The 263,778-nt window shown below is 42.7% G+C and overlaps 1 protein-coding gene across 8 annotated transcripts; it reads right to left on the bottom strand.

Annotated features, from left to right (window-relative positions):
• Nucleotides 1–80,202: 80,202 nt before the first annotated feature.
• Nucleotides 80,203–239,539, bottom strand: MYOM2 (myomesin 2). 8 transcript variants are annotated; one of them, XM_054021634.1, is made up of 40 exons: nt 227,413–227,487; nt 217,532–217,664; nt 216,176–216,298; nt 211,199–211,337; nt 210,846–211,003; nt 208,455–208,547; nt 196,829–196,917; nt 196,277–196,327; nt 195,811–195,975; nt 189,169–189,330; nt 186,011–186,152; nt 184,802–185,001; nt 183,457–183,510; nt 178,494–178,621; nt 171,780–171,963; nt 169,393–169,567; nt 168,842–168,963; nt 167,505–167,525; nt 163,491–163,678; nt 159,893–160,019; nt 155,685–155,863; nt 155,341–155,455; nt 154,224–154,380; nt 154,007–154,113; nt 150,371–150,415; nt 149,824–149,960; nt 143,853–143,997; nt 143,680–143,739; nt 141,767–141,834; nt 135,298–135,411; nt 133,685–133,772; nt 133,085–133,123; nt 132,275–132,380; nt 126,477–126,640; nt 126,105–126,141; nt 125,984–126,006; nt 125,157–125,212; nt 109,663–109,878; nt 82,915–82,999; nt 80,203–80,519 (listed from the first exon to the last, which is right to left on the bottom strand). In XM_054021634.1, the coding sequence occupies exons 1-39, from the start codon at nt 227,474–227,476 to the stop codon at nt 82,916–82,918; spliced, it is 4,458 nt and encodes a 1,485-aa protein (XP_053877609.1). In that variant the 5' UTR covers nt 227,477–227,487; the 3' UTR covers nt 80,203–80,519; nt 82,915. The 8 variants fall into 8 exon arrangements, with proteins under 8 accessions (XP_053877609.1, XP_053877608.1, XP_053877612.1 ...); XM_054021633.1 differs by having other exon boundaries at nt 80,203–81,062; XM_054021637.1 differs by lacking the exon at nt 80,203–80,519 and adding an exon at nt 107,706–107,767 and having other exon boundaries at nt 82,917–82,999.
• Between the last annotated feature and the right edge of the window lie 24,239 nt (nt 239,540–263,778).

Raw genomic sequence — 263,778 nt, forward strand, 5'->3', positions numbered from 1 at the left:
CCCTAATTATTACAGTATTTACACAAATACAAGAAATACTTACATGCCATAGAAAGGCGTAGTAAGAGGGTGCTGGCATTCCATATTCCTGGCTGCAGGAGCTCAAGCAAATTTCTTGAAGGCGCACCATCAATGCTTATTTCAAAGCTGGCTTTAAAAATTCAGTCACTGGCCTTCTAACCAGTGGTGCAAGATTATCAGCAAATGAGCTGTGTGAGATGGGAGCCTGCTACATTAGATACTTTTAGAAAGCAGAGGTGAAATCATAGCCCCATGGGAGCTAATGGAAATTTTGCCAGTGGGCCCAGGATTTCACCCCAGAGGTTTGCATGTCAGCTCTGATTACACTGGTCTACAATTTTTGAGACGTCGTCTGCTTCAGAGATAAAATGTGCTATTTATTATGTATTTTGATGTGCTGAATTCAAATATGACAAGTAAAACAACTGATTGGCTACTTGTTTCTAAGATATTTAAGTTTTTACATTTTATGTCTGTGTATATTGTGTAGACAGTAGAGTTTTAATCATAAATTGTAAACCTAGGTCTTTTCATATGTTTATGGTTGCTTTACATGATAATATTTCACCTGTCCTGTTTAGGTAACACTTTAAAAATCAGCAAAACGGTTATATAAATAAAATTTATTATGAAACAAAAGGCAAAAAACTATTATGTACATAGTTTAGTCCTATTCAGTGTCTACTCAGCGCTTCTTGACTTGTCTCTTGTATTCATTAAATGGAGCATCTCTTGTCACTGTCCAGCAATAGTCTGCAAGCATTGATGGGCTCCATTTGCCCTGATAGCGTTTCTCCATTGTTGCAATGTCCTGGTGAAATTGCTCGCCGGGCTCGTCGCTCACTGCTCCGCAGTTCGGTGGAAAAAAATCTAGATGAGAGTGCAAAGAATGTATCTTTAGTGACATGTTGCAACCAAAGCTTTTGTATGCCTTGAGGAGGTTTTCCATCAACAACCTGTAGTTGTCTGCCTTGTTGTTTCCGAGAAAATTTATTGCCATTAACTGGAAGGCTTTTCATGCCGTCTTTTCCTTGCCACGCAGTGCATGGTCAAATGCATCATCTCGAAGAAGTTCACGAATCTGAGGACCAACAAAGACACCTTCCTTTTTCTTAGCTTCACTTAACCTTGGAAATTTTCCAAGGAGATACTTGAAAGCTGCTTGTGTTTTGTCAATGGCCTTGACAAAGTTCTTCATCAGACCCAGCTTGATGTGTAAGGGTAGTAACAAAATCTTCCTTGATTCAACAAGTGGTGGATGCTGAACACTTTTCCTCCTAGGTTCCAATGACTGTCGGAGTGGCCAATTTTTCTTGATGTAGTGGGAATCTCTTGCACGACTATCCCATTCGCAGAGAAAACAGCAGTACTTTGTGTATCCAGTCTGCAGACCAAGAAGAGAGCAACAACCTTCAAATTGCCACAGAGCTGCCACTGATGTTGGTCATAGTTTATGCACCTCAAAAGTTGTTTCATGTTGTCATAGGTTTCCTTCATATGGACTACATGACCAACTGGAATTGATGGCAAAACATTGCCATTATGCAGTAAAACAGCTTTAAGTCTCCTCTTCGATGAATCAATGAGCAGTCTCCACTCATCTGGATCGTGAACGATGTTGGGGGCTGCCATCACACCATCGATGTTGTTGCAGGCTACAAGATCACCTTCCATGAACAAGAATGGGACAAGGTCCCTTTGACGGTCACGGAACATGGAAACCCTAACATCACCTGCCAGGAGATTCCACTGCTGTAGTCTGGAGCCCAACAGCTCTGCCTTACTCTTGGGTAGTTCCAAATCCCTGACAAGGTCATTCAGCTCACCTTGTGTTATGAGGTGTGGTTCAGAGGAGGAGGATGGGAGAAAATGCGGGTCCTGCGACATTGATGGTTCAGGACCAGAAGTTTCATCCTCTTCCTCATCTGACTCAAGAGAGAATGATTCTGGTCTATCAGGAAATGGCAGTCCTTCTCCGTGGGGTACTGGGCGTATAGCTGATGGAATGTTTGGATAATGCACAGTCCACTTTTTCTTCTTTGACATACCTTTCCCAACTGGAGGCTCCATGCAGAAGTAACAATTGCTGGTATGATCTGTTGGCTCTCTCCAAATCATTGGCACTGCAAAAGGCATAGATTTCCTTTTCCTGTTCAACCACTGGCGAAGATTTGTTGCACAAGTGTTGCAGCATATGTGTGGGGCCCACCTCTTGTCCTGATCTCCAATTTTGCAGCCGAAATAAAGGTGATAGGCTTTCTTAACCATAGTAGTTATACTGCGCTTTTGTGATGCAAAAGTCACTTCACCACAAACATAGCAGAAGTTATCTGCACTGTTCACACAAGTACGAGGCATCTCTGCTCACTTTGGCTAAACAGAAATGTGTCCCTTTGCAAAATCAAACACTGACAAATAAGAGAGCACAACACTGTATGATTTCTAGAGCTGATATAGGGCAATTTGTTCAGCAGAGTGATGTAAACTTCGTTATGATTGCATCATCCATGACTTCTGGGAATAACATGATGCAATTCATATCATGGATGATGCAATACCAGCTTCAGATTGCATCATTCATTGTTTTGCCTAAAAAGCAAGTACTGTCCAAACCCAGTCATAGATTTATTCATAGATCCAGTCAAAGATGTATTTTAGTAATTTCTGGTTTAAATTGAGATCCCTTCCCTTTATAACTCACTTATCCTCCGCCATTCCCAAGTCAAGGGTCGTATATACTGACCCAATAGCATATCTTGAAAACTAGAGCCAATCAACAATTTTAAGCATCATTTTCGTTCTCAGTGACCCAGAATTAGTAAAGTTGGACCACATTTATTTCAGAAGCATTTTGGCTGTAGAGCAGTGTTATGAAATTTGGTTTCCGCTGTTGAAATATTTTTGGAAGGTTAATCTTAAAATAAATTCAATATCTCCATTCTAGTTAATTTAGGACTGACAGCAACATTAGCCTCTTCAAGAAACATGCTACAGCAAACCAAGAAATTCTGCCTCGTCCCCCAAAGTCAATGACAAAACTTCCATTGACCTACTCTTTTCTCAAGGTATACCCTAAGTTAAATATGAAACCTGGAATTGGTAATTGAAACCTAAAGGCAATTTTGGAGTCACTTGCTCATACCACGAAAAATAATATCTTTTATTTTTAAGGCTAGATTATTAAAAAGTTTATATTGAATATAATAAGATTGATTCCACCTTCTCTCTGTGATCTCACTAGGAAGACTAAAAACTTCCAGAACTCTTAAAATTAAACTGTGAGTTTTTCTATCGTGTGCATCTAATCTTGTGATAGGACTGGATAGCTACACATACTATAAAAAAACAAACCTACTGAGTCAAGGGAGGTTCATCCTAAGGTGACTCTTGTGTGGTGTGAAGTTCTCAGTGAGACTGTTGAGGTAGTGATCTTCAGCCTTTGTAAAAGAAAACCATTTCTTATATCTATCTTTGTTTGGCATTTCATTTTTGTTCCTGCATTTTATACCATCCTTATTTTAAAAGTCTTCCAGAAAGGATTCAGAACTCTACCTCCACCCCATATCTTCACGTGGTGTCAAAGTGTTATTTTCTTTGCCTGTTCAGATCCAGTTTTTTGTTTTACTTCTAGAGGCTTGTACCAAACCGAAGAACACACAGGGATTTCAACAAGATGATATTAGACTGCAAAGTTAGACTCATTCTGTTCAGCACATTATTCCAGAATGTTTTAATATTCTTGTAGGACCAAATCAGAAGATGTAATCCTTCATATCCAGAGAAACAGTACCATGAGTTTTTAGCTCTGATTCCTAGTTTATTCATTCTTTCAGATATTAAATATAGTCTGTTCATAGGTTCTAAGTGTGTAAGTTTTATACTGGAAGTTCTGACTGCTCTCTAATTAGTAATCTATTCCATTTGGCCTTCATTTAGTTAGAGCCTACTTTTCAATCCCTGGCTGATTTTAGCCTGTGTGATACTTTAATTGGAAAAAGAACGGGAATTAAAAATCTAGCTGTAAACCTTAATAATATGGAAACATTTTAGACAGAAGACTATTTCAGTAAATTAAGATTTGGAAAACAGTTGGTAAAAACTTGCAGGACTTGATACTCATTAGACTAACTGCAAAACAGGGAGAAGTTTCAATCAGGAAATGTCCAGTAATTTGCATGAGATGAGATATTAGCAGGTCTGGCATGTTGAAATCATGCTTGTGCCACAGTTTGATCTCACTAGTGCATGCCGGCATATGTAACTTCAAAATCCCTTCCACTGATAACTAGTAGTACTCATAAAGGGTGTCTTTCACTAGGCATAAAGAAAGATAGACCTAATGACAGATTTTAGCCACAACTCACTACTGAGATAAATACAGATTTAGGATTTAGATCCAACATCCCCAGTTAGAAAAGCTTTAATATAATGTCCCCTTGTGGTTTAGCCAATGTTTGGCAGAGCTCTTCTCTGGACACTGGATGTGAGAGGAGGAAAGGGCTTTGGAGGGGACATTTGTACCTTTCTGGACAGGCTTCTGAGATTCTTTCTTCACTATGCACCTTTCTGAAGGCAGAAATGTGCCTGCCCCTTATGCAGATCTATGATGGGGTGTGGGTCAAGGAGCCCAAACACAGTGGGCAGGCTATAGTCTCAAACCTGGAAATATTCCTGCTAGACACCACTCAAAGAGGGTGGCTAAAAGACTTGACCATGGCCCCACATTTTACTCACCCATAGTGCTACTACCAGCCATAGAGGTGAGCCTATGCTGCATCCCTCCAAGGAGCACATGCAACGGAGCTCCAAGGGCACAGTGCCTCCCTGAGGCAGGGTACCTCTGCACCATCCACAATGAAGGCCTGTTCCATGATGATACAATCTGGGTTGTCTTGTTGATGAACAGGAAGGATATTACTTATGTCATAATGATCATACACACTGTACATTGTTGCCTATTCATTCCACTGTCTCCTTTGTATCCCTGCTCATGATGTGCTTTCCAACTGGGCAAGTCACTTACTAATCTGAATATATTTTACAGTACAATCCATACTACTCCCATGTAACATATTCACTCACTTTATGCTCATCAGGGTACTGAATTTTCATGTTGAACATTGTAATATCTTTCCTCTGTGGCTTTTTGAATAATAAATGCTCAGAGGGAAAAAAACAAACAAACAAATACAAAAAGCAAGCCATGATTTAGTAGCTTCTAGGCATAAACAACCCCTTCTGCAGGTTTTTTTGCACCTATAAATCAGGTGAATAGCAGTAGAGATCATTAGCGCTATTATGTTCTGGGTGGGATGCAATTGGCTTTTTTGTCTTCTTTATCAACGTTTATCATCCTCTCCAGTTGGAGATGTTTATTCAAGCAACGCAAGTGGAGGGAAACTAGAAAGGAGAGATATTAAAATAAGAAAGATGGTCTCTATTCTCTGGAGACACATAATGAACATATCTCTTGAAATGAAGCAAAAGAGCAAGATAAGCTGGGCGGAGGAGGATTTAATTAAAACTAAAAAGTAAGATGGAAAATTGAATGACTTTTTTATTAACCAGCAGTGAAGGTGAAAGGACAAATGCGGGATTCACACCAGGATGAGAAAAAGGCTAGTATCTGTATTTGTTCAGGGCTGGAAACAATTCTGGTGCTGCAGCTCTTTGGTGGGGGAATTCCTCTCACGGCTGCCAGTGATACAGCACTCAGTGTATGCAATGGAGATGGCTAGTCAGCTCTCTTCTGTGGCATGACACACTTTAAACTGAAGTCTTACTTTGGCTTATCAAAAATGTTTTCCAAAGTGAAGGTGGTTTCTGAGAAATCTCTGTGCAGTATAAGGTATAGTAAGTTGGGAAAACCCTATAATAAATTTTGCTGGGGCAAGGCATTATCAGCCTACTGTTGAGAAGAAGGTTCTGAGTTCAGGACTATTTTTTATGTTTTCCTTAGACAGCTTTTGAGATAATGCAAAATGGTGGTGATGAATGGAACAAATACCTATCAGTATAATTACAGCCCAGTCCTGTAACGTTTACTCACATGAGTGGTCCCATTTAAGTCAAGGCCACTACTGGCAGGGTCAGGTGCAATAAAATTCATGTATGCACCTGGTGATATGGAGTGTATGGAGTGGTGATATGCAGTGTTCCTTTAAATGCACAGCACTGTGTAAACTAACTGTGCCCAGTACTTTCTTCCCTTGATTAGGAGGGACATACATGATCCAAAACTCAAATTCAAAATATGCTTATAAAAATGCATCCTGAACATTAATGGAACTTTCTTCACAGAATTTATCTTGCATTCTAACCAACCTCCAGAAAACTTTTTGAGGTTAAGTACTTTGCTTGACATTATACTAGGCTTTGTTACCCTGTGCTCCCCCTTCATCTGTTTGTTGTAGCCACTGGTTGTGTCTCTGTAATGGGGTTTACAAACCCCATACTGAGTATAGGAGCAGAAGAAAGAGGAGTGTCTTCCTTGATTACATGCAATCAGGCTGATCACTCTCCATAGAGCTGTCAGAAGTGCCAATCATGGAGGCAGGCACCCACAGCTGTGACCAATAAATTAAACAAACCTAGCTCTAAGGAAGAAGAAGGGAGAAGCATGAGATAGCTGAGAGGCAACATACCTGTGTTAGACTGATGCTAAGAAACTGACAAGGAGATAAAATAAGACTGTAAGCTCTTGCGTTTAAGGGCTGATAGACTCAATTTAGGTTAAAAACTGTGGTCTAACTGTAGGTGAATTGAAGGGGACCAGTTAGGAGAAAGTTAGGGCCCCTATAGAGATTGCACCAAGAACAGTCATCAGTCTTAGATTATACATTCTTTGGAGCAGGTATCATCTTTTTGTTGAATGTTAATACAGTGCCTAGCACAATGGGGTCTTGATCCCTGATTTGCAGCCCGAGGTATGACTGAAAAATAATACACCTGATAAGTGTTTGGAATGATTCTCTGAATTGCATCAGAAACTTGGATTTCTCTGTATCACCAAATCAGATAGCAATCCTTGTGGGGGTGAATTGAGAAGAAAGGTAGAGCTTTCAAAATATATTTATGGATAAAATAAATCATTCTGATTATTTGAAACTGAAAAGGGGGCTAAAATGCTAAAATGATACATACTGTACCTTCATCACCACTAGAAATTCTGGTGAAGAAAAAACTGCAGCAGATTCTGCACGGGTCTGAATCTTCTGCAAAATGAACTTTTACAGAACTTAACTGGAGCAAGACCCACTTGAGATCTGCAGTGGCTTGACTTCAGAAAGACTCTCAGGAGTAGAACATGAACACACACAAGCCTCAATTCAGGAAGCCAGTGGGACTGAAACATGCAGTTAAAGTTAAGCACATGCTTAAGTGCTTTCTTGAATAGGTCCCAAAAGCATTATACACGTCAGTCTGATTAATAAATTTGCACACATAGTAAGGAAGTTATGTCTAATAAATTTCCCAGTATATGTTTATGTAAATATTTAGTATTTTAGTAGTTACTGGTTTGAGACAGTGAAAAGAAAATGTCTGAAAACATCCATTGCTGTAGAAGACAAAATGATTAATATTAAATAACTTCAGACAGAGGGTCATTCCATCCATTTATTAAGGTACCAAGTAATATATGCAGTACTCATTGCTTGTCACCACCACAAATGAAAATGTAAGTGTACTTTACTGTTGAATTTCTTTGCAAATAGCTATGCTAAAATTAGGCAAAAAAACTAATTAGAAAGTTACCTATTTAAACCACACTGCAAATTTGTAACCACATTAGTTGAGGCAGAAAATGAATATTTGAATTGATTGCCCGAACACCATTCATTGGGGGAACTAACCTGAAACAGTATTGAGCCCACTTCGTTAAAAAATTATACATTTGTTAAATGGGGTTTTTGCACTCTTTATTCAAAGGAAGTGGGGCATGCCCAATTTTCAGTTAAGCTATATGTGACTTAAAGTCATTGCAATTACATGTGTCTTGCAAATGGTTATTTCTCCATCATGAATTCAATGCATCACAGACCCCAACAAGAATGACACCAAATAGGAGTGAAAAGACACATTCCAAAAAATAAAATTGCATTTTATTATTTGAGGTGAAGAAAAATGGTTAGGTGTAGCTGCGCAGAGCATATATGAATGAGAAGTTTTTGTACTAATTACATGGCTATTTAAGAATGACATTCACTGTATTCTCACTTCTGGAAAATTGCTTGGTAATTACCATAGCAATCTGCCATGTGATGCAGTACATACAAAGTATTTCTAATGCTTATTAAAATAGCAATTACTCCTCCAATTATATCCTAACCTAACCCTTTTACATTTGAACAGAATGTTTCTCTACAAGTCAGTTATTTTAATGGATTTGCTCTTATTATATTTTAATTTGTTCTTAATTTTGCATTTTCATCCTTTTTTTTTTTAGGATGGAAGACATTATTAAGGAGTTTGAGAGTTAAAAAATGTGATCTAATGTATTTAGAATTTACAGATGCTCATGATGCTAACCAGGATGCAGCTTTGATGGGGCTGGGAGCAGTGGAGACACCTCCTGGGGCAAGAGGGGGAGGGGAGAGTTCTCCATTGGGAGCAGGTGACGCTGTGTTTTAAGTGACTTCTCTCCTTTCCTTCCCTCCCTCTTTTGCCTTTAGCAAGTGGAACCACCTTCTTCTCTTCCTTCCTCGTGCTGAGTGGGAGGGGTGTGGGTAGGAGAAGGTCAGGGTCACTTGCTGCATCTGGGCCTGGACTCTGGGGCCTGCGTCACCTAACTTTGTTGCCTTTGGGTGCTGGGGGTGATGATGGGGTTGGATGATTGGCTCCCATTTGTTGGTAGTGGAGCATGAGGAGTGCTGATGCAGTTTGTTGGCGAGACCGGGTAGCCAATGGGGTTCCCTATTTCAGTCCCACCCTCCACACTATTTTTCTAGTTGCCGGATCTCTGGTAATACTGGGGACTTGCCTGATGACTAATTTTGAGATCTGAAAGGGATTTTTTCCATAAGGTAAAATTTGCAAACTGCTTTATGGGTTTTTTCACCTTCCACCCAGAACACAGGAGGTCCAGCCTAATGGTTTAAATTGTCACAACTTTGGTGGGTTCCAGTGTAGTTGGTGCATTCATTAGAAAGAGTCCAACTGAGATCCTAGTAATGCAGTGGGCTGTTTGGGCATCAGTTTTGGGCACTCATATGGCATGGTGAGGGGTTTGCCTCTGTGTCTCATGTAGCTTGTGGTTCTTCTCATCCTTTCTCTCCTATCTCTAGTGTGGAGGAGGGGAGCAGTTCAATACTCTGACTTCCAGGCAGGGTCCTTTGGCAGGCCTGAGGGTGTAGAAGGGGCATGGCCTACATACTCACTCTGAGGTTTCAGTACTCTAGTGCCACCAGCGCTTATTGAGATCTGCATTGGAACAACTCTGCTGGGCATTTCGGCATGCATATGTCAAAGCTGATTCCCCACTCTGGCATTTCGAGTGCAGAAGGAGGGGGCCTGCAAGGATTCTAAAAATTAATACTTGCAACTCCAGGCTTGTATTAAACTCCGCAGGTTACAGCTTTTCTCTGATCTTGGCTTGGTAAACGCTGCCACCACCCAAGTGAAAAACTGCCTCTTGCAAATCCTGGAAAGACTCACTTGGGAAGTTTTCCCTGAGGTCCCTTGGCTTTTCCACCCCTCCCTCGGGGAAGCCGAGAAAGAAAACAAAGGAAATTAGCTCCTGCCACCAGCTAATTTAACAACATATGTACAAACCTCTTAGGACACCAAAAATCCAATCCTGTTCTTAAAAAAGGTAAATTTTATTAAAACTAAAAAGAAAGAAAATACATCTAGAATTTAGGCTTTTGCTAGATTTTAAAAGAGCAATTCCAAAAATTAAGTACCCAAAATAGCTTTCTTGGGGGTTCAGCTTAAAGGTTACAAGAAAACAAAAGCATCTGGAGTTAGCACAGAGGAGTCCACAAGCCTTACAGAAAATAAAAAAAATAAACCTAATTGCATCTTTCTAGACATTTCCTGAGCTACTTATGTATTTGGGTTGTTCTAGGTATAATCTGATGATTTCCATACCTGGCAAAAAGCTTTTTACAGCATAGTCATAGCCCTGACTTTGCTCTGTTCTCCTCTCTCCAGAGAGCAACACAGAACACAAAGGGAAATTTTAAGAAGTTCTAACCTTCCCAATGTCTCTTTTGGTCAGGTGCCCACTCCCTTTTCTTTACCTGGGGGACTTTTTAACCCTTTACAGGTAAAGCAAGCAGCCACCAAGATGGACTTTATAGCTAACTGGCTGGTTGGATGTCCATAAAAGGGAGCTGCCCCCCACCCACTTCATTTATCACAGCATACTCCTCACTTAAGTATATTACAGTGTCTCTGTCTCCTTCTTTCTATGTCCACATCAAAGACAACATGTGGCAGAATGTTAGTTCTTCGCCATCACAAATCAACCTACTGCATATGTAAAAACAAGCATCTTTGCAAAAAATAGCAATATCAGCCCATCTCCTCCACTGTTACCTTCTTTTCTTGCCGCATCACATGCAGTTTCCATACTGTGTGTTCATAAAACAGACTCTGCTATCAATTGCCTTGCAGTGAAAGTCATATAATCTTCATAGCTCTGGCTATGCCAGGCAAACGTGAAAAGCCATTAAGCCTGAGACTGTATACACTTCTTGTGATCTGCCTCTTTTAACCTCTGCAACTATCCTTATCTTCTCTTTTACCAGTTTCTTTATTACCCAACATATTTTGAAGGAAGATCTGTTTAGGCAAAAAAAATTAGATTATTTTTTTAATCTGTAAATCTTCTGATATCTCTATCAGGAAACTTTAAAAAAAAAAGCCATTGTTGTTACAATTTGTATTTACGTAATATCTGATATAGCTAATTTTATGGCCTCCATTATTGTAGAATCTGAGCCCGTCACAATCTTTAATATATTTATCCTCACAATGCTCCTGTGAGGTAGAGAGGTAGTAGTGTTATTCTACAGATGGGGAACAGAGGAACTAAAGCCCAGATTTTAAAGGTATTCAGACACCTAAAGATGCAGATAGGCACCTAGTGGGATTTTCAGAGTTGAAATCAATGGAAATTAGGAACCTAAACACTTTTGTAAATCCTAATAGGTATCTATTTGCATCTTTAGGGCCAGGTATTTAGGCAACTAAGTGACTTGTCCAAGGTTAAAGTAAGTCTGTGGCCAAGAAGAGTGTTGAACCTGGAGGTAACCACTGGACATTTCTTCTTTGGGGCCCCATTTAGGGATTGGGGCTCCATTTTACTAGTCACTGTATATCACAGTGGGTCAGGAATTTTTAATTAATCAAAATCCCAACTTTTCATGAAAGATTCCATTTCAATGCATTTCTCATTTCAAAATTTTTGGCCAAAATTTTAGAAATTGTCAAAATGTTCAATTTTTTAAATGAAAAGTTCCTTTTTTTTTTTTTTTTTTTGTTCAGAAAGGTTTTTCTTTTTGAAATTTACGTTAATTTATAGTACAAAAGTGTAAAAAATAAAAGTTGAAATCAAGGCAAAACATTTCAACCTTTTTAAAATGTGGACACCGGGACAAGATGCAATATTCCAGGTTAAGTCTCACCAATGCCTTATACGGAGGTAAAACTGCCTCCCTACTCTTATCTACAAGTTCCCTGTTTATGCATCCAAGGATCACCTTAATCCTTTTTGCCACAGCACAGCATGTGGAACTCATGTTGAGATGTTTTTCCCTTATGATTCCTAAATCCTTTTCAGAGTCACTGCTTTATAGGCTATAGTCCCCCATTTCAAAGCTGCAGCCTGCAGTGGGGGGGATAGCTCAGTGGTTTGAGCATTAGCCTGTTAAACCCAGGGTTGTGAGTTCAATCTTTGAGGGGACCATTTAAAGATTTGGGGCAAAAATCTAACTGGGATTGGTCCTGCTTTGAGCAGGGGATTGGACTATATGACCTCCTGGGGTCCCTTTCAACCCTGATATTCTTTGTTCCTACATATTGCAGCTTCCCTTTGTTTCCCTATGATATGTTCCTTGTTTTTCATACATGTGAAAAATGGGTAAAAAAGTACAGTGAGTATATTCATATATCCAAGATGGTTGTTGCTAATATGTTAATAAATGGGTAGCACTGTGCAACATAAAGAAAAATGTATTATTGTCATATTCACTACATTAAAGAGCAGAGAGACTGCCAGATTTTCCATTCTAGTCTTGTGTTCCCTAATGAGAACAATGAAATTATATTATAATAATGTTGGCTTTCTATACAACCTTTCATCGGAGAATTTCAAAACTCTTTATAGACATTAATTAATGAAACCTTACAACACCCCTAAAAAGTAGGTAAGTTAAGTTACAGGAAAACAATAGGGACAGACTCTGCATGAAAATACAGTCCATATAGTTTTCCTGGAGCATTTTAAAATAATGTTTTATATATGAAACTCTACATGTTTATCCATCAGCAGATATTAAAGATGGGAATTTAGATCTGATCTGATGACTAATACATTAACTTAATGATCTGATTAATTTAAAAATGAATTTAGAAGTGATGTGGACTGTAATACAGATTTTCTTCAAATACTCAACATTAGACTGAACCATGATTGTACATAGCTGACTAAAGCAGATGCTACATTGGTAGATGTAGGTAGATACATGGTTCTAGTGTGGTGAATTATACCACTCAGGATCTGTGCTTTGAACATGGATTTGAAGGCCAGATAAGAAAGCATCCCAAACATCCCAAGTTTGTAGCTGCCTTACATTTGCCAAACCAGTTCTACCCATTTCTCTAATTAAAACATGTAAGATTTCCAGGACTTGATTGAGCGTGATTGCTCATGTATAGAAAATAGACAAGAGAGCTTTTCTTTAAATGCAATAAACAACTTTTTTTAGCTTTTGAAACAACAAAACAAAGGGCTAGATTCTAAGAAGCCCTTGTCCAGAGGCATAGTGGGTGGGGAGGTCAGGTGAAGCCTTCACACCCCTTTCCTGGCACACTCAAGATACAGGCAGAATGGACTGATCTTTCACTGCTATGTTAGGGCACAGGATGTACAAGGAAAGGAGCTGGGGAGGACAAGGTAGGGAAACACCAGCCTGCAGAGTGGAACTTGAAGCAACACCAGAAAGAAACGTGTACCCCCTAAAGGGGTATAGTAGTGTGTTTACTCCCTCTGTGTGCTGGGAAGTTCCAGCCTACTGTGATATACAAGCTAGACTGGATAATGATTTGGGAGTAAAGTTCTGTAAGACTTGTTGGTTTGAAGTAGATGCAAAAATGTTTTTTTTTTAATTCCTTCTCTGGGGGTTCACATCTCCTGAGCTTTGATTTTAAGGTTCTAGTGAACTCCGTTCATTATAATATTTAGCACTTGCTCCCATAGCTCTAACATGCCTCTTTAAGGTATTATTATTTATATTTTACAGATGGGTAACTATTGAACAAGTGACTTGTCTGAAATCATACCACAAGGTCATTGACAAAGTTGGAATTAGAAAACAGTCTTCTGCCTCCCATCCACTCAACTCCTGCTGTCTCCAATCACATCTGCCCCTCATTCATGACTATTCAGTTCACCTAGTATCATGTGGACCTTGCAAAGATGTGAATTTTGCATCATTTTAGTTCTAAAAAGAGATTTACTTAAAGCTGGAATCAGGTTGTAAGCCTGCAATAGTTGCAATGGTTCTGAGAGCCTAAGAACTATAAACTTCAGTGAATCTTATTTCAGTTTTGTCTTTTAAGTTCAGGTGAATGTAACATGATTTTATATATCCAGTTTTTATCCATTCCTTTAAAACTAAAAAAATTTCATCTCACTCAATCTTTCCATGTTCAGTGGACTCTGAGTTTTTCCCTAAACATTTCATTCTAGAATTCCTATTTTCCAATATAAATTTTCAATCAGCTAAGTAGGATAAATACTAAAGTATGGAACAAATTCTGTCATTGCACTGTTCAGTCCCATTTAGATGGGCAAGCCAGCACTGAATTTGGATCATGATGTATAAAATAAATGTTATAAGAAAACTAAATATGCCATGTCAGATTTTTAAGCTGCAAAATCCATTGGTTAGAAGAACTAAGGATGTGTTTCTGGTAATCGTTTTTATAAATAGTAAATCACCAATATAACCTGATAAAAATCACTGTGATTGTCATGGTATCTAATATAAAACACAGGGTAGGATACATAACTGGTTTCAAATCAGAGCTCTCTCTCTCTCATCAGCCACAAAAATTGAGGTCTTGATTAGAGTTGACCAGAGGATGACAATTCCATTTTGCAGCAACTTCTGAGATTTCAAAATTTGTTCTCATTCCACACTGGAACAAAACCAGATTCTTTCTAATGGTTTTGTAGGAACATAATTATGTCAAGAGAGGAGTGGGGTTACAGCACTGGCCTGGGAGACTCAGGATCAAGGTCATGCCCCTCTTCTGTCTCATTCAGAGCAGAGATTTGCATCCAGCATCACTTCAAATGAGGCAGAGCAAGGACCTGCCCCTGGGTCACCCCCAGCCCAGCTTCCTAACCACCAAGATATAGAGTCAGAGCTTCAGTCTCTGTCTCCACTGATGCAAAAAACCCACTGTGAAACATTTTGTCTTGGATGAAACAGCATATTTCACTAAAGTGAAATCAGTGAAAATGTTCCAACAAGCTCTACTCTAGATCCAGATTACACACACACTAAACTATAGGTATCCAGGGCTTTGCTGCTGGTTCATATTTAGTTTGCATGCCATCCCATCCTACTCAACAGCAGGAACAGGATCTGCCACAGCAGCAGGGTAGCCATAAAATTCCACCACAAGAATGACCTCTTCTTGTATCCCAAATCCCCAACTAAAACCAACAACAGAATAACCCTGAAACAAGTCAACCTTAGCAAAAAATAAGTTAATAACCTTTAAAACCCCCAAAACCCTATCCCTATCCCTATCCCAAGGAGAGTTTTTACCCTGAAAAGGGAGAAGTGCCGGAGACTCCATGAAATACACTAGGGACTTGGCGGTTGGTGTTGATTTTTTTGTGAAAGGCCCTCAAATACTTTGTTGATGGGAGACAGTATAAAGCCTATAAGTATATAGGAAACCATCCTACTCAACAGCTGTCAATTCCTTCTCCCCTATCAGTTGCTACATCCAGACACCTTGCACAATACTCTTTTGCTGCAAGGTGAGCAAAAATGTCACTGGACGTAAAACCGTTCTCCAGTCTATCCCCCTCCTATTGTAAATCTCTGCTAACTAATATTTTTACTCCCAGACCTACAAGGATAACACTAATTTGGCCATGTGAGCATTTTCATGGTGAATACCCATGTTCTTGCTGCAGGACATGCTTACCCTGAATCTCACTGAGTGCTCATGGATAACTTTTCATTCTAGTTGTACAGATCTACTTAAAACATGGTCTATTAGTTGCTCCCGATAACAAATGAAATTTCAGAAGCAACAAAATCTGTGGACAAGACACTCGGCCGGGATTCAGCAGAGCTGCATTCTATTCCTGGCTCCACTAAACTGCATTGTCCATGAACAGGTCATGTCACCTCTCTGTGGCTGTATTTCCCCTGCTATCCTTTGTTTGTCTTGTCTGTTTAGATTGTAAGAATTTTAGAACAGTGACTGTCTCTTACAATGTCTCTAGCACAATGGGGCCCCAATCTCAGCTGGTGTAATACAAATAATAGTAGTAGGAATAATTTTCACAGTTTTTGGGATTATTAGATGGTAAAGTACGTAAACAGGAGCACTGCATCATCAAGTGAGTGGGGATAAAAGGGAAATAAAAATGCTATTTTTATAATAAAAAAAATTCTATGACAATTGGGTAAGATAACTACTTTCATGAGATTTCTTACAATAAAGGGAGCCACTTATTTGATTAACTGTATTGAAATTTAAGCATTAGTTTAGGCAAAACAAGAAGATAAAGCTAAAAACCAGATGCACCTGTGTTTGTTGTTATTAAAGCACTGTGATCAGCGGAAATATTCCAGAATGCTACAATTCTGCCCATCGAAACCTGACAAACAACCTCCCACTCTTTTGTCTGCCTCAGCAGAAATGTGATCATGCGGTTGAACAATTTTTCAGCCAGCTTCCCCAGGTGGCTTTCATAAAGGAAAAAGGGAAATTTTATGACAGAACCTACTTTCATCCTTATGTGACACTAATCCTAATTCATTAATGACAGCAATACGCAATCTGGCCTCTGTTTACAGTGGGTTTTTGTACATACAAAATATGTGCAAGCACAGACAAATAATTCATTTGCATGGACAAATGGTGAACTGTATACATACTAGTGTTACAACAGTAGGACACTTAGGTCAGTGATTTCAGTGGAGTTACTCAGAATTTATACCAATATAGCTAAACTTAGAATTTGGCTCCTAATATGTTTTTAACTCTATCAAACAGAAAACAGAGGTTCACGGAAAATATATATTGGATTTTAAGGCATTTCTAGACTTCAGATTGGGCCTTACATTATCCTTGAAAATGAATAATTATTTCATACTTACAGGTAAAGTTGACAGTAGATAAGATGACTCTCTAACTTTGAATTCATACTTCCAAAAGAAGTGCCGGAGTCTGTAGTTTAGTACAGTTACGGGACTACAACAAACACAGCTCTCAGACTGTATGATAATAGTGCAGTAGAAGAAGAACCTATAGATGAATGGGTGAATGGATGAATGCATTTAGTAATAGCGTGACACCAATTTCTGAGATATTTGTTTCCCTTTCTCTCCCTGATTTAAGAATTCCCACCATTAGAAAATGCTTGTCAGTTTGTCAAGGTTTAATTAAATATTGTCCTTAATTCCCAATGGCGTAAGTAAGACCTGAGGACATGCAGTATCTTGTACAATCAGCTTCTTAATGAGTAATGTATCTTCAGAATAAGCAAGGGCCACTGAAGAAGGGAGGGCTAGCTCAGTGGTTTGAGCATTGGCCTTCTAAACCCGGGGTTGTGAGCTCAATCCTTGAGGGTGCCACTTAGGAATCTAGGGAAAAATCAGTACTTGGTCCTGCTAGTGAAGGCAGGGGGCTGGACTCAATGACCTTTTGGGGTCCCTTCCAGTTCTAGGAGATAGGCATATCTCCATATATTATTATTATTAAGAGTGCAAAGGAAAGGAATGGAGAAGGCAATAGTCTGCACTAACAAGAAAACCATGTTAGTTGAACTGCTGTTAACACAGTGTACATGTCATTATGGGGTATATAGCACCCATCGTACCACGGCTACTAAGGGGTTAATGAGTAGACTCACTATCTCCTCAACTGCAACTAATGGTTGGGGGATAAGAAGACTGCAGAACAGAGGAGAGGGTGGCTGTCAGAGAGAATACAAAGAGGAGACTCCTTCAGCAGCCAACTGGCAGGAAAGTATCCAGGAAGTTGGATTTCCATAGAGGGAGAATCAGAGAATGTGAGTATGGAAAAGGCCTACAAGGGAGGTGAAATGGGAAGCTGCCCAGGGAAGCAGAAAGGATTGTAAGGAACTGGTCCCAGCTGCTTAATGCAGGGTCCCTTGGCTGGAACCCAGAGAGTACAAAGGGGATGGTCAAACCCCTTAAAACAAAAGGGATCAAGACTCTGCAGGGCCTGGGATTATTGATCTTTTGCTGAGATCATTGGACTCAGAGTCTATCAGACTCCTCTCACCTTCTGGGGAAATACTATAAATTACCTGGCTGGAGTCATAAGGGGAAGCTGTCAGGCACACGACCCAACAACTGTTAGTATTGTGTAGGGAAAGTAAAGCAGAATTGCGGTGATACTGTGTACAGCCATAAGAGGGCACTGGCTAGCAAAGTCTCCCCAAGAACATGTCCAGTGTTGACTGGGCATAACCCATTGTACAGAACACATTATGGGGTACTATAATTCCCCTTCTGAAACTTTTCAGAGGTTAGATGATGTTCTAGACTAGATTTGACCCTTACTTCTTTTGACCATATCTGCATTGGCAAGGAGTTAGTAGACAATAGGTTTAAGTACAGTTCATGTTCAGATTGTTTATAAATGTGTTGCAGACTAGGCATAATTGGTTTAATGCCTGATCCTGGAGTTGCTGAGTACCTTCCCCTGCATTGACTACCATGGGATCGCAACGTGCTCAGTGCCTAGAGGAACTAATCAAAATGATTTGGAACAAAACAATCTGTTCATCCATAAATTACCTTGTTTAAAACATGGGAATTTTTGGTGAAAATATTTTTTTCAAACTTTTCTGGTTTTCTAAAGGTTTCCACTGAAACTTTAAAGACAATCAATGTCACCAATTGGTTGTTCTATTTGCGCCTTTATTTGTGCATGAACAAGACTATTAGTTGTTCAGCATTCTTTTATAAATCTCAGTTATCCAGTCAGGAAAGCAGAACTGTGCCAGGCTGAGGTAACCAGTCCCATGCCATAAATAACTAATAACATAGACATATTGCATGGTTAGCAAGCAATATATAAGTCAAAATTGCTTAAGCAATCTATGCTGTGAATAGATACAAATAACGAATAAATTTTTCAGAAATCAGGGACAGTTCATGAACACAAAAAAAGGTGCTCCATTTAATATTACTCACCACAAATGTGTTAGACAGCTCTACTCTTAAGCAATAGCTGTTTTAAAAAGAGAAAGAAAAGAGAAAGTACAATAAAACTTTATAAGGCATGACTTATGCATTTTAGTCACAGCCTCTCTTAGCAAGTTGCATTTAACTGAATATGCACATACTAAATACTTGCTAATCTCTCAGTTTTTCTTTTCCTGGCATTATCTGACTGAAAATGCCATTAGTGAATATTGTGATTTAAGGGGAAAGACACTGCACAATAAAAGATTAATTTAGTGTACCAGCTTTTAAAATTAAATCTTGTTTCCAGATCTCAAATGCAAATTTAGTACAACTCTAAACTCTGCTTGGCAAAGACTTGCTATGAAGAAAATTGTGTTTTTCTGATAATAGCTTATCTTTATAATCTTTATTTTTAACACCAGAAAGGAAGAGAGGAAAAATCATGATGAACTACTAAGGCGATGTCTACACTACAAGCTAGGGGTATGATTCCCTTCTTATGCACGCATACTCGCGCTAGCTCTTATTGAACTGGCATGAGTGTAAATAGCAGTGTAGCCATGATATCACTGGCAATAGGAGTGGAAGCACAGCTGAGCTGTGCTGAGTACAAACCTGCCTGAAACCAGTGGGTATTTACTCAATGCAGCTCAGCAATTCCTCTTCTAACCATGCTACCACAGCTATACTGCTATTTATACTCGCACTAGCTCCAAGAGAGCTAGCCCGAGTATGTGTATGCAAGTAGGGGAATCACATCCCACCTTATAGTGCAGATGCAGCCCAAGATATGCACCTGTGTAAGCTGACCATCCATGTCATTGCACTGCTGTAACTCACACTTCCACATCCTGTTCCCTCTCTATCGTTTGTCATCCTTGCTAATTGTGACACATCTAATATGTATACAGTAAGCTGTTTTGGATGGGAACCATGTCTTCCAATCCCTTATCTTCAAAAAGAAAGCAAAACTTTCTAACCCACAAAAATGATCACTAACAAAATCTAGAAAATATAATACTATCCACTCTCATGAAGTAATATATTGTAATATTAACTTATAGAATCACAGAGATTTATTGGGACACTGCAAGTATCAACTCCATTACACACAGGCAGGAATGAACTTCTGCTAACTCCCTAGGTCAAAACAATAACAACTGAATACTAAAATAAAGATATAATACTATCTACTGCTGCAAGTGCCATCTACACTAAACATTCCAACTTTCCCTGCTAGTTAAATAAGCAGTAACTCCTAGGAATCCAGGCAGTCTGCCATCCATGCAGGTTTCTGTGTTGGTCCACCCTCTTGAGTCCAACAGTCAGTCATGAACACATCACTCTCAATTGGATCAGGATTATCAGTGAGTGCAGGGTTCATGTCCTCTAGGGCAGGCCTATCTATTGTGGGCAGATTTCTGTTGAAGACAGTGGTGTGTTGAGGTCCTAAGAACATCCCAGCAATTCCTTCTTCACATCCAGTCTCTCATTATGAGCCACGGGAACCTGCTGGGGTATCTGCAAATCCTCTTTGCATCCCTCTGAGATAGTTGTTGAGCATCCTCGGTGTTTGCCTTCCCCTTTATTTCAATGAATCTGTGCACAAGAAATCAATTCACTACAAAGAAAAGAGCTTTTGCTTTTTGTATCACCAAGGATACATTGTTTAGTTTTCAGAGTAGCAGCCGTGTTAATCTGTATCCGCAAAAAGACCAGGAGTACTTCTGGCACCTTAGAGACCGACAAATTTATTTGAGCATAAGCTTTCATGGGCTACAGCCCACTTCATCAGATGCATAGAATGGAACATATAGTGAGGAGATATATTTGTAATCACTATTTAAGATCCCCTTCAAAAAGGAGTACATTTGGGATTTTTTTCCAGGCTGCTTTTTCCAGTTACATAGCCACACCTTCTTTCCTTCCTGAATGGACACATACTTTTCCTTTTCCCTGTCATCTTGTGCCTGGCATGCTTGCTTCCAGTGCATCTGTTCCTCCTCAGGTCACTGATATAAGACTCTGCCACTTCACCCACCTGTATAGGTGTAGGGGGCCTGGCCAGTTCTTGCTGCATGAACATGAAGTCACAGAAACTCATGAGTATGCAGAGTCCAAAATAAATCACACAAGGCGAGTAATGGATAGTTGAACACTGGATGCTCTTAAATGCAAAGACGACAAAAGGTGACTGTGTCCCAGTCTTGCTGGTCTTCACTAAGACTCTAAGCATAGAACCAATGGTGCAGATTTACTCCTTCCACTCCTCCATTACTCACAGCGTGGCAACTTCAGTCCTCATCTTGGTTATCTGGAGTTGTCAGCAAATCTTGTGTAATAACCATGATTCATTCCTTCTCCTGATCACTGCAGCTGCAATACTATATGTTTAATCAATGCATCTGTTATTATCTCAGTCCTTTTATCCTTCAGTGGTTGCACCATCACATACTTAGAGAACGTGTCATATGCTACAGCAAATGTCAATTTCCATATGGTGTTTCTGAACTGCCAGGGCTTAGTAGGTTGGGGCATTTCCCCTAAAGCAGTTCTGCCTTTTCTTGCTGGCACTTTCCTTTCTTAACAGGGAAAAACCAATTCCTCAGCATCTGCAGTCATGCCCAGCCAAAAAGCTCTGTCGGATAGTCAGCTCAGAGTCATTTCATATGACATGTGTACTGCCACTTTGTTGTCATGACGACACTCCAGCACTGTTCTCTGTATGCTTGCTAGCTATACGATCCTGTTACCTTCCTACACCAGCCGGATCAATGCGGAATTGCTCCTGAGTGCATTGAACCTACCCAGTCTGGGGCTCCTTCAGTAGATCAGCTGGCACACTGAACGTAACTCAGAGTCTTTAGACTGTTCTTGACAGATGTCCCCATGAGACCAAGCTGAGTCTATTCTCATTGCCCTCAACTAGCTGAGAGCATCTGCAACCAAACTTTGCTTTCCAGGTTTATCATGAACTGTGAATTTATTGTCAGAAAGCTTTTGAATCCATCTCCACAGGCATGCTTCTGGGTTGTGCTTCATAAGGACCCACTTCATGGTACGTGCTTCATATAGACAGTGATTTCATGCTTAGTAAATAGGGACAATAAGCCTTGAGGGACTCCACAATAGTCAGATACTCCAGTTCTGTACCTGAATACCTGGTTTCCCTTTCATTTCACTTTCAAGCTCCAATAGCCACCAGTATGTGCCTGTATGTGCACTCATCAGTTTCTTCAACTGCATAGTACCTAACAGTGCTTTTGGATGGTGATGCCAGAGCATTTTACCAGCAGCTTCTCAGTGAGGGTTTCAGAGTGGTAGCCGTGTTAGTCTGTATCAGCAAAAAGAATGAGGAGTACTTGTGGCACCTTAGAGACTAACGAATTTATTTGAGCATAAGCTTTCATGGGCTAAAGTCCACTTCAACAGATGCATGCAGTGGAAAATACAGTAGGAAGATATATATATTCACAGAGAACATAAAAAAATGGGTGTTGCCATACCAACTCTAATGAGACTAATTCTGTTCCTGTTGAAATCAGCTTCAGTGGGAGCAGAATTAAGGCAATGCTGAATGCATATGAAAATCCTATCCTAAATAGAGAAGACACAGACAGAAGTAGGGGGAGGATGGGTTGATGATGGAAAAACAATGAGACTGAATGGTGAAGTTAAGGTCACATGTTGTAGTTTTTTAGTTTTGGTTGTTTTTTTTCACTGAAGTCTTTTTATTCTGACCAACTACAAGCGGCTAAACGTTAGCCTCTTTTATTGACTAAATCAAGCTACTTAGTGCCTAAGCAGTGGTGAGTGCAGCTGAATTTGTGCTGCTAATATCACATCAGTGGTAATATTGGGAGAAAAGAATATCTGAGTATAGATCCACCATGCTGATCTGGGAGCAAATTTTCACTGACTTTGTCTTTCCACTGTTCTTTCTGTTCAGAGTTTTTCTTCTTTCCCCTTCCTTGCTTCTTCTTCTTCTGCATGACTTCCTTTCTCCAGACTTTCTCCAGGTCTCTCTTCATCACTTTCCTTACCCTTTTCTATTTTCTATTCATTTTGTTCCAGTCTGCTTTCTATTTTTAGTTGTGCATTTTGTTCACTTTGAAAATTCCTTCCTTCCTCTTGCCACTTAAATTTCCTTGGTTTCTATTTTGGTGTCCTGTTTCTTGTGACTACAATGGATTTCTCTCTCTCTATGCCTTTCCTGGATTCATTTTTCTCTTCATTTCTCCTAGGTCTCACTTTCTTTCTTGTTTATGTCTCCCTCATTTTCTCTACATTTGTACATTTCTTATTGATCTTATATGTGCTGTTGACCATCATTCAAAGTAGTTTTAATTGAAAATCCCATCAGAACAGCTATTCTAATAATGTCACATATTAAGAGTTACCTAGAGGTGATAAAATTGGCTGTATCCTTCTAATTTTGTAGGAAAACTACCAACCTCAAAGTATTTAGAGGCAAATTTGCAGGAGATTTGTGAAGTTTGAATTATCATTAACATTCTGACTAGAGGCCCCCAATTCAGGAAAGTACTTAAGCATGTGCTTAACTCTATCCCTGTTAAGTTAAAGTTTAAGCATGTGTGTAAGTACTGTTGAATAGGGATTCTTTTCTGTACTGGAGCCGAGAGAGCTAGCCTTCCTCAAATTTTTATTCCAAGATGAAGATTATTTTTATAAATAATTCTTCAGAAGGATCAAATAACACAAAATGTTAACAGTTCTGAATAACTATCTAGCAAGCAATAAGCTTCCCCCCCCCTTTTTTTTTTTTTTTAATTCCTTCAACAGTTTACAATATATTACCTTGGATTGGTCTTATTTCTTAACAGTATCTCAGTATTGAATGCTCTACATAAAACAAGCAATTAAAACCTCCATTTACTTGTGTCCACATGCAATACACATGTGGAAAGTACTTCATTTACTCTTTGGGATTTTGTACAAAATTAATATATTTGTTACACAATTAGTGAATTGTCTGTCACTCAGCTTTATTTAATCAACTGAGATTGTCTCAGAAAAGTTGATAGGAAGTCTTAAATAAACATTATACATCTTTCCAATGGTTTATCATGGAAACTTCCTTGTTATCCCTCAGTCAGCATAATTCCTAATTGCTGTCATCTGCACTGATGTTTAACTGATTCCTGTTCTTTTCCAAAAGTAGTCACAATATGGACTTTTAGGCCCAGAACTTTAAGATATTTATCTTCTAAATACCTTTAAATCAGTGGGAGTTAGGCACCTAAATACCTTTAAGCATCCGGGCATTAGTTCTTTTACTCCCCCTTGCTTTGCTTTGCACACTCTATTCCAAAAACTGGGGTTTAAAGTTATCTTCCAAACATTGCAGGCACATTGATTTACTAAAGTCTACAAAGTCCTCTGATGGACTTGATCAGATTGCAATTAAAGCTCTGCTGGCAAGTTTGTGTGTATTGGGGACCTAACCAATGCTCACTGAAGTCAGTGAAAAGCTTTCCACTGAGTTCAGTGGGCATATGGTCAGGTCCCTTGTGCACAGAATGAAAAATCATTACTACTCTTTCGGCTGACTCTCCTGACCTCTCAACTCAAACCTCTGACTCTCATCTATTTCCAGCTGCTCGCAGTCCCTCTCAGAGTATCTCTGGGGTGACCTTTGAATGTTTCCTTCTCTATCCAAATCTCATCCCTTGTCCTCACAACTGATCCCTCTTTGTCATGCCTGGGATAAAGCTCCCAGGTACTTTGCCTCTTCTTTAAGACCCAGATTCAGCCATTCACTTAAACACGTTATCCAGTCCTGTTTAGCACTTGCTTAAACTTAAGTATATGTGTAAATATTTTGCTGAATCAGAGCCCAGTTTCTCTTCATCAGTTACACCTACTATATTCCTACAAACCTGTTTCTGAATTGTCACTATCTGTATGTATTATGTGTATTACCATAGCATCTAGGAACCCCAGTTGTGAACCAGGAGTTAGGCAAAGAGAACAGATGAGAACTTTCTATGTCTGTGACAAGAGAGAAGAAAGGAAGAGTTGTAGTAGTGGAAGGGAAGGTGAGCCCAGGGAAGGAGGAAAGTCATGTCATAATGGGTAAATTGTCTCTTGGAAGAAATTGGCGACACCTGGTCTGTAGAGAGAAATGAAAGCAGGAGGGAAGGGTTTGATGTGTGAGTCAAAGGTGGTGAAAAAGTTGCTTGCATTTGTAGTGTGTTATTCAGTTAAGTTGGAGAAGTAGAATTCTTGGGTCAGGAAGATGTAACTGGAGGAAAGAAAAAAATGTAGTGGAGGAAGTCAGCTTGTTCATGGGATTTCTGCCGGAGACGTTCCACAGCACGAGAAAGCAGGAGCAGAGGAGATGCGTATTGGGGATGAGCCAGGGCTGGGGACTGGTAGGATGGACACTGAAGTGCGGGATAGGGACAAAAGAGTCAAGGATGGAGGAGAGCAAAGCATGGCAAGAATCAGCAATTATATCAATGGGAGAAAGGGAAGAGAGGGCACTGAGGAGAGAGCTGAAAGCAGATGAGACGACATCAGTGTTGGTAAGCTGGAAGTCACCAAAAGGCCAAATAAGAGGGCAAGAGGGTGATGGCTGATGGGTAGTGTTGAAAAAGGTCAGGTTATGATTGGAGAGGAGGAACTCAGCAGCAGGGAGATTAGTGGACAGCAATGCTTGGTGAAGAATTCTGAATATGGTATTGAGTATGCATGTGCTGTAGTTCAAACCTGCAAGAAAGATGATTACCTACATGCTGGTTTCCAGCTACTCACTTCTGTATCCGGTTCTCCCTATGCAGACACATCTAGCCTGAACACCACCTAGTTGTCTTTCAAAGTTCAGGTTCCCTCTCAGCCAGTCAACTCCCTTTGTCAATTTGTGAAATACTCACCAGAAGGGTATGTCACTGGTCTTTATTTTTCCCTATGTCATCTTGAAAATGCAACAACGTAGCTGTGTTCTCACTTTCTGAATAGACAATGACACATCTTTATTCTTTCAGTTCAACCCAGATCTTCAGAATGTCTGCTGGGAAAAACTATCACCACCTCACACCCACAGTGCACACTTTCCATGGTGAAGCAAAAAGCTGCAAGGGAGATAAATAATGCCATGGGACCTTGACTTTAATAGGAGTTTTTCCTGACTAAGAGAGCAGAACTGAGTCCTGAGACTATTGGTTGGAGGCACAGAGACAGAATGTTTTCAGAAAATGGTAAGGGATACAAAAGTGATTCTGTTTGATCAAAAGTGGTCCATTTTTGATGAGCTAGGAGGGTTCTGAAGAGGATTGAAATACTCCATGATTTAAAAGCCAGTTCAGAAAAATCACTTTGGAAAAAAATATGAAGGTTTCACCATTTTTGTAACCGATCAGAATTTGAAGAGATTTCAATTTTCCAACCAAGCAGCTAGATTATACTTTTACTGGTATTATAACCTTGTATGTTAACTATGACCTTGGTCCTTAATCAAGAGTTTTTAAAAAAATGGAAGTGTTTTAAAGAGCTTGCCTCATCAAGTTATCATAATTAAATCATCATTTTCATCAAGCAACAAAATGTGACCAAATTACCATGCAAAACTATTAATCACACCACAGATACATTTCAATTGCAAACAGTTTAGGATGAATTTATAAAAAATTTCTTGAGATAATCACAGGAGTAAAATTGCATTAATGGTTTGCCATTCAAGGAGGACCTACGGATTATTGTAGCAAGATTACTATTAAAATATTAAGACCTAAATCCTGCAAATGATTATTTATGTCAACACTCCCATTGATTTCAGTAAGAATTTGAAGGATTGGGTGCTTAAGTATGTGACTAACTTTAAGCACATGAGTAGACTCATTGAAGTCAATCGGTCATCTCATGTACTTAGACACCTTGCTTAAAGATGCTCAATTAATATTATGCCTAACAGTTCCTATCTGAAGTCATTCAATTTAACTGGAATAGCTCTGCTCCTCCCCTACACCCACAATAGTAGAACATTTTGCCATATGATGTAGATAACTGAAAAGGCATTAGAATTTGGCTACATTGTAACAAAGACACAGTATGGTTAAAATACTAATCTTCTGCAAAATAAATATTTTGACCAATTAAAAAAATAACAAATTAATCAATTTATTTATGTTTCATCTTCATCACTATAATCTTGTTATCCTCTTCTGAGCATGCATCCCATGTGATCTCCAGGAAAGCTGTAGTCAGTGAAAACTTCGCAAGCTTCCTAGTAGCAGGTTCCATCTTAATGAAGCCACTGTTATAGCAACCACTGGGAACTTCTTCTTTTATACCATACTTTAGTTAATTCAAAAATCTAAACATTCCACAGCTAAATCCACCATGCTGAGAGATGGCAATGGCATGCCCAACTCACCCATTCATGTTGGGGTGAAGGCAGGTGGAAAATAATTTGAATTTTAATTACCAAGCTGCTATCTTAGAATCCTTCTGTTGGCCTCTATTGGTAGAGCTAATCTGCTCAGTAAATGGGGGGGCAGAAGCCAAAGTTCTGCCCATTCCTTTCCCTTTCCTTTACTTCCCCATTCCCTCCCTACCCACTGGCTCACAGTGGGGTGTTCACAAAGAACTGGAGCTGCCCTCTACATCAGACCAATATTCAGGTAGTCTGAGCACTGGGGTTGGGGCTTGTAACCCTAAGAGCCCCTCAAATTCTAGTACCAATTGTTCACTGTCATATAACAGCAATTCCTATCAGGCCTGGCAAACTCACTACACCTAGCACATGGTATTTAGCTATAAAGAATGTCGTGTAAGGTACCAAAGGAAAACTTATATCATACTGGTCATCCTAATCATTCTGTGATGTATAAATGGGTAACTATTAAAAAGTTATACGTGCATGCTGAACATATATTTAAACCCATCAAAACAGTCAGTGCTGATAACCAAGGAGTTTCTAGACAGGAATGTTGATGTATGTGTCTGCCTAGGTCTTTGATGTAAATTGAGCATGGTAAAAGCCAACACAAAACAAGCTATGTTTGCATATTAAGACAGCGGCAAATGCAAATGAACAGAAGGATGAGAAAAACAACATGGACAGCATGGTGTCTGCTCACTAGCGAGAGAGAAGAACCTTGTTTGGGGGTACACTGCAGGGAAGGAAAGCTTTGGGGTCACTGAGGAATACTCCTGGCAGAGGGGAATGATTCATGAAAAATCTGGATCCTGGAGTGACTGAAAATCATCAAACTCTGCAAAAGGACAGTAAGGTGAGAAACTGTTTTGGCCAAAGAACTTTAGCAAACTTCAATCATGTTTAGTCTCTTAGGGCTGGTCCACACTAACCCCCCAGTTCGAACTAAGATACGCAACTTCAGCTATGTGAATAACGTAGCTGAAGTCGAACTATCTTAGTTCGAACTACAAGGTACTTACCGCGGGTCCACACGCAGCAGGCAGGCTCCCCCGTCGACTCCGCGTACTCCTCTCACAGAGCAGGAGTACCGGTGTCGAAGGCGAGCACTTCCGGGATCGATTTATTGCGTCTAGACAAGACGCGATAAATCGATCCCAGAAGATCGATTGCTTACCGCCGAACCCGGAGGTAAGTATAGACGTACCCTTAGAAGTGTGCTATACTTTTTTTTTTATTTGTAACCATTTCTGTTTCTATTATCTTTGCTTGGTATCACTTACATCTCTGGTTTCAGAGTAGCAGCCGTGTTAGTCTGTATCCGCAAACAGAAGAACAGGAGTACTTGTGGCACCTTAGAGACTAACAAATTTATTAGAGCATAAGCTTTTGTGGACTACAGCCCACTTCTTCGGATGCATATAGAATGGAACATATATTGAGGAGATATATATACACACATACAGAGAGCATAAACAGGTGGGAGTTGTCTTACCAACTCTGAGAGGCCAATTAATTAAGAGAAAAAAAAAAAAAAAACTTTTGAAGTGATAATCAAGATAGCCCAGTACAGACAGTTTGATAAGAAGTATGAGCATACTTACAAGGGGAGATAGAATCAATGTTTGTAATGGCTCAGCCATTCCCAGTCCTTATTCAAACCGGAGTTGATTGTGTCTAGTTTGCATATCAATTCTAGCTCAGCAGTCTCTCGTTGGAGTCTGTTTTTGAAGTTTTTCTGTTGTAATATAGCCACCCGCAGGTCTGTCACTGAATGACCAGACAGGTTAAAGTGTTCTCTCACTGGTTTTTGAGTATTTTGATTCCCGATGTCAGATTTGTGTCCATTAATTCTTTTGCGTAGAGACTGTCCGGTTTGGCCAATGTACATGGCAGAGGGGCATTGCTGGCACATGATGGCATAGATCACATTGGTAGATGTGCAGGTGAACGAGCCCCTGATGGTATGGCTGATGTGATTAGGTCCTATGATGATGTCACTTGAATAGATATGTGGACAGAGTTGGCATCGGGGTTTGTTACAAGGATAGGTTCCTGGGTTAGTGGTTTTGTTCAGTGATGTGTGGTTGCTGGTGAGTATTTGCTTTAGGTTGGGGGGTTGTCTGTAAGCGAGGACAGGTCTGTCTCCCAAGATCTGTGAGAGTAAAGGATCATCTTTCAGGATAGGTTGTAGATCTCTGATGATGCGCTGGAGAGGTTTTAGTTGGGGGCTGAAGGTGACAGCTAGTGGTGTTCTGTTATTTTCTTTGTTGGGCCGGTCTTGTAGGAGGTGACTTCTGGGTACTCGTCTGGCTCTATCAATCTGTTTTTTCACTTCAGCAGGTGGGTATTGTAGTTTTAAGAATGCTTGATAGAGATCTTGTAGGTGCTTGTCTCTATCCGAGGGATTGGAGCAAATGTGGTTATATCTTAGAGCTTGGCTGTAGACAATGGATGGTGTGGTGTGTCTTGGATGGAAGCTGGAGGCATGTAGGTAAGTGTAGTGGTCAGTAGGTGTCCGGTATAGGGTGGTATTTATGTGACCATCGCTTATTAGCACAGTAGTGTCCAGGAAATGGACCGCTTGTGTGGATTGATCTAGGCTGACGTTGATGGTGGGATGGAAATTATTGAAATCATGGTGAAATTCCTCACGGGCTTCTTTTCTATGGGTCCAGATGATGAAGATGTCATCAATGTAGCACAAGTAGAGTAGGGGCGTTAGGGGACGAGAGCTAAGGAAGCGTTGTTCTAAGTCAGCCATAAAAATGTTGGCATATTGTGGGGACATGCGGGTACCCATAGCAGTGCCGCTGACTTGAAGATATATATTGTCCCCAAATGTGAAATAGTTGTGGGTGAGGACAAAATCACAAAGTTCAGCCACCAGGTTAGCTGTGACATTATCAGGGATACTGTTCCTGATAGCTTGTAGTCCATCTTTGTGTGGAATATTGGTGTAGAGGGCTTCTACATCCATAGTGGCCAGGATGGTGTTTTCTGGAAGATCACCGATGGATGAAACTACAATCCTTTACTCTCACAGATCTTGGGAGACAGACCTGTCCTCGCTTACAGACAACCCCCCAACCTAAAGCAAATACTCACCAGCAACCACACATCACTGAACAAAACCACTAACCCAGGAACCTATCCTTGTAACAAACCCCGATGCCAACTCTGTCCACATATCTATTCAAGTGACATCATCATAGGACCTAATCACATCAGCCATACCATCAGGGGCTCGTTCACCTGCACATCTACCAATGTGATATATGCCATCATGTGCCAGCAATGCCCCTCTGCCATGTACAAACCGGACAGCCTCTACGCAAAAGAATTAATGGACACAAATCTGACATCAGGAATCAAAATACTCAAAAACCAGTGGGAGAACACTTTAACCTGTCTGGTCATTCAGTGACAGACCTGCGGGTGGCTATATTACAACAGAAAAACTTCAAAAACAGACTCCAACGAGAGACTGCTGAGCTAGAATTGATATGCAAACTAGACACAATCAACTCCGGTTTGAATAAGGACTGGGAATGGCTGAGCCATTACAAACATTGATTCTATCTCCCCTTGTAAGTATGCTCACACTTCTTATCAAACTGTCTGTACTGGGCTATCTTGATTATCACTTCAAAAGGTTTTGTTTTTTTTTTTCTCTTAATTAATTGGCCTCTCAGAGTTGGTAAGATAACTCCCACCTGTTTATGCTCTCTGTATGTGTGTATATATATCTCCTCAATATATGTTCCATTCTATATGCATCCGAAGAAGTGGGCTGTAGTCCACGAAAGCTTATACTCTAATAAATTTGTTAGTCTCTAGGGTGCCACAAGTACTCCTGTTCTTCTGTTTACTTAAATCTCTGTTCTTTATTCATAAACTTATTCTTGGTTTTACTGTAAATTCATCTCAGTGCTGTAATATTAAAGTAAAGTGTGTATCACCAGCTGAGCTAGCTGGCTGGTATGTACACTGTCTCTTTGGAGATAGTGGACTTGGTAATTTCTGTAAGCATCCCATGACAAGGGCTGGGTATTGAAGGGAAATGCTCTGCAAGGGGGTTCGGGAAATGGGGTCCACCAAGCTATATCTGCCAAGCAAAGTAAGGACGGCAGAGTCCAGAGAAATTTGTCTGGGGTGGCTAATAGAGGGGGTGAGAAGGAGCTGCTACTCAGTTTAGCACCAGCAAATTTCTCTCTTGCTTATATAGAGGAGTAACAAGATCACCCATAGGTCTGGGCATCCCGAGAAGCGTCACAGGCCCTTGCTCCTCCTTAACTATCTGCTCAGCCAGGTAAGACAACCTGGTCCTTACTGCGTAAATCAGAAGTAATGCCGATACTTTAAAACTGGTATAAATGAGAGCAACCCTTTATTCTTGAGTAGATTGTGCCATTTCGGGGGCAGTGTGGAGCCTCACTCCTCTGCAGAGGGAGCACCAGAGATATGTCTGCTGAAGCTCTCCAGGTGTCAAACAGAGGCATGCACGTGGAAAGGATGGAACCATGGGTCTCCCTACTCTCCACCCTTCCTTCCCCACCCCTCCACTTTGGGATGCTGAATGCCCTGAAGAAAGTAACTAGCGAGTGGCTTTTGCACTCTTCTGAGCATAGAGACTGCAGTTCTGCCTGGCCCTAGTCTGGGCTATGCAAGAATGTGGGGAGTCTTCCTGCTGCCCCTCCCCATAGTGCACTGGGCTATTGTATTTATAGTAAAGTGTGGTTAGCAGTGCTTGCATTGCCTCAGTTGGCTTGAGGACAGGGTACTAAAGTGTTCTCCAAGAAAACCAGACTCTGCCACTGTAACTCAGGTTTAAATTCATGGGCTCAGTCCTCAAGTGCGCTGAAATTATACCCCGTGCAGCTGAGAGGAGAAGGTGGGAGAAGTTGGCTGTAAGCAATCTTCCTACTTCCCTGATCCTGGGTTGCTGTAAGTCACCCCAGCAAAAGCCAGACATTATGCCAGTCAGGATCTGGTGAAGTGCCATGTGCTCGATCCCACCCCTGAAACAGCAAAGGGAGAGATGATGTAGCTCTGAGTGCACCACTCAAGGATTCCCCTGCAATAGAGGAATTCCCAGCTGCCCCTTTAGAGCAGTCCTCCAGTTGCTCTATGTTGCTGGAGCCAGGACTGAGAATTGAACCTACTCATGAAGTAGCCTGATAGTTATGTATCCTCTAGGGCTAATTGCTAGAGCACTGTAAAGGGGCCTTGGTGAATTAGAGAATCAGGCCCTTTGTATCATTGGCAGAAACTGGCTCAGTTAGTTTCTTTGATTGTTGTGCTAATGTGTAAATTACTTTACACACAAAAATATTTATAACAGAGTGGAGCTCAGGATAAGTCCTTTCAGAACTAAACTAGTTAACTTTAAAGAGAACAAGTTTCTTTTTACTGTTAAATAAACACTGCTGCTCACGTGAGCAATACATGAAGTTTGATAAGGAAGGAGAATTTCTATTGTTTATATAGCTTGCACTTGGTATACATTAAAGTTATGCTAATTCTGTAGGTTCTGATTTAAAAAACTATCATTCTCAGGCCTTCCTGTTTACTGGGCAAGTAACATTCAGTTTTGAGATCCTTATCTCTGGAGTATGTGGCACCCTATGCTGTTTATATGAATAAGGCTTAGCTGTGTTTGTTACTGGATTATTTAATAAAGTTAATTTTTTACAGATCAATTAGCTAAAAAGAGCTAATCAAGAAAGGAGCCAACTCTTGTTCTAACATATGGAATTTGGTAGACAGCAACAGTCCTGTGGAGGAACATATCTTTCTGAATTGTAATGTAATGACTATCTGAAATTAAATTTTAAATCAGAAGAGTTGGATATTATCTGCCTCACTAGGGAAGGAGTCAGAGAAATGTACACTCACAAGCCATCAAAACCTGTGAAGGATAGTCCAAAGCAACAAACCAGAATTTATAAAGAAGTTGGGTAGAAATATGAAATACAATTCAATTTTTTAAAATATGCAAAGAACTATACCACTTTATTTTGTACAGTGACTTTCATACAAACTCTATCCTTTACAGAGTTAGATAATGTTACAACAGAGAGAACTAATAAAGGACAGCCAAAAAGACAAACTGAGGCAAACGCAAGGGAAAAAAAGATGCTTTCAGTTGTTATCTGAAATCAGCTGGAAAACTGATGAGGAATAAAAAGGGCTGTTCCAGAGGAAAGAAGCTGCAGGGAAGAAGGTTCTTGCACCAAAAAGAAAGAAGGGACAGAGAAAAAGCCAGTGCCAGGGAGTAGAGCAAGGAGCAGTGTACAAATTAGGGATAAATTTGGCCCAGATGCTGTGTTACAAGGACCAGGAGAAGGCTACTGTTATCTAGTCATGGGCAGTGATTTTGAATTAATGGGACTATATACTGAAGGAATATACAATGTCTGAACAAATGATCAACAGAGGGTCCTGTGGCACCTTTGAGACTAACAGAAGTACTGGGAGCATAAGCTTTCGTGGGTCAGAACCTCACTTCTTCAGATGCAAGTAATGGAAATCTCCAGAGGCAGGTATATATCAGTGTGGAGATAACGAGGTTAGTTCAATCAGGGAGGGTGAGGTGCTCTGCTAGCAGTTGAGGTGTGAACACCAAGGGAGGATAAACTGTTTCTGTAGTTGGATAGCCATTCACAGTCTTTGTTTAATCCTGATCTGATGGTGTCAAATTTGCAGATGAACTGAAGCTCAGCAGTTTCTCTTTGGAGTCTGGTCCTGAAGTTTTTTTGCTGTAAGATGGCTACCTTAACATCTGCTATTGTGTGGCCAGGGAGGTTGAAGTGTTCTCCTACAGGTTTTTGTATATTGCCATTCCTGATATCTGACTTGTGTCCATTTATCCTCTTGCGTAGTGACTGTCCAGTTTGGCCAATGTACATAGCAGAGGGGCATTGCTGGCATATGATGGCATATATAACATTGGTGGACGTGCAGGTGAATGAGCCGGTGATGTTGTAGCTGATCTGGTTAGGTCCAGTGATGGTGTTGCTGGTGTAGATATGTGGGCAGAGTTGGCATCGAGGTTTGTTGCATGGGTTGGTTCCTGAGTTAGAGTTGTTATGGTGCGATGCGTGGTTGCTGGTGAGAATATGCTTAAGGTTGGCAGGTTGTCTGTGGGCGAGGACTGGCCTGCCTCCCAAGGTCTGTGAAAGTGAGGGATCATTGTCCAGGATGGGTTGTAGATCACTGATGATGCGTTGGAGAGGTTTAAGCTGAGGACTGTAGGTGATGGCCAGTGGAGTTCTGTTGGTTTCTCTTCTGGGCCTGTCTTGTAGCAGGAGTCTTCTGGGTACACGTCTGGCTCTGTTGATTTGTTTCTTTATTTCCTTGTGTGGGTATCGTAGTTTTGAGAATGCTTGGTGAAGATCTTGTAGGTGTTGGTCTCTGACTGAGGGGTTGGAGCAGATGCGATTGTACCTCAGTGCTTGGCTGTAGACGATGGATCGTGTGATGGTTAGTTCACTGTTCACAGTGAGGTTAGTTCACTGATTGAACTAACCTCGTTATCTCCACACTGATATATACCTGCCTCTGGAGATTTCCATTACTTGCATCTGAAGAAGTGAGGTTCTGACCCACGAAAGCTTATGCTCCCAGTACTTCTGTTAGTCTCAAAGGTGCCACAGGACCCTCTGTTGCTTTTTACAGATTCAGACTAATACGGCTACCCCTCTGATACTGAACAAATGATGACACTCGAATTGGAGGGCTGCTTGCTTGCTTTAAAAAAAAAGGCAGACTTGTCAGAGAGAGTTTATAGTAGGACAGGAGGAGAAATGGCAAATACACAGAGGGAATAAAGCAGAGGAAGGAAGGTGTAAAAACAGGTTGATAAGATAAAGCTAAAATGTGCACTTCAGGTTAAATTATGGATTTATGGAGACTAATAAAGGAGGAAGTAACCACGTTAATAGAGTTTTTAAAGTGCCTACATCCAAATGCAACAAGCTTAGCAAAGAAATGAGATCTGGAACTATCTGCATACAGATAAATGAGTAATATTATGAGCCAAACTAGAACTTTGCTAGAAGATAACAATAAAAATTAATTAATATCCAGGGATATCAATTGTTTTTAGAAAGGGCAGCCAGTGTAATGATCCTCAGGCAATTAAGGGGGAGGGGATTTTGAGAGTGAGATATGGATAGGAGGTTGATCTTGCTAATTCCTCCTCTGTGGCCCCATGAGTAGCAAAGATTTGGGAAGAATCCCTGCGGAGCAGAATTGAGGACACAGTCAGAGAGCAGAAATCTGTGCTCTGTAGGCAGTGATGGCTTTTAGGCCTATGGGCCAGATTTACAAAGGTATTTAGGCACCTAGTGGAATTTACAAATGTTCCAAAGCAAGTTAGGTGCCTAACTCCCGTTGATATCATTTGCATTTCCTAACCTCCTTAGGTGCTTTTCAACCACCACCACCCCCGCAGGGCCCAGATTTTCAAAGATATTTTACGTACCTAACTTGATTTCAATCCGAATTAGGTGCCTAAGTACATTTGAGGACCTGGACATAAGAGCTTCTCTGCATCTTTAGGAGCCTAAATGCCTTACTAAATCTGGCACTATGTAACGTATCTCCTGGAGTTCTCCTCTTCCCCGCTCCCATTGGTTTTTCCATGGCAGGATTCATTCAGACCCATGTTCTGTGGTCTTAGCTTTTCTGGTTGCCATTTCCAGCAGTGGTCTGTCAGCTTCACCTTCTGCTCCATGACTATAAATGTTCCAAAAGAAGTCAGCCAAGATATCTCCAATACACACAGGTCACTTTCTGAAAAGCCAGAAGCTGAGGCTAGGTACATTTATGAAGAATCCGAAAGAAAACAGGAAAATCTTGGCCCATCTATTATGTCTGTCAATATGTTTCTCATCTCAGGGAAGGTGGAAGTGTTGTTTTGTAGAGCAGAACTTAGAAAGCAGCCATCACAAGGCAAGTCATGGCACCACACAGCAGTAATCAGAGCTTAGGCCTCATGTTTCTCAACTCAGACACTAAAAGGAACCAGGCCACAAGGAGCACTGAAGACAGACATGACTGCTGAACTGGGGTTGTAGGCAGAAAATCACTTCTAAAACCACCCCAAGTCAGAGATGGCCCCTCTGGCCCTAACGCGTGCTAATTCTGGCTGCAGGGCTCATTCCCTTCTCTGCCACTAAGACCCAATCAACATCCTTATTTCCCACTGCCTGTTCTCACTGAAGCAAGGAAAACCCTGCTACCCATCTTCCCACTCAAGCCCAAACCTTCACCAAATGCTTCGCAATGTCCTGGCTGCAAGAGAGAGCACGTTGTTCCTCTCCTCCCTCTTTGTGGTGATACCTCTCCCCATTTAACTCCTTGTTTTGGTTCCAGGACACATTCCCTTCTTTCCTCCATCTCAGTGTCAATTACCATCCACATCCTAGCTCCAGGTCCCACTTCCCTCCCTCCCCATCCTTTCAGGCCCTATTCATTACACCACCATCTCCTCCCTTTTCTAACACTGAGTTGATGTGCTTGTTTGGGTCTGAACCACCATAGATGCTGTCAGGGTTCCTTCCCCACTCTGAACTCTGGGGTACAGATGTGGGGATCCACATGAAAGACCCCCTAAGCTTATTTTTACCAGTTAGGTTAAAATCTTTCCCAAGGCACAACTTCCACCTAGAACAGTATGCTGCCACCACCAAGTGATTTAAACAAACATTCAGGGAGGGCCACTTGGAGCCCTACCTTCCCCAAATATCCCCCCCAAACCGCTACACCTCCTTTCCTGGGGAGGCTTGAGAATAATATCCTCACCAATTGCTACAGGTGAATGCAGACCCAAACCCTTGGATCTTAAAAACAATGAAAAATCAATCCGGTTCTTAAAAGAAGAATTTTAATTAAAGAAAGGGTAAAAGAATCATCTCTGTAAAATCAGGATGGTAAGTACTTTACAGAATAACAAAAGACTCAAGAACACAGAGGATTTCCTCTCTAGGCAAAACCTTAAAGTTACAAAAACAGGGATAAACCTCCCTCTTAGCACAGGGAAAAATTCACAAGCTAAAACAAAAGGCAATCTAATGCATTTCTTTTCTGCTATTACTATTTCTGCAAGACTAGATGCTTAGTTCAGATATATTTTCCCCTGCCCTGTTTCCTGGCTGATTCCGACAGACACAGACCAAAAACCTTCCCCCCCCCCCAGATTTGAAAGTATCTTCGGTCCTTTTGTTCAGGTGCCCCCAGGTTATCTGAGCTTCTTAACCCTTTACAGGGTAAAGAGGGATTTTATGCTACCCTATGCTACCTTTTAACAGATGCCAATTAAAAGAGTCAGGATGACTTCATTGGGCTTTGGTTTAGGCCCTTTTGAACATGTAGATTTCCATTTGCTCTCAGAATATTTAGCCAGCTAATTCCCAACTAAATCATCCCAGCCAGGGCTTTGTCAAGCCTGACCTTAAAAACCTCTAAGGAAGGAAATTTCACCACCTCCCTAGGTAACCCATTCCAGTGCTTCACCACCCTCCTAATGAAAAAGTTTTTCCTAATATCCAACCTAAACCTCCCCAACTGCAACTTGAGACCATTACTCCTTGTTCTGTCATCAGGTACTACTGTGAACAGTCTAGATCCATCCTCTTTGGAACCCCCTTTCAGGTAGTTGAAAGCAGCTATCAAATCCCCCCTCATTCTTCTCTTTTCCAGACTAAACAATCCCAGTTCCCTCAGCCTCGCCTCATAAGTCATGTGCTCCAGCCCCCTAATCATTTTTGTTGCCCTCCGCTGGACTCTTTCCAATTTTTCGGCATCCTTCTTGTAGTGTGGGGCCCAAAACTGGACACAGTACTCCAGAGGAGGCCTCACCAATGTCGAATAGACGGGAATGATCACGTCCCTCGATCTGCTGGCAATGCCCCTACTTATACAGCCCAAAATGCCCTTAGCTTTCTTGGCAACAAGGGCACACTGTTGACTCATATCCAGCTTCTTGTCCACTGTAACCCCTAGGTCCTTTTCTGCAGAACTGCTTCCTAGCCATTCGGTCCCTAGTCTGTAACAGTGCATGGGATTCTTCCGTCTTAAGTGCAGGACTCTGCACTTGTCCTTGTTGAACCTCATCCGGTTTCTTTTGGCCCAATCCTCTAATTTGTCTAGGTCCCTCTGTATCCTATCCCTACCCTCCAGCATATCTACCACTCCTCTCAGTTTAGTGTCATCTGCAAACTTGCGGAGAGTGCAGTCCATGCCATCCTCCAGATCATTAATGAAGATAATGAACAAAACCGGCCCCAGGACCGACCCCTGGGGCACACACTTGAAACTGGCTGCCAACTAGACATGGAGCCATGTTCAATCATCACCAATAAAGGTCATAATTGAACACAAAGGAATCAGAAACAATACTCAAGGATAGATTTAGGATTCTAATTAAAAGGAGAAAGGGAAAAATAAACTTTAAACATTGGAAAACATCAATATACTAAGCAAAATCAAATTGGATGACTCGCTTAAAGAAAATGATACATTGGGGAAATGGGGAGGGACATGAACGTAGCATGCAAATGAACTACATGGATAAGCAAGTACAATGTCATTGAAGTCAGCTGAGTTGCATTTGTTTACACAAGGGGTGGATTTGACTGAGACCATGTGTATTAGTAATAAATACAGCATGAATTATAATAAGATCTATTATTTGTGGATATGAGAGAAAATTCACAGCATGATTAAGAAAGGGAACAAGTTAGCTTCAATTTTTTAATATCGTGAAGCAAGATAATGACAAAATGAATTGTGAGGTCAGAAATTAAGACTTAGAGATGTTTAGATGTACAGTGGGTAACTTTTTTTTACCAATATGTCACTATGTTACAGAGACTGGTGCAATAGCACAAAGGTGATATTCACCATGATTCAGAGGGAACAGAATCAATGGATTGGAAGTAGAGCTGGTCAAAAAAAATTGGACAAAATATTTTTCTGTCAGAAAATCCTAGTGAGTTGAAATGGAAATGTTGTGTGGAACTCCACTGGGTTCTGTGAAAATTTCCTCAGGTCCTGGATGGAATTTCTGATCACTGCAGCTCTGGGGAAGATACTAGAAATATTAATAAGTGGCAGAATTAATTTGAAACTTATGTTTCATATCTAATTTAGTGAGATGCTATCATAAGAGCTTAATAAAGGGAAATCATGCCTGTCAAATATGCTTCAGTTCTCTGTGTGTGCAGTATTGAAATGGAATACGAGAATGCTATGGTGCACATAATTTAACTGGGTGACAAGAGAACATAAGGTGTTGTTGACATAGCTATGAACACTGGCAGGGATAGATGGAGTTGTACTTGTGTTGGCTCCATTATTTCTCATGGGGTAGTACTGAGCTAGTGCTAGTCAAACTCAGTGTCTCCCTGTTGTGGGGCATTTTAAGATTGTCTTCTGTTCTGATGCCTTTTCAATTAGCTGTTAAGGGGGATACTGACATGATTTGCAATGCCATGGTACTCCATTCTATATCTCTGGGTTTTTTTCAGTGTGGTGTGGTTGATCATCTTTTTAAGGTACCTAGCTAAGAACATTATGGCTTAGTTGAAAATTAGCTAGCTGAAAGTCATTCAGGATAGTAGAGAAATAATGCCGATGGGCTGTGGGAAAATAACTGGAGGGGAAATAACTGGAAGGTAGGCAGATTATATTTGATCCATCAATGAGGAAGTGTACTCCCCTTTGTTATGTAGGCTCACAACCTGAGATATCAGCTGGCACCTTAGCTGTATGACCAGTAGCAGCACCAAACAAGAGTGTTTTTTATAACATCTGCACGTAGTGAGAAGGTGGAAAACTATCCTTTTGTGCATGGACCTTTTCACAGTTATCCATATGATAAATGTGATGTCATATGATAGGCATTCTTCGAAGGAAGCTACAGAAATCCTCATTCATCAGAATTCCCCTCCAGAATGAATTAACAAACTTTTAATGCACTATTTACAATTAAAGCCTAGGATTGACCTCCAGTATTATCATCTGGAAGTACCCACTGTCCTTTTTGGGTGACAGAAAGACTTATTTCATACTCCAGTTCAGGCTTCCTTTTCATAAACCATGGAGTCCAATGTTCTCCCAGTCTGGTCTCTCCACTACCATCTTGGAAGCCTGTGCCTCTGTTTTCCCTGATGGAGCAGTCTCTGGAGTCAGGAGAGAGCTTTCTTGGCAACTTCAACCAGCCTGAAGCAAAACATACCTGGTGGGCAAGTCTCCACAGACGCATACCTCCCCACCTGCTGACTTTGGAACAAACATTCCAGAGTGGCTCCTAGCAACCCAATGGGTCCTCACAGACTCCATATGTTTTAAACCAATCTCTCTCTTCCACCCACATTTTACCTCCCACGTACCTACAATAATATAAATGCAATACATGCCCTAACATTCTCCACAGGTACACATGAATATGGAAGGCAAGATATGATAGAAAATTATCCTCTGTCCCCATTGTCACTTCTAGATAAATCTCTGATAGAAAAATGTCTGTAGGGAGTTGATTTGTTTTGCGAAACAAAGGTAAGTAATTTCAATATATTTCTTATGGAAACTTCATTGACAGAAAGTTACAAAATGGTTGACACAGACTTGATAAAATACATTCAGCACATTTATCTGATTCTACAGATTTGTATCCTTCAGATAGATTATATTGGCAATTTGTACCTTGCAGTGGGAGCTCAGCCGATCCATTGCTTATTTTAATATATATATCATAAATCTAAGTCTCAGATTCAATCAAAGCAACAGAAAGTAAAAGAAAAGAGACTTTTAAAAATCCCAGATACCTACATTTTGAATGATAAATTATTTACTAGCAAGCCTTTAATGCAGGTTTTCAAATACTAGCAAAGGCATCATTTGATTTTATTGTCAATATGTTCACTCATATGGCAGGTATAGGTGATGCACTACCATTCAGATCTAATTCCTAAGGCACTTGAGAATACATTTTTCCAAGGGAGAAATTTGAGATTGCATTTATCAGCACAAATTAATGTGAAAAGGGCTATAGCAAGAAAAGAATTCGCAATCATGGTGAAGTTTCTCTCTCTCTCTCCCTCATTTTGACCAGAAATTCCATCTTGAGCATGCAAAATATTTCCTGATGCAAGCTTCATTAAAACTGATTTATTCCTGCAAAAAGTTTCAGTTTTGACAAATCAGCATTTTCTGAGGGAAAAAAAAAAGGTTTGTCAAAAAATTCCCAACCAGCTTTACTGCACACAAAGAGATATAATAAGCATGCAAAGATAACCTTTTTGCACACACACAAAAAGGGCTAAGGTATTCTTGAAATCAAATGGCTAGTTGTTTAGAGTTAGAAACTCTAGAAAATTTGTTTACAAAATAACTACTAAAACTGTTCATGCAAGCAGCTGGATTAATGTTTAAGAGATAGAGTAATGGTGAGGTCAACTCACTTTAGGAATTGATAACTCAAGGGATTGATATTGGAATACAGTGATGTCCTGACCCTATGGAAGTCAATGAGAGTTTTGACTCTGCCTTTCATTGTTATGTTTAGGACAGTAATAATCCAGATGTGAAGGGTAAGGTAGACAGCTAACAACTAGCGCTATTGGGATTTTTCAAATTGGAACATTATTTTACCATTTTGAATTCTGGTGAAATGGGGGGAGAGTTTCATAAATATTTTAATCTTGCCCCTCACCTAAATGCTTTCCCATTTTCCAATCAGATTCAATAAGGACTATACTAAAACTAATAGGATTCTGAGGCCAATTTGAGTCTCCAGCAAAACCTACTCCAGAATACCTCCAGCAGGATATCAGATAACACCATTCAGCCAATGAAACAAGTTAGTATCACTATTATAAAAATAATTATACTATATATCCAGCAAATTGAACAAGTTTTCATATATGGCTGTACACCTTTTATATACTATGATATAATCCCTAGTGTCTATATTGCAAGAGGAGACCACTATAACTGGCACTAAGTGCAGTGTTTAAGCCATTTCTAGAGACTAATGAGGAAAGCTGATGAGCTTTGGTGCAAATCATTTTCCTGATTATTCCTGCCACAGGACAAATGTAGGCTAAAGGAAAGTCAGGCTGCTGATTGTATGCAAGTCTTCTGAATGCAAACATGTGGAGTCTATAGCTATCAAAGCCAGTAGAGGAAGGTTAGGATCAAGGTACCATCTGATGCAAAAGATTAAAAGCCATTAAAAGTGAATCTGCTGAGGAAACATCAATACTTTTTTAATGTTTATTGTCATTGCAAAGTATTTAAAATCAAACAAACAAACAAACAAACAATCCTATGTATGCTCCCTGTAGAAATGCCACTGGTCATATTTAACTGTCTGCTTTTTCATACTTTGCTTTCACTGTCATTACCAGATAAAGGACATAATTCCCTTAAACAATAGACTGGTCTATTCATCTCACCTTAATCGGACTATGCTATTACCTCAAAACTTGGATGTTCTATTTGCCTCGTTTACTTTTACAAGCTGTTGGACTAAATTTAAACCAGGTCAGTATTGATCAGTTTACCTACCCAGCCTCAGTTAGATTAAATATATCCCCACCACAGAGCCCTGTGAAGTGTTTGAATTGAATCCTGAGGATCTATACCAGCAAGTTCTAAGACAGATGTTGTCTTTTTTTAAAAGAGCAAGCAAATAATTGTATGTTAATTTAATAACCTACTTTGTATCCCAATTGCAAAATCAGTTAAAGTGAAGTATTAGTGCAATTAGTCCCTATGGGGGCTACCTCTTAGTGCTATTTACCTTTCTGTGCTTTGTGCCAATAGTGCCAGATCTTCAGCTAGCCTAAATCAGCATAACTCTGTTGAAGTCAATGGATTTCTACTGATTTATACCAGCTGAGGATCTGGCCCAAAACTTTTAGAATGCATGAAGAGACAGGGCTGTGATTATAAGAGTTTTATCTGCATTTGTGTAGTGAGGCCGTATTGGCGAATCGGGAAGTGGGCGGGCTCAGCCGCCCACTACTAAAGGCCCTTCCCCCAGCCTAGCGGGAGGGACCACTGGACCCAGTACCAAATGATTACGTGGGACAACTAATAAAAAAACAGGGAGCGAGGTGACGGTCAAAGGTTCAAAATCAGGGAACCAGATGGGGACACCGAGCAGAGAACCCCGGACAGCGCCCACTGCTCCTCGAAGGTGGCAAGGGAGCCAGCGGACGCTGCCCAGTGAAACTCCGCACGGAGACGTGAGACCAAAGAGGTATGAAAGTAGGCCCCACAGTCGCAAAGCACCCCCTCGTCCAACATCTTCTCCCTGGTATTATAGATGGTGAGTTTGGACAGGGCCAGGAAGAGGTTGACGAGGAGGTCTCGCGACTTAGTGGGGCCACGGATAGGGTGTGCATAAATAAACAAGTGCGGGGAAAAGTGTAGCCAGAACCTCAACAAGAGGTTCTGGAGAAGCCGGAAAAGGGGCTGCAGCCTGGCGCACTCAAAGTAAGCGTGCGCCAGGGTCTCCCTAATGCCACAAAATGGGCAGGCCTCAGGAATAGGGGTGAACCGCGCCAAGTACACGCCCGTGCTCACGGCCCCATGAAGGAGCCGCCAACCAATGTCCCCGGAGGGCCTTGGAACTAAGGTAGAATAAAGGCTGGCCCACCGGGGCTCCTCACCCTCCACAGGTAGCAGATAGTCCCTCCACTTGGTGTCGGGGCGGGACACGAGGGTGAGGTGATGCAACGTGTGAAGCACGAGCGTGTACAGGTAGTCCCTAGGCGCGGTTCGAAACCGGACCGGCTGCAAAGCGCGCAGCCGGCTCGGATTATGGGAGCGGGGGAGCCGGGGGGGCTCATGGAACAGGGGCCCGAGAAAAAGGTCCGGAGGGCCCGGGGTGAGGGGTGGGCGGGGAGCACCCTCCCGCAGGGCCCGCCACAGGAAGCTGAGAGCAGGAGGTGACAATGCAGCGCCCACCTCCTGGAGTACACGCAGAGGGGTTGCGAGGGTGGAGAGCCCCATGCGCCGACCAAGCGCGCGGGGATCCACCCAGTCCCCTCTGGTGTAGTCCAGGAGGTCTCCGACCCTGGTGGTTTCCACCAGGACCAACCTCCGGCTCACCGAGGGTGACTCCGCCACCTGCACACAGAGATCGGGATTGTGCAGCAGGGGCTCCGCGAGGAGATCCGCGCCCTCGGTGGCCACAATGGACCTGGTCGCCGAGAAAAGCTTCCAGGTCCGGAGAAGGTCCTGGTAGAAGACCGGCAGCTCCGAGAGGTCTCGCGGAAGACCTCTCGGATGAAGAAAAAGGAGCTGCCGGTCGTATCGGAGCCCTCGGAGGCGGCGGAGGAAGGCGTGCGCTAACGTGCTCCATGCCGGACTACCTTCACCATAAAGGAGCCTCTGCATGGCCTGGAGGCGGAAGACATGGACCTGGCTACGAAGGCAGACCAGGCCCTGTCCCCCCTCCTCCAGGGGAAGACTCAAAACCCCTGCAGAGACCCAGTGCAGCCCAAGCCAGAAGAACTCCAGGGCTATCCTCTGGAGCCTGGCCAGGAGTCCCGGGGTCGGGCTCAGGGTGTTGAGCCGGTGCCAGAGCATGGACAGGACGAGCTGGTTCAGCACCAGCACCCTCCCCCGCAGGGAGAGACACCGGAGCAGTCCCGTCCATCTCCGCAACCGCTCACGCACCCTGGCCTCCAAATCCAGCCAGTTCTCCGGCGGAGAGGGATGCGTGGCGGAAAGATAAACGCCCAGATAGAGCAGCGGACCCGCGCTCCACTGAATGGCTTGAAGCGCGGGTGGGAGGGAGCCCATCTGCCAACCGTCCCCGACCACCAGGCCAGAGCTCTTGGCCCAGTTGACCCGGGCGGAGGAGGCGGCCGAATAAACGGCCTGGCAGGCCTCCACTCGCACCAGATCCTCTGGGTCCTGGACCATGAGGAGCACGTCGTCGGCGTACGCCGACAGGACCAGCCGCAGCTCCGGCTCCCGGAGCACCAACCCCGCTAACCTCCGGCGGAGGAGGCAGAGGAAGGGCTCGATCGCCAGAGCGTACAGCTGGCCCGAGAGGGGGCACCCCTGCCGTACTCCCCGCCCGAAGCTGACCGACTCGGTCAGGGTCCAGTTGAGCCTGACCAGACACTCCGCCTCAGCGTACAGCACCTGAAGAAAGCCCACAAACTGGGGCCCGAAGCCGAACGCCCGCAGAGTGCCCAGGAGGTACCCGTGGTCCATCCTGTCGAACGCCTTCTCCTGGTCCAAAGACAGGAGGGCGAACGACAGACCATCCCTACGTCCCAGCTCCAATAGGTCCCGGACCAAGTACAGGTTGTTAAAGATGCTCCGGCCCGGGACGGCGCAGGTCTGGTCGGGGTGGACCACGTCCGCCAGCACGGACCCCAGCCGCAGCGAGATGGCCTTCGCTACGACCTTATAGTCCGTGCTGAGGAGCGAGATGGGACGCCAGTTTCGTAAATCGCGGAGGTCCCCCTTCTTCGGCAACAGGGCGAGCACTGCTCGCCTGCACGAGAGAGGGAGGACCCCGCTCTGCAAGGACTCGGCCCAGACGGTGACGAGGTCTGGGCCGAGGACGTCCCAGAACACGCGGTAAAACTCCACGGTCAGCCCGTCCATGCCTGGAGATTTGTTAGTGGGCATGAGCCGGAGGGCCGCCGAGAACTCAGCCAGAGAAAGAGGCAGCTCCAGCCGGTCTCAGCCACCCGCGCTGACCGTCGGGAGCTCGGTCCAAAGCACCCTGCAGGCCTCGGCGTCGGTCAGATCTGGGGAGAAAAGAGCGGCGTAGAAGGCCCTGGCCCTGCCACGCATCTCCTCCGGATCCGTGAGAGGGGCGCCGTCCTCCGCCAGGAGGCAGGTGACACGCTGTTTGGCCCCCCCCGTTTCTCCAGGGCGTAGAAGAAGCGGGAGCCGCGATCCATCTCCCGAAGGAGACGGATGCGGGATCGAACAAACGCGCCCCGGGCCCGGTGGTCTTCCAGGGCCCGGAGCTCCTCCCGCTTCTCCCGGTACGCCGCGCGGAGGGGTGGATCCTCGGGGCCGGAGGCCAGACACCTCTCCAGCTCCAAAACCTCCCGCTCCAACTGCCCTAACAACGCATCCCGCTGCCGGCTGGCGCCCTGGGTGTAGTTCCGGCAGAAGAGCCGCGCGCGGACCTTCCCCACATCCCAACACCGCCGCGCCGAGGGAAAGGCGCGCCGCTGCCCCCGCCAGGCCAGCCAGAACTCCCGGAAGGATGCCACGAAGCCCACGTCCTCCAGCAAACTATTATTAAAATGCCAATAGGCCGGCCCCGGCCGCTCGGAACTGAGAGAGGCCGTCACGGTCACCAGGTGGTGATCTGAGAACGGGGCCGGCTGGACGCTGGAGGCATGGGCCCGCGCCAGATGAAAATGGGACAGATAAATGCGGTCCAACCGGGAGTGGCGCGACCGGTCGTCCTCCACCCGGACATAGGTGAAGGTGGTGTCGTCGTCCGGGTGGTGTTCGCGCCAGACGTCCACCAGGGAGTGATGGTCTACGATCTCCCTGAGGATGCCCGCGGCTGCCTGGGAAGACTCAGGCCCGGAGCGGTCCCGGTCCTCGAGGGTGGTGTTAAAGTCCCCGCCCAGGACCAGGCACTCGCGAGAATCCAGAGTGCCGAGGAAGGCCGCCGCTCGCTGATAGAAAGGCACGCGTTCCGAGCCCGTGGTCGGGGCATAGACGTTGACCAAGTTCAGAACCAGCCCCTCCACACGGGCCCGGACATGCAGCAGGCGGCCTGGCACGACCTCGGCGACCCCCAGCACCTCAGGCCGCAGCCCCGGGGAGAACAGGGTGGCCACTCCAGCCGAATGGGCGCTGAGGTGGCTAAAATAAACCCCGTCTCCCCACTCCAGCCGCCAGCTAGCCTCGACGGCCGGAGCCGTGTGGGTCTCCTGCAGGAAAATCACAGAGTACCCCCCCTCCCGAAGGAAGGAGAGCACCTGGCTCCTGCGGAAACCCACCCTACAGCCCCGGGCGTTCAACGACGCAAAGGTGGTAGCTGTCATACGGAGGGCTGGGGCAGATCCTCACGGGCGGAGGGATCATCGGCCCCCAGCGGGCCCCGCAAGATCCTGGTTTCGACTCCGAAGGTCAAAAGGGAGTCGCGGAATCTGCGGGCCCGCCGATAGGCCGCGATGTCCCGCCGACCGGACCCCCGCCCCTCCCCCAAAAGCGCCTTCACGGCCCGGAGGACGAGATGGAAGTCCCCCCAGCACTGAAGGGCGAGCTGCACCTTACCCTGGGAACCACGGGAATCCGATAGAAAGAGGCGCAGCTCATCCCGCAGCGCGGAGAGGGAGGCAGCGGCCAAGCCGCCGCCATCCTCCGGCGGGGCCCCTGAAGGGTCCTCGCGGCCCACGGTGACGGACAAACAAGGGGCCGAGCTCCGGCGCTGCTGCGCTGGGCAGCCCGTCCCCATCCCCGGCAAAGGAGAGAGCGGCTGAGGGAACAACGCAGCCCCAACAGTGGCAGGAAGGGGAGACACGAAAACCGCCCCCTGAGGGTTGTCTGCAGGCAACGGAAATGCGACAACCCCGGGGGTGGCAGTAACACCAGAGGTGGCAGAAGGAGACACCTCGGGGACAGGATCTGGGGCAAGGGTGGGAGTAGGGGCAGGGCTCGAGGCGGGAACAGGGACTTGGGCAGGAGAGGGGACAGGATCAGGGACGGGAACGGGAACGGGCTCCCCATCTCCCGCTGCCAAGCCGCTAGACCGCGGCTCCCCTCGGCCAGGGTCTGCATCCGAGGGGACGGGGGCAGCAGGGACAGGGGAAGCCGCAGGGGCAGGGACGGCGGAAGGGGCAGGATCGGGGGCAGGAACCGGCCGCTCAGCAACGGCCGTCGCCCCGAGGGGCTCGGCGGCCGTGCACGAGATGGTAGTCGCGGCCGGGCTGGCAGGTAGGGCTAAGGGTTCCCCCAGGACTAAATCGGGGGCAGCAGAGTGGGGCGAGGAACCGGGAGCAGGAGAAGGGGGCGGGACTAAGCCAGCACCCGGATCGGGGCCCACTGGCGAAGGGTCGTCCTCCCCCTGGGTAACCGGGGTCAGACCCAGGGCCTCGATCTCATCAAAGATGGAGGCGAAAGCGGTCCCCTCGGCCCCGGCGACCTCCCCGCCAGTCACGGAGACAAAGGCCGTCCCAGCATCGGCGGCGGTGGGGGGTACAGACGGAGCAAAGGCCAGGAGAACCGCTACGGAAGCCTCCTCAGGTGTGGGCCCAACAAAAGGGACAGAAGTTTCCCCAGCCGCTGCCACGGCATCCACGGTCTCCATGGCCGGCACCTCCTGCTGGGCACCGTCCGGGGGTGCGGAAACAGAACTAACAACGTCGGCCCCCCGCGGCATCTTTCGGGGGGCCTGCTCTCCCTCCTCATCAGAGGGGAGGGAGAGAGCCCGCAACCTGCGGGCGCCGCGCTTCCCCCGGACGGTCACCCAGCCCCCCGAGGTGGAAGAGGAGGTGGAGGGCCGGTCAGCAGGGGCGGGGCCAGAGGGCAAAGGCGATGGCTTCGGGGCTCGGGGCGGCAGGGGCGGAGGGACAGCAGGGGGGAGGGAAACCTCCCCCTGGGGCGGGCCCGTCCCCGCGGCCGGCGGAAGCCGCCCCGCCCCCTCCTCCACATGCCCCGCCGATCCAGGGTCGGCGACGGCAAGGCCCGCCCGCTCGGCCGTCTCCACGGCCAGAGCGGGAACCGCAGCAGAAGGAGGAGGGGCGGCGGCAGCAGCAGTGTCCGAACCGCCAGGGTTGCCGGCGATGACAGGGCCGGCACCCTCCCGGGCCCCGGGGGTCTCGGACGCCCCTCCGGGCCGGGCCAGGGGACAGTCCCTCCGGACATGCCCCGGCGCCCGGCAGAGGAAGCACCGGGCCTCCCCCGTCGAATAGTGGACCCGGTAATGGGCCCCCCGGTAGGGCACCAGGAAGGACCCCTCGAGCGCCACTCCGGCACCCGCCACCGGCGGCAGCTGGAGCTGGACCTGCCGGTGGAAAGACAGGATGTGCCGGAGGACGGGGTCCTTACAGCCCAACGAGAGAGGGCTTAGAATAGAAATGGGCTTCCCCAGGGTGGAGAGGGCAGACAATAGGGCGGCGTTAGGGAGGTAGAGCGGGACGGAGGTCAAGAGCACCCGTACGCCCAGGTCCTCCAGGGGTTCCAAAGGCACAAACACGCCTCCCACCGCCAGCCCTCTTTCCACCGCCTCCTGCGCGGCGGCCACCGACGCCAGGAAGAACACGGCCTTCCCGTACATCTTGGAGGCCGCCACGATGGCCGTAGGCCCCACCACCCTCGCCAACGCCCGCACATAGGTCTCAATGTGGGGCGAGGCAGGCACCAAATGGCAACGGACGCCATGCCTCCTAGTCAACGAGGGGAAGGGGCCGTGGTCACCAGGGATGGGTCCAGAGGCGGCGGTCGGGGCGGACGGCGCGGCGGCACGCAAAGAGGCGGCGGCCACTTGGGCGTATGCTCTGGGGGCCGGAGGTGGAGCGCCACCAGAGCTGGTGGAAGGGACGGCAGGAGAGGGAGGGGCCGCGGCCGGTGTCGGGGCCGTGGCGGGGATCGCAGCCCCGCCCGCAGGAGGCCTGGCTCCACGGGCGGGGCCCTTGCCCTTCTTCCTCCCTTGGCCCTTCCTGCCGGTGGAGGGGGCAGCCGTGGCAGCGGCGGTATCCGGGACAGGGCCAGCCGAGGGGCCGGCCACTGGGGTGGGCGGGGACAACAGGGCAGGGGCAGGGGCAGGGGCAGAGTCCCCCGCCATTACAACCTGCAGCCACTCCTCCCCTCTAGGCAAAAGACAAAACAAGGGAAAGGCAACCACTCCCCCCCGCTAGGCTGCAGGCTCAGGAGGAGGGTGCCAATGGAGAGGGCACACAGGAGCGAAAAGAGAGGGGTGGGGCACAGGTGCCAAAAAAGAAAGCCGGCTCCCCCGGCTACACTGGGGCAGGGGGGGACTACAACAACAGTAAAGGGGGGGGTGAACAGTGCAAAAGGGGAGGGGGCAACAAAACGGGGGCACAAGCGCGCGCGGGGGGGCGAAGGGGGGGGTGGTGCACCGGAGCAGCGGCTCGGAAACAGAATGGAATGTCCAGCCAGCTGCAGCCCAAGGACAAGGAGGGGTAGGAGGAAAAACTCCAGCCAGCCGCAGCCCAAGGACAGGGCCGGGAACACAGCCAGCAGGCTAGGAACCGAGGGGGGGGGGAATGGGCACCAAACAAAATAAACCGAAGGGGCTCAAAAGGAGGGGGGTAGGGTAGGGCCAACTAATACAAAGGGGGCTACAGGGAGGGGACCCCACCAGCGAAACGTAGTTGGGGGGCAGGAGAAGTCCAGGGCGAAGGAAAAGGTGCACCCACAGCGTTCGCGAAGCGCAGGCTCCGCCGTTCACTGCTGCAAGTAAACAGTCCCGGACGATGGAAATGGCGGGGGGAGCAAACAGCCCTGCCGAGGGGTGAAAAGCAGGTCCAGGTGGCACGCGGGGCGGTGGAGGGGTTGTCGGCAGCTGTCGGCGGTGGGGGTGGTGGTAGAGGGGGAGTAGATGAACGAAGGGGGGGGCACCGCACCCCCCCCGCACCCCCTTCAACAGTCCGCTACGGGGGACGGGACAGCAGGATCCCAAGTCGACCTCGGAGCTTCCTGGCAAGCGACGGCTTCCAGTCCGAGGAATTACAAACGAGAGGCTCAGTACCGTCCACACTCCTAACGCGACTGGGGGCACCACCACCCCAGGAGCAAAGATGGCAAAGTCACTCAAAACACAGTCCTCAAACAACCCCCTCCACAATCTCCCGAACCAGGGACGCAGTCTCTTCGCACTCCGCGACGGAGGCAGCGGCTCCCACACAGGAACAGCAGCAGCAGCGAGCGGCAGTCAGCCGGCTGGGCAACCGGCCAGGCAGGCAAGCAAGCAGGCAGGTGGGCCCCCAGATGGTATCGGTGTTGGCGTTGGGGGGCCGATGCTTCTCCCTCCGGAGGCGAGGGCGAGGGGGGGGGGCAGGCTGGCAAGGCCCCCCCCTCCGCACTCACTCACTCAGGCACGCAGCAGCAGCAGCGGCAGCGGCAGCAAAAGCAGCAACAGCAGCAGCAAGAGAGGGCCAGGGAGAACGGAGGGAGAAGGGAGCACAGAAAGCTCCGGCCTGGCCCCCGACGGCCCCTGAGGGAGAGGAGCCTGAATTGGCACCCAAGTGGGCGGAGCCACCGCCACCTGTTCCCGCCCCCCGGAAGTCAAGGGGCGGAACAGGAAGTATAAGAGCCAGGCCCCAGCTCTCAGTTAGAGCCCAGCGGCCGGAGAGGCCAGACGTGCCGGCGCGAGCTCCGGCTAGACCGAGCCTTTCCAGAGCCAGGTACCCCGACACAGACGGACCAAGCCTCCCCAGAGCCAGATACCCGGACGCCGGCCGACCGGACCTCCCCAGAGCCAGGTATCCCAACGCGGATTGGCCAAGCCTTCCCCAAGCAAGGTACCCCGAAGCAGACTGGCCGCACTTGCCCCGAGCACGGTACCCCGAGGAGGGGCCCGAGCGCCCCCCTGACCGGAGACCGGAGGAGCAACCCGACCCAGACGACCCTCTGCGAGCTGAGGAACCCATGGCGTGGGACCCCGCTGTCGAGCCCAGCGAGGAGCAGGTACCAATGGAGGGGGAAATAGAAAGCAGCCCGGGGGTAGCTGACCCCAGTCTAGCTACAACAGAGAGCGAACCAATGTCGGTGTGTTGCGGTCAGGACCCCACCGACACAGCGGCAGACTGACTGCCACTCTTAGGGCCCCGGGCTGGGACACAGTGGAGTGGGTGGGCCTGTGTTCCCCCTGCCACCCCACTTAACGGGTGGCAGCCTCCCCCTCCAGCCAGCGCCCTGGCACCGCAACTGAGCTATTGTTTGCTGCCCTGAACGATTGCTTGTTGCCCCACCCTGACTGAGGGTCTGGGGCGTCCCGAGTTTGTCCGTGCTCAGCTCCTGATACCCAGACCTGAGCCCACCCCCCTGAACTATTGTTTGTTGCTCCACCCTGACTGAGGGCCTGGGGCGTCCCGAGTTTGTCCGTGCTCAGCTCCTGATACCCAGACCTGAGCCCACCCCCTGAACTATTGTTCGTTGCCCCGCCCTGACTGAGGGCCAGGGCCTACTAACTCTGTTTGGGCTCAGCCTGCAGGAAGGTCCTGAGCCCCTGAACGGTTATTTGTTGCCCTGCCCTGACTGAGGGCCTGGGCCTGCGAACTCTGTTTATTGCTCAGCCTGAAGGAAGGTTCTGAGCCCCCTGGACTATTGTGTGCTGCCCCGCCCCGATTGAGGGCCGGGCCTTAACTCCTGACTTTACTGCTCAGCCTGAAGGAAGGTTCTGAGCGCCCTGGACTATTGTGAGCTGCCCTGCCCCTGCCTAAGGGCCTGGGGCGTCCTGAGTTTGTCAGGGCCCAGCTCCTGATCCACGGACCTGACCGCCTGAACTATTGTTTGTAGCCCCGCCCTGAGCTAGCGCGGGGGCTTGACTGACTTTGTAATTCCTAGCTCCGGCAGTGAGGACTGGAGCCTGGACCAGAGTTGCTGCCGAACCCTGACGGAGAGCGGGAGCTCATTGCAGAGGCCGTGTACCTTTGGCCTAGCCCCTGCCAGAGGGGCGAAACCCCGAGACCGATCCAGGCCGTGTAGTGAGGCGGCCTGGCCCCCGACGGCCCCTGAGAGGGCCCGACCCCCGCACCGGACCTTTACAATTTGTTTTGCATGGCCACAATTGCCATCAGTGATAAAGCAACAAGCAAATTATACACATGATCCTAAATCATTATCATCAAGGCAGATTGCAAAGGCATATGGCCTTCTTGCAGATCAAGCATTATCTGAATTGATCTCTACCTATGTCCTTAAAATAATCTGGCTGGATGTTCAATCTATGTCTATCACTGGTCATCTGATCATGCCACCAAACCTTTTTGTGGCCACATGATCTCCATCCATTTAGTAGCATCCCTTGATAAACACTTATTGGGATTTGTTGGTCTTCCATCCTAATAATACATTCATTCTATGAAAGTCACCCAAACCAGACCAGTTCTGATGGAGGAAGTTGCTGGGTTTGGCTATGCATATCCTCGTTTCTGATTTTGTCCTGTCACTTACTATGGAGCAGCTGATGAAAACAATGAGAATCAAGAATGTCAGTCTGCTGTTCATCAGCCTTCCTCAGCACTCACATTTCACAGCCATACAGTCAATTTAACATAACCATGATCTGTAGAGCTGAAGCTTCATAGACAGCATGATGTCCCACCAGCTCCACAGATGCTACTGAAGGGCCTGGAACATGGCGGCAGCTGATGCGACACACGCATCCACATCTTTTGAACATCCTCTAGCAGCAGGGAGGGAGGTAGGGATAGATCAGTGGTTTTAGCACTGACCTGCTAAACACAGGGTTATGAGTTCACTCCTTGAAGAGATTAGGGATCTGGGGCAAAATCAGTACTTGGTCCTACTAGTGAAGGCAGGACTCAATGACCTTTCAGTTCTATGAGATAGGTATATCACCACCTACGACACAAATATTTAACAGTTGCCCCCTGCACCATATCCATTTCAGACAGGTTACTATTGAGCTGGTTGTGATCTAGAGTTGGAGGCTGCTTGATGGTAATAGCCCAGGACTTAATTTTGTCTGGATTGATAATCAAGTCAGTGAGCACTGCTTCTCATCCAACCAGATTAACTATCTGCTGCAGTTTTTCTCCCAAGTGAATAAACAAGGTAATGTCCTCATATATTTGCAATCTCAAAGCAAATTGATGTTTTCTCAATGCTACTTATAGCTGCTTTTTACAGCTTACCCATCAGCAAATCAGTGATGATTTACAGCAACAATGGTGATAGGACCTAGTCTTAAAGTGGGGTGGGAAGTTGCGGTAGACCCACCTTCTTTCAACCAAGAAGAGATCTAGATCACAGTCCATAAGCCAAAGTTTGGAAAGGCATGAGGAGTTTATAACATCACCCCTGACTGGAAGAGAGCTGAGAATATTTGTGTACCACAGCTGCACAGGCTTCAATCTAGACCATCTGGTGCCAAATATCATCCCCAATGACTGGATATCATCCAGAGGAAGAAGGATGCTATTCTGCCTCTGTTCAAAATGCATAAGGATGCATGTATCTACTACAGAGATATTACACCGTTGTCAGGCCCAGGAAACAACCTTGCTTCCATATTAATATCTTGAATCAACAATGACCTTCATGGTTAGGGTCAGAATACTCAGTGCAGCTTTAGACCTCATTGTCACACTGTGTAGTGAGGCAGTGTGGCCTCCCTCAGAGCCAGAGGGGGAGGAACCACCCACTCTGCCCAAGTGAGCGGACCCAGACCTGCCTTGCCCCTCCCACTGGAAGTGGGTAACAGGAACAGGAAATATAAAGGATGAGGCCTCCAGCTTAGTTGGGGCTGAGACACCAAGGCAGGCAGATGGATCTTGCTCACTCCCAGCAGCTGACAAGCCCAACAACGCCCTGCCCACTGGGGAAGCGGCGTCTACCGCAGACCTGTCAGCGCTGCCGCTGGCCACCTACCTGGAGGAGACGGAAGATGTCCGTGGTTCCAGGTACACCCCAAGGGGAGGAGAGGAGGTAGCCCAGCGACAGCCGCCTTCAGTCTGGCTGTAGTGCTGCCTGAAGCATGGTCGGCATGTTGTGGCTGCATCCCCGCAAACCAAGTGGTGGACCACTCTGCCACTGTTAGTGCCCTAGGTCACTGCCCAGTGGAGAAGGGTGGGACTGGGCACCACCTGCCACCCCAACCCTGGGGTGACAGTCTCACTTGCCAGGCCAAGAGGTCTGCATTCATCGATCATCCACGAGAGCTCGGATGCCTGACCCCTGGGGCTTTTGCTATGTCCTTGCATCAACGGCTCAGAGCTAATTGACTCCTGAGTGTTTGTTCTGCCTCTGCGTCCAGAACTCAGAGCTAATTGGCTCCAGAGTTTGCTGTGCCCCTGCTTAAAGGGTCCAGAACCCATAGACTACTGGGTTTGCTTGGTCCCTTTTTAAAGGGCCCAGGTACTATAGACTGTTGGCTGCTCTCCCTTGGGCTCAGGGCCAGAGCCTACAGACTCCTGGGAGGCCCTGTTTCTGCCTAAGGGCTGGAGCCTGTTTATTATTGGGGGTTTAGCCACATCCCTACAACTGTCAACCAGATCTTTAACTTGAGACAGCTTTTCAAGAAGATGGCTACATTTAATAAGCCAGGCACAGTACTGTTTATAGACTTCTGTCAGGCCTTTGATTCAATGTGTTGAGCAAGCTTGTGGCATTTGCTGAGGAGCATTGGCATCCCTAGGAAGATAGTGTTACTGATAGAACTCTGTAATGGAATGAAAAGCTAGGTTAGAGTTAATGGTAGGTATCCAGCTTGTTTCCTAATTCCACAGGGGACAACTGAAGAGCATCTTTAAGTAATCTTCCCATCAATGCAACTGATTTTGCAGACCCTGGCAAATGCTGCCATCCTGATTTTTTACTGGAGAAACTAGTGCCACCTTTTGCTGCAGACACTGCAAGGTTGAGTAGAGTCTGCAAAGATTGTGCCTACTGGCAGCCTGTTCTAAACTGGCTGCCTGAGTCAATCACCAGAGTTTTGTATAGTTCTTAAACAATTACTTGATGATGTTCCAAAGCTGAAGCCATTGGGCATTTGCCCTCAAATCATAGAAGTGTATAACTGGAAGTGACCTCGGTAGGTCATCTAGTCCAGTCCCCTGTACTCAAGGCAGGACTAAATAATAACTAGACCATTTGTGACAGGTGTTTGTCTAACCTGTTTTTAAAAGCTTCCAGTGATGTAGATTCTACAACTTCCCTAGGCAATTTATTTCAGTGCTTAACTACCCTGACAGGAAGTTATTCCTAATGTCTAGCCTAAACTCCCGTGCTGCAATTTAAGCCCACGGCTTAATTTCACCCTCCTCCTTGTAACAACCTTTTATGTATTTGAAAACTATCATGTCTCCCCTCAGTCATCTCGTCTCCAGACTAAACAAGCCCAGTTTTTTCAATCTTCCCTCAAAGATTGACCTCAAAGGTCATGTTTTCTAGACCTTTAATCATGTTTCTTGCTCTCCTCTAGACTTTCTTCAGTTTGTCCACCTCATGCCTCACGTGTGGCACACAGAACTGGACACAGTACTCTAGCTGAGGTTTTATCAGCACAGAGTAGAGTGGAAGAATTACTTCTCATGTCTCTATGCAGTGTTGTTATAGCTATGTCACTCCAAGAATATTCGAAAGACAAGGTGGGTGAGGTAATAACTTATATTGGACCATCTTCTGTTGGTGAGAGAGACAAGCTTTCAAGTTACACAGATCTCTGCTTCAATTCTGGGAAAGGTATTGAGAGTGTTACAGCTAAATACAAGATTGAACAGATAGTTCAGAGTGTGTATAAGGAATGAGCACATATTCTAAGGAACCATTCAAGGTGAAGTAGCCTTTTAATACCCCTTTAGTCATAGAACAAAAAGGGGTTGGTGGATTACAGATAGTTGAGATAAGCCATAAATCTAGTGTCTTATTAAGACCATGATTTGTAGTGTCTAGCAAATTTTTGAATTTAAGATCCCAGGCTCGTCTTAGAAAAGTGTTCTACAGGTTTCCTATGAGGATGGGGACTGATAAGTCTGATATAGAGTAATCCTTATCCGTCCTCATCCTCAAAGGATTCCTCTGAAACATGTCTTTTGACTCAAATTATAGTCTTGCTTTTTTTCTTAGCTCCAACTGCAATGAACATCTCCTGACAGCTCCTTGGTTGGCATTTTGAAGGGCTAAGGCACCAGCACCAAACTGGCAGCAGTCAGCACCAATGACCTGAAACAATGCCATTCCTCAACAGATGACAGAGAAAGTGAGGCTTCAGCCTCTAATTCTTTGATGGTCTTAAGCCAGAGGTTCCCAAACTTGGTTCACGGCTTCTTCAGGGTAAGCCCTTGGCAGGCCGCGAGACACTACCTGATTGTCTGCAGGTACGGCTGCTTGCAGCTTCCACTGGTTGTGGTTCGCCGTTCCCAGCCAATGGGAGCTGCGGGAAGCGGCACGGGCTGGGCGGAGGTTGGGAACACATAATGGCTGTGTGCACCAATTCACCAGAGATGCTCTCCAGTTTGTTTTACAAATGGAAACTGACAGCTTGGTTCTAATAAAAGCTTTTGATTTAAACAAACTAATTTCAATCCATTAATTGGCTGTTCACTAAATCAGAGGCACACTTTTGTCAACAGAAGCTGATGGGTCAGTGTCAAGTTCAGCACCTCCGCAAACTCACACATCAATGGCCAATCCTTGACTGCCAATCATTGTATGAGGAAAAATCAATAACATTTGCATCATGGGGGTCTTTCTAATGAAGCCACCACCTGTGACATTTTGGTCAATTGTCCTTGAAGCTTAAGTGGCCAAGAGTTTCTCTGCCTCTAAGACAAAAAAAAAGACCAAGTAAACTTTGCAATGATTCTAAATAATCAACTATATAACTTTTTATACCACACAGCACTGCCATATCTGGCATCTATAGAAGATTTTGAGGTAATTATGTCAAAAATGTTTTAGAAATATTTGAGTATCAGAGGGGTAGTTGTGTTAATCTGGATCTGTAAAAAGCAACAGAATGCCACAGGACTCTCTGTTGCTTTTTAGAAATATTTCTATCCCTTTCTTGTCAATCCTTTTTATCCCTACACCTGTAGAACCAGAGACTTCCTTAGTGTGGGACTTAGAAGGAGAGAGAGATAAAAATCAATACCCTTTAAAAAGTTACCTAACTACAATCTCATGTTGAATAAAGGAGTGTTAATACATAAATAAGACATAATAAAAGTATCATGTCAAAAGAAACTGGGGGTTTATGGTAGTATCAAAAATTTTGATACTACAGAATAAGCAAAGATGTTAAAATTGTGCAGTGAAAAATTGCTCCCATACGGATGAGAGCAGAATTTAAGTTTATGAGAATCAATTTTGATCAAAAAGTGGCTGGGATGAAAAAGTAGTACCTGATTTAGAAAGAAAAGTTCAGCTGGAAATTGGTGTTGGAATTCAGAAGTTGTTAGGAACATATAACTTTTTGGTCAAGTTCCTGGAACTGAAAGAAAATGCAATGATTGTTACATAATTAGAAGATGCAGAATGGAGGAACAATTAAAAATAAAAAAAAGAATATATTCTCCAGTGCCTTCAGAATTGGTCTGAATAGTAGCTATGCCAGCATGGCTTTAAATTATTAAGGCTATCCCAGAGCCTAAAATCCTACCAGGCTTCACTGCTACCACTTGTGGTAATGGTGGCTAAACATGACCCTCAATTGTCTCTTCCTCCTGCTGCTCCTCAGTCATTATTCTTTGTTTTATAGATATATGCGCCTACAATGTCCCTTCTCCCCATTTCATCTTCTAACTGAAAAAGATGTTTAGAAATGGATATGGAAGAACTTCCTATACTGATTTTACAAGCAAATGATTGCACACACTAGAGTTTGAACATTGGAGGTTTTGTAGACATTTGTAGCATTAACCAGTCTTCATCTGAATACTCATAAAATGAATAATGGGACCCCACAGATATTAGTGAACCAGACACACCAGTTTTATTAATTAAACTGTTCACAAATTATCCATCCTGATTTGTTCACAGATCACTTTGAGAGATAAGGGTTGTAGATTCAGACCCACGGCAAACTTATTATTAATAGTTGTTTACGTTTTTATAGTTTCAAACATATTGATTTTTCATTGGAGAAGTTAAAATTCCACTATTCCAAATTAAACAAACAAGGGAGAGCAAAATACTATTTGAAGATATATTAATAGATCAATCGATTCTTACGTAGGATATAAGAATTCTGCATGTGTCACTCAAAGCTTCCTGAGCGCTGAAAGAAATACCTAATTTGGGTATTATACAATAGACTGTTAAAACAACCTTTGATTTTTTTTTTAACTTCTGCTGGTATCTAGTATTTGAAATCAGGTGTCATTAGCATCTGACAATAGAAGGTTTTCAAAGGGAACTCAGGCACATTTATTACAGTAATTTGAGTTTCTCCCCTCATCAATTTTAATATATATCATATTTTTTCTTTACACAAATTTTGGTATGCAGAAATCTGTGGGACTCATCTAATTACAAATAATAGTAGAATCTAAAAAAAGGTCTTAATACAATTCATTAAGGGTTTTAAATGAAGTGTTAGCTAATCAACATTTAACTTCCTTGTGTTCTAATTAAGTGATAATCAGTAATCACCATTGTCTCAGAATATATGAGGCAATAAAAATCAATCCCATGTATAAAATAAAGTGCCACAACATTAATTGAATAATGCAGCAAGAGATTTGTTTTTGTCCCTTCCTTTTGGGGTGTTTTTTTGTGGAGTTTTGTTTTAATTGTTTTAAATGAGATGAGGCTAGTTAAAAATTCCTTTTAAGACAGCAAATTGAAATTGACTATAGCTATGAGTTCTGAGCTATAGTTGTCTGTTCTTCCACTAATGCATTTTATTTAGAGTCGTATCCAACAGAGAGCTACAGTGGGATTATGGGCACAACACTGAATTGTCTTCTAGGAAGTCTTCATTCCTTTTCAGTCAGATGGCTTCCCTTATATGCTTTGATCTGAATTGTTGCAGGATTAGTAGACTCCCAATCTATCAAGCTTGTAGATACTTGATGAAAATGATCCGTGCTTTTTTCTTCCCACTGAACAGGGAGTTTGCTTATTGGACAAGTGATATAGAAATTATTGATGAAATACACATACAGTGTATCATCCTGAGCATGCCAGCTTAGTCAAAAATTCATACTTTTTGTCCAAAAGAGAGAAAAATTAAGAAGTTTTCAGAGTGACAGACTTCAAACCCTCAGCATCTTGTAGAATTTTAATTTCTGTATCCTCTGAGTCAAAATGGTAATTTATTGGCGTTGTAGTATTCACCCATTCACCAAAGGTAAAGTCAACCTTTACCTACAGTTATTTTGTGCTTTACCGCTATTCTTGATTCTAAGTATGTGTGGAATTATGATATGTCAGATATCACATAGTCAATTGATCCTTTTTCAGCATGGCAAACAGTTAGTAATGGAGGTACCCAGGGTTCTATATTAGAATCATAGAATATTAGGGTTGGAAGAGATCTCAGGAGGTCATCTAGTCCAATCCCCTGCTCAAAGCAGGATCAACACCAAGTAAATCATCCTAGCCAGGGCCTTAAAAACCTCTAAGGATGGAGATTCCACCACCTCCCTAGGTAACCCATTCCAGTGCTTCACCACCCTCCTAGTGAAATAGTGTTTCCTAATATCGAACCTAGACCTCCCTCGCTGCAGCTTGAGACCATTGCTTCTTGTTCTGTCATCTGCCACCACTGAGAACAGCCAAGATCCATCCTCTTTGGAACCCCCCCTCCCCAGGTAGTTGAAGGCTGCTCTCAAATCCTCCCTCACTCTTCTCTTCTGCAGACTAAATAACCCCAGTTCCCTCAGCCTCTCCTTGTAAGTTACGTGCCCCAGACCCCTAATATTTTTCATTGCCCTCCACTGGACTCTCTCCAATTTTTCCACATCCCTTCGGTAGTGGGGGTCCAAAACTGGATGCAATACTCCAGATGTGGCCTCACCAGTGCCAAATAGAGGGGAATAATCACTTCCCTCAATCTCCTGGCAATGCTCCTACTAATACAGCCTAATATGCTCTTGGTTTTCTTGGCAACAAGGGCACACTGCTGACTCATATCCAGCTTCTCATCCACTGTAATCCCCATGTCCTTTTATGCAGAACTGCTTCTTAGCCAGTTGGTCCCCAGTCTGTAGAGGTGCATGGGATTCTTCCTTCTTAAGTGCAGGACTCTGCAATTGTCCTTGTTGAATCTCATCAGATTTCTTTTGGCCCAATCCTCCAATTTGTCTAGGTCACTCTATATCCTATCCCTACCCTCCAGCACATATACCTCTCCCCCCCCCCCCCCCCCCGCTTAGTGTCATCTGCGAACTTGCCAACAGTGCAATTCGTCCCATTATCCAGATCATTAATAAAGGTGTTGAACAAAACCAGCCCCAGGACCAACCCCTGGAGCACTCCACTTGATACTGGCTGCCAACTAGACATCAAGCCATTGACCACTGAGCCTGACAATCTAGCCAGCTTTCTCTCCTTGTAGTCCATTCATCCAATCCATACTTCTTTAAATTGCTAGCAAGAATACTGTGGGAGACTGTATCAAAAACTTGGCTAAAGTCAAGATATATCACATCCACCGCTTTCCCCATATCCACAGAGCCAGTTATCTCATCATAGAAGGCAATCAGGTTGGTCAGGCATGACTTGCCCTTGGTGAATCCATGTTGATCGTTCCTGATCACCTCCTCTCCTCCAAGTGCTACTAGGATGGATATTGCTTAATTTGAAGAAAATATATGTCTATTGATGACCTGGAAAACTGGACATGGCAAAATTTACTTATGACACAAGATTATTAGGTTACTCATGATTAGAGAAAGTTGTGTTATTTAGGTTAGTCCAGGCTAACAATTTGGAGATGGTTGAGATGTCTAGGTGAATAGACAAACATGATGGCGCATGAAATTCAATGTTCCATCTTCAGTGTAACATGTATTGGAAGGAATATTTTAAATTCTTGTACACTCCTGACTATAGCTATTCTGGGGGGGAGTGGGGCAATGAAATGAGGATATGTGCCTATTTTGAATTTCACTGAGAATATTTCCTTCACTTCTTTGTCCATATAATATTCTATTTGGGATTATGGAATTTTGATTTGTGTTTCAACGTTCGATGCAACCTCCCAATAGTTTTCTGCACTGTGGGAAACTTGGATTGCATAACTGATGCATACTGAGAAGAGTTTAGAAGGCTTGTGCACCTATGTGCCTTTTCAGTATTCTGCACAAGTGGTGAACCATGATGAGACTGGTCGAGCTAGATCATTGCAGTCATTTTTGGCCTGGAGGGAAAAAATCCAGTGCATATAAGAACACTTTGAAGTAATTGATGTTCCTGTTGTATCGCATTTGGGAGACAATAAGTCAGCCATGATAAAGGCTCTTTTGTAGAAAGTACATTACAAAATTGAGAGAACATTCTTGCTAGAGTTTTAGAATTGTTTATAGATACTATCGGCCTGGTTTTACCCTCTTTCACACCAGTTTCAATCAGGAGTAATTCCACTGAACCCTATAAAGTTTCACCAATGTAAAACAGATACGAAACTAAAACCTGACCTACTATTGTGTGCGACTTCTATAGCATAAGGTGAACCTAGAAGATAGTAGAAAAAACCTTATTGATAATCTTATCACTTTCCTCTTGTTAAAGTGGGAACGTGCAGCTACAGGCATAGTTAAAGTTGCACAAGGGTGTCTAATCTAAAATCTAAAATGACCTTTTATGGAGCATACAAATTTTGCCAAACTTTCACCTTTCCTACTGAGCTTTTCCACTTCTGAATCCACTCTGGCTGTCTGAAGGTGTTTTTTTTTTTTTTTTTTTAAGTTTGGCCAAAAACAGGTTAGCCATTTTGGGGGGTGTACAAAGGTTAAAGGAGTATGCTATTGCCATTATTTTAACAATTTAGGAATCCTCTAGTGCCTCAGTGGTTTCTGATACAATCTTGAAATTTAACAGCTAATCCGAAGACTATCAGAGATCAATAACATTTTTCTGGAAACACACATCCTTGAGTAAGCCAAGTGGAATTATCTTCAGGCTGTGATCTCCCACTGTTCTGTTAACTCTGCATGTCTGTACGCAAGAAAGTGGAATTTCCTTTTACAAGTATAGGAGTCCATGAGAAAAATATTCTGTGAATATGCACATAGAATAAAGTGGGAGTCCCGATTCATTCAACAGAACATCTGAAAGTGTGTACAGACTCATTCTGTATGATCTATTAAAGGGTGCAGTAAATCTGCACAAGTCCTGACTCATTCAGTACGCAGAAGTACTCAATAGGTCAGACCACTGCAACTAAAGGAAAATCAGTTCCACAGAAACAGTGAGCTGTACATGTAATGAGGATAAAGAGGACAGTACTGCTTCTGTCAGACACTTCTGTAATTTATATGCCCTTTCCCTGCAACACTAACATATTATGTTGATGTGATGCTGCAACAAATGATACACAGCATAGCTTTTATGTCTGAAATCGAGTAGGATGAAGAGGATGCCACTTGAGCTCCAGGACTGAGATTCTATTCTAAATCTTTCAGTGCTCTCATCACTGTAGAGTCTGAGTGCTTTCCAGAACTGCATTATGCAATGTGCAATGGCATTTGTTATGCATGATTCTCTTTTTCTCCTTTTTTTTCTCTATGGGGGAAGTGTGAGTTTATTTTAATTATTAGTTTTAAAGTTTATTTTGTCTGCTTTGCTATGCTAATCATTGAAGGCACACTGTTATTAAAGTGGCATACTGTTGCCACTTTCATCCATGTCTTACTCTACATGACCATGAACAAGGTGAACTAGTATCAGAGAGGATAGATCTTTATGGGACTCCACAGGTGGAGATGCAGTATCCCATTAGTACTTTTTGGGTATGTCCCTCCATGAAAAAGTCATATCATTTCAGTGCATTCCCCTGGCCTCATGCAACCTACTTCAGGCTGTACTTAATTTGTGGGCTTGCCAGGGCTGAACACCGGCACCTCTAGGCTTGGCAGTTCATAGCCCTGGCACCTCTGGGCTTGCTGCATCAGTTATGAATGTAAAAAAATTGGTTGAGCCCCAAAACCTAATTGCTTGAGCCCCACCACTTCTTTCATTAAAATTAAGAACTAAATTCAGGCAGGTCAGTAGTATCTCATGATCAACTGTGACAAATGCTGCAGAGAGATCCAGGAGAATTAGACTGGATATCTACCCTCCATCCATCAAGAGCAGAAGATCATCCAATAAAGCTAGTAATGCTGTTTCCTTCCCGTACTCTGATCTGAATCCAGATTGTGCCAGCCGTTAGCTAAATCATCTGTGAGCTTGCTCAGGAACAGAACATTTGAAAGTGGTAACCAACTAGATCTGAAGCATCGTGGGTATTGGTTGGACTATTTAATATCTGAATGGGGAAGGGAAGATTCTTCCACTGAATGAGGCATTGGCCATTTCAGTCAAGAGTGGCACTCATTGCTCATGATTCTCCTTTACTAACCATGAAGGGCAGGAGTCAGATTCACAGGTCTTGGACAGTCTCCTTCAGCACCTCTAGTGGTGTAAATTCACTAAATTAATAGAAAGAAGGTGTGTTTGTTGTTGGCCAGTAGATCGGGATTGGATCCATGTGGTGGTGAGAAACTTTCCTGAATGTGAGTAATTGTTCCAGCAAAGTAAAAGAATAGATTTTCACAGTGCTTGGTTCGGGGTTCTGTAGTTGACCAGAAGCAGTCTGGATCAACGAGATGGTCTACTACCCTGAGTGGTTTCTTAGGATGAGATTTGGTGGCTACTCTGGAGGCCAGTGGACCTTCTCTTGGCCTGGAATACTGCCTCAGCATAGCCTTGCAGAAATATTTTGTTTCACCTATTTATTTCATCCTTTCATTTTTACTTCTAATGCTCAAGTTTCTGACCTGTACATCTTGTGCAGACATTTAGAAAACCAAGGCAATTTGTGTTCGTAGGAAAGAGTTATTTGGGAGCCAGACCACAGTGACTGTGACTGGAATATAATAGAATTTACTCTCATCACCTACACATTATAGAGGCTGTGGCTGCAATTATATAATGGTGTTGTGCTGAAATATACAACTAAAGTGGGGATTATTTTATAGGTTTGTTTGTTTTTTTGAGAAAAGAGATGACCTTCTCAGACACTCACCACTTACATAAAGAGTTTGGAATGATGTTGCCTTGAATTATTCTGTCAATAGGTGAGCAATTAGAAGTATTTAAGGATGAACCATTTCGAAATGTTTCACTAGTTTTATAATCCTTGGATCCCTCTAGCTTAATATTGTTACACTATAGACATGTCAAGCTTCCCACAGGTTCATTTTTGGGTGCCTATGCTCGAAGATTTATCCCTAAATATTAAAACAAGTCATCTATGGGACTATATAATGAAACAATACTAAACAGCTTTTCCCCACTTAAATATTTTTTCTGAGTAATTTATATAATGTGTAAACCACAAAAAGTGAAATAGTTTCTTGCTTCAAGTTGAACTGAAAAACATTAGTGACTGCCAAAAGCAACATAAATAAGAGAACAAAGCTTCTTCAACCAAAGGTATTGCAAATGTTGCAGGTCACCTATGTAAGCATTGCCTAGGGAATGGGAATTTTAGTTTTCCACACTGTATTCTGACATCACTGTAATTTTTGTCATACAAATTGGGCAAAAAACATCACTGTTTAATTCTTACAAACTTTACAGATTTGAACCACGCTGAAAAGGGAATAGTTAGTTTTTGCTACCATTTTGCAGAATGAAGAAAAAGACATTTTATCCCATTTCATTTTTTTGTTTGTTTTCCTGGCTCTAAATTCCCAGCAGTTTTGTATCATTGCAACTTTTATTTAAAAGAAGTTCAAAACTAATAATTCTACATGTTGCAAAAGCAAAGTTAGTGATCTCATTTTCACTGTTGTGTTGAATGCATATGTGTTTATCAGCACGAAGCAGCTTCTTATCTTCCTTCATAGCCCAAGGCAGAGTTAACATTTAATTAGAAATCTCAGTTTCTAAACCTATTGAGGTTATTGCCTTTAAGTGATCTTCCTACTCAGTGACAAATACGCAAATAGATTAAACAGGAGAACTTTCTAAATGTTTGTACACCATTTGCTGTGAAGGTACTGGTTGCTATTAAAAACACTGCTTACTGTGCCCAGTGAAAACCCTCCCATTTCTATGGCCTCTTAAGAACGACTGGTCAGAAATGAGTTGATGGGCTAAAACCATCCAGCCAAGTTCTGTCCTCATTTGTGGTCCTCAGACATAATGGCTATAAGGCCCAAATTCAGAAGAGCACTTAAACATATGTTTAAGTCCCAATGACTTCAATGGGATTTAAGGACATTCTTAAGTGCTTTCCTAAAATAAAGTTTAAATGAAGGGTGAAATTGGCCCCTTGTATTTTATATTACACTTATATGTAAGTATAATTGTTGTTCCTTGATTGAGTTTATTTCGGAGCCAGAAGAAGTAGGATATAAGATATTTCAAGCCCTTGATTTTACACGGGGGTCCAAAAGAGGAAAGAATACTACTGTAAGACTGAACTGGTCTCAGTTTCCAAGACTGGTTGTGCTCAGAGATGTTAAGATTCTATACAAAGAAAGGTCCATTAAAAACTGATTGACGGCTGCTGATGAGGAAATACTTCCAGTAAAACAGCTAGGCAACTCAAGAATGTGGCAATAACAGATAATGAATATTCCATTAAGAGTGAGAACATCTGGTCATCTTAGGATGTGGGGTAAAAACTGCAGTACTTAAGGCCAAGTCCCCATTGTCTTCTGAATATTTTATCATAAACATCCAAACTTATCTAGCTCTTTCTGTAATTAATAGCAAGAATTTAATTTCACAGACCTTTATCACAAGGGCAAAACCACAAAAAAAGGGAAAGTACTGTAGGAGGGTGAAGTGTAAATTAAATAGTAATTATAAATTAGAGATGTGCTTAGTTAGCTGAGAACAAATATCTGGTACTCAGACATCTCCATGATCCTTAGGTAAAGCAACTTATTTTTCTAATCGGAGGTATGTTCCTTTCCTGAAAGAATAGGCTCCTGGAAAAAAAACCACATAGGTAACACTTCATGCCACATAGAGAAGTCCATATAAAATGATTCACTGTAAAGTCTGTAAAGCAGACTGAATTTCAGAGTACTTCAAAGTCACTGCAATATGATTATGTTGGTGAAGAAACTGCTCTGTCCTAGAGTATGAAAGGAGAAATGCCAGAATTTCCATATTAAATCTCATATAAATAGGGATTACAAACAATGAGAAGAGCTCAGCTTTATTATGTTTTATCTGTTTTTTTTTCAACCTTTTAAAATATTTTACAAGTTTCATAAAACACACCAACTTGCATATACCATATATGTGGAGGTGACATCTGTGTGATAAATTACTAGTGATCTGTAGTTTGGCTAAGAGAACGAGAAGGGGGAACACAGGATATTTATAAATATTTGAAGACTGAAACACCAGTGATGTAAAGGAAATATTTATTGTAGGCTTATAGTATTTAGGGTGGTATGAGGGTTAGAGCTAGTAGTAGCTAGATTAAATTAAGGAAAGATAATTATAGATGAAACAGTGAGGGCTAGATTATATCTGTAGAATAATCTCTCAAAGGAAGAAATGCCAGATCTTATGCTTGAGGCATTTAAACTAAACTGGACAAAACACTAAAATATATACTAGGACCATACTGTATATACTTGCATATAAAACCACTCAAGCATAAATTGAGTCCTCAATTCCACATTTAAAATGTTTCCAAAATGAGCATCCTGTGAATATGCCAGGCAACCACATGAGTATGTCTGGGAGATGTGAAGGGAAATACAAAAGAAATTAGGGTATCTGGTCCTGGCCAGAGAACCCAGCCTTAGGCTGGAGGAAAGACAGAGGCACCAGAGGACCAGGGATTAGCTCAGCATGCCTGGTTAGTCCTTCCATGGGAAATGACAAAGAAAACAAAAACGTTTTTGAGCTATACATTTGGTATGTTATGGATATTTTCCCCCATAGAGTGATTCACTAAGATGTGGGTTGTGCAGTGTTTGCACCATGGTCCCAGATATATTTGAAAATAAAAAATTATATTTGATGTTATAATTAATATTGGGTTTAGAGCCATCAAGTTTTGCTGTGGAAACAGTTTAATCAGTTTTGTAGCAGAGTCCCTTCTGATTAGCAACTGAAAGAGAACCAGAATGATTCTAGGTTTATTTTACTTCTTCCAATTAGCTTCAGGGGATAATGTCTCCATTGTGCAGTTTATAGAGATGCAGAAAGTCTACCAAATTGGTCTGAAGACGTAAACTCTGATAATGAATTCCCCAAACCCTATCAAGCTATACAGCCAACTAAAATCCATAATCCCGTAAAGGGCAAAGCTTTCTATTTAAAAACAGCTGTTCTGTTTCACTATAAAAAAAATTTTCAAAGTAGCAAAATGCGATATTCACATCCATATCCTTGGAAGCATTTTTACGTTATTGCTGTGTTTTCATTTTCAACATCTTTATGAACTGAAAAATTCAAATAATTATAATCACCCTTTTGGAATAAAAAATAATAATTAATAATAAAGTCTGCAGGCAACTATAGAAAATTTTGTTAAACTTTTAATGACTTTGAAATGTGTGATTAGATGCATAATTGAAAGATTGAAAAGCAAAACAATGAAAAATCTACTGTTTGATTTTACTGTATTAATGTAAGATTATGAGTTATATCCCAGGGCTTTTTCACAATCCCAGGAGAGTCTCTTCATTTATCCTGCAGTCAAGAAGATGCAGTGAAGTATAGATACTCTGGTATTATGACATGATTTATGGCTATGGTGGGAATATATGACATGACTGCTATCCCTTTAACAATCTGAAATCTTTTTAATTCCTAGCAGTTACTGTATACTGAGGTTGTGTTTTGTTCAACAAAATGTTTATACAGTAAAAATTGCTTATGAGAATTTGTGATTGTTGTATTTATTTATAGGCTTCTTCAGTGGTGCTTATCACCGTAATGTTTCAGTGTCTGGCATACAGGACCACTGAGAAAGAGAGAGAGCAGTAATATTTAACAAATGGGAAACTGAAGCCTGGAGAGATTATCATGTTACTTGTCTGAGACCTCACACAAAATTAGGCATCTATCGCCCATTGAAAATCAGTGGGAGCTGGATGCCTAACTCTCCCCCAAAGTCTGTAGCAGAGTCATGAACCAAACCCACATCTGCTCAGCCCCAGGCCAGTGCCTTAGCTGCAACATCATCCTTCCCCTCTCCACGTGATAACATTTATAAGGATCGTTTCTCTATGTATCAAACACTGGAACTAAAACTTGCAAAGGTAGCATGGGATCTTTCATGTCTTCAAGTGGTCAGGACCTCTCTTTTATGAGTTATCTCCAACAGCAGAGTGACCCCAGTGCCACACAAGTGTACTGATTCAGTACTGACTCAGAAGGTAGAGTGGTATCTACTGTACTGAATCCCAAATAGGAATTTCCTCCAACAGGAAATTTTCCTTTGGGATTTTCCTTTCAAGTATTGATCCAGCCTGATCTTATCTAGCTAGTGAGATGTGACAAGATCATAGCCTGTGATGACATGGCTGCATAGAAATATTATTGGCACTTTGTCTCCTGATTTCAGAGGTTATCGAATTTAATCATTTGTTAGTTACTAGTTTAATATATGTGAAATACAATTGAAGTTTAAAACAGTATTTAGAGATATTTAATAGTACAGCTTATGCTCTAATAAATTTGTTAGTCTCTAAGGTGCCACAAGTACTCCTGTTCTTCTTTTTAATAGTACAGTGTTCATTATTGTAGATAGCATAGTGTCATAAAATAATACTTCTAATACTGATTACTTATTAAATCAGTTGTTTAAGTACTATTGGTGGCTACATGGATCTAGTGTTAGAAGAAATTTAAAATATCCTAGCCCTTATTTTCTGAATCAACACAGTACCCATTGTTGATATTTCCCACTCTGAGTAGAGGAACGTTTGACAATATACAAGGAAAATATAAAAATACAATATTCTTCCTGTTACTCACAAATAAAACTTACACTTCTGATTCCATTCTACTCTGTCTCATTACCATTTGCCATTTCATTTCCATTTTTCTGATTCTGTTATACTGTTTTGTCTTTCTTGAAACCTTCTATTTAGGTCTTTTTCTGTGTCTTTTATCTTTCAGCTATGTATTACATAACAACTCTTTTTCCCTTTCTTTTCCTCACTTCCAACCTCTGACCAACTTTGTCTCTTTTCTTCGCAGTCTGGATTTACCATAAGAGAATTATTGCACAATTTTAAAATGTAATGAGACATGCAATGACCATCTTTCTGTGGAGGGGCCAGGGGAAACAAGTTATGTAAAGTGGAAACCAATGGGTACAAAATGAGAGGCAAGACAGTCTTTTAAATCTCTCCTCATATAAAAGCTGTTCCACACCCCTCGTCATTTTTGTTGCCCTTCTCTTTACTTTTTCCAAGGTTAATATAGCATTTTTGAGATGGGGTGACAAGGATTGCTTGCAGTAATCAAAGTGTGGGTGTATCATGAATTTATAGTGTGGCATTATGATATTTTCTAAATATTTTCATGATGCCAGTATATAAATATGCTTTTACAGCAAATATAGAATTGTGTTGATGCCCCTGAATTAGTAGCCTGGAAACATAGTTTTAAAGGTGTAAACCTCAATATATTGTCTGCTATACCAACTGAAGATCTTCCCCCCTAATGTTCCATTTCATTCCATGAAAGAAAACTACATCATGACAAAAAAAATAAATCTAGCAAGGCTGACTCCATTTAAGATGTAATTTACAAAGCAAGAGTATTTTGCACATGGTTAAAAAGTGAAAATGACAGTGGTTCTTTATCAAACTCATTCTCTATACCATTAAATCAATGTTCAGACTGCTGGTTCAAGTGCATCAAAACAACACTATGATATTTATTGCAAAACCAAAAACCACTGAGGAAGCAAAAAAACCAAATAGTTACTCAAGGTTACATCTGCAAATTTAATAATTGTTCTGTTAACATTCAAATTATGGCATAAAAACCATAGTGTGCTTTGGGTACATGTAATTTGCTATTTCCATGATTCATGAACCTCACTTCTTCTAGCAGGCAAGTCCTTCTCTTGTTTCATGCTCAAGTAAATGCATAAATCCAAAAGGGGCAGAGACACATAGATAAGCTGAGTGCAACAGTGCAGAAAATATGCTTTATTATAGAAAATATTAATAGAGCAAGGTATATAAACACGTACATTTGTGATATTGAATTTATACTAATTTCTTTATTGGGAATCGGATTAATTTACATAGTGTTAAAAGCATGAAAACACGTATGAAACTAACATTTAATAACATTCTGCTCAAATTATTTTGTTTATTATTATTAAGAATGGGTGACCTTAATTGACCTCATCTTTTGACCCCCCACATAAGGACATAAGAAATGTCATACTGCATCAGATCAATGGTTCTTCTTGTCTTGTATCATGTCTCTGACAGTGGCCAGTCCAGAGCTTCGAAGGAATGTATGGAACAGGGAGGTTGGAGTGATCCACTCCTGTCTTTCACTCCTGACTTCTGGCAGTTAAAGGTTTAGGGTCACCCAAGCATGTAGTTGCAGCCCTGACCATCTTGGCTAATAGCCATTGATGGACCTATCCTTCGTGAACTTATCTAGTTTTTGTTTTTTTAACCCAGTGATACTTTTCTCAACATCCCATGGCAATGAGTTCCACGGATTGATTGTGTGTTGTGTGAAAAAGTACTTCTTATTTGTATTAAGCCTGCTGCCTATTAATTTCAATAGGTGACCCCTTGTTTTTTGTATTGTGGGAAAGTGTAATCAAAACTTCCCTATTTACTTTCTCCACACTATGACTTTATAGACCTCTATCATATCCTCCCTTAGTTGTCTGTTTTCTAGGCTTAAAGGAATTCTTAAACAACAGACTGGCATAAAGGGACCACAGGACTCATCCTTCCCAATCCAAGGGGAGTATCTCTGGCCCAGGGAGTGCCTATGTTTGGTATAGTACCAGTTCTGGCAACTCTGAGGCACCTCTTCACGAGATGTTCCGGAGTGAGGGGAAACACATATGGGATAGAAGGAGGTATGGCCAAGGCAGCTCTGTGCCCAATTCTGCACCCCTACAGTGGCCCATAGTGGACAATATATCAGGAGTGCAACTTCAGAACAGCCTTCAGGGCTGCTTTAACCTATGCAAGGGCCCACACAAGCCCTGCATCCCTGCATTGGGAAGATGCAAATGGTCTCCCAGCAATTGCTGGCCCAGTGCCTGTACTAGCTGGGATGAATTGGACTCCACAAGCCTCATGTGCCACAACTACGCACTTTACATGAGATGGGTGTAAATATACTTTGCCCAGGTGGAAAGAGAAACACAAGCATACAAGGCACCGTGGCAGTAAAAAGGGGCATTAACAATGCAGTGTAAAGGTCTTTAGTGTATGAAAATCAGGGCCCAAATTTGGACTGGAATTTTACTGGGTTTCTCAGGAGTCCCTCCTTTAAAAAAGGAGCAGAGTAAACAAAAATTAATGAAAAAAAGAGAAAGTGAAGTAAAGTGGTGGGCAGGCAGAGACAAAGAGAGACTTGCAGGAAAGAAAGCTGAAGTGCAAAAGAGAAATTATATACGTATCACCTGCCCCTGGAAGCCTCACTGTTTGAGATTCTGCTCTTATGCTATCCTTGTGCCCTGCTAGGAAAAATATACCCACAAATGACTGATAGTGCTGATAGATATCCAGTCCACACATCTTTATGCTACTAATAGTGGACTGATAGATATCCAGTCCACACATCTTTATGCTACTAATAGTGTTTAAAATCTCATGAGCCAAATTCACATATGGCATAGGAAATCCTCTCTCAAGGAGGGGAGTGGGGCCTACATTCCTCCAAAAGGGAAAGGGCTGGTCAGGGTGCAACCATTGCCCTGCCTTCTTCACATGATACAGAGAGGCTAGTTAGTGCCTTATGTTGGTGAACAGACCAAGGTACATACCTGCTTCAAGCACAACAAGGGCTATGAGTGTGCATGATCCCTCATGCTGGCTTAATGCTACCAGCCACCACTGCTTGGTTTGTGCATCTCCTGTCATGCATTGCCCTCTCCCCCAGAATTCCCAGTGTGGATTTCAAGAGCCAGATCTGAACCCAAATTAACAATATATGTGGGTGGTTAACATCACTATCTTTGACTGGGCAGCATCAGTTCTTTATCTGCTGTAAATAGTAGGATCATAGCTTCTTTTACAGCAAAAGTGGCAACAACCAGACAGCCCCCATGTATTCACATTTGAAGATACCAGCACAAATATGAAAGATGAAAACTCTTTCAGTGTTCCTTGTTGCCATATGTTCAAAGGATAAAATTCCAGACAGCATCAACCATCTTCTGTGTAACTCAACTATTAATTAGAGTGAGGCTAATTACTCCCCTACTTTTGATGAGCAATGAGAAATCCTCCCTCTCTCTTTTTTTTAAGCGAAAGATTTATTGCTCCATTTTAATGGTGTTTTAACATTTCCTTCTCTTTTAATCAACAGTATTAAATTCATGTAGATGCCTCTGCAGCACCAAAGCTCTCTGCAAGCTGATTCTGATACTGAAAGCCAAGCAGAACTATTTTTCAATAAATTGAAGGCTAGTAACTTCAATATGATGTTCTGGGGTTTTGCTCAATTAAAAAATCTGGGCTACAGTTTTAAACTATCTAAAATGGAAATAGCTTTTTACAAATTCAATTATATCTAACACATATAATCATAAACTCTCCGTTGTAATTTCTGCTGTAAAAAAAAACAAAAACAAAAAAAATCAAAAAACGGTAATACACCTCACAACTGGGGTGATGAACGAAGGAAGCTACTTCTGATCGCCATGCAGCAATAAGATGCATATACTAACTAGTTTCAGTGGCTATATTATGTGCTAGAAACAGTCTCTTAAATTCTGCTGATTCACGCAAATAGATGTAAAAAATAATCTACTCTTTCCTTGTGGCAGGGATTTGATGAATAGAACTCACTACTCATGGTCTTGACAGGATTAGTATAGTCACCATGTGCTATAAATATAAAACATTCTTTATGGAAATAATATTTTTTGCTTGAGGGAAATTGTTTGAATTGAAGGGGAAAATGAGCAAACCAAACCCTGCTGAAAACTTTTGCTATCAAGGAAATAAGTGTACAATTCTCCCTCGGACTTTGCTGTGTTTAATCTTTTTCAACTTCACAGTAACTAGACCTCTCTCTAGCTGTTTTACATACTAGCAGAATGATCAGTGCAGTAGAAAAAGGTTAAGAAAATATCACCAACCAGCAAAAATCTGCTAAGACTGGTCAGAACCAGGCTAATTTTTCACAGCATGATTTAATTTCAGTAGTGCCATCATTACCAGTGAGTCTTGATTTGTTTAAATATAAAAATTGATATAATATAGCATCAGTTTTCAGGAGGCCTATCTAGCAGCCATTTAAGTGGACACTAAGATGGATTCAATTACAAAATCAGGACCTTAGCTTGCATATATATATTGCAAATGTTTCTCTTCCTATGCCTACTCCTGGACAACAGAGTTCCAAAATGTTTCTCAAATGGTTTGGTTAGTGTTTGTTTCTATGAATTCTTTAAAGATGACATTTACCTTCACATGTTTGTTTAAGTGACATAAATTTCATGTGATCTGGAGGATAAAATATACATCAGTGGAAAGGCTTTAGAAGTCAGAAGTGTTATATTTGAAGATGGTTCTGTTGTGTATATATTATCTTAGAATAGAGAAAACTAAGGGGGGATATGATAGAGGTCTATAAAATCATGAATGTTCTGGAAAAAGTGATTAGAGAATTGTTATTTACCTTTCCCACAATACAAAAACCAGGAGTCACCCAATAAACTTAATAGGTAGCAGGTTTAATAAAAACAAGAGGAAGTACTTTTTCCACACAACACACAATTAATCTGTGGAACTCATTGCCCTGGGATCTTGTGAGGGCCAAAAATATCATTGGGTTAAAAAAAGAACTAGATAAGTTCATGGCGGATAGGTCCACCAATGGTTATTAGCCAAGATGACCAGGGATGCAACCCCATGCTCAGGGCAACCCTAACCTTTGCTCCCTCAACTTGGCATTCATCTTCTGACCTTCGCTCCTGCTTTCTGGCTCTTAGATTTGGCTCACTCCCTGAGCTTGGTGTGACAATCAGAGTCCGGACACCCAAAGGGGAGAACAGGAGGTCTGAACCTCACAGAATAAGCAACTGAATCACTTGGCTGTTTACAATGTAATTACGTATAAATATATGTCAAATAAGATCTTTCATGAAAGCGTGTAGTGTTATGAACTTGATGGTCATTAGGAGATATGTATCCTGGTTATGGTTATGAATGGATGCGCGTTATCTGTGGTCTGGTCTACAATGCACAGGTTGACATAAGGCAGCTTACATCAACTTAATTATGTCAGTGTACACACTACAGCCTTGCCCTGCCGATGTAAGTGCCCTATTACCCCGACATAACAAATCCTACGCCTCTCATGGAGGTATAGTCAGGGCGATGCAGTGTCTACACAAACACTGTGTTACTTACATCGGCTTTTGGCTGTCTTGTCAATTTCACGGCTCCTTTTAGGGCTCTGCTCTGGAGCCATGAAACTGAAAAGAAAGCTAAGCAGCTGGAGCCCGGCTACCTCCAGCTCTCCGCTCCCAACTGGGCTGTCCCCGCCTGGCTCCCTACTCCCTGCTCAGGGATGCGAGAAGCCTGGGCAGCTGCCCCACTCTCCCAGCGGGGAGGTAAGAAGACGGCCAGCTCCTCCCCACTCCCAGCTCGGAGCAGGGAGCTGTGAGTCTGGGGGCAGCTGGGGCTCCCAGTGGGGAGCTGCACAGAGCTGAGAGCCCTGGCTCTCAGTCCCCCAAACTGTCCCTCTTCAGTCAGTGGAAGCGTACCTGTTGACATAGGTTGACTTAAGTCTGTAGAGTAGACATGCCCTATGTATAGAGAACATTGTAACTGTAAAGAGGTTGCAACTACAGCATCACCTCACAGCAGTGCAAGGAAGGAATCAGGTAGCCAGGAGCATCTCCCAAAGTTAGTTACACAAAACTAACCCCAAACATCTAAAATTGTACAACCCAGGAAAAGATAATGGTGCACCATTAAAGTTAACGGAAAGACATTGAAACTGAAAAGAAAACCCGTCTTGGAAAAGCAAGGAAGGAGGGAGCTTCCCCTGCTCTGTGTAACCATGAATTACCATAGTCTGAGAGAAAGGAAAAACAATAGTGCAAACCCTGTTAAAAGGGAAGACATTCGAAGTGAGAGCTATCCAGAAATTAAGGGCCAGCATACAAACTGGGTGCTCTCCATGAAACACTGGATCCCTTCTGGGCACGCTGGAAAAGTGCCCAGAGGCAAAAGCTAACTCGTATTAGAGAAGGGAATCTAGATAATATAGCAGTGTAAACTCTGAGGTGGCATCTTTATGTTTAGTTTCTGTGTAACTTTTGTGTTTTTGCTTTTCCTTATGATTTCTTCTTTGAATCTATGATTTTTCTGTTAAATAAACTTTGTTTATTTCCCCCCTGAGCAGGTCTCTGTTGTGCAAACTGGGTGGAGTGCACGGCCCCAAGTGGATTGGTAACTGGGGGCAGATTTCACTCCTTTGAGGTTGATGAACAAGGAAAAATCGGAGTGTCTGGTAGTTAAGACCTCAGGGGGTGGATTTGGGGAGTCTTGGAACTAGAAGGGCTGTTGGTCACCCTGCAAAGAGAACTTAGGAGGGTGAAAGTGGGGGTGCGACCTTTACACTTGTAGGCTGGCTATTGGTGTCAGAGCTCTGGGCCACAGCAGCACAGCATTAAGGCTCCCAAAGTTACAAGGCAGGTGGTAACAGAACCCCTTACTGGTCTGAGTGATCCCCAAAATGTCACACTTGGTATTTGGCATCTGTCCCTGGCTCCCATAGGCACCGACTTCCCCTCTTTCCCTTGGGGGCTTGACCTCCCTCTGCCCCAGCCCCGCCCCCACTCCATCCCTTCCATGAGGCTCCACCCCTGCCCCACCTCTTCCCACCCCGCCCCCATTCCAACCCCTTCCCCAAAGTCCCTGCCCCAACTCCGCCCCCTCCCTGCCCCTATTCCAAGTCCTTCAACAAATCCCCGCCCTGGCCCCGCCTCTTCCCTGCCTCCTCCCCTGAGCGTGCCATGTTCCCGCTCCTCCCCCTCCCTTCCGGAGCATGATAACGCTGCCAAACAGCTGTTTGGTGGCAGCCGGGCAGGAAGCCCTGGGAGGTAGATGGAGGAGCAGGGACACGGCGCACTCAGGGGGGCAGAAGGAGGAGGTGGGGTGGAGGAGGAGGGGAGCTTGGCTGCTGGTGGGTGCAGAGCACCCACTAATTTTGCCACGGAGCACCCACGGAGTCAGCGCCTATGCTGGTTCCTGTTTCCTAGCTCTGGTTCATTCCCCGGTATTCACACTTGGTATCTGGCTTCTAACCCTGGCACTGGGCCCTGGTTCCTGGCCCCCAACTCCTGCTCACTCCCTGGGCTTAGTAACTTTGCTCCTGATTTGGGCTTTGGCCATTGTGCTTGGTGCCTCCTGTTCCACCCATTAGGCCACCTTCACCTCCTGACCATTAGACATGGCCACCCATGGCCAAGGCCTTACCATCTATAAGGACAATAAGACATACTGGCCTGCCTCTTCAGGGGGTTAATGAGAATTAACTGTTTACCATATAGCACTTTGGAAACATTAATTTCCAAATATTCATGTTTTTCTGCATCAAAAATTATTTCATGATTCAGCACAAATGGCTGTCTCTGCTTAGGGAAAAAATCAGGATTCAGATGCGTTAGCTTCATTCCTGCAGCTGAGAATTGAGGTAAATTGTCAGCAATGTGTGGATAAATTTGCTAAGTGCCTCCTTTTGCTATGCCTGGCTCTAGAACAGGGGTGGGCAAACTTTTTGGTCCAATGACCACATTGGCGTTGCGAAACTGTATGGAGGGCCGGGAAGGGAAGGCTGTGCCTCCCCAGACAGCCTGGCCTCCGCCCCCATCCGCCTCCTCCCACTTCCTGCCCTCTGACTGCCCCCCTCAAAAGCCCTGACCCATCCAATCCCCCCTGCTCCTTGTCCCCTGACTGCCCCCTCCTGGGACCACCACCTCTAACCGCCCTGCTCCATGTCCCCTGACTGCCCTGACCCCTATCCACACCCCCGCCCCCTGACAGCCCCTCCGGGATTCCCACACCTATCCAACCTCCCCTGCTCCCTTTCCCCTGACTGCCCCCGGGGACCCATCCCCCCGGCCGGAACCAGCCACACCGCCCATGCTGCCCAGCAGGAATGGCGGGCCAGAGCACAGAGCCGCAGGTTGCCCACCACTGCTCTAAATATTTCAGTATGTGAAGCATTAGAAAAACTGTCCATTGGCTTCTGAGCTTAATTTTTAAAATAAAATCATGCACTAGGTAATTTCATTAGCTGTGTCCAAAAGAAATCTCTTTTAAAAATTAAAAAAGTGTCCAATTTATGCATCTGCAGTACGTCAGGTGAATTTTCTCTCCAGACTTCCAATTCCTTTATACTTGTTTGAGCCCAAATCTCTATAGCTTCCAATGTCACTATTTCTTAAATGTAATGGAGATGAGGAAGCCACAGGCCCAGTTGCAGTCCCCATATCCTCTAACAGAATTTAGAGCAGAAGTAGGGGCTATACCAATTTCTGCCAGTTGAGGAAACTGCACTAGTGGAGGATTGGGCCCAGTGAAGTCTGACTCCGCTATAACCCTTCCTTCTCCGACTCCCAATATGTCCTCTCCTCCCCTTTATGCTTGGAGTGAGCTTTACTGCATCATAAATTGCCCCTACACAGGGGAAATTCTCCAGTGGTCATCCCCAACTGTTTTAAGTGAACTTGGTGAACCAGAGGATCCTGCACTTATATCAATCTATACGGTCTTTATACCTTCAGTCCCCTTTTTCCTACCAAATAAGTAATGAAATATTAATCCTCATACATTCATTTTTTAAAATAAAGCATTTAAATGCCAGACAGAAGAGGTACAGTGGTGATAAGTGAAGTGTCTGATCATCGCTGTGTGTTGATGGAAAAGCCATAGGAGGAAGCCAACACATGAATTGGAATAGAGATATTAGCTAGGAAGAGGGTTTTGTATGACTAAGCTAGTCACTCTGAAATAAGGAAGAATTTCATTCTGCTATGAATGCAGAGTGAAATCTAACATAATGAGTAATACTTCACCTGAACTGCAGTACAAGCTGTAGTCATGTCCAGAAGGAAATAGAAAAAGACCTAGTAGTGGGGGGATGAGAGATGGGCAGGAAATAATTTTCCCATCCTGTGAATATCTTGAGAGTTCAAAATTTTTTCCCATGTTGGATGAAGAACAGAAATTGTGAAAATATTTGTGAACCAAAAATGGTATTCTATTGTTCATTTTGTGTCAACTGAAACATTTCATTTGATGATTTTGAATCATTTTGTTTCAATTTTGACATTTTTAACTTTTTTCAATCTACTTAACTTAAATTTCTAACTGAAATGTCACTTCAACCAGGAAAAAAAACAAAACAAAACAAAAAAAAACCCACGTTTTCAACAGAAAATGTTCAAATGAAGTCTTTTGACAATGTTTTGTTCTAAATATATTGAGTCAGGAAATCTGGTGAACCTGATCCTGTTTCACAAACAGTTTGGGTTTTGATGTATTGGCATTTTTCAACAAAACAAAAAAATTGTTAAAACAAAAAACACCAGCTTTATGGGAGGATGAGTATATCAGGTTTTTTGTTTGTTTTTTGGGGTATCTAAGACATGGGAGTGTAAAATATTGCTAAAATCAAACAAGTTAGTAAACCCCCACAGTAAACCCCCACAGTAATCCATCGGATGCATTTTTGTTTGGTTTTGTTTTCCTAGAATTAGACTCAGCATTCTTATTATATCTGGGCCTTTTATACTATGCAGAATATGCTTCTGTGAAAATTTCCAACTGTACCCGTTGTCTCCTTTTAACAAGTGCCATTAAAGATGATGCACATATATTATTCTATTCATAACCTACTCCGTGATTATCACAACTAACAATAAATCCATTTTTTTCCTAGGGAGAATTGCATTTGCAGTTTTTACACAATGCTCAAGCAAAGTCACTTGCCCAAGCACTTTTGAAATTTTAGCCCTTGAAATTAATATTATATGATTAAGAGACAGATTCTGGTTCATTCTCTTACAATGATTAATACCTTACTTTATAAGAAGTCCAACTGAAGCCAATGGTGTAAGATGCTACTCAATTTATTAGGACATGATAATCCGACTCTAAATTTGTGGATTAGTTTCAAAATAATAATTTTTAGAAGGAAAAAACAAATTCTCACACAATTTATGAGGTGGTAATCAGATGTTAGTTGGCAGAAGAGAAGAGATGAGGTCAGGTCACCAAACCAGGCGAAAATGTTACACCTGAGTAGGTCTGTTAATACAGCAGGAGCTTAGGTGTTTTGAGATGAAAAGAAATAGAATTTGAAAAGACTGTGAATTGGTAACAAAAATCAAGCAACTTCAATTAGTCTTGTCCCCAAGGAAGTCTCTGAAGCTGTAATATGAGTACAAATTACATTGTGTTCAGCAAATACAGAATCTATTTCACAACCTGAAAATCTACTTTGAACAAACAATAGGCCTACTAACCAATCAAGTGGAACAAATTACAACTGTCAACATCATAGCAGCTGTACTAAATTGGTAATTTAGCATGACCCTACAGCTGAAGAGAAGTTAGATGTTCTGATAACATTTAGAAAAGTTAAAGAAGTGATCAGCAGTCTGGCATGGCAAACAGCATAAATTATAGTATGAAGAGGCCTTCTAGAGAGCATTGGCTTACCTATGCAAAACATTGTGTACTAAACTCCAACATTAGTATTGCCCAAGAAAAGGAAAACATCATTGCACAGTTACTGGCTAATTACTGATCTTGTGTAATTTCTAAGCAATACGGGTTTGCTGATGTTTGGTGACGTCTTTTCCCAGTATCTTGAAAGACATAGTGGAACTGATATATAATCTCTGATCAAATTTTGTTTTAATCAAATGAAGGTTTTGAGAGCCACCAGTGTCATCTTCTCAGTGCTATCATCTGGGGGGGAAAGTGTTTTATTTAGATATACAGTATATATCTAAAGCAGCATCTATCCCTTTCTCTAGACACCCTTTGGTAATTTTAAATATTGAGGTGGATCTGCTACAGAGGGGACTACAACTCCCATCAGTCCCCTCCCCATTGCACTTCCTCAGACCAGATAAGCAGAAGTAGGCTCTGCCTGGGAATGGGAAGCATATGATGGCAGCAGGGAGCTGGGGAGAAGTCCCAGGAATGGTGGACAGAGCTGCATGTGGAACAGGCTATAACTGCTTCTCATCACATCTGAATACAGATCTGTGTGGGACTTATGGGGGAGGAGCAGTGACTGAGGAAGAAACCAGTGCAGAGTAGGGTTGCCATCTGTCCAGTTTTCACCTAGACAATCCGGGTTTCAACTTGTATGTCCAGGTGCCATTTGACAGGCCCTGATGTCCTGTTTTTTTTTGATCTGTAGCAACCCTAAGCGGAAGGAAGGAAATAACACAGCAGCCACTGCTGCCTCAAATGCCAGGCTGTTCATATGGCTTGCAGTGGCATGTGGCATGCAGGGGTGGAGCCTTGGGGGGAAGAGCTGGAGAAGGGGGTGGAGCTTCAGGAGAAGAGTTGGAACAGGGTTGAGGCCTTGAGAGAAGAGGCGGAGCAGGGGCAGGGTGTTGGTGCAAAAGGGTGGAGCAAGGACGGGGCATTTGGGGGAAGAGGTGGGCAGGAGTGTGGTCCCGGGGGGTCCTGTGCCATTACAAAGGTGGAAACCCTAGAGAGGGGACCTAGTGAGAGACACTAAGTGAGCCTGCTTGGAAACCCACAAATACTTATTTGCCTGAATAGAGACTGGACTGGAGAGGGCCATCCATGCACCAGGCCTGAAGAGCCCTGACTTTCTATTGGACTGCCCCAAACTGGATCCGTTATTGCTCACTTTGAACTGTAACTGTTCAAGTCTCTATATCTAGGGTATTTGCAACCTTTCTCCATTCCTGCCAGCCCTAGTAAAAACCTTTCCCTCAGCCATGTGTCTGAGTGGTTATTGGGACCCCGAGGGCTAGCGCCAACAAGGCCTAGCTGCTGAAGCACCTACAGAACATGTCTCCGAGACACAGTACCCCAAGCACGCTACTGGCATACTAGGGACTTCGAGTACAGAGTAAGCCCAATACATACAATACAGTCATAAAATAGACCTCTTCTGTCATCCCCACTTTCAACAATTAATAATCATATCCACAGGAATCAGCAATAATCCAGCAGCGAAGTCACAGTGAATAGCTTTAAGATCTCCCACCAGAGCCTTCTCATTCACTCACAAGTAGGGAATACAGAGGCCTTGCAGCCAGGGAAAGGTAATATTGTTATTTTGTGAATTTCATACCCATCGTTGGCTTCTTAGCGAATGGCTCAGAATATCTTAGAACTGCACCGTGCAAATCATTCATTGAAAGCTATTTGGAGAGGACGACGAACCACGGCCTTGACTCCTCCCTGCTCTTCCCCAGCCCTTTGGGGTCTTTATGTCTTCCTACCCCCTTTCTGGGTCACACCGAGAGTAGTCTCTAATCTCCCCTAACCTCACTGACTGCATTGTGACAGCCCCTTGCATAGGCCACAGAGGAGGGGTAGGGAGGCTTATGTGAAGGACTGCCACAGTCTAGCCTACTGGATAAGGAAGGAAGAGAGTAAGAAAGCCAGGCATGGCTTCTTATATGCTGGATAGTCTCCCTGGGGAGCTGCAGTTCACTAAAACTCCATTAATTTTACAATTGTGACTTACACTGCATGGGTTTTATTGCACAGATGAACAGTAGCTGTTCCCTGCTAGGACTGTCCTACTTTCGCATGATTCAGTTGTTACCTCAGAGCTTTCGTTTGTTGGTGCTCCTGGCTGCAGATGTTGTTTCCAGTTCTTTCATTTCTGCTAGTTTGTCTGTGACAATTATCTGCAGACGATAAAAGCCAAAGTTAAGATCTTTAGAAAGTATATTCAGAAAGCCGCAAAATATACAAAGCTCTGACCACAGGCTCTGCAATATAATAGATAATACTTATCGCCAAAAAGCAGGCAGCGGAGCAGCCAGTCAGCTTTCACATGCACTAATATGATCACACTGTAAAAACTGAAGAGAGGATGCTGTTGCACTGATGGATAATTTCGCCAATTACATTTCTTTTCAGTTACCATATTTTCCCACATGAATACTTCTTTGATTCTGTTAAAAGGGTTTTCTTGGATCTGGGCTTTACAATTAAAACAAAATTGGTAGCCATGCTTTTTGGATAAAATAGAAAGCAAAACGGAAACAAATGCAAATCAAGGAAGGCTGTATTGGCTCAGATGCGCTTTGCGCTCCAGATGATTTGCAGCCTGTCATCCATGCAGAGTAAAACAAAAATCACCGCAGTGTGGGGAAATCTTCTAATGGTGTAAAGAGGACACAATAGCTACAATGCTGCCCCATCCCTCTGGCTAGTGTAAAGGGCATGGCCAGGGGAGAAGAGACCTGGCAGGGACTTCACTTAGCCTTGGTATCACATAGCTTCCATAGCCCCCTTGGTAGTCATTGGAGCAGTGCTTAGGATGCTGTAATTTATGCCAGGGGGCTGACCTGGTACACGGCTGGCCCAAGTTGGGATGGAGGTTGCAGAAGTATTTTAAAGCATCTGTGCAGTGCGTGCTCCTTGGCTGCAGCTGAGAATCTGGGCCATTAATATTGAAATCATTTAACTTATGTTTATAGTATGAATGCTTGCTAGTGACATGCCTTTGCTTCCAAGTTACCAAAAGGAAATCAAAAACGTGATGAAATAAACTACTGATAAATGAGATGAACGCCAGAAGAAATCAGGTGGCAGCAGCTCTGCCTATGATGTCTCACCAGCTAGTCATTTTGATGGAGGATGGGGTGTAGAGAGCTAGTAAATGTTACGATTTCTCTATGCTACATCATTTCAACTTCTAGCACTTGGCACTTTGCAGAGGGTGCTGCCATTTTCTGAGACAGAGAAGATGCAGCATGTTACAGAGCAGACTCAGGCCATAATACTCAGACTTAGGTGAATACTCACACTTCAAGCACCTGTATAAGTGGCCTGATTTTTCTGAGTTGCTGGGTGCCTGCAGTTTGCTAGAACACAACAGGGAAATGGGGCTTATCATGTTCTCAAAGATACTTTACTTATGCTCCTTCTTGTTTTGCTTTGGCCCTTCGTCTAAAAGGACATCAATTTTTATGAAGCTGTTGGGAACCAGTTTAGATGCTCATAGATTTTTATTTATCAACAAAAATGGCACAAGATGACTTACTCTCCACTGCGAAGGCCAACATAAGGCCTAAACATCACTTGAGTCCTACATAAATCCTCTAAACAATCAATTTAGAAGGTACAGAAGGGGTGAATTTTGCCTACAGTGATCTTCATGTCTACAAAGCAGTGGTGGAAGTGTATTCATTTACACAGAATGAAAAGAGAAGGCTACTATTACACATTTCTCAAGTCAAGATTTTTGCCATAGAAACTTGATAATTATGCTAATTAGTACAAAGTAATTTGCTTTAGAGTAGCAGCAATAAATGATGAAAGATTAAACAGGGCAGCCATTTGGCTAGATAACGAGGCTTATTTATGAGTTTACGCCCTAAAGATAAAAGTGTGTCATTAAAGCTGTACATCATATCATTGTTTTGTCTGTATGTTCTAGTAAGTAAACTATTATGAGAATATGATCAAGTAGGCTTCATGCACAGATAAGCACCTTGTTGTGCCCAAAAAGCAAATCCTTGTATGAGTAATGGCATTGTTGTATTTTTCCTGATAAACCTCAGTCCTGACACAAGTTTAATTACAGGCTGGGCAAAAATTCAGCTCAATTTCTTTCTGCATCATTAACTGTCAGCAAAATGACTTCAGATTTATTAGGCTTCTCTAATCTATCATTGACTCTATGGTCAAACTGAAACCCCTTGGGGTCCAAACCAGCCTGAGCTCCAGATCAACAGAAATGGAAGCACCAGTGCGTCTGCCCAATGGAAGGTCTTCTATTGAGGAGGATGTTTCCACTTTCCTGGGGGAAGATTGTTCAGTAGACACAGAATACCTCATAGCAGCTCTCTTCCTATTTATGGAGCTTGCAGTGTGAGGGGAAGGTTCTTCCCAAATGAATAGAATAGCAGTGAGATAGAAAAGAATTTTAAAGAGCTCATGGCCTGACTTCACTGAGCTTCCCTTGGCTGTGACAGTAAAGGACATGAGTTCTAGGGCTGGAATAATTCCCATGGGCTCCTAAGAACCACAAGCAATGTGAGAAGCACAGAGTTTGTAGAGCGCACTCCACTCCCTATTGGTTGTTCCTGAGGGGAGGTTGATATGGTGTTTTAGCTTCTGAGACTTAATCAAACTTTCCCCAGAATAAACTGGCCTGTAGCTGAACCAGCATCCATGACTTTTCAGGGCTTGTAGGGCTTAGAAGATAGGAGAGAGAGGTCCAGATTATCTTCTGACATACACCAGTTTAATACAAGTGTAACTGTATTTACTTTAATAGATTCTACTCTTGATTTACGCTGTTGTAAAAGAGGAGAGAAACTTGGATTTTTTTTAGTAGTCACTAGACACTGTAATCACTGTCTAGTGATACTAGCAGTCAGTGACACAGTGGATAAATAATCTACCTTTTCAAAGAGTCTGGAAAACTTTCTTCGTGATCTCTCCTTTCTGTACTTCTGCTGGTATGCCATAGATGCCAAGAGCTTTCTTCCTTTTCATGTTGCTCAATGCTTCTTCAATGTCTTCTTCTGGGATTGGTGCCCCTAGACCCAGCTTTGGTTTTATCATACACCATTGTTCTCTTAGATTATCTTCATTCATAAACTTTTCAATAGTAATAATAAGCCTTAAGTAGTAATAATAATTAGGGCTGTCAATTAATCGCAGTTAACTCATACAAATAACTCAAAAAAAGTAATCGTAATTAATCGCAGTTTTAATCACATTGTTAAACAATAGAATACCAAATGAAATGTATTGAATATTTTGGATGTTTTTATACATTTTCAAATATATTGATTTCAATTACAACACAGAATACAGAGTACAGTGCTCATGTTATATTATTATTTTTATTTCAAATATTTTCACTATAAAAATGATAAAAGAAATAGTATTTTTCAATTCACCTCATACAAGTACTGTAGTGCAATCTCTTTATCATGAAAGTGAAACTTACAAATGTAGATTTTTTTGTTATATAACTGCACTCAAAAACAAAACAATGTAAAACTTTAGAGCCTACAAGTCTACTTAGTCCTACTTCTTGTTCAGCCAATCACTCAGACAAACAATTTTGTTTACATTTACAGGAGATAATACTGCCCACTTCTTATTTACAACATCACCTGAAAGTGAGAACAGGTGTTCACATGGCAAGGTGTTGTGGCCAGCATTGCAAGGTATTTATGTGCCACGTATGCTAAATATTCATATGCCCCTTCATGCTTTGGCCACCATTCCAGAGGACATGCTTCCATGCTGATGATGCTCATTAAAAAAAAATTAAATTTGTAACTGAACTCCTTGGGGGACAATTGTATGTCTCCTGCTCTGTGTTTTACCCACATTCTGTCATATTTCATGTTATGGCAGTCTCGGATGACTACTCTGCACATGTTGTTCCATTTAAAAACTCTTTCACTGCAGAAAAAGCAAGGAAGGTACCAATGTGAAATTTCTAAAGATAGTGTCAAGGCTGATTCCCCACTCTGGCACTTCTAGTGCAGAAAGTGGGGGCCCGCAAGGATTTTAAAAATTAATACTTGCACTCCAGGCTTGTATTAAACTCCCAAGGTTACAGCTTCTCTCTGACCTGGGCTTGGTAAACAGTGCTGCCACCCAAATGCAAAACCCCTTTTGGAACCCAGGAAGGAACACTTGGGAATTCCTTCCTGTGGGGTACCCTCAAGCCCTTTCACACACCCTCCAGAGAAGAGCTGAGAAAGAAAACAAAGGAAATTAGCTGTTGTCACCAGCTAATCAAACAACATGCACAAACCTCTTAAGACACCAAAAATCCAATCCTGTTCTTAAAAAAGGTAAATATTATTAAAACCAAAAGAAAGAAAATACATCTGGAACTTAGGCTTTTGCTAGATTTTAAAAGAGCAATTCCAAAACTGAAGCACCCAAAATAACTTTCTTGGGGATTCAGCTTAAAGGTTACAAGCAAACAAAAGCATCTGGAGTTAGCACAGAGAGTCCACAAGTCAATAAGAAATAAAAGAAATAATCCTCATCACATCTTTCTAGACATTCCCTAATTTACTTACATATCTGAGGCTTCAGATAAGTAGGTTCGAGGTATGAATTGATAATCTGTAATCATACCTAGCTTAAAGCTGCTTACAGCATTGCTGCTCTGTGTCCCTGCAGCCCAGAGAGAACAACAGACAAAGGGAAAGTTTCTTTCCCAATTTTAAAAAGTTCTACCTTCCCATTGGTTCTTTCGGTCAGGTGCCCCCTTCCTTTTCTTTAGCTGGGGAACTTTTAACCCTTTACAGGTAAAGCAAGCAGATAACAACTACCAAGAGGGATTTTACAGTTAACTGGCTGGTTGGGTGTCCATAAAAGGGAGCACCCCCCCACACACCCCTTCATTTATCACAGATAGCTACAGCACTCGATCCAAGGTTTAAGAATCTGAAGTGCCTTCCAAAATCTGAGAGAGATGAGGTGAGGAGCGTGCTTTCAGAAGTCTTAAAAGATCAACACCCTGATGCGGAAACTACTGGACCCAAACCACCAAAAAAGAAAATTAACCTTCCACTGGTGGCATCTGACTCAGATGATGAAAATGAACGTGCGTCAGTCTGCACTGCTTTGGATCGTCCTCTAGAATAGTGGGCAAAGCATGAAGGGACGTATGAATCTTTACCACAGCTGGCACGTTAATATCTTGTGATGCCAGCTACAACAGTGCCATGCAAATGCCTGTTCTCACTTTCAGGTGACATTGTAAACACAAAGCAGAGAGCATTATCTCCCATAAATGTAAACAAACTTGTTGGTCTGAGCTATTGACTGAACAAGAAGTAGGACTGAGTGGACTTGTCGGCTCTAAAGTTTTATATTGTTTTACTTTTGAGTGCAGGTTTTTTGTACATAATTCTATATTTGTACGTTAAACTTTAATGATAAAGAGATTGCATTACAGTACTTGTATTAGGTGAATTGAAAAATACTGTTTCTTTTTTACAGTGCAATATTTGTAATCAAAAATAAATATAGTGAGCACTGAACACTTTGTATTCTGTGTTGTAATTGAAATGAATATATTTGAAAATGTAGAAAACATCAAAAAATATTTTAAAAACTGATAGTCTATTATTAACAGCACAATTAATCATGTAATTAATCACAATTATTTTTTAATCACTTGACAACCCTAATAATAATAATGCATTTATTATTTCTATATAATTCTTCTTGTACCACAAAGACAACTTAGCTCATGGAAGTAAGCTTTCTTATGACTGAAATGAAAAACAATCCAGTGAGGTACATTGCTGTGAACTCTTTTTTATGAGACTTTCCCCTTGTAGGAGCAATACTAAAAGGGCAATATCAAAGCTGTTTTGCTTCCTTAGCCTGCAGAGCATGCAATGGGCTCACAAATTAAGATTCCCCTGCAAGAATATTTTAGTCTCAGGATTAAATGTGAACTACATGTTGAGTATCAGCAGAGTCGCCATAGAAATCAAGTAATAGTGCTCAAAGTAGCACAAGAGATAATTAATCCCTTAGGAGCCACAACTCCCAGAATGCCCAAGGAACTGTCATTTAACATGAACCCATTATTTTCAATGACTTGGCAAGACAGTGTGAATCAAAATTTCAGCCTGATACATGAGAGGTTGCACATAATTCATTACTGTTAATTGTCTCACTCTTGTTGCAAAGGTTGCTAATAGCATGACACATATCTGTGATATTGGGAAAAGTTTCACACATCCTGACTAGATACAAGTTATCTTGCAGCGAGATCAGGAAAAACTTCCCGTCTTTTACTTTTAATTTAATTACAGGGGGCAGGGGTCATGAGCTGTTAGCCTCCACCCCAAACCCCACTTTGCCTCCAGCATTTATAATGTTGTTAAATATATTTAAAAGTGGTTTTAATTTATAACGCGGGGGGTCACACTCAGAGGCTTGCTATGTGAAAGAGTTCACCAGTAGAAAAGTTTGAGAACCACTGATGTAGGGCATACTCTAAGATTTCAGTTAATTACTTTGTTATTGATTCATAGATTTTAAGGCTAGAAGTGAATTATCGCCAATCTTGATATCCTGTGTAACACAGACTATAAAATTTACCCAGTAATTCTTGCATCAAGACCCATAATTTATGGTTGATCTAGGGCATATCTTTTAGGAAGATGCCCAATCATCATTTGCTCTTCTAAAGGATGTTGAATTCTTAGTGTTACGCATTTCAGTTTTTACTGATTTTCACAGATAAACAGGTTTTTTTTAATTAAAGGAGTTCAGTTTTTACTGATTTACACCCATTTATCAATCCACACAGTATTTTCTGGGTACTTATTTTTGTTAAACACTAAAGTTTTACACAACTGTTGTGTCCTAAGCTCTGAGACTGAAGCAGTTCTACAGTATAAAACACAGAACAAACATGCATGGAAGATCTGAAAAGCAAATGTTAATATTGCGCTATGATTGGCTTACAAGGATACAGGGCCCACCTATTTCTTTTTGTCCGTTTAGTGTCGTGCTGAATTTAAACAATCAATCCTCCCCAGATAAAGATATGCAATGTTCCCTATCCACCAGATTACCTCCTTTAGTGCCAATTCCTCACAGATTTGAATGTACAGACCTGAGTTCTTCTGGATCCCCACAGACCTGGGTTCTTCTGGATCCCTGCTCTTTCTGTGGCTGGCTCCAGACACCGCCAAAATGGCTTCTCCCCCATCCAGGGATCATAGGGGAGGGCATCTCAGTCCCTATTAGTCAGGCTAGCTCTTCTTCCCAGGGTTTCTCTTGTCAATCCTTTGACTCTACCCCTTCCTATGAGCAGGTACGTCTGCTATCCTTCTCCAAATCAACAGAGGCCCCTATTTTCCACATAGTGCCTCTCCTCTCTCTCACTGGGTTGCTGAGCAGACTGAGTCTGCCCTTGCCTCCCGCACCAGGGACAGTAGGCCTCTCCTTGAGCTACCAGCACAGAGAGCCCCAGGAACCTAGGTAAACTCCTTGGGGGTTACAGCTAGATAAGGTAAAAAGGTAATCATGTGGCAAAGATGAAAAGCTATGCCTGAATATCAACAAGAAAATCCATGCTTAGAAATTTTCAAGAAAAGTAAAGACGGGAGTGAAGAGGCAGCATTGCACGGGAAGTACTGCAGCATTGAGGTCAGTGCTCGCGCTGACAGAATAAAGGAGCATGTTGAAAGCAAGCAACACATAAAGCTTAAAGAAGAAAGTGAGCTTCGGGATAAACAGTCAATATCAGGAGCTTTCACCAGGGTTTTGATGACAGAGAGGACACACTGCGATTCTCTCAATGAATCTGTGCGTGTTCTTTGTTTTGCTGGACAACCACTCTTTATAGCAAAAGGGCCTATTGGTGACTTTGTGTGACAATACTGTCCAGCAGCAAAAACCCTTCCTAGTGCAGACAACCTCACTCATAAGTCAGGAGTGATGGAAACTCCCTAAACATGGGAACTGTGGCCCCTGCCCCCTCACGCTGCCCCTTCCCCTGTGCCCCTGCACTTGTGCAGCCCCTTCCCCCTACATCCCACCTCCATGCTGCCCATCCCCCTGATGCCCTGCCCTCATACCACCCCTTCTCCCGTGGCCCCACCCTCGTGCCAACTCTTCCCCAACCGCCCCTTCTCCCGCCCTCTGCTCGTTCCTACTGATGGAAGGAATTGATAGAAATGTGGTGTCTAGTCTGATTTTTGACTAGATGCTTTGGACTGTCCAATTCTTGGCCTTTTGTTTGTGTTTTTTTTTTTATTTTAAAGCAAATAACCCTACATTTTTTTGTGCTGATGTGACATTCATCCCCTCTGTTTACAGCCGTTTTGTCGCCGCAGCAATGAGTGACATGTTTGAGATGTACCAACTAACTTGGGAAAATGTAGTTACAACTAACACACATTCTGCTTCCTACATGGCTAAATTACACAGAAGATTAAACTCAATCAGAAACCAGAACTGCTGCATATTTCCTGTTCTGCTCATCTGATTATTGTTTACTGTCAGAAGATACTACCACAGAAGAAATGAAAGACATGAAATCTTGCCTCATTGGAATTGTGACCAGTAAGACAGCAAGAGGCTCAACATGAGTGAGGACACTTTCATGGGGGGTGGGCATGAGAGGCCAAGGGAGACAAAACCTCCCCAAACAGCCAGCCTGTCGCCTTTGGAGCGCACCCCGAGGCCCTGCTCCCACTCATCCTCTTCCCCCCCAAGGCCCCGTCCTCGCTCTGCCACTTCCTGTCTCTGCTCCTTCCACATGGAGGCCTTGGGGAAGGGGGAATAGGCGCTCGTGATGAACAGGCAGCCTCAGGGGAGGGGGCAAAGAGACGCACGTGAGCAGTGAGCGGCTGGGGGGATGAAGGGGTGTGAGCAGCAGGAGGAGGACCTGGGGGATGGGGTGAAGAGGTGCAAGCAGCTTGGTTGACATACTAGAAGTATCTGCATAGCATGGTTGCAGTTCACCCCTGGTCAGAGCACCAGCCTAAATTAAACATTCAGAACAAGACTTAAGTGGTGCACAAGCCTTTTGTTGATCCTGTGCCCCAGGACATGTGACTTTATTGTAATTTTCCCTGTTTCGTTTTATGTTTTATGCTTTGTGATATATTCATAATACATGTTCAGAAGCCATGAGGCTTCAGTGAGGTAGCAGCACTCACCAAAAATAAAATAGGGTCAAAATTAAAGTGAGAGCTAATGAAGTAGCTTCCCATTACTCTTGCAAGGCAGTTTTTCTAAGGCAGCAGTTTGTTACAACGCAGCAAAATAAAAGGTGCCTAGCAGGGCAGGATTTTTTAAAAAACTGGAAATAGCAGATAAAATATATGACTTTGCTTTCTTTTTTGCCAAGTACTGCAATGTTGGAACTGATTGGTCAATATCTTATACTAGAGCAATGAAATGAAACCATCAGAAATTCTTGCTCAGGGTGTCTACAGAAAGAACTTCCGCAAAAATATAGGGTTTGCTCTGGTTGCTTTGTACCACTCAAGCAATGCAGAGCAGCCATAAAGCTGGCTTAAACCAGGTTTATGGCTGTGTTGCATCACTTGAGTGGTGCAGAGCACCTGAGCGCATCAGTAAATCTGACACTGCACAGTAGTTCTTCTTTGCTTTCTATTAAAGATATTATTGGGTTTGTAGAACCAAAGCAGCGAGCTGTATACACTCTGATGTATGAAATCACTGCACAGAGAATACTGATAGCTGGCAATTACTGCTGTGCTCTAGTTGAGATCTATCCTGCTATCAGCCAACCAGGGAAGGAAATTTAAAGGGGCTGTGTAGCCTGAAGGTGAACACTCCCTTACTCACAGCTCTGATGTGGCACTTAGATGGGGAAAGGTGATGGAGTCCACCAGGATGAAGTCTGCTTCCCTGCAGTGGCCCATAGGATGGAAGAGAATGAACCCTACTACACTTGGGAATGCTAGTTCCACACAGCAGTGGGGCGTAAGTCATTCCATGACTTGTGATAAAGACTATGCTGAGATAAGTCCACCCCTAAGATTGTATCAGCTCCCATGCCCGATACAGCTCCAGAGATGGGGGACAGGTGGACTGAGCAGAGGGAGTTTCAGGCTAAGACAGGGGTTCTCAAACTGGGGATTGTGACCCCTCAGAGAGTCCTGAGATTATTACGTGGGGGTCACAAGCTGTCAGCCTCCACCCCCAAACACCACTTTGCCTCCAGTATTTATAATAGTGTTAAATATAAAAAAGAGGTTTTTAATTTATAAGAGGGGTCGCACTTAGAGGTTTGCAATATAAAACAATAAACAATATAAAAGTTTGAGAATCCCTGGGCTAAGATTTTCAAAGCTGACTCGAGGATTTAGCCTCATAGCTCCCATTACTCCCATTAATTTCAGCGAGAGGCTAAATCCCTAGTCAGCATTATGATATTTAAATAAGGCTTTCCTGCTCTTGGGGGTATTTTCATCTCTACAGAGCTTTATGTTATTGCTGTGCTGTATAGTACATCAACACACGCACAGTGGATATATCCCTGGGCCGCATAGATGCAAGTTAGTTAGCAGTTTATCCAGAAACTTTCCACCCTTCCCCCTTTTCCTTTACATGTCATCCCTGGGTGACATCACCTACCCTCATAGACTTAGCTACCACCTATAAGCCAACAGCTCTGAGATCTAGCTATCTACCCTGACCCTTCTTCCTCTGCCCAGTCTCATATCTATGACTATCTCCCACATCTGCTAACAACTAAAACTCCAAATGCTGAAAAGAGAAGTCCTGATCGTTCCCCTGAAAACTCCCCTTTCTATCACTATCAAAATCTCCATTATCGTTCCCATTGTGAGGCTTACATGGTTGGTGCCATATTTGATTCTCCTCTCTCCTCCCTACTAACTCTGGCTCTTGTCCGTGCCATATCCTGCTGGTTCTTTCTTTACAACATCTCAGAAATCAATTCACTTTCAGTTTCTCCCCCTCTGTATCACTCTAATATTTGTTCAGATCTTGGTCTTTGTCTGCCTTGGTTACTGCCACATCTTCCCCTCTGTTTCTGCCCTCCAGTCTATCCAAAATGCTACTGCTTAGAATAGCTTTGTCTCCTGCCATTCTAGCCCTGTCATTCCCCTTCACCAGCTTCCCAGCACTTTCTGAATGTTCTTGTCTTAATCTTCAAGTCTTTACATAAAGTTGTTTCCACTCTCAGCTCTGCTGTCCTCTCTTCCTGTCCCTCCTCTCTTCCTGTCCCTACTCCCTCCCTTAGCTCGCTCCAAGCTTCTAAATAACTCCCTTTGTATCCTTCCTCAATTCTGCAGGGAACAGTCTACCTCCTCTTGTGCACTACTCACCCCTTTCATTCCCACTTTCTTGGTGAAGATTTTAAATAATAAGGCTTAGCTTCTCAAAGACAACCACAAAAGTATGATCTGAACCTACTACTAAGGAACTAGCTTATTTGCCATTAAAAAACTAAAACCTGACTGTATTAGTTTGTTACTGCACTTTCATCTAATGTCCTAACATATTTTGCCTGAATTGTGCTACCTAATATAGGAAAGACTAATTACTTTATTTTCACAACACCCCGTGTGGTTAGGAGGTACTATTATCTCCATTTTACATATGGGGAACTAAGACAGAGAGAGATTAATGTCAAAAGTATCCCCTAAATTTGGGTGCCTAACATGAGATGCAAGCACCTGCTTTTTCAGGGTAGTTAGCTTTATATAGCACTTTAAATGCTCAATACAACTGCCTTTGACTTCAGCTGCAGTTGTGAGTGCTCAACTCTTCAACAAATCAGACCCCCACAGTCTCAAGTCAGGCAACCAGAAAATGAGTTAGTGACTAGCTGTGAAAAATTTTGGTTTAAGTGACTTGACAAGCATCACTTAGGAACTGTGTGTCAAAGCAGGGATAAAATCCAGTTCTCCAGGGCAGAACTCAGCTGCCTGCCTTAATCATGAAACATAGGAGAGACAGGCTTCCTGCTCTCAGTTCTGGTGCCTGGACCTAGAACTGGACTTTGCATGGCTCCCAGCAGCCTGAAACTGCAATTGCATGTAAAATCCCTCTCAGCCCTGATCTAGAGCATGCTCAGTGCATACAGACTCATCACAGATTTTTGCTGTTAAACTCTAGCAAATCTGTACAGTGCGTGTGTGACCTGTGAATTTTCACTTGGCCAAATTTGGGTGGATTTTCACAGGGCTGGCATGTCCCTGACATAAATGCAACTCCCCTTCCAAATTTCAAGTCAGGCACTCCCAAGAAAAGGTCACCAGAATTTTTTAACATTTTCAAAACAATGTATTTTCCTAAGCATCTTTGATGGAAATGGATGCATTGTTTTAACTGAACCACAAACAAACAAAATAGCCCTCTGAGGCAGTCAGCTGGCCTGGAACATTTCAGACTAAACGTCAAAGGTTGGCAAAGTTATAAGCAACTGAAAACAGGGTCTTATAATGAGCAGTGGCAGGAAATCTTAATAATAGCCAGTACTATCAGCCCTACTTATAACAATTAACCAGTGGGAATGTTAGCACTGACTTCAATGGAAACAAGAATGGGCCCTTAGACCCATATAACTCCTATTTAAATCAATGCGATTAAGATCCTTAAATACCTTTGAGGATCTGGACCTTACTACCTATCTTCAAATATGTGTGCATATGTACATGTGTGCATGTAACTTTACTCATATGAGTAGTGCCACTGAAATGGGAATACTCGCTTGTAAGCCATTTTAAGTGTTTTCAAGGAAAAGGGTCTTAGATTGACAACTTGTTCCAGAATTAAAAGTACTTTCCTCTGTTATCCATTTCTCTCTATACACAGTGACTGGGGTTCAAATAATGCCTGCAGTAATAATATCAATAATGTGCAATTGCAGATATAGATTTCATGGTATTTATTGCATGCTGATGCTTTTTCCTTTGCTGCATCAGTCTGCAGTCCCTATCTTAGTCTGCTTGCTAGACAACTGGTCTAGCTGGCTCATTGGAGAAAAACAAACAATTCAGTTAAAATACTTTCCAAACACAAACACAATTTAAATGACAATAAGTGTAGGACATATTGAGAAATAACAGGGTTTTTGTTTGTTTAGAAAATAGAACTTCCGTATGTGTATTACAAATAACACCACAGACTATTCCACACAGAAGAATTTAGAAATCAAATGTACTTTTCATTGTTTATGCTCTTTTATTACTTTTACGTTTTTTGCCTTTCAGTTTGCACAATGAATATAGACTAGTCAATTTCAATTCTGTTTGTGGTCTGTTTGGAGTCAATTTCAGATTCTCAGGCCCTAGCCCAATTCTGCAATATTTGGATTGCAAACCCTGCAGATGATGTATATTTGCTTTTCCAAAATCTCTCTGTACATTGGAATTTTTTAAAAGTGGAAACCTTTCTAGAAGGTTTTGTAGCTTAAGTGTATTATTACAAACCAAAATTTGAGGCAAACAACCTAGACGTTTTTTCCAGATGTAATTTTTATTTCCTGCACTTCTGCAATTAGAAATTTGAAAATTAAATTCCTCTCCCTATGAATTTGCTATCTGACAATTGTTGTTTATGGAAAATAACACTGAGATTGTGCCTGGTCCTACGCAGAGTTATATGGGAGAAGAAGGCTCTAGTCATCGGGGAGAGTAGGGGCTGCATACCCAGTATTGCTCCCCCGACCAGGAGCAAATGGGTTGTGAGTGGGTGGAGATGGGCAGAGAGTGTGTACTGAATAGACCAGTTGACCAGATGTGCAGGGAGGAGTATGCTAGCTCATAAAGTCTGAAATAAACTACTCCTCTCTCCTTACCCCATATTGATGCAAAAGGGGAGCCTGGAGAGGAATTCTCTCTCTCTCTATGAGTTGGAATTCATTCCCGGTATTCCTCTTGGGGCAGTGCAGCTACATGCCAGCCCACATTCAGAGCTAAGGCCTTGGCTACACTTGCGAGTTACAGCGCTGTAAAGCTGCCCACAGCACTGTAACTCACTGACCGACTACACTGGCAAGGCACGTACAGCGCTGTATCTCCCTGGGTACACCGCTGCAGGTACTCCACCTCCCTGAGAAGCATAAGAGATACAGCGGAGTGGCTACTACTCTCCCCTGTGAGCGTGTACCAGGAATCAACCTGCAGTGCTGTACTGATCACCTTGTCAAGTGGCCAATCCACTCCATTGTTGTGACCGGCTGCAGGAATGCGGAAGTGCCGATTTCAAAGCTCGTACCACAGAGAAAAAGCAAACAGTTTGCTGTTTGCTTTGAGTGAGTGAAACAAATGAGCAGGGGGCCGGGAGTTCGGAACTTGCAAAATAGAGTGCTGACACGCTCCAAGAAGCACTCTCTCTCCCCCCACGCTCCCTGTCACACTCCACCCCATTTTGAAAAGCACGTTGCAGCCACATGAATGCTGGGATAGCTGCCCATAAAGCACCGCTCCCAACACAGCTGCAAATGTTGCAAGTGTGGCCACGCCACGGCGCTGGCAGCTGTCAGTGTGGACAGACTGCAGCGCTTTCCCTACTCAGCTGTACGAAGACAGGTTTACCTCACAGCGCTGTACAGCTGCAAGTGTAGCCAAGGCCTAAGTCTGAAGGCTCATTCTAGTGCTAAGGACCTGATCCAAAGCCCACTGAAGTCAATGGATGGCTTTCCATTGACTTCAATAGATTTTGGATCAGCCCCTATGGTAGCATACCCCTGTAAAGAGGTTGCACCGGATTCTGTTCTCATTTACACCAGTGGCAATCCAGCGGGACGCTGTTGGCTTAAGTGCACTTACCCTGAATTTTTATTGATCTATCCGAGAACAGAATCTGGCCAAGTTATTTTTAAGTTGTTTGACACTGGGAAAGGAGGCTATGTAAAGTACTTATGCTTAGTTGTGGCCACTAATAGCTACAGTGCAAGAGATAGCTGAGAAGGAAAAGGGCAAGGGAGGACTGAGCATGCATGAAAAGGGAGACAGAGAGCAAGAAGGCAGCTGGAAGCTTTGAAATGGTGCAGCAGCTTTTCCAAGCCTCATTTACTTGGGCAGTATTCTAACCCACAGTGCAGTTCCTACACCTCTGCAGAACTTTTTGTGGCAAGTTGAAGACAATAATATCCAGCAAGAATATGTTATCTAGCAACTGCTACAGCTTTTCTCCATGCTTTTGCTTGTGCTCAAAGCCTTCCACCAGGAATGGTGTTCTATAAAGTCCTTTCCCCAGAATTAGTCAGCCTGCCTTTCTGATAGAAGTAGGAGCTGCAGTTGGAGAAACGGTGCTGCGTTGGTTTGAGCAGCATTAACTACCATAGAAATATGCTGAACATGGCAGGCAGAGAGCCTGCTTCCTTGCTCTACCCTTCACTATATACCCCCTCCAAATCCCCTCCGTGATTGCAAAGATCCAGCCACATGGAGTTCAAGTGGAGATGTTTATATAGGCAACTGGGAAGAGCCACTGCGTCCCCTCTCAGTTTCCCCTGTTCTATTTCAATACCATGTAAGATGAGGGAGAGGGAGAGGAGCGAAGCCACTGACTCATTATAAAACAGAGCATGCAGCAGTCCAGCCGCACAAGCGATAGTATAGCAGCAAGTTAATCTCACTTCAGGCTTGTGAGCTTGGACAGCTTTTAAAGAGAAGAGGATCCTGCTTGCTAGAAAGAATTATTTCCAAGTTTGTCTGTCAATACATAAATTGTATCACAAATCTGATGGCTCAGAGGTCATGGGAACACCGTCTAAAGGGATAACAACATGATTATACACGGTACCTTCTACACTCCATGGCAATTGCATCCTCTGAGTTGTATGTCTGTTAACTTTAAGTTTCAACTAGTTTTCCATTAGCAATTCTGATATAGTACTTCCTAATTATCTTTTGTAAAAAAAAAAAACCTAGATTTTTTTTAAATCTAATTTTGTTTTGTTTTGAATTGTGAAATGTTTTGCGTAGGGAGGAAGGATGGTCTGTGACTAAGGCATAGAGCTGGGTTTCTAGAGATTGTTAGCTTTACTACTAACTTCCTGTTTGACCTTGGGCAAGCCTCTTGGGGGAGATTTTCAGAGGCACAAAAGGGAATAGGCACCATTGGAAATCAATGGGAGTTGGGTGTCTAACTTCCATTTGTGCCTTTAAAATCTCTCCCTTAATCTCTCTGTGCCTCATTTCCCTCTGTGTGAAATGGGGATAACCCTTCTTCCCTAGCTCACATGTGAGGGTGTTTGTGATGAGCACGGATCCTACGCTGGGTGACGGATGTCATATTAGTGTTTCTGGCCACAATTTTCAAAAGGACTCAGCCTTTACTTGGGGCTGGATTTTCAAGATTGCTCAGGTGCATTTAGGCACCTAAATAAGTGGCCAGATTTTCAGAAGTGCCCAGCACATCGGGTGAAAGCTGAGGTGCTGGAGTTCTGCTAGGTGATGTCCTTATTTAGATGCCTAAATGGGAGCTGAGATCCTTGGAAAATCCGGCCCCACATGTGGTTCTTGTAACCCACTGGGCTTTAGGGCATTGCTCCTGAGCATAGCATTGCTGATAAGGGAGTTGCCTTTGTGGCAGCATGTATGGTACGTGTAGCTATCCACCACAGTGGAAAGCAGGCAGCTTCCACAATGTGGTGTGTCGCTACATGTGTCAGTGAAAGGCTCCCGCAAAGGGGAGTTAGTGGGGAAAGCCTTCAGCGGTGTCCTGCTGCCAGAGCCTTTCACTGCAGCAAGGAAAGGCTCCGGCAGTGGGGAGGCAGCAAGGAAAGGCTCTGGCCGCGTGGAGGCAGCGGGACACTCCTTTGCTAAAAATATCAGTGTAGACAGGGAGGCACTGCTTGGGAAAGTAGAGTGCTGTAGAGTATTTATTTGCATGCATACCCACCCCTTTTAGGCATGTCTTTATGCTACTCAACTAAGCCCCTACACTGCTATTTATACCCATGCTAGGGCTATATGAGTTTGTACACTACATACATGCCACCAAAAGAAGCATGCAGCTTGTAGACAGCCTGTGGCTTCCCTCATCTCATGTCTCCCACCTCAGCATGGAGGAAGGGAGCAGTTTGGGACTCAAGCTTCTAGTCAGGGACTCATGGGAGGCCTGAGGATACAGAGGGGGCATGGCCTTTACAATCACCTTCCTGGTGACAGTTGAGAAGAAAAATCCCTGCTGGTTAGCTACTCCAGCTCAGCTAGGTAATAGTTTTAAATAAAGTTGCAGGCTCCACATTAACCAAATTAGAGTGTCTGTGTCCTTTTCTTCCACTCACACCAATGGCAGAGTATAAAACTTGGCAAATTACTATAAAACAAAGTAGCTGCAACAACAGGAAATCAGGATATGTTAATTTAAACACTGAGAAGTGTATTGCTGGGTAACAATGCTCTAATGCTCAGCCACAAAGTTCAAATGTTCATAAACAAGGTGTTCGGAGGTCAGATATGCTATTTTTAAAATGTAGTAGGCTGATAAACCCTGAGCTAATATCCAAGGACAACGCAGGCACTGAGCCACTGCACATTCCAAGGAGGAATGAAATATTAATATATACCACTAGTAGTTTGTTACAGATCTTGACATCACTGCATCTTGCAATGTCAGTGCTTAGAGTCAGATCCTGCAGTCTTCACTCCTGCAAAGCTCACATTAATTTCAAAAGGAGTCTTGTCTGGGTAAGAACTGAATAAAAACAGCAGGACTTGGTCCTCTGTGCAAAATGTTCAGAGCTTTGAGACAGTACTTTGAAAACCTGCTGAGACTGCTAGGTTTGATAAGTATTCATTTAAACTTCCTCTTCAAACTACACTGTTCAGGTGCATCACATGTTCTATATGTTTCATATCATAAGAAACACTTAATGTCAGAAGAATCTTGTAATACCTTGCAAGGAATGTTTTATTCCTCCTAAAGTGTATCACGCAAAGATTAAGAGGCAGCATTATTGCCTGCAAAATCATCTGCTATTTCCTGGAAACAGAATTTGCTGGACCTGTCCTTGTCACAGGCATAAGCATAATGCTTTTAATAATCTCCCATTCCATAAGTGATGTGTTTGCATCAAAAAGATGGATATGCTAGAGTTGGCGGAATTTTTTTAAGACCTGTTCATTTTTATCTTATTCTTTTGGTGCCACCTAGAGGATTAATTCTCCTTCTGCAAAGTGGGAAAGAAGGGTTTTGTTATTTTTCAAAAGTTTTCTTTAAAAACAATCTGTGGATTAATAGCACTTAGAGTGCTATTATCTTAGAAACTCTTTCTCCATATGTGAGCAGATGAATCCTATTGGTTGGGGAAAGTGTTACACTAAAGGCAAATACAGCCATTAAAAAAAAATCTTTTCCCCAAAAAAATACCTGTAAATTGATCTTGAGAGGAATTTTCATAGAACTTGTATTCAAGCAAGTAAACAGCATACAAATCAAAGATGATTCCAAGGAAGCAGGTGCACAGAGGAAAGGCAGCCCTGCCACTCTTGAAACAGTCTGCCAACATGACAGATCCAGCAGCAACTTCAGGCCCATCAGCACAACTGGCTGACATCTTATCTACCTCCTGTGAAAAACCAGCTATGCTTCATTATGGTATGATTGCCTAGAAAAGCACAACATGAAACTTGCACAACATAAAATGACAGAAAATCAGGCTTGGTCTACACTACAGAGTTAGGTCGAAACTACCGGGTCCTTTACATCGACCTAAGTTGCTTCTGATGTCGACTTCTGTAATCCACCTTTGCGAGAGGCGTAGCACTTAGTTCGATTTTCATTGGCTGACTGCGAGGTAGTGAAGATGCAGCGTTGTGTAATTTGACTTAAATGACCTCCAGGTGGTGTCCCACAATGCTCATCTGTGACCGCTCTGGAGATCATTCTCAACTCTGCTGCACTGCAGCCAGGTACACAGGAAACAGCCCCTCCCCTGCTAAAGCCCCAGGAACTTTTGAATTCCCATTTCCTGTTTGATCAGTACTGGGAGCTTGCCAGCTTGAGCACAGCTGATGGTGGTGTTGGAGAGAGGGCTTTGGATTCTTCGACCAGGGGATGTTGTTCCAGGAAGAAGGATTGCTAGGAAGAGATGGGATCCACCTAGTGGAGAGAGGGAAGAGCATCTTCACAGGCAGGCTTGCTAACATAGTGAGGAGGGCTTTAAACTAGGTTTGCTGGGAGATGGTGACACTTATTGAATGGGGGAGGCAACCTAGTGACATGATGTGGAAAAAGCTCAAGTATTCAATGCTTTTTTTTGCCTCAGTCTTCACAGACAAGGTGAGCTCCCAGACTGCTGCACTGGGCAACACAGTATGGGGAGGAGGTGAGCAGCCCTCAGTGGTGAAAGAACAGATTAAGAACTATTTAGAAAAGCTGGACATGCACAAGTCCTTGGGTCCAGATCTAATGCATCCAAAGGTGCTGAGGGAGTTGGCTGATGTGACTACAGAGCCATTGGCCATTATCTTTGAAAACTCATGGTGATCGGTGGAGGTCCTGGACGATTGGAAAAAGGCAAATATAGCGCCCATCTTTAAAAAAGGGAAGAAAGAGAACCTGGGGAACTACAAACCAGTCAGCCTCACTTCATTCCCTCGCAAAATCATGGAGCAGGCCCTCAAGGAATCCATTTTGAAGCACTTGGAGGAGAGGAAAGTGATCAGGAACAGTCAACATAGATTCACCAAGGGCAAGTCATGCCTGACCAACTGTATTGCCTTCTATGATGAGATAACTGGCTCTGCGGATGTGGGGAAAGCGATGGATGTGATATACCTTCACTTTAGCAAAGCTTTTGATACGGTCTCCCACAGTATTTTTGCCAGCAAGTTAAAGAAGTATGGAATGGATGAATGGGCTATAAGGTGGATAGAAAGCTGGCTAGATTGTCGGATTCAATGGGTAGAGATCAACGGCTTGATGTCTAGTTGGCAGCCAGTATCAAGCGAAGTGCCCCAGGGGTTGGTCCTGGGGCTGGTTTTGTTCTACATCTTTATTAATGACCTGGATGATGGGATGAATTGCATGCTGGGGGGAGAGGTATATGCGCTGGAGGGTAGGGATAGGATCCAGAGTGACCTAGGCAAATTGGAGGATTGGGCCAAAAGAAATCTGATGAGGTTCAACAAGGACAAGTGCAGAATACTGCACTTAGGAAGGAAGAATCCCATGCAGTGCTACAAGCTGGGGACCAACTGGCTAAGCAGCAGTTCTGTAGAAAAGGACTTGGGGATTACAGTAAACGAGAAGCTGGATATGAGTCAGCAGTGTGCCCTTGTTGCCAAGAAGGCCAAGAGCATATTGGGCTGTATTAGTTGAAGCATTGCCAGGAGATCGAGGGAAGTGATTATTTTCCTCTATTTGGCACTGGTGAGGCCACACCTGGCGTATTGTGTCCAGTTTTGGTCCCCCCACTACAGAAGGGATGTGGACAAATTGGAGAGAGTCCAGCGGAGGGCAACGAAAATTATTAGGGGGCTGGGGCACATGACTTACGAGGAGAGGCTGAGGGAACTGGGGTTATTTAGTCTGCAGAAGAGAAGAGTGAGGGGGGATTTGATAGCAGCCTTCAACTACCTGAGGGGAGGTTCCAAACAGGATGGAGCTAGGCTGTTCTCAGTGGTGACGGATGACAGAACAAGAAGCAATGGTCTCAAGTTGCAGTGGGGGAGACCTAGGTTGGATATTAGAAACACTATTTCACTAGGAGGGTGGTGAAGCACTGGAATGGGTTACCTAGGGAGGTAGTGGAATCTCCATCCTTAGAGGTTTTCAAGGTCCGACTTGATAAAGCCCTGGCTGGGATGATTTAGTTGGCGTTGGCCCTACTTTGAGCAGAGGGTTGGACTAGATGACCTCCTGAGGTCTCTTTCAACCGTAATATTTATGATTCTATGATTGTATAAAAGCAGCAAAGAGTCCTGTGGCACCTTATAGACTAACAGACGTATAGGAGCATGAGCTTTCATGGGTGGATACCCACTTCTTCGGATGCATGCCGAACATGAACATATGATTCTATGTTCACTGAGATAATGAACGCCTCTGGGACAACTGATGCAGAGCTGAGAGCATGGAGGATTTCACTGTCTGAGAAGTTAGACATGGACATGGAGAGCAGGAAAGTTTCCAATGCGGCACAGGATGAGATGCTTCGGATTATGAGGGAACAAGCAGACATGTTGCGGCATCTGGTTGAACTGCAGGAACAAAAGCAGGAGAGTAAAGTCCCTCTGCAGACCCTGATGGACAGCCAGCCAGCATCACCTGGCACAGAATCACCCTCCCCCAAGTGTTCCATGAGGCGTGGGTGAAAAGTCCATTATCCCTTTCACTTAACTCGGGGGGGCAAGGTACAAGAAACAGAAGGCACCCATTCACAGACCTTTGATGGACTGTAATGAGAGGTACTGTGTTACACAGCTGAAAATGTTTCTCCCATTCCAACTTTACAACCCCTTTTCCCCAAGATTACCTTTTCTCCTGCTCTCCCTCTTTTTGAGAAATAAATGTTCTTTATTGAGTAGAAGCAGTGGGCTTGGCAAGGGGGCTGGCTTTACAGGGACAGTGATACAAGCCAGGTGAAGGTTTGGGAAAGCACAATGCAGACAAGCAGCTCACATTACTGTGACTCATTACTGAAACAGCTTTTCAAAGCCTCACGGATATGCAGTGCCCCTTGATATGCTCTTCTTATTGTCCCGGTGTCTGACTGCTCAAAAATGGCTGCCACGTGATCTGTCTCAACTGCCCACCCCTGCAGAGAATTTTCCCCCTTTTTTTCCACAGATATTATGGAGCACACAGCAGGCAGCTATAACCATGGCAATGTTGTCCTCCCTAAAGTCCAACCTTGTTAGTAGACTTCTCCAGTTCCCTTTCAAGTGACCAAAGGCATATTCAACCACCATTCTGCACTTGCTGAGCCTATAGTTGAACTGTTCCTTACTGCTGTCCAGATGGCTGGTGTATGGCTTCATGAGCCATGGGAGCAAGGGGTAGGCTGGGTCCCCCAGGATAACTATAGGCATCTCAACATCGTCAATGTTAATTTTGTGGTCTGGCAAGGAAGTCCCAGATTGCAGCTTTTTGAACAGATCCGAGTTCCTAAAGATGCGCGAGTCATGAACCTTTCCCGACCATCCTACGTTGATGTTGGTGAAATGCCCCCTGTGATCCACCAGCATTTGCAACACCATTGAGAAGTATCCCTTTTGGTTTATGTACTCTTTGGCAAGGTGGTCTGGTGCCAAGAGGGGATATGCATGCCATCTATCACCCCACCGCAATTAGAGAACCCCATCGTGGCAAAACCATCCACTACATCCTGCACATTTCCCAGACTCACTACTCTTCGTAGTAGAAGTCAATTAATGGTCCTGCACACTTGGAACACGGCAGCTCCCCTGGTTGGTTTACCTATTCCAAATTGATTCCTCACTGACCAGTAACTGTCTAGCATTGCAAGCTTCCAAATAGCTATCACCACTCGCTTCTCCACTCTCAGAGCAGGTTTCATTTTTGTGTTGCTGAACTGCAGGGCAGGGAAAAGCTCTGCACAAAGTTCCTGGAAGGTGGCCTTCTGCATTCAAAAGTTCTGCAGCCACTGCTCATCATCCCATACCTGCAAAAGGATGCGGTTCCCCCCAGTCAGTGCTTGTTTCATGGGACCAGAAACGGCACTCAACAGAGTGCAGCTGCTCTGTGACTACCTTCAGTAACTGTGAATTGTTTTTTTCAATAGCTTGCACGAGGGCTGCTTGCAGGACATCACTATGTTCTGCATGGCGGACCCTACTTCAGCTCTGGAAATACTGCAGGAGAAGGCGCGAGATGCTCACAGCAAGAGTGCATAGCTGAGCAGGCTCCATGCTTCTGGAGTTATGGTTTAAGGTGCAAAAACCACTGAGTTGTTTGCCACTGATGTGAGGGTGGGAGCATAGTTCATCATGGGAGGCCGACGCAATGTTCCGGTCCCATGAGGCATTGCACAAACTTCCCAAAGCACACTGTGGCAAGTTGGACTTTGGGATAGCTACCCACGATGCCCTGCTTTGTCCATCAATGTAGGCGCTGCTAGTGAGGACGCACTCCATCGAGACAATGAGCACGGTGTGGCTATGCACAATTGACGTTATTAATTCGGGGGCTCGTGGTCAAATTAGATAAAGTCAACTTAATTTTGTAGTGTAGACAAGCCCCCATTGTAATAAAAGTATTTCTAGGAGGTATGTCTAACTTTAATGGGACCCTGGCTTTGTAAAAATTACATGGCAGATCCTCAACTGTGTAAACTGGTATCACTTCATTGACTTCGACTTATTTGTGCCAGCTGAGAATCTGGCCCAGTAAATATAGAGTTTTGTCTCACCTCATCCTAAAATGTATTTCAATTAAACTAAAAGGGAAATTAAGCTTATAAAGGGTACATGCAAATGCTAACATACCTAATCATGAATTCAATTTGACTTGATTACTAAGCTACCCTATCTGCCCCTCTAATACCAATTACACCTTAAAATCCCTGTGTACAATTCAATGCAAGTCTGCTTTGAAAAGTCTCTTTTAACGGAGTGCTCACCTGATTTTCGTACTACTGGTTTTAAAATGAGATCACTGTGTACAAAGAAAACAGGCATAACCACATTGAAAAAGATGAAACATCTTATAAGAAATCTTTCGTCTTTTGAATATAATATTTCAGTGAATGATAATTTCTGTACTTCAGCAGAAGATTAACTGTCATAATAAATTATTTCCCTCTGCCTGAAAGGAAATAACTGAAGCTTGCTTAACTAAAAGGGCCAGCTAAAAGGTACAACTGAGATGAGTCTAACCTTGTCTGCTGTGCCCAAGGATACCTCTGAAAAGCTGCCATAACATGCAATAATTTGATAGTCTCAGCTACATTTAACCTGTGTACTGTAGAAGGAGATAAGAATAATATTAAATTCTTGCTGATGCTCACTTTGTATGCTTTGGAGACTGGCTCTGATGTTTTGTGAAAAGGTCTTAAATACTAAATTGGAATAATAATTGAAAAACCAGGTTATTTTATTTTTTTAAGAGGGTTAATCTCGTCCTTGTGATGTCAAATTCAAATAAAACATTTCATTTTCTTACTGTGGCAGGTATTTTAGTGATAAATCCTTGCTTCGCTTTTGTCTTCTATAAACCCCCCAGATCAAATGATTTCATTTTAAATGCAGCTTTTTCCTCTTAGGTCATCCCAGTTAATGACTAGTATGTTGAGTCCATAAATACAGGACCGATTCACACAGGAATAGCCATTTCTCACCATTGTCTAACATTTTTCTACATACATACGTTTCACCTCTCCATTTCATAACCATAAGGATACACTGCTCCAAAAAGAGCAGTTTGTTAAATGAACAGTTATTTACTCGTTCCCATAATAAAAGAACTAGGGGCTACCAAATGAAATTAATGGGCAGCAGGTTTAAAACAAATAAAAGGAAGTTCTTCTTCACACAGCGCACAGTCAACTTGCGGAACTCCTTGCCTGAGGAGGTTGTGAAGGCTAGGACTATAACAGGGTTTAAAAGAGAACTGGATAAATTCATGGAGGTTAAGTCCATTAATGGCTATTAGCCAGGATGGGTAAGGAATGGTGTCCCTAACCTCTGTTTGTCAAAGGGTGGTGATGGACGGCAGGAAAGAGATCACTTGATCATTACCTGTTAGGTTCACTCCCTCTGGGGCACCTGGCATTGGCCACTGTTGGTAGATAGGATACTGGGCTGGATGGACCTTTGGTCTGACTCAGTACAGCCATTCTTATGTTCTTATGAAATGGTTCAAAAATAATTACATATATTTTAATACACATACTATTACAAATATTTAATTCCCAGAGCATCTATACTTATTTTTACACTGGCTACTCACAGTTGATAATGGTTTCAAGAGCAGATTTTTTCTTCAAGATCTCCATACTTCATTAATTGGTACTATGGAAAAGTAGCCAGGTTTAAAAGAGAATGTAGTTGACAATCAGTTTTCCATTTAATCATAAAGCTGTCCAAATGGTACTATGATATCAAATCAAATCCTGCTTTCCTTAGTCATACTAGTAGTCCCACTGCTATAGAGGTCTACTACTTATATGAGGAAGAGAAGCAGGATTAGATTTATAAGACCAGATCCTCAAAGGTATGTAGGCATCTAACTCCTGTTGATTTCAATAGGAGCTAGGAGGCTAAATATCTTTGTGGACTTGGGCCATGATTTCTGTGTCCACCCTCAGACTTCCAGTTGTGTGGAACACACTAAAAGTTCAATCCGCTCCAGCACCTGAGCACTACTTGATGTCGGAGGTGGCCATGAGGCAGCTGGTTATGGCTCCCTGATTCTCAGGTGCCAGCTGTGACCCCAACATGACTTACGGCTGTAACTGGCTTCACTGAGTTGCGCCACTGCCATAGGAGCCTACCCAATGAAGAATTTGAATCACATAGTTACATTGCACCGTGCCTCTCCTCTCCTCCCTCCCCGATACTTACCCTACTCCAGGGGAGCGGAGGCCACAGGTGCAGGGTCTGGATCCACCATACTTGTGTAAACAGGAAGTTACCCTCCAAGAGGGGAATTCTCTGCTAGGCATTTACGGACAGATTAGAGCCTGAGTAGACAACGGGGCTGTAATTGTGTAGATAATCTGGCCCTAGAACCCCAATCCTGCCAACATTCAAGTGCATACTTAATTTTGGGCACATGAGTAGTCCCATTGAAATTGATTCAGTGGGACTACTCACAAGCTTCAAGGTAAGTGCATGCTTAAGTGTCTGCAGAATCATGGTCTAATATTCAGCTCCTGCTCCCAGACGACGTGGAGTTTTACCATTGGTTTTAGCAGAAGCAGGATCTGACCATAATAACTCTAGAAAGCTGCAGAATTGTATACATCTTGTTTTTCCAGTTTAAATTTGCATCTTGACCTATACCATAAAGAGCAAATGCAATGTTGTAAATGCCACACAGTGACTGTGATTAACCATAATTTATTTTCTTTATTGAAAATCCATTGTCTGCATGCTGCCAGCTGTGAAATTGTGCAATAAGCCATAATTAAACAATGAAAGAGAGTAAACCAAATTAGTTAGGTGTGATTTGGTGCAGTGAGATGCACAAGGTGACTTTAAGTTTTATCAGCACAAAGCAAGAAAAAAAACAAAATACAACCATGTAACTTATGCTTTTACAAGTCCACTGTGATCATCTGTAGAACACTACCAAAGATCAGTTTTCAGTACAGAATAACAATGCTACTAAATACAGACTACAGTGGCCATCTCAGTTTGCCTTACTCAGATGAGGAGTACCTTCAAAGTCAAAAAGACTCCACATGTGAGTAATGAGTAGATGCAGCTCTGAATGCATATTTAACTACAGCATGCTACTTCTGTTGTTGGGGAAGTGATTCTTTTATATCACTGTAACTTTATAGAAACTGCCATTGATAATTAAATCCAATGGCAGGTATTGGGCCTGTTGCTATTTGTAAATCGTGCCATATTGCATTTTTTCATAAAGATATAACTGCACAAATGTACAATACTGTTGCACAACTGTCTCACTAATGCATGCCTTTAAAAGCTCATCTCCTTGGACACTGCCAGTTATCTATTTGCAGCAACACTACAACTACAGCTCATCTATATGGTTTTGTCCGTCAAACATGCTTGGCTTTCAAACTTTATTTCCTACTGGATTTCTCAGCTGTGGAGGTTGTTTTTGCTTTTTCTGGAGGTGCTGTGGCTTGTGCTGGTGGTGGTATTATCCGTGGTTTAGCAACCTGGGCAGGTTTAATTTCAGGCATCTCTTCACCATGTTTGTACACACTTACAGTAACATCCACTGTTTCCCCACCATACTTGTTCTTGACATTGATGCTATATTTGCCTGAGTCCTCTGAGGACACTCCCTTGATTGTAAAGCTGGCAACGTTTCCATGCTCCATTGAAACTAAATAATGTTCATTAACTTCAAATTTCTTGTCATTCCAAAGCCATACCACTTCAGGATCAGGATTTCCAAATACAGAACAGCTCAGATTCAAAGTCTAAGGAAAAGAAAAGTCATTTTAGGCATCAGTCAAATAGAAGGTTTATTTGAGCATGCTGATTGTTACCACACTTATTATACATTAGGAGCAAGAGAAAGACAAAGGAAAGAGTAGGTCTTCTACTCAGCATGACAGCAGAGCCAACAATGGACATCAAGAAAGCTGAGGAGTTTAATGCCTATTTTGCATCAGTTTTCACTAAAAAGGTAAATTGTGACCAGATATTTAACACAATTAATATTAGCAACAAAGGGGAAAGACTGCAAGCCAAAATATTTAGATACGTTAGACCAGGGGTCGGCAACCTTCAGCACATGGCTCTTCAGGGTAATCCACTGGCGGGCCGTGAGACATTTTGTTTACATTGACCGTCCGCAAGCATGGCCCCCTGCAGCTCCCAGTGGCCGCGGTTCGCCATTCCCAGCCAATGGGAGCTGCAGGAAGCGACAGCCAGCATGTCCCTGCGGCCCACAGGAACGGTGAACCGCAGCCACTGGGAGCTGCTGGGAGCTGTGCCTGCAGACAGTCAATGTAAACAAAATGTCTCACGGCCCGCCAGCGGATTACTTAATGGGCCACGTGCCAAAGGTTGCCGACCCCTGCATTAGACATATTCAAGTCAGCAGGGCCTGATGAAATCCACCCTAGTGTGCTTAAGGAACTAGCTGAAACAATCTTAGAACCGTTAGTGATTATCTTTGAGAACTCACAGAGGATGGCTGAGGTCCCAGATCACTGGAGAAGGACAAATGTAGTACCTATCTTTAAAAGAGGATGGGGGAAAGATGATCTGGGGAATTATAGACTAGACAGCCTAACTTCAATATCTGGAAAGATACTGGAACAAATTATTAAGCAATCAATTTGTAAGCACCTAAAGAATAGTAGGGTTACATAATGAATAACCAGGGTAGATTTGTCATGAACAAATCATACCAAACCAACCTAATTTCCTTATTTGATATGATATTGGCCTACTGGATGAGGGGAAGCTGTAAATGTGATATATCTTGATTTTAGTAAGGGTTTTCACACAGTCCCACATGACACTCTCATAAGCAAACAAAAAAAAAAGTGGTCTAAATGAAATTACTGTAACTGGTTGAAAGATTGTACTCAGAGTAATTATCAGTGATTCACTGTCAGACTGGGAGGACATATCTAGTGGGGTCCTGCAGGGGTCTGGTTCAATATTTTCATTAATGACTCCAATAATAGAGAGGAGAGTATGCTTATAAAATTTGCAGATAACACAAAGCTGGGAGAGGTTTAAAGCACTTTGAAGGCTGAAATTAGAATTCAAAATGACACTGACAAATTAGAGGATCAATCTGAATTCAACAAGAACACAGTACTACACTTAGGAATGAAAAATCAGGTGCCTAACTACAATATGGTGAATATCTAGCTAGGCAGTAATACTGCAGAAAAGGATCTGTGGTGTATAGTGGATCAAAAATGGAATATACAATCATAGACTCATAGGTTGGGAGGGACAGCAAGGATCATCTAGTCTAACCCGCTGCCAAGATGCAGGATTTGTTGTGTCTAAACTATCCGAGATAGACGGCTTCCACAACCTCCCTAGGCAATCTGTTCCATTGGTTCAACAACGTGGTGAAGTTGCTAAAAAGGCTAAAGTAATTCTGGATTGTATTAACTGGAGAATTGTACGTGAGACGAGGAAGGTGATTGTCCCATTACTCATCACTGGTGAGGCCTCACTTGCAGTACTATGTCCAGTTCTTGGCACCACACTTTAAGAAAGATATGGACAAATTGGAGAGAGTATGGAGGAGAGCAACAAATATAATAAAAGTTTTAGAAAACCTGACTTCTGAGGAAAGGTTAAAATAACTGGCCATGTTTCGTCTTGAGAAAAGAAGATTGAGGGGGGAGATTGGATAACAGTTTTCAAATATGTTAAGGGCTGTTATAAAGAGGATGGTAATCAATTATTCTCCATGTCCACTGAAAGTAGGACAAAAAGTAATCAGCTTAATCTGCAGCAAAGGAGATTTAGGTTAGATATTAGGAAAAGCTTTCTAAACATAAGGATAGTGTTAAGTGCTGGAATAGGCTTCCAAGAATGTTGTGGAATCCCAGTCATTGGAAGTTTTTAAGAACAGGTTAGACAAACACCTGTCAGGGATGGCCTAGGTATCCTTGGTCCTACCTCAGTGCAGGGGACTGGGCTAGATGCCTTTTCAAAGTGCTTTACAGCCCTACATTTTTATGGTTCTGTGGGTCTTCTGGGGAGAGGGAGAGGAGGAATCCACAAAATATATAAGGATCACACTTGTTTAAGGGTTCGTTTTGAGATTTAACTTTAGCTTCACTAATCAAGCTGTGGCTAATATACATACATTTAGACTTGTGAAGACTGAAAATACAGATACATAAAGTATATTTCTAACTTTCCTTGTTTTTGACACAACCTTTCCACCATCTTACCAGTGATTGTGATTCAATAATAGCCTGAGGGTAACATGGTCTGAAGATGGTAATTTGGACTGTCATTGCAGGCTTGCCTGCAGCAGACTCCTGACAAGCCATTAGTCTAACATGATGTTCAGACAATGATACATTTAAAAACATCCTTTTAAGTTTCTACATACGCACCATTGGAAGAGCTGAGCAAACTACTTCAGCTGCAGGCCTCCCAAGAACATTACTGGAGATGTTTAAATTCACTGTGAAAGCAACTAATATTATAGACTCTCCAGTCATCTAGGCTCTGTCTAATGGTTAAATAATAACACTAAATATGTCTTTATATGCAGTATAGTTTACATGTATAAGACATAGAAATTTATGTTCAATATGTTTATATAATATATATGTCTGTCTGTCTATACACTATATATCTGGTGATGAGATCAGTACAATAAATGGAAGACCTATATGAGACATTGTATCGTCATGTGGTTCATTTCAAATATAATTCACCTTTGACTGCCTCCCTTTCATTCTGCCCACAAATCGCACTCCAATGAAGTTATTTCTAACATTTCAGGCCACTGAACTGCTTCAGACATCCACCAATTTACTACAAAAAAAACCCAGCCTCTTCCACAGATATACTTCCTGCTCCTCCACCCTGACTTCAGATTCCCAATTACACACACTCAAGACCCAGAAAGGTAATTGTGTGTGTGTGTGTGTGGACGCGTGTGTGCACAATTGTTTTCTTGAACTCCAATTAAATTATTCAAGACCATAGGATTTATTAAAACAATTCACAATGTAGGAGTGGCTTACTAAATGTAATCAGAACCGCTGTACATTTCAAAAACAATGGTTGGGGTACCACATCCTTCCCATGTCAGAGGACTCCTCAACTATGGGCCAAATCCTGTAAACATTAATGCATGTGAGTAACTTTGATATCAATGGAACTATTCTTATGGATATCTGAGTAAGTATTTGCAGGATTAGGCCTTATACTTTATCAAAATAAAAGAGCAGTTTTTAAAAGTGACTATTTTCTTAAGCAATAATTAAGTAAACTGCAGCACTTGAGAGAGAACATAATGTCTAAATGTCACGACTTTGACCTCCACACCCATCAGTATTGAAGATTTGTTTAATATGTCAATATTGAGAATCAGTCAGAGTGCTGATACCTAGGGTGCATGTAAATATCCCAAATAGTCACTCTTGTGTATTTGGGGCTGCTCTGGTTTACTGAACTACAGTGGTCACCTTTAAAACCATTCATATGATAACAGTGTTCGAATACAGTAAGGGCTGTTATAAAAAGGATGATGATCCATGTCTATTGAAGGCAGGACAAGAAGTAATCATCTTAATCTGCAGCAAGGGAGATTAAGGTTAGATATTAGAAGAAATTTTCTAACTATAAGAATAGTTAAGTACTGGCATAGGTTACCAAGGGAGGTTGCAGTATAATATTTTGTCACTGGCTGTATGAAGAATACTGCAGCACACCTTTACTGAGTGCTAGAGACAGTCTACATTCTTTTTACAATAAAGCTGTGGTGGTTGCTAGCATCCATTTTGCCTTTGTGTCTGTGTGATTAACCTGACATGGTGTCAGAAGAAAAACAATAAAAACTGCAGAATTTCATCAAAATGCCAAAGTTTCACACCCCAAAGAGCTTCAGTTTCCACAGGCCATCAGAGTGGCTTGTTTGGAAAGAGCAGTTTCCATGGTTTTGCATCACAAGTAATTGCAGGAAGATGCAGGTTACTTCCCTAGTCTATGCCATTGGCAGGGAAGCTGAATATATCTTTAAGTCCTTTGCCTTTGGAGAGGAAAACCACGAGAACAGTTACACTGTGGTGCTGGCTACGTTTGATGAGTAATTTATACCTCAGCATAATGTGGTTTATAACTAAGCGTTTTTCTACCAGCATGTCCAAATTCCTGGTGAATCTGTGGAATCTTTCATAAGAGACTTGCCCGACAGGGCAGAAAACTGTGATTTTGAAGACAAAAAGGAAGAGCAGAATACTGATTGGCATTTTAGACAAGGGACTGCAGATAAACTGCAAATGAAGAGAGATTTAACCCTTCAAACAGCAATAAAAATGGTAAGACAATCTGAGATCATTAAAAATCAAAACAGAGACCAGTGACTGCCAGAAAGAAACCTAAAGGAAGTGACTTGCAAACAGAATCACAACAGGACATAGAGCACAGCTGCAAAAAGCAATCGCAATAATCCTCAAAGGCAATGCGGGGTAAGCCCCAGGTAAAACATAACACTTTTCAGATTAGATGCACAAGATGTGGGAGAGATCACAGTCTAAGAGGTGATTGCTCAGATAAAGGAGCCAAATGCCGTAGCACAAAAATTGGACATTTTGCAGCTTTCTGCCTCACAAAGGCAGTATGGGAAGTGACCACCAAGAATCAAGAGCCATTTTTTCTGGGTTTAAGCACGTGTAATGACACATAGCCAGCGTGGTGGGTGAAACTGGATATTTGTGGAAAGACTGTTAATTGGAAGCTTACAGCCCAGTGTGAGGTGGGTGACTATACCTGCTACAAAAAGCAACCTGGGCATATAAGCAAATTCAAATAAGTTGTTAGTTATATTCAGACAGGATGGCTTAAGTATTCATGGCACAAGACTATTTTGTTGTATGAAGACAATTAAGTGAGTCCAATGGACTAATGGTTAAAGGTGATCACATTGCCATCTTTGAGAGGAGAAATTCTAAATCACATCCATGAAGGACATCAAAGATTAACTAAATGCTGTGAATGGGCCAGTCAGTCAGTGTAGTGGCCTGAAATCAGCAAGGATGTGAAGAATAAAGTATTTTCATGCAAACATTGCAGAACTAACAGACCAACACAATGCAAAGCACCTCTAATAATACTTCTACCAGACAGACCCTGGAAGAGGCTAGCAGAAGATTTATACAAATTCAGAGGACACCATTACCAAGTTGTAGTGGATTATTTTTCTAGATATATTGAAACAATATATCTGAAAGATGCAACATGTAACAGTGTTATCAAGAAATTAAAGAGTACATTCATCCATTGTGCTATTCCAGAACAACTATTGGTGGACAATGGATCACAATTCACCACAGCCAAATTTAAGTCATTCCACACAAAATATGATTTTGAACACATCCCTAGCAGCTCACATTACCTTCAGGCAAATGGTGGGGCTGATAGGGCTGTTCAGACAGCCAAGAAAATATTGAACCAGGAAGATCCATTCCTTGTTCTTCTGAGCTACAGATCAACACTATACCCCAGCCCAACCTCTAATGGGAAGGCAAGTCAGGACTACTGTTCTAACCCTGGAAAAAAATCCAGCCCCAAAGTGGCCAGACCTAAGAAGTGTAGCCAAATCGGATCAAAAAGCAAAAAGATCTTATGAATACTTCTATAGCCTATATCACTCAGATAACTGCCTATCTGGAACCTGGTAACCATGTTTATGTCAAAACTGGATGGAAGCAAAGGATGGAGAACTCCTGCTGTTGTAAAGAAAAAAGACTTCATCACCCTGATTATACACTATTGAGACAGACGGCGGAGAGTTCAAAAGGAACCATCAACATCTTCAGTTTTTTCCAGAGAATGAACGATCAATTGAACAAACTCTACAAACTGCAGGTGAAGAACCAGGAGAAGATTCACCTACTCCAAACCCGCCTGAGAGAGCCCTTGCAAATAAAAAGACAGCCTACTCACTAAGTTGTTATCTGTTCTGGCCATAGAGTTGAAAAAACAGTATGATTTAGGGATGATTAACAGATGGACATGTGTTGAGATGTAAAAAACAATTGTATCGTTTTAAAAATTGCTAAAATGCAGAAAAGAAAAGAGGTGATGGAAAGTTTTAACTGCATTATGTTTAGTCACTAGGTGGTGGTATGTGGAGAATACTGCAGGACAACTTTATCGAGAGCTAGAGACAGCATACATTCTTTTTACAATAAAGCTGTTGTTTCTAGCATCCATCATGCCTCTGTTTCTGTGTGACTAACCTGACACCTGTCATTGGAGGTTTTTAAAAACAAGTTGTACAAACACCTGCCAGGGATGGGCTAGGTTTACTTGGTCCTGCCTCAGCACAGATGGTTATACTAAATAACTTCTCAAGGTCCCTTCCAGCCCTACATTTCTATGATTCTACGATTCCCTATTGTCCCTTTAGAAGTGTCATTTATTCTGTATGCACATATTTGTGTGTATATATCCTCATATTAGGATCATGTTCCACCCTTCTGTTGTAACTGCTTTTTATAACTTGATTGCACTTTCACTTTGTACATTTTTGGTTTCTTTTAAAAATTGTTAATAAAATCTGTGAATTTAAAGTTTTACTTCTCCATGATCCATTCCATTTCTCTCTGATTTCAGACAGCAGAGATGACTTCTTCACTGATTCAGGGTTTGATCTTCTAGCTTCCTCATAGCATCAGGCCTCCCACAGAAGCCTTTTGTTTCTTTAAACTCATCATATAACATATCCTTAATTTAGGGCCAGACTTTTCAAGGCATGATTTTGTGCAAGCAAACTGCAACTTGCATGTGTGCACATTGGAAATGGAACATGTACATATTAGGGTACGGCTGCACTAAGTTGATTCATTACTGAATTGTTGACCCTAAGATGTTTGTTTTGACTTACAATGCCCTAAATGGCCTGGGACCTACCGATTGAGTGTCTTGCATTGGATCGTACTGAGGGTAGTTACTGCTCCTGCTGCCATGGTTACACTCTATTTTTAGCAAGCTAATGCAGGCATGCCTCCTTGAGCTGGGAATTACACCCCCAGCTCAAAGAGTAGACTTACCATGTGACTGTTTGCCCCAATTGTGCTTCAGACACACAAAACACATTTCTCTCGGAGCTGAGCAAGGAGCCCAATGGATAGGCCCCAGATAACTACAGATGGCTTGGACTGCCCTGACTTGTGAGCTAAGCCCAGATAGGGACAGTGTTTCTTTAGAGAAAGAGCTGGCTGCAGGGAGTTGGATTACAGCTACGGGAGGTGAAGTAGCCCAGGAGTTACTCTTTCTGCAGAAAAGAAGATGCCATTTTGTCTCTCACAGCCAGAGGACTTGACAGACCATATTTTCTACAGGGGCTTGCTGGGGCTCAGCTCTGTCCCCTGTTCACTCAGTGGTGGAAGATGTGACCTTGCGTGTACGGTGCATGCAAGGTCACGTTGTGTGGAGGATGCTATTTTGAGCCCGGCCACCTCTTTCTTTACAAATTATGCGCTGATGCTTGAGACTGATCTAGAGCCCCCAGTTTCATGATGACGAGACGGAACCCCAACACTCCCCTGCTTCTGTGAGGACTGACTGCCAGATGAGCCTGACAGGCCTCTTCTGTATCCAGAGCTGGAGGATGGACAGGGCTGGAGACCATCAGAGATCCACTCCATTCAAAGGAGAGAGCTATTGACTTCCCACCGTGGACAACAGCCCTTCTCGTTAAATTTCTATTACACCAAGCAAGTAAGGCCTGTTGGGAAACTTGGGGGCAGTTCTGTTTTTCGTACATACACACACAAAATCATATAAGAGGTTACTCACCCTGTATAGTAACTACAGTTCGAGATGTGCGTCTTTATGGATGCTCCACTTCAGGTGCACATTTGCCTCTCGAGCCCTTGATGGGAGATTTTTCTGCTAGCAGTGCCCATTTAGCCCATGCATGCAGCCTGTGCCTCCTCGTGCCTGACACTGAAGCTATATAGGGATGCACAGCTGAACTGCCCTCAGTTCCTTCTCCACTTGAACATCTCCACAGAGAACAGTCAGAAACAGAGGGGAAGGAAGGGTGGGTGGTGGAGCACTCTTAGGGACACACATCTCAATGAACTGCAGTTACTGAATGAGGTAAGTAACCTCTTCTTCTTTGAGTAGTGTCCCTATGGGTGTTCCACTTTAAGCAACATCTGAGCAGTTTCCCCAGAGGGAGAAGGGAGCTTTGGAACTAAGTCCAGAACTGAAGATACAACTGCAGTACCTACTGCTGAATAGGATCTGATGGCATGGATAAAAGCATAGTGCTTTGAAACTGAATGTACTGAAGCCCTTATAGCAGCCTACATATCTCAGACACAGGTGCATTCTTAAGCAATACTATGGATGCTGCATGTGACTTGATAGAATGTGCTATCACCTTTTCAGGAGGATGAACTCCTGCGGTCTTATAACAAGTAGCAATACATCCAGATATCCATCTCAATAGTCTCTGAGCAGAAATTGTGGATCCTTTGGATCTATCCATGAAGGAGAGGAACAGCCTGGATGACCTTCAAAATTGCTTGGTCCTATCCAAGAAGAAGGCCAGTGCTGCCCTTCTAATATCCAGGTATGAAAACAAGACTCCCGAAGAGAGTTATGTGGCTTCAGGAGAAACACTGGTATATGAATAGATGGGTTAAAGATGGAACTTCAAGAGAAACTTAGGTAAGAATTTAGGACGTGAGTGTAAAGAAACCTTATCCTTAAAGACTACCATCAAGCGGGGAATTTGCCATCAAGGCACCAATCTTCCCAACTCTACGCAATGACATGATGGCTACTAGAAAGGCTGTCTTCATAGATAAAGGGAGTAAAGAACAGGTTGCCATAGGTCCAAATGGATGTTTAATAAAGGTAATTGAGTACCTGGTTGAGGTCCCAAGTCAGAATGGGGTCTCTAGGCTGAAGGTAGAGATTTCCTAAATCCTTAATAAATCTAGATGATACCGGATGAGCAAATATAGAAAACTCTTCTATAGTCAGATGAAAGGCTGATATTGCAGCCAAATGGACCTTTACTGAACTAATTGATAACCCTGATATCTTCAGATCCAGGAGATAATCCAGGATGACTGAAAGAGGCACAGATCCAGGCGGGAAGTAGCAATGACAGCACCAATGGGAGATTCTCTTCCATTTCTGCAGATAAGCAGTACAGGTTGACTTCTTCCTACCATTCAGTAACACCTGTTGCACTTCATCAGATCAGGAGGATTCTAGCCCCATGAATCAGCAAGGAACCATGCCATCTAATTTTGTTCATCACACTGAGAGCTTGTCTTCACTATCACACTAAGTCAGCGCCACTGCCATCAATGCAGAAGCGTCAATTTAGCGGATCTGGTGAAGATGCACTAAGTTGATGGGAGAGTGCTCTCCCATCGACTTCAGTACTCCATCTCAATGAGAGGCGGAAGCTATGTCAACAGGAGAGTGTCTCCCATAGACATAGCAGGATGTAGACACACTTTAAGTCACTATAAGTTACGTCAACTTAAGTTATGTAATTTACATAACTTTACTAGCATCACTTAGATCAACTTAAAACATTAGTATAGACAAGACCTTGGTATCAGCAGAGTTGGAGAAAATGCGCAGAGCGGACCCTTCTTCCAGCAAAGAAGAAAGGCATCCCTCAAAGAGTGGAGGTCCAGACCCCTCTTGAGCAGAAGAAATGGCACTTCTTGTTTCTGAAGATGGTGAAGTAATCCACTTCAGCAGACCCCATCTTTGGAATATGCTGTGGAGGCCTTGAGGGTCTAGCACCCATTCATAGTCCTAAGAGAAGTGTCTGCTGAGAACATTGGCTGTTCTGAACACTTGGCAGGTAGACCAAAATTTGGATCTGATGAGATATGCACCGGGTTCCATAGCTTCATGGCTTTGGTGCACAGTGGGGACTCTTGCTCCTCCCTGCTTGTTGATATAAAACATGCAGGACACATTGTCCATCACAACCCTGATTTATTTGCCCCGATGAGAGGTAGGAAATAGAGGCAGGCCTTCCTGACAGCCCAGAGCTCCAACATAAGAACATAAGAACGGCCATACTGAGTCATATCAATGGTCCATCTAGCCCAGTATCCTGTCTTCCGACAGTGGCCAATGCCAGGTACTTCAGAGGAAATGAATGAATGAACAGAGCACATAATCATCAACTGATCCCCTCCTCGTATGGAAGATGTTCCATACCCCTAATCATTTTTGTTGCTCTTTTCTGAACCTTTTCCAATATATATCTTTTTTTAGATGGGGCAACCACATCTGCATGCACTATTCAAGATGTGGGCATACTATGGATTTATAGAGAGGCAATATGATATTTTCTGTCTTATTATCTAGCCCTTTCCTAATGATTCCCAACATTCTGTTAGCTCTTTTGACTGTCACTGTTTTCAGAGAACTATCCAGAATGACTCCAAGATCTCTTTCTTGAGTGGCAACAGTTAATTTAGTCCCCATCATTTTATATGTATAATTGGGATTATGTTTTCCAATATTACTTTGCATTTATCAACATTGAATTGCCATTTTGTTGCCCAGTCACCCAGTTTTGTGAGATCCATTTGTAACTCTGCAGTCTGCTTTCGACTTAACTATCTTGAGTAGTTTTGTATCATCTACAGACTTTGCCATCTCACTGTTTACCCCTTTTTCCAGATCATTTCTGAATATGTTGAACAGTACTGGTCCAGTACAGACCCCTGTGAAAGACCACTATTTACCTCTCTCCATTCTGAAAAGTGACCATTTATTCCTACCCTTTGTTTACTATCTTTTAACTAGTTACTGATCCATGAAAGGACCTTCCCTCTTATCCCATGACAGCTTGCTTTGCTTAAGAGCCTTTGAGGAGGGACCTTGTCAAAGGCTTTTTGAAAATCTAAGTACATTATATCCACTGGATCACCCTTGCCCACATGCTTTAAAGAATTATAGCAGATTGGTGAGGCATGGTTTCTCTTTACAAAAACCATGTTAACTCTTCCCCCCAACAAATTGTGTTCATCTATGTATCTGATAATTCTATTCTTTACTATAGTTTCAACAAGTTTGCCTGGTACTAAAGTTAGGCTTACTGGCCTGCAATTGCTGGAATCACCTCTGGAGCCTTTTTTTAAAATTAGTGTTACATTAGCTATTCTCCAGTCATCTGGTACAGAAGCTGATTTAAATGGTAGGTTACATACTGTATTTTCCACTCCATGCATCTGATGAAGTGGGTTTTAGCCCACAAAAGCTTATGCCCAAATAAATTTGTTAGTCTCTAAGGTGCCACAAGGACACCTCGTTGTTTTTGCTGATACAGACTAACACTGCTACCACTCTGAAACATACCACAGTTAGTAGTTCTGCAATTTCACACTTCAGGACTCTTGGATGAATACCATCTGGTCCTGGTGAGTTCTTACAGTTTAGTTTATCAATTTATTCCAAAACCTTCTCTAATGACACCACAGATTTGTCACCTAAAAATAATGGCTCGAGTTTGGGAATATCCTTCACATCCTCAGCCATGAAGACAGATGCAAAGAATTCATTTAATTATGTTCTTATGAAATGATCCTGACCTATAGTGCATCATAGATATTTCCTGTGCAAAGGGTGTATGTTACATGGAAGAAGGCATCTTGTAGGCTGAGGACCAAAAAACAATGCCCCCTTTTCAGTGAAAGAATTATAGGTGCCAGAGTCACCATCCTGAACTTCTGAGACTTTACGAACTTGTTTAGAAGTCTTAAATCTAAGATTTGTCTCCACACTACGTTCTTCTTTGGTGCAAGGAAATACTTCCAGTAAAACACTTTGCCCCTGTGAGGGGAAGGGATCAGCTCTATTGCTTCTATCCTGAGGAGACAATTCACCTCCTGTCTTCATACAAGCTCGTGAGAAGGATCCCTGAAGGAGGACAGGGAAGGGGAGTTGAAGGGTAGGAGTGATGTAAAATGGATGGTATAGCCTGATGTTATAACCACTATGACCCACTTGTCTGTAGTAATCAACCTCCAGGCATGTTGGAAATGAGAAAGGTGGTCTCCAAATGGAGGATGGTGGGCAAATGGGTGCAGCAGTAAAATCAGAGCTGTGGGAGGATTCGAACCCAGACCAGCCCATCAAAATTGCTACTTAGAAGATGGTTGGGTGATTGTGGAGGGTGGATGAGCGGCCCTCTTCCTCTGAAACATGTCTTTTCATAGGGGCTCAGAATCCAGAGGATTTAGCAGGACACAATCTCTAGGCAGTTTGTGATCTACTAAACTATCTCTTATTTTTAGGTGTATATATGCCCAGCGAATGTAAAGTGGCTCTGAAATCCTTCAGTGTATGCAAGACCTCCTCTGAGGTCTCCGAGAAAAGCCTATGGCCATTAAAGGAGAGGCCCTCTTCTTTTCTCAGAAACCCCAAGAGCTGGAGCCGTGATGCCCTGTGCATGGAGATGGACATGAAAGCAGTGTCTGCAGCAACCAAGGATTCTTGAAGAGCAGTCTTGGCCAATGGCCCTCTGAAATTATGGACTGGAATTGCTACCCATGTTCCTGTGGCAGGTGCTCAATAACGTCTGTCAAATCTATTATAGTTTGTGAAATTGTATTTGGCCAAGACTGCCTGATAGTTTGCACACCTGAACTGCAGGGTTGCTGATGAATAGGACTTCCTTCCAAATAGATCCAGTATCTTTTGGTGCTTGTCATATGGAGTAGACCTGGAGAAGTGTTGCCTACCCTACTCATTTACTACATTCACTACTAGGGAGTTAGGCTGAGGTTGGGGGTAGGAAAAAATCAAAGTCCTTAGAAGGAATGTAATATTTTTATCTGCCCTTTTACATGTTGGTGGAATAGTAAAAGGTGTTTACCATGCAATCTTTGCTGGATCCAGGAGTGACTGGTTGATGGGTAATGCCACTCTGGATGGCGTTGACGATTATAGGATACCCAACAGCGTGTGTTGTGAATCCCTGACTTCTTCAACTGGAATTTGAAAAGTGTCATCTACTCTCTTTATGAGGTCTTGAAATTGTGAAAAGTTGTCAGCCATGGAAGGTGATGGAGGCAAAGCCACTTTTTCTGGAAATGAGGATGAGATGGATGTTTGAGGGGTGTCCTTTTTATCCTCCCTGGCCTCCTGGTCCTCAAATGTCTTCTCTGTGAGGTGGGTTGGTTGGGGAGGAGAGGACTGAACAACCCTAGTCTCTCTTTAAAACAGTACTGGTGGTCTGGAGAATTGCTGTTGATAAGCAGCCCAAGGATCCCACTATGGCCATGGGAGGGGGGTGGCATGCAGAATTGGTTCCACCACCCTTGATGATAGTTGCGATCTTCCCTGTGACTGTCAAAGAATGGGTTCCTGACAGGACATGTTGGGGAACTCTGGACTGAAGTGACTGACTGGAAGTCCCCTTCATCCTCCTCAACATGTCTAGTGGATGAGCCACCATAGACATGGGTTGAGAGTCCTGCAATACTGGGGGCTGGTAGCACTCTGGAGATTGACGTATTGGTACTGAAGGACGCTTAGTATCCATGAGGAGCCTGGATTCCAGCTCCAGGTCCCTCTCATATCTAAAGTCTTGCATTACTGAGTAGGGAATCGTTATTGATGCGGTAGCTGAAGCTGACAGTATGTTGATGGCAGGCATACCCATGTAGGTGCCATTTGATTTTGGTACTATTGCTTGTTCAGTACTGAGGGTGCTGAGTGGGCAGGTGCCGACAGCAGGATTGAGCCTGATGGACCAGGGTGCTTTGCTTGCCTCGGTAGAGAGTACCGAAGCCTTGTCAGAGCACGATAAATTACACCAGCATAAGTGGTGGTGTGCACAGCACAATGTTGGTGGCAGAATGTCTCCTGCTGATGTAGCTCTTTGAGGGTGGTTTAATTACATCAACAGGAAAGCTCTCCCGTCGTCATAGAACAGCTACACGACAGATCTTACAGCAACGCAGCTGCATCGGTACAGGTGTGCTGCTGTAAGTTCTCTAGTGTAGACATAGAAATAGTTGTAGTTAGTAAGGCTAACAACTAACAATACTAACTAATATTACCATAAGAAGAATAGGAAAAAGCTGAGGCGTGCTCAAGGTGGGCAAGCTAGAGTTCCATCTCAGCCCAAGCAATAGAGAAGATGTCCACGCATCCCTACACCACCTTTGTCTGCCACAAGGAGGCACGGGGCACATGCCTGGGCCAAATGGGCACTGCTAGCAGAAAAATCTCTGCTCCAGGCTTGAGAGGTGCATGAGCACCTGAAGTGGAGCACTCATAGGAACACTACACAAAGAAGAAGAAGAATACCCATTGGTCATTGATTTCCTCTACAGTGGATACTAGTTAATAGCAACCCTGATACTAACAAAGTTCAGTTAATAGCAGCATTTTTGCCAGGAACTGATCCCATCCCATCGACTTTAATGTTAATGAGATAGAGATGTTGGCAACAGGCGTGCTGCTTATTAACAACTATGCCAGGGCAGGGTGCAGCCCAGAGAGTGCAGGGAGAGGTTCCATGCAGCACCAGTGCCTTCAGTCCCTGTGGAAAGCCTAAGCAGCCCACCTCTTCACTACTGCCGGGCCTGCTGCTGCCCCTCCCAGCCCACAGCACCAGGACTCCAGAAGAAGAGGGGGCTGCAGCACAGAGAGCTGCAGGCTCATGGGACTTCATTGTACCTCTCCCTGTGCTCTCAATGCTATACCATGTCCTGACCTCAAGGGCCCGGCTATACACATTGTAAGGGTTATCGGTTGTCTGCTACTTTATGAACCTAGCCACAAGCGCTCAGGATCTTGGGCCCACTTGACCGTGAGTAGGGGTCACCAAGCCCCTTGCAGATCTGGTGTGGGAACTTTGTCATTAAATCCCCTGGTCGGCTTTGATAATCCTAATCATAATAATTAATACATTCTCCATCCAGAAGGCTACACTGCATGGTTCTCTACTTCGCTGAACCGCTGCCCCCTCCCCACTAACACAGAAATCCCAACATACGAATGTGACAATGACAAAAGTCATCCTTACCTTGCCTTCCATTATAGTCACCACATCGGGCAAACCTCCTATCACTTTACCACGATCTAGGAATTAAAAAATAATAATCATACTACAACAAACCATCACAAAGTCTGAAAGTATTTATTACTCACTAAATATGTTAATCTTTATAAATCCTGATGTAGTATTAGCAATAAGTTGGTGACTTCAGACCAAAAGGAAATTTTTGGGCAGTTTCAAGCATCTAGGAGGCAGTATCTTAAAAATAGGAATGTTTATTAAATGAAATATCAAAATAAATAATACAATCCATACAGTATTCCTGATGTTATTTATTTTGATATTAACTATTTTATGCTTCCCTCAAATTTTTAATGTACAATGTGCCACAGATTTTTTTACCAAGCATACAATTGCCTTGAAGATGTTGTTAGAGAGACTCTGACAGCTGAGTATGGAACAGTATAAGCTTTTGGAACACAACAAAGCAAGAGCAATTTAGGTTTTTAGCATCCAGATGGTAGCTATCATTATGTTTCAGAGTCAACTTCCCAGTGTAATGAAGGAAATTCACAACTCTTAAATTTATTGTTTCAGGCTCTCTAAGACAGCATAGCAGTGGTTTACCCACCCAGTTCTCATTTGACAGGTTTCCTTTGCAACTAAAGAGGATTAGACACACAACTTTTGAAAAACGACAGCAAATTCTGTGGCCAAATTCTGCAGCAATGTGTTGATTCTGCTGTCATGGAACTATGAAAAACATGGGAACTTGGAATTAGGTTTGCCAAATTAAAAAAAAAGTCACAAGTTTAGAAGTAGATTGTCTCTTAAAATATGTAAAATATACTTACTCTTCTCAGCAAAAGCCACTGCCCTATAGTTGGGGACGGTGGGAAAGAAAAGAAATAAATTAATATTGTACTGTATAATTAATCTACCTACAGGATTCAAATAAAAAAATGTATGGCTTACTTGAGTCGCTGGAATTCTGCATATGCATCATCAAAAGCTGGAATGAAATATTTCAGTGCATTATATAAAATGTAACGTAGTTCTTATCTACAAGTAAACATAAATGTTGTCACTCATTACTGTGTTAATGTTCTTTTAAAACCTCTCATAAAATTACATAGTACCAACATATCAAATGAAAACTGAACATACGGGGTCAAAATCAGTCCTGCTGGAAATGGCCTCAACGCTAAGGTATCCAGAAAAGTTGGGTCCACTTATAGCATGGCTGAATTTGGCTGATAGCTTTCCATTTTTATAGTGATTCTTCCGCTTAATCCAGTTTATGAAAATGCATCATGCCTTAGAACTACAATATATTCAGTATTCTACCTTGTCCAGATAGATCAAGCATGCGCTTATGGGATTCTTTGCCATCAAAAATTTCAAAGGTGTATTTCCCTTTGTCCTTTTCAGTGGGCTCACATATCTGCAGCCAGGCAACCTCTTCACTACCTCCAATCCTCATCTTTTCACCAGAAGAAACCTTAGACTCCCTTGAAAAATGAACAAAAATATGTTTGAAAATGCTATGATGTACATTCTTCATAAAATATTTGGCTATTAAATTTATAAAGGATAACATAATGCGCTTAAAATTACAAATAAACTACAACTACTGAGAACAACTTCACAGTGGATTCTTTTTTCTTCCCAATATGGATATGAAACATTTCTGAACCATTAAAGTTAAAATATCAATCTTTGGATTGTAATCTAACTCTCTCTCTCTGTATATATAGTGTGAGTGTGTGTGTGCGCATGTCACACAAACACACAGTATATATAATTATATATGCTGTTTATATAGAGAGAGAGACATGCAGTTTTTTATAGACACACAGACAGTTATATACATATGTGTATATAAATACATGCACATTATATATAATGTTTGTAAGGCTTTTTGCACATCATAACAAACATGTAAACTAGTATGCAATATATCACAATGCTAAACCAGTTTGATGGGGAAACATATTAGCAAATGACACCTCTTTCCCAATGTACAGAATCTTTTTCTTTCACCTATATCAATTTATTTGAAATAATTTAATAATAAAAGTAGTAAGAACTTCTGCATGAAATTTAAGATTTTCTTTTTGCAATAAGATGAATCTCTGACACTTAGGGCCCAAATTTGAATTCCTACTGGCAAAACTACCACTGATTTCATTGGGAATGACTGCAAGGCTGGGTCCAGGCTAGGGTTGCTAATTGTCTAATCACACAAACCCAAACACCCTTGCCCCGCTCCCTACCCAGCCCCTTCTCAGAGGCAGGGGTTGCTCTAGGCACCAGCAAAGCAACCACGTGCTTGGGGCAGCCAATTTGCAGGGGCAGCAGGGATCCAGCATGGGAGCTGAGAACCAGCAAGGGGCCCTGGGAGCTGTAGTTCCTTGGTTAGCTCCCTGCCTATAGAGCCAGCCCTGGAGCAGGGAAAGAACTACATTTCCCAGCATTCCCTTGGCCACTACCAACAGGAAAGAGGGGGAGGGAGTGAGGAAGCTGAGACCTCATGCTGCAGCCTGCTTTGAATGGAGTGCTGCACTGGGAAGGGTAGGGATACCATATTTTAACATTCAAAAAATAGGACACTCCATGGGGAGGGAGGGTAGCCCCATCCTGCCCCCATCCACTCCCTCCGACTGCCCCCCACAGAAACCCCAACCCATCCAACCCCCCTGCTCCCTGTCCCCTGATCACCCCCACCCAGGACCCCTGCCCCAACTGCCCCCCAGGACTCCACCCCCTATCTAAGCCCCACTGGTCCTTGTCCCCTGATTGCCCCCTCCTGGGACCCCACCCCCTATCTAAGCCTCCCTTCTCCTTGTCCCCCTCCTGAGACCCCCCCCCAACTTCCCCCCTAGGACCCCACCCCCTACCTGTCCCCTAACAAACCCCTGGGACTCCCATGCCTATCCAACTGCTGCCTGTCCCCTGACTGCCCCCCCCAAACCTCTGACCCATCTAATCCCCCCTTCTCCCTGCCCGCCCCCCCAAACCTCCACCCCATCCAACCCCCCCCTGCTCCCTGTCCCTTGACTGCCCCCCCCCGGAGTCCCCTACCCCTTCTCCAACCCCCTAGCCCCCTTACCAGGCCACTCAGACCAGCATGTCTGGCTTCGCGCAGCGCCAGACACGCTGCTGCATACATGCTGCCGTGCTCCCCTGCGGAGCCACAGCCCCCCCAGCACCTGCCTTCCAGATTTGAACACCTCAAAATTCAGGAGTGCTCAAGCTCAGTTTGGGTGGCTGTTACTTCATTTCTGCCAAATCAAATATTCTGATCCACTGTAACTTGCTGTAGAAAAAGTAGGATAAAATTGAGCAAGAAATGCTTCCCAGTGGTTATTAGGACTGGAATTGCTATTTTCAACAGCCATTGCCTTTTGTTTGTTTGTTTGTTTAAAGGGAAGACAGTGATATTGCATTGGCAAATTCCCCATAGAAAGAAAGAGTGGAACAAAAGAATAATAAAGGCACCTCAACTTTTCCTGATTTATGTAGGATAGTCTTATAATATGCATCCAGATATCCTCCAATCACACAAGCTGAAAATTGTTCCACTTTACTGCAGTTCTGTAACCATATGAGAATCACTCCTGTCTGTGTTCCATGCACATCCAAAATTCCTGCTGAATGACCCGCCCTGGGAGCGAGTTACCAGTGACCCAGGGCTGCGGCGGAAGGAGGGTGCAGGGCGGGTGGGGGAGAGCCCAGGGCTGGGGCAGCAGGGGGGTGCGGGTGGGGGGGGGGGGAGAGCCCAGGGGTGGGGCGGCAGGGGGGTGCGGGTCGGGGGGGGGGGAGAGCCCAGGGTTGGGGCAGCAGGGGGGTGCGGCGAGGAGCCCAGGGCTGGGACAGGGGGCAGCCAAAATTTTTTTTGCTTGGGGTGACAAAAAACCTAGAGCTGGCCCTGCTCAGAGGCCCCGCTCCTGTTCTGCCCCTTCTCAGAGACACGCCCCCTTCACTCCATCCCCCCTGCTTCCATTCCCCGCTCTCCCCCTCACTCACTCACTTTCACCAGGCTGGGGCAGGGAGTTGGGGTGTGGGCTCTGGGTTGGGGGTGAGGGGTTCAGAGTGTAAGGGGGCTCCGGGCTGAGCCTGGGGCAGTGAGTTGGGATGCAGGAAGGGGTGCAGACTCTGGGAGGGGGTTCAGGGCTGGGGAAGGGGACTGGGGTGCAGGAGGGGTGAGGGGTGCGGACGCTGGGAGGGAGTTTGGGTGCAGGAGGTGGCCCCGGGCTGGGGCAGGGTGTTCGCGTGTGGGAGGAGGTTTAGGGTGCAGGCTGTGGGGTGGGCTCAGGGCTGGGGCGGGGGTTGGAGTGCCAGAGAGTGTGTGGGGTGCAGGCTCCGGCAGGGCGGCGCTTACCTCGGGCAGTTCCTGGTCGTCGGTGCAGTGAGGCTAAGGCAGGCTCCCTGCCTGCCCCGGCCCCACGCCACTCCCGGAAGCGGCCAGCACATCCCTGCGGCCCCTGGTGAGGGCAGGGGGCTTCGCGCACTGCCCCTGCCTGCAGGCACTATCCTGGCAGCTCCCATTGGCTGCAGTTCCTAGGCAATGGGAGCTGCAGAGTTGGTGCTCGGGGTGGGGGCAGCTCGTAGAGCCCCCTTCACTGCCTCCCCGCGATCCTGCCTTAGCCCGATTGCATTGCCGGACTTTTAATGGCCTAAAATCTCCTGAATTGGCTTCAGTAGCCTTTGGGAGATAGAACCCGATTCCGGGAGACTCCCGGTGAAACTGGGAGAGTTGACAACCCTAGTCTAGGCCCATTTTGATTTCCACATGGATCTATGAGCAATATCTGTTGGGTTCCATCTATCTTCTTCTCCTTTTATGACCAGATGGCCCCCACCTACAGGTATCCAGAACTCATACACCCTGTGGTATCTTTGTGCCTTTGGCCCCTCAGGTTGAGGCATCTCTTTTCCTCACTTATTTGTAAAGCTCCATGGCTTTTGGTGATCCCTGTTTGTGGATCAAGAAGCAAAGGTGAAGTGCAAATTTCTAAAGCAAATACTGGATAGGGTGCTTAGGGAATCCAACCTATGCTTTGGTACACTGACATCAGAGATGGGATGGGACTCTGGGTGATCAAAGATAATACTCTGTCATTGAGTCAGATTTCTATTTATTTCTATTTTTCTGTTTCTAGTAGTGTCTGGAGCTCAGATGAGTGTATGTTCAGAGAGGTTCCTGAATGTGCAGAGTCTTGTGTATCATTAAGAGCAATCACTGGTGGCATTGAGCCTGTGAGAGTCTATTTTTTCTTTACTATAGTTAAGGTTGCAATATGACTTTCATTTTAACCTCCTCAGAAAAAATCCTCTTTTGGGGGGCTGAATCTCTCCATGCTATCATCCCAAAGCTGAAGGGCTTGGGGGAAAGTACAAAGACTTTTTTTCAGCAGTGAGTTATCAGTGCATTTTTTTAAAAGTAAATATTTTCCACTCAAAAAATAACAAAGAAAAGTAAAAAAAAAATTGTACGAACAAAGTATTTCAAAAATAGCTGAACTTCATATATGGCTTGCAAAAACATTCAGTTATATTCTCCTATTGCAACCAGATAGTTATACTGCCAACCAACAGGGAAAGGCAGAGAAGTATATACTAGGAAACTAAACTACATATCAGAGGCCATATTGTGCCATTCCTTTTAAGCAAACTTCCCAATTACAATAAATCAATAAGGAATTCTTTAAAAATACTGATGTAATTATATTGCTTCAGACTATTTCCTAAACTTTCTCTTGTCTCCCCTTAGCCAAACTTAATTTAACATGGTCTGTACTTCCTTCCTTCTTCTCAATCATATTTGCCCTGGATTAATTTTTAAATTGATAAAGTCAGGATTGAATTTCTCTTTGACTGAATAAATAATTTGTCCAAACGGGATTGATTTGGCCTCATACCTACAAAGAGCTACCTTGATGAGAAAAGGAATTTTTTCAGGTCTCTTACGTTTTCGGAAGAGAACTAGCTTTAGCTCACTAGACCAGATAGATATCTGCCTAGAAATTACGTTATGCTCCCCACTGAGCAATGAGTGGATGATTGCATGCTGGCTTTAGGATTTGTATGCATTGTGGTGGATGATTCAGTGCTGACTGGGAATTTGCATGCTATGCTATGTGCTGGGCTGATGAAAAACAAAGATTGTCTACCCTCCTTCTAAGAATGGGTAGCTGGAATTTAATTTAAAACAGAAAGTCGGTATTTTTTTAGTCTTTGATGTAACTCTAAATAATTCTGGTTTATAATAATTCTGTTCATAGCAGGATTGTAATTTCCTTTCTGTCTTAGCTATAGCTACTTTTTTATTTTAAAAGACAAAATTGTGCATAAAGCATATTATGCAATTGGGCACATTTTTAGTAAGTGTGTATATATAAGTCTGCTGATGCCTCCACTTTACCAGTGTTCTGTTATATGGAATTCTGCCCATATGCACTGGATAAAGGTTTGGTGTAAGATGCCTTAAATCTCAAGCCACTGTAGTAGGAGCCAAGGTGAATAGGCAAATCGTTTTTCTGCTTTAAGTCATATTAACAACACATTTGTTCAAAGGGTGAAACTTACTTGATACTAAGATCACCTTATGAATAGTCTTCACAGATGCTCTCCTTGTGCTCCTTGAACCCAATTCAGTACTGTTACTCCCATTGTATGCCTGTTTCTTCATGGAAATCAATGGCTTTACATGAGCATAAAACTGGGGTAACATGTTGCTGACTCAGGCCCTTTCTGTCCAATTCAAACTACTTCATTTCCTACACTCTCTCTGGTGGATATCAAGGAATTACTATGTTTAAAAACATTATCCTGCAAACCCTCCTTTCCTGTGGATGGAACAATTGACTGGAACTTTGGAGACCTTCTGTTCCTGGCTCTGCTACAGATTTCCTTTATGACCTTGGGCAAGCCACTTGATCTCTCTGAACCTTCATTTCCCTTCTGCTAAATGGGAATGATAATACTTCCTTGTCTTACAGAAGCATTGGGATGATCAATTGTATGGGTGGTGCTATCTGAATGGCATAAAAAAGGTAATAAATACAAATAAATCCTGCAGACCTTAACATTTATTTAAATCTCTCACTGAATTCAGTGTCTGGCCAGCCACTCTCACTTACCTCTGATACCAGTTAGCTTTCATTTCATCTGCATAGTACTTCAGGAAACATTGAAGTCTTATTCCTTCTGGAGTGCAGTGGACCTTCAGTGGAGAAGCAGATTTACCTGCATAAAATAAAACATATTCCAATTAAAGAACACTGTGTATTGTAGGGCAAAAAGACAAATCAGGCTTTCATAATGCTTGCCCTCTCTACACATGGGTTCACCTACAAGAACTACAATTATAATTAGGAAATAGTTATTATCTTGGTGTAGACTGGCATAGTTTGTTGATTTCAGTGGAGCTACGCTAATTTGCACCTGCTCAGGGTCTGGTCCAGTATCATTCTTTTGTTGCTGTTTATTAAGTTTATTACCAGTATGATTATTTTAAAAGTAATAAACTATTTGTATAATGATCATTAAATAATATTGATCTGATACTGATTTCACACCTATTTTACACAGATGCCGCTCTATTGGAACCTTGGAGTGACTCCTGAGGTGCATCAGTGTCAGTGGGATCAGAATCAGACTCTCTCTATATTGTATAAATGGTCATTTGTTTACCTGAGCTTAATATGAAGAAAGCTATAAATAATAGCTCTAAGACATTTATAGTGATTAAACAATACTAGCCAGGTGGAATAATTCTTTCTTCCCCTTTAATAATGTCAATTAGCAAAATCAAATCCCTATTTAGAAACTTAATAATGTGCCCATAATAGGATATGCATTGTGATTCCCCGAGATTTCCCGCTTGCCTCAGGCTCTCATGATTTTAATATCAAAATATTACCTGAAAGTCAGAGACAGCATTTACTTACCAATGACCCTGCTCATTGCCAGGATTATATCGTCAAACACTAAGGAGAAGAAAAAAGGAAACATACCAACAAATAGTAAAAATTGTTCAGAATACAGCCTTGCTATATGTAAAGTGATATGGAAAATCACCACATTAGGGGAAAAAAAGAAATTGTTTATGTTGGCAATAAATCATTCTATATTACTCAGATATTTTAACTAACTCTGACACCGTTTTACTGAGCAATGTTTGGGAATACACATTAAATTGGAACAGTCCACCACTATCTCAGTCATTTTTAATGATATATAAAACTCTCTTTTGCTGCCTATGATCTAAGCTGGTATTTTGGACCAGATTCTGCCTCCCTTACTAATGCATATTTTCCTCCAAGAATAGTTAAAATCTACTTGAGGAAGAATGCTTGGCTCAGTCCAAGGTTGAAGGAATTTGGTCCAAAGCCTATATCGTTTCTGAGTCCTCTAAAAATAGCAAGAGCTTTGAAATTAAATACAGCACAAGAGTTTCCTGTGTTATCCATTTGCAAGGGAAGATGCTTTGCCATCTTTTGAAGAATTGTTAGTCATGCATTACTTCACTATAACAAATTGAGCTTTACCTTTTCCTGATATATCAAGAGTAGTCACATCCTGACCTCGGTCATCTGACACTGTTGCCTTATATTCACCTTGATTCTTTTTAGACAGCTAGAAATAAAACATGGCACATTTACTGTACAACTGAAATTAGATCTGGAGATATAAGCAAGTACTAGACCATCTTCTGTATCAAAAATCTTATTTTGAATTGCTTCAACAATGACTACCAATGAGAAGAAACTCAAGATTAGGCCTGGTAAGTAAGCTCTTTTTATTCTATTCACATGTGCTAAATCACTAATCCTATACTATAATACAAAGTTAGCTCAATTATCTATCAATAGGTTGCTTCTCTCTGATGTTCCATATAAACAAATACATATGGCCTGAGTAGTTTAGTGAGCTCCAAAAGTCAATTAAATCTAAAAAAAAGATACTAATAATGGGTGACTTCAACTACTGATGTATAAACTAATCAAATGGGACACGTCATTGGGATGAAGTTTAGAGACACAATTTCTCTTCAGACAAAATGATTGCTTTTAGGAACATTTCATTCTAGAGCACGTAAGAGGCCTCAATATTCACTGCTTTGGAGCTGTGCTCCAGCTCTGCTCCAGCTCCAGGCAAAAACCTGCAGCTCCACTGCTCCGGAGCTGCTCCACGCTCCACTCCAAAGCCCTGTCAATATTCCTGATTTAGTTCCATTAGCACCCCATATTTGGTTCAAGAAATTACTGTACCATAGTGTCACTATCCCCAGAGAAGTTACATATTAAAATCTAGTATAGTGACACTATGGTTTAGAAAGGGAGATTTTTTTAATATTTTTTTAAATTAGGAAGTTGGTCAAAGTCAAAAGTGGGGAAATCTAAATATTTGGACTTAGCATGGAGGTTACATAATAGAATCATAAGACCTAAACAAAAACAGAAGCAGGAAAACAGGAGGAAAAACACAATGCATCTAAATGTCAAGGCAAAAGAAGTTATTCAAGCCAAACAGATATCCATCAGGAAATATTAACCCTGCACAACTGAAGCCAAGAGAAAGCACATAAATTATTGCAGATAAATTGTAAGATGGAAGTTAGAAAAGTTAATGGGGACTTTGAAGGGCAAATAACCAAAGATAAAATAAAGTGACAGGAAACGCTTTACAGTCAAAGCAGGAAACGTGCAAGAGATCACTGGGTCTGCTAGACTATTAGGGAGCAGTGGAGGAAATTAAGGAGGATGAGGCCATTACAGAGAAGCGAATATAATCTTTTCACATGAGTCTTCACTATAATGGTTGCTGGGGAGATTCCTATCTCAGACCTATTCATTTCGGGCAGTAAAGATGAGACACTGTCAGAGATTACATGTTTGACCAAATTGATAAATTAAGGAGCAACAAGTCACCAGGACCACATCGTATTCATACACGAGTCCTGAAGGAACTGGTTGAGCGGACAATAAAAATGGACAATCTCTTATTAGCACTAGCTGTTATGCCAGTGAACTAGAGTGTAGCTAATGTACCTTCGTTCAAAATGCCCCACAGAAATACTGAGTTGACACTTGGCTTAGGACTCAACCTGGTAAAATGTTATGCAGAAATTGTCACTGATAATTGGTAGATTACATCATACCCTTGGAATAGTTAGCTGGCACACTCCTTTCTGTAAATCAGGCAACTCTTTAACCTCAAGCCCAGAACCATCCTTGTACCATTTGAAAGATGTCTCCTTCTTAGTGTTTGCCACCTGCACAACAGAAAATGCATATATTATTATATGTTGACAGAAGACAGCTCCATTTAATTGTATTTGCTCTACAAGAGGATACATTTTTCTATTATCTATTGTGTAGATCAGATAAGCAGCGTATGGAACAATTACAATTAAATTGCATTGGGCGAAATCTTGGTCCTAACACATCTGTAGCATACAGATTCCATGGCCTGAGTTCCATGGCCTGTCCTGACTCTGGTTACAGAGCACTACAGAATCCCGAAGTGCATTCCAGAGCTGCACCCGTTCCACATGAGCACTAACTTCTACTCTCTGCCTAGGAGGCAGAGTTCAGTACAATTCTTTCGGGCCTATGTACATTATGCGGCCGAGTCTAATCCCCACAAAAGCCCACTTACATTGCTTTGGCAGGGGTCTGAAAGATAGCAGGAGCAGTGCCAAAAGAATTCCCCCAGGCTAGGTTGGCACAGGGGCAACATGTGCAGCCATACATCATCCTGCTATGGTCAGGCTGGGGGGAGTAGCCAGGAATGAGAAGGGGCAGTTATGGGTAGAAGGGGAAGTGGCTGGATCGTTTTGTGCTCTGGTTATTCTGGCTACAAAACTATCCATTGGCAGCTGTGAGGAAGGCTCAGGGGGTTAGAGTGACCTTCTTGAGGTAGCAGTGGCCTTTCAGCAGTAACAATGGAGAAAGATTACAGCTGTGGTTTCAGCATTGCTTTATGTTTGAAATATAGCTGTGTATCAGGTGATACTTAGCATACTGCTGGATGGGTGAGTTTAAAGTGTGATTTCAAAGAAGCAGCTAAAAGGAGAGTGACCAGAAGCAGAAGTTCAGCACTCTTTAGAGGTACTGCCAATGTAATTTTTATATTGTTTTATGTCACTTATCAGGCCTCTCAATAAAAGGTTTGTCACTCAGAGTTTTGCAAGCTGCACTGTTTCAGCTTGGTTGCATTCACATACTAAACAAAGACACACCAGTGTCATAAAATTAAAGGCAGGTCTAATAAAAGGATGCTGGGTTTCAGCAGATGTACTCTTATCTAACATGGTTAAGCATTCAAGGAACCTTGAGTTCAGAGCTTAGAAGATAAAATGAAAGAGAAACTGATTTTTCAAATCTATAGTTATAAAATGTACGTCAAGCAAGCTTGTGACTTCTCTTTATTGTGTATTTGTACATCTCTTTCCTGTGCCCCCTGAACAAACAGGACCTACAATTGCAAGCCTGGTTCTTAAAGCGAGTTTTGATTTTTTGTACTAATTGCACAAGTTGTGGGAAATGATTACTGCAATGAATTTCTCTCAAAGTCAATGGCGCAATGCCAGCTTACCCCAGCTGAGCATTTGGCCCACTGTTTGGGAGTTTTCTTGGCTGCCTGCGAGATTGGTTTATTCACTACATAGTGTCTAATTCATGATCTCAGTGAGTGAATGGGATACAAACAATGTGTGAAATGTAGTAAATTTTTCTTGCATTTTCTTTATTCTTTTGTTAATCACTGGAAAATGTGAACTCCAGTGTAGATGTGAGTGTTGGTTGTTTCTGAGCTACTAATGAGAGAAAGTTATTTACTTTATAGTAACTTGAGGTTCTTCGAGATGTGTGGTCCCTATCTGTATTCCACTGTGGGTATGCATGCGCTCCATGCACCCAGAGCCAGAGAATCATTGGTCTGAACATGCATTCTTGCACACTTTGTGCCTCTGACCAAGGAGATAAAGGATAGGACAGACTGACCACCTCTTCAGTTCCTTCTCTGTCATGAACCAAAAGACAATCCGAAGCAGGGGGGAAGGAGGGCAGGAGTGGAATAACATACGGGAACCACACATCTCAAAGAACTTTTAATTGCTATAAAGTAAGTACTTTCTCTTCTTCTTCGAGTGCTGGTCCCAATGTGTATTCCACTATGGGGGAATGACAAGCAGCACTCAAGTAGGAGGAGAGTATGAGGATGAGGGTGGCACAGCCAAATGAAGGACCACCATAGAATCATAGAATATCAGGGTTAGAAGAGACCTCAGGAGGTCATCTAGTCCAACCCCCTGCTTAAAGCAGGACCAATTCCCAAATAAATCATCCCAGCCAGGGCTTTGTCAAGCCAGGCCTTAAAAACCTCCAAGGAAGGAGATTCCACCACCTCCCTAGGTAACGCATTCCAGTGCTTCACCGCCCTCCTAGTGAAATAGTGTTTCCTAATATCCAACCTAGACCGCCCCCACTGCAACTTGAGACCATTGCTCCTTGTTCTGTCATCTGCCACCACTGAGAACAGCCGAGCTCCATCCTCTTTGGAACCCCCCTTCAGGTAATGCATCAGCAGAGGAGTCCTGTACCCTGGCACAATGTTTCACAAACGTGTGGATAAAACTCCATGTAACTGCTTTGCAGCTATCAAGTAGAGACACTTTTTGAAGTGATGCCATAGATGTTGCACTCTTGTGGAATGCCCTTACCCCAAGAAAAGGGGGGAAATCAGTCAGCTGATAGCAGAGCAAAATACAGCCCAAGATCCATTTTGAGAAAATATACTCTAACCCCAAACTCTTTCTGCTGTGGTGACAGATAGTCTAGGAGACTTTCTGATTGTTTTTGTTCTCTGCAGATAAAAGGCCAAGGCTGAACATCGAGTCTCTTTTCTTCTGAATATGCATGAGGTTCTGGAAAAAACACAGGTAAGTGAATTTACTGGTGCAGGTGAAATGCAAACTACATTGGGGGTGAACTTAATGAAACTTTGTCCCTATGGAATATAGTAAAGGGGGATCTGCCATCAGGGCTCCAAGCTCACCAATCCTCCTGGCTGAGGTGATCGCTTTAATGGAAAGGAGAGATATGGAGCAAGAAGCTAATGGTTCAAAGGGAGACTTAGCAAGTACCAAAAGAACAAAATTCAAATCCCATCAAGGACCTGGCTTTTTTATTGGCAGAAGGTTTTGATTAGGCCTTTCTGGAATCTGCTATTCAGTGGGTGTGCAAAGATCAAGGTACCCTGTGAAGGTGGATGGCATATACTGATTGTGCCAAGTGGACTCATAAGGAGTTGATGGACAAACCTGCTGTCTTTAAGGAAAGTATATAGACAAAAATAAGAGGCATATCTGCAGCTTCTGGGGGTATATTTGATGCACCCAGATAGAAAAATGCCTCCAGGTGGCTAGGTAACATTTTCTAGTGGAATCTTTTCTACTGTTAGAAAAGATGTTCTGTACAGTTTCAGAGCATGATCATTCTAAGGACAATGCCCATCCAAAAACTAAGCCCTGAAATGAAGCAGACGGTGGTTGGGATGCTTGAATTTGCTGTTTCCCTGCATCAGGAGATAGGAAAATGTCAGAATAATGATCGGTGCTCAAGACAAAATGCATAGAAGGCTCAGAAACCAAAATTGTCTGGGCCAGTTGCGGGCAAGGAGAATGATTCATGTTCTGTCCTGCTGAATCTTTTGAAAGACCCAAGGTAGGAGTGGTAGTGGAAGGAAGGTATCGTTCAAGTGGTCTGAGCATGGAAGAAGTAAAGCATCACCTCTGGAGCAGTATATGCCACACTTCCTGTTCATTTTGGGAGGCAAACAGGTCTCTGGTGGGGGTCCCCCACTAAGTAAAAATATTATTCATCACAGAGTCGTGTAGTTCCCACTTGTGGTCAACAGCAAAATGTTTGCTGAAAGTGTACACTAGGTTCCCTGAGAGGTAGACTGCTGATAGGGTGATCCGATTGTGTGATGTCTGACATTATGAGGGCATGGTGACCTTAAATGAATGGGAGAAAGCCTTCTCAAGCCCTTTGAACTGGTTGCAATTCCAGAATATTGATGTACATCTTGGGCTCTTGAAATGTCCAGGTGCTCTGTGCTGTACAGTGTTCATGTGGGCTCCCCAACGCAACAGGGAGGAATCTGTAATGATCATCCTATGTGGTGAGGAGGCACGGAAGGAAATGTCCACACATACCTGGTTGGGATTTTTCCACCATAGCAGGGATATTAGTTTGGCTGGATTAGTCACTATGGTGCTCCTGGACTGCAGATTTGGTAAGTACATTGTTTGAGGCCAGGCTTGCAGGCAACCAAGGTGGAGCTTGGCAAAAAGCATGACCTAAGTGCATGAAGCCTTATGATCCAGGAGAGAGAGAGAGAGAGAAATCTTGACAAGTACTAAAGAGTTGCTTATGACCTGGTCTATGAGATCGTTCATTGCCTGAAACCTGTCCATTGACAGGTAAGCCCTTGCTGTGATTGTATTTAAGGACACCCCAATGAAGTGTAAAGTCTCTGTTAGAGTGAGGATGGACTTTTTGGAGTTTGCATGGACCTCTAAAGAGAAGAGAAGCTGCAGCATTGTCAAAGTCGACTCACAGGCTCTTGGTTGTTTTGGCAACAAGAAGCCAAACGTTGAGACAGGAGAAAACAGTGAAACCCTGGCATCTGATATAGGCTGCTACTACAGAGAACACCTGGGTAAAGACCCTGGGGGCAGCAGCAATTCCAAAAGGGAGTACTCTGTAATGAAAGTGGTGGGTGCACACCATGAATCTAAGAAACCATCCATGGGCGGGGTGGATGTACGTGCCTTTCATATCGAAAGCTGAAAACCATGTCTTTCTCCAGGGATGGAATTATAGATGCCAATATGATCATCCAAAACTTTAGTCTGAGAATACAATTGTTGAGATGGCAAGGATCGAGAACAGGTCTCCAACTGCTCTTCTTTTTGGGTACTAGGAAGTACGTTGAGTGAAAACCCTATACTTGGTACTGAAAAGGAATCCGCTCTATTGCTCCTTGCTGTAAGAGAGATTCTACTTCTTGTTTAAGAATCTTCTCGTGAGAGTAGCCCCCAAAAGGGGGTGGGAAAGGAGATAGGAGGTGGTACATATGTAAACTCTATTGTATAGTCAGAATAGATGACATTCAGAACCCATTTGTCCTTTGTTATTGCACTTCAAGTGTTGAAAAATAGTGCTAGACAAACCCCAAAGGGTGCATGGGGATCAGCAGGTGTTGAACTTAGTGGTTTGCAGCTCTCAATCGCCCATCAAAAACAACACTTAGCTGAGGGTTGGGATTGGGATGAAGAATCTGCTGAGCAAGATGTGGGGCTTTTCAACCCTGTCTCTCTTTTGGGGTGGCTCATAAGGTCCCTGGTGGTAGAATTGAGTCATTGGTCTAGGCTTGTATGATTGCCTATGAATTTTTCTGTTGGGGGCAGGAGTATATATACCCAGGGAGTGGAAGGTGTCTCTGGAATTCTTCAGGGTGGGCAAAGACACATCTGTCTTCTGGTTAACCAGATGAGTCTAATCGAGGGGCAGGTCTTCAGTGGTGTTCTGAACCTCTCTGGAAACACTGAAGCATGAAAGCATGATTCCCTGCACTATATTATAAAGGCAGAAGCCATCACCCTTGGAGATGTATCAGCTGCATCTACCACTGATTGAAAAGCAGTCCTGGCAACCATCTTGCCTTCTTCTATGAGAACCTAGAAATTAACTCCGACCTTCTGGTGATTGCCCTATTGTAAGGGTTAAAAGTGAGTGTAGTGCACTCGGTGGCACCTGCTTCCCCCAGTATATATAGATGACATAGCTCAGAGCATGATTTGGATGGGAGAAGGTGTGACTGGATCAGGGCACAATATAGCTATCTCTGGCCAGAGGAACGGTCCTTAGGGTACTGTGCTAGCCAATATATGTTAGAGAAAGCCATGTGGCTGCTCTAATTTGTACCAGAGGGCAGTTCAGCCCCAGGATTGGGAGAATGGCGGTTTAGAGCCACTTTTGCCTCCCCACTTAGTTATGCTGGGCATGAGCTGAAGCTAAAGTCTTATGTGTGTTCACAGATAATTTGTGAACAGGAAAAAAAGCTACTAAATGTGTAAGATAAATTACTCATAATGAATTATTCAATCAACTCTAATTAGAAACCCAAAACCTATTAAAAATGAGTAGTTAAAACTAATACAAAAGTGTCTGCACTGCTCAAAAAGCAGTGAACATCCTGAGTTCAATGCTTCCCAAATTAAATCCTTTTAATTATTCATTCCTCTCATTATGAGTTCTTATAAAAAGTAAAGCAACTAGAATAGTAAAGCCTCCTAGAATAGCATGTAAGGACAATTAATGACAGTAAGAGCTTTCTCAGAACTCTGTATACATTACTTTGAAATTAAGATGTTACTTTTTCAAAACCATTGACTACAAATATGAAAAGTCCTGTTTTGTCATCTAAATTCATACAAGAAATGTTTGTTTGCTAAACTCACTATTAAAAACAAATAATGTTTAAAAATGCATCTTCTACATATTATTGTGAGATTTTATAAAACTGCCTGGAAAATGTTTCCAAATATATTTTCTCACCTTACAAACAAGTAAAACCTCACAATCTTCTGTAACTTCCCAGTGTAAATACTCCAGAAAATGAGGACCTGGGAAGCAAAATGAATTTAAAACATGTGTTATGGAATCTACAAGGGAACACTTCTCACTTCATTGTGAGCAGGGGAAAGTAGATGTAGATCCAATAGAAAGTAGATCCAGAAGCCTTGGTCCCAATCGTTCATGAACTACATATTTCCTAAAGGAGAAACCTTTCAATGAGTGTTTGTCTTATTGATGTGGGATAAAGAAGTGGGGGGGGGAATGTGGAACCCATCTTAGTTTGCAGCTGAGGAGATGTACCATTCCCAAATGCACTACAGCTTACTGAGTGAGACCAATAAAGTCATTAAATTTGATATTACCTGGTTGCCAACTAAACATAGGAAAAAGATAGAATAGGGTTACCAATAAATGTCCAAATGTCCCTGGAGAGGGAATTGGAGAATAAACAAGTGTCTCAAAATTCTCACCCAATTATATGTTGAAAGCAAAAATCCCTGACAAAACATTTTTTTCCAAATTACATTAAATGAAACATATTTAAATTATGTTCTAATATCGCCAAAGAGAAATCTGAACTACTCAAGTTCCCCCATAACCTGCTCCAATCCTGCAAATAGGCATGCCCATGAGTAGCTTTCATGACAAGCACAGTCGCTTTGAAGTCAGTGGGATGACTCATGTGAGTAAATTTATGCATATGTTTAAGTGTCTGCAAGATCAGGACCTAACAACATAAATTTAATGTCTGATCCTATGAGGAGTTGAGTCCCTACAACTCCCACTGAAGTCAATGAGGGTTGATAGTGCTCAGCTCCTCAGAGGAAAAAATCCTCTGAGCTTGTGCATTGAAGGGAATATTTTGTATCTTCGTTCATAAGACTATAAATAAACCAACACAGAAAATACAAAATTATATTATTTATGCAGATGTACTGGGGAGATCAATAAAAATAGGTAGATTAGCAGGGAGATGACAGGATGAACTAATAGGTTTTTGCCATCTCTAATTTTTGTGATTCTGCTAGCTGGTGTCCTGAGATTAGTACTTATGCAAAGGTACTTATGCAAAGTTTGGAGCAAATAAAATAAGCAATAATTTTTTAAACATTCTAAATAACATACGCTTGATAAATTATAATTATAAATTATAACTAGAATGGAAATATTTTAAAAGAAGGATTTAACAGCTATGTATTCTGAATTAGACATCTAACTAGTATACTACTTTCCTTGAACTGCAAAAATTATTCTTGATTTGAATTGTAATAAAAATTTAGACTGAACTTTAGACAAAGAGAATAATAGGTGCATATTTGGGGCCCAGTCCTCTATTCTTTGTTGGAGTTTTGTCTATAGAAGGACTACAGGATGAATTTGACATTATACTTTGCATGTGTGAATTCCCCACACACACAGTTTCTGATCAATGATATCAATGGAACTACTTGCATGCTTAAAATTAAGCACATACTGAAATGCTTTGCTGGATCAGACAGAGCCTACAGTAGGATCCCTCACTGGTTAAATCAGAAGATAACTTCTTGTAAGGTCCCCAACTTTACCTACCCTCCACTTGTGTGCACATCACATAGTGGAAGTTCTACCACAAACTGAGAGCAGTAAATGACCTTAAGAAAGCATAACTATGGTTTCTGATAGTGTGTGCAACTGTGTTTAATAGCAGACTTCTTGGGAAATAGTGTGTGTAATACAGACTTCTTGGGAAATAAGATGCCCCATCGTGCAAAGTGTTCAGTATCTCCTGCATGGTGCTCAGTGTTCTCAACTCCTACTGATGTCAAAGGGAGTTGAGGACACTCATCATTCACAAGTGGTGCTCCGTTAGCTGCAAAAATTCATCCCTAAATCACCATCCCTTCCTCTATTACCTTGTTTCCTGAGATACTCCTTTCTCTGGAGCTCAGCCTCAGCCAATACAGCCTTGAATGCTAAATTAATGGAAGAAAAGTGTTAAACAAGAAGTTAGTTGCTGAAGAACTCAAAAGAATAATTGAAGTGCATTATTTTTCATAGGCTGAGCCAAATGTTTCAGAGAACTTACCATCTCCAATGAGAACTAATGAAGACTGGTTCTTTGCATTTCCATCTTCAATTTGTAGAGTGTAAGTTCCTTCATTTTCAATTGTAAATTGGTCCATCAGCATCTCAATAATGCCATTTGAATAGTCACACTTAATTCTATGGCGCTGAAATTACATAAGCATTATAGTAGGTAAGTATAGCTACACAATGCGATGTGTAGTGCAAGTTATTTATAATTCCCTAACATATCAGTCATCACCATATTCATTTGCTGATTGTATGTCCCAGTCGCCTATCCTTCACCTTTTACTATGAAGCTTTCTGGGGCAAGGGCGGTCTCTTTATCTCTTTTTGTACAGTACCTAGCACAATCGGGCTTCTCTGCTACTATGATATGAATGTTTAATAATCATAACAACAGTCTTTTTTCTCAACTTAAAAATCTTAATGTAATGGACCATGCTGGCTTCATGTGAATGAGTAGCTGGCCCACAGAGCGGATCTACTAAGTCTACTATTGGCTTCAATCCTGCAAAGATATCTGCCAGCATGGAGCTTTATTCCTGAGTAGAGTTCCACTGAGGCCAGCTGGAAGGTCGAGGTTAAGAGAAATATCTTCATACTGTAGATAGACCTACTATAACCAATCCAAACAGCAAAACTTGGCTGTTGGTTATAGGGTCCCTGGGCTTGAACTCCATGCAGTGGGAAGCCCTGGGTTCCCCTATCAGCCACCGGAGAAGCTAGCATGAAGCACCTAAGAAGAGGACAAGGATAACAGAGAGCCCTGAGAAAAGACACTGAAGAACACAAGGCCCACAGTCAGAGCCAAAGGTCTGATACAAAGTCTTGGACTTTTTTTTTTTTTTTTGGTAGGATTTTTCTGATACCCCAGAAGGGATGGATTAAATCATGACCTGGCCAGAGGACTGAGTTACAGGAAAAGTCACCACTGCAGTGCAGAAGCAATGGTCTGCAGGGAGCTACCAGATGGGGAGAGAGCTGCTCTGCTATGACTGGCCACAAGGAGGCAGTGAGTGAACTCCCCCATAGGTTGCAAAGAAGATGTGAGAAAGGAAACAAAACAACATCATTTTGGAAAGAAATCTGTGCACGTAAGATTAAGGGTATGTCTATACTGCAATCACAGGGTGTGACTGCAACTCAATTGGACAAACTCTAGCTAGATTTAATCCACCTAGCTCAGGTACCAGAGCAGTGAAGCCATGGAAGTATGTACAGCTGGGTTCCAGGTGGGCTTGAAGTGCACATGGCCATGGCTTCACTGTTACAGTACCTGAGCTCGCTTAATTAAAGCAAGCTCAGACATGTCTATTCAAGATACTATCATGCCCCGTGATTGCAGTACAGATGTACCCTACTACAGATTAGATAATACATTACACTCATTATGGGACTGATCCTGGTCTGGTTAAGTGGAAGGACCTTTTAATACTGAATGGGAGCAGTATTAGACCCTGTATTTTTAATGATCATTACTGACATTTGCAAAAGTACAAATTATACAAGGGAGATATTTATGGTATGTTGTGGTAAAGTGCTGAGCTCTCTCAACTTCAAGTGGAATCAAGTGGCTCACAGAAACAGATCTTAAACATATAAACAATAATAAGAACATATGGCATACAATAAAGAAAGTAAAGATCTAAAAATAAATAGAGGAAAATTGAAAATATTAACATTATAAATGCAATAAATGAAGAAAAATAAGAAGCTACATTATTTGATATGAAACATAAAAAAGTTATAGCAGATAAAATGAGATGCAAAAAAATAAACAAACAGGCATGGAAAGCACATTAATGAAAGGGGAGTCAACTAGTGCCAAACAATATGAAGGAATCTAAAGAAAGCTGGATAAGTTTGTAGCAACAAGTGAGGGAGATGATTTTGTGTCAATGTTTTGGATGGATTGAAGAGAGGTAAGGATCACAGGCATGATGGGAAGAGGTTGCAGTAGTCAAGATGACGATCTTGGACATACTGTTGAGAAAAAATGTGTGGGTTTCATGTGGAGTGAGAAAGAGAGCAAGGATTTACAAATTACAGAATCCTGAGGAACAGAAGGGATGGAAGAGTTGCTAATGGAAATAGAAAAGAAAGATGGGTTCCGATTTATTTTCCCATATAAGGCCCTCACTTATGTGAAGAGTTCCACTGAAGTCAATGTGCCTACTAGTATCAATAACAACAACTTGTGTCAAGAAGAGTTAGCAGGATTGGGCCTTTACTGGTTAAGGATAAGAGGCCATTTTGAAAAATAGATTATTGGTACTGAAATCTAGAAGTTTAATTTAAAATATCAAGGAAATAACTATCAAATGAATGTAAAGAAAAGAGAAAAATAATGAAGGGAGAAGTAAAGAAAGAACCAGTAGGATAACTACAATATTTATTAATTAAATGAAATAAAGAGAAGAGAATATGTACATTGTTTGCACATAATTACAATAGAGCAATGGTCATAAAATCTGGATGTTTACATCTTTTTTTGAAGACACATAGTAAAGTAATATCACAGGGTAAAGGAGAATTGGCTAAATCACCACATTAAACAGGACATTGGCATATGTAATCAAAGTTTGTCGGAAAAGACGGTACAAAAGAGTTGGTGGCCAGGATGATTAAAAAGAGGGGTTTGTGTGGGAAATGAAAAGAAGCTACATGTTATTCATTAAATTAAGTATCAAGCAGTGCAACTAAATCAAGAAAACATTTCTCTTGGTCTCTGAGATTCCAGACCCTGTACTCATTGAAGTCAATGGCAAAGTGCCCATTGACTTCAATGGTACAGAAACAGACCCAAGAGAGAAAACTAAATTGCTGTTTCCAGCAGTAGAAAGGAAATTAGAAGGGGGAAAATACAAAGGCTCAATCTTGTCCTTTTTCTTGCTTCTTGAATTTGTTATATTTTTTACTTTGGGGCACAGGGAGCAAGATTAAAATGACTAAACAGGCTGAACAGTGCCAGTTAATTCCATTTTCACATTACTATATTTCAAACATCTTTCAGAAGTGGGACCAAAGGAAGTTTTCCCAATTAGGGCCCAGAAGAAAGTTATTTCATTGTCGTCAATGACAAGAATCAAACTACATTCGCACCATCACAATGGTCTATTGAACATGTTCACTGACTGCAGTCCAGTCTCTAGGCAGGTTTTGGAAAATAATTAGGCTTCTAGCTATTGCCATTATGCAGCAAGATGAAGTTCAATGATTTTATGGGTACCATAAATACAAGGCTTTTATGTGACTTTCCACAAAAATATCATCAATCTCCACAAGTAAATGTCACCTGTGGATTACTAATTAAAATGGTAAAATAATACAGCTCGACTGCAAGAGGCTATCTATGATGTCAACTCTTTCAAAACAGATGCACACTAAAAATAGATGAATCTGTTCTGTAAACAGTTCCAAATCCAGAATATTGAAACTTCAATAGATGCTAGTCATCTTTTATTCATGTTTTCAATGTTAAAGTTTATTACTTCTCAAGAAAAACTGTAAGGGGGAAAAAATTAATAATTCTGACAGAGAAATATTCCCTCTTAATCCTGTCAATATCTAATCCAGGGGAATGGTCTTTGCTCTCCAGGGTTTGCAAAAAATGCAGACAAGCTTCTCTGATCAAAAATGTTTTCTACAACCTAAGGAACAAATTAATCGCTTTGAAGCCATAGCCATGCTCAGGGAGCAGTGTGAAGCCACCCCACCCCAGAAAGATTACTGTGGGGGATCAGACAGGCAGAGACTCTCCAAATGCTGCTCTTTATGTACAGAGGGTGAGCAATGTGCTCCTCCCGGTGTGCTAGCCCTGCACCATGACCTGATGATGCGGGAGGGTTGGGGGTGGAAGAGCATGGCTCTGCCTTATCCTTATCCTTCCCTGATCCCTTTACAGGGTCCACTGCAATGAATGGTCTTAGTGCAGCAGTGCAAAGGTAGGGGAAGCTCCTTCCTTACCCTTCTGTGACCGGGCAGCCATGCAGGGGCCACTCCCAATCTAGCCTCCAAATTTAAAATACATGCAACATCTCGCTGAAGTCATTGGGAGTACCCATGTGAATAAGAGCTCCATGACTGGGCCCAATGTCTGTACCTATCTATACAAGCGGCAACATATAATTTGCTGCTAACAGAAGCACCTCAGCTGGAAAGTTGTGCTTATGCAACAGTCAAAATACTGTAACACACTGACATGTTCACATGTAGGCAATCCACAGTTAGAGGCAAGTGGCAGATATATTACATACTATGGCAAACAGATGAAACAAAGAGACGCCTTCTGCCCCCTGCCCCCATCCCCCAAATCCGTATCCATTTATAGAACCTAATTCAAGATGGGCCTTTAAGGTTTGAAAAGTTCAGCTAATTTGTGCTTTCCACTTCCAGGTTCTGACTGAAACTGGCAATGCCAAAATAACACAGGACCAAAACTGTTCTTATGGTATTTTTGGACAGGACCAACAGCAGAAATGGGAATATGGGGACAGCTCAGGGAAAGGCTATTCTAACTATGCTTAGGTGATGGGAGCTTTAAAGTGCCCAAGAGTCCAATCAAACGCCCTCAAAAAATCAACGGGAATTTTACCACTGACTTCAGTGGGAGTTCTATTAGGCCTTAAAACACCTAGGCAGATATTTCCATCTCAAACAGTTAGGATAAGCTTCTACTGTACAGTTTGGATGTTTATACAAATCCAAACTCCAAACCTTTGACATTTGTCCATCACTGTTGTAGTCATTCATCTTGCCTCATGTTTATTTTTAAAGACACATTCCTTCCAATTTATACCTTGATTATAGAAAATAAAAAGATGAAGAAAGCCTCAGCTCAGCCAACAATGCCAGTCTTCACTACCCATTAGTCCAGTTTTCCCTCAAGCACTTTGCAGCATTCTCCCATGTTGCCTCTTATGCCTAGTGTAGGAATTTAGGCCCATATTAGATTTGGGTGAACTGTGGTTTTAAATTGAGTTGGGATATTAGGATGAGCAATAGGCCCGAAGGACGTGACCAAAAAGAATGAGATCATGAGAAAGAAGAGTTGTGGTGTTAAATATATAGTGACCCTTCAAAATACCACTGTTATCTTATTTAAGATTTGGGCTGAAGTAATAGAAATAAAACAGGGTTAAATGGGTCCCAGGTGCAATAAATAATTGGTTATATGAGTTTGTTTCATGTATTATAAAATATTGCTTAATCTGTGCTTAGCTAAGGTCTGACAATTGGCAATGACATCACTTGTTTGTTAAAGGGTATAAAAAAGAAAACGCTGAAAGGGTTATGTGCTAATACTTGCCTAACCAAGATGGAGCCGACCAGTATGGGTCTAAGCACCCTGGGGTTTAGCCTGTTTTTCAGTATCTTGATTAAATGCTTATACATGTCCTGTTACTGTTTTGATGTAGTAAATTGTTTATTATCTAGTTTTTTAGGCATATTTAGAGCAATTGTATAAATAACATTCAGCCTTTGGATTTAATAGAGGAATTTATGGTTACGTTAGTGTTGTGATAATACTCTGCATAAATAATAAAAATTCCAACACATGGGAAGAGCACCCCCGAAAAACCTGCACAGCCACCACATTGTCCTCCTTCAAATCCCTTCTTAAATCTGACTTGTGCTGTGAGGCCTACAAAATATTTGGCAATGGCTGAGCAGTAAGCATACCATGACTGGTGCTTATTATACCAAGTATGGTTACCTCAGGGTTACCTTGTTCTCCCCATCACTTGTTTATCCCTAGCTTCCATATCTCATAATATGCTTAACTTATAAGCTCTTTGGGGGCAGGGCCTGTCACTTTATGAGATGTGTATATAGTACTTAGCACAATGGCATTCCTTCCTAGGCACTACCAACACATCAACATTAATAGTATTGTAGACAATGCAGATGTAAGAAATTCACATGCAAAAGTGACATAAAGGCAACTATAGCCTTCCACATGTACTTACGTCGCTGTTTACAACTTCTTTATCATTAACAACAAATCTGAAGCTGGCATTTGGTGACAAACTCTCAGCTTGAACCCAGAAACGAACCTCTCCTTTATCAAACATCTCATAAGCTAATTCTGATTTCAGAGGAATTGCTACAAGAATAAAAGCAAGCAAAAGTCAATAATGCATGAACCCTTGTGAGCAAGAAGAGAGGAATAAAAAGCAAAACTCTACTGTACCTTTCTGATGCATTTTAAAGCTTCTTTCTAGGAGTCAGAGCACAATCTCCACTACATCCTTAATGCAGTGTTTGAGGATTTTGCATAATAGACACCGCGCCAGTATTAAAAATGGACAAACATCAAAAGACTCTTGAGTGATGGAGATTGCTCTCAGATAAGAGCTAATATTTGTTTTAAAATAATCAAAAGATAAGCAAGCAAATCTTGCTGTGAAAAATGAGACTGTCATGGTCTTAAGAGGACTCCTTGGGGAGCACAGTCATCAGTGTGTAATTATATTATTTCATGAACTGTCTATTAAATTCAGAAGTTCTACTTACTTGGGTTCTTTATATCATGGCTTAGTGTCATCAGACGTTCAAGCTCTGAAATTATGAAAAAGTTTCATGTATTAATTTATTCTGACAGAGTCAAAATACAGCTGTTAAAACAGTGTACAAATCAGTATCAATGCATAAATAATCTGCTTGTGGGAAAAATACTCCAAAAGTCCCTGAAAATTCAGGTCTCAAAAGCTAAATTGAAGAAGACAGGAAAAACTTAAAATTCTGGTTCATGGATTTAGTAAGTTTTCATATTTAAAATGTATGAGAATGTAAGCATGGAGCTAAAACTCATTTTAGATTTTCTATGGGGTTTTCACTAAAGATATATAGGAAATATGCATTTAACCTGCATCTAACACCCTCTTTATCTGCTGACCCGGCTCACTAAAGTATCATTTCCAAAAGGTTTCTTTGCTAAAACAGCTAGATTGAGAGCTGGTTGGTAGGAAAGGTTCAATTAGCAGTAAATCCTTATGAAGATTGTGTACCAGGCTAGGTTCCACATAGCTGGGACCTGGGACTAATCCTACTTAACATATTTATTACTGGTAGGGACTTGGAGGATGAAATGAAGTGCATCATTTCAAAATTTACAGATAATACAAAGACAAGGGGAAATGATCGAGGATTTTAGGACACAGTGGACGATTTAACAAAGTTGCAGAAGGATTTGATCTAGTTTTGGGAAATGGCTGGACAGCTAAGTGATTATTTTCAATGGTGGACTAAGTAAGGTGATACATATGAGAAGAGCAGACAAAAAGTAAAATGATCATTGTTAGTCATGGCAGAGGAAGAAAGGATTTAAGTGTAGTGGGGGAAATACCACCAGAGTTGGGTCACAGTGCATGGCTTTCAGCAAAGAAAACTAGGAATGTGTTAGGATGGCTCATAGATGCTATGGTGATGGGCCCACTAAAAATAAATTAGATGCACAGATGGATAAGTGATATGTGTTAACTTAAAACTAATAATAACAATGATAAATTAAATATTCTGGCCAAAGCCTTTATAAGGCCATATCTTGAGTAGTATGGACAGTTGGGGTTGTCTAAGACTAGACAGATTAATAATGGCTATTCGGTGCCCCAAAACTTCATTAACTCAGAGTGAAGGTTGACCATCAATGCCTTTAGAGCATCAAGTGCACCTAGATCTAAGCCTGTGAATACCAGGAAATACAGAGTTAAGGTACACACCAGTCCCGCCCCTGCAATGGGCTGTGACCTACAGAATTGTGCTCTCTCACTCGTCTGTGTGGATTCCAGCTGTCCTTCATGGTTTTAGGGACAGCTTCATTGATTGGTCTAAGCTTACTTACAGCAGGTTGCCACAGTTCACACTGGATAGGAGAAGAGGTGCATCTACACCCAAAGGAATCATGGACCCTTCATTTCTGTGCTGAGTTAGATCAGTTATACAAGTAGAGGGGCACAACAGTCTATTCTTGCCATGGCAATCTGTAGCAGTCCAGTGGCATACATAACAGTGTACTACAGGGCAGAAATAAGTGCTAGTGATGTTCTGGAGAGAATAGCTAGGACAAGGGTCAAGGGGTAGTAGAATCTGGCATCTCTGGGGGTAGTTTGTGCAGAGTACATGAAGTAGTCGAGTACAGGCACAACAATTTTCGAAACATCTGAGTAAGGATGTGGATTGCAGAATACTTAGAAAAATCAGCTGTTAGAGTAAATTGGTCTCAGTCTTCACTATAGTGATGCTACTGCCCTGCTATAATCAAGGATTGGGAGGACAGAGAAGGGAAAGTTAATGTATGGTATGAAAGCTCTCTTGAAGGGGTTCAAGTGTGTTTCTCATGGAATAAACAGACTGCAAGGTGATCTCATTGCAGTTTCATAGGAAAAGAAGAAAAAATCCAGGAGTGGGATTTTCAGTGTCTAACTGATTTAGGAGCACAAGTCCTGCTGACATTCAGTTACATTCAATGGGTTTCAGACATCTAGGCACTTTTGAAAATCCCATCCTAGATTTTTTCATATCTTCTGAAATTGTAATGAGATCATCTTTCAGTGTATTTCAAAAAATGCTGTGCAAGCGCACACTGTCCACCTAGGCACATGCTTGTGTTCCTAACCTGTGCCATCCTGGCTTCAACGCTAGACAGATCAATGCAGGTGTGAGTACATCTACCTGAGCTGCAATTGCACCTCTGATTGCAGTGTACTCATACCCTAAGTGACTTAGCTCAAGTCCTGGGGGCACAAGTTCCATTGAATGTCCCACCTCTAATACTTGATCCCACCCACCTTTAATTTATTTTGAGTGTAAATCAAGTTTCCAGTTGAATTCTGTGGGCTTTGGATCAGCTTTAGATGCTTCAAAGAAAGCGTATACATGATGTGAGATTCGAGTTAGATTTCAAGATGCATTATGAATCAGTTACTAGAAAGTAGGCAGATAATATTTGAAGAAAGAGAAGAATGTAGCTTTAGAATAAAAAAATATAATTGAGTAGGAAAGTTCCCTGAATAGCAGAGCCTGCCTTAAAGTAGGAAGAAGATTAGGTCTAATCCAAAATTAACAGGCCAAATTATGCTGGGTCGTATATAGATGCACCCACACAAAAGGCAGCCGTAAAATACAAAGTGTATTTGGGAGGACAACTGCCAGAGCTGTCTGTAGCTGCTGATGGCATCTTTATGCTAATGGCATAAAAGGGTGACTGGGAAGGATGAGGCCAGATCACCGGCCTCTAAGTACCGCAACAACTGCCAGGAGGAGATCACTGGAGGAAGGATGGGTGTGACCTTTGCTAAAATGTAACAAGTGAACCTCTCCAATACCCTCACCCTCCCAGCTTCCCTTGGATGGTGATGGGCACACCAAATAATGGCAACCCCAGTGAAGTAGAGCATAGCTACTCCAGATTTATGTCAAGGTAACTGAGAGGAGAATTTGGCCCAATATATCAAGACACCACTGTTCAACTAATATAGTTCTTCCTCCTCCTTTCCCATTACAACTCTGCATCTAAGACTTATAACCTAGTTCTATACATTTAACTCCAGAAGTTGTATCTGTATTTTTTCAAACTATTTAAGTCACTTTGGATAGTGTATAGGATTTTGAGCTTAGGTTAATTAGCTGTTACACGGTTGATTATTAAAGAAACATACTATGGGCCTGATTTTCAGAGCATGTTAACTGTAGAATTAGGGACATACGTTCACAAAATAGTGCACACAGCTAATTGGATTTTCCGAAGTTTAACTGAATTGCTAGTGCAATTGAAACTACTAGATTTTTTGTTGGTAATGTTTTTTTGTTTTGTTTTCTTTTTTGCAGATTTTATTGCATCCTAGCATTACAGTAAATTTGAAAATTAATACTAATTGTCTACATCCTTTATCTTTTTTAAAATTAATTATTTCCTTAAGTACACAATGCTGAAATTTCCCTTGTATGCTAACCAGGAAAATAGACAGCCACTCCCAGAATGCCTGTTCATGCATATTTATTTTGTTCTTCTGCACAAAATAGAATAGGTGCTTTAGTGTCATGAACAGTGAGTAACTTCTTATGAAATTACCTATTTTGCTTGTACATCTTGTTTTCTTAATATAGCCCTACAGATAAAGAGAGGCAGTGCTTAAATAATAGTGCTCTTACCTTTCTCATCCATTTTAAAGCTGGATGAGATGCCATCTGTGTCACTAACAGCTACAGAATAGGTTCCCAAGTCCATTTTATCAGGATTTTTGAAGTACAACTTAGAACTAAAGAAATCATTAAAAATATATATACGCAGTTAGTGGCTTTGTCACAAGTGGGCAAAGTTTTACAAAAGCAAACTTCTAGTGCCTTTATACAGGGTTCCAGAACTTACTGCTCTCCAGTTGTTTCAACATTAAACTTATCAAGATCAGTAATCTCTTCATAGGATTTACACCAAGTAAAATCTGATGCCTCTGTAACTTCTGGGCAATCAAAAGCTAGGTAAATATTACCTTCTTCATCCACATCTGCAGTAATTTCTTTGGTTCCTGAAAATTAAGAAGCAATTCATAAACACAGCAGTCAAGAAATAGCATTTATTCTTCAAGGCCCCAGCTCAGCAAAGCACTTAAGCACATACTTAAATCCAGTCTTCTTCAGCAATGTGTCAAGCATTTGCTTAAATGCATTGCTGAATAGAGACGGACTTCAGCACATTCCTAACTTTAAGCACACATTGAAGTGATTTGCTTAACATACTAGAATGGGGTTTCTTATAATGTACAAAAAAACAGAAGTCTAAAAATAATGGGTGCTTAGTGATACCAAGCTATGAAATAAAACTGACTGTAAACTTTAAAAGTAAACTAGTAACATAAATTGTAACACAAACTAAATTATTTAAAAATTCTTGCAGTGTTAGCAATCAGCGTGCCAGGTTATGCCTCTCACACTCAAATTAGGCAATACTTTACTGTAGGAGCAGACTCACTGAAATCAGCGAGACTAGTTGTGGAGTAAAACTCAGTGTGAAGAAGGGTGGCAAAATGTGGCCTTATTAATTATTTAGCAACATGGTAACAAGGTTTTTTTTAAATACATTTGTATATAATACATGTCCTTTCAACACCTACCACAGTAGTTAGCACTAACAGTGGTTGTTGTAAAGGTCTTGTTCATAATTAGATTTAACAGATAAGGCAGTGCTTAAAAACTTTCCAATTGCTTCAAATAACTAAATAAGAGTTACAGTTAGCTAATCTCAGCATTTGTAGTAATCCAGGTATTTCCCTCAGTAAGTAAAAGAAAGTACAAGGACACACTGCCAATACTTTGATAACCATATCTGCTGATACAGTTATCTCAGATAAAACTGACAAGTTTTTCAGTACCACCGCTATTCTATCATGAGTTCCTGGAATGCTTATTTCTGCCACAGTAATGTTTACACCATTTTCTAAATTATATCTACATTTTATGTATGGGAGATAACATAATTTAGTTCATACCTGGTCTTGCCTCGATAAGCACTGGCTCAGAAATATCAGATGATTTGCCCATACCGGCTTTATTCACTCCACGGACTTTGAAAACATAGGTTTTGCCCTCATGTAAATCATTGACCTTGAAAAGGACAGAGTAAAGTTTGTGTTAAATATATAAATTTATATAATTGAGTAATAAGAATTTGTTAGCAGAAGTCCAAGGGTGATATCCAGCCCTATCGAAGTCAATGGTAAAACTTCTATTAGCCTCAGTGGGGCCAGGTTTTCACCTCCAAGTTTTCTTCCTTGGTCGCTTTTTCATTGAAACAACAATAACTACAACAACCTTTTAGTAAATGAAGTGTTACCTTTAAGTAACAGTGTGAAATTTGTTTTTCATTAGCGGTGGTCCACTCTTCTGAATCTACTTCCTTATAGTCCACAAAATACCCAGTAACAGGACTGTTACCACTGTACACAGGTGCTTTCCACAGAAGTACCAAAGATGAATTCCTAACTTCACAGAATGTCAGATCATAGGCAGGCCCTAAAACATTTTGAATGTTGAAAAATTAGTCAAACTTAATAACATTTTACAACCTGGCCCTTTTGGATTGGGGAGGAATGTACAATTTATTTATTTTTTTGGTTGGTTTCAATTCCCCCCCCTTTAGAAAAAGAAGTTGTATTTATTGCTATCCTTTCCCAGGTTAAAATGTCTATGTCTATGTCAGCTCACGAAAGCTGTTTTGCACCACCTCTCTTATTCAAGAGTAACATTAGTATTCCAAAGTGCACATTGTTAGCTGGATCCCAGTAGTTTCATTTTGAGGTTAAATTATTCATCTGGAAAATCCATGCCCTTTAAAACATTCTGAGGAGGGATAGGTGCTTCTTTTTATTTCTATTTTAATTCACTATTTCAAATTCGAGGCTGCTCCATTGAGTTTGGAATCAAAATCGGTGATTAAGCATCAGTACTTCCATTTTCAGTTTTATTGTTTCTATTTTATTGGTGAGCATGAAACAGGAGCCACTGGCCTGATCCACAGCCCACTAAAGTTAGTAGGAGATTTTGCACGTATTTAATGGGATTTGGATCAGGCTCTATATGCATTGACAGAAGATCACTTTTCAGTCGGAGGATGGGTGTAGATCTCCCTAAAGGAAGGGAATTCAGGAGGACATTTAGACTAAGAACTATTAAAATAGTAGGCACTCAAATTCTCCTGACACTGTAAGCAGTATATGTGTGGTTTTGTGTCTTTGTATCTTGAAGACTTATATTCTCACCACCACATCTTTTTCTTTCATTGAAATTGTTCTGATGCCACACAATTTACATTTCTTTATACATGAAAATATTCAAACTCAGTTTTATTAACAGAGTACAAAACAGTAATCACATCAGTTTTCTATCACACAGACCAAACCTACAATAGTATACAACTACCATTCAAAAACACAGACAGGTCCTTTTGAATAAATTAGTGTTTCCCTCCATTCCATCTGACTTTCAATAATGATAAATAACCAACATGAAATTCTATAGTGATGTGGTTCTGCAGACATGCATAAGGATATCATTAGTGAGCAACAAAGGGGTGATTCTCCATTGGATATAAAATACTGAACATAGGATTGGAAGGGACCTCTTTGGTTATCAAGTCTAGTCCCCTGCTGTCTCAGGAAACCTTGTCAGACAATCCCATTCGTAAATTTACCAGTGTGTTTTCTTTATAAATCTGGGCACCTCTTTCAGACCAATGAGTACAGGTAAGAGATTTCTCATGTACATGTAAGGCTGGGATTGTCAAAGGAGCCTAAAGGAGCTGAAGTTCGATTCCTAACTGTCTTAGGGTCCTTTGAAATCCCAAGCTAAATGTCTTTATGGCCACTATTAATTACATTTCCTATAGGCAGATGTATTTGCTAAAGTCCTAGAAGGTGGAAGAAAAATGTCGTGTGAAACTTGTTGAAGAGGACTCTATACTACTAGTAGTCATTGTGATCTTTCGTTGTTCTAATGCATGTACAATAATTCATTAGCTAACATTGTAAACTCATAGAGGCTCACAGATATACCTAAAATTGGGGCTCTGCAGGAAAAAAAATGGACACCAGCTATTCCCCTACAAAGTGGATTGGAAATTGGTCAGTCACACTGGAAACCTTGCAATGGGTTTTGGCCTACCTGTAGAAGAACCTCACTTCTGTTTCAAAATGTGTAAATACTTCCAATATCCACAGCAATTACAGGTGTGTGGTAGGCATGTATGTTTTTCCGGAATTTCTTTATGAAAAAAAGCATGAACGGCTCAGACTCTCACTCCATCTTAATTCAAATCACACTTCCTCCTTTTGGTTGTTGCTAAGCCATTTTCTAACACTACTTTCAAAGAAGTTTGGAGAACATTTTAACAGCCTTTTTTCTAGCAGGAAGAAATTGAATACCACCTGTTCAGTTAACTGCATAATGAGAACAATGCAATCAGACTGCGGAGCGCAAAAGGTCAAGCAGTTCATCATGGAAATGAATGCTATTTCCTCTTTGTTTCCTGCAGACACCTTTTTATTTTTAGATATAAACTCAAAAGGGCAAAATCCTTGCTAGTTCACACGCTAGATAATTCCACTGACTTTGTGGCAGATTTCAGCGGGAGTAAATCAGTGCAGCATTTGGCCCATTCAGAAGAGTAACTACCCCTTGATGTCATTTTGATCCTCAGTACTTACAAAGGAATGTGAAAATCTCACATGTGATAATGGACACCAGGTCAATTCTCTTACTTACACCATTGCAATATCATAGAAGCCAACAGTTAGGACTTGTATAACTCAATGGAGAATTTAGCTAAATGTTTTTCATTCCAGTCCAAAGTTATTTTCCATATATAAAATAAAAAGAAACATAAAATTATCCTCTGACTTACACCCCCATCAAGCCACACTGAAGTCAGTGAGAACTTTTATCTAGTTTTAGGAAAACCAGTTTAAATTTTCCCAGAGAAAATTAATCCAATAAGGCATTTTTGCAGGAAGCAGACATGAATAAATCCACTGAAGTCAATGGGACCATTCATGAAGGAAGGTGCTACTTAATGTGAATGAGGGCATCAAAATGTGCCTTTACTAAAGAACCTGATATTAAATAAAATTGGAGTCAAAATTATTGCTCTGAATGCTCCCCAATAAGAACCAAAGAAGAGTTACTTTTTACAATCCTACACAGGTTAAGCATTTGTGATCTGCGAATCTTGGACCGGTAACATTTTCTCATTTAACATTTTTTAAAAGTGAATTTAATGCTTGTGATTAACAGTCTTGAAGCCTGAAGCTTGTGGAGGACGGAGAGCAGAACTGCAGGTTTTCTCGCAATACTTTGCCAATGGGCCATAACACTGTCCTGTTGGGACCACAAACAGGGCTTGTATTTGCGGAGGGTCCAACACAACGCCCACTGAGGTCAATGGGAAGAGTCTAGGGGTACATCTACACTACAATAAAAAACCCATAGCACTGATTTTCAGAGTCCAGGCTAATTGACTCCAGCTGCTGAGCTAAAACTTGCTGTGTCGATGTTCAGGCACGGGCTGGATCCTGAGCTCTGAGACACCCCCGCCCAACACACACACACAGGGTTTCAGAGCCCGGGCTCCAGCCCAAGCCTGAACATCTACACAGCAATTTTTAGACCTGCAGCCTAAGCTGAGTCAGCTGACCCAGGCCAGCCACAGTTGTGCCATGGGTCTTTTATTGTAGTGCAGACATACCCTAAGTGTATGCCTATACTGCAAAGAAAAACCCCTGGTGCTGAGTCACAGATCAATTGATTCAGGCTTGTGGGGCTTTGGCTGCAGAGCTGTGTAGACGTTCCCACTTGGGCTCTGAAACCTGGCAAGGGAAGAGGGTCTCAAACCCCAGCCTGTAGCCCGAAGAGGAACATCTAAACTGCTATTTTCAGCCCCTCAAACTGAGCCCTGTAAGCCTGAGTAAGTTGACTAAGGCTCAAGACTTGGTGCAGTGGTTTCTTTGTAGCACAGACATACCCTGACTGAGTTCAGTGGGATCTAGATCATTCCCTTAGTCTTTGCTAGACACTGTCAATAGCCTTCAAAATAGTGGCTTGTTTCCTGTGTCAGCCTATTTATAAACTGCCTTATTAGAGATCACCTACTTGTTGGGACTGCCAGTAACCGGTGTAACTGTAAAGGTGTCTATTGTGATATGAATATCAGTTCACTTGCAATTCACTGAAGGCATCAATTCATTTCACACCGGACACTGAGCAGCCATCCAGTGACAATGACTTTTGTTTACCACCAGTCAGTTTCTGATTCAAACCTTGTAGGGACACACTTCATATCACCTGAGCCATTCACTCACAGTATCAGCAAATTTAGTACACTTCTAGTTTAGCTTTCTGAAAATCAGACACATCCTACTGAAGCAATTTGACAGGCACTCTTGTAAGAAAATGACACCTTCCTTATATATTCACACAAGGGATTTCAAACTGACTGTGTTGCAAGGAATTTGCGTTAAATTGAGTATTATGAGGAACTAATAGACTTACCAGGTTCTGGCATGGTCCAAGCTTTACACATAAAGTGCTCACTGGGATCTGAGGGAAGGCCTATACCAGCCAGGTTTGTAGCAGCGACTCTGAATTCATAGAAGGAGTTTTCTGTCAAATCCTCTGCCTTTTCAAAACAGCCAAGGACAAATTAATATACATGAAAATGTATTACGTTTTATTCCAGGCCTCGGAAATGTAATAATAATAATAACATACATTTATTCACTGATTGATTTAATCATTATTAAGCACCATAGATTGTACAAGGAAGTAAAACAAGATCCTGCTCCAAGGATCTTACAATCTAAACAAGAGAGCTCAGATAGGCACAGCTTTTGCCACCACACAATCAATCTTAGTACTGTCCCTCACATAGTTCCTCCTCTTCCCTCCTCTTGCTGCAGTGGGAAATACATTTCTGCAGCTCTGGAAAAGGTGGCCCTTACTGTGACCTCATGAGTGGCCAACTACTAAGGCCAGCAAGAAAGAGGATCTTCTCCATCACCTATGCCCACTCTCTGCCCTCTCCCCAACCAGTTGCTCACAAGGGGGAATATCTGAGGAGCAGGAGCTGTGTTCCACAGAGCCAAGATCCAGGTAGGCCTTATTAACTGAGCTGCGGGTATTGGAGAGGCTGTACTTCTCCTCAGCTGTATAAGACAAGGGCACAAGGTCATAACAGGAAATAATGACAGACCCTGAGGAGTGGGATGGGAAGAAGGGTGGATAATAGAAATCTAAGGGAAAAGGAAATAAACCCCTTGGGAGAGGAGTGTATTTAAATAACTCAGATCCTGCATTTGGCTTATTTGGGCGCTTTTCCTCAGTTTTAATTAATTGCATAGGGCTTTTATTTTTTTCTTTAAATATTATAGACACTAGAAAGGGAGGAGATAGCACTGGGGATGGGATCAGCAGGGCACAGCCGGTGGCCAGTAGATCCAAGCCAGAGCCACTAGCCACATCTCTGTCACTCTCCTGGCTTTTCACGGTGAGCGCATCACCATTTGAGCTCAGCTTTGCAGTTTATGGTGACCATAAAGTCCCAGAGTCTCCCTATGATCTGCCCCACTGAGCAGCACAATCACAGTGGTGGTTCTGCATTTGGACCCTTCACAGACCCTGCAGATTTCCTCCCAGTTTTATTTTCTGTTAAAATTGTGAAAGGGAAGGCTCAGCTAATGGCAGGCACCACTGTGGAGGGCCTGGAAGATCTTAGATGTTCACAAATGTTAGAGAAAGTAGGTCAGTTGTCTTTGAGAAAAAGGAGATAATAGAAGGATCTTAATGTAGTATTTAATTTTTTATGGGAATAGAGAGATTTATGCTTGAAAGTTTATCTGAACTAGCGTCAAATACAAGATCAAAGCAAAACCAAACTGAGCTAGGACTCAGAATGCCAGGCACTAAAAGAATTTAGCCAGAATTTTTTAATACATAAAGTAACTAACATCATAAGAACTTAGTGCCACCAGTAAAAATGATTTAACCCTCCCTCAGTTAAGGGCAAAAAATATTTATGGAGTAAGGTACAATTATTTAATTCAGGAAAATGATGAATCTCCATAGATTTCCTGGTTTCTCTCTATCTATTTATGTTCTAATACTATGTATCTGAGGGACTCATATGCTTACCAGACATCATAAAATATGTTATGTGCCTAAAAGCTTTGTTTCCTTTATTTCAATCAGTATTTCAGGCTTCGATCCTTCAAATGGCTGCATGCAGATACACTCCTACGTACAAGCACCGTCACTTGGAGGACTCAAAAAGAACAGGAGCACTTGTGGCACCTTAGAGACTAACACATTTATTAGAGCATAAGCTGCATCCGAAGAAGTGGGTTGTAGCCCACGAAAGCTTATGCTCTAATAAATCTGTTAGTCTCTAAAGTGCCACAAATACTCCTGTTCTTTTTGAGGATACAGACTAACACGGCTGCTACCCTGAAACTTGGAGGACTGTGACCTTAGATACCAAATTCATTAAAGACTCATTTGTTTTTCTTAATTTACATTATTTGTTTACAAATGCATAGAAGAAAAAAACATAATGCCCTGACTAACTTTGCCCTTCTTTCATTTCCCAATGTCCCCTGCTCCAGCAGTTCAGCCAGTGATGCCTGCCTTTCCTTTCAGTTGTCAGCCCTCACACATACATCTTTGTGTCTTCCATGCTGGCTCCCGGGCATGAGCTTATCAGCAAGGCTATTGCCTCCTTTGCATTAAAATCTCTCCTAAAGAGTCACTCCTGCTGCGAGGCTTATGGGGAAATTAGATGACTCACACCTATAATTTTGAGGAGTATTTGGGAATAATTTCTAAGTTATAGTTTCATAGAGTTCGAGGCCAGAAAGGACCATTAGATCATCTAATCTGGCCTCCTGTATTACATTCCACCCAGTTACCCTTATATGGAGTCCAGTATCTTGGGTTAGACTAAAGCATTTCAGTCCTCAGGGGACTACACTGTTGTGTGCCATGGGCAGAGAACAGGAGAGACTGAGCAGCCACCAACGCTTGGCTCCCCTGCCAATGCAGGGAATTGATTAGATGAAGCATGCCTAGATGATCCTAGCAGGTGACCCATGCCCCATGCTCAAAAAAGGCAACGTTCCATCCCCAGGTCTCTGCCAATCTGACCCAGTGGAAAGGTCCCTCCCATCCTGAAATCTGCCAAGCAGGTTGACCCTGAGCATGTGACCAAGACACCAGCCAGGGATCTGAGAAAGATGAGTCTCTGTACCATCTCAGAGCACAGGCTCACCCCATCGGGTGTCTTATCCCTAGTTGTAGCCAATCCTTGATGTTTCAAATGAAAGAAAATTTGAAAAATAAATAAAAATGTAATAATTTAACCTTATATTACCCAAACATGTGGTGAAGCACCACCTTCACTACTAAATGGCTGTATCCCTTCCACCCAATCTCTCTCTTTGTCTTCAGATTGCAATTTCTTTGGGGCATGAGCCATGCACTATTCTCTGTTTGGGAAGCACCTCATACATTATGGGAAGTACCATCAATCAATCAATCAATCAATCAATAATGACCCTCTGTTGCTCTAGCGCAGAGTTTGCTCTGCACTGGAAACAGGACCAGATGCAAAGTGGTAGGGCTGGGGCATGCTTTTCTGATTAGTTGAGGGCAGAGATCCACAGAAAGGACAGGCCTGTTCCCTTTGATCTTGGCCCATCTGGGTTCTCCCTCCAGACCTTCCACACTACAGGCAGCATAGTAGCCTGCTCAGTGACATGCTTCTGCCCTTCTGCCATATGTTAAAGACCTGGTGGGGGAGTGAGGTTGCGCTTATCAATGCACTATAACGTATGACACCTTTTTAGATCACAAGTTACTCTGCCCTGAATAGAAAACGTGCTTCCAACCTATTCCTCAAATCTCCCTCGTCCAGCCAGCCATACTTCTCTAGGTCTAGGGGGCAGTGGGTTGTATTGCATTGCTACCTTTCCCCTCTGCATGCCTCTCCACTCCAATGCTCAAGTTTGTCACATTTTGTTGCTCTCCACAACACACAGTTGAGGGGACTGAGCCATTTTAGCAGTGTCCCTTCAAACAAGAGTAAAATAATACCAACCGTATAAATTCTCTCCTTAACAGGGGAAGAATTGACTTCATGCCAGTTATGGTGATGAGCCTCCCTCTTGTCTAGATAATAACCAAGGACTGGTGATCCTCCACTGAACTTTGGCAGTTTCCACCCGAGAGTCATTGAGTGGCCATCACAGTTAAGGAGTGTGAGGCCATAAGGATGTGATGGACAGGCTACAAGAAAATAAGCGTACTGAGTATTAGTACAGTATTCAAAACACAACAGCTAGAAGAAATATGGTAATTTCCCCCCTCTTCTCTTCTATAGCATATGGCTACAGGTTACTGCATCTAGGCAATGGCCTGTAAGGATCGTAATAAAAATTCACTTTGAGGTGACTAATACCTTGGACGTGTCAGTGGTGAATAACAGAGAGCAAGTAAGAGCCCCTTTGCCAAAAGAGTTTTTGCTGCTATGTCTGCCCCAATATTATTAGGTTTTGCATTCCTTGGCAATAATGCTGTCAATGCAAGTTATAAAATGACTGGAATGGAATGGAACAGAAGGCTGTCTAGACCAACACATTCCTAATACTCTGAAATGTTCAAATAGGTGCAAGGATGTCTCACTCAACATTAAAGGGTCTTCAGCAGTGTTGATGTTAATGAAAATACCTCCTAACCAGGGATGCTGAAATCTTCTAGCATATACTTCAAACTGAGGTTGCTATGTGCACTGCTGTGAGCTCAGTTAAGATACCACAAGCCTAAGCTACATTGAACCAGGAAGAATAATGTTTTTGGTGAGTTTTCCCCAAAGGCATTATACCTGCTAAAGCCAGGAGCAGGCATCTCTCCAGAGCCTGCAAGAGGGTTTGTGAGATTGTTTTCCTGTGCTGCTTGTTACACCTATTCAAGGAGCCTAGCATGCACCTCCCCCAGCACTATCTTGCATTTGCCATCTTTGATCATAACCTTCGCTAAAGGTACCTCTTCCTGGATCTGTAGTTCTATAAGTAGTGCTAGCTAGGTTCCCTCCCCTTGAGCTCCCCAGGGCATTTTAGCTGAGATATTTGGCCCATCACATTTAAAAGACTAGAAAAAAATCTACCCAAGGCCCAATATAGTCTCTGCTTTTGGAGCTGTATTTGTGATCAGCATGACTTGATTTTAACAAATAGGGAGGAACTCGTTGAGAATGTGAAAGTAGAAGGCAGCCTGCGTGAAAGTGATCATGAAATCATAGAGTTTGCAATTCTAAGGAAGGGTAGAAGGGAGAACAGCAAAATAGAGACAATGGATTTCAGGAAGGCAGATTTTGGGAAGCTCAGAGAGCTGATAGGTAAGGTCCCATGGGAATCAAGACTGAGGGGAAAAACAACTGAGGAGAGTTGGCAGTTTTTCAAAGGGACACTATTAAGGGCCCAAAAGCAAGCTATTCCGCTGGTTAGGAAAGATAGAAAATGTGGCAAAAGACCACCTTGGCTTAACCACGAGATCTTGCACGATCTAAAAAATAAAAAGGAGTCATATAAAAAATGGAAACTAGGACAGATTACAAAGGATGAATATAGGCAAACAACACAGGAATGCAGGGGCAAGATTAGAAAGGCGAAGGCACAAAATGAGCTCAAACTAGCTACGGGAATAAAAGGAAACAAGAAGACTTGTTATCAATACATTAGAAGCAAGAGGAAGACCAAAGACAGGGTAGGCCCACTGCTTAGTGAAGAGGGAGAAACAGTAACAGGAAACTTGGAAATGGCAGAGATGCTTAATGACTTCTTTGTTTCGGTCTTCACCGAGAAGTCTGAAGGAATGCCTAACATAGTGAATACTAATGGGAAGGGGGTAGGTTTAGCGGATAAAATAAAAAAAGAACAAGTTAAAAATCACTTAGAAAAGTTAGATGCCTGCAAGTCACGTGGGCCTGATGAAATGCATCCTAGAATACTCAAGGAGCTAATAGAGGAGGTATCTGAGCCTCTAGCTATTATCTTTGGAAAGTCATGGGAGACGGGAGAGATTCCAGAAGACTGGAAAAGGGCAAATATAGTGCCCATCTATAAAAAGGGAAATAAAAACAACCCAGGTAACTACAGACCAGTTAGTTTAACTTCTGTGCCAGGGAAGATAATGGAGCAAGTAATTAAGGAAATCATCTGCAAACACTTGGAAGGTGGTAAGGTGATAGGGAACAGCCAGCATGGATTTGTGAAGAACAAATCATGTCAAACCAATCTGATAGCTTTCTTTGATAGGATAACGAGCCTTATGGATAAGGGTGAAGCGGTGGATGTGGTATACCTAGACTTTAGTAAGGCATTTGATACGGTCTCGCATGATATTCTTATCGATAAACTAGGCAAATACAAATTAGATGGGGCTACTATAAGGTGGGTGCATAACTGGCTGGATAACCATACTCAGAGAGTAGTTATTAATGGTTCCCAATCCTGCTGGAAAGGCGTAACGAGTGGGGTACCGCAGGGGTCTGTTTTGGGACCGGCTCTGTTCAATATCTTCATCAACGACTTAGATATTGGCATAGAAAGTACGCTTATTAAGTTTGCGGATGATACCAAACTGGGAGGGATTGCAACTACTTTGGAGGACAGGGTCATAATTCAAAATGATCTGGACAAATTGGAGAAATGGTCTGAGTTAAACAGGATGAAGTTTAACAAAGACAAATGCAAAGTGCTCCACTTAGGAAGGAAAAATCAATTTCACACATACAGAATGGGAAAAGACTGTCTAGGAAGGAGTACGGCAGAAAGGGATCTAGGGGTTATAGTGGACCACAAGCTAAATATGAGTCAACAGTGTGATGCTGTTGCAAAAAAAGCAAACATGATTCTGGGATGCATTAACAGGTGTGTTGTGAGCAAGACACGAGAAGTCATTCTTCCGCTCTACTCTGCTCTGGTTAGGCCTCAGCTGGAGTATTGTGTCCAGTTCTGGGCGCCGCATTTTAAAAAAGATGTGGAGAAATTGGAAAGGGTCCAAAGAAGAGCAACAAGAATGATTAAAGGTCTTGAGAACATGACCTATGAAGGAAGGCTGAAAGAACTGGGTTTGTTTAGTTTGGAAAAGAGAAGACTGAGAGGGGACATGATAGCAGTTTTCAGGTATCTAAAAGGGTGTCATAAGGAGGAGGGAGAGAACTTGTTCACCTTAGCCTCTAAGGATAGAACCAGAAACAATGGGTTTAAACTGCAGCCAGGGAGGTCTAGGTTGGACATTAGGAAAAAGTTCCTAACTGTCAGGGTGGTTAAACACTGGAACAAATTGCCTAGGGAGGTTGTGGAATCTCCGTCTCTGGAGATATTTAAGAGTAGGTTAGATAAATGTCTATCAGGGATGGTCTAGACAGTATTTGGTCCTGCCATGCGGGCAGGGGACTGGACTCGATGACCTCTCGAGGTCCCTTCCAGTCCTATAATCTATGAATCTATGAATCTATGAAGTACTGACAGCAATCAGCAAAAACAGGCATTGTTCTTTTCCAAATATGGATGAAACTCCAGAGTACCATTCACAGCCAGTTGTAATAAAGCATGTGAAACATATCTCAACAAATGTCTCAGCACCTCAGAGTGGGTCTGGCTTTTGTTAAACGACCTGGGCTTTCTTGCTATTACCACTTCAAGGTAAATAGTAGTGAGCATCAGTGAATTCTTATCAATGTAAAGCCTCAATCCATAAGGATTCTATCCTGCAAACCCACACGTCAGTCACTTCAACTATGTGAGTGCTCCCATTAAGTTCTCAATTATGACTGCCGATGTGGATAAGCACTACTCACATGTGTATGGGTTTGCAAGATTGGGCCATAAAACTGTGCAGTGTTAAATGATACACCCCCATGCAACCAACAACTTCAAATCAAATGTGAAGACAAATTCCAAAAAAACTGTGATTTTTATTTTATTTTTATGTCTTCCAACTGACTAAGTGACTGCAGTGGTGTCTCAGAAAAGATGCTGCAATGTTAAAAAGTGAAGGTGTATTAGAATCTAAAGGTAAACAAACATAAGCATGCTTTCCGACTACCTACCAATGTGAGGTACACTCCCTCCTAAAACAATCAAATAGAATAGATTTTTTTCAATAATAAAATATCAAAGGTTAAGAAAAAGTCTTCTAATATGCAAATCTTTTAAAAGATTATTTCTGAAAGCGATGTTGATTGTCCTTCCTCTACAATTTCGAAAGAGAACACGTTCAAATATTTAATTGAAATTTTTTTTTACTGAAAGAATACACTATTAAATCAAACTGATCTTCCAAGTGCAGGACATTTTTGTTACTTTTCATTCAAGTCTCAAGGCTGTGAATGCAATTGGGGAATCAAAGGCAGACTAGAAAGAGAGATTATAGTTTACATGTGTTTGTGCATTATGGCCCAAGGAGCCATTATGCCCTCCAATAAGCATGTACGATGCCTATTGAAGCCAATGGAGCTGTGCATATGCAACCAAGGGCAGAAATTGATTGCTTAGGTTGAGGCTTTGCTTGCAGAATGCTGGAAGGTGTGGATTTTCCCAACTATATTCTGTATTAAAAGGAAATCTGGGTTTCCATCAAACCTACTGATCTAATTGTGACAGCCAGTAGCCAATCCAGCACTCTGATCACTTAAGCATTCATTAGCTCTACTAGGAAAGGCCTGATGGAGGAGAGTACTTAATTGCCTAAGCAGACTGGGGGTTTATGAGCTAAGGAGCTAATTATCCCACCTGGTGGAGAGGCTAGTTAAATGCACCGAAAGGAAGTCCAAAGGAAAAGGCTAGCAATGCTCAGAAGAATGATCTCAGGAGGATAAGAGTTCTTTCTCTTTTGGGAGAAAAGGCTGAGGAATAGGAAAAGCTGTAAATAGACTTGCTGTATATGACTGTGATGGTGGTTTGGTAAGGATAATAAATAAACACATAAATAATAACCAACTAGAAGGCATCCGAGGCTGTTTGTGAGAGACATGAGAGGTGTTTGCTTTGGCTGTTACAGCAATCAAACAATTTTCTGTTGGGTGTAGCCTTGTAGTACCTGAAACTCTTCTTAGTGGACCAGATTGACTAGTAGGCTGATTTGCCCTAAATGAGCATTAGAAATCTGTCACAGGCCAGTTTAGCAACACAAAGCAGTCCGGGAATAGTGGTGAATCTGGCCCTATATTTCTAAAATGTTTTTTATAAAAAAAACTTTATTTTCATCCTGTTCACTGTCTTTTCCCTGCATAGTAGCCAAATGCATGACAGTAAACTTTAACACAGACAGATGTTCAATGGATGAAAAGGGTACTATTATTCTAAATGAGACCATAGGAGTTAGTTGGTATCAAAATTTTTACCAACAAAAGAAATGCAAAGCAGAGCTGCACAGAACCACACTTACTGAGGGCTGCCTGTACTGTTATAGCTTCAGATTCTTGAGAATTTTCGCTGACTCCCACAGCATTCGCAGCTTTCACACGAAAGATGTAATTCTCTCCAGTTGTCAGACCATGAACCACAAACCTGATTTAAAAAAATCAAATATTTGTTTTTCACTTTAAATAATCTGTTAAGGTTACATGATTTAATATTCTGTGCCACTTACTACGGGTGAGATAGACATAGATTTCTGATAAAAGGAAGAGCTATATTATTAGAGAAAATGCCTTTTTCATCCACAGGAAAATGTCAATGAAAACGAAGAATTTTTGCTCAACCCTCTGAATTTTTTTCAGCTTTCAAGTTTTTGGTTGCTTGGTGAAAATTCCCTCCCCCCCCCCCCCCACCCCCAAATCATCAAAGATTGACATTTCCCATAAAAACTTCCATTTCCAGAAAATAGACATTTTTCATAGAAAATGTTTTGTTAGAAAGTTTCCAACCAGCTCTGTATAGTATATTAATATGCAATAGATTTCAATATATCTGGATACACAGAGGTATTACCAGTACCTATTATATTTAATAGGTTTATGATTGCAAGGTTCCCAGTGGTTTGTTCCCACCACAGAAGTATCAATATAGTAGCCAAACAGATCTTCTTCGTGTTTTGGCTTGTCCCACTGTACTACAACTGATGTTTTTGTATTTCTTGTTGCCAGTACACGGCCAGGAGCAGATGGGACACCTATGCAAAACAGAAATCGAAAAAGGTTCACTATGTTTATAGTAATGGCTATATAAACAAGTAGTGACTAATTCAACTAGATACAGCATTGTCTACTTTCTGACTAGCTGTGACTTTTTCTATTAATTTTGTTATGTGATACATTGGCATGGCTCCTGTATTGTAAGTAATTCATATGCCTGGCTATTCCTATTACATACTGCAGTGCTTTATTGATTTTACTTAAATTTATAAAGTAGGCTCACTTAAAGTTTCTTCTCTTTGAAGGTGTATCTCAGTATGAGAACGAACACTTGCCCTTACAATGAATACTAGCAGAAGAAATTTTTTAAATGCACCCACTATAGTATTATTGAACCTATCGGAAGCAAATGAAACTTCCAAAAGTACAAATACTATAAAAGTCAAAGACAGTAGGAAAAACTACTTTCGAAACAACTGATAAGGCCCTGATTTAGGAAAGCATTGCTATTCACTACAGCAGGTAAGCACATGCGTGAAGTTAAGCAAGTGCTTAACTGAACTTAGTTAAATGGGGATGGATTCCCTGAATATAGATAGACTTAAACCCTGAACAGGGGCCTGAATATCTTTATAGTGAGGTGAAATTCACCTCTGTGCTGAAGGTCTGCACAAGGTCTATGCACCAAGTAACTCCCACTTATGGCCTCAAAATATGGGACATAAGTGGTGCATGGAGCTTGTGCACAGGAGTAAATTTCACCCATCAGTGAATAATAGCTCACAAAGCTATATAAGTAAGAGGATCAAGTGACTGTAGCCAGAACTGTAGCAGGCAGCACAAAACTAAAGAAAGAAAATGGACACAATTTGTGGTCTGTTAGTATTTAAACATAACAATAATACCTTACATTTACACAGTACTGCAGCTTGAATGGTAGGAAAGTTAACCACAAATTCCAGCTCAGGTAATTAAATTCTGCCTACCTAAAATATTCTTGCAGTTTCAATTGAAATTATATCTTTCACTTCCTGTCCCAAACTGTGACTGTGCCATGGTCAGCAGTTCCTAGGTGTGAATGATTTTTAGAGCTGGGGGAAATAAATCCAGTATTTTTATTGCCAACCTCAAGGGAGTGTTCTGTGATTTAGAGTCAGAGTTTAAGGCCAGAAGGGACCAAGACTGACCTCCTGTACATCACAGGCCACCAACACCACCCAGCAACCAATAGACCCATAATCAAAATTAGACCATGGTATTACAGCTCATAGAACACTAGACTATTTTGTGCCACAGGCAGAAAATAGAAAGGATCCGAGATGCACCAGTGCCTGAGGCCCCCATAATGTCAGGGAAACCATTTAAGTATTTTATGTTTATTAAGTAGGTATAAATCAAAGCTACTATAGAAGTTCAAACACAAAATATTTTTATTTCATCCCAAATGATCTCAAATTATCTTATAGATGGTGAGCTGAATTTTTTAAACCCTGTTTGATATAAGTCAGTATCTATTAGCATTTACTATATTGTGCCATACATATTAAATAATATAGTTGTTTCTTATTCTTTAGTAAATATATTGAAATACTGTGATATCTGAGTTCCATAATGTGGCAACTGGTGTTTCCTGTTTGTGACCACTGTTAAACTGAGTATACAACCACACTTTTGAACACAAAGTAGGTAACTGGTCCCCTAAATTCCCATTTGCATGTGTAAATGTGGGATCCAAGTATACAATTTAGGTGAATGTTGAAAAGTAACCGCTGTGTGTGCAGATATATCTTCAACTATCACTGAAATGCAGCCATCTGTGAAAAATTGGAATTCTGCACCAGCAACAATCCTCAACAGGGTTATTAGGAAGGGAAGGAAAGGCTATTTTATCTAACTGAAACTACAGGGAAATTAAGGTAGCCTATAATTACCTAAGCTGGAGTCTGGCCAGGACAGCTAGTCCTACTTTTGTAAAAATTCACATTAATAAGCACTGTTGAAGAACAACCAACTGAAATTAGTTTTACATTTTAACACTTCCATTACCCAGCAAAAGGAGATGAAATAGCTATGCAGAATCACAAATGCTACAAAACCGTGGCATGTTGGTCATCCTAGATTCCTTGTGAAATTCTTAAAAATGCAGCTGTTTATACAATTCGATTTGATTATAATGCACACTTTAATTTTTAAAAGCATACTTTATTTGCATTTTTTAAAGTATCAGTGGCATTTACTATGTCGTCTTACCAATGGTCTCTTGTGCTTGAATTGGTGGTGTTGTTTCAGAAGGATCGCTAATGCCATGCTTGTTTGCTGACAAGACTCGGAAAACATATGATTTTCCTTCTGCAAGATCAAACACTGCATAGCGAGGAGATCTCACTGCAACCTGGGCATTGACCCTTTGCCAGCTTCCACTGCCAACCGCAGACTACCAAAAAATAAAGATGATGATTACTTCAGAATTGTTAAAGAAGTGGGCATGTTGGATACGTTCATGAATCTGGTGTAAGAAATTAAAACAGAGAATAGTTTTGGAACGGCTCATATTCATACACGCAGTTACTTGAGTTCCGACTGACAGCCTGTCTGGGTCTATCTAAGCATTTATATTATGCAGAACACTATGGTATCTGAGTTTTTTAGTTAAGGACTAGATTGTGCTATTTGCATGCCCAGAGTAGGGGATAGAACATGAGTGCATAGTCCCAGGGGGAGCATTGGGAGGCACTGTGCCTAAAAGAGAAACTTAATTTCTCTTAGGGCCCCCTGTTGCACTGTGGGAAGTAGTGAGATCTTATGGAATGCAACATAAACCCTGCATTGCCATGCAGCTTAGTTGGTTGGGGGAGACGGGGCAGCAAGGGCAAACCTATAGCATCTCAGGTGCAGCCCCTACAATCCCTTGAGCACACAGAGCTAAGCTGCAATGCAAGTAGCCCCAATACAGAACCTGTAGATTTCTTACTCCCTACCACACCATTTCACACTCTATAGAATCAACTCACAACCATACCCTGCGTTTTTAGACTTTCACAAGATGACCAAACTAGTTTTGAATAATTCAATAGAATATTAGCTGAGCTCTGTGACAGAGACAGCAATTTCCTGCAATACCCTGGACAGACCTTATTGAGTTGAGTTAGATCTTACTATATTAAGTTTATGTATCACTGTGGCCCAGGATTGTGTGGGGAGAGAGAACACAATCCTCCAGGAACTAAGAACACTGGAGCATGATTTGGCAAATTCATTCAGGTTGTAACACTTCCCAAGGGGCACCACAGCTTGGAAAGACTTGCATATACTGATTCAGACTGGATTCTCTAGAGTCCAGCAAACAAAGAAATGACACTTTGGATCAATTAACTGGAGTTTAAACTGACTCGGGATCTTCTTTCTGATCTAGAAAATGGCCGGGACCTTCTGTCCACAGGAAAGAGTTTGAAGGTCTGACACTGACCAGAGTTCTTGTTGGACTTGGGGTGATCTTTGGTAGGCTTATTAACATGCCTGTCCATTTTTTTTTATATAGTTTTTAATGTTTTCTCTGTAATGCTTTTACCTCAAGAATAAATGTGCTTAGAAAGAGCTGTGTGGTAACTTAGCTGTGGGTGATTACACTTTTTATAGCCTCTGAAGAGAAAAGCAGAGCAGGCCTGATTAGGCATTCTGACTTGGCTGGGGAATTCACAGTGTCAGCAGAGACCTATGCAGCCAGGAAATACCCTGGTCAGGAGAGGGAAAAAATCATGTCTTTGAACAGAGGGGTGGATGGCTGGGGAGCCAGAAGCCTAAGAGTAGGTGCCCTTGGTGGACCATCCGGGGGTTGGGGGGGGGGGAGAAACACAAGTACAGTTGCCCTGAACAGTGATGAGCTCGACTACTGTCTTTATTGCATATGGAAGAGAGCCCAGACAAAGCTCCAGGAAGCAAGCACTCCGAGAACTCTTTTCGCCATTAATTTCTTAAAATAAACTGTTGACCCAGAATAAACTGAGTCATAGATTATTTTAGTGGCTTTAGGAAAACTGAATTGTCCAGTAGGCAGTTTGAGTAAAACCGCCTTAGGACACACAAAGACAGGTGCATAAATGTGAATTTTTCATGGGGTTATATGAACAGAAGATTTTAAAAGAAAAACCACTTAGATTGTACACTCCTTGAAGGCTAGATAGTCTTTCGTGACTGTTTGAAAAGCACCTTATATAAAATGGGCACTACCACAAATGAATAATAAAAAAGATAAAATACCCAAAATCCATATTTTTAAATCTCTTTAGTGGATACTGCACTTGCACATTGTTCTCTATAGAAAAAAAAACAACTTTTTTCTCTTTAATAAAAAGGTGCAAAATATGGAAAGAACGTTATTATGCTGCATATTTGATATGTTAGTATTGAGCCTGGACTTGAAGGAATTTAATTGTGCATGCTTCAATGTGACTGACAAGACAAAAATCAATGTACCATTTTATACTTAGTTATAATTTAAAATCCAGATATATTTTATTGAATTTTTTAAATGTTACTCTGCTCTGGAATTAATCTGTCTCAGCATTTCTTGTGTACTTGGGTAGCAGGTATTGCTTTTCCCTATAGTTATACAGTTGGGAGAATTTTGTGTTTTGTTAGACCTTTAAACATTCTTTTTCACTGTTGATTATGATGATTGTTCTAAATTTTAAAGATAAATTAATTTTAAAGTTTATATATCTAATCTAATAGATGTCTATGCTATGTAAAGGATAAAGATTCCTGTTTCAATGAATGGATTACTCACATAAGAAAGAACTACTCACATGAGTAAGGATTTGCAGGTTGGGCATTCATTTGCATAAAGAACCCTTGTTCTATTAGCTTTTTAGTTCTCAGTCTTGCTTTCCTTTAGTAAGTTTTGTATTTAATGAATTGTTCATTTGTCCTATTGCCTAGTGTCTGTTCATGTATGTTGTTTCTGTACTTGTAAAACATATTCAGTAAATCTTGTGCATATGAATATTACCACATGGACATTTAGAGTGAGATTGTGGGTACACTCTAGAATAGAGGGGTTATGACTCTTCATATTATTTGAATTTGCATAGCTTACAATCTAAGTATAAGGCAAGAGACAACAGATGTGTTCGGACAGACTAATGGGAGATTACACTGAAACAAAAAGAGACAATATTGGTCAGCACAATAAGCAGTGGTATAAAAATACCAGTGGCCTAAACATTATCAAGTTTTTTGCAGGCATCACAGCAAAGGAGAGTTTTAAGTAGGGTTTTGAAAGAGGATAATTAATTAGTTTTGCAGCTATTTATGGATAGAGCCCTGTGCGGATACAAAATTTGTATCCACATCTGATCCCCAAAAATGATCCACGGATTTGCAGGGCTTTATTTATGGGGATCTTTTCCCACGCATGAGGGACAGCATGGGAGAAAGCATGAAGATGCTTGTTTGACTATTTAGCAAGTGGGTGATGAAAGCTGGCATGATGGGTCAATCCAAGGTGAGAGTCGACATCTCAATAGCAAATGAGAGATGATAGATAGGATGGAAATAGGGTGTGAAGGGCATTGCAAATGAAGACAAGCATCTTATGTTTGATGCAATAGAGAAGGAGGAGCCAGTGGAGAGATGGATACAGAGGCATAACGTGGTCAAAGCAATGGTCTCAAAAAATGATCTTTGCGTCAGTATTCTGAATGGGCTATAAGCAGGGCAAGATAGCATTTTTCAAGGCCAGAGGAAAAAGATATTGTAGTAAATTGAGATTCAAGATGAGACCTTGACCTTGGATGAGAGTTTTAGCAGTGTGGATGGACAGCAAAGGCCATATCTTAGAGCTATTATGCAGAAACATCTGCACGATTTAGACAGACTGGATGTGATGACCTAGAGCAGAGGTTCTCAACCATTTTTTACCCAGGGACACCTACACTTAAATAGACAAACCTGTGGACCCCCCAACTCTCCTCCCATTATTTTGTTGTTCACAATTTGTTTCTTTCATGTTACTTTAATAGTTATCACAAATACTGCTGTAGAGAAATGATTATTATTTTAACAGATCAACAAAAAACACCACTAATTAAAATATTGACAACTTACCTGATACTAATAATAATTTACAACATTGCTAGGTGATATATGGGGATATCTGGGGCGTGTTGGAGGGGTGTCTGTGTACTGGGAGGATGCTGGAGGAGTGTGTGTTTACAGGGAGGAGATACCTGGAGGGTGTTGGAGGGGGTACCTGCAGCCTCACACTCAAGGTGAGGAACAGTGTTGCACTCCCTGTCATGGTGGCAGGGCGGCTGACACAAGTCCAGAATTCACCTCCAGTCTGTCAGTCAGTGCCTCCCTGTGGGCCTCTCCCCCTCCTCTGGTCCTGTCACCCCTCCCAGCCAGGCTCTGAGGCCCTGCAAGAGGTGTTTGCCAGCTCTGCTTACCTAGCAGGCTGGGGTGGGAGGGATCTGATAGCTGCAGCTGCAGGGGAGGGACCAGAGATCACTGCAGAGGAACATTCTGGGGCAGGGCTGGGCCAGCCCTGCATGGTGGGGCTCAGGGAGAGAGCACCACCTCCACCCCTGACTCATCTCAGTGGGCTTGAGCATCAGAAAAGGAGAAGCAGCCCCATGTAGCAGGGGAAGGGGTCCTCAGCCATCCTGCTGCTTCCCCTCTCCCTGCTCTGCCTGGACATGCAGTGAGTGTGGCTGCTGGGAGAGCCACTGCCTCTTCACTGCTGGGCATTCTGGCAAGGGGTGGCCCAAGGCCTTGCCCACCCCCAGTGCCCTGTGGGGCAGAGTCAATGGCATCCCCTCTGGATGGGTCCCCTCAGAAGGCAGAAATCTGGGGGTGGGTCATGTGACTGTGCATGCTTCCCTCCCCACCCCCCACGCATCACCTCCAGGAGGGACCAATCAGTTTCCAGACCCCCTTCATTATAGTGGTGTATCCCTAAGGGTCTGCAGACCACATGTTGAGAACCACTGACCTAAAGAGCTCAAAGTTGAAGATGATGCTTTGGTTACAGGCTTGAGTGACAGGCAGGATGGTGGTATGGTCCACAGTGATTGAGAAAGGAGGTAGCAGGGACAGCATGTAACAGAAGATTCAGAGTTCTGCTGTATCCATGTTGAGTTTGAGCTGGTGGCTAGACATCCACAAGGAGATGTCAGGCTGAGATTTTAGTTCGGACAAAAAGAGACAGGTCTGGAGTAGAGAGGTAAATTTAAGAGTTGACAACATAGAGATGATATCTGAAATTGTGTTTGTGGATGGGATTACCCAGATATAAGGTGTAGAGGAAGAAGATAAGGGGACCAAGGACAGATTCCTGTGGAACTCCACAGAAAATTAGACGGGAATGAGGAGGATCCTCCAAAGGAGATGTTAAAGGAATGATTAGAGAGGTAGGAAGAGAATCAGGAAAGGACAGAGTCACAGAAGCCAAAGGAGGAGAAGATTTCAAGAAGAAGAGCATGGTTGATGATGTTGAAGGCAGCCGGCAGGTCAAGAAGGATGAGGATGGAGTCCTGGTTCTGAGCTTTATCTAGGAAGAAGTCAGTAGAGACTTTGGGGAGGATCGTTTCAATGGAGTCCAAGGGACAAAATCCAGATTGGACAGGGTCTAGCATATAATTGGAGAAGAGACACTCCAGACAGTGATTGTAAACAGCATGTTCACTGAGTTTACAGATGAAAGGGAGAAGAGAGATGGGGTGGTAGTTGGAGAGGCAAGTGGGGTCAAGAGTGTGGGCATTTGTTTTTAAATGTGAGAGACCAAAGCATGCATGCATCATGAAGAGAAAAAGCCAGAGCAGAGTGAAAAGTTAACGGGTTGAGTAAAACAAGGGATGAGAGTGGGCACAAGGGATATCAGGAAATGGGTTGGAATGGGGTCACTGGAGCAAGTGGAGGAGTTAGGGGAGGACAGCATATGAGAAACTTATGTGCCAATGACAGGGAAGAGGGAGGCGAGAGTTGGAGGAGAAGGGAAGGTAGGTCACATATTGTTTTCTCCATTTTCACCAATGAGATCCTGTGTGGAGACAGAAGTGGAATCAGGAGGAGGACAGGGTGTGGGGAGTGAGGCAAAGGTGGTGAACTATGGCTAGGATTTTTGACATTAGATTCAGTTAAAGTTTGAGAAGGAGAGCTGTTTCATTAGGAAGATGGCAGAACTGAAGGAGGAGAGACTGAATTTGTAGTGGAGGAAGACAACCTGGTCATGGGATTTCCACCTGAGATGCTTCACAGTGAGACAACAGGAGCAGAAGCAGCAGATGTTGGGGGTGATTTTCCTTTGCTTACCAGCACAGGCTGTCTGTATCATGGGTAACAGAGCAGGAAGGAGAGCAACCACCACCAGGTAGCAAAACCTCCTCCTGCTCTGGTGGACAGGGAGTGAGCATGCAGGAATGGGGAATGGGTGGAGCTTTGGCTCCTCTCCCACTTCAGTGTACAGGCTAGCACAGTTCAGCCACTGCAGAGGGGGAAGTAAATTGCACCAGGAAAGGGGCTGGCACAGCTTATTTCCTCTATGGAGAAAAGGAGAACCAGGGACCAAACTGTGAGCCACAATTCAATCTCTGCTCTGCTGCTGAGGAAGGGAAACTATGTGCTGCCCCTTAATAAGGGCAGATTGCAAAATGCCAGTGCCTTGAGGGAGGAGAAGGGTAAGGTGCTGCTCTCTATTAAATTGCTACAGTACATCGTAGTTTTGTTCTCATTTTTCATAGCAGTAACAAAATAGCACAGAGGCAATTTTTTATGGCTCTTGAACTTCAAGACCCATTAGATCACATAACAACATATTCTATTGTCAATGCCTTCTCTAAAGACCCACCGTCAAGTCCTGCGAGACCTCAGTGAGTGCTAGTTTTATTGTTCATTTTGCGGCTCCGAAAATGATTTGAATTAAATTGTACATGGCTTGCAGCTCAATGCAACTATACAGTACAGTACCTTCTCAATGAAATACATTAATGGCTCTTTGCCACGGGGAACAGGTGGCTCCCAGCTGAGTACAACATATGTTTTGCTGGTTTCTGAAGCATGTACATTGGTGGGAGGTCCTGGAATCTGAACATCGCCTGGAGGAGTAATAAACTTAGTCAGTGTTAAACCACAGATTAACCCCAGGTCAGCATTTATGCTACAGCTCATCTTTCCAAACTCAAGTCTATTAAAAGAACAGGAGTACTTGTGGCACCTTAGAGACTAACAAATTTATTTGATACAGACTAACACGGCTGCGACTCTGAATCAAGTCTATTAAGGGCTATAGTATCAGCTTTACAGTTTAATAGTTTGCGTCATTTCTATTTTGAGGCACTAAGCATGCGAATTACAAGTGGGGTATTTATTTTCACAACCAAAGTAAAATATTCAATAGCACATAGATAGAAACTTTTCATTTGTCTCTCATGATTTTTCCTTGATCACATTTGAATTACAGGTCTGTCTCATCTTACACGGGGGTTCCGTTCCGTGGTTAGCGCGTAAAGCGAAAACTGCGTATAGCCAAAACCCCATTGAGTTCAATGGCGGGCGAAATCACCCACACTATAGGTATAGTATTAAAACTGTTGTTTTTCTCTTTTTTGTTTTTGTTTTTTGTTGTTGTTTTTGCCGACCACGTAAAGTTGAAATCGCACATGTTAAATGCGCGTAAGATGCGACAGACCTGTACTTTAATCTGCTGTGCCAAATGCCTTGGCAAAACCTACTCACTATATGCATATAAAAGAGATGTTTGATCAAACTGATGAGTCCAAGAGTTACTACAGAAAACAGAACTAGAAGGAGGATTCACTCAAAAGACTGGAGCATTTAAACACAAAAGGAACTTCGTGTAAAGTGGGCAGGAACAAAAGTATTCATGATATCTCCTACATATGGGTGACATGACTAGTCAATATAATTTAGAGCAGCCATACAGGCTCAGGATCAGAGGAGTGCAAATGCATTGAACAGCCACCTTGTTCCTACCTTCACAGGCCATTATGCCTTCTGGGGATCAATTGGACTGCAGCAGTGGTCTAGCCTCACCCCTTTCTATTGCCACACCAAGGGCTGCAAGGATAATGGCATAGAGCCAATATAGCTCAGTGCCAACCTGCGGAAATCCTGAATTGCCCAGTTAGGGCAGCTTTAGGGCCACTCTGTGTCACTGTAGAGATACAAATGGGCTAGGATTTGTCTCAATGGAGTTACACACTGGTGTAATGAGGAGCAGGATCAAGGCCTATCAACGTCACCTTCAATCATATTTGTTTGGCTCTGAATATGATGTCAACAGGCAAAAAGTTCAGAAATGGTAATTCAACAGACATCCGTGCACATCCTGTTCTCCTGGCTTAAAACGTGCAGTGTGCTGTGGCTTTTGTTTGTGATTTTTAAGGTAATTTTGTCATTTTCTTTTTCTAAATGCAAGCACAGTGCACAGATAAATGCTTAGAATTTGAAATTAAAAAAAGAGAAAACATCTCTTCCAGATAACAATATTAATCATGAAAATGAATCTTTAGGTGATTCTAAGTAATGTCACTAGATCTGTGAGCCAGCCTGCTATGTAGTTGAAGCTATTTTATCTTTTATGATACTTTTTTCCCCAATCAAAATCAGAAGCTTTGAAGTTTGCATCCAACAATTGACATCATTTATTGTCGTTCATAATGTATTTTTATTTGTTTGATCCTCTGCAAATGTGACTTGCATTCTTTGGATAAACACATTGATCTGTTGAGCTTAAAACACATGCTGAAGTATCGTAAATAAAATTATTTTAAGCCCTAAAATATCTATTTTCAGCAGAATGAATCAGGATTGAGCCAAGAGGCTCCCGTGAACATCAGTAGAATTCACATAGCTAAATCCCCACAGTGTGTGGTAAATATTCACCCCTTAGAATTCCAAAGCTGACATCATATGTAATGTAACAACCTCTCCTTACAGATTGCAAGATCATCCGACACTGGTAGGGAGATAAATTTTGTGATCTAAGGAGCCAACATTTTTAAAGCTAGCCTCCAATTTTACAGATTTAAGTAATTAGGTTTATAATTAATAGCATTCAGATATCTATATTCCTGGCTAGTACCCACAAGTCAGGTATTTAGAAATCTAAATACTCCTGCTGGTGCCTGCCAAATTCAAAATACAAAGCCCTGGGCCTGATTCACTTCTCACATGGATGTAAATTGAAGTAACTGGAGTTGCACCAGCGTAAAACCAGTATAAGTGAGGAGAGCCCTCTGATTACGTGATCTTGTGTAACAGTTACGGCTGTAAATTAATCGCAGTTAACTAAAGCGATTAATATAAAACAAATTAACTAGATTAAAAAAATAGTCGCAATTAATCACAGTTTAATTGTACTGTTAAACAATAATAGAATACCGATTTAAATTTATTATAAATATTTTTGGATCTTTTTCTACATTTTCAAATATATTGATTTCAATTACAACACAGAATACAAAATGTACAGTGCTCACTTTATATTTATTTTTATTACAAATATTTGCACTGTAAAAAACAAAAGAAATAGTATTTTTCCATTCCCCTATTACAAGTACTGTAGTGCAATCACTTTATCATGAAAGTTGAACTTACAAATGTAGAATTATGTACAAAAAAACCTGCATTCAAAAATTTAAAAAATGTAAAACTTTAGAGCCTACAAGTCCAATCAGTCCTACTTCTTGTTCAGCCAATTGCTCAGACAAACAAGTTTGATTACATTTGCAGGCAATAATGCTGCCAACTTCTTGTTTACAATGTCACCTGAAAGTGAGAACAGGCGTTCGCATGGCACTGTCATAGCTCGCGTTACAAGATATTTATGTGCCACATGCACTAAAGATTCATATATCCCTTCATGCTTCAACCACCATTCCAGAGGACATATGTCCATGCTTCTGCTCAGTAATGATTCAAAATAGTGCGGACCAATGCATGTTCATTTTCATCATCTGAGTCATATGCCACCAGCAGAAGATTCATTTTCTTTTTTGGTGGTTTGGGTTCTGTAGTTTCTGCATCAGCGTGTCACTCTTTTAAGACATCTGAAAGCATGCTCCACACCTCGTCCCTCTCGGATTTTGGAAGGCACTTCAGATTCTTAAACCTTGAGTAGAATGCTGTTTCTATCCTTAAAAATCTCACATTGGTTTTGTCAAATCTGCAGTGAAAGTTTTCTTAAAATGAACAACATGCGATGGGTCATCATCCAAGACTGCTATAACATGAAATATATGGCAGAATGCAGGTAAAACAGAGCAGGAGGCATACAACTCTCCCCAAGGAGTTCAGTCACAAATTTAATTAACGCATTATTCTTTTAATGAGCATCATCAGCATGGAAGCGTCCTCTGGAATGGTGGCCAAAGCATGAAGGGGCATATGAATGTTTAGCATATCTGGCACGTAAATACTGGCAATGCTGGCTACAAAAGTGCCATGCAAATGTCTGTTCTCACTTTCAGATGACATTGTAAATAAGAAGCAGGCAGCATTATCTCCCGTAAATGTAAAGAAATGTGTTTGTCGTAGTGGTTGGCTGAACAAGAAGTAGGACTGAGTGGACTTGTAGGCTCTAAAGTTTTACATTGTTTTGTTTTTCAGTGCAGTTATGTAACACAAATGTAGATTTTTTTTAAGTTGCACTTTCATGATAAAGAGATTGCACTACAGTACTTGTATGAGGTGAATTGAAAAATACTGTTTCTTTTGTTTTTTACAGTGCAAATATTTGTAATAAAAATAAATATAAAGTGAGCACTGTACATTTTGTATTCTGTGTTGTAATTGAAATCAATATATTTGAAAATGTAGAAAAACATCAAAAATATTTAATAAATTTCAATTGGGATTCTATTGTTTAACAGTGCGATTAAAACTGCAATTAATCACGATTAATTTTTTTTAGTTAATCCCATGAGTTAACTGCGATTAATCAAGAGTCCTATTGAAAATGTAAAAAAAAAAATTCAAAAATATTTATAATAAATTTAAATTAGTATTCTATTAACAGTGCAATTAAAATTGCTATTATTTGCGATTATTTTTTAACCATTTGACAGTCTAGTAACACTGTCATTTCATTAGTAACAAACATTGTCCGAATCAAGAACCTTGAAGTTTTCCATTGTGCAGTTCAGAATGCCTACAAACAAAGGTATCTCAAATCTCTTAGCCAGCTTCTCCATTCCATTACATCAGTTTTACATGGGTATAAACTCCACTATGTCACACTATCAGTGCAGTTGCACCACTTTTATACTGATGTGAGAGTGGTTAATCAGACCCTTTTATCTTCAACAGTATTCAGCTATCCTAGTTAACATTTGTATCTTGCTAGGCAAAGTAAGCAGCACAAATACTCTACAAGAACAAAATTGCAGGTAGAAGGCATCTAGGACCTCATCCTGAGAATTACTGAGAATCTCTAACTCTTACAGACATCATTGGCTGTGGCAAACACTTAGCACTTCTCAGGAAAAGTATATCTTTGAATAAAGATGGATTTAATGTACTTCCTTTAAAAATGGCAAACACAATGTTTACCAGACCTTCAAATTTTGACCAAAAAGCCACACTAGGCTCATAGATAAGGATGAGAAATAAATTGGCAATAATCAAACACAAGATTCAGCTGTTTAATCTCAGATTGTGACTACTGAAAGAAAGGAGAAATGCATAATGAAAATGGCACAATCGAAAGCATGAATCTATCCCACCCCTCAGACTTTTGCCTGTGTTGATGTTATCTTAGGCTTGCAAACCTGAATATCTGCATGTATTTAATTTTATTAAGAGTTGGCTCACTAGGTGGATTTTTTTTTCAAGATCTCATGTTTCTAATTATAATCTTAAATTCCTTGGATATAAACAGATGAAATGAAATCATGGTAGCACTACATACCTTCAAGGTCATCCTGATATATTACAATGTCTCTGCCTCCATCCAGATGAACAGCTGTAGACCAAAACATTCATTTACAGTTAGTTCTCTGTGCAATAAAGTGTATTTACAGATTTTGAAGACTATCTTTTATCAGTGCTGATAAACACTTTTGTGTAGTGTCTGCTATGTCAACTGTGGTATTACAGCTTTGTACATATGGATTCTCATTCATTGTTACACACTGATTCTGCCACCTTTATTCACACTGACTAGTGCTCACTCACAAACAATAAGAGACCATTTAAAGATTAACTGAAAACCAAGAATCATATTCTTAATTGATGGAATTGGTGCTGTGGCACAGTGGCAATGTGTGTTATCAACTGGACTTTTGAGGACTGGACATGAATGTGTGTGAGTAAGCTAACTGATGACAACATGCTACAAGGAACAAGTGAACTTTTGGTCTTCATAGTGGGTGAAATTCACCCCGGACAGAAGGCCAGCACAAAACAGAGCTTAAGTAGGGTGTCACAAATCCATAGCCATTGTGCTGACCCTTTGCATGGTGTTAAATTTCAGTCAAAGTGAATGTTAATCTAATTGCTCTCCAGCAGGTACTATGGCCTATAACTTGAGGCAGCACTGATAGTGTTCCCTTACAGACCAGAATATAAGGAGTGCCCAGCATGTGATAGAAGAGCAATATGCAGTCAATGGCTGGCCTCTGCCTGTAACAACTGGATGTGAAAAAATAGAGGATAGACTGTAGGATTTTACTGCTAGTGAATTCAAATGACAAGCAAATTCCATTCAGCTAACACAGACATATAGAGTAATATTTTCAAAAGTGACTTTAGTCCTGATTTTTAAAGGTATTTAGGCATTGCTCCACTCAGCATCACAGCACCTTTGAAAATGAGACATAGGGCCAGATTTTGAAAGCTATTTAGGCACCTAAATACCTTCCAAAATCTGGCCCTAATGTGTTGCAACACAAAGCAGAACAATATCTAAATACCTTTCAAAATCTGGCCTTTATGTGCTTTTGAAAATGTTACTCGTTATGATTTTAAGCATTTCTTTTACATTTACAAATTGTGCAACTATATGTAAATGAATTGGCACCCTTGGGCTCTTGGCAAGTTGCCAGTGTGGACCTTGCTGTCACAGTGGGAGTGCCTTCATTATAATTAGCAAGTGGAGGAGCTCTGGAAAAGAATGGAAGCTGAAAAGCAGATCCAAAATGAAGAGGTTGGCACTGCCCATTTGGTTACCCACCAAATAAACCAGAAAACAAAACCTTTCTTTCAAAAATTACAGTGTAAATGTGGAACAGCTTTTTAGTTGTTGCATTACCTACTTTGTAATCTGTCTAAGTCAACAGGATCAAGAGCTGCAACTGCTTCAGAAACTCTAGACGGCCTGCTAATACCCGACTTGTTCACTGCTCTCACACGGAATATGTAAGACCGTCCCTCAAACAGTCCAGTTACAGGGTATTTGCAGATTTTTAGTGGAGCATCATTGCACTGGACCCAGTTTTCAGTACCCACTTCACATCTAGGAGTAAGAGAAGGAGATCATTTATCGTGCCAAAATGAGCATGTGCAATTAGTATTGTGCCTATTAATCAGATCCACGGCTGATTTAAATCGGTGTAGCTCCATTGACTTCCATGGAGCTACCCCAATTGATGCCAGCTGGGTATATGGCCCATAATGCTTTATTACTGAGAGAAAATTAGTTGTGTTATATCAAAAGGAACAGTACACTAGATTATACACATAATGGGTGAAATTCACCCATGGTCTATGCACCATGTAAAGCCTTTTTTTGAGTGTTTAAATGGAACTTAAATGGTCCATAGACATTGTAGAGCCCTCAACAGAGTGGTGAATTTCACCCTAGTGAATGCCATTTTAAAATCAACTTTTACCTACAGTTCCCAGAAGTCTGGGAGATAGGACATAACTACAGTGTATCAGATACAACAATGTAGCAACAGAGGGTAAATTGTTATTTTTAATATAGAATACTATATATACTGAAATTATAGCAGTAATATTTGTGTGTATAGTACATTGCTCATTTTAAATATGAAGGATGAGATGCTGGGCTTTGACTACAGCTGAGGAGGTCAGGAGGAGTGCAAAAGTGGCCTTGGATTCCCCTAATCCTGACCTGCCTGTCCTGTGCATGACCTCCAACATAATTTAGAGCAGATTTCAGGAGCAAAAGGGCTATCGCGTTGGCTTAAACTTCCAGTTGAGTAGTCCCCTGGTTTGGATGAATTACTGTCTGGAGTACACACGCACCAGTTTAAGATAACATGAAGGAGAAGGGGGCATGGCTGGAGCACTGCTTCACTCAATGCCCCCCAGCAACTGGAACAACCCCTTGAAGGTTGCTCCAGCAAGGTGCAAATTAGAACAGCCCTAACTTGTTCCAGAAACTATAGTGGCCCCAATAGACTCAGTATTGGGGTTCAGGGCATAAAAATAGTGACTTTTTTCAGTACATGCAGTTTGATACACAAAAAACAAATCCACAAATGTACACGCACACACACCTGTCAACAAAATATCCTATGACTGGACTCTCACTTGCTGTATTTGGTGGTTTCCAGGTTACAATGACATAATCTCTGTTAGCATCATAGCATTTAACATCCATTGGTGCCCCGGGTGCCCCAGCAATTAATGCGTCAGCATCTAGATCAGAAAAAAAATCAAATCAGAGTTGGCTACAATACTCCTCAGGTTTGGAGAGAGACTTCATTGCTATAGCACAACAAAGATTAATTACACAGATTGCCCAATCCATCTACTACTCCTGTTTTATGCCAGTGAGACTCCAGTGATTTCCATGAGGTTACATTGGAGTACACAGTGGTGAAGCAAGCCCAGGGAGGTCTATCTATAGGTTTAGAAACCTGGGTGCAAATTTTGGAGGGTAGAAATTAGGCACCAAATTCTCACTAACTTTCAATAGGAGTTGAACAACTAACTTCCCTTTGTGCTTCTGAAAATCTCACCCCTCAGTAAGATGGATTTCAGTCACTCCTTGGTCAGAGAGAGGCACTCACTGAAGATCACGTAGTCAGGAAAAGACATTTCCTAAGGCTACTTGGTGTGTGAGCGTTTGCTACATTTCTAAGGTTACTTCCTAATTCAAATCTTGAGATACAGACACTGATGAGTAATTAATGTTTCTTAGCTGAGACACCTATATGTGGCCTGATCCTAAGAAGTGTTGAGCGCCCACAATTCCTAATGAAGCCTGTTAATAGGTGGAGTTTTCACCCTGCTAGGAAAGGCGTATACACATATTGGATAAATTCCAAACTTCCTCTTTCCTGGCTTTGTCTCTATTGTTGACAGAAACAACAACTACTCAACAGAAACCTCAATCGACGCTTCTTCCCAAATCTTGACTGTTCCTAAGGCTGTCTCTGCATATTCTCAGAGACATACTGCACTTCAAGAAACATCCACCTGCTGAAGTATTTATGCTGTATCTTTATGCAAGATTCTAGCACCTGAGTTTAGGGTGACTCAGAGAAGTCCTGTATCTCTGTCCACAACTTGCCACCCTATTGCAATGACAATGGTGTTGAGAGGTAGATACCAGGCCCAGGCCCCAGTATGATCCCACCCTTTGAAATTTCAGAACTATGGGCCTGATTGAACCCTTATGTTATATACACAAGAGGTTACCCTCTACCTTCAGATCACAGCCCACATGAAAAGAGAGGTCAGGTACCACCTTGGAAGTTTGTCTCCCCTTGGTATGGATCTCATGGAGGGCTCTCCACAAATCCAGGGACCTGTGAGTGGGAAGGGGTCAAAGTGTAGGTGTGGAAAGGATATGCTTATTATTCACTTACCTGCACAATGGAGATTCCCCAAGAAAGTTAATATGTTTTCCATGACCTTTCCCCCTTTGAAGTGGGATTCTCCTTCCAAGGGAGTGGACTAGGAACAAGGAAGCCCTAGTAGCCTGGCTCCAGTGAGAGCAGGGAGTGTGGCTGACAGGAACAGATGATACATCTATACTACATTTTAAAACCCAGGGGGGCGAGTCTCAGAGACTGGGTCTACAGACTCAGGCTCGCATGGGTCATGCTATAGCATTAAAAACACCTCTGTGAATATTCAGGCACAGGCTGGAGCTTGGTCTCTAAAACACACCCACTCCTTGGCCTCAGAGTCTGAGCCCGAATGTCTACACAGCTGTTTTTAGTGCTGTAGTGAGACCCTGAGTCTGTAGAGTCAGGCTCTGAGACTCGCTGCCGTGGCGGTGGGGGGCGGGGTGTTAAAATGCAGTGTAGCCATAGAGCTAATGCAGTTTGTGCGCTAGCCGCACAGGAAATAATGGACAGCCGGCCACCACCCGTATCCACCCACCCACCCACCTACCCACACAAATGGAACTGTCTGGACAAAATCTTTGTGAGGAAGACCACATGCACATGCTGCTACACTTGTAAACAGAACAGGCCAGATCCTCAGTGGGAGTATATCTGCATAGCTCCCTTGACTTCGGTGGAGCTGCACAAATTTACAATTGCTGAGGATCAGAATTAAAGAACTGCATAGACAGAAATGTACACACAGATGCATGTGGGAGCTCAGGCTGAATCAGTGGGAGTTGTGAATGCAAATGTGAGGGTAAACTCTGACCTGTATTCTATTTTAATGTATTCCTCTCCTTTTCATCTATGTCTCTTGTGAAAAACACATTCCTTTGGCAAGCCAACTTTTTCCCTCTCTTCCCCAAGTGTTAAACAAAGTATTAGGCTGTGATTGGCTCTGGTACACTGAAGGGAGGGTACATAGAATCTTTCTTCCCTCTCCTAACCACCCTCTGTGCAAGGGTCAGGCATAACCAGTCCCTGAACTTGAGAATGTAAATGGCCTGCTCTCGCCTAGTAGCCCAGTAGCAAAAGCCAGCACAAAGAGGAGGGGTTGGGTGCAAGCACGTTCAAGGCTCTATGTGACAGAGTGTAGGGAGTTAACCAGTGAGCCTACACACTGATCATTCTACACCAGTTAGTTCCCCCAGAGAAGGCAGACTGATGCAATTGAAGTTAATTATCTAATCAGGTGTGAGGGGTGGGTGAGCTAAAGAGCCAATTAGCCCATCAGCTGGAGACTGATAAGAAAGGCATAGGAAGGAAGGGGGAGAGAGGATCAGGCCTAGCTGAGGCAGAGACCTCATAAAAAGGAGACCTCTGCTCCTCTGGAGTCCTGAAAGTCCCAAAAGCATGGAGGACACTGTAAATAGCATTGCTGCATGGGACTGTAAGGGTGTTGGTGGAGGAAATGTAAACAAATGGCATGGTGTGGGTACACAACCATGGAGTCTGAGCAAGTTCCTGTGGTGCTAGGAGGCAGGATCAGACAGCGCCCTGTTACGCTGTAGAGCACCAGTCAGAGAAGCTGGCCATCTGTGAAGAAAGGAGTAGGCTACACCATCATTAAGGATGGGCTCCTGGGGTCTCTAGAAAGGATCATATTTTCAGGAGCACAATCACAACTTGAGCTCCTCCTGGTGCAGTGTGATTATATTGTCCCTGACACAGACCAGTGGATAAATTCCTCATCTATATAATGCCATGCTTTGGATTTCTTTTAGGCTTCCTTTGTTATACTATGGTTCTAAATTAAATGACTTTTCCTAATTGCATTTGCTAAGTCTTCTCCCAACAAAGAATGAAAAGCATACCTCTGACAAACATGAATGCACTGTACTCAGTCACCCCTCCTTTTGTGATTATGCGCAGGGTGTATAAGCCTTCATCATCCTTGTTCAGATGCGTGAAAGACAGTGCTGCCTGGCCTTCTCCAAAGTACATTTTCGTCCACTTGGAGTCTTTTATTAGCACATCTGGAAGAGAATTGTGATCAAGCATGTGTCACTGAATTAGCAATAGCAATCTTCATCCAAGATCACGTCTGTGTTAATCAGTGGCACAGACTGCCATTTATGCCAGCTTTACTCAACATGTTAGTGTTTGTATGCTATGAAAATATTTATCTACGAGAACTAAGCTGTGCCCCTACAAACTCATTTGACCAATCAGTATGGGAAGAGGAGAGTACAATTTAGCTATTCTGTGCTGTACCTATTACAGCAAAGGAAATGATTTCCCTTCACCATCATTTTTAATACACTGACAAGAAAATATTTTAAACCCCGTTTTGAAACAATGCTGAAAATCTAAAGTACACGGTAACGAAAGCAGTGTGTAATGTTTATGCCAGGGGTCGGCAACCTTTCAGAAGTGGTGTGCCGAGTCTTTATTTATTCACTCTAATTTAAGGTTTCGCGTGCCAGTAATACATTTTAATGTTTTTAGAAGGTCTCTTTCTATAAGTCTATAATATATAACTAAACTATTGTTGTATGTAAAGTAAATAAGGTTTTTAAAATGTTTAAGAAGCTTCATTTAAAATTAAATTAAAATGCAGAGCCCCCCAGGCTGGTGGCCAGGACCCAGGCAGTGTGAGTGCCACTGAAAATCAGCTGCACGTGTGCCATAGGTTGCCTACCCCTGGTTTATGCTTTTAAATACACTTTTCTACCTATTCAGGTCAAATGTCAGATTAGTCAAATTTCTTTCTTTAACTTTAAAGACCAGATTTCAGTTTAATCTGAAGCCTTGCTGTAAAGATACACTGACTCTGAAACCCTCCAGGCATGCCTGCTGAGCAGCGAATCCAATTAAATCTGAATTTCTCACAGGTCAGAGGTGGCGCCCCACGATTAATGTAAATTAGCCTGATTGACTAGTGAGATGGGAGCAATGAAATGAGCAGAATATTTTATGATGACCAAGGAAGTCCCTCAGTCTCCTTTTCTTTTAATCACTGATAGGAGAACTTTTGATTTTTAACCCATTGAGTTCTATTATAATCAATGCAGCAGCATTACGTTCAAAGTTAAGCCACAGCGCTATGCTTGATTATTGCCCTGTTGCTCAAATACACTTTGGAGTAGATGTTCAAAAGGTTGCAGACAAATTATTGTAGCCAATGAATACATATACTGAACACAGAGCTGCACAGGGGGTGGAAAAAATGTGCCACGTCTTCAAGTGATAAAGCTGACAGTAAAGGACCGGGTAATGAATATCTGGCCATCAGCCTACATAAATTGAAGCAATACGTTATTACCTAGGCATTTCTCCAAGCCTGATTCTTAAGGAAATATTTCAGGATTTGTACAAAGTAATTTCAGTGAGACCTCTTTCCAGCTCTTAATCATGAGCTCCTTATATGACATTCCTACATTTACCCCTTTCTACTGCATTTTGCACAGTTTGTGCTCACTGCATTGTATAGAGCTGTGTGAACAGTTTGGGGTGAAAGCTGAAAACCCCCCTGCAGCTAAAACTTTTGCATTTTCTTTTTAATTTTTTTCCAGTTTATGAAAAACTTGGAACAAAGTGATCACAATGAAATACAAGCCTGAATGCTCAGCTCCTGTGAAAATCAGGCCACTTACTTAGGTGCCTGAATGTGGACATGGGTTCCTTCCTTTAGGCACTCAAATTTGAAAATGTAGGGGCTTCAGTGACTTCCCAAGCAAGGCCAGAGAAGGAGTCAGCTTTGGAGCCTAGAATAGGACTGAGGAGTTCTGTCTGTCAAAGCAGTTATGTGGTCTGCTATGACCATAATATCTGAGTTCCAGGCTCTCCGTTCTGAACTCAAACTACTAGAATATGCCTCTTTCTCGATGTACTATATGTGACGTTATTGACATAAACTGGGACCGTGTGGATCATTGTTGCAACCGGGGTCCTGTAGTGGCATGCAAATCTTGTATAAAGGGGGTCAAATGGGGTGTCTAGGACAAGGTTATGGTTTACTGGTTATGATTATGCTGTCTATATGTGTGTATCAGTTTTGTAGTCGAAGTTATGAATATTGGCTCTATACTGTCTGTATGGCAAACTTATGCTATGCTTCTGGGTGACATCCCAGACAAGCTGAGATTAGCTCTGCCTAGCCTGCTTGATGGCCCATTAAGGACCATCAGCTATACAATGGACCCATTGAGAGAAGGCAGATACGCCTTGTAACTCAGCAAAGTATGCAGGGACTGGCCCATGTGACTCCAGACTCCATTTTGCTGTAATTTTCCACAGTAAGAACAAAGAGGTGTTCTTACACCTGGAAAAGACTATATAAGGCTGATGCCTCATCTCCATCTTGTCTTCAATCCTGCTTCTTACCTCTGGAGGAACTTTGCTACAAGCTGAAGCTTTGAACAAAGGACTGAGGACCCATCCCAGCGGGGGATGTATTCCAGAGACTTGATTTGAACCTGCAGTTTATTCCATCACTGCTGCAAGCCTGAACCAAGAACTTTGCCATTACTGTATGTAATTGATTCCATTTAACCAATTCTAACTCTCATCTCTATCTTTTTCCTTTTATGAATAAACCTTTAGATTTTAGATTCTAAAGGATTGGCAACAGCGTGATTTGTGGGTAAGATCTGATTTGTATATTGACCTGGGTCTGGGGCTTGGTCCTTTGGGATCAGGAGAACCTTTTTCTTTTACTGGGGTATTGGTTTTCATAACCATTTGTCCCCATAACGAGTGGCACTGGTGGTAATACTGGGAAACTGGAGTGTCTAAGGAGATTGCTTGTGAAACTTGCGGTTAGCCAGGGGGTGAGACCGAAGTCCTCCTAGTCTGGCTGGTTTGGTTTGCCTTAGAGGTGGAAAAAACCCCAGCCTTGGGCTGTAACTGCCCTATTTGAGCAATTTGTCCTGAGTTGGCACTCTCAGTTGGGTTCCGCCAGAACCGCATTGTCACACTATATGCTATCAATTCCTCCAGAATCTGTTAAGAGAATGAGTCTGGAAATGCCAGGGATCTTGACTCACTCAAGATACCCTGAAAACTCAGAGCTCTGCCATGTGTTAGTTAGGCCAAACGTTCCCTAAAAGTTGAAGCTTGTTTCTGTTGAAATCACATATGCACTGATAGAAATTACTGTGTTTGGGGGTTTTCCCTCATATTAATTTCCCATGTTACATATTATGTTCTGTTAAAATATCAGCCAAATTCTGCATTCTCACTTTTGTGTAAATCTAATGCAACTCCTTGGACCTCCATGGAGTCCTTCACATACCTGTATAAATGAATGAAGAATTGGACCCTACATCTTTATAATTTATGTATTACTTTAGAATTTAAAAAAAAAAATCTGCAACCAGCCAAAATCATATCCAGACTGGATTTAGATGTACAATCTTCAATAATAATTTCAGTACAGGTTCTTTAGCATCTTAAACTGGTTTAAATTAAGGTAGGAATTTTAAATGTACTACTTATAGAGTCAGAGACTTGAAACCATTTCAGAGGATTTGATTCAATAGATTTACATATCTCCTAGAGTTAGTGACCAACAACTGCTCTGAAGTTTATTAATTTTGAATAAACACAAAATTCTCTTGCATATAATTAATATAAATAAACCACAGAGAACAATCTCAGGTCTTTAGTTGTCTATCATTTGCATAATAAAATAAAATTTAAGAAAAATAGAAATTATTTTAATACCAACCCAGAATTAAATACAACTTGTCTGAAATAATAGATGTTAGTCCAAGATTTCAGTTCAAGGCCAGAGTCCCTCTAAAACCAGAGCACTTTAAAAGATAGTCATCATGTTAGTTTATTATTAACCTTCTAGACCCCCAAAATTTATGCAGTGGGTCTCCTGGCCTAAAATTGTTACTGCCGCGATTTGAAGCATATAGCAGGTGTTCACTGCAATAACATAATAATCACATTAATCCCTGCTATTCTTAGGGAGAATCTCTGCCACATAAGCTTCCCCATGATGTCAGTGTGATACGCATGTGCGCATCAGAGGTCAGTTTTTACCACTAGTGTTCAATAGAACGATACTGTTTTATTTTTCATTAAATCATTTGGATATTGGACTGAAATCCTAGCCTCATTCAAGTCAAGGGCAAGACACTCACTGACTTCAGTGGGGCCAGGATTTCACCCCCAATCTTCACCTCAATGAGGATATTCTTATCTCAGTGCTTGAGGAAGTTACACCAATCGTACAAATCTTCACATATCTTAATGAGAATTAAGGGACTAAACCTACAGGCCCAAATCTTGAAGTCCTTTTCCAGTTTTCATAATTCAAGGATAATTCCCATTGAACTAAAAATTGAATACCATTGGACATCTGTTGGATACCTGCAATTCCAATTAGCTTCAGTGGCAGCTGATATAAATTTCAGGTGCTCAGCACCTTTCTGGATTGGGCCTAGTCAGAGTTTTGCCTGACTAACTATGTACAAACTGATGGCTGAAACAAGCTCCCAGTTCTGATAGTAACAAAAAGGCTTTGATGGGAGCAGGTTCAGCACCCAGAATACAGGCATCAAGTTTTGGCCCACAGTGAATAAAACTGTAGTTATTTTTTATTATTTGTATTGTGGTAGCACTGAGGAGCTCCAGTCTTGGAACAGGACCCTATGTGCTAAGAATTGACAAACCCAGAACAAAAAGGCAGTCCCTGCCCCCAAAGGATCAGGCATCTCCAGCCAAAACCCACTCTTGCTTTATGTAAACAAATAGTCTTGTATTTTTCCTATCTATCTTGTTTGCCCCGTTGTTGTTTGTCACTTTCACACATACACCTTGGTGATGGTGAGTATTTCCATCAGACTGGCAGGGGCACAATTCCAGCAACAGTTGTGTGGGAATCCTTCCTCCAAAATGTGGGCACTTCAGAGAGAGGCTGCCCCAAGTGATCGTGACAACTGATCCACATTCTCACTACATCCAGGCTGTCCTCTTCAGAGTCTTGCCCGAGAATATCTGGGTACGTTGGTGAGAGAAATCTCTAGTGATCCCTCCTAACAGCCAATTAACATATTTGTATTAGTTACTTTTATGTTTTATGAATGATTTATTTAAAAATAAATATCCTTGCCTTCCTCCCCCATCCCAAAAAATCCCTAAAATTACACCAATAGGTATAAATTAAAGAATGTTCATGCAGGTTTCTAACACACAGCCACCCAAAGAATTTCAGCCTGGACTGCACAATGGGAAGTCTTGGCTACTGAAGTGGCTACAAAACATTTGAATGCCTTTGTGGTTATGTTTCTCTGAGCACATGGGGCTGTTGCTTCACAAATGTCCTTCTCCAATAACCAGATTCCTTCTATCTATGCTCCATCACTATAGTATGTGATCACCTCCCAAGTATTTAAAAATAGAAATAACAAAATCATTCTGTGTCTCTTCCTTCCTAACTTGTAGGAGAAATGGAATTATTATTTCACAAGTATATTTAGTTGTTTGCTTATAACATTTGTTTGGATGAGAGCCTTTTTTCTGTGTCCACCTGTGTGTCAAGAGTTTAGCATGAAGAAGTCAAATTAACTATGACAGCCACCCAACAACCATCAAGAGACCAATGATATTCTGGGAGAGGGAGGCTTATTAGGGCCTTTGTAAATCTCCACAATTCTGAAACAATTAACATGATAGATGCCTCTTTCTCTGTAGGATGATGTGTGGTTGGCACTGCCTACAGGTACAGTAGAACCTCAGAGTTACAAACACAAGAGTTACAAACTGACTGATCAAACACACACCTCATTTAGAACCAGAAATACGCAATCAGGCAGCAGAGACAAAAAGCAAATACTGTACAGTACACTACTGTACTAAATATAAACTACTAAAAAAATAAAGGGAAAGTTTAAAAAAAGATTTGACAAGGTAAGGAAACTGTTTCTGTTCTTGTTTCATTTAAATTAAGATGGGAAAAAGCAGCATTTTTCTTCTGCATAGTAAAGTTTGAAAGCTATATTAAGTCAATGTTCAGTGGTAAACTTTTGAAAGAGCAACCATAACATTTTCTTCAGAGAGTTATGAACAACCTCTATTCCCGAGGTGTTCGTGACTCTGAGGTTCTACTGTACCTATGCAAATCCTCAGCAGTTGAATCTGTGTCTTGACAGTAGACACTAAGTTCAGGCTCCTTCAAATTGCCCAGTTAGCGACTCCATAACTCTGTGTCCCTTACCTAGTTATTTTGGCACCTACTTCTTCTTACTCTTCAAACATGGTCATTTTGGACAACACTCACTCCAGCACGGTTGGACTATGAAGGAAAATATCTCTTATCTGAGATAGTCACAGAAGGTAAAAAAGATGTATTGGGAACTGTGTTACAATCAATCTTTTTTCTCTTAGGAAGGTGAATTCTAAGCCTACACACAGACTTGAGGGAAGGAATCTGCACCTGAACAATTAAAACTCAGTTACATGGAGGCATGTACATTATCTACAATATGTGCAAATCTACTTACCATCTCTGTACCATTCAGCACGAGGTCGAAGCCTAGTCAGATCCGGAGTGATCAGCAAAGCACATTTGAGGGTAACTGTTTCGCCTTCCATCCCAAAGGTGACACCAAACTTCTCCAAAAACTGAACATCAATATGGGTGAAGCAAACTTCTGATGGCAGGGGCACTGCACACAGAGAAATCAGGAGACTATTGAGCACTAGTACATGATACTTGGCACTAGAGGATTATTGTCCAGATAAGAACAGTAGATGGAATCCAGAGCTGATACATACTGCTGGTCAACACTTGTAGCTGGGAAGTTAAAAACATATGGACATCTTCCACTGTGACATCTTAACATTTAGAAAGCAAAGTCAGAGGCAATATTTATTATTTTGAGCTGAAAAAATATTCCTCGGGCTCCTGACAATGATAAGATTGAATAACGTGTCTACATTTTCTCACAAATAGGAAAGCATACTTACAATTGATGGGTAATATCCCACCAGGGTATGGCTCTTCATCCCCTCTGAACCCTGTAAAATAAGGACAGTTAAGATCCAACCCAAACGAGTATGATATTTATTTCTTATTTGTAGCAGTGTTGGTACCAGGATATGAGACACAAGGTAGGTTAGGTAATATCTTTTATTGGACCAACTTCTGTTGGTGAAAGGCACAAGCTTTGAAGATTCAGACAGCACTTTTCTTCAGATCTGGAGAAAATAACCAGCGTGTCTGAACTCAATACAAGGGGGACAGATTATTGAGCATAGGGGTTCCACACATACTGTAGGAGGCCACTTAAAATGATGTGGACAATCAAGGGTTAGCAGACAGTAGTGTGTGTTACAAACTGTTGTAGCAAGCCATAAAACCAGTGTCTCTATTAAGTCCATGGTTTTTAGTTTCTTGCAGAGTTAAGAATGTTTGTCCCCAGGCTCATCTTTTGAGGGTGCTATGCAGGTTTCCTTTGAGGATGAGGACTGATTTTTTTATTATATTTATTCCAGGTTTAATTGCTAAATAGGACTTACTCCTCACAACCACAGCAGCATTGGTTGACACCTGCCCATGGACATTTGTTGCAACTGCTGTATAGGTAGCAGTATCATCAAAATTAGCTCTGTGGGGGAAAGAGGAAAATAAAGTACTGTTAATATAAACAACATTCATAAGTAAAGATCATAATCGTTTACACTACAAATCAAAGGGTTCCACTCAAAAACAAAGACGACCAGATTCTTTTCTAAACTCATTTGGGGCAGGAGGGCAACCAGGTGGTAATGACTCCCTAATTGTCTGCCTCAGTCCCAGCCCTGTCACAGATAAGAGCCCTGAGGGGGCTGTAGAATCATAAGCAAGCTAGCAATGTTCTCCAGGGAACCATCCCCCAGATGGGGATAGCTGGAGTACATCACACTCTTCTCTGACCATTCTTTCTCCCCACTTCTCTTACACACATCCTTCACATCCTCCCCCGCCACCCCCTGTCCTCCAAACCCTCTGTGTCAGGTATTGAGGGAAGAGAGGCGTAGCAAACAATTACATCAGCACTATCCCTGCTGGAATTCCCCTTCTACAGAGTTATCCCCAGCAGGGAATTGCAAGCAGTTTCTTTTCCCTTTGAACCACTCAGGCAGGACACAGGTAACAGAGCAGTCCAGGGAATCTGGCCTAATATTGCTGTAGACAAATGGGTTTGACCTGATATTTTTTTATTTAAGAAAAGAAGTTGATTAAGGAACAACCAACTTTTTATTTTTTTAAAGGATCATTAGTGCAGCAGCACAGGGTCTAATGGTGGAATAACTCACTCTCCACAGCCTTCTTTGATGTGGAACTGGCAACATATGTTTGCATATCTGTTTGTGTTAAGATTCCAGTGCAAACTTCCACATCCAAGGACAATGGGCCTGATTGTTTTTACACCAGAGTCAAACAGATGTAACTCCACTGAAGTTACACTGATTTAAAGTACAGGAAAGGAGAATAGCTCTTTATATTTTGGTTGCGTAAAAATAAATGTTAGGTAAACATACATGACACATGTGTATGTTCGTGATCTGAGGACTTCATGCAATTTAAGGGAAGCTCTATCCATTTATTGGAGACCATGACTTTTAAGAAGCAACACTGCACATGCCTGCACTCACTTTCATCTCAGAAGAATAATTTGGTATCATCCTGGAAACTCTCAGTTGAAATGGATAAAAATATGGCTACAAGATTATGGACACCAAGCATGAAAGAACAGAACAAACTGAAAAAAGTTTGATGCAAAATACCCAAGAGGATTGCAGACTTTGTGGCATACAGCATGGGTGTTGCTAAAGTGGCAGGCATGTCACACACTTGCTTTTGAGCCTTGTCATATACTCTGGACTGTGACATGCCACAAAGTGGAACAACCCATCCTGCATACTTTCAGAAATTTACCTTTTGGTGAGAGTAAACATGACCAGATGATGGGTCAAGCAATGGAATTACATCAGTACAAATATACAGGGCTCATGGCTCCCCCTAAAGGCAGATCTCCAGCCATGCATTTTACAAAACAAAGTGGCAAAATACAGAGTATATTTTACAATTAGTTATCAAAGACACGATAACAAACCCTGAGACTGGCTTGTGTTACCACAAAAGCCCAGGATAGTGCCCTAAACACGACAGCACAGTAGGATTACTATGAAATATTGTACGCTGGGAAAACAAATTAAGCAAATTTTAACTCACAATAGACGCTTTTTTAAAACACGCTCAAAGAAAAAACCAATAATTGTTCACAAATCTATCTAAAGTTTAACTGATTCTTTGCTATGGTAGCTGATCTCATGAAACTTTGGATATGAATTCTTAGCATGTTAATATGATATTTCTGTACTTCGGTTTTATAAAAAACACAGAAAGAAATATAATATAATGTAAAATAACATTAACAGCATGATGCAAAATGTCAAATGCAAGGAAAACCTGCAGTAAATTTTCCACTCTCTTCTTAGCCCACCCAATAATGCCTAAGAAACATACGTGGGATATAGGATTCATACTCTTTTCACAACCCACCACCACAATGCCTTGGTACAATGAAACAAGCAAAGAATGAACTGAGAGCTTTAATCTTAGATTTCTTTGCTTTCATTATTATTTAATATTTTTACTTGACTTAGTATTGATAACTGGAGGATCAAATGATAATATGTCAAAAGGATAACTTTTAACCGAATACCACTTTAAAAATAGTGGACAAGGCATCTTTACTCAGCATTTGCTTTCGTACCTATTAGTGCAGAGGTTCTCAAACTTCATTGCACCGTGATCCCCTTCTGACAACAAAAATTACTACATGACCCCAGGAGGGGGGACTGAAGCCTGAACCCACCAAGCCCCGCTGCCCCGGGTGGAGGGGGGCAAAGCCCGAGACCTGCTGCTCTGAGCAGGGGTGGGGGCAAAGTTGAAGCCTGTAACCTGAGCCCACTGCCAAGGGCTGAAGCCCTTGAGCTTCGGCCCTAGGCAGTGGGGCTTGGGCTTTGACCCCGGGGCCCAGCAAGTCTAAGCCAGCCCTGGGGTCCCAATCCACTTTGGGGTCCCAACCCACAGTTTGAGAACTGCTGCATTAGCATGATGTATTTGATTACTGGTAACCAATTAACAAACATTGCTAGTTATCTAAATTACACAGAATTCAGAACCATGATTTATTTAGTTACCACCGGGTGGCATGCAAGTAGTCAGGAAACTGTAGAAATGTCTTTCTTAAACTGATATAGGGCCCCATCCTGCCTTCCTTTTCCACTCAAACCTTTGTTTAACTCAAATCAGAATGCAAGAAATGCAGGATTGTTTCCATGAAATAAGAAAGCACAGTGAGATGTTTATATATTCGTTTGAAAAAATAATCAAACATGCTGTCTCAAATTCTGCTATCAGTTACACATGTGAAACCCCATTGAAGTCAATAGGCTTATTCTGGCATAAGTGATAAGAATTTGGCCCATAGTCAGTTTCTCCTGTTTGTGAAAGTCTTTCACAAAACATAAGGACAGAAAAACATTTTTAAAAGTAGCATAATGTGATTTAAAATCAGTAGTGCTGGTAGGGGATTTAGGTGGGTGAAGTATTTTTACTACTAATAATTAGAGCTGGGCAAAAAAAATTGTGCAAATCATTTTTTCCATTGGTTCCGCCAAAACAACTAACAAATTCAAGTCAATTTTGGCAAACTGCACCAGTCAAAATTAAAAAATGTCAAACTGGCTCGTTAAGGATTTCTGACACAAATCATTTCAACTTTTTGTTTTTTTAAAGATGATTTATTTTGGAATTTCACTTAATTTTATTTTAAAATATACTTTATAAAGGTAAACAACCTTGGAAAATAAACATTTAGGGTCAAAGAAATGTTTTGCTTGACCCCAAAACAAAAATTTTCAACTTTTTCATTATGCCTAAAAAATTGAACACAGTTTATTTTAGATAGATCTAAACTGTTTTTTGTTTTGTTTTTTCTTATTCAGCAGTTCAGCCACTAATCCAAAAAACTGAGCTCTACTCATAGCTCTAGTAATCATTCTATTTTTGAAACTGACTAGATTTCAAGCTGACAAATTTCCATTAGCATCTGATGAAATGGGTTTTAGCCCACGAAGCTTATGCCCAAATAAATTTGTTAGTCTCTAAGGTGCTACAAGGACTCCTCGTTGTTTTTGCTGATACAGACCAACACTGCTATCACTCTGAAACCCATTAGATTAGAGTAAATCTATACTTTGAGCTGGGGGTGCAACTCCCAGCTCGAGGAGACATACCCGTGCGAGCTGTGATTGAGCTAGCACACAACAATTACAGTGTAGCCACGGCTGCACAAGCAGTGGAAGGGGCTAGCCGCCCTGAATACAATCCGGTCCAAGACAGTAGGGATGTACCTCAGGTGACTAGCCCCACCTACTGCTCACCCTGCCACAGCTACGCTCTATTTTTAGCTTGATCGCTCAATCAGAGCTACAGTGGGTAAGTCTCCTCGAGCCAGAATTTACACCTCCAGTTCAAAGTGTAGACATACTCTCCGTGGAGGGAAGCTATTTGATCTTATGGTTTCTTCAGTTTTATGTAAACATGCAAAAGACATTTATATTAATATAAATATAAGTGGTTTGTGACACAATCTGGCTTCTGTGAAATTTGTAACTTGAAGATACACATTTGCTAGAGACTACTACTTTGAAATTTGACAATTGACCATTTCCTGCTATGTCTCTCTAATCTAGCTCTGTCTCATATGAGTTACACCAGTTTAGGATTCGTCTACATTGCAAGTGAAGGTGCGATTGCAACTCAGGTAGTCATAACCGTGCTACCTCTAATCTAGTTAGCATGGCTAAAACTTTAGCAGTGAAGGCACAGTGGCATGGACTTAAGCATGGACTGTACATGCCGGCCTGATATTGAATATCAATACATACACGTATCAGAGGGGTAGCCGTGTTAGTCTGAATCTGTAAAAAGCAACAGAGGGTCCTGTGGCACCTTTAAGGCTAACAGAATACATACACGCATTCCCTAGCCGTGCCAAAGCCTATACTACCATGTCTTCACTGCTATTTTCAGCTGAGCTAGCTAGATTAAAGCTAATTCAAGCTGCAATCACACAGCTGAATGCAATGCAAACAGACCTTTGAATGTCTTTAGATTCAGGGGTCACAATCAAGGTGATGTGTACGATGGTCAGTGGGTATAAGTTACACATCATGTTGGTTTAACATGTACTTTGAGGGAGGCCAGAAAAAGGTGCAAGTTATATCAGCTCCTGATGATTCACCTTTGAATATGGCCCTAAGATTCAATATCAGTGAGCAAACTATCAGTTTTATTGAATGCATCGATTCTGGTTGGACATCTAAACAAAACGAAATTTCCTAAGTGATGATAGTCCAAGGTATATGGGATCTTGTGTAAAAAATTAAGGTGGATTCTCGGTGTCTACAGAGGCTGGGGAATGGTTTCTTCATCAGTTATCCTAATATTCTGGTCAAGAATGTGTTTCCTAGACTTTGCAAAGATCAGATGAAATGAGTACAATTTACCTTCAATAGCATGAAATAGGAGGGCAGAATTAGGTCTGTCCCACGATAATGATAGTTTGTGTGAAAGTAAAACTGCCCTGAATCTTTATCATGTTCTCGAGTGTTAATATTTGCACTGGGACCTTTACACTGCCATTTAAAATGTACCTTTAAAATGCACATGTTCATCTGTCTGGCTAGCATAGATTGCACCGCAGGAGTGAAGAGTGAAATAACATTTTTGCCTGAATTGGCATTGATTTCAACCCATGTCAAAAACAGAATGGAGACTGTAGTAACCATGCTTTTGGTTAAAGACACCCACTTTCGGTATGAATTCAGTTGTCCCGAGTCTCTCCTATGCTGAGGCTCTTTTCCATTGCCCTGGCATAAAAGGGTGTAGATGGTCCCCAGAGGATACCCTCTGGTACAGATGGTCAAAGTTTTGCTAACTTTCAAAAGATGGACAATGGGGATGGGAGAGCCCACAAAATTTTCCCCAACTCCCGGCCTTGCCCCCACCCTCCACACTTTATTTTAATCAGCTCTTCCTCTAGTATGGAGCTGGGGAAACGGATGGTTCTCCAGTCAGCACAGACCCAGCGTAAGATTTTGACACCTGCTTCCCAGGATAGGTGGCATGGCAGGGGTGGCTGAGGGTTGGAGGGGCCATAGTTGGAGTGCATTGTGTTTCAGTTTTGCTGTGCTGCTAGTACAACAGCGTTATCCATGCTCCCAGTTTAGGAGGCATGTCCGTGCTGTGCTGGGGGAGGGTGTGAGAAGGGGTGTGGCTGGAATGCATAACAGCCCCTATGGTGTTTGCGGGTCATAGCCGCAGTCCACTCTATAGCCTCCTCCACTAACTGTCTCCCGTATGAAGGAAGATTTTTGTCAGAAACTCTACCAAATTGAACTCATGAAGTTTCATGGTCCTTCTGTCCTTCTTCCACAGCAGGAGTAGCCACAACATGGTCCTCGGTCAGACACTTTGTCTTTTACCTCATTCCATAGTTTGTAGCTATTGCAGCTCAGCTTGTATGTTCTAGGGTGGGAACTCACCTGTAGTTCTGTGCCTGTGCCATTCTTTGTATACAAGCAGTGGGATATTTAACAATTAGACATGATTATTATTCAAGCATTCTGTCCCATAGAAGCTAGAACCTCCTCTGAGCAACAGCCTGCCACCTGCTACTCTGCAGTTCAGAACCCTGCCTTTCAACATGACCTTTTGGCCATGCAGTCACACCCCATATCCTTACGCACTGATTGTTCTTCCCATAGAACCTGGCTACAGCACAAGGGATGGCATTCGTCCCTCTCAGTATTAAATCTAGAAAAGCATAAAGCATTCAGTCTGTTGTACTAAAATGTATCTGTACTAGTACCTCACCTGCTGTGCAGTGACATTTGTACAGGCAAGACACTTACACAATTTTGGGGGGTTCTGTTTTATTTTTTAAAGCAATGCTTGTAGAAGTTGGAAACTGGGAGCTCTGGTTAGGCCTACTGCAGCAGGGCTTACACAGCCGTATGCAGTCTTCCCCACATCACCACACAAATCTGCTGATGCTCTCTCAAGCCCTCTGCTATTGCAGTTCTAGACCTTCCTTAAACAAGGACTGCAGTTAGTCATGCAGGAGCGAGGGACCTAACAAAAGGCTAGATAAAGCCTGATCTCTACACCATGCGTATGAGGCAGTATCTAGCTGCACTACCCCCCAAGGAGCCTGGGAAATCGGAGGCCTGGTCTACAGTGAAACGCTATATAGCACAATAGCTGCATCAGCCAGGGGTGTGAAAAAGCCACACACCTGCCCAACATAGTTATGCCAACAAGATGGCCACTCAGCTAAAGTGATGGCCCCCCAGGGTTTCATCAACATAACGAACTTTATTCAGGGAGGTAATGTTCCTACAGCGACAGTAAAACCTCTTCTGTCAGTATAGGCTGTGTCTACACTATAGGGCCATGCCAACAAAGTTATGCCAGTATACTCTCCAGCGTGTTGACATACCCACACTTCCTTCCCTGCTCCCTGTTTCTCCCAAGGAAGTAATGTACTGCAGTTCATACTCCAACCACTCCCCTGATGAGGTGTGGGATTACAGGGTACAGAGACACTGCTCTCTCACCAAAAACCACTGATCAGTAAAAGTAAAGGTGCAACAGCAGTAAAAAAGAATGTATAAGCATTCCTTAGAGGGTTTTTTCCTTCCTTAGAGGTTTTTAAGGTCAGGCTTGACAAAGTCCTGGCTGGGATGATTTAGTTGGGAATTGGTCCTGCTTTGAGCAGGGGAGTGGACTAGATGACCTCTTGAGGTCCCTCCCAACCCTGATATTCTATGATTCTATGAATGGGATAAAAATAATACAGAAAATATATTCTGCCATTATATAAATCAGTGATACATCTGTATCTGGAATACTGTGTTCATCCTAGCTCAAATGAATAGAGCAGAAACAGAGCCTGTTCAGAGACAGGGGAAAAAAAAGAGGCAAAGAAAGGCTCCCATATGAAGAAATATTGAAAAGATTGGCCTTCTGTCTTAACTAAGGAGGCCCATCTAGTGGGCATAATAAAGACAAAAAAATAATGACTAGTATAGGAAAATGATCCTATTTCTCCTATTGCAAGAACAAGGGGACATTCAATGAAATCAAAAAGCAGAAGTTTTAAAGAGTGAAATGAAAATATTTCATAATGACCATGGGAACACATTGCTATGTGATATCACCGAAGCTAAATCTGATTAACACAAGAATAGAACATTTATACTGATAATGAGAACATTCACACTTACATTAGATAGGTTACAGAAATAGAAGGGATATAAACCTGTATGCTCCAAGGCATACTCCAGTTGCTAATTGGTTAGGGTTAAGAAGAAATTTCCCCTATGGGTAGGCTATTCCATAGCGGTCCCCTGAATGGTTTATTGTGCCTTCTTCTGAAACATCTGGTATTGGCTGCTGTTAGAGACAGGATACTGACTAGAGGGACCAGTGGCCTGATGCAGTATGGCAGTTCCTATGTTTGAGAATTGTGAAATGGGATTTGGGGAAGTGCACATGTTACAATTACAATGCAACCATCAATACCATTTGTCTTTACTACTCAAGACAGAACTGAAACTCAGGTCCCCTAGCATAAGACCCCTCCAAGCAGCCAGAAATCAACAGTATATGGAAAGGGTTGTGTCATGTGAATCCAGAAGACCTGATAAATTGACCAAAGTATGTCTTAAAAATCTGAGACGGAGCTATGAAGGTGATCTGGGTTACTGTACAGGTTGTGAGTCCTCTGAGATAAACGGGGAAATGAAAGTTTCCAGTTACAATTTTAAAATGAGGTAATACTCTGTTTTTGGCATCTCAAGAATTTTTCCATTTGGGGACAAGAAACACACAGTATATTCATAGGAATAAATGTCACACTTGCATCATAAGTAAAAGTTCACTACATAAGCCTCGGAGAAGTGCTAAGAAGACAGCCAAGAAATTCCAAAGCCATTTTAAGTGACCACAGCTCCGATGACATGTAGCTCAGCACTTTGGTATGGACAGCTGAGAAGAGTACAGAAGTGGCTAGGTAAATAATCTTAGCTGTTCTATATCCAAAAAAAAATTATGCACATTTCACATAGTTGGATCTTCCATTTTAAGGACTATACCACATCTTTTTTCTCCTTCCAAATACAAGAAATAGGCAGGATTTTTTGTATTAAAAAAGTATAGCTAGTAATATTCAAAGTGAGCTTTTATTTCTTGCATGTCTAAGGCCCTACTTAACTTGCGATATTGCAGAAATTGCGTATTCTGCAATATTAGGCTTACAGAATTTTGACAGCGGGAGCTATGGGAGTAGTGTGGGGCTGACATCAGAGCCCTGGGCAGCCAACAGCGGGAGCCTGCACTCTCAGCCTCGGGTGGCCAACAGCACAAAATAGCAGAAAAGTAATAATGGACTTTATTACTGCAAATAACAAGGTCCATTATTACTTTTCCACAATTTTCCATGGCTTGTCCGTAACTCAGCTGCAATTTCTGACGATCATCTCACAATTCAAGAAGAGCCTTGTGCATGTCATATTTCTATCATTTTCATACAGTCCACGAACCAGTTTCACATCAAAGAAAGTAGTAATAAAGTAGCTTAGTGCAGTTTAGAAATGTTAGTTCAAGAAAGTGTATGCCTCAGAGTTAGAATCAGCCATGAAGCTGCCCCAATTAGACAGGATCTTTTTGGCAAACAACTGTTAAACAAGGAAAAGGTGAATGATTCAGGGAGCAGTTGGGAAGCTTCACTTGGAAAAGACTGTATTGGCAAAGAATAGGAAAGATGATGTGAGTGTATGGGTGCCAGGGGTTAGCTGTTTGGATAAGTGTGGGTGTGTCTGGGTGAGTATGTATGGGTGTAGGTTCCAGTGGGTGGTAAGGGGGAATACCAGAGGTGAGTATGAGTGCATGTGGGAGCCTTTGTGAGTGCCTATGGATGATTCTATTGGTGTGTCTGGGTGAGTGAGAGTAGGTATGGATGCCTATGGGGAAGTGGGTGGCTGTCTAGGTGAGTGCGGGTGCCTGGCAGGGAGGAGAGGGGGGAAATGTTTGGGGAGGGGAACAATCACCATCCCGACCAGGCACCAACACACTCACCATATTCCCCTAGACCAGGGATCAGCAACCTTTGGCACGCAGCCCACCAGGTAAGCACCCTGGTAGGCCGGGCCGGTTTGTTTACATGCTGCATCCACAGGTTGGGCCAATTGCAGCTCCCACTGGCTGTGGTTTGCCGTTCCAGGCCAATGGGGGCTGCGGGAATCAGCGGCCAGCACAGCCCTCGGCCCGCGCTGCTTCCCGCAGCCCCCATTGGCCTGGGACGGTGAACCGCAGCCAGTGGGAGCCGCGATCGGCCAAACCTGCGGACGCAGCAGGTAAACAAACTGGCCCGGCCCACCAGGGTGCTTACCCTGGCGGGCCGTATGCCAAAGGTTGCCAATCCCTGCCCTAGACATCCATCCACTGGCACAACAAAAGGCACTCAAAAAACTACTCCACTCACCCCCATGCTACTCACAAGCAACCATACCCACATTCCTGCACACAGCCACCTGCTGGCACCAACAAAGACACCCAGGTACAATCACACTCATCCTAGGTGCCAACCCACTGGCACTCAGTCACCCAAACATCACCCACTAGCAACCACTCTCACTCTCCCAAATAGCAATGGAAGAGTTTCCATTCTCACTGCTGGACAGGCTGCCTGCATCTCTCACCAGCCTTCTCTAGCACCCAAAGGGCCAGGACAGATGGTAGGGGTCAGCCATGATCTGTGCCCTTAAATGGTGTGGGAAGTGGCCAGCAAACTGAATTCTGAAGTTGGGGGAGGAGGCTAATAGTCTCCTTCCTCATCCCGGGAGGTGAGTAAAGAATAAAGGTAAGTGGGGCAGAGCCCGGTGGCTATTATGGAAGTCTCCTAGACAGGAATACATTTCTCCACTACCCACCGGAGCCAAAGGAAGGAGGTTAGGGATTAGCTATCCCTTTCTACAGAAGCCAAAGGTTTGGGGACAGGGCTTCCTGCTTCAAGCAGAAGGAATGGTGCACTATTGTTCCTCTACTTCTGCCTGGCCTACCTCAGGACTATGGTTGATGGCTGGAGACAGGATGAGTGAGTGAATATTTTGCCAGCCAAATATCACACACAAATGTTCAAACTGTTTGAATGTAGCCTGAGGTCATATTTTTGGTAAATTAGTAAGGACAGATGAAAATATTTAGACACTTATTTTTCTGTCTTGACACCATTGTTCCGTCCACACTGTTGTTGCTTTTTTTAAACTTGTACCAAATCATTATTATATGTGAAATACAGTATTGCAACCCTGTGTCCCAGCTGAGGTTTAGTGAGGGGCGGTTGGGAGTGCTGACACTTGTTACAACGTTTGTTTTTCTTTCATGCCAGACTTTTAAACCATTATGTCTTGAAGACAATTTAAAATTAGATAAAAATATATTTTCAGAACTTAAAACCTTTTAAAGAAACCACTGGACTCTCCCATCCCCAATCACAGGAAAACAAATAATACAATGAAGAGCTAAGGTAAGCAAAACATGACAACCTGCTAACAGAGCCAAATACCATCCATTGAATTTTCTAGCCACAGCTAGCTAAACTTTCCTAAGCTTCAAGCTCTGATCAAAGAGTTGCTGCCATGATGGAATAGACTATTAAAGAAGAACAAACTGTTCCACTCTAGCTGCCAGAATGATGAGATTAAAATATTATAATAAGGGTTTGTTTTAAATGGATACTTTTTTTCCCTGCTCACTTACCTCTAGATTTGTTTTTTTCTTGCTGACAGTTTGGGTGCTATGATAGAAATCCCTAGCTTTTCATTACACTGACCCCATACCCAGACTACTTAGGAAGTATCTTGCCACCTAAACCAAAGTAACAGCTAAGCGGAAGTTAAGTGTGCTGTATTTCGTGACTATTTTGTAATACATTATAGAAATTTCCAGATGTATTTGCAGGAAATTATTTCAGTTAAAAGTCATAATCTAAATAACATTCTGTTATTCATCAGAATAAGATACCTGTGTATCTCCAGCATATGCACTCCATATTTGCTTTCGATGCTGTACTTTCCTGGTTCACTTGCAGGCGAAATCAATTCCTCATTTTTATACCTAACAATCAAGAAAAAAATAAAGAAACCGCAGCAAAAGTTAGAGATTATTCCATCAGGATGTCATGTATTAATAACTGAGCTCTCTCTGTATACATGAATAGATACAGAGAGCCTGACCGTGACCTGCCCATACATGGTCATGCAATGGAATGAAAGGAAGTAGTTATTGTTTGGGCACGGGTGTGCATGTGAAGCTACACACCCACAGTGTGCTGAACTCCCCAGCACACCAGCCATCAGAGCTAACTGGCAAAAACAGAAGTAAGTTGCATCCTCATTAGCTCTACAAGTCACTTCAGGTAAAAAAGGGGAGCAGCACGGACAGAACTGTGACTGAGGCAATTCTCTCCCTGGGCTTCCCCTAGGACAGAATTTGCCACCCCCTTCTAAGGACTGAACCTTACAGTTCAGTCTAGCCCACAGAAATATTACAGCTATCTCTCTGCATATGCTGTACACATAGATAATATATGAGGTTAGGTACCATAATGTTATTTTTTATTCACATGAGCTAAGGTTGGCCACATAACTCAGAAGTAGTGAAAGCCCCAAACAGGGTGTGCATGGTCATTACTGCCACATGCAAACAAACAAAATACCTTGCACAATAGGGAAGGGAGGTGATGGGGCAGGTGAGGGTTAGAGGGTGGGCTGAGTGCAGAGAAACTATGCTCCTAATTTGATTCTCACAACAGTCTGATATCTTCATCGGAGTGACTTCTGATTTATATTGCTGTAAATGAGGTCAGAATCAGGCCCAATTAGTACACTGAGTGCAAAATTCTGCCCTCTGATTCACAGAGCAGCAATTTTGGGTACCTAGCGAAGAGGAGACAGCTGGCTTCATGCCACTTATATGCCCCTCCTCAGTCCTGGGGGCCAAACTGATCCCTTGCATGAGTTAGAACAACTTGCACTGCTAGATAATGGTCCCCTAAGGGCTGCTATACTGGCCATGATCACCTGAGAGCATGATGCTCTAATTTTGCTCTTCCCACTCCGGCATGCCTCCAGCCCACCATGGCACACTCACCCCCCATGCTGGGGAAGGAGTGCCAGGAGGGGTTGGCATATGTCTGGCTATTCCAAGCCTAAACCTGCTCATGATTCATCTGTTCTAGGGGAATCCTCAGTGCAGGCTGAAATCACTGAGTACCCTTTGCACTGTTGGAGTGGTGCAAAAGAAACTTAAGGGGAGCTGAGAATCAGACCCCAGATTTCTAGCTCGGTCAGTGGTAGGGGATGTTATTTAGAAGTAGGGAATAGATATTTTATCAGCTACATTTCCAATTTTTAAAATATGTGCCTGAGTTTCTTTCTAGTGTTGAAAATGGCTATGTCATCCAGGATACCGTCTTTATCATTTTAAATCCACCGGTTAACCTGACTCTTCTTTTCAATAAGGATTTCTAGAGACAAAGAGATCCAAACTTCCTTCTGTTGACAAAAAGGACTAAAAAACTGTTTTGAATTGTAACCTAAGAATAACATGATTCTCAGATTTTTGTGGAAATTTGCCTCTTACTGCGGTTTCTGACTCTGGACAAGACACTCTGATAACTTACCCCAGCTAGAACACTTTTGGTGGAAAATTTCAAAGGTCAAATTCTCCTGCCAGTTGTACCATTCTAATCCCATTATTTTCAGTGAGGTTGCACCATATAACTGAGGCTACGTCTACACTATGGGGGGGAATCGATTTCAGATACGCAAATTCAGCTACAGGAATAGCGTAGCTGAATTCGACGTATCTGATCCGACTTACCCTGCTGTGAGGACGGTGGCAAATCGACCGCCGCGGCTCCCCCGTCTATGGCGCTTACTCCTACCTGGGCTGGTAGAGTACACGCGTCGATTCGGGGAATCGATTATCGCATCCTGATGAGATGCGATAAATCGATCCCCGAGAGATCGATTTCTACCCGCCGATCTGGGCGGGTAGTGAAGACAAGCCCTGACAGAAGAATGCACTCCCATCTCATCCGGCATAGACATTCTCTCTCGCTTTCCAATGTTTAACTACTAGATACTATTGCCTTGGTATAAAACATCAAAAATATTTACCATTTAGCAAAACTCAGTGTATTTTACCACTTGCTAGGTTATTATCAGTTAAATTAATGACCATTTTTGTAGTCAGCATTCTGAAATATATATTTACTTGATACACTACAAAAAGTTTGTCCTTTTGCTCCTTTAACGGCAGTATCCACAACTACTATCCAGCATATCTATGAGAATTACAAATGGAAAACAAACTTAACACCGGTTTTAGAGGGCTGGAAAGGCCTCTTACCATTGTACAACAGGGGTAGGAAATCCTTGTACAGTGAAGTAAAGCCTCACAGACATTTTTTCCCAAACAGTATGAGACCTCAGTCGTACCAAAATTTCAGGAGCTCGACTTATACTTTCTTCAATGGTGTATCTTTCCAAGGCCATTTGTTCTTCTACCTATTACACAGGATAGAAACAAAAAGTGGAGAGAAGGAGCATTATCTAGCACCAGCATCAGAGATTTAGTCTGAAAGCTATACGCAAATATTAACAGATGCAAACTACTGTTGGGCTCTGTGAAGCATAGTTCTAAACTGCAGTGGAGTTTACAGTTCTGCTTGGAAAGGAAATAAAATTGTTCTGTTACAGTACCATCCTTTGTATGGTAACTCTATCCAGATGTTCTCTTGCAAGGAGCCTGGCTGAACGAAGCTCTTCTTCCACATCAGCCAAATTGGCGGCAAACCGGATCCTCCTCTCTTCACTTATATCAGACTTTTGCTCATGAGTCCTGCATGGTAAGAGAAAACTATTTAGGATTAACCCAGAATCAAGGCTTTACTATTGTCACTGATACACAGCAGGCAGATGAGGGCTTGGAAGTCCTATTAGCAGCATTACACAGATGCAGATTCTATAATGTGCACTATTTCCCTCTCTCAAGATCTCAAAACAAACGTCTTAAAAACTGCAAATGAATGAGTCTTCTGTTTGCTTTCTCTTCCCTGTGAGCATATGAGGCCAGATCTTCAGTGGGAATTACCGTAACTGGAATAGTTCCATTGAAGTCAGTGGAGCTGTGCCAATTTATCCCAGCTGAGGAGGTGGCCCAGGGATTCTGCAAATAGAGTTAAATTATAAGAAAAAAATCTACAGAAATCAAATAGCAAATTTCCTAAGACTATCCAGCCTCTTTCCTTCCTTTCTCTACCCTTTTGTGGTTTGTATATTATTGGTTTCCCCTCTCTCTGTTTCTGTTTGTTCTTATTTGTATCATTATCTATATCACATATTTTGTAGAAGATAAGAATCACCAATATGTAACTCTAAGATCTGGAGATCAAATCCTCGGCCATTACACTGTTCAAATACCAAGGGGGTAAAAAGCAATAGTATCCTCCCCTCAGGCAGTGAAGCACACAGTAGAGGATGCCTCAGCCCAATGGCTGAAGCAGTTTCTGCAGGCTCCCTACACAGATCCTCTGGCCTACCCATAGGCGTCGACTCCGAGGGTGCTCCGGGGCTGGAGCACCCATGGGGAAAAATTAGTGGGTGCTCTGCACCCACCGGCAGCCAAGTTCACCGCCCCACTCCACCCCCTCCCGCCCCACCTCACCTCCTCCCCTGAGCGCACCATGTCCCAGCTCCTCCGCCTACCTCCCAGCTCTTGCCACCGCCAAACAGCTGTAGCAAGCTCCAGGAGGGAGGGGGGAGGAGCAGGAACATGGCGCGCTCAGGGGAGGAGGCGGGGCCGGGGCAGGGATTTGGGGAAGGGGTCGAATAGGGGCAGGGAGGAGGCAGAGTTGGGGCAGGGATTTTGGGGAAGGGGTTGGGAGGAGGCAGGAGAGTGTGGGGCAGGGGTGGAGTCAGGGTGGAGCCGGGGGCAGAGGGGGGATCAAGCACCCACCGGCGCCATTAGAAGTCAGTGCCTATGCTACCCTCTGCTGCTGTGTAAGGAGCTTATGCAAAATGAGTCCACACACCAATCAATCAGGGAACGTGTACCAGCATCTAGGCCAAGAGACCCTTCAAAACCATCAGAGCTGAGGCTGGATTGTCCCGTAAGTGAATTAGGGAGGTACAGCAATGGTTGGAGACATTTTGCCCATATAAGCCAAGAGTGAGCATAATGCCTCCAGGTCATAGAATCATAGAATATCAGGGTTGGAAGGGACCTCAAGAGGTCATCTAGTCCAACCCCCTGCTCAAAGCAGGATCAATTCCCAACTAAATCATCCCAGCCAGGGCTTTGTCAAGCCGGGCCTTAAAAACCTCCAAGGAAGGAGACTCCACCACCTCCCTAGGTAACGCATTCCAGTGTTTCACCACCCTCCTAGTGAAATAGTTTTTCTTAATATCCAACCTGGACCTCCCCAACTGCAACTTGAGACCACTGCTCCTTGTTCCGTCATCTGCCACCACCGAGAACAGCTGAGCTCCATCCTCTTTGGAACCCCCCTTCAGGTAGTTGAAGGCTGCTATCAAATCCCCCCTCATTTTTCTCTTCTGGAGACTAAACAATCCCAGTTCCCTCAGCCTCTCCTCATAAGTCATGTGCTCCAGACCCCTAATCATTTTTGTTGCCCTCCGTTGGACTCTTTCCAATTTTTCCACATCCTTCTTGTAGTGTGGGGCGCAAAACTGGACACAGTATTCCAGATGAGGCCTCACCAATGTCGAATAAAGGGGAACGATCACGTTCCTCGATCTGCTGGCAATGCCCCTACTTATACAGCCCAAAATACCGTTAGCCTTCTTGGCAACAAGAGCACACTGTTGACTCATATCCAGATTCTCGTCCACTGTGACCCCTAGGTCCTTTTCTGCAGAACTGCTACCTAGCCATTCGGTCCCTAGTCTGTAGCAGTGCATGGGATTCTTCCGTCCTAAGTGCAGGACTCTGCACTTGTCCTTGTTGAACCTCATCAGGTTTTTTTTGGCCCAATCCTCTAATTTGTCTAGGTCCCTCTGTATCCGATCCCTACCCTCTAGAGTATCTACCACGCCTCCTAGTTTAGTGTCATCTGCAAACTTGTTGAGAGTGCAGTCCACACCATCCTCCAGATCATTAATAAAGATATTAAACAAAACCGGCCCCAGGACCGACCCTTGGGGCACTCCGCTTGAAACCGGCTGCCAACTAGACATGGAGCCATTGATCAATACCCGTTGAGCCCGATGATCTAGCCAGCTTTCTATCCACCTTACAGTCCATTCATCCAGCCCATACTTCTTTAACTTGGCGGCAAGAATACTGTGGGAGACCGTATCAAAAGCTTTGCTAAAGTCAAGGAATAACAAATCCACTGCTTTCCCCTCATCCACAGAGCCAGTTATCTCATCATAGAAGGCAATTAGGTTAGTCAGGCACGACTTCCCCTTCGTGAATCCATGCTGACTGTTCCTGATCACTTTCCTCTCCTCTAAATGTTTCATAATTGATTCCTTGAGGATCTGCTCCATGATTTTTCCAGGGACTGAGGTGAGGCTGACTGGCCTGTAGTTCCCCGGATCCTCCTTCTTCCCTTTTTTAAAGATGGGCACTACATTAGCCTTTTTCCAGTCATCTGGGACCTCCCCCGATCGCCATGAGTTTTCAGAAATAATGGCTAATGGCTCTGCAATCTCACCCGCCAACTCCTTTAGCACCCTCGGATGCAGCGCATCCGGCCCCATGGACTTGTGCACGTCCACTTTTTCTAAATAGTCCCGAACCACTTCTTTCTCCACAGAGGGCTGGTCACTTTCTCCCCATACTGTACTGCCCAGTGCAGCAATCTGGGAGCTGACCTTGTTCGTGAAGACAGAGGCAAAAAAATCATTGAGTACATTAGCTTTTTCCACATCCTCGGTCACTAGGTTGCCTCCCTCATTCAGTAAGGGGCCCACACTTTCTTCGATTTTCTTCTTGTTGCTAACATACCTGAAGAAACCCTTCTTGTTACTCTTAACATCTCTTGCTAACTGCAACTCCAAGTGTGATTTGGCCTTCCTGATTTCACTCCTGCATGCCTGAGCAATATTTTTATACTCCTGGGAGTAATGTGCTCAACAGTTGCCCTTATGCACCTTTGTAAAAAGGTGTAGCACGAACTATCCCCCTGCAGTCCTTCAGGCACAGGGAGGAGGGCCATGTTCACACTCCCACCTCACGCCTACAGATACCAATGTTATAAACCATATTCTCCTCTGAAGGAGTGTGAGCAGTAGAGGCAAACCTAGCATAACCTGTCAGGAATAGCTGTAAGAACGTCCCTGCTGTGCCAACACCCCAGGTCAGGAGAAGGCTTGTCATTCTGCACCCCTCTCTTCCCCAGATAATGTAGATCTCAGAGAACGGGGTTAGGAGAAATCACCAATAGAGAATAAGACTCCTGAAGCAGCCAGGCCTCCATGGAGAATAATGGGGAGTGGTGGTGAGGAAGCGGCGTGGGCCAAGGGACGTGCTGGCCGCCCTTCCTGCAGCCCCCATTGGCCTGGAGTGGCGAACCGCAGCCAGTGGGAGCTGCGATTGGCCGAACCTGTGGACGCGGCAGGTAAACAAACCGGCCCGGCCCGCATGGGGCTTTCCCTGAACAAGCAGTGGCTCTAGTTTGAGAGCCACTGGTTTAAGCTATTTCTTTGTATAATTTCTTCATAATGTAAGCTCCAGGATTATTCTGCCTTGTACTATTCATCGTGTGCTGTATCTCTTTAAATAATAAAATAGGTTAAAAATTCAAAACAGATTAAGATTTTTTTCTAAACTGCACCCTGCTTCTAGGGCACATCTCTCTTGATGATGGCAAAACTGGCATCAAAGGGATAGTTTGTAATCCTTCACGTTATCTTCAAAGGAAAAAGAAGAATGCATTCCACTTTCTATAGCCTTCATAACATACATTGGCTGAGTCTTTGGTGTATTTACTGTGGAGTATGTCAGGGCACATACAGCCACTCAAATTGATGAAATGGAATATAGTTGTCAGCACATTTATTATAGGACTTCATATCAATGCTGTAACTGAGGCAAGTTATCTTCTTGATAAATAGGATGTTAGGGAGATGACTCTAATACAATTAAGCTGCCCCCAACACGTAATCTTAGTATTCAGTAAGGGTACAGTATATTTGCTCTTATTTTAAGAAGTGCCAAATTCAGTGTAGATTTCAATTTCTTCTTATTTTACGTCTGTTTTCACAACCAACTTGGAGTAAAACTCTGGACTGAAGGTCTAAGAAATATAAGATGTAAGAGACACATGACCCTTTGGTATTCTAACCATGAGATATTAATGAAGAACAGTGTCATAGAAGGCTCCAATCTTGTTGACAGCTCTGTCAATGAACCTGCTTTGCCACTTTGCTACCTTTCAGAGGTTTCTGGGTAGCTTTTTGCCAAAAGCCATTATGAAAACGTGTGACTGCCCTGTTACTGCAAATTTAGTGCTGTGTCTGCAAATTTAGTGCTGTGTCTTTCAATAAAACTTTCACTGTGAATTCCTGATTCCATTGAGGTCGATAGAAATTTTGACCTTGACTTCAACAAAGCCAGGATTTCTCCCTTAGAGTATACTGACAAAAAAAAAGTGTCTGTTCCATGGCATTTGACCCAACAAAGTGATTTAAAGGCGCCAATGCAAGTTTTACCTTTTCCTGTATTCTTGTGACTCTTCTTCGGCTGAAGTGTGTAACCTCCTGGCACAGAGCCTACATGTAGTTCTTTCTGTACTGGCAGAGGACTTAAATGAAGCTGCCTGTCTAGAAGCGACCCTTCCAACACAAAAAGAAATCACTGTAAAATGGCTATACGGATAAGGCACGGAATTACAAAGTTCAAAGAAATTACATTCAAGCAGCTGAATGGAACAACTGGTACCTGTGCGGTGTTTTGTGAGGAACTTACATTTTAAGCTACACATGGCACCTCACACACTGAAGCTGGGTTACATTCACTACCATGCAGCCTTAGTGTCTAATGCCCAGTAGTGTTATCATCTCAATGGAGCCTGTCAGCCCTTTCATTTAATTTAATTCAGTGTCTTTATTCACTGTGCCCATGCCAATCTTTGACCATATTGCACAATTTTATAAAAACAATTACAGTAAAATATCAAGGCCACTAACCCCACCTATGGAACATCCAATAGAGAGCATAGGCCTCCTACAGTATCTTCCCACTTCTAAACAACAACTCCCAAACCCGTTTTTCTAACCCATCACGTTGGTCTTGTGGCATGTTCTGAAGGCCACCAAATGGGTCTCTGATTAACCAGGGAATTAAATGTATTCCAGGAGATGTACACCTCACAGTGAACACTCTTCCAGTAGCCCCCTTCCATTTATAGCAGGTGGGGCCAATCAACTCAAGCATCTGAGATGATCTGAAGTACTGCAGTAACACCCTGGGAGAAAGGTGATCTCAGATAGCCCTAGCAACAGAACTTGAGACATATGGTTCCTTGAACACGTGGGCGAAGGAAAGGCATTTTGAACATGGGAGAATTGCAACTTGGTATAAAAGGGAAAATAAGAATCCCAATGACCACAACCTGGAATAGCCCAAAATGCAAGAGGCCCCACTTCAAGGCAGTGAACATCTTCAAGGAATAGATTTGGGAGGAAGAATTTAAATAAATAAAATAAAATAAAATAAAAATCAGCTCCCATGCTTAGATATAGGCTATAGCAATGATTATCCCTAAAATCAGAGAGAGTTTTTATGAGTCATTACTTTGCTTTCAGGGAGGAGTTTCCAACCTGAACGGCTAACAGGGAACCATGAACACTCCATATTGCTAAATAGAAAGGGGGTCCCAGCTAGATAGTAGGGAGATCATGGGACAGAGGATTCACAGTATGGAAAAGATTGAGAACCATTGCTCTCCACACATCTGAAATTCAGAACAAAGTCACTTTTATTTCTTTTACAAAATTCTACATTTTGAAATGGATTCCTCTGCAATAGAAGCTCCTCTACACTAATGGGAAATGTAAGATACTTACTTTCTGGCTGCATATTCTTGGAGCAAGTATCTTGTCTGAATGTTGCGGTAGGACTGATCAAAGTGTTTATGCCTTCTCTGGTAAAATGGCACTCTCTTCGATGACATGCTGCAATTTCTTCCAGCCCCAACTCCTACAGAATAAGTAGTGACAGTCATATTTAGCCAAGGCTTTCAACCCATTATGATGCTTTCCTGAGAACCTTACAATTCTGTTATTTGCTGAAGCATTTGTGACTTTACTATGGCTTGAGCAATTCCATTTTATGAATGACAAAGTCATTAATATAGCCACCTCAGGCTGCGATCTCACTAACGAAAGGCATGTCTACACTACCAGGCGGATCTATGGGCAGCGATCAATCCAGCGGGGGTCAATTTATCGTGTCTCGTATAGACGCGATAAATTGACTGCCAGTCGCTTTAGTGTCGACTCTGGTGCTCCACCTCAATGAGAAGTGCAAGGGGAATCCCGTTGACACACCACAGTGAAGACACTGCAATAAGTAGATCTAAGTATGTTATTCACGTAGCTGAAGTAGTGTAACTTAGATCGATCCCCCATCTCCGCCCCCCATAGTGTAGACCAGCCCTAAGTCTGGCTGGATATGATCAGTACTTGGATGGGATACCGCATATGACATATTTCCCACTGACTCAATATTAAAGTAATTCCCAAGCATGGAGTCAGAAAAAGCTATTGTGCTGCCAGAGGTACTATCCATTTGTGTTCACTAAAAATCCAGTGACACCTTTTTGCAAAAGTAGGGATGTTACCACCAGTGTCCTGGATAAATTACAGATAGTATAATTATAGTCTGTCTCCCTAAATTCCTCTTGCAGTTTCAGTTGGATAGGGATTCTTCACTTCCTGTTCTCCTGCCCTAAATGGTCATACAGGATTGCTGCCAGCAGCTGAACGGCTGCCACATTCTACACTAGAGGTGGTTGCATTTCAGTGGTGAGTGGAGCAATTCCTATATATAAAGTTTGCAAAGCACTTTGGGCCAAATCCTGAGGTCCTTAGTCAGGCAAATTCCCAGTGAGGTCAATGAGTATTTGGCTTAGTAAGGACTAGATCCCTGGAGTGAAGAGGGAACGTGCCAGCCATTACATCCCTTTGTGGGGTGCAGCCTGCTCCCCCACAGCATGCTAGTCCACCTCCTTCCTCATCTTCACTGTGCCCACATCAGGACCAGCAGATTCTGTTCCCAGGTATGGTCCTCAGGTTTCCACCCATCATAATCAATTATTTTCCCCAATTTCAAGAAGATCTAACAAGTAGCCATTATTACTGCATATGGAGAATACAAAACTTAAAGGAGGTCGAATAGAAATAGATTTCTCTTGTAAACTCCTTCAGATACTTGCATCAAAATAACTTCTTATTTAAATCAAAGACAGTGGTAGTGACATTTTAATCCATGTTCTGTTTCACATTGTAGATCAAAAATGTATCAACTATCAGGCTATATTTTAGAACTGAAATGAATAATACATCTATTCAACTTAACTGGATATTATATTTCAAGAAAAATACAGGAGTCTTATAACTAGAGCAAGCCAAAAATAAAATGAAAATCACAATTAAAAACAAAAACTAATTTTAGTTTCTTTTATTTATTTATTTTTTTATTTTACACAAAATGCATTAATATAAATATTTATTGAAAACATTTGTTTCTCTTTTTCCATTTTAAACAATGATTTTGATTTTGCCAGTTTGATTTCACTGGTAAGATTGAAATAATTAAAAATAAATTTGTAAAAATTCATGTGCAAAAATGTCTTAGTTTGAAAATGGAAAATAAATGGTAAACAAAAAGTTTGATAACATTTTTATAAAAATTTGACACTTATGAAAATTTTCAAGCAGCCCTAATAATACCTTGTTTAACTGTATTTATGTATTTATTGAAGAAAGCATTATAACTGCTTAATTGCAGCAACCAAGTCTTGGAAAAATAGAATTAGAATTCTCAGGTAGCATATGAGCTTTTCAGGAAGCAAAGGATAAAGCAGTCCATCCTGCAGTTCTTACTCTAGTAAGTCTCGGATTGATGTCTCTAGCTCTTTTTACAATTAGTTTCTACACAGACATGTAGGTGCAAACAAACTCACTCCTGGATCCTCTCACTTCCACTATTGACACAGCTGTGTTAAGGTCTACCCGTGTTTGCTTTCAGGCTACATTTGTCCAGTTAAGCTCTTTTGTGAATATCCCCACATGCTCTCTGTCATGCACCCAATCCTGCATCCTTTCTGTCAGGACCAGGCAGTGGGGAGCCTGTGTGCACCAGTCAGTTATCAGGATGTGGCCAGGAGACAAGTAGCAGGGTCAGGGTGAAGCCTGGTCAGGATACCAGGAAGTTAGGTCAGGCACCAGGTTGCAGGTGGGAGGCAAGTGGCAGAATTTGGGTTGAGCCAGGTCAGGATACCAGGGAGTCAGTGCCAGGCATAAGGTTACAAACAGCAGGAAAGTCACAGAATTGGGGACAAATCAGGGTCAGAAGCAAGGCAAGGTTTGGAGCAGAAGTAAGCAGCCAGTCTGCATCATTTCTCAGACAGCTGCCCATGATGGCGTCCTGGTTTATATACCAGCATGAGCCAATCAGTGGTCTGCAGAGGGCTGCCACTTGCACCCTGCTGGGCAGTACTTCCTGCAGGCTCTAGATTCACAGGATCCTCCAGCAAAACATAGCCTAAGCTTCCAACGGTGATGCAGAAGCATTGGTGGCCCAGAACCCACATGGTCCCAGGTTCTTACACTTTCTATGCATGTAACTCTTACTGAGACCAAATGTAGGTCAGCAGAATCAGATTCTTGTGGCTGGTGGATCAGCTTTTGCTACTTTTAAGTTCATAATTCTCTTCTAAAAATAAAACTAACTTTTCAGAGAAGTGCGTCTCTTTCCCTCTATTCCAAATGAATCAGTTCCTAGACTTCCTCACAATTAGGGTTCAGACATTCTAAAGTGTTTGTCCAAACTTTATGTAGACTATAAACACAAATGGCCAACCAGCTCTAATGCAGAACCTCACTAGAAGTAATTAAGAGGACTTGGGAGCAGCCAGACTTATTTAGCCTTCTGTTAGCACGGAGGGAAGCTGTTGCCTGGCACCAGTTCAAAATGTAATGTCATTAGGTACAATACTTGTGGAGTATATGTTTAATACTCAGTACTGCTGCAAAGTCAGTCCTTTTAGATGGATTTCTGGGGGGAAATTAATGGGGCCAGGATTTCACCCTTTAAATCAATAGCAAAATTTCCATTGCCTTCAATAGGGTCAGGATTCACCCCACGTATTTTGGGGTGGATATGAGATGGGGGATGCTGTGTTCTCTGTGGGAAGTCTTTTGTTGGGTTTGCTCCTGCTTATCTATTGTGATACATTGTATTTATGATATTTTATTTTTCTGAGATGGATGGATTTTGCCAGGTTGCCTGGGACAGAGCTAGATAACACAATATGCAGGTAAGAATCTGGCCTCACTGAAGTCAATGGGAGTTTTGCCATTGATTTCAGTGATTCAGAAGGTCACCCATGGTGCTTAAGATCTATGCCTACAATCCTTTGGCTGGAGGGCTGCTGACAGGGAAGTACAAGTATGATGATAAAGACACGGGCCAACCGACTGGCAGGTTTTTTGGAAATGATTGGTCCCAGGCCTACAGGGACAGATTCTGGAAGGAGCACCATTTCCAAGCCATTGCCTTGGTAGAGAAAGCATTAAGGGAGGCTTATGGCTCTAACCCCCCCAACTGCTTTACGCTGGATGTACAACCACTCCAAACTTCAGGGTGCCCTTGGAGATGCAGTGATCATTGGGATGTCCAACATGGATCAACTGCAGCAGAACCTCATGTGCAGTGAAGAGGGCCCTCTGCTCCCAGCTGTGGTGGAAGCATTTGATAAAGCCTGGCACCTAGTGGCACATGACTGTCCCAACTACTTCCGCTAGAAAATGGGGGTAACAAATTTAGTGTGGGGATGGTAACCAAGTATCCTGGCATCTGAGACCTCCTAACTCCTTCTAAAGCGTTTCAGAGGAAACTTCACTCTTGGATCACGGGTTCCAGGTAGTGAACGTATAGGTGCCACATTGGGGTTTCCTTGCACTAGAGTTGAAGCTCTTCGTACAATCATAAGCCTCACTGTTTCTATGCTGACTTAATGGTAGCTGCACATGGTGTCCAAGCCATAAGGTGTCGGGTTTTTCCTTAAACAAAACTAAAAGCCATAATTGTTGAGAATGTCCCTTAATAGGGCAGCTCCTATTTTCATCTGATCACACAAAATAGTGTTGTGATTCAGTGATGTAATTTGTGAAGTCTCCAAGCAGGAATGTGAATATTTGTCTTCAATCAGCTAGTAGCAGACTGGAGACCAAGCTCCACTAGCACTCCCATCAGTGCAGCTGAACCAGTGTTAGTAACAGAGGGAATTGTTTACACAAAATCCTAGTGTTGCCACCCCAAAAGTTATGGTCAAATTAAAGATTGTCAATTCAATTAAACATTCACAGATAGCAAAGCCTACAGTTGTTTTGCATAGTCCTTGGTCCTAGTCAGGAAAAACTCCCATTAAAGTCATGATAGTCAGGGAGTATTGAAGAGCCAAAATTTCAGAATTTGGCATCAAATGCCATTTCCTACTTGTGATATTTAACTCCCGCTTATGTTAAGGAGAGTTCCTCCCATAGAGCCAACATACAATATGGCCAAACACTGCCCTTTAACTCCACTACACAATTCCCATTAACTTCACAAGGAATTCTACATGAAGATTTAGAGTTCTAGGGTAGTATCTGGGCTACATTCTGCCCTCTTTCTTCATATGGAACTCCCATTGGTATAACAGGGCAAAAGGTTATTGTTAATTATATATATTGTGACAAGATGGCTGATGTTAGTGTGGTGGGTCCTGGGCTTTTCTTGGCAGGGGGGCTAAGATGCCACCTATTACCCCTGCTCTTGGGGCACCAAGGACCCCCCTAGTGGCCTTAGAAGGTGGTAGAGGAGGGAAGGGGTCTGGGTTTGCTCCTCACTCTGAGCCCCAGCCCCAGCAGGTTCTTACCCCTTGGGTAGGGTACCTTCAATCTTTAGACACAGAAGGAGGGAGTCTCCCTCCCCTGCCAGGGCAGGGTCTCCCTTACTTCAGTTCTCTGGTCTTCAAATTTCATGACACAGTCATAACTCCAGTCCTCCTTCTCCCTGATTGCCTGAAGCAGGGGGTTTTATTAGGTTCCTGAAAGGGCCTTAATTGACTGCAGGTGCTCCACTTAACCTGTAGCCATCCTCCCTAGCCTACAGGGAACCACACCTTAATTAGCCAAGGGCTTATATATTTCCCCTCTACCATTCTCCCACTGCTCCCTGGCCCTCCTGTATCAATATATATATATTTCTGTTACAGTAGCTCCCATGAACCCCAATCAAGTTCAAGACTCCATTGTGCTAGTCACTACACAAACACAAAGACATGGTCCATTCCCAGAAGATTAGAGACTAGAAATAAAATATAAAACAGTTTAATTCATACTTCTATTTAGCAGAGTAATTAGATTATTCAAGTCAGTTGGAGAGGGTTGCATGTGAATATTTACTTGTGTTATCTATGCTATATGGTAGTCAGCCACAAGTAGATTGAAGGCAGAGTTCAGGGGTCAGGCTATACACAGAATCATAACACAATAATAACTTTTGGAGTACAAAAGCAGCTTATCAAGAACTGTGGGACAGGCAGATACCTTCAAAAAGTGAGTGCATTCGTGGCAAAGGAGGTGGGGTTAGATGTAAACCTAGCTAGTCAGATAAATAATTTAATTTAAGATTTAAAGGACCAGTAGTAACTCTAATAAGTTCATAAACACAGCCCCTGGGCACTGGCACTCCCGCAATAAACTGGTCAGTAGGAGTATCAACTGCTGTGAGATGGAGAATCTGATTGTGCTCCCCATAGACAACTTGCGTTCCCATGGCCAAGGAGGAAAGGTAGAATCCACCACCTCTACAATCCATTTCATCTATCTTAACTTCCCTGCTGCTTGCAGATTTGCTTCTCTTCCCCATTGCCAAGTCTGCACCACACAGTATGTACTTTCTCTGCTCGTCTCTGCCCTTGTCTGGCTGCAAAAGAATGATTGACGAGCTCTTGCCTGCTCTGACTGAGCCCTACCTGGGTATGCTAGGTGAAAGCCTGCTCCTTTGCTTCGGCACATATCCTTATTCTTACTTTTCTATAGGAATCTCATGGCTTCCACATATTTTGCAGCACGTGCCTCTACTCATATTTTTCCATACACTAGCTGCTGTCCAATGGCTGCTGTGATTACACCCGCCTAATAGTTACACTATTTTATTTTATCACTTAGTGAAGAGTAGAATATGCTCTGTTTTGGGTCCCCTATTTTTCCACTTTGCACCCCATTATGTGTAACTGTTAGAGCACTAGAATATCTTTAATTCCCAGTTGCCTATTCAATATCGTAAAAGATGGAAGAAAAGAAACTTCCACTCGTCACTTAATTCAAATGTCCGTATTCCAGAAATACCCTAAGACCTCAGACAGAACACATCAAGTAATTTCCATACGGCTACATTGATCTCTTAGAAATAAAGACACATTCTCTCATAGCTTAATATGTAGGACTCACATGGATGCCAATGGAAGTCTTGTGTAAAGATCAAGAGTCATCTGTGGCTCTTAAATATCGCAGTCAGGAGATAATTAATCAGGATGGAATTGAATTTATGGGATCTCGTGTTACTTTCCCTTTTTTATTTGTGAAACTGCTTAAATGCTGATGTTTCTGTGTAAATACGAGTGTATTCAAGAGCCAAATACAATTATAGTTCTCAAACTGACATAATCTTTAGGACTAGATTATGCAAATTGCACATAGTCCCCAATAAGGAGCAATATGGAGGCAGTTTGGCTCAGACAGGCAAGATCTTCCTGGACCTTCCTAGTGTCCGGGGAGGCTTTGCACACTGCTTCACCCCTTCGTTGGTGCATATGCTCCCCTGTGCAGCCATCCAGCTCTGCTTGCCAGCACAGAGGTAGGAGACGGAGCCATGGTCTTGCCTCCTGGACACCCCTCCTCACCCTCTTAGGGGCACCATGAACCTTCAGGGGAGTAGGGAGGGAACAGTTCTTGCATTTCCATGAGTGTAAGAACTATAATTCTGCCTGGCCCTTCTCTGGGCTATATAGGGGTGAAGGCTCCTTTTTTAACTCTTCCCACAGTGCCCCTATGTAAGGTCCAGGCATAATCTGGCCCAGACAGAGTACATACACTGATTAACTTTTCTCCAGAAGATTTTAAATGTTCAAAGCAAGATTTTATAAACATTTCGTTCTGACTTTTAGAAAGAGTCCAAAGTCACTAAAGCTGCTGACACAAGAACTGCATTTGGCCCACTAAATATAATCCGCACGGCCTGAAATGTACTCATCCTAATTTTCACATACAAAAGTAGTTTGCAACAGACTCTCTGTAAAGTATGGAGATTCCCAGTCACATTGTAAATGCACCCTGTCCTTTTAACTGAAGGACAACAAATGTGAAACAGTGAGATAGTGAAAGTGAGTCGCTGCCAAGCATTCCCACATCTATTATCCTTCATTACAACACTTTCATTGGCTCTTATGTGTAATCATCCAATTCCACTATCTCTTTCTAGCAGGCATAATTTCAAGAGCATGAGTGCAATTCCAAAAGCTCTATCAGAGGTATTTAGCTGGAATTTTCAGGAGGCTCAAAACATGTCATGGAACTCAAAGCAATAACAATCAGAAATCTATCTTTTAAAGAAAGGTACTTGAAACTATCACTGACAAAAATAGAATAGGACTTTTGGTCCCAGTTACATTATGTTTATATTCTAGATTTAATGATTTTTTTCTTCTTTTTTTAAGTAAATACAGAAGAAAGAGGAACTCTGTATTTGGAATAAGGAAAGCATATAAACCCACCTGCCTTGAGTTTGTATTTATGTAGAAAGATAGTGATTAAAATATAATAATATTCATTAAAATAAAATTAATGAACAGAATAAAACCATGCAATATTTTCCCCTCCTGTTGTCATTTTTCTTTTATTCGTAAATGTATATTATGCCTTTTTCTTATTTTCCCCAATACGTGTCATATATTTTGTACAGAAAAGTATATAACATTTTTCTATCATCATTCCTGTTGATTCTGAATTTTTTAAAAAAATGGAAACATACTTACCTAGGGAGAAATAAAAATTGCACAGCTGAGAGGACGAACAGCCTCACTCAGCTTAGCAGGCTCTGGCTGAGGAAAACAAAAATAATTTCTGTCTCTAAAGAGAGGCTACTACCCCTTCGCGCCCATTTATGGGCAGATGTGTTGCTATATATAGAATCAACTGATTGGTTCTCCCAAGAGTGAGGTCAGTCTAATAGGCATGAAAGTGTAATTTAAAGGGAAAAAAATCTGCCATGTTATTTTTTTCTGTAATATTATTTTTTGAGCTGGGAACAGATCTCTCTCCTAAAAAGAGCAAATGTTGACCTAAAGGTCAGGATTGCCCCCCACTGTCACGTTCTGTGTGAAAGTGGTCCAAGTCAAGGATAAGAAAACTATTTAAAAATCTCATTTTTTGTGTGTAGGTGAAACTTAACGAACAATAATAACTTCAAAGACCAGTAAGGAGCCATATACTTTAAAGTCTTATTAGTGGAGACATAAAATCCTCCTGGTGCCTTGAGCTGTAAACTGAGCCTCCCCAATGCCTCCTTAAGGGCTGCTTGGATTATAAAAAACATCATTGCCATATGTTAAGCCATGTCAACTATATTAGAAAAGCCTTGTTAACATGGGAAGAAAGAAAGAGCCCAGCTCCTACTCACTTACCTCTAAAATCTTAATCATCAATCAGTTAACTTGCTGGTTAAAAAAAGAGGTGTTTCTGCCTACTGTATGCACAGTATGTAACATATAAGGAACATGCATGTATATGATATGTAGGTGTATACACAGGCAGAAAAAATATATACACAAAGGGCATTATCTTAGGGGGTTCTGAGTGCCCCTATTTCCCATTGATTATAATGGAAATTGGGTGCCCTCATAGGATTGGGACCATACATTTATTATGTGAAGGATTGTTACCAGATTTATATGAAGACAACAAGATAGCACCCCAATTCACATGTGAAGGAGTGGACTCAAGACACAAGTGGGTGAATGACAATATAAATACATCAAGAGTTTCTGGTGCCTGGCATAACAAACTACATGAATGATGCGTCTTGTAAATCAAATTGTGTGTGTGTGTGCATGTAAAAGGCCTATTAAATCCTTTTATTAAATTCATCTAATTAAATGCACAACATTTCCTTAAGTTCACAATACTCCCCCAAATTTCCTGTAGCGTGCTGGCAAAGGATCTATCCCACGCTTCTAGCGACTCTGTCCCACTTTGAGTGCTGCCACCCTTTTGGTATAGGCTTCTTCCCTCCTGGCATTCTCCCTTCTTCTTTGCATCTTGCTAGCCCACTACTTCTGTGATGACAGGTTTCATAATCACTTGAAAGCCCTGCCCATGTCACTGGACTACTTTACTGGTTCTGAGACATGTTGGCAAAACTGGATGAGCACACCCATACTCACACTTTGGATTAGAGCTTCTGACCCATTGCTTGGCGTGGCAGTGACTTGTGTTAGTCCAGATCATGTTTGCCGTGTGCACCAGGCTTAAGCACAATTCGGTACCCTGCTTTTCCAACTGTGTTAATGCTAAGTTCCTTTATTTTTAGTATGGATAGGGCTATATGCAGCTATTTCATCTTTTAATTACCAATTAGAGAAATGAGGATATGCTAGATTGTACCTTTAAGTATTTACCTGTGTAGGGTTGGTCCAGACATGTGCTGTCCCAAAGGGAGCCCTGCCACCAAATGCACATCATGAGCCTAATCCTTCCCCAAGGATGGTGCAACTTGTTCCCTTTGTTGCCAGCCAGCTCCCTGGGTCAGTTTGGTAGGGGTGCTGGTTTATAACTCCACCTCCCCACATTTCCTTGTCATCTTTATGGTGGTATGCATCCATACAGAGCCTATGAATAAGGGTACGATTCTGTCACAGAAGTCACAGATTCTGGGACTCTCTGGAACTTCTTCTGGGACAGAGCTGGAGCAACTGTCAGACCTGGGCTGCCAGAGCAGCGACCCCAAGGCTGGAGCAGCGGCTAGGGTTGCGTCAGCCACTACCGCAGGAGCAGCGTCGGGACTGGAACAACTGCTGGAGGTCAGCCCCCAGCAGTGCTCTGATTGTTAGTCCCGCTCCCCAGGGTATTTTTAGTAAAAGTCAGAGACAAGTTGTGCGCTTCTGGAAATCTTTGTTTATTGCCCGTGACCTGTCGGTCCTTGCGACCTATTCCTGACTTTTACTAAAAATATCCTTGACAGAATCTTAATCTTAACTATGACTGAGCAATCTCTAGACTCCACCAATAGCTAGCACTGTTATTTTGCCTGGCCCTTGCATGGGAGTACAAGATGGGCAGGGCTTATAGAGGCTTTGTTCTTCCTAAGTTAGCTTTCTTAGCAATCAATGTTTGTGTGACTACTAGGGATGGGCAGAAAATAGTTTTCTAATCCTGGAAAATTTTCAAGATTTTGAAATATTTTCCCATCCCAAATTGGGATAATAAGAAGAAATCTCTAACTTTTCAAGACCAGACAACCAGAAAAAAAAGAATTTGGGTCAATCCAAATGCTTTATTTCAATAATTTTGAAACATTTGGTTTCAATTTTGACCTTTTTTTATTATAGTTAGCTTATACTTCAAAACAAAATCTTTTTGACCAGAAAATTTGATTTTTTTTTTCATTTTGAAAATGTCAAAGCTTTTCAAAAGTTTTTTTTTTAAAAAGCGGTTTGGCAAAACCTAGTCTTTCCCACAAGAAGTTTCATTTTCAATTAATTGACACTTTCCAATGAAAAATATTTTGTCAAAAGATTCCAGACCAGCTGTAATGGCTGAAGATAAATGCTAATTAAACCCTTACAAGGCCAACAGTTTCATTTTGCTGGGATAGTCTTCTCTAGGATGAGAATGGATGGCTGGCAATTTCACCACCAGTTTCCATGTATTTTTCCCCAAACAAGAGCACCATTAAAATTACATCTTTTTTAAGCTAAATTTGAAGCAATTTTCCTCTTCCCTCTCTTTCTATGATTCAGCCCAAAGAACAAAAATTAAAAACTGAAAAGCTGGGATAGGTATAAAAGCGCATTATAGAAACTAATAGTTGACCGGCAACTTGAATTTTAAAGTTGACAGTTTGTATTATTTGGTATTTTAAAAATAATGAGATCACAATTCCCTACTCTGACATCACAACCATGAATGAAAGGTGTAAACTATAGATTAGAATTATTTTACAGTAGCTGGCCATGAATTACAAAGTAAATTAGATACCCTGTTTCCCCGAAAATAAGACATCCTCCGAAAATAAGGCCTACTTACAGTTTTGCCTCTCGTTGTAATATAAGGCATCCCCCCGATAATAAGATCTCCCCGATAATAAGGCATCCACCGATAATAAGGCATTTTTCATTTCTGAAAAATAAGACATCCCCTGAAAATAAGACCTAGCGCATCTTTGGGAGCAAAAATTAATATAAGACACTGTCTTATTTTCGGGGAAACAGGGTAGAGTTAGAGCTATTGTGACAATCTGAGGGATTTGTCTATGTACAATTTATGAATTCTACTTGATATTATCAAGTTGTTAGTATGAAATTGCTGTATCATGGAATGCTTTGATGTGGATGTGGAATCCACCGTTTGCTGACAGGGCTGTTGCTTGTTTCTCCCAGACTAGATACAGTGGTGGGTCATTAGACCTTTAAAGGGTAATTTTTTCAGGTGGAAAGGCTAGGGAAACCGGTTCAACCAAGTTTCTCTGCAGGGGACTAGTGAAATAGAAAGAAGAAAATTCCCAGCAGCAGAATAAGGAACCAGGTATTGTTGGTGAGACATAAACTCAAGAGATTCACTGAGACAGGACACTATGGGGAGGATTTTTGTAGCAGAAGGGTCTGGTTTAACTGTGGGACTGACCAAGGGCAGAGTAAGTAGCTGACCTAGAGAGGTATTGTGATTCTGAAGAGAAACCACGAACCAACTGCAAGAGAAGGATCCTATTCTATACTCAAGAACTATCTGGAGTGGGGAGGAACCTGAAGCAGGGAAATGCCTATAGGTGAGTTTATTGTTTTGTATAGATCCGTGTATTTCTTGTGCTACCTAAGTAAACAGTAATGATGTTTTGCAAAGTTTGTCTGTTTGTTTTCACTATTGCATACCCCTGAAGAGGTAAACTATATAAACCAGAACCCTCCCAACTTTGTTGGGATTCTGGGAAACATGCAAGAGCTGCTGGAGAGGGTTGGGAAGATGGCAGTAGTTTCATGTCCTAGGCAATTGGACTGCAGGGTCCCCACTGCCAAGAGGGGTGTCAAACATGAGGTCTGCACCCGGAGTGTGGTCCCAGGGACAGTGTCTATATTCTGCCCAGTACCAGCAAATATGTGGGATTCAGCATTAGGAACCTCTTTCAGCAGTTTGGCAACTGTCCAGCAGGGGCAGCTCAACCAAATCAGTTACATCTCTATAGGCAGATGAGGTGGTATGAGTGCATATGCAATGAATGTAGGTTGTTGGCACAGAGACAGCTGTTAGAGTAATTAACATGTAATATATAAGAGCAACAGCTCACCCATGGCTCCCTCTTGTCTCCTGTTGTATTTTTGGGTGGGGAGGGTTGGTTTTCAGGGGTACTGTTAAGTTCTGATTACACCCTCTGCTTTTAGTGCCTTGTCGTATATTTACTATCTTTAAAAAACTGATCATAGGAATGTACAGCCTGCCCTGTCTGTCTTGGATTACACTCAGGATCTCTTCAACTGCAGACCCTTTATTCAGGGTGTAGTAGGAGATGTCAGTTGTGTGCAAACATGCCCACAGGGCTGTGGCTTCTGGGCTGCAACAAAGCACCATTGTCCAAAGGACACAACATGCAGCTAGGCAGGCCTGATCCAACTCCTGTTGAAAGACTCCCCTTTCCTCAGTGGGTATTCAATCAGGTCCAATGTAAGGCAGCAGACAAGCAAGGTACATAAGCTAGAAGGCATTGAAAGAGTTAGGGCTAGATTCACACAGCTGACCTAGGCATCCAATGCCCAGAGGTCCAATTCCTAAATGCTGCTTGGTGCCTTAGCTCATGCCTGCTGCCCAGTGGAATTCACAGTCCGAGTTCAGTGTGTAGGCTCCCCATGTCTTGTGTGGGTAGAGTTAAGCATCTGAGAAAGGGATTCACAGAAACCAGCAAGCTGAGCAAGGACTCACCTAAAGCAGCCAGGGGTAAAATGCAGAGGAAAGGGGTGGGACTTAAGGCCCAGATCCACAAAGGGCTTGAAGCACCTGACTCGATGGGCTGAGGGAAGCACCTGTCTCTGCTGGGGATTCTTGGCTGAGAGCCATCTCCTGGAGTTAGGCAGCTAGGTCAGGTCAGCCCTGTTCTGTCCTGTGAAAAAGCAAAGAGACTCTATAGCCTAGTGGTCAGGGCACAAGTCCCTGCCCCAATGAATAGCTAATTTTACAAAGTGGAACAGGTTCAACAGGAGAGATTGAGAGAGCTCTACCCCATAACACCCACTAGCCTGGTGGGGTTAGGGCACTCACTGGGGATGTGGGAACCATGAATTCAAGTCCCAGCTCCAACGGAGAGAATTCAAATCTAGATCTTCCACATCTCAGGGGAGTGTCTTCTCTGCTAGGCTTTTGGGTATCCTGGGGAACATGCATACCTAGCCAGTCCCCCAAATTCCTGACCTACTTGTTCCCAGCTGTCTTCTGTGAAGGTTGGGTGTGCTGTGAGCATGCCTACTAGATTTGGCTCTGCAGGCGAGATAAATAGAGGAGGACATGGTTTAAGAATCCCACTGGGCCTTAGGCATGAGCTAAGGCACCAAGCAGTTGGTGTCAGAACTCAGACAGCTTTGCACATGCCCACCAGCAGAAATTTTGGCACCTACAGGATTAGGTGGCAGCTGAGTGGTGGTTTCGTGAATATCAGTGGTACCTAAATGTTAACCTTAGGTGCCTTAAGAATACTGCTGGCTGTCACCTCCTGGTTATTGCTACAAAAGTACTATCCTCTGTTATGACCTCACTTCTTTTCTGTGCTTCTGGCTGTACATCAACACAACACTAGGAACAGGATGTGGGGCAGAAAAATAATATAGGGAGGGATGCGGCATGTGGCATGATAGGGATATTGGCAGATACAGAAGGGGATGGCAAGGAAACAGCATTTGTAATATGGTAGTGATTAACTTTAAGTACAGGGAGTGCCTACTATCCAAAAGGAGTCCAGACTGCTATCATCAAATGTGATACCAAAAAGGATATTACTGTCTCAAACATGCCAGGCTTCCTCTGAAAACTCAAGGTTGCTTCCACCCAGATCTCTGGCCCTCAGAAATGTAGAAATTCCTCTTCTTCCCTAGAATGCACTTTCTTTGGCCTACATCGGGGTAGGCAACTTATGGCATGCATGCCGAAGGCGGCACGTGAGCTGATTTTCAGTGGCACTCACACTGCCTGGGTCCTGGCCACCGGTCCGGGGAGCTCTGCATTTTAATTTAATTTTAAATGAAGCTTCTTAAACACTTTAAAAACCTTATTTACTTTACATACAACAATAGTTTAGTTATATATTATAGACTTATAGAAAGAGACCTTCTAAAAATGTTAAAATGTATTACTGGCACGCAAAACCTTAAATTAGAGTGAATAAATGAAGACTCGGCACACCACTTCTGAAAGGTTGCCGACCCCTGGCATACATTCAACAAGGTAACAATAGGATTATTCCGGTGCTTAAAGTTGGGAATATGCTTAAGTACCTTGCAAAATCTGGACCTTTGTAATTACCTTTGCCCGACTGATCTCTATGAAGACCTTCTACTAGGTAGAATGGCTTTTAGTTCTGGGATGGTTAAGCAGTGGTAACCTTAAGCAATGGTGCAACCACACATGAAAATCTGGATGGTGAGGAGTCTTGCCCACATACTCAGGGTTTAGCTGATCGCCATATTTGGGGTCGGGAAGGAATTTTCCTCCAGGGCAGATTGGCAGAAGCCTTGGGGGTTTTTCGCCTTCCTTTGCAGCGTGGGGCACGAAGTCTTTAAACCATGATTTGAGGACTTCAATGGCTCAGACATAGGTCTGATACAGGAGTGGGTGGGTGAGATTCTGTGGCCTGCGTTGTGCAGGAGGTCAGACCAGATGATCATAATGGTCCCTTCTGACCTTAAAGTCTATGATTCTATGATATATGACAGGGAAGAAACCATGAGAGAGAACATATTAGCCCCGCAGGGGCTTAGTAGGGGATATCAACAAGATAATAAAAATTTGGCAAGGAAGGAGAAAGTGTCCCTGTCACCCCACAGTGTTTGCACCAATTATCCCAAGGTGATCATTGGGCATCTGAACACTGCTAGGTGCACCTTCAGCTGGATTTTTAGGTCTTTATATATATCCCTTGGTTTACCTCTCTCCTGTTCCTAAGGAAGTGACACATCCTCCCAGTTTGTAAATGGATTTTAAAATTCTGTCTTTTAACTCTTGATTTTTTCAAATGTTCCTAGCATAGTGACAGTTTTCTATGATTTGGGGGATGAACTATTTGAAAAGACATTTCAAACTGTGCAGTAATACTAATTATTCATGTGATCGTTGGATAAGGTTTTTTGGGTCCATTTTATGATAGTGGGTGTTGTGCATTGAAAAATCATGGAAAATCCACTTGGATTTCCTTCACAGCTGCTTAGAATTACTGGTGTGAATGTCAAGTATCAGGGGGTAGCCGTGTTAGTCTGTATCTACAAAAACAACAAGGAGTCTGGTGGCACCTTAAAGACTAACAGATTTATTTGTGCATAAGCTTTCGTGAGTAAAAACCTCACTTCTTCGGATGCATCCGAAGAAGTGAGGTTTTTACTCACGAAAGCTTATGCACAAATAAATCTGTTAGTCTTTAAGGTGCCACCAGACTCCTTGTTTTTGGTGTGAATGTGACAGGGAAGAGTGACTACAAAGTCCATTACATAATCAATAAATCAGGCTCTTTTCTTCTCCTCTCCTTCAATCTGCAATTCATCATTATTATTAAATCCAGGGTCCAGGCGGATAGCCAGAGAGAATGCTCTGTTTTATTTGAAAGAGGAGAGGGAAAGGTTAAGTATCCTAAAGTTTCTTAGGCCTGATTACCTCCTGCTGTGTCTGTCACCCTCCCTCTGAGACATTCAGTTCCCTGCAGTTTCGTCAGGCACTGTTCCTGTTTATAAAGGTTATCTAGAGCAAGCAGCAACCACCCCCATGTGAGTTAGGTGACAGCAGTGCACAACAAATATCTAAGCAGATTAGCACTGGGTAGGAATCCCGGTGGGAAACACTCCTCATCACCACATAAGGAAAAAGGAAGAAATGAACAGAGAGTGGAACTTTCTCCCACGTCACCACCGTCTCTTCGGAAGTTCTCACACACGCTCCACCACCTCCTTGCTGCTGCTGCTGCTGCTCATTTTTATTTTGTTTACAGCTATTCTCCTCCTCATCGAAAACTAGCCTCTTTCCTTTTCACCTCCTCACTCTACAAGAGTGTTTCAGGATGGCAATGTGGACACTACCAGTGCAAATACAAAAGTGTATTGAATATATAAAATGCTTTTTCTTTCTGTGAATTGAATCATGCTCATACAAATGTTCATGACAAATGAAGGGGCTAGAGAATTTTATCAAGGTCAATTTCAATTTAGACCACAGTGAATGTTCACAAATATATTACCTAACTCATTAATGTGTGTGTAAAGTGCCTCCAGATCACCAATTAAATGCAAAGTATAACTAGTGTATTCGTTATGTCTGATGCCCATATTTTCTGTGAATTGGGCACAGAGGAAGGCCTGTAATACATACTCACCAGTATACACAAGCATAGGCCAATTGTTTTTAGATAAATGTATGTTAAACTCTCAATTGTCATTTTGCTTTCTAAGGACCTAATCCAAAACCCACTGAAATTAGTGGAAAAACTGCCACTGACATACCTAGGGCTTCTGTTTTGAGGGGTTGATTAATTTCATTTTTCTGGATATATTTTTAGCAATTTGAGTTTTAGGTAGATATCCAAAACTTGAACGCAGAGAGTGGGATTGGTACTTTCTCTTTGTATATATTATAATGAGTAATGTATATACATTACTTATTACAGTAGTATATACTGTAATTCATAATCTGCTTGGAACGTTTCCTAGTGCACTTTAATGTAGTACAGTTTCAAACAGCACTATGTTAAAGCACAGTAGGCAACCTTTAGTGCACACAAGCAGGTTCTACACAGACCACTTAGGCTATGTCTACACTAGAGAGCTTACAGCGGCACAGCTGTACTGATGCAGCTGCGCCGCTGTAAGACCTCTTGTGTAGCCGCTCTATGCCAATGGGAGAGAGCTCTCCCATCAGCATAATTAATCCACCCCAAATGAGCAGCTGTAGCTATGTCAGCAGGAGAAGCTGTGCACACTAGCGCTTATGCCAGCGTAATTTAGGTCGCTCAGGGGATGGAATATCACACCCCTGAGTGACATAAGTTTTGAAGAGGGGTGAGGCGGGATGTTAGAGGGCTTATTCCTTCACCCTCTCACTTCCCTGGTCCTTCTCGCATTAACAGAGAGCAACAATACCCAAAGTCCAAAGGCACAAACAATTCAATGTTTATTGGGGTGAACTTTCAGCAAGCATGATTCCAGTTTCCTTCCTCAGTGTCCCCCTTCCCAGCTCTGACACCACAGAGCCATCCCTGTTCCCATTCCCTGTTCCCATTCCCGCGTTAGCAAAATATTATTCCAATTTTCCCACCCCCATTCCCTGTTCCCATTCCCCCCCTTTCTTCCTGATTGACTGCAGACTATATAGTAAAACTTGAGTTCTGCTTAGCTATACCTTAACCAATCGTTTTACTGAAATTTAACTAACCAATCCTAACATACTGTAACATGGTTATTTAACCAATTATATTCCACCACCTTAATTGGTTTACACCCAACAAAATTAATTATACAACAGACAGAAATAATTACAGAACCAGACAGAGACCATGCAAATAAACATACAAAACAATACAGAGGTGAGGATTTCACAACTACATTTATACAGACATAAGGGTTTCCCAGCTGTGTCTATTGATAAGTGAGTTCTTACCAGACAGAAAACTATCAAACTAAATTTCCTTTTACATGTTCTAGGCTCTTTCCTTTCTCTGGAGGTGATAGGAATACAATTCTGTCCTGATTAGGGTTACCATATCTAATAAATAAAAAAAGAGGACCCTCCACGGGCCCTGGCCCCGCCCATTTCCCCACCCCTAGCCCAGCCCCAACTCCGCCCCTTCCCCGCCCTAACTCCGCCCCCTCCTCCCTCCCACTCCCAGCCACTGGGAAAGGGCTGCCCCAGCGCTACCGGCTTCAGGGTTTGCCGGGCAGCCCCCAGACCCTGCGCCCCCGGCCGGCGCTTCCCCAGCGCAGCTGGAGCCCGGGAGGAGAAGCGACCAGCGGGGGGCGCAGGGTCTGGAGGCTGCCCGGCAAACCATGAAGCCGGTAGCGCTCAGGCTTTGGGCAGCCCCTATGCCTCCAGACCCTGCGCCCCCAGCTGGGCACTTCCCCTCCCGGGCTCAGGCGGCGCAGGGTCCGGAGGCACGGGGGCTGCCCGAAGCCGGTAGTGCTCGGGCAGCCCGGCTCTTAAACAGAGCCGAAGAGTTGGGGAGGAGCAGAGCCGCCATTTTCCCAGATATGTTCAGCTTTTTGGCAATTCCCCCCGGACGGGGGTTTGACTGCCAAAAAGCCGGACATGTCCGGGAAAAAGAGGACTTATGGTAACCCTAGTCCTGATATTCCTAACCGCCCAATAGCACCTTATTTCCATGTGACTAGTTTGGAATGTGAGGATGTGACCGTTCACTTCTCAGCTTATGGCTGCCTCTACTAGGGTTACCATACGTCCGGATTTTCCTGGACATGTCCGGCTTTATGGGCTCCAAATCCCCGTCCGGGGGGAAATCCCAAAAAGCCGGACATGTCCGGGAAAATCGGGACATGCGGGCGGCGGTGCTGGGCCGAGCGCCGGGGGCTGGCGGGCCGAGCGCCGGCGGTGCCGGGGACCAGGGGCACCGAGCACCGGCGGTGCAGGGGACCGAGAGCGCCGGGGGCCGGCGGGGCCGAGCGCCGGCGGGGCCGGGAACCGGGGGCGCCGAGTGCCGGGGGCCAACGGGGCCGAGCGCCGGGGGCACCGAGCACCGGCGGGGCCAAGCGCCGGCGGTGCCGGGGACCAGGGGGGCCGGCAGGGCCGAGCACCGGTGGTGCCAGGGACTGGGGGCGCCGGGGGCCAGCGGGGCCGAGCGCCGGCGGGGCCGGGGGCCAGCGGGGCCGAGCGCCGGCGAAGCCGGGGGGGTGCTCGGCTGGGGGGCTGGGCTGGGGGGTGCTGAGTGGGCCGGGGGGCCGGCAGGGCTGGGGGGTGCTGAGCGGGCCAGGGGTGTTCGGCCGGGGGCCCGGGGGCCGGCAGGGCCAGGGGGTGCTCGGCTGGGGGTCCGGGGGCCGGGCCAGGGACCGGCAGTGCTGGGCGGGCCAGGGGTGCTCGGCCGGGGGCCGGGCCCGGGGCCGGCCCAGGCTGGAAACGCCCGGGGGGCCAGCCTGGGCCGCGCCTCCTCCCCCCACAGCCCCCCTTACCTGCTTCAGACTTCCCGCAAATCAAATGTTCGCAGGAAGCAGGGGAGGGGGCAGAGTTGGGGCGGGGACTTTGGGGAAGGGGCGGAGTTGGGGCGGGGCGTGGGTGGGGCAGGGGGCGGGGCCGGGGCCCGGTGGAGTGTCCTCCTTTTGGAGGCTTAAAATATGGTAACCCTAGCCTCTACTGCTAAGCCAAAGGCCTTACTTAGCCTAAGAACAGAGCCTCAGACTGTCCCTTACACATACAAAGAGTGATTTTGAGTCTTTCTTTTATACCTCTATAACTAGCTAAGTGATAAGAATACACCTAAATTCTTAAAGTATAGGCCCTTACAGACAGGCCTGAATATCTATATCCTAACAAGAGAGTTGTAAAGCTTGACTCAAATAAGATGTAGTTTGACTCAAATAACTTCACAACCTGAAGTGTCTGACAATCAAGGTCAGAATTTTGACTAATCTGATACTGTAAGACATTATGCAGGTTTATGCATATTCCCATTATTCAAGTCCATTCAGGTAGAGCCCTGCAGCGGGAGTGGGAGTCCACAGGTCCCACAAGACTCACTTCCATAATAGCAGGAGAGGGTAAAATGTACTTTGTTTTAGGCAGGGTGGGCAAAAAAGACAGACCGCAATAATTTGTGGGAAAACACTAAATCTTTTTTTTTTTAAATGAAGGTTTTAGTACTTAAATTTAAGTGAGAGATAGAAAGAGATTTGATGTCTATTATAACAGGAGTTAAAGTATTTTTACATGGTTTAAGCAAGATTTGTTTTATTCTTTTAATGGTAAAAATTGTGTCTGAAAAAATTGTGGGTTTTTTCTTTTTTGTTTTTGTTTTGGGATTTTTTTAGTAGCATGGCAGAATCTCTCTCTCTTACAGGATTTGCAAGATCTAAGGTTTTAGCAGGCGGGAGGAAGATAAAAATGCAAGAAACAGTGCAGGAGCGGGTGGGAGTCAGAGTGGGTATTGCGGGGCAGGCAGGACGGGAGCAAAATTTAAAAAAAACAGTTCTGTGCAGGGCTCTACATTCAGGTTTTGTTTAGCATGTACATCAGTGCATGTCATTTATGTGGATATTCCAATAAATTACTTCACACACTTTCAGCACTGGATGAGCTTACAGACATACACAAATGTGCTCTAGAATAATGAACTATTAGTATGCAGCTAGCAGTTGGTTGCTCTCCCCAGGACAACTGGGTATGATGTAATTCTGCAGTCACTTTTGGTTAAGGGACTGAATGATTTCTATCCATAAATGTCTGAAGGAATAAGATTGAAGCAAAAGTTTAACTCATCAGGATTTCTTAATATCTGAACAAGATCTTCAGCCCAGAACAGACTTCTTAGACCAGTTTAGGAATGGCAACAGGTGGAACACTTAACTCCTACTCTTTGCTACTGCTGCAGTTCTTTAGAGTAGCTTATTGCCACTGGCCAGCTGAGTTCAGACCAAGAATGAGATAGGAACACAAGCTACCCCATTTTAACTGTGTAACATTTCTACTTCCATGCTACCATATCAAGGAGATACAGTAGTCTCACACTGACCTGGCCCACACAGCGCCTTTGGCCTTGAGTCAAACTTCTGATTCTTCTCCTCCCTCCTATCCTGCAGCTTCTTTTCACTGACCTCCCTTCATAGGCCAGGTCCTCTTCCAATTCACATGCAGCCACTTCATGCAGAAATTGAAATCTCCATCCATATCATCACATCCATGTCCATCTGCATGGATTCCCCACATGACTCCACAGGTAACAACTATACTACTGGTTTCAGGCCATTAGTTAAAATGCCTTTCAATCACAGACACAATGTGGATGAGGTAATATCTTTTATTGGACCAACTTGTCTCCAGTAAAAGATATTACAGTAGAACCTCAGAGTTACAAACACCTCAGGAATGGTGTTTGTAACTCTGAAGTATTTGTAACTCTGAACAAAACATTATGGTTGATCTTTCAAAAGTTCACAACTGAACGTTGACTTAATACAGCTTTGAAACTATGCAGAAGAAAAATGCTGCTTTTAACCATCTTAATTCAAATGAAACAAGCACAGAAACAGTTTCCTTACCTTGTCAAATCTTTTTTTAAACTTTCTTTTTTTAGTAGTTTACATTTAACACAACTCTGCACTGCACAGAATTTGCTCTTTTTGTCTCTGCTGCCGGAAAGTGTACTTCCAGGTCCAAATGAGGTGTATAGTTGACCGGTCACTTTGTAACTTTGGTGTTTGTAATTGAGTTTCTAATGTACCTGACCTATCTTGCCTCTATGATTCAAAAGCATCTCTAATATCCAGGGACCAACACAGTTACAACACCACAAATAGATTTGAATCATAGAGGCAAATTCGGCCATGAATTCACACCTCAGTCAACTCCTTGAAGTGACACAGGGTGTAAATCAAGGCAAAAATTGGCTAGTTTTCTAGCTCCCAGGTAATGGGCTGCCATTTTGCAATTATTCCACAATGTTCTACTATAGCTATCCGTGTCAGGAAGCTTTTGCTAATTCTTCTTTCCTTGTTATTTAACTGTTAATTATTCTCCCTCTCTGGGTCTATCCCAAATGGTTATGTTCAGCCACCATCAACCACTTTGTAGTCTTTAGTCTCCTTTCAAGCAAAGAACCAATGATTTCAGTGGGAGTTTTACCCAAATATGGACTATAGAATTTTGCCCCCATCTGTGGCTTAGCCATGTTATCCATATTTCATTCTTTTACTCTTTCCTCATAAGTCACCTCTCCAGCCTCCTAATATTTATGTAGTGCCTGTTTGAATATTCGTCCAAATCTGTCTGTATTTTCCTGACACTTAGACCGGAATTGAAGGTAGTGTTCTAGATGCTGACTTAAATCCTTTCTCAAATTAAAAATGCAACATTTTAAGCCAAACTTTATGCAGGACAATCTACAGGCAAATATGACTTGAACAATGCCTCTCAGCTATCTTAATTCTAAACTGCAGAATTCATGGGCTACAGATGCACACAGACAGCTTGATGTTATTATATTAGAGTGTAGCTATTAAAAGTACTTTTGTGCCAAAAAAACAGGGGTAGTATAGTATCAGGGGGTAGCCATGTTAGTCTGTATCTACAAAAACAACAAGGAGTCTGGTGGCACCTTAAAGACTAACAGATTTATTTGGGCATAAGCTTTCGTGAGTAAAAACCTCACTTCTTCGGATGATTCTCATATGTTGTATTTCTATTGTCTTAAGACAGCAGTATCAATTAGGTACCACACTTCAGGATATTACAGCAGAATACCTGTTAAATAATAAGACAGGCAGAGTAAGCAAGCTTCAAAACCAAAAAAGGCTTCCTTCCAACATAATAAATGTCTCGAGGCCTTGATCACATCACAGCTATGTAGAATGTAAAACTCTGAATGCTTGGAACAGCTGTTCCCCTATCCTCACCCCCCTCGAGTGGCCTGTCTGGTTACACTTGTACCTGATCTGATGCACAGGCAATTTTCCCCAAGTGATGCAAATACTCTAGGAGTAGAGAGGGAAAGTGTTGAGCCTAGCCAGGCCCTCTTGATATCTGAGCACTTATGGGGGATGACAATTACATCATAAATCCAGCTAGGCACCTAACGAGGCACTGTGACTCACAAAGCCTGAGTTAGGTGCCTCAGCTCCCTATACAATGAGTGGGGAGAGATGGGTGCCTTGGAATGGAATTTGCAAGAGCCAGTACATTAGGAAGGGAGACACCTAAGCTAGAAGACAGAGGGCCAGATCATTGGCCCATGTACCCTTAAAGGGATTTTAAGACCAACTGCTGAGGATTTTCAACAGGAGGGAATCCTTGGCCAGAGTCCCTGGCTTTATTCCACCCACTCACTTCCTTAGCATAGGGGGCATTTCAAGGGAAGGGGAAAGCAGAACCAGAGCACTCGCCAGTCCATGGCCAGTAAAGCAGTCCCTGTGGCACCACTCCAGCTGATGTAACTGCAGCCCTCGACTGCAACAAATTATGCTGGAGGCGATTTTGAACACCAATGGACACAGGATCTGTGGAGCACAGAAAGGGGGCTTAGAGCTCTCTCCACCCAGATTAGCATAAGCTCAGCACAGCTAAGGATCTGTCCCAGGATTTCCAACCACCATGCCTATCCAGACACAGAGAAAAAAACAAAACAGGATATCAAGGAGGGAGTTGTTAGTGTGCTGCAGCTGATAAGGTCAACAGGGACATCTCCTATGGATGCCACACAGCACGATACAGAAGTGAGAATAGAAGCCACTAAAGAACCTGGGAATTAGAAAATGTTAAAATAGAAAATGAAAATATAAATGAATGTGTAACTCAGCCCTGAGGCGTGGCTGCAGCCTTCTCCCTTTTCTCCTCAGGAGTATGGGTCCTGGCTTCACCCCTAAAGGTGCCTGGTCCCTCCATCCAAGGAAACCCTTCCTAGTGCAGAGAACACAGAGGGCCTGCCCTTTCGGAAAATATTCAAGACCAATCTCATACAGAGGAGTGTCAGTCAGAACACAGCAAAACAAAATAGCTACCACAATTCCCAGAGTAATAAAACAGTAAGTGGGCCTTTAATGGGTATGGCAAACTCAGGATAGCAAACAGTGGAAAAAGGGATCAGGAAAATAAAATAAAAAACACTAATGCATAAACTGTGCCTAAAACTAATACTAATACATAAACTTAGGCTCAATCTTTGACAGGTGGTGCAGTGCTGAAGATGGGTGGATGGTAAAATTGTCCTTCTGGCTCTCTGGTCTGGATTCAAATGTGCACTTAGGCTAGTTCTTGGTACCCTGATTGTGACTCTCTCCTCAGCCTCCTGGGTTTCTGGTCTCTGCTGAGATGAAACTGTCCAATGTCCCAGAAATCCCAAAATGACTCAGTCTCCTTTGGGTAAGAATGTGGAGGATAGAAGGATCTTCCCTGGCTGTGATGTTTCTTGCTCTGCTCCAAACACAGCCAAAACCAAGAATAAAACCAAACCCTTTGCCTCGGAGTTCTGGCTTATGGTTGGTTCTGGGAGTGTTGCTAGCTGGTTCTATCTCCATTCTGGTAGGGCCAGCTCCAGGCACCAGCCTACCAAGCATGTGCTTGGGGCGGCACCTGGAGGAGGGTGGCACTCACCCAGGAAGAGCGGAGCCGCAGCGGGCTCGCCGCCCTCCCCCGGCACTCCGGCCAGTCCGGGAGAGCGGGGCCGCAGCCGGGCTCGGCACCCTCCTCCCGGCGCTCCGGCCAGTCGGGGAGAGCGGGGCCCCAGCCGGGCTCACCGCCCTCCTCCCGGTGCTCCAGCCGGTCGGGGAGAGCAGGGCCCCAGCCGGGCTCGCCGCCCTCCTCCCGGCGCTCCGGCCGGTTGGGGAGAGCAGGGCCCCAGCCGGGCTCGCCGCCCTCCTCCCGGCGCTCCAGCCGGTTGGGGAGAGCAGGGCCCCAGCCGGGCTCGCCGCCCTCCTCCCGGCGCTCCGGCCGGTTGGGGACAGCAGGGCCGCAGCCGGGCTCGGCACCCTCCCCTGCTGCGCTCCCCACCGGAGGGCGGGGGGCGGCGGGAGGCTTTTTTGCCTGGGGCGGCAAAAAAGCCAGAGCCAGCCCTGCATTCTGGACCCTAGGCAATCTGGGAAACAGAGTCCTGAGCCTCTATGGCCATTGCTGGTGTAATCCAGGAGTAAATCCCCAGCCTAGAGGCTCACTGTGGTACTTGAGGAGCACCCTCTCTAATGGGATTATATAGAATTCACAAGAGGCAGAATACACATCACTGCACAATCACTTGCTTTTTTATTGCTCCTCCATCCAGACAAACTGCCTGTTTATACTGTAAGCTCTTCAGGGCAGGGAGCTTCTCCGGGTACCTGTTTATAAAGAGTTTACTAAATTTTTGGCACAAAATTAAATTATAAATAGAAAAGGAAACACCCAGTGAAGCTAGGAGGAATGGTACAGTGAAGAGAGATCATGCACCTAGACATGGCACAACAGTCAAAAAGTTTTTTAAAATTCTACCCCTTTTCTTCAAGTCTTTCAATACCTTTTCCTCTGTTAATTTCATGTATCATTTGGTAGATACATATTGTATGCCGTTAAAAGAAAACAGCTGTCACCGTGGAACAACTTCTTGTCCTGTTGTGTATTGATGTTTACATATACTTTAAGTTAATACAAAGTCTACTTCCCCTCTGTGATTCTATCTTAGGCCATGGGGATATAAATGCATGTCAGAAAGTGCTTAAAACATGGCTTATATTTATATAGATTACATCTCTTCAGTATAATGTTACAAGTACTAACTTGAAAAATACTACTTTAGTAAGGCATTTCTGAGAGCAGCTTTACTTTTACAAATGTTTAGCTATACTGTCCAAAGATTTCTGTTTTGAACCATTAGAGCATTGGGGTCATATAGTCTTTTTTCCTTCCTCCACACCATCCCTCCTGGAGTTACTCTGAAATTGCTCCAGTGTGAGAGAGCAGTCGTCAGACAGAAGATCTGGAAACGTGACTTGAAAGGTGATGTGTCTAGCAATTAAATCAAAGTTTATTTTTCTATTTAAAAAAAATGCAGTATAGCAGACCATAAGTCTTCATTGAACATGGTTACAACCTCATGAAACAGAATTCAGAGGTTATAACTAAGTCTGTTCAAGATATAAGTCAGGACTGTGAATATTAGGTTCAGAAGGAGCTACAATTCCACCAGTTCTCTTGAAGTTCTACCTGCTTATACCAAGTCTGAATCTGACCCAGGATGTGCTAAGTACAGCATTGTTATGTTTGATAAATGGAATCTAGGTAAATTCAAAGTCTCCCCATGAGTCTCCTGTTTTACAGATACCTTTTCTATTGGTTGTACATCTATTAACCATTTACCTACCATTGTGGGACTCTCGGATTTCCAAATAATGCATCCATTCACAAGGAACAATGTAACATGCACAGGCTTACAGTATGTTTGGAGACTTGTTTTTTTCCAAAATGCTGCTGGCCTGCTCCTGCTTTCAATTTCACCAATGTGAATCAGGAGTAACAATGGAGATACACCTGTGCATAATTGGCGTGACTGGGAGCAGAATCAACCAATTGCTGTCCCATTTGCAGTTATCAGGTCAGACATTTTACGCAGAAGTTGTCATTTCAACTCCTGTACATCCCCTCTATTTCTCAGTCCTCAGCAAATATAAATGAAATAATGCTTTGGTTTTAATTTTTGTTCTTTTCAGTAAACCACTATGTCCACTAGATGGAGCCACAAACCATCAAAAATTTCAGAGACTGCTGCAAAGCAAGAATTTGATGGTGGTATCAGATCCACAAGAAGAAATTGGATTTCTAGGAGTGAAACCAAGTGTAAGGACAAGAAAAAAGCAGTAAGAACTGATGTTCTAAGTAGAGTTTTAAATACTTAAAGTACAAAACAAAAAGTAAGAACTTCTATTGTGCTTTGTTCCCTTAGATACTTGATTTAAAAAAAAATACATTTCCTTTGAGCCGAAGGGAGGCACTGAGAATAGCTGGAGAGTTCAGTTCTGTCCCTTCTTAATACTTCATGCAGTGAAAAAAGTTGTAATTCTCTCCTTACTAGCTGGCTAATGAGCGGAGGAGAGTGTAGGGTTACCATACGTTCATTTTTTCCCGGACATGTCCGGCTTTTCGGCAATCAAACCCCCGTCCTGGGGGAATTGCCAAAAAGCCGAACATTTCCAGGAAAAATACCAGCCGGGCACTTCCTCTCCCGCAGCTGCTCTGCTCCTCCCCTGACTCAGACTTTGGCTCTGTTTAAGAGCCAAGCTGCCCGAGCCAGCGCTACCGGCTTCGGGCAGCCCCCGTGCCTCCGGACTTCCCTTCCCGGGCTCCAGCTGCTCTGCTCCAGCGGCGCAGGGTCCAGAGGCAAGGGGGCTGCCCGAAGCCGGTACCGCTGGCTTGGGCAGCTTGGCTCTTAAACAGAGCCGAAGTCTGAGTCAGGGGAGGAGCAGAGCAGCTGGAGCCCGGGAGGGGAAGTGCCCGGCCGGGGGCACAGGGTCTGGAGGCATGAGGGCTGCCCGAAGCCTGAATGCTACCGGCTTCACAGTTTGCCGGGCAGCCTCCAGACCCTGCATTCCCAGCTGGGCGCTTCCCCTCCCGGGCTCCAGCTGCGCTGGGGAAGCGCCGGCCGGGGGCGCCTGGTCTGGAGGCTGCCCGGCAAACCGTGAAGCCGGTAGGGCTCGGGCAGCCCTTTTCGCGTGGCTGGGAGGGAGGAGAGGGAGTTAGGGCAGGGACTTTGGGGAAGGGGCGGGGAAGGGGCAGAGTTGGGGTGGGGCCGGGGGTGGGAAATGGGCGGGGCTAGGGCCCATGGAGTGTCCTTTTTTTTTATTTTTTAAATATGGTAACCCTAGGAGAGTGGAAATTGTTAGATTTCCCATAAAGAGCAAACATTTCGCTGGGGGGGGAAAACAAAGAAAGGCCAACTGTCCATGAATGAGTATGCCCTCAATCTGTAAGATCCTCCATCTTGAATGCCTTTCACACACACACCCTGCAATTCAGAGAAGCAGATTTTTAATTTATAATTTAATTTAATCTACTAGGAATAAACATTTTGTAATCAGCAGGTCCGGATAACTTGCACTCATGAGTCCTGACAGAGTTTGGAGAGCACATCTCTGGCCTGATATAAGTTTTAATAAATCTTAGAATATCAGGGAAATTCCAGAAGATTGGAAGTGTCATGTGTCAGTATTCAAAAAGGACAAGCAGGATGACCCTATAGACAGACTAGCTAGCTGTCAGTGCTGGGCAACAATCAAGAAAAAGCAAAAATTAGATTTAAGTAATTTGATGAGATTACAAGTTTGGTTGATAAAAGTAACTGTGTAGATGTAATAGACTTTTGTAAGGCATTTGACTTAGTACCACATAACATTCTGATTAGAATATTCGCACTATATAATATCAATAAAGCACACATTAAATGGATTAAGAACAGGCTAACTGACAGATCTCAAAGCATTCCATTGGGTTGATACTAAGCCTGATGCTATTCAGTATTTTCATCAATGATATGGAAATAAATTTAAAATCACTGCTGATCAAATTTTGCAGATGACAAAGACTGGCAGAATGGTAAATAACTATAAGGGCAGGGCATTTGGATCTGGATCTCCTGGTAAGCTGGGTCCATTCAAACAAAATGCATTTTCATACAGTCAAACACAGAGTTATGCATCTAGAAACAAGGAACGCATGCCATACCTCCAAACTGGGGGACGGTATCCTGGAAAGCAGTGGCTCTGAAAAGGAGTTAGGAGTTATAGAGTATGTCTACAATGAAGTTGGGATCATGCCTTGGGTAGACCGACATGTGCTAGCTCTGCTCCATCTAGTGCACTAAACAAAGCAATATAGATGTTGCCGCACAGGTGTTAGCACAGGCTAGCAGTCAAAGTACAAGCCACCCAACCCTCTGGGTCTGAGCTCGGGTAGCTAACCTGAGCCACCACTCATGCTGCAATGCACACACTGCTATCAGAGCTAGCGTGTGTTTGTCTACCTGGGCTAAGAGGCACAATCCCAGCTGCAGTCTAGGTTTACATATACATAGTGGAGAAGTAGCTCAACATGAGCTCCAAGCACAATGCTATGGCAAAAAGGGCTAGTGTGATCCTTGGATGAATAAACAGGGGAATAGCGAGTAGGAGTAAGGATGCAATTTTTATCTCTGAATGTGGCATTGGTGAGATTGATACGGGAATACCACACATGGTTCTGGGGTCCACACTTCCAAAAAGATGTTGAAAAATTGGAGATGGAGCAGAAAAGAGTCACAAAAATGATTCAAGAGCTGGAGAAAAAGCCTTATAGTGAGAGACATAAAGAGCACAATCTGTGTAATTTATCAAAAATAAGATTGAGGCCTTAATCATTCTGAATCTATTTGCCATTGAAATGATACTGGGAAACTCCTTCCCCACTAGGTATTGCCCATAGGCATCTGCTGCCCTAGTCTATCCCCACAGGATACAATAATTGCCATGGAAGTCAGTGGGAATTATTTGCATCCTGGATTTTACATCCAGGGCATCAGGACCTTAATATGCTAAGGCAGACTGCATATCATGGCCAGGTCATGGGCAGCCATACTAGTGGTCAGAGCCACTGCAGAGTCCATAGTCACGAGACAGAAATCAAGAGTCAGCTGGGTCAGGATACCCAGGGGTCAGAGGCAGAATCATAGAATCATAGAATATCAGAGTTGGAAGGGACCTCAAGAGGTCATCTAGTCCAACCCCCTGCTCAAAGCAGGACCAATTCCTAGCTAAATCATCCCAGCCAGGGCTTTGTCAAGCCGGGCCTTAAAAACCTCTAAGGAAGGAGACTCCACCACCTCCCTAGGTAACGCATTCCAGTGTTTCACCACCCTCCTAGTGAAATAGTTTTTCCTGATATCCAACCTGGACCTCCCCCACTGCAACTTGAGACCATTGCTCCTTGTTCTGTCGTCTGCCACCACTGAGAACAGCCGAGCTCCATCCTCTTTGGAACCCCCCTTCAGGTAGTTGAAGGCTGTTATCAAATCCCCCCTCATTCTTCTCTTCTGGAGACTAAACAATCCCAGACTAACTGGAGATCAGAACCACAAATCAGACACCAGGAGTCAAGCCAGGTTGGGATGCCAGGAAGTCAAGGGGGACCAGGAAGCACCTAGTCAAAGCACGGTGGACCCCAGTTGTTCACATGTTTTTGCTGCTGGCTTCATTAGGGCAAGTGGGCCAATCAGCTGTTCTGAAACTCCGCCAATAGGACCCCAAGGTGGAGCCTCAACCTATGCTGGACTTCATCAATACTGGGTAAGCAGTAGACAGGAGGCTGCCAAGTGGCTGCTCCTATAGAACTGGGTTTGAGGCCTGTGGGTCATGACACTACAAGTACCTCTATTTGTTTGTCTACATGGAATCTAGATTGCAGGTCAGGAAGAATGGCCAGAAGCCCTGTACAGTACACTCTATCCCCTTTTCCCCTCACAGCCTGTGGCTGAAGCTTGCTGCAAAAGGAACCCCAGCCAAACCTAGGCTTAGAAGACAATTAAGGCAGCCTGATATAGTTAATCTACTGGTTTTCCTTATTAATTATGTAGATGTTCATTGTCTAGTCAGCTTTTTAATTTTTTCTGATTGCCTCTTTCATTGTTTTCCTTGGTTAATTGTTCCCTAAGCTCTAGGGCAGGGGTGGGCAAACTACAGCCCAGGGGCCACATATGGCCCTCGAGCTCCCGCTGAGGAGCGGGATCTGTGGCTTACCCCGCTCCAGCACTCTAGCTGGGGAGCAGGGTCAGGGGCTTGCCCCACTCCACACAGCTCCCAGAAGCAGCAGCATGTCCCCCCTCCGGCTCCTACATGTGGAGGTAACCACGCGGCTCCTCATGCTGCCCCCGCCCCAAGTGCTGCCCTGCAACTCCCATTGGCCAGGAACCACAACCAATGGGAGCTGCAGGGGCAGCGCCTGCGGACAGGACAGCACATAGAGCCGCCTGGCCACATCTCCATGTAGGAGCTGGAGGGGGGACATGCTACTGCTTCTGGGAGCTGCTTGAGGTAAGTGCCACCCAGAGCCTGCACCCCTGACTCCCTCTCACACCCGAACCCCCTGCCCCAGGCTTGATCCCCCTCCCACCCTCCGAACCCCTCGGTCCCAGCCTGGAGCACCCTCCTGCACCCCCAACCCCTCATCTCCAATCCCACCCCAGAGCCCGCACCTCCAGCCAGAGCCCTCATCCCCCTTCTCCCTGCCCCAGCCCAGAGCCCCCTCCTGCACCCTGAACTCCTCATTTCTGGCTACACCCCAGAGCTCGCAGCCCCAGCCGGAGCCCGCACCCCAACCCCCAATTTCATGAGCATTCATGGCCCGCCATACAATTTCCATACCCAGATGTGACTGTTGGTCCAAAAAGTTTGCCCACCCTGCTCTAGGGCCTTGTCTTAACTAAGCAAAGCAGCCCCCTTCAGGACAGGCTTAGCTAGCACATGACCTAACCTCAACCTTTCTCCTAGTCAAGATACAATAAGAGAAAACATAAATACCTGCCTTCTGGCTTAGATTTGACATCCTCTCTCTGAGGGTCTGTCCACGCTGGAGATGGAAGTGTAATTTCCAGATCAGGTAGACATATCCACTCTAGCGCTGATTGCACTAGTGTGCTAAAAATAGAAGCATAGCCAGCTTCACATTTAACTGTTATTGAAATAGACTTTCTTTGGCAATCACACGGTCCTGATTCTCCTCTCACAACAATTTTACCCCAGTGTAAATCAGTGTTGCCAATCTCATGATTTTATCATAAGTCTTTCACAATTTGGTGCTTTACTGAAAACCCCAGGTGCTGGAGTCATGGGATTACATGAAAATCTCAGTTTTCATTAAAAAAAAAAAAAAAGAGTTTCTAGACCTGGTTGTTGCAAAGAGTAGCCTGAAAACAGGAACACTAAAAGCTCAAGATTCTGAGGGCCTTACTCATATATTTTGAACACTTGGAATTAACAATACAAATAAATACATCTATTTGAGTGGAATTACTCCTGATTTACACCAATGTATGCACCTCATCTTGCCTCACTGAAGTCAATGGGAATTTTTCTATTGACTCCAATAGCAGCAGGAATGAGCCATAAATGAAAGGAGAATCAGGTTCATAATTTTTACATATATTAATGAAATGCATTTTGGAATCTATTCTGCACAATATACAGAGTATGTTTGACCCCAGAAGCATAGAGTGAACTCAGCATGATGCAAGGGCTAGGACACCAGACTGGGAGTTAGGAAACCTTGGTTTTCTTGCTGCCACATTTGCTATGTGATCTTATTCAAGTAATTTATCTCCCTATATGTAAAACAAGGATAACCCTCCTTTCTAAAGTGCTTGGAGATCTATGGATGAAAAACACTATAATTGGGCTGAATACTATTTTTATGTTATCACCTCCTTTTCTTTTCTATTCTTCCATTATTTCGATGGTAGGTTTCACAGAAAATGAGTGACTGTTTTTTTCTTCATTTGGCTTCTTAGGGATTCAGTATTGGTGCATCGGGGGTATGTGAATGAGTGAGGCGAGACTACATTGGCTTAAAATCCAGTAGTTCTTTATTGCAGCCAGAGCCCTCACATAGCCAAGACTGGTCTCCACCGAGCTGTCACCAGGCAGTCCCCCCCCCCCCCCCCGGACGTGTTATCTTTTATATCCCGTTCTTTCAAGCAAGATCCACTCTGCAATCCAGCAACTGTGGGCGGAGAGAGACCCATTACACCATCTTTCTGTATTTGCGTAGCTTTTCTTCACTACCTCCTACACTTCATCTGCCAGCATTTTCATCTACCCACTCTTCCATTTTCAATTCAGTTCCTTTTCAGCTGATTTCCTTTACCTCCGGAAGGCTTTCCAGCAGATTTTTCCCTCATCACCTGACTGCTTGGCTTTCCTCAGGTCACTTTCTCACACCTGACATAGAACTGTTCCTCTAGGTACCCACAGCACATAAGTAAACGGAGCAGCTAACTGTTTATTCATGCATCCTGCTACTGAGTTTGAAAATACAGATGCCTGTTTGCATGCAGAAATGTAAGAGTTTGGAGAGGACAACAGATGTGTATAGATCACAGGCTAGCCATTATGCCTATGGCTGAAAATTAAACTCCTGTTATTGACAGCCTCAACAAAACCACCTCAGCAAAACTGAAAATGTCAGGGTCAATGGCCAACTTCTCCTTTTGCATAATTTCAGCTGCACTTGTATTTGGTCATCAGAGACTGAAAGGCCCAATTATTTTCAGGTGGCTCTGTATTTTATGGTGTTCAGAACATGCATCCTCTAACTATCGCCAGTGTTTTGGAAATACCAGAATTCCTGTCCAAAACAACCCAGGAACAATTTTACGTAAAGGGGAGCACAAGTTGATCTGTAAATATGCAACCCTTCTGCCAGGTGCCAATAGTAACAACAAGGGCTGAGATCAGTGTGTCAAAGGCTCCTTTTCAAAAAATAAAGACAGTGGATTGAGCCCTCACCCAGAAGCCTACTCTTATTTGTGGCTCTGGGAAATAAAATAAAGATTCTTTACAAGCAGTTCTTTCCCCCCCCCCCCACCCTCTCCCTCTCCTCCCCACTCACAAGCACTCAGGAGTAGAGCTGAGCACATATTTTGGCTAATAGTTTCAGTTCACCAAAAAAATAAAATTTTCAGCAAATTTACTATTCATTTGACACAGTCACTAAATGGTTTCAGCCAAAACCATTTTGGGTGTGGGGGGGAAACCAAGGCACCATTCAGAGAGCAGGAAGAGCTGCCACATCACTGTTATGGTTATCTTAGTCGTTAGGGCACTCACTAGGGATGTTGGAGCCTAGGTTCAGTTCTGCCTGATGTGGAGAAAGGATTTGAGTTTGGGCCTCCCGCATTGCTGGAGCCAGCCAAGAGGCTATGGGATATTCTGGGGTGATGTTTTCTCAATCTCTCCTGGTGAAGCTGTTCCACTGTGTATCAATAATTAGTCATTGGGGCAGGGACATGAACCCAGGTCTCTTACAACCCATCTGAGTGCCCTAATTACTGAGCTCAAACATATAAGAAGGAAGGCAGAAGTAGCACCACCACCACCACCTTCTCCTCTCTCACCCACTTTGTGAATCTAGTCCTTTAAAATCATGAGGTATCAAAATATTTTATTCAACCTGAAATGAGCTTACAAAATTTTGGCTGAATTTCATATTCACTTTGGATCAAACGGAAAAATTAATTATTCTCCCAGCTCTACTCAGGAGTCCTTCAGGAACACGAAACACAGAAATCTTATTTGGGAAGAAAGGGGAACAGTCAAAAGAAACATACAATAACCAGAGTGTGTATATGGAGATATGTATATAATTAATTGAACAACCCAAATCAAATACATCAAGAAGTTAGTCAACCCCTCCCAGTCTCAAGTAGTAAGTGCCCAGCTGATGGAAGTCCAGAACCCTGTCTCATCACAAAACCCACCCACTAAAAAACCTGTTCACAGGTCAATTCAGTCTCAGTGGTAGCCACTCCAGTCATGCAAAAGGACACAGCCAGTCTCACTCCAAGGTGCAGCTACCTGGTCCTATTCTGTGATTTCAGCTCACTTCACCAAGTGGATGGGGAAGGGTACAATGAAATCAGCTCACTCTTGGCAGTGCTGGTTTGATCCAACTTCACCATGGAGTCAGGTCAGCTGCAATCTACTTCCACGGTCAATCCAGTCTGTCCTCATCACAAAGTCAGCTCTGCTCTGCTACCACTGTCCAGTCATGCCTCTCAGTGGTGTCAGCTCTGCTCTGGTCCAGTCAGGCCTTTCTGGAGAGTTAGCTCTGCTCCACCCTTACTACTGATCCACCTGGGCATCTCCATGGAGCCAGCTCTACTCCCCCATCCCAGCTGCTCTATAAAGGCCTTGCCATGGAGTCAGGTCTCTGTTGTCAGTCTGGTTGGCCCTCTCCATGGACTCCAATACACAGGCACAAAATCCCCCAATGGGAAACAGAAAGCAAAATAGGGCCTTTGGATAGAGCCCCTGCTGTCTGGGTTAGAATTTCTGATTTCTAAAACAAAGCCCCTTTCCCCTCCCATTGTAGGGCCTAAGTTTTGTTACCCAATCAAAGCCCATGTCAAGAAAAGTCTTGGTGACCCCTCACCCAAGGTTTACCCTACACAGTTCCTATGCCCTTTCATTAGTACACATTACACATGAAAACTTAAACCTCTCTCAGGACACCTTTTTCCCCTCACAAACAAGTTTTTTAAAAGCGCACACCCTTGGCAGTCACTTATCTCCCCTCAGTGCAAAGAACTTGCAGCAGCCAGCTCTGAAGGCTCCCCAGCTGCACTAAGCTGATCCAAGGAGAGCTACCTACTTTCTGTAGAGGAAAGAGGGGCAGAACTGGTCTAATTCATCCAAGCCAACAAAGTTTGCCATGTCATTGTCATTCCTGGAAGGTACATTTGATTGATATAATTGTATTAGTTTTAAGGTGGGAGAAACTGGAATAATTTCCTGTGCATTGGGAATATGTTGGCAGCCCAGCAAAATTAATTTGGGGCAAGGGACTTTATGGTTGGCAACCCTACTCCTGGGTCTGCTTAAAAAGACCTGGCGCAGACCATCCATCACCTTTCAGAGTTGGATATGTTAGCCATCTGTGCCTCCTAGTGCTGCAGCAATGTCCTCAAACCTCTCCTCTATCTCTTCCCTTCAGAACATTATTGGATTTGTGACTCAGGATCCTTCATTAATTTTCTCTCCTTCTTGCCCTGTGTGGGTTATCCCTATAGTTTTCAGAGTTTATTTCAGGTTACTTACTTTTTACCCAACCCATTCATTATTCCAGTCCAGGAAGACGAGGTGAAGAGAAAAATCAAGACCTCATGAAGTGCATTAGAGGTGAGAATACTGTTCTGAAGAGCAAATTCCTTCCTGCTCTCATGAAGGACATGTATCCTGCCAGCCATGGCATAGCGAGAAGAGACATTCACCATGTGGATAAAGCAGAAGATAAATCCTGGAAAGCAAATAATGGAAAGCTGTTGTGCTTATTATTACATGCATAGGAATGAGACGCAAATAAATGGTTAAGCAAGCAAACTCAACATGATCAATATCTTGATTGCTGTGAAGAAACAAATGTGAAAATGACTGTGTGGTATAAAAAATAAGAGGGTTTACTCTAGATATTATTTCTCCAAAATAAGTTCATTTATTTCCTATATAGTTTAAAGTGCTCACTTTATCTGCCTTCCCAAGTCTTTGGGGAGTGGTTGGGAAGATGGACTTTATAGCACATTTTGGAGATAAACAATTCTTCTGTTGCGGTGGACCAGCAGGGAAAGAAAACTCCAAACCTGAGGAATCTTCATGGAAATGCTCTGCTGGCAGCTCCCTCCTATTTAAACCGGGGGGAGGAGGGGACGACGACATCCTCAGTATGACTGCTGATCACAACTGCTGTAACATCAACAGCAGATACCTGGAACTCCACTTGGAAGCCCACACGCAGCCCATGCAGATCACAGAGCACTAGTGCTACATGGTCTCAGGGTGAAATTCTACTGAACAAGCAGGCAGCTGCATTCTGCATCAGCTTCAGCTCCCAGGTGGTCTCAAGATGAAGCCTTGTGAATAATGAATACAGTAGTTTGATCTTGATGTGGAAAAAGCACGCTCTGTGTATCTACAAAAATGGTCACATCAGTCTCATTAGGCACAGATGGTAAAAAGTTGCTACAGCTGCAACTACCTGCAAATCCAATAGTAGGTTTGAATGTAACAAGACCCTTATGTTAGAAATCTGTGTTATGAAGGTTGATCATATTCACTCATTCAGGGCATTCCCTAGTTCTTCCACTTTTTCCATCCATCCTACAAAATATCATCTCCGCCTTGTTTCTGTAGAGCCACAGCCTATTAGTAAGTGCAGGTGATAGGGGATTGATGTGGGCTAAGGAAACAAGCGAAAGACACAAAGCTGATTCACTCACTCCTAATCTGTCAATGAACCAAATGAGTACTCCAGAAGAGAAGAGTCTTTAAAATATTACCAGTCATTTGAACTAGCTAGACTCCCGGTGATATTTCTTTCTATCTGAGCCTAAGGTAATAACTGTTAGCCAATATGGTGCCAAGCCTGCAAACACTTATACCCATACTTAGCTTTACACATGAAAGTAATCCCACTGAACTCATCTGGTGAAATCCTGGCCCTGTTGGAGCACAGAGAATTTTGCTATTGACTTCCCTTAGACCAAGATTTCACCCAATGGGACTATTTATGGACATAAAGTTAAGCAGGTGTGTTTATAGGATCAGAGTGTACATCAGTCAATAAATATTTTTATCTATTTATAAAAAAGATAATGTACATATATGGCGCTGTATAAATAATAACTGTAAAGATGTTCCCAATGGTTAGAGCTATTCGACCTGGGTGGAAGGAGCCTAAATGTGGTTAAAGGAATAATAATCACCGATGAATCAAATATGGGTTTGAAGAGTTAATGTACTTTATGTAAGCTGCAATGACTGCTCTGAGGTCATAGCAGAGGACACTTAGTTATCCCAATTTGTTCGTTGAATGGCATCCAGAGAGAAAAACATTGAGCACAGTGAGGAAATTCAGCTTCAAGGACTACCAAAGAGAAAGAGCCTTTTGTCAAGCTGAATAGATGGAATTCCACACACATTTTCACACACACAAAGGAGGAAAAGGAGCACTTATCGCTTCTGTTTTCCTCTTTTTTCAAGGTCTGCAGCACAAAATCTCTCACAAGCAAGTTGTCAGCAAGGAGAAAACATTTGGTGTACAGAATCTCTGCTGAGAGATTAATGATATCATTTACTGCAACACGACCATAGCAAGAGAAATGCATCTGAGAAAGATACAGTGGAAGAGGGGGCATGAGAATAGGACAAGCAAACAGTACAATAATGAAGGGAGCTAATAAATGTATTTGTTAAGTAACTAACTAGGGGCCTGATTCCCCACCCTGTTAATCCATCCTAAAACCTGTGTAGCTCCTCTGTAGTCTATGGGAAAACAACGGTGCAAATTTGGTATAACAAAGTTAAATATGGGCCTGAGCTTTATTTCTCTTGCTCTACTTTTACTCTGATTTGACCCCAGACTTCATGGGAGTTACTCTGGGCTTACACTTATTAAGTGAGGGTGTGTCTTCACTGCACAAGTTACCCAGATGATTGGCACTTGGATCTGAGCATCCCCACAGCAAAGCCCTACCCCTGTTACTGTGTCCTCACTGTTTCTGCACTTGCCTATGTGTGTCTGGGGGCATAGCCCATGCTGGTTTGTGCTGAGTTGTTCTAGATTTCTTTCCCAGTTAGTTGCATCAGTTGTAGGAGAATGTGGCTGTCCTTTGGGGGGATTGTGAGAAAGGCATTGGCAGACTGTCAACACTCAAGTGATTTTGTCTGCACCCTCAGTGCAAAGTGGGCAGGTTCCAGTCTGAGATAAACTGGAATCTGGGTACTAACCTATACCCACGGCCGGGTAAGCTAGCCTAGGCTTAAAGCAACTCCAAACCTGTTTCAGAGGTTTTTCTGTGTGGATGGTGGGGGAGGGAGGTTGGGCTAAAACCTAGGTAGGAGCCTGGGTTAACTGTGCAGTGAAGACATACCCCGAGAGAGACTCAGGCTCTACGTATTCAGTTAGAGAAAGGCCAAACAAATGTAGCACAACCAGCCACCTCCACAATCTGAATCCATTAGCACCATTCTTGGAATGGCCACAGGCTGAATGGACCTGGAAAATGAACTACCCTCTCACTCCTTGAGGAGGGCCATCTAGAAGATCAAAGGTAAAGCAGCTTGGTGGCATAGTGAGGTGCAGCCCATGCTGATGCTGATTGTATTATACCTATTTTAGGGACAAATAAAAGACAGCACCATTCAGGGCTGTCACTCTGATACCTTTCACTAGCACTAAATTAAGCTTCAGCACCTAGTCTGAACGTTGGGCTGCTCACACACAGGTATTGGGCAGGTATGACTGGGAGCAAGCTCCAATGACCCATCTTAACTGGTCCTGTAGGAGTTTATCTTAACTCAACACCCTGGGGCCAAGCTTACAATCCCTAAACACTCCAAACTCCTGTTCTCTTCAAGGGACGCTTTGGTGCATAAGGAATGCAGGATCAGGACCTTTGAAATTCCCCATCAAATGACCTCTTTAAGGTCCTGATCCAAGGCCTGCCTGTTGCAGTTAGTGGGAGTCTTTCTGTTGACTTTAGTGGCTTTGGAAAAGAGACTAAGGCCTTGACTATGCTGGAAATGGTTTTCTAGCAATGCTATACTGGTGTAACTATACCAGCAAACCCTTCTAGTGGAGATTTAGCTTACACCAACAAGAGTTCTTTTACCAGAATCCCAGTTCCTTGAACAAAATAAGCTATGTTGGCAAAAGGACTCTTTGGCCAGAATAATTGTATCCACACCAGGACTTTCGTGGGCATAGCTCTGTTGGTTAAGGGAGTGAGTCTTTTCACACTCCTAACTGACATAGCTATGCTGGCAAAACTTATTAAGTGTAGACAGGGCCTAATACTGTCTGGCTCTGCCTAGAGCTATTTGAGTCCGCTTCAGCCAAACATCGATGATAAAAGAAAACGTTAAAAAAAAATCCTTCAAAACTTTAGAAAAAACATTTCCAAGGGATTTGTATTTAATGCATTTTAGTTATTGTTGTTTCCGGATCTGAAACCACAGAAGAAAAATGTTTTGCCTTGTTTTGATGTAACAAAACATTTTAAGGGAACAGTGCCAGGGATAGCTAACCAACACATGACCTCCAAGCTGTTTCAGTTTTCAGACATCACTTCTGAATGCAGCTTTGAAGTACAACACACAATGACCCTAAGGCGTTTATCTAGTCTGCCAAGTCATTTCATTTCTCTGCTTTATTTACTTTGTAAGAATTAGTCAGTCGATGTAGCAGATAGCAACATTGAAGAAGGAAACTGAACATTGTGAATGGGAACAGTCCCCTCTAAACACAGTTGTCTTCCCTTGGATGTTAGGTTCTATTAATGTTTCCACTACTGCAACAGGAGATTTGGTTATTCACTTATAGCACTCAAATCCACTTCTGCACTGACAGCATCACTTAATTTTTTTGGTTTATAGGCTGATAGGTTTATGCACATCTCTGCTGCCTTTTCATAAAAAGTGCTTTGTTATTGCTTGCTTGGCTGATTGAGTTTTACAGCCCACAGGGTATCAGTATGGCAATACCCATGTTGTTGTTTGCTTTAATAATTCATTCGCATTTTGAAAAAACAGAGAATGAGGGACAGGAGGTCTAGTTCTCTTAACAGTGATGGGACCATCTGCCAGAAGACCCTGGGTACTGTTGGTTTTCTCTGTACCCGGAAATTTTTGCTACTGTCCATCCTGCTCCATCAATGCTAGTGTAGAGAAGGGACCAAAAGCAACCTATATTCTGCACAGTTGCCTTGTGGATCTTTTCTGAGCATGGTTAGAGAACACAGTGCTTAAAATGCGAGCAGTGGCCTGCAGCCCTATCTAGCCACCAGTGTTGCCACAACTGGTGTAGGTGAACCACTGGCAGTAATACAGAAACATTTTAGCAACAAAAATCCAAGCATAGATGCAGCTTTTGTTTCCTGGGAGATTGGGAGCGTGTGTGGGTGGAACAGTAGAATTTTTTGACACATCATATTTTGCAGCATTAATCCACTAAAGGGTGAGAGGAGCTTCCTTTGTTAGTGTGCTTTTTGCAATATTGAACATTAGTAATATATTTCTTCTTAAAAAATTCTGGTTTAGCTTGTGCTTTATAAATAATAAGAGTTGATGTGGACAATTTGAAAGTGAGGGGAAATTCAAAGAGTCTATAGAAAATTACTGGGTATCACACCGGCCTAACCTCAGATTTGGGGCTGGAGAATCAAGCTTGTATGTGATTTCTCAAGATCTTGAGAATCCTGAGATTTTTGGAGGCACTTTAGGAAGCATAACATTCATGAGTACCATAGTCACTGGACTACACCCATTAAAAAGGCCCTGAATAGGATAAAGAAGGAAGAGAAAGATTAGTTATCCCAAATCTAGATAGGCAACACAGAAGATAGCTCTTGAATAATTGAGTACTATTGTCAGGCTCTGGTTCAGGCTGTCAGGCCTGGTGGTTTGAGCAGTGGTCGAAGCTAGACATAGAATCAGGACTGGGCCAATGCAATGCTGAAACCGGAGTCCAGGGACAGCTGTGAGTCAGAACTGAAGTGAGAGTCTGTAGGCAAGTCAAATTAGTATCATAGTCAAAGTCCAGTTGCAGGTCATAGGTCAAAGCCAGGTTGAAGTTAGTCTGAGGGTAGGAGCAGATGCAGGGCTGGAGCAAGGTCAGAGTAGGGGATGGAAAAGGCTGAAGTGGGCTGTAACAAGGCTCAAGCAAGGCTGGAGCAAGAATGGGAACCAGATCAAAGGCAGGTTGGAAGCGTAGGGCAGTGGCTCTCAACCTTTCCAGACTACTATACCCTTTCAGGAGTCTAATTTGTCTTGCATATCCCCACGTTAAACCTCACTTAAAAACTACTTGCTTACAAATCAGACATCCAAATACAAGTGTCACAGCACACTATTAATGAAAAATGGCTTACTTTCTCATTTTACCATATAATTATAAAATAAATCAAATGGAATATAAATATTGTACTTACATTTCAGTGTATAGTATATAGAGCAGTATAAACAAGTCATTATCTGTATGACATTTTAGTTTGTACTGATTTCCCTAGTGCTTTTTATGTAGCTTGTTGTAAAACTAGACACAAATCTAGATGACTTGATGTACCCCTGGTTGAGACCACTGGCCTAGGGAGTCTGTTACAGAGCAAGGCAGCAGGAGGGTCCTAGCCACGCAGTGCTGTTACACAGACTAACTTGCCTGTGCCAGGAGGTCATCTGAGCCCTGCTCAGGGATAGGCTGCCGCAGCATGCCTGAGGGCTGAGGCACTGCAGGCTCTGTTGGAGGCGGGAGTCATGACACCTGATTGAGTAGCCCTGGTCTGGCTACAGGTTTGCCTCACAACTACACCTCTACCCCGATATAACGCTGTCCTTGGGAGCCAAAAAATCTTACCGCATTATAGGTGAAACCGCCTTATATCAAACTTACTTTGATCCGCCGGAGTGCGCAGTCCCACCCCCTGGAGCGCTGCTTTACCGCGTTATATCCGAATTCGTGTTATATCGGGTGGCGTTATATTGGGGTAGAGGTGTATCATCCATGTAAAGTAGGGAATATATTATTTTATTTAAAAATACATAGTGTCCTTTTCAAATGGCAGCAAGAATCCCAGAGGAACAGGGACCCCTTACAGTTTCACTTCTGTTTGATATGTGTCAATGTTGACATAAATCACTGCTCTGTAGACCAACCTTTGTACTTTGCACCTGATAAGGAGAACTCCTTCAGTTTTCCTAGATCAAAAAGGAGCCAACGAGGAAGACAAATATATAGCAGAGAGGGTGAGAGGGAAATAATAAGGTCTCTGTTCCCTCAATAAAATACACTAGGAAAACCACAATCAGGACCAGAGGCCTTTTCTATTTACAAATTCAAAACTGAAGATACTGCACCAAATGCTGGCCTCAGTTACCTGATTTTGTATTGTTACGTATGTGTAAATGAGAATAGAATTAGGTCAATGGAAAGCTTAATGAGTCTATGGTAAACACTGTTTACAATCACATACCTGGATCAATAGGTTCTTTTCTGTATCGCTTATATTCTATCCCAACAGGAAAATAGCTTGTTTGCTGCATAACTTCTGAAAGAATATGCCTTAGCATGGATATTTGTTGCTCCAGTTTTTGCATAATCCATCTGACTCAGGAGAAAAACTGAAAAATGGGGCATAATAAAAGAAATCAATGTGATTTTTTTTCTACTCTCCCCCCCACACACACACTTTATACTATATTTGTTTCAGACAACTTGTGGTTGTGAATTACACAGAAAGAAGTGTTCTGGGTGAACGGGTGGGTAGAAAATTAAGTAGTAAATTTTGGCTGTCTTTACAATGTCAGCTCCTGTTCCACATGGAAGCAGCTGTTGATAATGAACATTTAAAGTTGCGGGGAGGGAGGGCAGCTCTTCAGCTGGTATAAATTTTCAATTTACGCAGCTGAAAATCTGGCCCTTGGCATCAAAACTACCTTTAATGGACTTAAATAAAAGCTAATTGCAAGAATTAACATTATTATATTGGTGACACCTTAAGAAATAAGATTTAAATTTAGGAGAGGGAAACCCATCCCTTAAAAGTTGTAATCGCATGAATTTATATCAACCTTGAGCCAAGCACCCATCCCATTTTGCACTGACATTGCATCAGGTATCAACAGCTTAGCTGGGTCAGTCTTTCAATGAGACAGCAGTGATGGGGATTCATGAGATGCCCATCTTTCTTCTGGGTTCAGTATTGAACCAGTGCCCCACCATGGCGAGAAGGGCTGCTAGAGACAACAGCTCTCAGATTATCTTTCTGAGACATCCTACAGACTCATAGACTCATAGACTTTAAGGTCAGAAGGGACCATTATGATCATCTAGTCTGACCTCCTGCACAACGCAGGCTACAGAATCTCACCCACCCACTCCTATAACAAATCCCTAACCTGTGTCTGAGCCATTGAAGTCCTCAAATTGTGGTTTAAAGACTTTAAGGTGCAGAGAATCCTCCAGCAAGTGACCTGTGCCACACACTGCAGAGGAAGGCGAAAACTCCCAGGGGCTCTGCCAATCTGCCCTGGAGGAAAATTCCTTCCCGACCCCAAATATGGCGATCAGTTAAACCCTGAGCAGTGGGCAAGACACACCAGCCGGACACCTAGGAAAGAATTCTCTGAAGTAACTCAGATCCCATCCAATATGGTTCTGTGTTTTTTCAACAGCTTTGTGTGGGAAACATTCTAAACAATTTTTAGGGCTCAATCCACCGACTTCAGTGGAGCTATTCTGATTTACCAGCTGGGAATCTGGCCCATTGAATGTAATAAAGAATAGCGGGTTGGCTGGCTGCTGGCTTATTTTTTAAACCATCCTGTAGAGATATATATCAGGTTTTTAACTCCAGTAACTTTTACAGGATGGTTCCAAAAAACACATATCAAGGTTATAAGGCTTTCAGAGGTTTTTTTAGAAGGGATATAACTGAGGTCCTATTTGTGGTCTTTAAAGAACCCTTCATAGGCATATAGTTTGTTTAATACATTTGGCTGTGAGAGTTATATGGAAGTATAGGTACCTCTACAGCTGTGTCGGACACCGGGTGTTGCAAAAGGACTGTAAAAGGTAGGTATTTAACAGAAAATGAACATTCATACTAAAAATGATATGCCATCTCTTCTTCTCCAAGTGTATGCAGCATAACCCAGCCAAAGGAAAGAGAGAGAGAGTGCCAACTCAGCTTCATTCTTCTGCTTTTCCGCCAAGCCCTTCTAAGCCCTCTGTGAGTACAGGCTGAATGGCTAGAGGAAACAAAGTCATGGACATAAAGTATACTCCCAGAAACCCCTGGGTTATTTCCAGGTTTTATGTGTGTCTTAGCATTACCTGGTTCCCTCTCCACAGAAGTTGCATTGTCAAGAAGTTGGAGGGGAACGAGCGGAAGCTGGGAGTCAGTATGGAGGCACAGAGAACCCTCTGCCTCTTCAGATCGCAGGTCTGAGGGACAAATGATGCCAGGAGAACCTAACAGATTTGCCATTCTCCAAGATGGGTAATGCCAATAAAGGGAATAATATGGCCTTATATGTTTTCTTTCAAATCCATGATAAGGAAAGTTGCTGTTGACATGGCATAGACTCTTACCAATGTAACAGATCCCTGGAGGAGAGGAAGGTGATCAGGAACAGTCAACATGGATTCACCAAGGGCAAGTCATGCCTGACAAACCTGATTGCCTTCTATGATGAAATAAGTGGCTCTGTGGATATGGAGAAAGCAGTGGATGTGATATATCTTGACTTTAGCAAAGCTTTTGATATGGTCTCCCACAGTATTCTTGCCAGCAAGTTAAAAAAGTATAAGGTGGAGAGAAAGCTGGCTAGATTGTTGGGCTCAACAGGTAGTGATCAACGGCTCGATGTCTAGTTGGCAGCGGTATCAAGTGGAATGCCCCAGGGGTCGGTCCTGGGGCCGGTTTTGTTCAATATCTTTATTAATTATCTGGATGATGGAATTAATTGCACCCTCAGCAAGTTCGCAGATGACACTAAGCTGGGGGGAGAGGTAGATACACTGGAGGGTAGGGATAGGGTCCAGAGTGACCTAGACAAATTGGAGGATTGGGCCAAAAGAAATCTAATGAGGTTCAACAAAGACAAGTGCAGGGTCCTGCACTTAGGAAGAAAGAATCCCATGCACCTCTACAGGCTGGGGACTGACTGGCTAAGCAGCAGTTCTGCAGAAAAGGACCTGGGGATTACAGTGGACGAGAAGCTGGATATGAATCAGCAGTGTGCCCTTGTTGCCAAGAAGGCCAACGGCATATTGAGCTATATTAGTAGGAGCATTGCCAGCAGATCGAGGGAAGTGATTATTTCCCCCTATTCGACACTGGTGAGGCCACACCTGGAGTATTGTGTCCAGTTTTGGTCCCCCCACTACAGAAAGGATGTGGACAAATTGGAGAGAGTCCAGCGGAGGTCAGCGAAAATGATTACGGGGCTGGGGCACATGACGTATGCGGAGAGGCTGAGGGAACTGGGCTTGTTTAGTCTGCATAAGAGAAGAGTGAGGGGGGATTTGATAGCACTCTTCAACTACCTGAAGGGGGGTTCCAAAGAGGATGGAGCTCGGCTGTTCTCAGTGGTGGCAGATGACAGAACAAGGAGCAATGG

Source organism: Malaclemys terrapin, chromosome 3 (assembly GCF_027887155.1).
Source record: "Malaclemys terrapin pileata isolate rMalTer1 chromosome 3, rMalTer1.hap1, whole genome shotgun sequence".
Classification (NCBI taxonomy): Eukaryota; Metazoa; Chordata; order Testudines; family Emydidae; genus Malaclemys; species Malaclemys terrapin.

Bases quoted from the DNA above. Each gene is read 5' to 3' on its own strand.
- MYOM2 (XM_054021631.1), bottom strand. From the start codon at position 227,476: ATGATGTGCATTTGGTGGCAGGGCTCCCTTTGGGACAGCACATGTCTG. The intron at 163,679-167,504 runs GTAGGTAGTCGG...ATTTTCTTGTAG, and splicing joins AGGGAGTGTACCTCACATTG to CCTGTCCATCACATCCTTAT. The intron at 126,142-126,476 runs GTAGAATACTGA...ATTTCATTCCAG, and splicing joins GCTTGATCTATCTGGACAAG to CTTTTGATGATGCATATGCA.